At 28.6% G+C, this 288,358-nt stretch overlaps 4 protein-coding genes across 13 annotated transcripts; 1 reads left to right on the forward strand and 3 right to left on the reverse strand.

The window, feature by feature from the left end:
• Window positions 1-7,785: 7,785 nt before the first annotated feature.
• LOC129981674 (sarcosine dehydrogenase, mitochondrial-like) lies at window positions 7,786-78,344 on the reverse strand. 5 transcript variants are annotated; one of them, XM_056092610.1, is made up of 20 exons: window positions 78,122-78,344; window positions 77,681-77,803; window positions 76,609-76,794; window positions 75,430-75,543; window positions 73,742-73,920; window positions 72,081-72,260; window positions 71,101-71,224; window positions 69,604-69,809; window positions 67,929-68,058; window positions 67,666-67,843; window positions 66,506-66,647; window positions 64,443-64,526; window positions 63,488-63,601; window positions 62,680-62,818; window positions 61,680-61,784; window positions 59,896-60,043; window positions 57,996-58,089; window positions 57,751-57,913; window positions 10,764-10,932; window positions 7,786-8,850 (listed from the first exon to the last, which is right to left on the reverse strand). In XM_056092610.1, exons 3-20 carry the CDS (start codon window positions 76,772-76,774, stop codon window positions 8,565-8,567), a joined length of 2,721 nt encoding a protein of 906 aa, XP_055948585.1. In that variant the 5' UTR covers window positions 76,775-76,794; window positions 77,681-77,803; window positions 78,122-78,344; the 3' UTR covers window positions 7,786-8,564. The 5 variants fall into 5 exon arrangements, with proteins under 5 accessions (XP_055948585.1, XP_055948584.1, XP_055948588.1 ...); XM_056092609.1 differs by having other exon boundaries at window positions 78,117-78,344; XM_056092613.1 differs by having other exon boundaries at window positions 77,676-77,803; window positions 78,117-78,344.
• Window positions 78,345-85,265: 6,921 nt separating this feature from the next.
• Window positions 85,266-105,432, reverse strand: LOC129981537 (zinc finger protein 37-like). The gene is made up of 7 exons (XM_056092409.1): window positions 105,143-105,432; window positions 103,744-104,038; window positions 100,704-101,325; window positions 97,591-98,291; window positions 95,414-95,737; window positions 93,729-93,979; window positions 85,266-91,082 (listed from the first exon to the last, which is right to left on the reverse strand). The coding sequence occupies exons 2-7, from the start codon at window positions 104,035-104,037 to the stop codon at window positions 90,242-90,244; spliced, it is 3,033 nt and encodes a 1,010-aa protein (XP_055948384.1). The 5' UTR covers window position 104,038; window positions 105,143-105,432; the 3' UTR covers window positions 85,266-90,241.
• Window positions 105,433-105,729: 297 nt separating this feature from the next.
• LOC129981259 (nicolin-1-like) lies at window positions 105,730-117,129 on the forward strand. 3 transcript variants are annotated; one of them, XR_008785297.1, is made up of 8 exons: window positions 105,731-105,999; window positions 106,508-106,592; window positions 107,240-107,346; window positions 110,498-110,614; window positions 112,461-112,541; window positions 114,620-114,724; window positions 116,201-116,313; window positions 116,926-117,129. XR_008785297.1 is itself a non-coding variant. In XM_056092029.1 (7 exons), exons 1-7 carry the CDS (start codon window positions 105,865-105,867, stop codon window positions 116,959-116,961), a joined length of 666 nt encoding a protein of 221 aa, XP_055948004.1. In that variant the 5' UTR covers window positions 105,730-105,864; the 3' UTR covers window positions 116,962-117,129. The 3 variants fall into 3 exon arrangements, 2 of the variants coding, with proteins under 2 accessions (XP_055948004.1, XP_055948003.1); XM_056092029.1 differs by lacking the exon at window positions 116,201-116,313 and having other exon boundaries at window positions 105,730-105,999; XM_056092028.1 differs by lacking the exon at window positions 116,926-117,129 and having other exon boundaries at window positions 105,730-105,999; window positions 116,201-116,527.
• A 3,999-nt stretch (window positions 117,130-121,128) lies between these two features.
• Window positions 121,129-211,574, reverse strand: LOC129981655 (uncharacterized). 4 transcript variants are annotated; one of them, XM_056092584.1, is made up of 4 exons: window positions 211,454-211,574; window positions 129,775-130,049; window positions 123,896-124,341; window positions 121,129-122,362 (listed from the first exon to the last, which is right to left on the reverse strand). In XM_056092584.1, exons 3-4 carry the CDS (start codon window positions 124,270-124,272, stop codon window positions 121,609-121,611), a joined length of 1,131 nt encoding a protein of 376 aa, XP_055948559.1. In that variant the 5' UTR covers window positions 124,273-124,341; window positions 129,775-130,049; window positions 211,454-211,574; the 3' UTR covers window positions 121,129-121,608. The 4 variants fall into 4 exon arrangements, with proteins under 4 accessions (XP_055948559.1, XP_055948560.1, XP_055948561.1 ...); XM_056092585.1 differs by having other exon boundaries at window positions 211,450-211,551; XM_056092586.1 differs by lacking the exon at window positions 211,454-211,574 and adding an exon at window positions 153,097-153,118.
• Between the last annotated feature and the right edge of the window lie 76,784 nt (window positions 211,575-288,358).

Consider the following 288,358-nt stretch of genomic DNA (forward strand, 5'->3'; position numbering starts at 1 on the left):
AAGTCGTTGGAGCGCTTTCCGAGATACACGAAATGTATATATACGAACTGCTCGATATGCTGTAAAGATATAGCAGCATCTTGAAAGCATTTGTAATTGAAATATGAAAAACCCTCAATTGATGAAATTGAAAAAATAGAAATAAATTTCGAGTATGATTTAGAATGTTAGACTGTCCTTGTCTAAAAAATCTATTCTTACGAGTATATAAAAATGGCATGAGAATGGCAAAACACTGAGAATGTACATATTCATTGTATGAATCAAGAAAAAGTTAAGTTAAAATAAAATGACCAATAATGATAAATTAAGAAGGGAAAAACAGGTTTATCCTGCAAGATGAATTAATGCATTAAATCCATTATCGATATATAAGTGTGTGTATATAGAATGAATTTTCTTTTAATGAAAAATAGTCCCACATTTATTTTCGAATATAATTATTGAAGAAAAAAGTGTTATTACAATAGTTTCAACATTTAAAAAACTTTTATGTATGTCCAAGCAATGGAACAAAAAGAAGAAAAAAATCATCTCTGCAAGTTTGAAGGCAAAGGTAAATAAATTCCTTTACATCTAAGTCACTATCTGACAACATAAACTATGTGTGTTAAAAATATTCAAGAATTAAAATTTGAAAATCAATCCTCAGCCCCTGACTTCTAATATATTGCAGTCAATGAAAATTTGAAATAAAAAAGTTGTTCGACTTAATGAGATGCTCATTTTGCTGATTGGATTTATTTTTCCATCCTCAATATTAAGAAAGTTATAGCGAAATGAAAATTTTAAAACCCCACTATTTCCACCCCTTTTGAGCTAGATGGAGCATTTATGAATTCGTCAGTGATTTTTACATTTCTAAAACATATTCCAAGCCAATTAGAATTCAAACAAAATTACTCTAATTATCTTGTTCATAATATAACAGGGGCAAAGCGTTAAACGTATATTATATATAAACTTTTGAACGAAGGGTGGTTTTAGACTCTAGGAATCATGATCGGTGAAGAATTGAAGAAATTTTCCAAACATCTTGTTATAAGAATCATTGCAATAGGTGTCTTCCTATAAGAATCTATCTATAAAAACGTTATAATAGCCGAGTAAAAATTCGGTGGCCAAATATGTCGCCTGTTTAGTTTCTTTTGACCTCGCATTCCACCGCATAATCGTGAAGAGGAGGGAGATATTACTTACGAACTGTAATTGACTGAGGAGCTGGAATTCCGATGGCTCAGAGGAAGAATCGAACCTTTCTCTCTACCCCTCCCCCTCCCCTTCCACTTTTTTTTTTTTTATTCATCATTCCATTATATTGATAATTCTTTTTCTTGTTCGCATAAGAACAAAAGTGCAGTGTCTTAACCGTTGCTGTACAATCGTGCATCTGATAAGAACAAACGATCTTCTGATAGCAGAACTTTCACGTCTCACATTCGGAATCTTCGAAACATGATGAACAATAGCTAATTTAATGATTCCAAGTTAACTTCTTTGTTGTTTAACGTACCATTAGACCCTGAGGTTTCCAGTGGCCTTTATTATTTTATTGTTTTTATTTTACTCTCTTCCATTGAATCAACAAGCTACTGTTTAACAAAATGGGTCTTGACTAAAATTCCATGGGAAGAAAGAAAGGTGGAGCATTTTTTTTTTTTTTTTTTTTTAAGATCTACTGATTAAAAAAAAAGCGAACCATTTAAAATAATGAGTCTTTTTTTTATAATCATTTTTAAAATTCCACTGATTTTACGAGGTATTTATATAATTACCGATGAAGATATTTAGTTATATTTAATAAATTGTACAATTTATTAAATATTTTTGTGACTAAGTTTTACCAGCGCACAATCCCAGTGCATTGATCAAAATATGCTATTTCTGATAAAAGAATAATTCTCAAGAATCTTAGATATTTTTTTTTATACAAAAGAATCCCCCCCCCTCACCAAAACAACATCGATTGTAAAATAACACTTGCTATTATACAAAATCATTTGTTCTTATCGTGTTAATTTATTTTTGTTCATGGAGCGAAAAAAAGGATTGTTCGTCTGAATGTTCTATATCTACGTCCGAAAGAACGAATTTTTCGTTATATAAGGTATATATAGCAATATAAGGTGTAAAATATCGTCTGCCTTTATCGTAACAATATAATTAAAATATTTGGTGTCTATATAATAAAACTTTCTTTTTTGCCTCGCTGCATTAAGAAGATCTATAGATAAAAAAATCATTTAATATAATGAATTTTTTTTATAATCATTTTTAAATTCCACTGATTTTGCGAGACGTTCTATAATTACTATTGAAATAATTACTATTGAATTGAATTTTAAAATTAAACTGTAAAACTTATCAACTATTTGTTTTAAGTGGACATAGTTTTACCAACGCATAATCTAATGCATTGATCAAAATGCATTATTTCTGACGGTGTGAAAGTAATAATTCGCAATAATCTCTCATAGTTTTGTGCAGAAGAATAGTTTTTTTCCATCAAAATAACATTGACTGCATAATAATATTTACTATATGCAAAATCAATTTCTTTTATCGTATTAATTTGCTTTGTATATATATATATAGATAGATAGATATACAATATAAAAGATGATTCGTCTGAATATTCAATAATTACGTTCTAAAGAAGGAACTTTTCGCAAACATATACATGAACTCTAAAATATCGTTTGCCCTTATCTTAATAACATAAATAAAATATTCGGTGTTATATAACCAAACTTCTCATTTTTTTCGCTGTAAGCGAATTCTCCAGTCGAAGAAGATTGACTATTCATTTAATATGTAAATAGCTACCTGCTTCAAATTACACTAAACGTTAGATATATCAACTGATAAGAGCTTTTACCTGATGAATAACAAATGAGTAATATTTATTATTATAACATATAAAATTAATGAATATTTAACCATCTTAACGTGATTCATGAATATTTAATGACCTTTCTCAGAAATAATATTGTTAAGTTTGATGTATTGCCACTATACTCACGCTAAAGAATAAATGCCGACTGTTAATTTTAAAATATTGTTTGGATTTTTCTAATCATAAGATTTAAAGACTCCCTTTCTTCAGGTAATCTGTCATTGATTTAATTACACTATAAATATAGTTTCACTTACTTATGTGATTTTTAATTATTACTAAAAAAATAGCATGATCAAGATTTCATAACTCAAAATTAATTTATACAACTGTTAATCATATCAGTTTAGGGAATGTGTTCGAATTGACCTTTGCTAGCTGATAAAAATGGCCATTAGCCAATGGTTCTAAATATATACCAATCAGTTTATGCACATTTTTAATGGATATTCTACGCAGTTAATCTTGGGCTATAAAATTTCATTTTATGTGTCACCATGCATGCATACAAAATTCAAGGGAAGGAGATTCGGCGGAATTCAATCTTTCCTTTATCCTAACGGTGGGTTTACACTCAGCCAGTTATACGCTGAAAGAGCAGGCAATAGCAAGTTTTTGACAAATACTTGCTACTATATAGTTTCTGCGCATGCGTGGTTTTACTGAATAGATTGAACTGGTTAAATATAAATTCTACTTAATTTCTGCAACCCAGAATTCTATCAAGATAGGCCTTAAAGATGCAGAGTCAGCAAAGAGGGATATAACTGTTGAGAGTATCATTCTTTCGTTCTTAGATATGCATGGTAGAACGCTTTCTTGTCAGCAGCGTTCATACGAGGCCAACTATTGCACGCATTAGAAGGCCACGCCTAATTCAGAAAGATCACGTGACCACAATGGGACAATGAACACATAGTTACTTCGGAGAACGCAGTAGTTGGCTTCGTGTGAGAGCTGCTTAAATTCAAATGAGCATCACCTCAGATATTTTTCAAAGAACGATCAAATTAATTCAAAAGACTATGAAAATAACACATTATAGTTAAAACTTGGTAATTTCTTATGGTATTCCAGTATCAAGCAAATATTTGAGTAGCTGCGATTATGGAGAGTGATTGAGCTATTATTTATGTAAAAGATCATTTCTATGTAAAAAATAAAAACTTATAATTACTTATTACTTAAAAATGTAAACGACAAAATTTTGCAATTATATTTATTAATTTGTGTTATAAAATTATGATATGTCAGGGTTCTTCAAATTATGGCATATTGCACCTTTTATAGTAAAGTAATGTTTAAGTTATAAATAAGTTAAATTTTTATACAAAACTTATAAATGAATGCAAAATACATCTCTTTTATTATTTGATTATATTAAGATTCATTATCAAATACTTTATTATTCAGATTATATATCCCCCCCCCATTTTTGGCGCCTATGGGTGGTAGTTACATACTAATTATGGCTCCATGACTAAATATCGGTGTAGTAATAAACTTTTCTAAAAATATAGCTTCACAAATCGTAGCGCAGTAAAAATAAAAATCTATAAGACATGATTACAACCCTGTACATAACTTAAGCTAGAAGTTCATAAAAATGAAGCTCGACACAACGAATTTAATTCTAATGATACAAGCGTATTCATTACATTAAATCCAAGAATAATAAATCAATTATTGTTAGTATGCATTTTTATCCATTATTTATTATAACTTACAGTATATTTATATTTTGTTATGATATAAAAGGTTTGTTTATGTATATGTTACCGTTAAAGTATGAAATCCGTTATTTTATAGAATACCTAGTTATTCCATGAAATAACTGATCGTGTCCGTTAAAGTGTAAAACTCTCTTGTATTTCATGGTTTAATAGTTATTTCATAGAATAATGATCTGCAGCCCGTTAAAGTGTATCTATATCATATATCTCGCACGACAAATACATTTACCTTCCACCCCTACTGCATTTATGTTTTTGTTTGTTTTAGAAATAAAAATTGCTTTTGTTTTAGAAATAATGTTCTTTGTAATTCCAAGTGTCATTTTAGTAATCCTCGTTGCAACAAATGATTTTATGGTACGTTTCCATAAATACCATTTATACACTGCATAAATTAGATAAATTGCTTCTTTTTCATTTTAACTGTCTAACATTAGTTTAATTTCATTTTAGATAAATTGTTTATTTTACACTTTAACTGTCTCTCATTATCTGACCGTGGTTCAAAATTACGAGGTCCGTCCCAAAATAGCCCTAGTGTTGCTTCAAAAGGGACGTTAATATAACCAAAACCAAAACAAACCAAAACTGTCTCTCATTAGTTAATTTATAGAATACCTAGTTATTTCATAGAATAACTAGTTAAAGTGTCAAATTAATAACATATTACACACTTTAACGGATACGATCAGTTATTTCATGGAATAACTAGGTATTCTATGAAATAACTGCATTATATACTTTAACGGTAACATATATAACTGAATGAAATAAATTAAAAACGTTTTATTCCTTTATCATTAACGCTCTATTTTTGAATGCATTGATTTTTAACTGCTGTTATAATAGTATAAGCATTTTTTATTCTTATATATGTTATACAAAATTTTTAGACCTTTTGAAATATGCTATTATTTACTTATGTTATAAAAATAAGCAAAGTATTAATGCTTATATTTTGTCAATATACATTTTTTGAGAACATCTTGCTTTAATTCACGTGATCTAGATTACGCATTTTCCATTCATTCAAGGAAAAAATTAATGTCTGTATACATGAGGAAGCAGCCATGTATTTAACATTAGCAGGCATTTAACATTATTATTACCATTTTAATTGGCCCAAAATCGACAAAAAGAATGAAAGAAAAAGAATGTAAATCCAAAATAAAAGCGGGTATTCCCACACCAGAAAAAAAAAGAACGAAAAACTGCCGAACTAATATATAAATAGCTTGCGTAAGGGGGAAACGCATAGACAAGGTAATTATATAGCAGACCATCTGAAGTTCGACTTTTTTTCCCCCTGTCCATTTTTTAACAGAGGTTAGACGTTGCAGCAGGCTTCCTCTTCGCAAAACACCTGCTGTTAATACACCTTGGAAAACATTCCCCGCATTGCAGAGGGACACCTGATGAGTGTACTTTTCCATCGGTAGAAGTAACCTAATTTGAAGAATAGTTTTGCTGTTCTTGGTATGGTGAAAGGAACAAAAAGGAATGACACGAATAAAGAAAAATATATTTATTTCTGTTATTTAGAGTGCCATTGTGGGATCTTGGTAATAAAAATAGTAATTTATTTTTGTGGAAGTATACAACATATATTTTCACAAAATATATTTCTCGGAGTTATTTAACAACAACATACAAATATTTTCTGATTTTTTTTCCCTACCTACAGAATAATTCATAGCATTTTTCATTTCTTTCATGTATTATATTGAATTTTGCCTCTTACTGGTAACTTTCCAAATTTCAAATAATCAACTAAAAAAACCAACTGCATTACTAATATCAATTTGATTTTCAAAGGATCACATTTTACTTCTTAATTCAAATAATATATTATTTTTAGAGAATACTAAATATAATTATTTATTTTATGATACAAATAATGATATAAAGATAATACATGAAATAATTTACTTTCACACTAAACATAATAGTTTCAAATATTAATGCAAATTTTTTTATAGAAATTACAAAAATTCATCGACAAATTGGATGCTTATTTCATTTATATATCAAAAATTTCTTTATATATGCGATATGACTAAGCTGACAATTTTCAGTTCACATTCAGATTAAAGTTTTGTTAATTTAATTATACAGTACACTCCCGATTATCCGCGGAATTGGGTGGCGCGGCCGCCGCGGATAACCAAAATCGCGGATAATCCGAAAAAAGCTAAAAACGGGTATAGCAAAAAAGAAAACAGTCATTCCAACTTTGAAAAATCGTTTTATGTACAATAAAAAGTAAAATAAACTGCAGGAAATGTTTAACTAACGCTTAATATTTTAGTATATCACTCAAAACTGACCTAAAATGCATTTTCTTAATGAAAACAGAAAAGTGCTTTGTATTTATGAGAGGCGTCCAGGATACACAGAAAAATTAATACATATGTACTGTTTTAATACTGTAATGTATAATGTAATTACAAAAGCATAACTGTAAAACTGCACCTTTTTGAAAAAATCAGTTAAAAAAAAAAAAAAAACTTTGTTCGGCCGGCGCGGATAATCCGCCCGCGGATAATCGGGAGTCTACTGTATTATAATAAGCAATAGGCCAATAATTTTCTGCATTTTGATTGAAATTCATACATTGTAAAAATTAAAAGAATTATAAGATGGATTATTTGAATTTCTGTAAAGCTAATGAAATTCTAGTTTCTTATTGTATAGTATTATTACTTTATTTATTTATTTTCTTTGCGTAACCTTTAATACTAAGATTGAAATCAAGAGTGGGCGCTTAAACTTCATCTGAGATCAATCAATTAAAAAGACAAGTTGGCGAATTTCATTAGAAATACACTAAATGTTCATTTTCACACATCGATAAATTTCAATAAAATCATAATTGCATCATTAATATCAGTATCAGTTTAAGTTCTTATGAATTGAAATCATTAATTTTTATTCCATATGAAGTTTTGCTTTCATAACTTCTTTTCGATTTTTGCTGCAATTTTTCATAAGAAATTCTTAGGATTCTGATAATAATTCTTACTACATTATCATTAAAAAAATTCTTCAGAATTCTAAATAAGATAGCGATAAAATTATGATTTATTAAAATTTATTGATAAATAAAAAATAATATAATAAGTAATAATAATAAGATTAATAAGTACCTAGTTTTAGAGAATTTGTACTTTTATTAAAATAATTTGCTAAAAGAAACGCTCAAAAAATAGTTAACTGTTGCATAGTGATTGTTAAATATCATAGTTTCATTAAATAAAATCTGATTGAAGAAGGCAGAAATATGGCTACAAAAATAATATTTTTAAACACAACAAGTAACTTATAATAAAAATAATATAACTGTTAATCTGTAAATAATTGGCACAAAAATCTTCAAACATCATGCTTAAAAAACTAAATGTGCTAAGTCAAAAAGATGAAAAAGATTTTTAAAAAACTGTAGACATACATATACTCAGGTGTCAAAGAAATAATAAAGCATGACTTCTTTGATTATGGGTTTTGACTCCGAATAAAGACACAAACTAAAAAATACGTATGCTTTTGTCTTTTTTAATAAGCAATCAATAATTATTAAATTATTTGAATTTGAACCATTTTCTTAAATAAAATAAAGTGAATATAGATAATAAAATTTTAATTTTCTATCATACTAAACAATGTTCTACTGGCTTATTTCATTATATGCCATTTTACGCAAGAATTTACGTTTAAAATCAACAACAAGCACGAAGAAATACAATTGTTTAAAAAACTTTGGAATATGTATTTAAACTATTAAAATATAAAAACCTAATACACTTCAAATTTGATAGTACGAAAAAGGTTTTACTTAAATTGTAATTAGCAAAACAGTTCTAAGAAAAAATAGCTATTGCAAAAGTGCATGAAGTACTTTTTTTCCCCCTACATATACATATCAAAACAAATGACGATTAATGGTCAATAGGTAATGGTTCATTATAGATGCCTTTCACTCTCAAATTATTCGGGTCAAATGGCGATTTCGCATGATATTTTGCTGGATATTTAGTACCCATGCTCTCGAGGTAATAAGTGCCGGACTTTAGGAACTCCTGAGTGACCACTTCACCATCCGGATGAGTAACATATCCATATCCAATGCTTTTGCCAATGGCGAATCCGAACTCGGCCCGTCGGAGGAATCCCACAACACGGTCATCACGCCATATAACTTCTAATCCCCACAGCGGAACGTGCCTGAAATGAGATGTTATAAAAATGCTCAAAAAATGAATAATTCATTCAAATAACTGAAACAAAATTACTATAGTCGTGGGATATGCTTCTACATTTAAACAAACAAGCAGTGGCGTAGTGACTGAGGCGCAAGCAAGAAGGGATATAAATGCACCGGGTATTATAAAGACAAAATATTAGTGCGACCATTTCAATTTTTAATAGCAAAACATGACGATGACGAAGAAATCTACCCGACAATATTAATACTGACTAAACCATTGACGACGTCTATACCATCATAGACTGATTACTCCGCCCCACCCGAAGGCACACGGAAAAACTTGAATAACCAGACCAACAGCAACACTAGTGAAAACTGGTTGAGTCCTAATGACCATCACAGGCGACGGTACAACCTTTTCCTAAAGGTGGGTTCACACGAGGCTAACAGTTGCGCGCAATTGTTGTCTCTCTGCTGTTGTCCCTGCATTGACCCCATGTGAACAGTTGAGACAACGTCGATGGGACAATGGCTAATAGTTGTCCCGACGGGACAACCATTTGCCATTGTCCCGTTGCAATCACGTGATTTTCCTGAAGTAGGCGTGACCTCCATTTGCGCGCAAAGTTGGCTTCGTGTGAACCCACCTTAAGGAAGCACGTCCAGCCAAAGGGGCTACCTCCACCCTTTCGTATACCCACAAGGGTGGCGAGAACCAACCACCATGACGAAAATTTCTCATTCTCTGAACCCACCTTGACGTCAATGACGAGGTGCCCCACCCCCTTCGATTGACGACTTCTATAAGTGAAACTATGAGGATCACTTAAAAAGTGAGTTAAACCACTTAAGAAAACAAAATAGAATTGAAATTTTACAATTTCTTTACATGCAAAATGTATTTTTCGATTTAATTACCACAATTATTTAAACATTTGTCAAAACATGGTTGAATTGTTGTCCTTTTGTTCTACTTGACTCACTAGCCACTTTTTAAAAAGGATTTCTGATGAAAATCAAATGTTAAATATACATTTTACTTTTTTTTTAGAAAAATAATTTGCGTTTTATGTTTTGTGGTTTAATAACTACAAGATTATGGGCACAAGATTACTTGCTACTACAAGATTGGTTAGGTTTATTAGTGGTACCTTCTGGTGTTTAGTTTTATTGCTACACCTTTTTCGTATAAAAAAAGCTACTATTATTTGTACCTTTTAACCAATAAAAAAAAAAAAAAATCTAAAGCTTCCCATGCATTTGTTGCATTATGCAAATGAAATCTCAATTTACAAGAGGAATTGCTTTTATTGTATTTCCAATTTATAACGTTTCAAAAAGCAGCGGAAGTCCTGCTCCATCTTGTTTAACGCTAATACTCTCATTTTTCCTGACATTTCACCAACAAGTAATCACAATTATCGATAAAAGTAATAATTCATAAAATTTCATCTTTTACAATGATTTTTTAGACGACTGATCAAAAACAATCAACAAAACGCGACATCCGATTCACTTGTCGGTTATTCGGCCAAATGTAGTGCAAATTATAGATTGAGAGGACAAAAACTGAATCAAATGCCCGACATTTTGTAGACTTGCCTCTAACTAATCGTCAAAATAGGACAAAGTTCGCTTATTTCAACTACTTTCTATATAATAACTTTCAGATAGGATTTAAATCATCAGAATTTAATATCCAGCTCTCAACATCTCCCTTCGGAAATTGCGGTGATTTCTGTTGATGAAATTCTTAATTATTCATTAACGAGAGAGGAGGGGACTCAAGTGGTCACCAACAAGGTGGCAATTGCTCCCCCCCCCAATAACTTTGTCCCTTTCGTGAAATTTTGTTTGTCACATTAATATGATATCTAAATTCACACAATCGTTACGAAAAATTGGATGTAAAATAAAAAATGAAACCTACTCGTCAATAGTGAAACATGCCAATCTTTTTTTGAGTCCTTCCTTTTTTTGTTTTTCCAGAGCAGACCTGCCCAGGAAAGGTGTTTCTGACTTCAGTTTGCAGGTGAAACCTAAACCAGCTTCCAAAGGCGTGTCGTCCAATCGCAGATCGGCATGCCAATGCCGATAACCTATAAAATAGATTTAGAGAAAACTTGCAATCAAAAGAATTAAAAAAATATTTACAATATTCTTACAAATACCATAAATGTATAATTAGGAATGCTTACTTCGGAATACTTACTTTTGTGTAGAAATTAGAACACGAATATTAAACATCAATAGAAAGAAAAGCATATTTAAATTATTCATATTTTTGGATGGAAACTTTTAATAGGGTATATATTAATTATTAACTATTCTTTATTTTATGATGCTTCGTTTTAAACAAAGATAAAAGAACATACTACTGTCACTGCTTTCTTATAAATAGTAATGCCTTCTCCCCCTTCCTTTTTTTCAGCATTGTTTCATTAGCTATATAAGATGACTAGGGAAATTTCAAGTGGATTTAATTACTTACTCTTTTATGTACTTACATTATAAACAATTGCAAAATCTTCAGCGGTACTTTTTTAAATGGAAGTATTGATAATAGACTTTCTGGATAAGAATTTCAAGAAGAAGAACTGGGGAGAAGTTAATTAATACATGAATGCGTTTCATCATATGTTTTTCCAATTAATTCATTGGCTGAAGTGACCAGATGGCAGAGTTTAATGAGATTCATGATTTCAAAGTTGGATTTTTTTACGCAAAAGATCCACCTTCATGTGAAATTTAATTTATGTTAAACTAAACATTCTTCCATAGGTATGATCAGGATAATTGAACTGGACATGGCAGTTGAGGAGCCATCTTAATCTTCCGGAAACGATTCAAAATTATGATTGCTGCAATATATTCTAAATATGATTCCAATTTGGGACTGTGATCCAATTAATCAATACATATCATTCTTTCTTATGCCATCCCCCCCCCACTCGAATTCTGACTTGGGAAATGTGGTCAAATTAGCTATTGTATGTTTCAGGATCTCAAGACAAACATTTTTCGACGATTGTATTTCGCTAAAGGGAGATGCGCAGAAATATGAGGATTTATTGTGCCTCCTAATTCCGTGAATAATATTATTTCATCCTATTACTAAACGTAAACATTTTTTCCTTTCATTTTTCCCCTCAACCCTTTTTTGGGGAAAAAACGCACGCGCAAAGACGCGGTGTATTTCCGAATCCGAGAATGAACAGTATGCAGAAACCAGCGAAATACTAGCGTGTTGACTGCCAAGACAAATTGTCGGTTTCTAATGGCAGAAGTCAATTTGCTTGAATCGTATTAAATTTCCATTAGATCTTTTCCTAGTCGGTAATCAACGAGTTTAAGGGGGGGGGACCTAAAGTTAAAATTTTAAATTTATTACTTTAAAAAATAGATATTTAAAAATCGAAATTAGACTTTACCAATATCATCAAATGTATTATATTTACAAACGTATTATGTTTTATTTCTTTATCTGCACATAATTATTGATTTCCCACCACCGCTCATGTTCATATCACGCTAATGATACAACTACATTTTTACTAATAATGGACAATATATATGTGGAGGCGCTCTATGAGATAGACTAAAGCTATCAAGTTGGCAAAATACACTTTAGAAGGCGGTAATGTTTATCTCGGAACGAATTTTTGAATTTAAAATTCTATTTGAAATCTTAAAAGAATTAAGCGAAATTATTACATTTTCTCACGATAACTTCATAAACTATCATTGCGCAAAACTGATTTTTTTGTACAATTAAAAAAAACTTTTTTAATTATATCAGTTTAATTATCGTTCAATTGTTTTTTCTTAGTTTTGGTAATTAAAAAATTTAAGCTGCTTTCAATATTCCGTCAAAAATTTAAACGTTGCAAGCTAAGGAAGATGGATGTTTGATATATGCGTGATTTTCTCACAATTGTTGAAGCCTAAAAAAGAAGAGATCTGCTTAATATCTGCGCAGTTTACATTAAAAAAAAAACCCTTAATAATTACTAATAAAATAATTACTAAATAAATTAGTAATAAAGATAAATGTGTGAGTTGGCGCTGTACAGTCCAGATCGTTTGATTTAAAGCCGCCAAACTTGGCTTTGAAGAATGGGAACAGGCACTTTTTAAAACTTTTTAGTTAATTCAAAATTGAACGAAATTTTGAAGAGTTTTTTTTTCTCCATAACTTACAAAAATATTATTAGAAAAAAAATAAACTTTATACAGTTTTAAAATTCGAAAAATTATCTTTGTTATGATACTAATTTGGTAGTCACGCAAATTTTTCCTGAAATTTGGCGATTTTTTTAAAACCACTTTTATTTATTTATTTGTTTGGTTTTGAACAATATATTCACATTGTAGTCCTGATTACTTGTTTTTGAACAATATATCGCATTATTGTCCTGCATTGTTTCCATCACTTATGCAAATATTTAATCTCATGATTTTCCCACCATAGTTGCAAGCTAAGGAAGAAGAATGTTTGATATACGCATAGTTTGCAAAAAAAATAAAAAGTGAATTTACAAAACGGGGATCAATTTAGAAGATAGATGAACCGGATATTTACATTTTCAACAGCACAATACTGTTACGGGACTTTCACCATTGGAAAAGTTCACTCAGGGTAAGTAGGACAATAAAATTAACATAGATTTAAAGTTAAAACCAGCGGCAATGGTCATCCCAAAACTTTATCGCGTTCTCTCTAATAAAGATGTTATTCAAGAGAACGCTTTGCATCGCATTGGCGTATATTAGTAACTAAATACTAACAGTTGGCGGATTTTTTTTTTTTTTTTTTTTGAGTCTGTCGTCATTGGCGAGAATTTTAGCGTTTAATCCCAGGCATGCAGTTAATAATATTCGGAACCCCATGTATTTTTCCCAAACGATTCAAACAAAACAATAAAAAATAGTCACAAAATACTATACGCAATTTGATATATCTAAGTTATTACGTTTTCTGCTATCGCGTTTACATTTTTCTGAAAGTACAGACCGACAGACGGCCAACCGTTCTCGGAATTTGGCTCAAAATTTGACAAGTGTCTATACTACAGACATTAAATTTGTGTGCAGAGTTTCATCTATCTAGTTTTCTTCATTTTGTAGCTATCGTGTTTGCTTATATTCGAATATACGAACTTTCTCTGAACAGATTTTGCTCAAACTTTGATAGAAATCTACACATTTAGTGTAAAAATCATATACCAAATTTCATCCGTCAAGCTAAAAGCGTCTTTGAATTCTTTGTCACAGGGAAACTGACGGATATATATTTTTTAAATGTGTTTTTCGAACTAAGGCAGGTCCAAAAGTGGAAATTCCTCAAACTCTCGAATTCGAATTGTTTGATAATTACAATACTTCCTCTGTATTTCGTATACCAGAAAAAAAAATGTGCCGGAATCATGGATATGATGCTATATCGAAACAATTTATCTGTTAACAAATATAACAATATTCCTGGCGAACTAGCTGGTCATCTGAGATGATTAGTGAGAAATGAGCGATTAAAATGACAACATCATGAAAGTTAGAAGATAAGATTATTTTGGAAGTTAGGTTTTTAATAGCAGAATGATGTCATGAAACTTGTCTCTTTAGGATGGTTCATATATGTAATGAATAGAACAGATATGCTATTAAACTGTCTGTGAAGACTATCACAATTTGATACTTAAAAATATTTTCTTGGAGAAACCATGAATATAATACACAAGAGATTTAATTGAAAATAACACAAATAATATTCCCGGTAAACCCAATGATCGCCAGAAGTTTTAATAAACGATCATTCTACTCGGGAAGAATTAGTGATACATTCAATTTTAAAATATCTTGGCTCTTCTAAGTGAAAAAGCTTCTTCATCTTTCCCAGCCTTTCTGTATATTCACGAGCTAGACAAACGGAATCGTTATCAGCAGCGATTCCCGAGGCACCGTTTAAGCACGATATTAACTCCGGACGATCAGTTACCGTCAACCTCCCGGAGAGATATCTCGAAATTCCGGTGCTCAAATGGGCTATCAAATTCAATAAAAAGGCCCCAACAAAGAAGACGAACGACCACCCAAGTGAGAGAAAATGCGGGGATGACTACACATTTAACACTCCCCGGGGGAGATGATGTTCGTCTTTGATCGACCCTGGAGCCGACTGCGGCCTCCCTTTATGGCCCATCCAAGAGGTGTCTCTCTGGATTGGCACCCCCCAAAGGCCAATACTCGTGGGAAAAAAAGATCTGGACGGCATCGGTCATTAGAATCGGCGGCTCCACGAAAAAGGAGGTGGGGAGAGGGACTGTCCGAAGCGTGGGAATTCCCAGGGAACACTTACTTTTTACAGTTGAAAATCGTTGGAAGAATAAGTTTGAGTTTGTGATAATAGATAGGTAACTGTAAGGTATTAGATAGGGTTTTGTGTGCATGGCGATTAAAAACAGATTGGAATCCCTTTGTGAATTTTACAAGTGTGGGATTGTTGCTGACTTGGCGTCAAATAGAGCAATTTGTCAAAATACCAGACAAGAGAAAAAGAATGCACACAGGAGGAGGCACAACAGTAATCGGATAGAAAAGTCGTGGAAGGCGAGAAAATATTAAGGTTTCACAAGAATGTGTTTCTGATGTGGGAATTTTCACTAACAATAATTCTTACATTACAACAGACCAAAAATGAACACATAATAAATATTGCTAAAGAAAAGAGAATTAGTGTTTAGAAACATTCTAAGCACATTCCAAAATACTTTTTATTCAATTATCTTTCAAACGTAACAGCTATTCAAAAAGTGGGAACTTTGGAGAATGACTGGTTGTGATAGAATACTAGAATATCAATATTTGAAGCACAGGCAATATAATAATTAATCACAATATTTTATAGGAGAGAGTCATAAAAATACCAGAAAATTAATTATTACTTAAAAGTATCACAAGATTCTTAATAGCTATGATTATGAGTGTTAAACTCAATAGCTTAATCGCTTCTTGGAGTAAGCTATCGATTAGGCTCAAGGTTCTGCTGTACAAAACTATTTTAAGACTAGTGTCGATGTATGGCTTCCAAATCTGGGGAGGGTCACTTCCGCCCAAAACATTCAAGTTGCTCAGTTTGCAAGTTTTTAAAAATTAACATCTGACGAAGATTATTAATGCCCCCTGGTATATCAGAAGGAAAATACTTCATGATGACCTCCAAATTGAACCTGTATCGGATTTTATTAAAATAACAACAAAAAAATTCTTCCAAAAATTACCCTAGATTCGCAATGAGTTACTTCAACAGCCAGCATATGATCATGCAATACCCATCTCTAGAAAATGTTCTAAGGCTGCAATAGACAATATTTACGTTAATTTTCCATCTGTAAAAAGGCAGAGAATTTCTAATTCCGTTGCCAATCTGGTGGATTAATATTTTTTGTAAATTATTTCTGTTTCGTTCTTGGATAGCTACGATGTGCTGCACGCATGAATATATATATATAATGTAATGATAACTAAAATCTAATTTCAATTCTAATTAATTTCCTAATTTTTAGTTCAGTTCAGCACATATTAACACTTTCGCTGCTATGACTCACACCCAATATTCGGGTCCTCTATCTAGTTAGATGACCCCTTCTTTGCTATCTCTTGACTGTAGTAGAGAAGGGGTCATCTAATAACATAGATGGTTTGGTACAATTACATATTATCTGTAACGCACTGGCGCGTCATGCGGCAGTCAATGTGTTAACATCATTCTAAAATATTCTCTTATTTCCTGATCCCATTCCACTTTCTCTATTTAATTAATGCAACGGAAAGCTCTGTAAAAATACTTTCCTCAGCGGTTCCCATGCTCCGAGTGAAGGGATAAAAAATTGCTGGCCAACACAAATTCTTCCAAAAGATCCCTATAATTAATTCCCATATCTAAATTCAACACTTGTAGAAAATCCCTATCAAAAACTCACAGTATACAAGTAATGGGGAAACATTCTCACGCTCTTGCCCCCTTTTCGCTGTCTTCTGCTCTTGTGCCGCCCTGTGAGCGGACGTGTTTGTCCGTGTTTATATATAGCTTTCTTCGATCAGAATGATGTTGAATCTCAAATTTTCCGCTATACTATTCTTGGATGTAGAAAACCTTTATTAAAAATTCAATAGTCAAGACAAAATTTGTTAAATATTACTTTTTAAAAAAAATCAGGGGTGGAATGAAAAAGTGCAATTTCAAAAATATGAAAATAATGTTTCATATCTTTAGAATAATGTACACAAAGAAATAAAGGAGTGAAAGCAAAAGGAAAATTCCATTTAACTCCCTTGGAATGTAGAATTTTTGCAACAAGCCTAGATATGGTGCAAAGCAGTGATATGTACTACTTAATTCGAGTTTACAATCAGTTTTGAACGCCAAGTGTAATATAATAAATTGCTCAGTTATGCAGAAATTTGCATGATTTATGCATCGGAAAAATAACAAAGGCTGGAAATTAAACAGTGGTGATTTAGCAAAGCACAAAATGGAATTAGTGTGTTTATCTCAAACCGTACTTCAATTCTCACCATAACTCAACTAAGCATATTCAAGCAATGGCAAACGGACAGGGGGGAGGAGGGGATTAGGCGCCAATTTTTAAAGTAAAATGTGATGAAGGACATATTCTGGACACTTTTACACTTTTTAAGCCAGTCCCGACGATGGGGAGTAAGCGAAAAAATCCAATTACTTCGTCTACACTTGGTACATCGCTGAATCTATGTTCAGATGTTATGATATATGGCAAAACGTCGTGCCATAGAGGATGATTTAAAACTTAGTAATAACCCAGTACCACGCTAGTGTGTTGTACAATTCGGAAAAAAAAAAAAAAGCCTGAGGATGAGAAAAACAGCATCACAAAGTATGATATCTCATGACTGAAATGCAAAAATGATTTGAATCCAAAGACGAAGCAACTAATGTGAAATTCGCTACATAAAGCAGCATTCACATGAGGTCAACTACTGTGCGCATTAGAAGACCACGCTTACCTCAAGAACATCACGCGACCCCCTATGGGACAATGACAAATAGTTATCTTATCGGGGCAATTTGATTTTAGCAGGCGGCATGATAAATGTTGTATGTTTCACTCGTTTCGTTTTTGAGTTTTGCTCACTGAAAATTTTATTCCAGAAACTCTCTTTTCATATTCAGAAAAATCTAATTTAGTTTACCATATTAATGTTCCATTTCAAAGCACCACTAAGACGATTTGGGGATGGATTTGTAATTTTGAACCGCCCTTCAGTACCACATATCGTTCTGGTCCCGAAAGTCGCGACTTAATCAAAAGATCACTGCGACCACGGCTAACCAAGGGGGTTTAAAGATACCGTAGAGCTTTCAAGAAATTGCGAAACCAAATATTTTAAAAATGCTATACTTTCTCTGTAAAATTTCGTATACGAGGAAGAGAAGGGGGAAAAATCGAAGTGTACAATTTAATATATTTCTAATATATCTTTAATAGAATTTAAAGTAAGTCTTAAGTTCATAAAATCGTAAAATTCCGAGAGTTTCTAAAATCTTTACTAGAATTAGAAAATATTTTCTTCCCATCTGAGTCTCTAATTAACGAAATGATCAACAAACACGATAAGATTGAACTAACCGAAGAGATAAAGCAAGGTAAAGGACTTACATACGTGGGCAGCAGAAAACTGGCTACAAAATGAACGATAACATATTAACAAAGTGATGAAATCACTTAATTAATACTTGCAGAAACAGCTGATTGATAAATTATCTGACTGCCGCCACGATTCTGAAGCGGTATCATTAAAGTGAACTACTTTTTCAGATAAAAGGATACCGATGGCATTCTGGGTATTCCAACAAGCAATTACCGGATACAATAAATCACCAGAACTAATTGAACTATCTAAATAAATCGCTGATAACTGTAATCTTAGATATCTCCGGAAGTACATGATTAAATTCTAAATAGATCTTGGAAATTTTTTTAAAAGTTATGATGTCAACCAGAAATCTAGATGAAGTATTTGAAGTCAGCAATAATTAAAAGTAAATATTATTATTTAATATCTGTGGTCTCCCGAAAATTTTCTCGCATACTTTCTAATAAAGGTGTTATCCCAGAGAATGACTTGCATGGCATTGGCGTACAACAATTACGAAATATAAACCTTTGGCGAGAATTTAGCATTCTTACTGAATCTATCATGTAATCCTTGGCGAGTTTTTTGATGACTGATCCTTGGCATGCTGTTAAAAATACCCGAAAATCGAATTTGTGTTTTAAACGCTTTTTTCCGAACCGATTGAAACAAAATTTTGATACAAAGCTACATTTTTAGTCACAAACTTTTATATTAAATTTGATATATTTAATACATTGCGCTTTTAAGTTATCGCTTTACAAATGTTTCGAAATGTACAGACCGATAGACAATCAGTCCTTATTAGATTTGGTTCAAAATTTGATGGGTATATGCACTATAAATTTTAAGTCTATGTACCGAATTTTATCTATTTAGCTGTCTTTTGTTTTTAAGTTGTATTAAGTTATATTGAAATATATAGCCGGACAGACAAGCTTCATATGAATAGATTTTTCTCAAAATTTGATAAAAATCTACAAATTTGGTGTAGAGACTGTATACCAAATATCATCTATCTAGCTCAAAGCGTTTTACGAGTTATCTTTGTCACAGACATCTTCCAAAAATGAGTTTTTCGAACTCAAGAAAAACAAGAAGATAAAAGAAAGTCGTCAAAATTTTCTCATCTCAATAGTGGAGAATTCTGAAACGTGGAAATTCGACAAAATTTTGAATTAAATTTTTTGACGTATACGAGAAAGTAAAAGGGGGTGAGATAACGGCAAGTTGTAGTGCTATTCAGCATTCCCAGTGGCAACTGCCTAAAGATCAGAACATACATGAATCCTTGAACTCATATTGTCTACTGTTGATGAGATTTTGTTGGTACCAGATGACCTCTAATTGTGCCCACGATTTTCCCTGTGCAAATAGTCTGAAATAGATTCCTTTTAAATCAAATATGTTTAAAAGGGGTCACACAAATCTTTTCGAAGAAAGTACGGTGGCGCCTCGCTTAGAGAGCAAAATTTATTTCTGAATCTTATTCGTAATGCGGAACAATTTTTTTCCTACAAGAATCTATGCAAAACAGGACAATACAATTTATTTCGAAAACAAATATTCAGACAAATTTATAGTAATGAGAAATATTATTATTTATAATGAATGTTTCTTTATTTATAAGAAAATTGCTTAAAAACTTTAGCTAAGCTTCAAAATTAGGCGAAAATTAAACACAGCTTTCCCTTTAAATGAATTTGTAGCTCTGGCACAGATAATATTAGGGAGACGCTTCTAAATGCACGATTCAATAATTTCCCATGCTTTCAGAATCTTTCTGATTTCAGTGGAAGGTTGGTGCTCTATTTATTATTTTCTCTTCTCCTACAAATCTCCTCCGCAGCTTTTTGCTGTGACACAAAATGCAGCTCTATAAGTTCTTCGGTAGTTCTAGATATGCTTTTCTACCAGCATATCGCTATCGTTGCTATTTACCTCTATTTATAGTTTAAAAATTTTTTGTAAAAAAAGCTGAAAGCCGAAGGTACATTCTATATATATAGCAGACATAGAGGCGGAAATGTCTGAAGTTACGTTGCCACATCATTTCAGACATTTCCGTTTCTAATTTCATAAGAGTAGGAATTATGAGGATGGAAGAGAATGAAACTAACAAGAATCTTCCAATAAAATGTCACAAACATAGGTTAAAAATCAGTCGAAGTTAGAGGTTTCAGCCTCTCAATTCTAAAGCAACTCCAGCTATCAAAAATTTTTCAAGACACAAATTATTTTTTGTGGTCAATTTACGTAAAATAAAGTATCTTTCTAATAGCAATTGTAAGGGAGTTATGAGGTAATAAAAAATTTCAAACTCTCATTACTTCCATCCATTTTGAATAGAATGCCCATCTAGGAATTCGGCTGAAATTTTCATCCGGTGCACATGATAAAAAAACAATAAATGAAATAAATAAATGGAACGTAACGTTTCAAATTCATGGACCTGTTGTCGAGCGCATAAGAAATTAAATAACAAATGAGGCATGGTATTTATTACATCAACATTTTAATCATTATCTCTTAAACATCTGATTTTAAAAAAATGGTTTTAAGATACTATTTGATTTTCATTTCTTGGATAAATTATGGGGAAAATGCTTTAAAAATCATATTTTAAGTATTGTTTATGTTAAAAAAACAGCTTGTTGCCAAGTTGCAACATTGGGCTTAAATTGAGTAAAGAATTTTCGAATTCTCACAAATATAGACTTAAATACTATACTTTTTAAGTAACCACTTTTCATTCAACATTGTGGAAGAAGCTACGATATTCTCAATCGTACAAACAAAAAAAAAAAAAAAAAAATGGTATGCTGTCAAGAGAAAAACATCAATTTATTTATTTTGTTAAATCTTCAGTACTGTTGTGTACATGCTAGTTATCCTACTGGCAGCAACGAGCATTACAACTTCACACTTAATGACACAATATTTTAGAAGACAAAATTGAATAAGTTGTTTAAAAAGCTACATATCGGCATTTAAGAGTTAATCTAATGAGAATTTATTTAATAATAGGAAGGAAAGCTTGTCTAATATAAATTGACATTTCTACTTTCTTGTATACGTAGTATAGAGAAATTATAGTAATCGTCAAAAAAATTCGAATTCGAGATTTTGACTTTTAGACCCCCCCATCCCCCCGAGTTCGAAAAACATATTTTTAGAAAATGGCAGTCTGTCTGTGACAAAGATAACTCAAAAACACGTTGAACTAGATGGTTAAAATTTGGTATACGGTCTTTACAGCAAATTTGTAGATTTCTATCAAATTTTGAGTAAAATCCGTCCAGAGGAATTCTGTCTGTCCGTTGTTCGAATATAATTTAACATAACTACAAAAGAAGGAAGCTAGATGAATAAAATTCGGTGCACATATTTAACATTTATAGTGTGGATACCTATTCAATTTTGAGCCAAATCCATTTAGGGATTGACTGTCTGTCGGTCTGTATTTTCAGAAGCATATAAAGGCGATAGCTCAAAAATGCAATGCTTTAAATTTATTAAATTTGGTATCGGATTTTGGAATAATAAGTAGCCTTTTAAAAAATTGTTTGTTTCAATCGATTCGAAAAAACGCATTTAACATACAGATTCGATTTTTGGATGTTATTAACCACATGCCAGGGATTAATCGCCAAATAACTCGCCAGGGATAACACGATAGATTCAATCAAAACACTAAATTCACGCCAAATGTCATGTGAGGCGTTCCCTGGTACAATACTTTTATTAGAGTAGACGAGAAAGTTTTAGGGACACTACATCCACTGGCTTAAAAAAGCATTGTTAAAAAAAATCTAACGGCGGAGACGAAAGAACCAAGGACGAAACTATAAAGAAAGCAAATAATATTTCCATTTAAAGACTGGAAGCAAATGGAGATGCCACAAGTGTGAAAAACCTTCTCCCCGCAACAAGCCATTGAAGATATTAAGTCATATATTGCCAACTCATAATCTCAGGGGAAGTTAGTAAATTGCTCTCAGGTCGGAAATTAGTCTGTCAGCGGTGTTATGTGGGAAATAGAAGCTTGAAAAATGATCGGACTTCGGTGTTCGTTAAAAAAAAGAAAAGAAGAAAAAAATATATCGATTGGCGGTGAATTGACAGCAAATTTATCTCGTGAATTCCATTCTTTAAGGGTTCGCCATGCATCTGTTTCGGGATGCGGAGAAATGCTATTCGGTTTTCTTCAAGTATTACCCGTGAACTCATCACTCTTAATGTCAGATGCATATTTTTTTGTCTTCGCATTGAGTCTTCGAGAAGCTTAGAAAGCATGCAGTAGTTCGGCTTGTCGAAGATAGAAGATCATTAGTTATTCTATGACTTATGAATAAGGAATACGCTCTTGGCATGATACCAATGTCGGACACACACACATAAAAAAAAATCGTTCTAGACAGTCGAATATGTTAGAGGGAAGGACACCAAAGTAATAAATTACCGTTTCTTTTAAAGTAACAATGTATTAAGACGACAAAATAAATAATATCTTGAAAATACATCTATCATAATTGAAACCTAAGTTCATTATTTTATGCTGAACAAATGAAAAAAAATGATGATTTCTTTAAATTTTTATTAATTATTTATGATAATTATAATTTTTCAAAACTCTTCATTAAGAAGATTGCCAAATTTTATACAGGTGGGTTTACATTAAAGGTGAAGTTACACTCAGCTAGTTATAAGATTTCAGTAAAGTTTCAGCGTATTATAAGATTTCAGTAAAGTTTCAGTGTATTATAAGATTTCAGTAAAGTTTCAATCTTCCATTCGCAAACGCAAATAAGAGACTGCGCATGCGCGGAAAGAGCGGACAATAGCAAGTTCTTGTCTCGTCTCGATGGGACAAGTACTTGTTACTGTACAGTAGGGTGGTACAAAAACGGCCTTAAAGATTTTTTTTTCTAGTTATAAGATTTAGTTTTTAGTTTGGTAATAGTGCGGAAAAGCTGCCTTTTAGAGTCATAAACAATTTTTAGAAATTTGGTTGAAACATTACATTATCTTGAGGTGCTGCAAAAGACTTAAAGTTTGTAAAAAAAATTTAAAAATATAATTTTTTAAAATGTGCGCTTGAAAATTTTTTCTTAGATTTTAGTTTGGTAATAGTGGAAAAAAGTTAGCTTTCAAGTTCAAAAAGAATTTTTAAAAATTTGGTTCTAATACAACAATATCTCGAGGTGTTGTAAAGACAAAGTTTGTAAAAAAATTGAAAAATTATAAACTTTGATAAAATATTTTTATGAATTTTTAGCTCATATAATGTTACGAAAGATGATTTTAAATACATATATAAGCTGGAAAAAATTATTAATTACAAAGTGTAATAATAAAATATTTTTTATGTCCAATTTTGAGTTTCTTACTTCTGTATCCTTAATGAATACAAATATTATAGCTGCAAAATGTTTGTTTCTACTTCATTGCCACATCAAACTGTTTTTTTAATTAAATTTTGACCTATTGACACGTGAGTCAATTTTTTGCGATTGAACCACAGACATTTTGAGCCGATTCGGCCACCAGTTTCACAGCTCTTTCCACTGCTTGCATGTGACAAGGAAGTCTCGGAAAGTCGATAACACAGTCCCCTATATTATTTGGTTCAGTTTCGGATGCCTTTTGTATTAAGTCTTTGAGAGAGTCACTGGAAACATGTTTTAGCAAGGCGGGTTCAGTTACGTCATTTCCAAGCCATAACATCATGTCGATGTAATCCTTTGCATCGAAGTTTATCTTTGGAACATTACACTTCCTGACTCTGTTTTTACTTTCCATTCTTGCTTTTAAAACACATTAGAGACCAAGTTCTCTTTGAATTTTACGTTCACCATTTAGCATGGACAAAAGGATATTTTCCGAAGCAGCCAAGTACCCGATTCTTTGAATAATCTGGTCTATAACGTTCTTGTGATCGTCAGAGAGATAGCGTGAATATGAGATAAGGTTAAAAAGATGTTTGGAATCAAGAACATGAAGGTTTACCACACAGGCACCTAGTAGCTTTATCTCTTCTTGTCTATTTGATAGGTCTGGTTGGTTTGCCTCTTTTTATAAAGAACACTGTTGTTCTTCAGTGTTGTCACTGTCGCCAGTAGTCGTTTCTGATACACTAGTATTTTTTGATTAATTTGATTATTCTCCGTAGTTCTTTACTCTTTCTTGCTTCTTTCTTCCACAAAGTGCTTGTGGTAGCAATATCAATATTACCTATAACCATTTTCCTGTCAGAGAGTTGATCATTTAGCAAATTTTGTTCCATAATTGGCACTTTTTTTCCTCTCTTTTATGTAAATCAGAAGTATCAAACAAACGTTTAGCTTCTTCTCTAAATTCCGTGAGGTTGGAATCAAACTTATCGGAACATTTTCTACTTTTAGACTTTAATAAATTTCTTTATTTAGTATGATAGCTTTTATCATTTGTGATATTCTTTTGCTAGAAACAACGGAAATAGAAGCTCATGGTCATATTTGTTCTATTATGGGAACTAAAGTGTGATTTATTTCACTTACAGAAGGATCCTTCTCTGAAGCAATTTTGAGGTTGTGCTAATATAACAGAAGCACTTCATAACAGATTCGTAAGTAAGGAATTCATCTTCAAGCAAATCACTGAATTTTCCATAAATAGAACGCTCCGACATTTGTCCTGTCCTAACTAATTTGGTCTGAGCCATTTTTACTCACAGCAAAGCACACAAGCGCACAAACTAACAAATCAATTACATTAATCAGTCACACAAAATATGGTGTGGAGACTCCAACTCAACTGAACTAGGTAAAGCTACTGATTTGAAACCAGGCCTGTCCTTGTCCCCAAACGTAGACAAATCTTCGCCTTACCTCAATAACAACCATTCCGGCGACGACTCAATGCCATGCCAGTACAATAGTAAAACTGTTTTTATATTTCCATTCATATGACAATCCCTATTTAAAGCTTCTTGTTTCATAATCGAAGCAAGCAGAAATCCCTAAAAAGTTGCAAAAAGTGTGTTTTTATGAAACTGTAACGTCCTTGCGGCACCTCAAGATGTACTCCAATATTTTTTATATTTATCTTATCTATACAAAAAGGCAACTCTTCTGCGCAATTACAAATTAAAAATTCAATAATTGACATTTCCGTTCCACCCTACTGTACAGTTGCTGCGTATGCGTGATCTTATTGGATGGATTGTAGCTGGCTGAAGGGTTGAAGGTAAACCCTACTTAAGCCTGCACGTTCAATCCAATAAGACCACACATGCGCTAAAAGGAAATTAAGCATGCGCTGAAATAATGGACGATAACAAGTGCTTGTCTTGTCAGACAAGCATTTCATGTTATGCAGTTTCTGTGCTTATCTTACTAGATTACTACACTGACTTTATGTAAACTATATTTTATTTTCAAACGAATGATTACAGATATGTATAGTTTTGAATAGCTAAATAATTATACACACCCTATATTTTAAGACCCGCATAAAGCGAGAATAGCAACAACAGCGCCTCTAGCACGTCATTCCAACCATAAGTAGATCATTCCGAAAGATAATAAATGCGGTAGTCAGAGTCAGCAACACATTCATGACAAAGGGGCAATTCAAGATCGACCATTTCGCATCGTGTTCTCACAGTTAAATATGTCTTTGTTAATCTAAAAGAAGGAAACAGAAGCCTTCGAGTCAAATCGTGCCGTAACTATTTTCACGAAAAGAAACGAGAACAACCCGTTAGGGATAACAATTATCTTTTTGGACTAAAAATTTCTATCAATTCATGTATATTCGTAGCATGATGAAAGAAAGAAGATAAATAAATATATATATATATATATATATATATATATTGGAAAATTTGAAGACAATCGGTGGGGAAAAATAAGGCAAATTTTAGGTTACATATTCCGTGGAATGTTATAAAATAAACCACAGATCCAAGCTTTACAAATATGGCACAATCACAATGGCAAATCTTGAAGAAAATTCTGCTGATCACTATAACCAAATTTATCATCGATATTTTAACTCCACATGGAGGTAAGTTTACATTCAGCCAATTATTAAATTCCAGTAAATTAACGTATGCTCATAATGAAGATCTCAAATGCAATGAAGAGAAGACAACAATAAATGCTTGTCTTGATGGAACAAGTACTTGCTGCTGTATAGTTTTTGCGCGTGCATGGTCTTATTGGATCAATTGGTGCTAGTTGAATATAAACCCTGCTAAAACCCACCTTGAGTACCAGTATAACAACAGAGACAACAATATCATCAAACTTATAAACAGAGGACAACACATGTAGCCAGTGTAAATGATTCGTTAGTCACGCTTGAATTTACTCATTGTGTAAGGCACCTCAGTTAATTATATCTTTATTTCTGCTAATAAAAAAAGTAAAAATGCATCTGCGTATTGGCGCTGTAAGGGAGACTGCTATATAGGCTTCGACCTATAAAAATTTAGAGAAATATACTTTGAAAGATCGGAATGCGAACCAAGAAGTAATTGTTTTCGAAAGAATATTAATTAATGAAACATTAATTAATAACAGTTTAGCATTTTTCATTGGTATTTGTAATATGCAGTAAAGTTAAGCATGATTTTTACATAACATTGAAATTTTAAAAAAAGTTTTCCAAGTAACTTTTTCCTTTCCTTACGGTTGAAAGCTATTATTCATTGCCAATCCCCACATTATTTGGCAATGTTGTTATAAATTTTATTTCTACAATTTTTTTTGAGGGGAAAGTATTAAGAAAATTCTTCTTAGGTGCATTTTATTTGGTGAATGATTGAGTTGACTATCTGTTAACAGCTTAACTGTTTTGCCCGAGTACCATACGTGCATCTATTTATCGAATTTCGATAGTTGTAAGCAAATAATAAACCATTCATAATGATTATAATTCAATATTAAAATTACTTCGATTACATAGATAAGTCATGTATCCAATGGATTTTCATTTGAATCAAAATAAGAAAACAATCCTAAAATAGAAGATGTCATCTTATTAGATAGTAAACAAAATAAAACAGTTAAGGGCTTAAGATCATATTATTATGATTCTATCCTTCAATAAGCTGTTAAATGTGCCTATATAATGCAAGTAAAATACTTAGAATTATTTTAATTCATATGCGGATCTCCATCTTCCAAATTATATCTATACCAATTTTGAAAAATTTAGTCAAACAATCTGCCCTGTAGAAAGCCAACATAGGAGCACATTATCCTTTATTATTAGTAGAGATTACAGTTTGATGTTCAAATATATTCTATTGAGAGAATCATTAATATCAAATTACGCATAGAAGTTTCAATTGAAATTAAACAAACCAATATATCCGGTGAACTAATTGGTCGTCTAAGACGACAAGTCATCAATACATTTGATTCGTATGAGTATCCACCAGTAACAACAGAAACATAAGAATATCATTATTGTAATGATAAAATTTAAAATAAGAACCAAATCCTTTTATATTTAACAGACATATCACACTTAACTTTAGACTTAAGTCACTAATCATCACATTGCAGTTCCAAGTGGAAAAGAATCCCTGAGAAACTCTTGAATCTAGGCGCTTCTCAAGACGCTTCCTCCCCTCCCCCAAGCATTATTGGTATAAGAATATCTTACGCATTCTACAGTAGGACAGCAAATTTAGCGACCCGAATAAATGATCCGTTAGTTAATCTTGAACCGACTCATTGTTAGTGAATCGAGTCTTTTTATAGTTTAACAGCTATACCATATTTAATTTTAGACGCAAGTCATAAGTCATGTCACTAATCATAACTTTACGATTCTAAGTGGAAGAGAATCCCTGAGAAACCCCTGAGTCTAGGCACTTCCCAAGATCCCCCCTTCCCCCACCAGCAAACATCATTGGTATAAGAATATCATATCAAGCATACTACAGCAGGACAGCAAATTTAGCGGCACGAATAAATAATCCCTTAGTTAATCGTGAACCGACTCATTGTTAGTGAATCTAGTCTTTTTATAGTTTAACAGCTATACTATACTTAATTTTAGGCGCAAGTCATAAGTCATAACTACAATTCTAAGTGGAAGAGAATCCCTGAGAGACCCCTGAGTCTAGGCAATTCCCAAGATCCCCCCCCCCCTACAAGCAAGCATCATTGGTATAAGAATATCATATCAAGCATACTACAACAGGGACAGCAAACGTAGCGGCCTTTGTTAATGATCCGTTAGTTAATCCTGAAACGACTCATTGTTAGTGCGACTTCAGTTAAACATGTCTTTGTTGTTAATTAAGGAAGAAGCCTTCCAGTCAAATCGTGCCGAAATTGCTTTCACGAAAAGGGACTACAGTAACTCATTTGGGACATCAGTTATCCTTTTTCCATTAGAAATTTCCATCAATCCATGCGTGATCGGAGCATAAAGGAAGTGAAGAGTTTGGAAGAGGAGGCTGGATGGAAAAAATTAGCGAAGGAAGTGGTTGCTGCAATTCTCACGGTAACCCATAAATGAGAAGTAAGTAGATCGACGTTTCGTTTCCCTTTTTTTTTCTTATTTTACTTTTTTTCTTAAACAGTCGGCTGGAAAGGAAGCGGGATCCTTAGCTTCCCATTTCTTAAAAAAGAAGGAAAGAAAGAAAAAGAAAAAAAAAATTTGTCAGCATCCGCATTTCTCGTAAACTGAAGGTAAACTCTTTATTCGGAAAACATACCATGTCACGATCGTAAGATCAAGTTTTTCCGAAAATGGGAGGCAAGTTAATTCAGCGATTCGGTATGTCAAACTATTTTAATTAAAGTACAGGTGTTGAAATGTTTTTTAATAGTTTTGCAGAAAACATGACATATAAAAACTAGGTTTGTCTTGCTTTATTTCACGAGAATTTTATATAAAGAATTAAATATCAGATAATCAGAGTGATGTTTTAGATATCATTCGTAAGCAATTGGAATGTATTAAAACTATATTTCTTAATTGCTGCAATTTTAATTACTAAAGTTTTGCATTGATTACATATCGAGAGTGTACTATGCTTATACTCATAAAAAGATATTTACTCATTGCAATAACACATTTCCCAAAAATATTTTGAGGAATGGTTGGAAATTATCAGAAATTGACTTAATCATATTTTTATTCAAAGAAAAAAATTATTCAGAAAGAAAAAAATTTATTCGGAAAGAAAATAAATTACATCTATCTCTTTGATGAAAATTTAGATACCAATAGTTACAATATTACAAGGGGAAAAAAATCATTCGTATGAATTTTCTTTAGAAAAGCTCATATAAAATTTTTATTTGCATGAAGATGCGAATAAAAAATATTTATATTTATATTCAGATTCAGATTTCGAATTAAAACCTGCAGTAAAATTTGCCATCAGAAAAGAAAATCGTGAAATATGGACTAAAATATCGATTTACTGAGAGAGAAAGCGGGAGAGAGATCGCCAAAATTTTCTTGCATACCCTACAATAAAGGTCTTACCCTCCCCCCTCCACATAAAATTATAGATCATTGATACGGTCGCTTTTGCATGGTATTGGTGAACAATAGTTACGAAATATAGATCTTTGGCTTGAATCCAGTATTTTCATTGGACCTTTCATGTGAGTATGCATTTTGAACTCTTTTTCTTCGATTGATCGGAAGTTAAAATTTTACGGAACTACAGTTATAGTTACGAAATCACATAATGAATTTCATTGATTTAAGTCAATGGGTTTAGGAATTATTGCGTTTACATGCATGCAAAATTATAGACAGATAGACTGCCAACACTTGAACAGATTTTATTCAAAATATGTTTTGAATCGACATTTTACATATTAAATATGGGTAGCAAATTTTATGAATGTAGTAGTTCTTTGTCTATTGTAGTTTACGTGTTTACTTATATTCGAATAGCCAGTCAGACTTCTTCTGATTAAATTTCGTTCAAAATTTGATAGAAATACCTAAATTTCGATTAAAAACCGTAAATTAAATTTCATTCGTCTAGTACAAAGCATTTTCAAGTTGAGACAAACAGAAGAAAACAATGTTAAAAAATGTGTTTTTCGATCTCATGGGGGACACTGCAACGTGTAGATTTGTCAAAATCTCTTATTCGTATTTTTTGACAATTACAACACTTTTTCTATGTATAAGAGGGGAAGGGGAGGAAAAATCGAGCGACAGTGGTTTTTCTAAAACCTTCTGGCTTACTCTGTAATAAAAGTCCTCTCTCTAAATAAAAATTGTCTTGAAATATTGAAATAATGCCGTAAATGCCACAAGAGTTCATTTTTTTTTTTTCTCTAGACTCCTGCCCATAAATGTCTTGTGCTTCTTAATACAATCATTAAAATTAAGTATGCTTTTTGAACGCTTTCTTTGTCGATAACTGAAACAAAAATTTCACATAGAATTACGATTTTAGCAAAATCTGAAAGTTCTTCTAATAAGGAAAGTTTATTGCAATTATAGAATTACTCCACTTTTTCAATTCCGTTCCATTTTTGTTTTTTCACTTATAAGATTTTTTATTGGTATCTCAAGTTAAAGCAGTTTTCCTAATTTAAGTTTTTCTCTGATTTGTACCTTTATTCCTCTGGTGCCTTGAAAAGCATAAAAATTGGACAATTCTGCATTATATTCTCCCCCAAAGTCCCGATATATTCTTTCAGGCAATCATAGACAAATATTAATAAACAAAATGAAAGAAAAAATCGTAATTTTGTTAGCGTGAGCTAGTATATCGCAGTTATAATATGGGAGAAAATAACGAATAATTCGTAGTAAACGATATCACAATAGTGCTGCAAAAAGAACTCTTAAGAATGAATTCTCAATCAACTAGATTTCACCCCAATCTGATTAATACTAAAAATTAAAAATTTTCAGGCCATAATTTTTAAAATAAAATCAAAATTATAAGAACATATTAATTATTTTTAGAATTAAAAAAGAACCAAAATGAATTTCCAACACGGATTAAGATAAGGAAAACCCAAATATTTAAAATAATCAAGAGAGCTAAAGAATCAGTCCTCCATCCTCAATGACTCGTTCGATTTCGCCACTTTTTGTTTTACATGAAACCTCATGAGTCCTAGATACATCATTAATATCCTTCTACAATTTACCACTTTTCATTTTCGTAAGATATGGAAATTAATTTACGAATAACGATTTTACGAATTAATTTTGTCACTCGGCAAGCATTGCTAATTAATCAATACTTTGTTAAGTAATACTTTGTTCGGCTGTGATAAGATTCAATTCATCAGAGTTGGTTGATATGGCTAATCAATATGGTGGGCGAATAGCTGGTTGCCGAAGGCGGCTGGCAAGGCAAGTATTAAAAAGATAACAATAAATAAATTTCATATGATCAGACGTGTCTTAAATCTTAATCCTCCATTTACGGTTCAATTAATTTGAAGAATTTACATTTTTTAAATATTATAGTGACAAAACCATCCTTTGAATAATAGCGGAAGGAAAATAAAAAGGCAATAGATAAACGCATCGGAACATGTCAATTAATTAACTGTTCATCAGGTGAACCTGCCAGTGAAAAATTCATCAATAAATGCACTTACATGGCTCTTAACGAATGAACAGTCAACGACAACTTCGCACGCATATCACATAGCTACGCGTCAAATCGATTATCCCTGGACAGTTGCGACAAGTCCTTGCATATTTATGCAGGGTGGAGTAGTGTTAATCCTCAAATCTGTCAAGACAAATTCCGCAAAATTAATGAAAAAAATATCTGCAGGACAAGAATGCTGATATATTATGCGCTCAGCTGAACATTAATTACTCTCTTTTTTTTTTAGCCATTTGTCACAATCGTTAGGGTTGGAGTCATTTCGCATCAGTTCAGTTTAATTGGAGGATTTCGGAGCCGATTCGACACAATCTTGTCAGCTTTTGAAAACGATTGTATGACAATTGATGATGAAGTTCAGAATTGAGAATATAAAAAATTCCGCATGTTTTTATTAAAATCTATAAACTCTGGAATAGATGGAGGTGCAGCCAAAATTTTCAATTAGCTTTATTAGAAATAAAAAAAAAAATTTTTTTTTAAGAAATTATCTAAAAATTAAATTATGTATGGGATGTAGTGAGTAGGACTGGACGATGACAGAATTTCATCATCGCGATATATCGTCCAACACATATCGATATATCGTGATATCTTTATTTATTTATAGCTATTGTAAGTTAAGCATATTATTAAATAACATCATTTAACATATTGACTGATCAGAACGACTCCAAACAAAAGAAAGTTTCAATTTATATAACAAAAATATTTGTTTAATTTTTAGCAAAAATAGTTAGAAAATAAATCTCCTTAAATAAACTTAACTCCCTTTTTTTATGTGAGTACGCTTGAGTGTGAAAATGTGAGCTGCGAATAAAATTGTATATTTAATCTGAATTAATCCTTTTTATTTCTGAAGACGAACATTTGGTGATTAAACAAAGAACAGTCAACAACCTTCTGATAACCGCAATTATTTTTCCCATCATGGGAGCATTCAATTAGGGAACAGAAAACAATTTATTCCAAAATGGCATGCTTAAGACAAGAATTTTTATATATTAGAACATGAAAGTATTTTTTTAAAAAATATTAGCAAAAATTATGTATGAAGGTGAAAAAAGAATGAAGAGCAACAAAAATAAACACTAACAGGTAATCGAAAAAGTAAATTAATTGTAAATATCGATTTATTGTATCGTGAACTATTATCATTCAGGATAATGATTTCGATAGATCGATATTTTTCGAAAACTGGCATAAAAAAAAAATCGATTTTTTTCGATAAATCGAAAATTGGTAGTGCCTTAGTAGTGAGCTAGATAATTCTTTTATAAGTTGTACTGAAAAAAAAATTACACTGGAATACATAAAATCTTGTATTATTAAATACTTTTATTTAATTTTATTAGTTTCATACTTGTAAAGAGAGAATTTTACAATTGAGTTCTTCACTAACTTTCTGAATTACTAGAGGTTTGGAAATTTTGTACACTTATGTATTCACGAAAGCTAAATACTATTTTAATGTTTTCAGAATTTAATTATTAGCTAACCGTTAATTAAATTAAATTTTAACATGCTCCAGTTAATAGCAATGATAGCGAGTTTGAAAACCAAAAGATATTAAAAATAAAAAGTAAAAATGATAAAATATAAAAAAATTTGCTGTTTAATACAATAATAAAAGTTTTTAAAAATTGTTTTTAATTAATTTTAAACAGATCAAATTTTAGCGGTTTTATTTAAATTATTATTTCAGAAAAATAATAATTTAATTATTATTTTTCTGAAATAAAATAACTAAAATAATAATTAAAAAAGAAAGGAACGCTCGTCTTCGCGGGTTAACATTCAATTCTAGAAAAGACTGAATCTTTTAAAATTTTATAAGATAAGGAATCAGAAATCACTTAAATAGAGAAACTCCAAAACCACTTTAGACTATTTCAAACATGAATTTTTATACATTACATGTACTAATAAGAAATTTATAATTAATAATAATTTTAAAATTTGTCTTTAATAAGAAATTTCTCAAATCCATACACAATTAATTTCACATAAATGATGATTGTTCCCAATGGAGGCTGATAAATCTTAAACTATCAACCTCCATTCACTAAAGAATCTATTCTATACGTGATTTTGTGAGTATTTGTAAAATAAAATGAAAAAAAAGAGGAAAGTAATAGATGATACAAAGGATTTGAAAAACTGACAGCTTAATAACTCGGAGTACATTTTTTAAGGTCACATTTCAGAATTTTAGTAATACCATTGTTCCCCGCTACGAAAAAATTAAAAAATCTCACTATACGTGAAATTTTTCCAATGTATTTACGGTTTTTCTTTGATTTCAGTTATGAAAAGAATTTGTAATTTCAAAAGGTAAATAGCTATTATTTTATATTTTGCAATAAAAATGGAAGCTTTCATTCTTGCAAGCACGGTTGGAAGTTTTTTTTTTTTTTCCCCTCTTCCACGTAATACACGCATGGAAATATGAAGTTGCATCAACAGAAAAACCTCAGGAGGTCATTGCCTTATATGGATATTCCTTTCAGAGGCACACAAATTACTCTGTCCCAAAATTATGACTATTTTATTTGAGGAAAACAATGCGAAATAAAATAATCATATGCCGGTGATACGCAATGGAAATCAAGACAAAAAGTTGCCGGTTTCAGTGTCTCATTACAATTATTTTGCAATATAAACATACGGCACATTCATTGTAACATTTCTGCATAGTTACAGTTGTATTCATCAACAGATTTTCCTATGGGGACAGATATAGTTAATAGGATAACTTCACCTAAATGGAATAACGTAATGACAGACACACCGGCTTTGAAGTTCTTGTAGGAAGTGTTGAATAATGCATCCGGGTAATTACAGGTTGAGGCCAAGAAATAATGAAATTGCGAATGCGAGAGGCTTGACAAGTAATTTCTCTCTGACAGCAGCTGTGTAGTGAATTTTTACACATTAGGATGGTGCATGGCAATATTTTATGAATGAAAATGAGTCTACGAGTTGTGATTTCAACAATACAATTAACCGCAAGTTGCTCTCTATTCGAATGCACTGCAAAGGATATAGAGTTCATTTTCTAGTACAATAAATTTATGAATCATGCTACAACTTTTATAATTCAGATGCACAGCAAATTCGAAACATTGATAAGAACAGTATTGTCTATTCATTCCAGATATAGCCGGTATCAGCGTGGATATGTAAGCAACTGTAGACTGATTGAAGTGTGTGTCTGTATGTGTTTGAAATTATCTTTAACTGGAGTCTTATCTTTCGTTCAAATGAGAATAATGGTGAGTAGTAGAACAAAATGGTGTGCACAGAATTTTAGAACACAGAAGTAAAGGGTGTCCCAAAATGAACGCAAGTTTTGAATTTGCCAACATTCGTGCTGTAGTGTTGGCAAATCTATTAAAAAAAACATTTGATAGCAAATAATTTAGGGTTAGTGAAAATCGAGCGTTACAAGATAGAACAACGCGTTAACGCAAAATCTGAATGAAATAAAAATAAAAACAGTTTTTTTTTTCTCTTTTTAAGTTTTTATATTTTTATTGAATCGTAAAGTACACAGGATAGGGTATTAGATGGAAAAACACATAGGGCAAATGGCACTCACGGCTTTGCTGGCGCATACGCACTCTTTTGTCGAAATTGTCCATGATCATTTTGCATAAATGTGACTAAATTTCTCCTCCTTCAATGCAAGCGTGTTTGTGGGCTTAGTCCTTTATTGGCATAGACTTGTTGCATAGGCTTAGACTTGTTGGCATAGACATTTGATTTCAAATAACCTCATAATGAAAAATAAATCCAATGGTGTTAAATTACACAATCTAAGGGGTCCATTCTCAAATTTTTGAACTGTGCCCATCAGATTTTCGTTATTTTTGAAATATTGTCCAACAATGAAAACACATTCTGTCATGACGCTATTTTTTACTAATCCTAAACTATCAGCTGTCAAATGTCACGAATGGTGGCAGATTCAAATCTTGCTTTAATTTTGGTACACCCATAACAATTAATTACTAATCAAAACGGGCACACAGCAGAAATTGGATTAGAAATGTGGGGAAGAGGGAGTGTTGAAGGAAAGTTGCCTTATTTATTCAAGCTTCAATCTATTTACCAAGCATGCCCATCAGCCATTTTAAAAAGTCTTGGGCTTACAATCGATTGGGTGGATAAAAGATGTATGCGGTGGTTTGCATTAACCTTCCCTAAAAGCTTCAGCTAAGATCATCCATTTCTCGTAATCACTATCCCTACTTCTTATAGCTTTAAAAGTAGCTGAGATATTCTTGATTGTACTGAACATTTTAATAAGTTCAGCTGCAATATCCATAATGTTTCCCCGTATTAGCCCCGCCTGCTTCTTTCATTACTTCCAGGGGTGAAGGTATGGGCTGCTTTACTCTCTTTCTCTGACCTGTCCTTTAATTGGCGCTTCTTATTATTGTCTTCCCTGAGATCTCCAACGATCGTTGCGAATTGTTTTACCTAACGATATCCTCGGAGCTACTTCTATAATTGACCATTAAATGAATTTTGAACTTTTTTCGTTGGTCAAACGAGTTTGAAATTTAAACACAAAAATTTTGATATCAAGACCACATACAAAATTTTATTTATTCAACTTAAGTGATGTGTAAGTTAGCGTGGTCATATAGACATAGATAAGAAGATAGAAAGTCAGTCTACACTTCTTCGAATTTAGTTCAAAATCCGATGCGAATAACCAATTATCATGACAAAGCTATAAACAAATTTCATTTATCAAGATTCATTGCATTTTTCAATAACTGTATTCAAATATACATGAGTTGGCAGACAAATTTCTTTTCGTCTGATTTCTTTCAAAGTTACAGTTTCGATACAGATATAAAGTTTTAGGAAGAAAAGAAAAGGGGGGAAAACCCCTCTTAATTTCAAATGTATAATTAGTTTAATTTCTGAATTACCGTATTCAAGACCAACAGACATAATTGCAGAAATGGCCTTTTTTTTTCCTCGGTTCAGAGAGATAATGTGTAAAACTTAAAATTTCAACATATTCTCGAAATCGTATTTGTTGGCGATCAGAATACTTTTTGTCAGAATAAAACCCATTGAACAGATATATGGAATTTAGTATGGGGCATTGTCATTAAATTTTCAGATTTCCATCATATTTTGGAAGAAATCCACTTGTGTTAAGTCTTGTCTGTTCGTCCACCCATGCTCATATGAACACGCTTACACGAAAAAACGCAGATAACTTGACAGTATGATATTATGCATACAAATTTATCATTGGAGTTACAGATCTGTTGATTTTTTTTTTTATCCAATCCGATAAAGAGCTTACTATTAATCGATCTGTATATCTGAGAGTACGAGAATATGTTAACTGGAAAATATATCTCAGATATAAATAATAATTTGCAACACACTCAAAATTCCCAAACGTTTTCTTTACTGTAATATGAAGCATAAAAACTGGATATAATTATGTTAAAATACGTATAAATCTAGGAGAAGTGCACTAATACATGAATAAAAGAAATTTAAGAAGGCTTAATATTAAGTTAATAATGAAATAACCGTAAGATCAGGCATGCGCACAAACTATATAGCAGCTAACACTTGTCCAATAGGAACAACGTTTTCTGTCTCTCAGCGCATGCACAATTCTAATTTCTGCGCAGGCATTATCTTGCTGGAATTCCATAATTGTCTTAATGTAAACCCGCCTTCAAGCTATAAGTTCGAACTATGACTAAAATCCAACTGCAGTGAAATAACTGGACAACATTTGAGAAGATCCACCAGATGGCAATTTCCGAAATAGCATAATAATTAAATGGAATTTTTGATTTCTACCGATGATCAAAGTTGTTTCATTGCCTTTCACAAACGATAATGCCCGCTAATGTTCCCTTAATGACACAGATTACAATCTCAGGAGGCCTCTCATTACAAGAAACGTGTCGGGTAATGATTATGGCAGATTGAAATTAAAATACCAGATTGGTATCTTCTGATCTGGCTAAGAGGCAAATACCGATGCTTTTAACAGAAAATTAACAGCCCTCAACCATCTTTACTGGTAATGGACATTGATTGAAAAGAACGCGAACATTATCATGGTTATAGCGTCTCGGATGTGCTCCTGAATATGGCGGGGTAAAGATTTGATTAATATTCATAATTAGTTTATGTTAATAAGAGACTATTCCAACACTGACATTTTGATTAACAATTTCCAAGCAGTAAAATCAAGTTTATGAATAGTAAATCGCACTTGTCTGGGATTTAATGAAATAAGGAGCAAATTCAATTCATATGCACATCTAATATACCAATTTAATTCTTTGCACGTCACAGCAAGAATGAGTAGGGTTGTTTTTCTCTCGATTTTGGTATATTTCACAATATGGGGCGTTTCGTTTTTAATGTCATTCTTTAGAAAAGAGAATGGAGTAAGCATTTTGAATTTAACCCGTCAAAGAGTTCACCATCTCTTGGTCTTCCAAGTATAAATGTGAGTATGCGAATGCTATCGTTCACAAACTAAATTGGAAACTTAATATAGATGTATAATTTTGGTATCAATCTAAAAATATTAGAATTTTGTCTTATCGTATTCATATACATGGACAAAGAGACTACACTATATGTTTATGACAGTGGTGTGGGCAGTTTTCGACTGCTATCAATGCACATCATATTACAAATTGCTTCTTTAATATTTTGCCGCTAATGGCTTCATTAGACATTCTGGCAATACAAATCGTGACCAAAGTCATGGTTATGTGAATTGAAGGGTTAAAGTGGAAAGTCGGTGGCATTTCAGAAAGAGGGTGGCAAAGAAAGTATTTAAATGTTTTGAAGCTAGTGGCAAATCGCATTGCCTAAAATTCAAAAATCAGAACTCATTTCTATTTACAATGGTTTAAAATACGTTTATAAATTATAATACGTTTTTAACAACCCATGTTATTGCAATAAATTTTCTGTAATAAATGTGAAACCGAAATTATTACTTCTTTATGAATCACATAATCCAGGACAGATTTTAAATCCTACATGTGATAGGATTTGGTATCATACCCACTAAAATTTATTTAACTTTAATTTGATATTGTTGGAATTTATAAATTTAAAACAGAATAAAATTTCGGATTCGAAGTAAACACATTATAGAAAAGATACCAGTGTGGTAAAAGCTTATAAGCCAGATAACAGCTACGAGACACGAGTATTACTTTTGTTTGTGGTCGCGCTACTCAACTGCGAACCACAAGGTCCCAGGTTCTACCCTTGCTCATAATAATCCGCCACATTGGTGACCTCGGACGATGAACCTTCAATCTTCATACAGCTGTTGTGGCGCCATCTACCCACAGCAACCCAAAGTCGTCAGACTCGCTTGACGCAGCAACCCAAAGTCGTCAGACTCATTTGACGCAACAGCAACCACTCACCCACACATGCTCACCATAACGCTTGGCGCTACTCAAATGGGTACAGATGCATTAGACTCACTGCATAGATGCATAATACATCGCCACACAAGAGCCATATCGTTCGTCTCACCTCCGACTCACTGGAGGGAGAGTACTGTGGTGAAAGCTTATAAGCCAGTTAACAGCTAGGCTATACGAGCAATTGCTTTTGTATTGCGGTCTTGTTACTCGGCTGTGAATCACAAGTTCCCAGGTTCTATCTTCGCTCATAATAATCTGCAACACCAGCATTTGCGTTTACTATAAATAGATCGTATTCGTATCTAAATGGTAATAATAATAATTGAGTAACTCAATTTACTATATTTTGTTTCTAAAATGATATATTAATTAATTTCTTTTTGAAATGAGATGGTCTTTAATTAAATAAAATAATTCTTGATACATCTGTAAAAAGCTCCAAAATTGCAGTCATTAGTTTTCTCTCTCCCTCAAAAAATGGGACATAATTTTGACTAATTTCAACTTTGTGGACTAATGCGAGTTCGGAAAACACATTTTTGAAGTTTAATTTTGTGCTAATTCTATTAGTACAAAATACGCAGCAATATTACAATGGTATCTTCACGATATTGAATGGCATTTAAAATATCAGATAACATCGTGGGCATATAGTACATCTTGTACTAATAGGGATGGCTGACTATAAATGCGATAATTAAAAAAAAAAAAAAATTGACGAACTACAAACTTGCATAAAATTTAGTACGTGGCCTTTTCACCAAATTTGCATGTTTCTATAAAATGTTAAACGAAATCCGTCTACAAGGGTTATTTTGTCGCTCTGAACATATTAACTCAAAAACGCAAGCCCTAATTAGATTAAATTTAGTATATAATTTTATCATTAGAATTATAAAGCAAAATCATCAAACTTTGGACCAAATCCATCAAAGGATTGATTGCCCGTGGATTTGCGCATTTGCCCTTCTATGTGAAAGCTGTCATTTGAAAATACAAGGATTTAAATAAATGAAATTTGGTATATATGGCCTTTCAACTAAAATCGTAAAATCTCTTTCAAATTTTGACTCAATTAGTGAAAAGAAAGATATCCAAAATACACATTTTTTTCTTCTTCAATATAATATGAAACACTAAATTAACAATATTGTGTTAGTATTCGAGACAGCCGAGGGGGGAGGGGAATAGGGAACATTCCTGCTGATTATTTCAGTAGCAGCTCGGAAAAGACGGGTAAGCGCAATACAATGCTTCTAGAAATATAATTAAACAAACAATCAAAATTAACCCTTTTTCTCAGTTCCTATAGTTACTTACGACAAATACTTCACAATCTAAGCATTAAACAAAATAAAAGCTAAAAAAAAACTACCTTTACAAATAGCAATGCTAAAGTAATACATAACTGTATGAAAAGGCTACTTCGAATTAAAAAAAAACAAAGTGAAAAAAAAATGAAAACTCATGAACAGCACCCATCCGAAAAGTTCCAACCAACTACAAAATGCATACAAACCCATATACACACATCCAAACTGTCACCTCACAATTGTCAAATACAAACACACCAGATAATTACCCAAATAAAAACCCCTTCCCACGTCTATATTGTGTATTCAGCACAATCCTTTACACTATGGAGTACAATCTCCATACAGAGAAGAGGGGAGAACCACACCCCATGGAACAATTAAAGGGCCTCTTTCCTTCCGGGGGGAGAGGAGGCCGAGGGGTGCATCGAACATGAATGAAGTACTTTTACCGCGGTGGGAAAAGCACAAGAAAGTGAGGAGAGCAACGAAGCGTACAGGGCTGGGGAGGGGGGGATGCCGGAAAAACGGGGCCAAATGTTGACTCCGGGCGACTCCTGGTGGTAAGGATAGGCAAGTTGGGAACAACATGGGACCGTGACCTCGGTGCCAGTCGCAGCGACAGGTCACCTTTGCCCTAGTCTTTTCCCCTTCGGTGGCTTTGCTTTTTATTAGTTCTTGTTTATTTTTGGCTGAGAAAGAAAGGGAAGAGGTGGGGAAATAGGGGATGTCGTTTGTGTAACAGTGGGGTTAGCATTGATGGTATTCAATAAAGTGTCACTGCATGCAGCAGTTAAAGTAACTATCTGTTAGGACTGAATGGGAGATTGTAGGTATGCCCATAAAAACTTGATTTAAAATAAAAATTTTAAGAAGGAAAATTAGTGTGTGGAGAACAGGTGTTATGCAGTGCATATATTGCTGATTTATATAGAATTTGGAAGAAGTACATATTTGAATGATTTATATTTACAAATTCGAAAAGAACTACAATTTTTTTAAATATAAAAAAAATGCTATATTGAATAAATGCATATATTGTAAAAATATAATCTATATTATAGAAATATATTCGAAAAGAACTACAATTTTTTAAAAAATATAAAAAATGTCATATTTGAAATTAATTAATATTTACCTTTTTTCCGTACGTTTTATAGAAAAAGTAAATTCAGATGTACTTAATTAATGTAAGCACTGAAAAAAATTAAGTATTTGCATTATAGCTAAAGAATTCATTAAATTGAATTTAAAGAAGAAATTTTTAAAGCATTTTTTGATTTTGTTTGTCATAGCAATTAATGCTGAAAGATAATAATTTTTTCAAAAAAAAGTATTCATAACCACAGTGCAAATTTATAAATTGCTATACCTTTACAGACATTTTTTTTTCTTCCTTTTTACTATTTAATTATTAGAGAGAAACCGACACTCGGATCATTTTGCAAAAAACACCTCCAAAATTGGAATATAAATAAGAAAAGGGAGCATAAATTTAAATAATAATTATCAAAAAAAGAATTTCGATTCTGAAATTCAATTAAAAATATAGCTATTTTTGAATTAAAAATATATAATTTTTGTGGAAAACTAGTTTTGTTGGCAAATATAGTTTAACACAACCAAACAATATAACAGTTTAAAACCTCAAATTGGCCATGCTGCGCGAAACTTACAGTTAGTACATGCAAAGACTAACTAATTTAATTCTAAACGTCCAAGCAATAAATAAATAAAAAATAAAATTATGATTAAAATTCAAATCAAAAGAATAAAGCTAAGCAACCTCTTCCCCCCAAAATGCAAACCAGGCGCAAACAAGTTCCGCTACTAGCGAAATTGTTGAGACTTCGAGACTCAAAATCAAATAATTCGCGAAAATAAGAGTATAAACTCACACAAATTATAATCAAAATCCAAAAGGAACAATCAAAGAATATGGTGTAAATGAAATAAGAATGTCTATGCCTAGTTTGGATGTGTTCATGTCAAGTTTCGAAGTAATGCATATTTTGGGACGGAATTCATGGTTTTGAACTATTGCCAGATGAAGGGAATGACTATTGTCTTCCTATCTTTTATCCGATTAGGCTGACTAGACGGAATCGATTTAAAAAAGTATTAGATTAGCTGCCAAATCAATATTTTATAATTATTAATTATAAATTATTTGGATAATTTTTAGACTTTTTAAGCTACAATAAGTTATGTTCCTATCGATTTCACGTTTACTCAATTATTACACCGAAGTATTTATTAATACTAAATATTTAATTAAATATAAAATATGAGTGTTTTGCAAACTTAAATGTTGATGCCACACAAATAAAAAACAAATAAAAAAAATTTTAAAAAACAAAAAAAAAAAAAAAAAAAAAAAACAGGCACATTTTCACTATATTATAAAATAATAAAAATAATAATAACAGCAAGTTTATTAAGGTAAAAAAATGAGTTGAAATGGGGAACTGAATTGACCGGCACATCTGCCACTGCTGAAACACGAATACAAAAGTGATTAACTCTGAAAAAAATTTTGCAATCGTTTTATATAAGAAAACCCAACGAAATTTCTATTAATTTCCTCATAATCTAAAACAATTCTGTATTTCTCCATTAAATAAAAAAAAAATTACATACACGAATTCTTCACTCAAAATTTTAATATTTGTTAGTCAGTCAGGACTTTTACCGAACTTACTAGTCCGTAAAGAAAAAGGGAGGGGGGGGGGAGAGAAAAAGGAACGAAATTAGAAAATGTAGCCCGAAACATTAAACTTTTTATGTTCGATTCGTTTATCTAGGCTGATTGCAACAGCCATTGTATTCTGAATGTACCGATTTTTACAAAATGGAATTTAAAGATACTATACCAACTTAAAAGCATTACTTATTTTATCATCAACATTTATATTATAATATTTCGCTATCGTTTCTAAATCAAGTTCTCAAACGCTTAAAATTATATCAAAATAACGCAAAATGCGAGATATTTCTAATGAATTTAAAAGAAAAGTACTCAAGCAAGACATGAAAATCAAATATTTTGAAATGCATAAGTCAAACTTACTTATTAAATTGCTTCGTGTTTTTATTTATTTTTTGAATTAAAGATTTATATTTTGGAATTTAACTCTGCAATTAAATAGACGACTGTGCATTTCATTGTGAAAGAATAATAAAAATCTATTGCATAAGGCGTTTTATAATAAATTTTGAAGAACTTATTAAAAAGACAAAATTGCATGAAAATAAAATCGATATCACTAAAAAACAAATTTTGGGAATTATAAAGTGGTGTAAAAATAATTTTTGTGTGATGATGTGTTTTGAAGGTACTGATGAAAAAATGTTACCATCCCAACTAATTTTAAACTAGTTCTGTGAAATGCACGTACAGAAAATATTATAAGGAAATATTTTAGAACAGAAACAAACCTCATATCTCGAATAAGATCAGCTATCAGGGCATGGAATATGATTTCCCTCGTTCAAAATAATAGCCTTTTCTATCAGACATGTTTATTTTATATATCACAGTACGTCTCTCTTCTAATACAAAGAGCCTTTCATAACACACTAATTGACATCAACATTAGATAAAAGCTTCTATTTATTGGAAGCTTATTTCGATATTGTTTTTTTTATTTCTCACTGATTTAATTTGACAATTTAATACCATTAGTGTCATTAATGATATGTTAAACAGGCAGATTAATAGTATATTAAAAAAAAGAAAGCTTTAATGTGTTGATGTCTGCTTTCATCAGTCTTGTTTCTAGCTGATTTGACAACTGATCATTTTAGAATAATAAATCTTTGCCATTAAGATTGGCAACGAAAATTTCTTGAATAAGTAATTAAAAGAAATGTTTACTTAATAGATTTTTTTAAATTTAGTTTTTAGCAACCAAACGATAATTACATACCAGAAATTGGAAATTTGGAATTCTAACAAGGAAAAACATTCTATTTCATGAATGTAAATCTTACTAATTCCATTTGACTATGAAATCCTGCATCTCCTCTATCAAAATTAAATTATATTGAAATTGCAATTTCTTAAAAATTACCTGATTTAGATTCAGAATAAATAACTAAAACAAATGTTTACAAACAGATTTTTAAAAAAATTTCATTTCGGTTTTGGCAACATAACGATAATTAAATACTGGAAAATGAACGAATTCCGTTGTGTGATTTTCCAAGGAAAAACATTCTATGTGAATTTCAAACAATGAATACAAAAATAATCGAATTCCATTTTATTATAAATTCTTGTATCGTCTTCATCAAAATTAAATTGAATTAAAATTGCATTTTTTTAAATGATCATCTAATATAGGTTTGGAATAAATAACCAAAAGAAATGTTTTTCAAAAAAAATAAATTAATTTGGGTTTTGACAACAAATGACTAGTAAAATATCGGAAAATGGAAATTTGGATGGATTCTGTCGCGATCTCCCAAGGAAAAACTTTCTACGTACAAGTTTCAAGCAATGAATGTAAAATCTTACCGAATTCTTCTTATGAAATCTTGTATATTCTCTATCAGAATTAAAATTGCAGTTTTTTTCAGTGATCAACTAATTTAGCATCAGAATTTTATTTCAAAATAAATAATCAAAAGAAATATTTTGTAAATAAATTAGATTCTTTTGGATTTTGATAACCAAGCAATAATGAAACACTTGAAAATGAAGTAGTAGATAAATTCTATCGCGTTTTTCCAACGAAAAACATTTTATGTTTGCACAAATTTTTGACAATGAATGTAAATCCTATTGAATTTCGTTTGACTTCAGAATTTTGAACCACTTCTATTACTGTCAAATTGAATTAAATTGTAATTTTTTAATGATTACTTAATTTAAGGTTAGAAATTTTTTGGAATGGATGATTAAAAGAAATGTTTAAAGAACAGAACTTTAATCCAGTTGAGTTTAGGCAATTGAACGATAATAAAATATGGGGAAATAGAAAGAAAAAAAAAATCGTGGAATTCCATCGCGATTAGCAAAGGGAAAACATCTGTATTTACGCAAATTTCAGACAATAGATTAAAATATTAAAGATTTTCATTTGATTACAGAATCTGGCAATTCATCTATCAGAGTTAAACTGAATACAAACAGTAATTTTTTTCACGTATACATAGTATAGAGAAAGTACAGTAATCGTCAAAAAATTCGGACTCGAGATTTTAACTAATCTCGACGTTTTAGATTACCCAGAATTCAAAAAACACATTTTTGGAAAATGTCCGTCTGTCTCTGACAAAAATAACTAACTAACTAAAAAAAAAATATTTGTGCTAGTTGGTTGAAATTTCATATAGGTCTTTACACCAAATTTGCAGAACAAATTTTATGTAAAATCTGTTCAAAGGAAGTCCGTCTGTCCGGGTGTCCGAATATAAGTTAATACGATAACTACAAAAGGAAGAAAGATCAATTGATAAAATTTGGTGCACAGATATAACATCTATAATGTAGATACCGGTTAAATTTTGAACCAAATCAACTACGGGTTGACTGTCTGTCGGTCTGTACTTACAGAAATAAGTAAGAATACCAGAATAAATTCAATAAAAATACTAAATTTACCCCAAAGGTTAATATTTCGTAACTATTGTACGCCAATACCATGCAAGGCGTTCACTGGAATAACATCTTTGCCAGAGAGTATGCGAGAAAGCTTAGGAGAGACCACTCCCATTGGTTTGAAATTTAATTAATTGGTATGAAGGATATTTCCTTGTTCCTTTCCGCTAAGGGGAAAAAAAAAAACTGATTTCATTAATATGTCCCAAATTTGATACTCTGTGCCTATCAATCTGTCCTTTAGAGAGTTCTGAAAAACTTTTTTCACTATGTTTGATGAAATTTGCAGATAGTAGGTCAACTTATAAACTTTTTTAATCATAAAACTATCGACGAATAGCATAATTTTTTTTAAAAATCTTATTTCGCTGAAAAGTGCCGAAATTATTTTTTGCTAAATATTGTGTGTGTGTGTGTTAACATATTTGAGCAATTGTGTGGCCGAATAGAAGAAACTTTTGAAATTTTAAAACTTATCATTATTCCATCCTGGGAGGAATAATTAGTGCGAATAAAAAACACTAAATGATGCGTCAGTCTACATCGCGACACAAGAACAAAAATTTTCCTCTCAGTGAGTTTACAATGAAATTTTGATAGTAATTTCTTTCACACGCGTAGACTTAGGAAAGGAAGATTTAGGTACCTTTAAAAGAAAGTTGCATGCATTAAGAATTTTTATCCCTTCACTCGGAGTGCGAGAAAATGCTGAAGTGAGCAGTTTTATTCAAAACGTGTATAATTAGTTAAATAAAAAGTGAAAATTGGATAAGGAAATAAGAGAACATTTTAGAATGAAGTTGATATGAGCTAAATTAAGATAAAAATTTAAAAAAAAACTAATTAGAATTTATATATATATAATGTGGAATTTTTCTTTTGTGCAAAATGCTGACGCATTAGCAGATCAAAATCTGTAATTTATCCAAAGCAACCCCCCTCTGCATATTTGGAATTCCAGAACAAGAACAATGAATGCTAACGACTTGTTTTCATCCATCTCTGGGGGGGGGGGAGGCAAAGTAATACAAAAAAAAAAAAAAAAAAAAAAAACTCGAGTGTTGCGTTTGATACGAAAGGACCCCACCTTAACTTTCCCTCTCTTTTTTTCTCAAATTGCCTGATACCCGGTTCGCTTCCTAACAATGAAAATTCGCCCAGAATTTTAATAAAGCCGCCGCCGGCTCAGTAGCTACCAGTTGCTTCATCCCCTTGATGTCCGAGTGGCAGGTTTGCATAACAGCTTTCAAAACAAAGCAAAAAAGAAAAAAGAGAGAACAAGAAGAATCACGCTTTGGAAAAGAAAAGAAAATGAGAAAAGCAAGATGGCGTTATGAGTAGGAATGTAGCAAAAACCTGGAGGGAAGGCAAGAAAAAGAATAGAGAATAATGATGAAGAGGGGCATCGTGTGTAGCTGGAAGGTCCGTTGTGGCCGATCCCGGATGTCACGATTCTCTCGGCTGCTGGACTGAACTCGAAGGACGGGTTCTATTTGGATTGCCGAGTGACCCCACAATCCAAAATATTTTGGTCATCGCGGACCTGGCTGTCGAAATCTTTACAAGAGAATAATAAAAAAATGTCATTGCATAGAACAAATCGTTTTGGAACACTGAAGGGATCAACAAGTAGCTGAGAAATGAAAATCAAATGTTTTTTGATAAGGGACATCCAAGATAAAGAAGCTCAATAAATTAATAGCGAATATGCGGGTGATATTTAGTAAGATATAAGATCAAAAGATCAAAGCGATTGACAAGATATTAATGAAATAATTTCTACAAGACATAGAAAGACCAAGTAATCCATTTGTGAGCTTCATCAAAAAAGTCCCCCCCCCCTTTTTTTTTTGAGAATTCAAACCAACAATTTTTTTTATATAGATTTTTGGAATGAATTAAAAAATTTTGAATTACTGTACGAAAAACTGAGAATTTTTTAGTTATCTTGTTGATTTAGCCAATTGAACAATAGTGTAAAAACTTATAGGAATCGGCATGGACTTCATTAATTCTCATTAGACCTTGGTTAAGACAGATGATTCAAAATATTTCAGATGAAGTCTTTCTTTTTACTTCCTCATACACGAAGTATACAAGCAGAAAATAATGTAATAATCAAAAATTCGAACTCGATATTTTAACAAATTTCTACATCTTAAGTTTCGTAGCCTTTATGAATAAGGTCGTAAATCTGCCATCTGACCCATTGTAGGATCTATGGTCATTGGTCGGGATCTTCCCGCAAAAGGTCGGTAAAATGAACAGACATCAAAGAGCTCCGGATATCGACAAATCAGTGGGAATGAGGACAAGATACGCTGGACTCAAGACGCGCACGGGACTTCTCTGGATCCGAAAAACAACTCTGGAATTATGTCTGTCTATCTGTCTATGAACATGATAAGTCAAACCTGTAGAAACCTAGAAGGATGAAATTCGGCATATGGTCCAAAATGATAGTTTCTATTAATATTTTGAATGAAATTCATTCACACGAAGTCTGTTTGGTTGACCGATTATAAATGAACACAAGTAATACAGAATTTAAAGACCTGGATGGATAAAATAGGATACAGACATTTAGCATTTAAAGTGTAGATCGAATCAAAACCATCAAGGGTTTAACATTCTGTCCGTCTGTACTTCCAGATAAGCATGATAGCTCATAAATGCAACGGATTAGTGAAATGAAATTTGATACACTGTTTAAGCATCCAAAGTGTATTAATTTTTTAAAAATAAAATCTGCTAAAGGTTTTACCATCGATTGGTCTGTATTTTTGCATGCATGCAAGCGCGATCATTCAAAAATGCAAGGACTTAAATATATGGAATTTGTTATATGATCTTGTCACTAAAATTGCAGCTTTGTCTCAAATTTTGATTTTAATCGGTTGAGAAAAAGTGTCGAAAATGCATATTCAGTTTTCTTTCATTTTCTGCGAATTGTAATTCTCTTATGAGGGGTACTTTGAAGAATAAAATAGGAGAACTCGTAACATTCTCTCCTTGTCCAAGATTCACATTTTTATGCGAGAGTGAAGAGAGTTAACACCTTTATTTGGCAGTATAGAGAAAGTTTCTGAATTGTCATTCTCAGTCTAATTTCACCATATGATCTAATTGCCCAAAAATACAGTGTTAACTTCTAGTCAAAACCACTATGTCATAAAAGATCAGAAAGTTAATTATATACATATTAATCATACTTTTATAAATGAATTAAAATGAATAGCAAACAGAATTCTACTCTACTCTCCACTCCAATTTTGCTTTTGAGCTAATACAAAAAAAAAAAAAAAAAAAAAAAAAAAAAAAAAAAAGTAATATTTAATAGCATAATAATATGGATTCCTTTTCCGTTTTAAGGTCATTTTCTGTAAACATATCTAACGATCTCGGTAATTTAAACCAAACTACATATGGATAATTACAACAAATAAAAATTTACCCTTAATAACAACAGAACTTTTCGATAATGAAATTTGTAATTACTTATTTAAAGTTAACAAAGTTTACAAGTTAATACAACAAATCAAACGCTGCCTTCGTCGACAAAGATATCAAAAGAGATGAAAAATTTTAGAATTATGTTAACTCACTAATAACATTTTCAAAAGAAGTCAATCTTCAATACTGGTCTACATAAGCAGTGAGTATTCATAATTAAAAAAAAAGTTTTGTCTCTTTAGCGATGAAATTTATTTAACACACATAGATCTTGCCCTTTACAACTGCTTACAGGAACCTTTCAGCTTCGAAGAAATATAAATTTTTCTAAATATATGAAATTCGAATTATAAATTTACGAATGATAATTTCTGATATGCTATACAATAAGAAACTAAACATTTATTTTATTTGAATTAAATCAATAATTTATCTATTAAAACAGAACCATGGAGTTGTTTTAGATTACTATAGCCTTTAAATACACATTTTATGTCAGAGATGCGACTATTTATTTATGTGCTACAGCTTATTTGAGGAATTCACTAAATACAAGTAGAGCGAGCAGTGGTGTAACGACGGAGGTATGAAAATAAGGGAATATAGAAACAGAAAAGCCCCTAGTTCAAATCTTAGAATACACTATTAAAACAAAGCATCGCTGCATTTATTTCACTTTTTGAAGCCAAATATTATAAAGTGCCAAAGAAAAAATTATGCAACTGATGCCAGTAACTTTGTCTATGCTACTAAAGTGGGTGCAATTATGTAGGGGGTCTATGATTCTTTTATTTTTTCCACTTCTTCATGTGTGTTTTTGTTTTTCACTTTTTCGAACAAAAAGATAAAATATTGCATAAGAAGTATAAAGAGAAAATGTCCATAAATTCGATATTTGAACAAATCTCTTTGTTTCAGAACTCCTTGAATCCGACGACAATTCTAAAACAGGACTGATTAGGCGGATGAAATTTCATATGTACACTAATTTCACATTTTTATTAAATCTTGAATTGAATCTATTAATGGAAAGAAATGCTTTTCAAAATATACAGGTTGGTAAGACTCCGCATTCGCCATACACGTTTTACATATAGATACCTTTTATTTGGAAAACATTGTCCTATCTGTTCAATATGCCATGTTAATTTAAGTGTTTCACATGTTTGAACTGAATGTCCAATTTTTAATTACCAACCCATACACTCTTTAATTCTTCAATTTTAAATACGCGAAACCTAGTGTGTGAACAACCCCATCCAAATTTTTTTAGATTTGTAAAAACTACTGTTTTTTTCCCCCTCCCATTTAGTTTAGTTTTTCGTATTGCTATCATTTTTCTAGTTTGTTCTGTTTTTTACTTTTTTAATGACTAGTGATTTGAGACTTCATACATGGTCTTTATTTCAACCATATCTATGACGCAGTATGGAAATATATGGTTTTTGCTTCACTAAACACCGCCAAACCAATTAAAATATACAATCGACTTTTCTTTAAATTCTACCATGAACTTAAACACGAAAGTGGAAGTATGTAACACAATTAAGGAGAATACTATTAATTTTTTTAATAATCTTCTTATGTTATAACAAGAATCTTATAGAAAGGAATGAAAAATTGAATGAAGGTGGAAATTTTCTTGCTATTTCTTGATCTTGCAATATAAATTTCAAATAAAACTTCTGCATGAATGTGCACAATTTCTGTTGCGTAAATGCACTCCATGATTATGTTTACATGCTTAATTTTGAGCAAAAACGTTTTATCCGATGGATAAATCGGACAGTAAACCACAGTAGCATTGATCCAAGGGCACTAATAATTTACAAAGCTAATTTTAATTTTGAACCAAAAAATAATTTTTAATATGAAATAGTAAAAATATAATTGTGAGAATTAATTAGTTAGTAATCGATTTTATAATTTTCACAAGCATATATATCAGCTCGTGAATATTCATACTTAGACAATCAATCAGAAAGTTCAAAACTGTAAGTGTAATACAAAATTCACAAAGTGTAAAATTATCTTAACTGTGATCTTCCTTGAATTATAACCGGAAAATGATAAAGTAAGTAGCTGCACCTGTATCATAGTAATAAATCAGATTTAGTTCTTTAATCGCCTTATGAAGCGCTATTATGAAAAAGTATTATAAATTAGTTGTCAGGTATTGTTTTTTTTTTTTTTTTTAGGAGGAGGGGTCAAATTTGTTGTCACTTTCCAGATAGAGAGCCAAACTTTTTTACACCTTTACGCTTAAAAATTGTAAGGACGATTTTAGTTTTGAAACACAAAAAAGGATAAGAAAAATTCATTTAATTTTTTTACCTGGAAAAAGCAGAAAAATATATATCTTATTCATTAAATTTTCATAACTTCACACGAAAAATAATTATTTGTACTGAAATACAAATAATTTTTATAATACAAATACAGATACAAAATTTAATTATAATAATACAAATAAATTTGTACTGAAATACAAAAGTGAACTTTTAAAATTTCAAATTTTATTACCGATAAGGCAGAAAATAATATCACAACCCCCCCCCCTCCCCAACACAAATGGTCTTATTTTCACAGAAAAAGCGGCGATTCAAAGATAAAACAAAACTAACCGCTGCTTTTTTACAAAACTTTCCCCTCTTCTCCCAATTTAGCAAGCAGCCCCAATCGTGAGTCACGAAAAAAAGTTTCGAGAGTTTTTGAGGTTTAATTTTTTTCTCTAAGCCGAAGAAACACGCCATCACCTCCCTAATTCTTCTACGCGAGAAAGGCACCTGCTGAACATGGCCATTGCTCTACGAAGGGAAGGTCGTCGGGTTCATTCTCACAACTGTTGACTTAAAAGGAAAAAGAGAGAACAAAATCACGCAATTTAAAAATTGTGTAACCTCATCAATGGCTCTATGGGAAAGAGGTTTCTAGAGACGGTATTTTGAAACCAATATTTCCTTCTGAATAATAAACCATACTATTTCTCCAAAGCAGTTTTGAAACAAGGACAAATAATAAATGAGGCACAGTATTATGTGTTTTACAATTCTCGTTACATTTTGGCACACCAAGACTAAGTAGTACTCGGTGAAAACTATAATTTTTTCGCTCCCCTCTATCATCAGACGCTTCATAAAGATCAATGACGTCAAGAAGCATATTTTTTTGTCCTCTCATCATTTTCGCTTTTAAAAGTGCCATATACCATTCCTTTGTCACCATGGCGCCCCTTAAGAGCGGCACCAGGGCATCTATACTCCCTTTGCTCCCCGGGTCCCTACGCTTCTGGTCATATATTGCTTTAAAAAGTGAAACAAACTTGCAATAATGTAAGGACGACGTAGAAGAGTTATGTATGGTACATGCATCATTTTTGTTGCACGCTATGGACCCAAGCCTACTGGGGGGGGGGGAGAAGGGAAGAAGACCCACCCGTCGAAGATCATCAAAAATATATATTTTTTAATTTCAAGTTTTGGATGCTAGTGAAAGGGGGGAGGGATGGAGGCTATGCTTTAGTTAAGGACTCGGTGATCCTATTTGTGCCAAAATATAAGAACATTAATGTCGCATTTTAAAGTCAAATGTCATGAGGGGTCAATAATTATAACAAAATAATGCCCCAGATACTATTTACTTTTAATATGTTACTGATATTATACATTATATTGTGTCCAGGATACTATTTTATCACTGCTAAGCCATTGTAAATTCATTAATATATTTTACTTTCAAGACCCCTAATCATTGACACTTACAGTATCTACTTCCCCTGTAAGGCCGGTTAATAATATCCGAAAATCGAATTTGTGTTTTAGAAGTGCTTTGGGCCGGGATAGCCTGGTTGGTAGAGCGTCGGATTCGCGTCCCTTAGGTTGCGAGTTCGAACCCCGCCGGCCGAAGATTCCCCGCGTGCTTGGTGGCTGACGCGCGTTAAATCTGTCGTGGTCACCAAGTCCTCCATGTTGAGAGTAATACCACTGGGGGTACTGGATTAGGGGTGATCGTTGTCTGATTCAGGTCTAAATTACGATATGTGAGTAAATGATATGTGTGAATGAAGTCCGCCCCGTAAAAAGGGTTGTGACGTGTGTGTAGCTAAGTCGTTCTCTTGGCCCTTGATGGCGCTACTATAGAAACAAGAGGCGCTCCCCCTCAGGCTAAAATCAGCTGTCTTCGAACAGCGGGCTTGTCAATGGCAAGTGCCATAAGAAACAACAACAACTTTCCCTGTTATGCCACTATTTATTATTTGTTTAATTATATTAATGTCCCGTTTAGAAGCAACACTAGAAAAATTTTAGAATAGACCTAGTAATTTTGAAGCCTAATTAGATGAGGAGAACGAAACATGAGCTAGCAACCTCTCTCCAAAATTTCACACCACATCAGTAGTAGGAAGATTGGCCCGAGATGTCAGGTTCAATATGCACCAAGCCCGCATATACAACGGATTTTTAGCGGAATTAGATATCGAACATCAGGCCCGCATACACGTCAGACCCTTAATGGAATCGAGTTTCGAACATGCAGCCCTCTATCTTCGAGCTCGAGACCTTACCAATAGTTCAACGAAGGCATGGTAATTTCATCTAGCGCAAAAAGCACGCTTTTCTAAGCAATAAGCAAATCCGATGCATGACCGTCTCGATAGAAATAACAAATCCCAAACTAAAATAATGAGATGGAAAGTGTAATGAAGCAACACATATAATTTTGTAATCTTTCCACATTTTTATTTCATGTCAGAACAATGCAGTTAATAAGTGCATTGATAACTGAACAGACACATTAAAAATGAACGGAATTATAAGAATTTGATCTATGTTTTTGAGTTACCATGTTCACATACATGTGAATAGTCAAATTTTTCCAGTGCATGGATTTGTCCTAAGATTTGGTAAAAATCTACAAATTTGACACTTGGAGTACATACTAAATTTCATTCGACTACCGCTTTCTGTTTATGATTTAGCACTTCACAGACAGACTGAAATTCAAATAAAATTTTATCGAACTCGGAGAGGCCTAACCATTCATCAAAACCTTCAAGATGAAGAATTTTTCTCATGTACTTTTTTTTTTTTAAAGTGAAATAATAAAAAGAAAAGGAAATAATATAATTTTAATAAAAAAGAAGCTATAAAATATTTGACATATTTGGCAAATACGGAAATGAAACCCAAAACTGTCAATTCTGAAGGAATAATTCATAGCGTCCTTTCAAAACTAAAGAGAAATATGTAAAAGCTACCAAAAAAAATAATAAATGGTATAAAGAACTTCGTTCATTCAACTACTTTATCATCTGACACGCTTTTCAACTCTAGAGATTGGTATGCGATCCTTCACAGAAAAGACTTTTTTTTTTTTTTTTTTTGAAAAAGAAAAAAATACAAAGAAACACCGCCAAATTTAAAAGGAAGTTAGCTAAATACATTGAAAGAAGTATTTTATTTTCTAATATCACAATAGAATTCGGGCAATTATATTTATTTAAAATAAATTTGCAAGTTAAAACATTTGTAAATTGTTTTTAACAAAATTATTTGATGTAACACGCGCTAGAGATTCACAAGTTAAATAAATAAGATCTCAATTTATGAAGAATGTAAAATGATTGCATTTACAGAAATGTAGACAAGGGGGGATACAGACTACATTTTTTTAGGTGGGAGGGTCACGCTCAAGATTATTATAGTCTTGGGCAAGGAAATTTCTGGAGGATCAATAAAAAGCATCATATCGACTGAGAATAAGAAGTGGAACTAAACTGTGCTATTACACGCCATATGACCTTATTTTAAATACAAAATCAGAATTGATATTTTTAAATGTTAGTGAATCAATTTTTTAGATAACGAAAGGAAATATTAATGCAGATCATTAAATAATGCATTCCTGATTATCAAACATCAACATTAAATTTACCCCGAACTACGGCCATATAATACCCAATATATAGAGTATATTGCGTCTATAGAAGCCGTCTTGATTTGAGTGTATATGAATATATTATGCGTAGTATTCATAACAGTGACTTTAAAACAGAGTCCCGACAGTGAAGTGATTGTTCATCAATGGTTTTTTTCTTTTTAAATTTGTTTTGAAAGAGAATTTCATATACTGGACCACAAAGAACTGAATTATAAAAACAAATCAATTTATTTGATTCTTTTACCCAATCGGTTTCAAGCATATATATATATATATATATATATATATATATATATATATATATATATATTAATCAAAAAAATCATATACAGTTTGATCAACTGGTCAAATGTGATCAACCTCACGAACAACATTTCTACCAAACTTCAAAGTATTATTTAAGGGGGGTTTTTTTGGAGGAGGGGGTGTATATCACCCATGCCCTCCCCTTGTATCTGAACGTAGATTTATTCCGAATAGTAAAATACAGAAAGAAGCTCTTAGCAGTTGACCTTTCTTCTTCATAATCACTCCCCCCCCCCTTTTTTTGCAGTGATTATTTATAAAACTGACACAAGGTAGATGTCAAATGTTTTATAGACGACAACGAAAAGACGGGAAACGTTAATAATATAATGAATAATAACTTGCATTCTTAAGGTATCGCATACATATAACATACGTGGATTTTTGAATGTATCAAAATCTGACATAACTTTTTCTAAGATTCAGATATGCAGTGAATACGAGCCCGATCACAATGGATTTTTATTAATTTAGTTTGATCTCTATTAATTCAACGATTAAGTATCAATATTATAAGGAATAGGATAGTTTTAAGCAGTCTCGGTATGGGAAAATCGCAGATTTAATATTATTGTTATTTGCAATTCATAAAAAAGAAGAATCTAAAATTTTCTTTATAAAACATTTCTTTATAAACAATAAAAAAAAGACAGCAAGTTCATTCTATTTTCAATTATATCAGTTATCTAGTATCTGGCATAGTAAAAAAATAAAAATTGTTTGAAATAATTTATAAATATATATTTTTAAATTAATAGGAAAAACTTCATTAAAACTCATATTCCCAATTTTTGTAAACATTGTACTAAATGAACCTCTGGTGACCAAACTAGATTAGCTGTATTTGTCAGTGAAAGTCAAGTCAGAAAACAAAAGCAATTGGCTGGGTGTCTTGTTCTCTTACTGGGCCATGATACTTTTCCCAAAGCATGTTCAAACAGAATAACTTGTTGTTTATAGAATATTTTACTAACAGAATACAATACTTTGAATAGAATAGAATATTTATAGAATACTTTGTTAAAAGAATACTTTATTGTTTTTGGTGTATGTAAATCACAAATTAACTACTCTGACCCGTCCTAAAAGACACGGATAAAACTGAATGACGGGACCGCCGCGACAGCAACACTGGCAGGAACTATGGTTGAGTCTTATAGGCCATCACCGGCCACGGTACAATCCTTCCAGTGGGAGTGAGAGGTGGCCAACCCCCACCTTTTTCTGAACTCACCAGGGTGGCGAAAACCAACTACCATATTCGAAGCTTCTCATCCTCATTTTTGCGCCCCCCCCCCCCACTTCCCTAATGGAAGTTGGAGTATGTAAATGTTTTCGTCAAATGCGTACGATTAATTTGCTCATAAATAAAAGCTTTAAAAGCCTGAGAAGTACTCTTCCTTACAAACACAGTACAATAAGTAGGCTTCTTGGATGATGATTCATAGAAAAAAAAAGATAAAAAATAATGCTGTTTTTTCTTTAAATAAGAAGTTATTTTTAAACCAATTCAATAAATATTTAAAAATAAATTATTTTTCAAATGTCTAAAAATTGCTTACCTTTTTCGAGACTAAGGGAGTCAATAGCTCTATAACCAGCATTTACAATATTATAAGCTTTTCCTTTCTCCATTAAAGCTTTGTAAATTTGTACACAGCTATCATAAGGGATATGCAATTCCCAACCCATTTCACCAACAAATGAAAGACGTATTGCTAGCACCTAAGAAGAATCACATAGCATATTTTTAATATGTATGCTTTTTAATAAGTTTTTTAAAAGGAGAAAAAAAAAGCAATTTTACCTTACAGTCAGCAATGGTGATTATTTTATTAGTTGAAAAAGGAAACTTTTCATCACTTAAATCACTATCTGTTAGTGATTGCAGAAGTTCACGACTAAAAATAAATAAATAAATAAAGTTGTACAATTATTTAAATAAAAATATTTCATTTCGAAAGTGAAAATTTTCTTTAAAAAATTGTGGCAGAATCGCTGTTAAAATTCCTTACATATATTTTACTAAAAGAAGTACTAATTAATATCAATCATTATTTAATGACTGAAGGCCTTTATAATATTATGAGTGAATTATATGATTATTCAAAATTTGAAGTTTTAAAAAATTTTGATGAAGAAGTTATTAAAGTAGGAATTGCATAAAATATTTAATTATTAAAATTTTAACGAATATTAAGATTGGCGAACCGGCTGGTCGCCAAAGGCGGCTAGTTTTAAATAATAACAAAATTTTCTTAGAAAACGTTTTGTCTTTAGGCACTATCCAAGACTCCTTTAAGAAAAAATAATATAGTAGAACCTTGATTATACATACTGTTTAAAATAATAATAATCCAAGTTAATAAAGACTAAATCTTAAATTATGAATTCCTTTTTAGCACGATGTTTTCCAATAAATTATAAAAATTATAAATTTAAAATTATAAAAAGCAAGACCTCAAGTATTAACATTTTAATCTCTTTTATGAATTCTATTTAATATATTTTCAATAGTGACTTAATGACCGGAGACAAAAGAGATATTGATGCCTATGTGCCACTCTTTTTGGATTAGTGCATTTATATCAATTAAAAAAATAACGATGAAGGGGGTAATTGTATTATGCCTCAGGTACTTGTTAGACCGCTGATAGACATTTGCCAATTGAATTTTTAAGGACGTTTCCAAAAGTGTAATTCCTCCTGCTTTCCGATTCAGTTACAGTATCATCTTTAATTTATAGTATCAGTATATTGAATTTTCAGTATACAGTATTTTACTACATACAACTCACTGAAATTTAATTAGTAAGATTTCAACAAAATAAAATTTTACATCTGCAAATAAAAAATATGAAAAATGAATAGAATTTGCTCACATTCCTTTTGAAGTTAAACAAAAAATAAACATTTTTTCTACTTCTTTCTCAGAATTATTTTTAAGTGCAGATGTTCCCTTATCGGTAACGACATTTTACTAGCCTTCCTAATGTGAAAATCAATCCCCAAAACACCCTTCTCTGAAAATTCAACGATTTTATTAAGAAATGAAAAACACAATTTGATTTCCTGGTGAAGGTTTGATACATAGAGGCCTGGATAGTTGAAATTCTGAAGTAATTGTCTTATACATATATTGTGTAAGACAAAAATAATGCCATAAAAATATGCCATAGATATGAAGTAGCATCATTACGAGTTCCACATAGGAGTTCAATGACAGTTTTATAAGTTTTCAAAGCCAGAAGAAACTCTTTTATCATGTACAATTAAAAAATCATACAATGAATTATATTTAACTGAAAAGAGCTAAAACATCATATATGAATGTGTCAGAATAATGATTAATTCATATTTTGTATTTAAACTCAGTCATTCTTTCTAAAAAACACATGAACAAATTTATTGAGGAAGATTTCAACAAAATATAATTCTACATCTGTAAATAAATATTTTTATCCCATAGATAAAATATTTTTCTTCTGTAAATAAAAATATGAAAAACTTAGAGTAGAGTATGAATACAATATATACAATATTCTAATACAGGAGACAAATTGTCAAATCATTATATAAAAAACGAAAAAATATCTAAAAAGTTTTCTTTGTATTTCATTATAACTCAGATTTTTAAAATACAATTATTTTACAAAATCAATACAAAAAGCAAGAGCAATTTATTTAGGGAGAAAAAAAAACTTCACCTTTTTGGTCCTTGAACACTAAGAAGTCCGATTCTCTCAGTTGCATCTGAGATAGAAACTCTAAATTTTTCATCTTGAATAATATTTCGAATATGAGTTAAGCTCTGTTGTGCTGCAGCTCCACCAGCAGCAACATAGAAGCAAGAATCTATAGTAAAAAAAATCAGAAACAATCTACAATTTTTTTTAACCTTTTAAATTTCAATTAGCACAGATGAAAAAAAAAGAAGAAAAAAAACTGTACACACTAAACCTAACTCTAATAAGAAAATTATATTGTTATAAACTGCAGTGTAATTATAGAGTGGCAGGATTGATAAAAAGGCTAGGGATCCATGGTTTTATGCAGCCTTCAATCCAAAGATATTACAATTACATAAGCACATAAACATTGATATTGTCCTACACTGAAGGACAGAAAAATAATTGTATTAACAAAATTATTGTTGCACTAAATAGCATACAAAAAATAAAGTACTTTTATAACTAGTGCCAGTGACAAGTTAAATTTTCTCTTTCCTAAACACACTCCAAATTATATAGTTATGCTATAAAATATTTAGAATATTAACATGGATATACAATTTATAATGTTGCTGACAGTGTAAAACTTCGTAATAAAAAACTAGATTTCCTTTAAAAAATAATGAAATCATTGATTGCAATGAGAAGCCCTTTTTGATCAATCATACAAAATTTTGCAGTGAATTAAGCATTTACTTTTTTCCTTATAAGTGAAAACAATACCATGTCTTAAAAAAAAAAAGAAAAAAGAATAGGTTTATAAATTTGGCTAATCAGCATTCCTTTCAGCAACACAATCTATAAATTCTTATTTTATTCTTACACGAAAAATTTACATTAAATGAGGGAAGTTCAGAATAATTAAACATAAATGATCAGCAGATATGAATGTTATCTTATGAGAAGTTAATAATTATATGAAGTGGATTGTTTAATACAAAGTGATTCATTTCTGATGGATTTTCTAATTTTGTAAACATTTTACATCACTCAAATACTTTCAACAGTTGTATTTAAAGGTCTTTTTACAACATAACAAATATTTCTGCAGCAGAAATTGATTATGGAAACGAATTTTTAAAACATACTCTTTGCTCCATCCCAAATATTTTAAAAATGGTGGAAAACAATTATATTTATATATATAAGTCATTCTTAATACAATTTGATCACAATAGAAAAACATATGGAATATCTTAACTCATTTTTTAAACATAAGCAAGGCAGATGAAATTTTTTTTTTAATGCTAAGCTTTAATGGTTGCAACAACAGTGCTTTAACTATGCCATGCACAAAAATCTAACGGCTGATAAGGATTAATGACTATTTGCATAACAGAAGGTCTTATTATATATGCTGACTGTTTAGGGTTGTATCTCTAATAACAACATGTTCCTTAATTATAGTGATATGTGCATCAAATAACATTTTTGAGCAATGAAGAACAGTTATTTGAGTTTGCTTTGGGAAATACTATTTTATCAAGAATTGACATTTTGCAGGATAAATGACAACAAATTTCTTCAACCAAATTGTAACTACTAAATATAATTAAAAATTATTTTTCTTTTTAATCGCATTTGATTAAAATTTCAGAACCAAAAAAAATGTCAATAAATATTACAAAAAAGAACTTTTTGAAACAATTACAAGAACTGCTCAAACTCTGCAGCTCTAGTAAAACTGAAGTCAATGTACATTTCATATTCTATTATGAAGAAAACTAAATTTAATTATTACTAAAAAACTTAAAACCAACCTTTCAATTCAAATAAAGAATTGACATCAGAAGGAACAGAACTAACAGTGAGATCAGCTTCAACTTTCCCAGATTTATTCAACATGCAAGTGTAAACAGTAGATCCTGTAAATGTATGACAAAGAAGAATTATCACATAACCAAATTAAACAAAACAAAATTAGAGTTTCACTAATATGTTAAGATAATAATAAATTTAATAAAAACACATTTTCATTAGTATACTAAAATGTAGAGATCTATAAATTATATTCAGTTAATAAATTTATTAAATTAAGTATTTTCAACTAATTTATAATTCAAATAAAAATGAAATTACAATATTTTAATCATTTTTTTTCAGATTCTCTACAAATGGTGTAATATGTATGGTTCTAATTGATTAATTAAATTTTCAAAATATTAAAATTATGTTTAACCATTGAGAACATACAAGTGCACAAAATTTCAGAACTCTAGCACAAAAGAAAGAGACTGAAAAAACGACTACAAAATTCCAATTTCACAAACAAGAAAAAAATTTTTAAAAAAAGTCCAAAAGGTATTCTTTATTAAGAAACCTATTAATACGAATATCAATAAATAAAAAATGAAATACAGAAAATGTATATTAGCATATTCGTGAACAATACAATTATAGCAGCCAAATATTTATTTTATCCATAAATACAAATAAAATTATAAAATTTCAAAAATATATATTTTTTATTTGTCACGTCGATTAGGCTATTACTCTTTCAATATTTTGAATTTAAAAAAAAGTCATTTTAATACAGAAGATAAAAAGATAGCATTGCTAATTCTACCCACATTTTAAAACTACCCATGAATGTATTAAATTTATATCTTAAGCAAAAGAAACATTTCTTTTTTTAACGAAGCAAATATAAGTTACAGTTTTGAAGATAAATTTAAATAAACATTTATAAAAAATTATAACACATTAATTTTATCTTGAAAATAAATAAATTTAAATAGGAATGTCAAAATAAAGTAATACCCGATGGTTTCTGAATGTTATTAGAAAAGATCCAATCAACGGCCTTTTGAGAATCTGGACCACTAAGGAAAAATTTTCCAAAGTAGGACATATTAAATAAAGCAACATTCTTTCGACAGCCAATGCACTCCTTTCCAATCTTAAAGACAAGAAATAGCATAAATATTTGCAAAGATTAATATTTTAAATGTGTAAATGTTAAAAACAGATTAGTTATTTCACGATATTTATAGCATAAATGAATATTCTTCGATTTTAATTAGAATAATAAAAGCACTTTAGTTAAAACAAATGAATAATCTATTGTTTGTTAAAAAAAGTTTCAAGTATGTAAATATCTAATTTAATTGCATCAAATAATGTTTTTCCAATACACAGTGCTATAAAATTTAAGTTAATTTATAATTTTGTAAAATATTTTATGATTACTTTGTCTTTTAGATCTACAAAACATGAGAAAATAATGTAGCTGCTTATAAAAAAAAATTTATCTAATTCTCTGTTTAGAAATAATATTGCTCAATAAGTATTGACATAATTAATTAGCAATTTCTTTGCCTTGCTAAAACATTTTGTTGTTTCTGATAATTTATAATTTGTTTAATAAATATTTACAATTTAATGATAAGCATGTTATAGGAAAACTTTCTCTAAAATAGAGTTTCCAAAATTAACTTTAAAAAAAAATCACCTTCCAACTAACAACAGTTTATAACAATTAATTTATTGAAAGCAAATGAATATGAAAAGGAAAAAAAATTATAATAAATAAATAGATAGATAGCAAGAATCTTTACAGAGTTCTTACAATGTCATGATGCCTTGGAAACTGGAAAGTATAATCTTCTTTTAATCTCTCAACATATGCATAATTTTTGTGTTCAGGTGTCCCATAGCTTCCATAATAATCATAATTCAAGACCTAAAAATTAAAACACATAGAAAGAACCGCTATTTAAAAATAATAAAAAGCAAAATTTAAATAAAAATGATGATTTATTTTCTTTATATTGATAGTATGATGAAAATGTTATCAAACCGATTAACCTGGCTTTAATTTTTGTTACAGTAATAAAAAATATATAAGCTAAACATAATAAATATGACCAAGTTTTATGTAAACAAAATGTGCTAAAAATAAATAAAATACATAAAATGTAAGATGTTAATGAATATCATCATAAAAAATTATCCTTAATCGATCAATGCTACGCACAAGAAAGCTGCTAGAACTCCATCACTTTGTAATTAATTAATAAAATTTCAGTTTACATGGTAAAGGATGAATAAGCACCACAATATCAATCACTTGGAAGCTATTAAATTTATTAACAATCTTTATTATAATTAGTATAAAATAAGATTTAATGAAAACAGAAAAAAAAATCTCTTTTATATATTTAAATAAAATAGGAAATAAATATATTCCTTCAGATGATTATACCAACTATTTTGTATTTTCTATTTCATTTTCAAAAATAAAGATTAAATTTTAATAACCTAAAAGTATATTCAAATTTAATTCATATTTTTACTGTGTATATCATTCATTATTACTAAAATTCTTATTTTCCCTTGGTTTTATGTTTCTAAAAAAATGTTATCTCTGATCGTTTCTTTTAATTTAAGCATTATTTTGAAAATTTCTCAGTATTGCAAATTTAGAATTCCTGTATTGAAGATTTATTCATTCCACAGAAGTTTGTATAACAATTATTAAATAATAAACGATTATTTTTGGCACATAATTTAAAAATTCTTACAGGAGCAGGACCATCTGAAGAAAACCAGCCAGGTCTCTCAAATCCAAGTCTTTCTTGATATACACAACCAGCATTCAGTAATTCCTAAACACGAATGAAAGCAGTAATAAAAATAAATAAAGATAAAAAAAGAAGTAATAATTATTAAAAAAATTAAACGATATTTCAAAATATTAAGATGGGGGAAAAATAATTTACTTATCAAAAACCTAGAAATAAAACTAAAAGCAGTAAAAAGTTAGGAGTGTATAGAAAAACTCTAAGTAAATTGTATTTAGTAATTAAGTAAAATGTAATTAATCACGTATAATACTTTTAATATTTACAAAATGAATGTTTGCAGCTTTTGTTTCAAATAATATTCGTTGTCGTTTCATAATCTTTTTATTTCTTTTTCAACATATCATGCTTCTATGATTTTGCTTTTACCTCAAAATTTTTGATAACTTATTTTTCCGTTTTACTACATTAATATTGTAGCATTTTTTAGGATTCCATATTTATTATTTTTTACTTTGATTTTTTTTTTTGTGTGTGTGTGTGTGGTTTAGAAAAAAAAACACAAAAAAACAAGCTTAAACCAAGTATTGAATGCGGTCATGCTGAAGCTACAATGCTATATGCAAACCATTATATTTAATTGTGCATTAATAATATTCCAAATCTAAGAATAAATTTCATAATTCTTATATTTTATGATATATTTAATTTCATTAATTGATTTTTTGTCAAAATTATGAATTTCAAAACAAAACCATCAAAACATAAGATTCTGATAAAGATATTCTACATAAACTGAGGTTTTACTCAGCATTATCAGACATTTTAAGTTTTAACAAATACTTAAGGCGAATTTCTTATGATTACATTGTGTCTTCTTTTTGATTTCATATATATAACCTTATTAATTTTATTATTTTCTACCTTCTAGTTTTTAATACATTTCATAACTCAAGATTATAAATATTATGAAATCTAAAAAATCTCAAAAATCTCAGTTTGAATAATAGATGACACCAAATGCCGATTTTTGAATAATGGGGACAGTGGAGTATAGATACAAATTTTAGCAAAATTAATATATATATTAATTAGTTAAATTCTTAACCAAAATTATTTAAATATACTACTGCCATTGAAAACCAAAAATTTGTACAAAAATTTAACAAATACAAAACATGAAAGTTATGAAAAAGTGTTTAATAAAAGTAAATTACATACTAAATAATCATAACTAAATGTTGTTTTTTGCAATTATATATAAAAAAATTAAAGAGATTCTAGCCTCTATTTCAAAACATTGAATACAAAATTCTTTTAAGCTTAATTCATCCATCTTTATTTTATTTGGATTATATAGCAGCTATAACATGCACACAAAAAAAGCATCCAATAATGTTATATTCTGGATCAATGTGAATTTAGAAACAGTGAAAAAGTATTGAGGTGAAATATTCTTATAAGCATTATAACAGGTTTAGTAAATTCAGTACAAAAATAAAATTGTTATTAATGAAAAGTTTATTATTATTTTTTGTTTTGTTTTGTTTTAATTTTAAAGAGATATAAAAAAGATTTGAGACCAATAATCTGTCCAAAAATATTCAATTAAAACGTTAAAATATTAATTAATTTACAAGTAAAAAATTAATAGATAACCATTTTCTTAGCAAATCATCTACATTGCAAATCATCTACTTAGCAAAAAATCTACATTGTATCAAATATGATAGTTCTATGTCACCCAGGGCCTGTAGAGTGTTTTAAACTTTTTTGATCATGCCTTTCACATGATGTAAAATTTACAATGTTGCAATTTACAGAGAGTACACCCTATATATACTATTTGTAAACTGCAATATAAATCAATATACTATCAAGTTAAACATATATGCCTATAAACATTATCTTTAAAATAATTCTTTTCCCTGTATATATATTTGGGGCTATTAATTTTTTTTCAAAAGAATTTCATAATTTAAGATATTATTCAATAAAACTAAGAAAGTAGAATAATTTTTATATTAATAATTTTAATTTAAAGGAATTGGCTTTATAATTACTTCAAAGAATGCATCCTTCCTCATGTTTCGTGAAGCAAGTGGTTCATCATGAGGATAAACAATGGAGTAATTCTTCACATAAGACTCATGGCTTCTCTCCTTAATCCACTTTCTGTTATCAGTGAGTTTTTCTGAAAAACGCCTATCAAAAGAAAACAAAGATTAAATTTTAAAAATTCATATTGTAAGTCAGGCTTTATAATGAAAATCACATATAACATTACTTAGTGTTTGGTGGTCACAAATTAAACATTATTTCATTTTTTAATGAAATTTATATTTAAATTTATATTAAACCCATAATTCCTTCATAAAGGAAATATACAGAGAAATCTATTCACTATAATAAATTTAATCACTGGAATCCTTAGGCACAAAAATGAACCAAATGAAGTCGTGAAACCACTTTTGAATCAATCCCTTCCATCACCTCCGTAAAGGAGCAGTTGCAGCCCAAATAAAAATTTGCAATCGTCGGGAATACAAATTCTTATAAGACGAAATGAAGATCAAAGTGAGAACGCTTTTAGTGGTTGATGGATTATAAAAAAGATAATAAAAAAGATTAAAAAAAAGAGAGATTTGTCTGTTTGAAGGGAGTATCATGGAGTGCTTGAACTCAAAGCTCTTAACTCCGGACATAACAAGTGAATAGTGTAATGACATAGCAATGATATTACTTAGTAAGTGGTTGTGCAAGAAAAATTGAGGATTTACTTTATGTATAACAATTAATAATAATACATGAGAGAAAGATTTCTTATATTGCTGATAAATCAATTTCAGTCAATTTCCTGCTTTAGTGTTATTTTTATTGACAGCGGGGATCATATATTTCTTGTTCAAGCTGGAGCACCAGACATAGCTACATGCAGGTTTCCAACTTTTTGACTATTCAGGCTTTGGCTTAGTTTAGATGCTGTTTAGAATGCATATAAGGAATATTCCAGGATAGATATGATCATTTTGAGTCATAAGCAGATTTTGAAGACTCCACATGACTCAAACATCCTCCTCCCCAAACTTACACACTACATCAATGAGAGGGCATTTGATTATAAATAGTTAACATATAAATCAGCATGAAATGTATAAAAATATTGCTGATTAAATTAAAGACAGCTTATTTAAGAAATTAAACAATACATAAAATATTTTACCTAATATCATATCCATACATATCTAATTCAGGTCTTCCATGTATTATCCAACGTGCTAACTCTCGACCACTTCCACCACCAGCATTCATACCCAAACTATTAAATCCACAGCCATGATAAAAACCGCGAATTGCAGGGTCTTCACCTAATAAAGGCTTGTGATCTGGAGTAAACGATTCTGAAAGATATCTATTTGTAAATACAAGAATTAAAAAATGGAGGGAGATATTAACCAAGTAAATGTTAGAACAGATTAAAAGTACCAGGTCCACATACGGTTGACTTTATTCCTGTGTGTTCTAATGCTGGGAGGCGGTGCATAGATTTCTCTAAATGTGTGCCAAAAACATCCCAGTCGAGTTCAAAAAGTCCAAATGCAAAATTTTTTTCAACCTAAAAAAGGACATTTTCTCAACCTCACACATGCATTGAAATTATGAAGAAAAGTAAACTTAATCAAACAACAGCACTTTCTCCTTTAGAATATAGAGTTGAGATGAAATCAGTTGGATTCATTAACTATTTCAATAGTTGTAACAATCATTTATTAAGGTAGAAGAAGTCTGAATAAAGTCAGACATCTTTAGAATAAATTACATTTTTATTACTAGTTCCTCAAATTTAGGAGTGACTTGGATGCTGCATATAATAGTTCCTTTTTTAAATTGATAGTTTCCTACATAAAGCTATCTGAGAGTGCTAAAATATGTAGGCAGTGTTACATGATGAAATAAAAAAAGGTTGTGTTGCATACAAGCAAGTTTATAATATTAATTTCAAAAATATACAAAAAAGAACACAGAAGAAAGAAATGTTTAGTAACTCGAATAAGCCTTCATATTCTAGAGAGTGTTATTCCAGCTACCTGGAACATTTAATATCACTATAGTGATTGCAAGTTTCCTTCTGATACTAATCTTTGGCTTTTTGAAATAGATGTAATCTGTTGAATTGTTGGCATTTCAAAATTTTATATTAGTCGACGTTCATTAATTCGGCAATAGGATAATGACATTAGGAAAATAAAGGCATTAGAATAATTTTTGTTGACAGCAACATAGCACATAAATTTAATTTCAATCATAATAAAGATTTGTCATTGACTTTTGGAGTAGGGAAAATAATAATTATCCAAATATTTTTGTTTTTTAAAGAATCCTTTAAAGGTTTAAAAATTTGGAATTAATCATTCTGATTTATACTTACAAAATATTCTATTCACTTTATTTTAAATATCACTGATTAAAACAGAATGTGAGTATCCTTCTTTACCATGTCATTACCCCTCCCCCTCATTGTTGAGGGGGTGGATTATAAACGATGCACAATGGTTGACATGCCTCACAGAAATAAATGGCTTATAATTACATATTAGAGATACATACTATACTATACCATTTTAAGTGAAAATGTAAATATTACATTTGATGAAAAGACTTATTTGGATACATTTTTAGTTTTTAGCTTAATTAATGAGAAAGGAATAATTTATTTAATAAAAAGTGGGTTTTTTTGTTTTTGTTTTTTACATTTTAAAAATATTATTTATATTCATATTTGTACAGAAAATATTGAAATAAAAGCTCTATTTAAAATAAAATACAAAAAAATTATCAGAAAACAAAACATTATAATGGGAACATTCTTAAAATGTAATGAGAAAAAAGCGGCAAAAAATGAATAAATTTCTCCAGCAATAAAATCGCAAAATTAAAATTAAACCAATTTTTACATTTTTTTAAGTGATTCCTCCAGGAATTACTCTAAAATGATATAACAGATTCTAGTTTTTAGGAATATAGTGAGTAAAGTCTTAGAATAAATTTGAACTAGACAAAATATGTCTAGTTAAAATTATTTTTCTAATATCTCATTTCATGACTATTACATTAATATCATAGGTGCTACATCAAAATATTAGACAAAATAAAGATTTGCCTTTTCCCAGAATATAGGATTTGATTCATATCCTCCAACAGAAAGAGCATCCCCTTGCAGACGCAAATAAACAGATAAATCATGATCTCGAGCATTTGGCATATTCTGTATTCCATCAATTTTATCAGTCACAATGTAAGCATGCTTCATAGCAATTAATGGAACTTTTACACCAGCCATTTGTCCAATATAGGGTGCCCAAATACCTTAAAAAAGCAATGATTCCTTAAAATTATCATTCACAATACAAAACATTCAAATTCTAAAAACAATAAAAAATATATAAACTGATGAAATATACACAATCAAAGAAGAATGTTCCAATTTCAGACACAAAACTTGCCAGATAAAGATATAACTGGTCATTAAGATAAAAAAATACTTCAAACAAGATTTTAAAGTGAAGCAATAGAAAGATGGCTTGAACCTAATTAAAAAATGATCAATCTATAAAATCTAAGAAATATATCCCATAAAACTATCCGAGTTTTAACAAATGGTATAAACATTAATATTAGTCTATGCAAATTTATCTGAAAATGGATATAATCTTATCTAACTGTTATATCTTAATACAATCAAATCCAAATTTTATTAGCTGACCCATCTAGGACAATGCTTTTCTAGATTCATAATATATATATTATATTCTTATATTCTTTTTCTTTATTAAATGAAATTGAATAAAGATCTACTAATATAGAAATAGATCATAATGATTAACCATTTTAGATCAAGTAACATCAAAATTGTACTTCCATTATATACTTTTGTAAGTGACAATTAGAAGAGATTAATTTAAATACATCATATTATTATAATGTTGAATTATATTATACTAATTTAAACTGCATCTTAATAAGGATTATAATCAAGCCATCATTGGAGAGTTAAAAGTAACATGATGACATTTTTAAGATACTTTTTTTTGTACTTAAAGAATAATTAATGTCAGTTTTATTTCTAACTAAGAAGAAAAAAACGTTATATACTAATAAATAAATCATAAAATTTTTACCAAAACAAAAGTACTTCATTTCATCTGTAAAAATATGTATTAACAAAGTTTCTTCCAACTCAGTAAGAGTTCAAACATGTATCTTTTAAAAAATTAGTACTGGCATTAAAAAAAAAATCTCATTTACTACCTATTTTGTAAATCATATTTTATAACCTTAATTATTTAAAAATATTTCTATTTTTTTAATAATATTTTTAAAGTAAAAGATTTAGAGATCAATGAGTTGTCAAAGATACCAGAAGTAAAAAATAGTAAACAAATGATTAAAAAAAAAATTGCTTAAAAATATAATATGTATCAAAAATGAAAGTGAACATTTATTAGGATAAATTAGCAATCAGTAATGTAAGATAATTTAGTTTAATAAACAGCAACAAACAAACTCTTTTGATACAATCAAATGAAGACTATAAATTATAAAAGATATTTTTCAAAATGCAATTATTCAGTAAGAAGAAATACACTAGGTAACTAACCAGTGCAATTAACAATACAGTTGGTTTTGATAGTTCCACTTGCTGTGTGCACAGCACTCACTTGCTTTGTACCAAATTCATTTTCAGATACATCAATACCAGTAACAGGGCACTTAAGAACAACCTTGAACATAGAAATAAAATTACTAATATACAAGTACTCCTTACAATCATACACACAATAGATCATATATAATATTGATGATAAGGGAAAGAAAAGTTAAAGAATGTTTGCAAGAATATTTGATTAATTACAAAGATAAATATAAATATTGTTAAATAAAATTACAATATCCTTTTTCCCCAGAAGGATTGAACACAAATAATAAAAAAGAAAATATCAAACCTCCAATTAATCATTTGGCTGTATCACATACATACTTTTATATAAAATATAAAATATTTTTTTCACAAATGCAAAGTGTGTTACTTTTTTCAATTTAGTACCATTGAAAGGGTATTTAATTAGGAAAAAAAAAATAATTTGTGCATACATCAAATAATCCGCATTGTATTTCTTTAGTATGAATGCATTTCAAGTATTGAGAGAATAACCTATAAATTTCTTAATATTTTAAAATAATTTTTTTTTCACTTCGAATTCAGAAATGTCATGTTTTTATTCACAAAAACAAGTAATTTAATTGTGCTCAGTCACCTATGTGATTGCATTTTTTAAATTAAAATATATCTAAATTACAAGAGTCTTTTTCACTGAAAATAACAGATCATCCATTTTCAAAATTAAGATTGATTTGGTTAAATAATAAATCTTTAAATAATAAATCTGATGAGAAAAAAAAATACTATAATTATAACAGTTATTTTTGTAAGTTACTAAATTTTAAAATCACTAAAAAAATCTGAATATTGACAAAAAACTATGCACTTATTAACCAATCTTGTGAATAATATTTAAATTACTTAACAGTTAGAAACATCATCGAAGAAATACAAAAACATTTTATACAAAATTTTACCTTTGCTCCAGATTTTGTTGCTCCTCGAACTAAAGATGTACAAAATCCAGCAGGATCAACTATTCCATCCCCAGGACTATATAAAGTTCCATATAAGTCACTTACGTTCATCAAAGGATAGAGTTTCTTTGTTTCTTCAGGAGATAGGACATAGGATTCAATGCCAAATGCTTTACCAATCTAAACACAATAATATTAACTCTCATTACTAAATGAATAAATTATAAATGAATATTATAAATGAATTCTCATTATAAATAAATAAACAACAATAAAAAAATTGGAAAAAATTATGATAAAAATGTAGAAAGATAAAATTAAAAGGTAACAATTAATCATTCCAAGAAATGAGGTCTGCAAAATTTGCAAATTCTTTTAAAGATATAAACTAAACACATTATAGTATTATTATCATATATTTATGATTCATGTCTGTTCTAAATTTTACTTTTTTTTCCCCAACTGCAGCAAAATGAATTCTACACTCTAATAAATTCTATTTATTCAGTAATTAAAATAAAAGCACTCTGCCTGATACTTGCCAATCCAATTTATTGAATGTCTGAATGATTGACTGTATCAAATATCAAAACATAAGATCAGTCAAAAAACAGCATCAATAGTCCATTCACCAACCCTTTCTGTAAAAGATATGATTCCCAAACAGGATACAATTATTAGCAGTACCCTCCATAGAAGGAATATTATTTATTTACCTTGCAACATTCTCATCCATAAATGCCATTGACTTCCTTCTCAGGAAAAGCTGTTTATAGGGTATTTTTATTCTATTGATATGAGCACCTATCTTCTTAGAGTAGGCATTCCAGACTTTTCAGAGTGTGTAGTTGTGGAACCGAACCCTTGATTATGTCTTTATATTTAAGGATGTTATGTTTATTTTTGAGCCGTAGCTATTATGCTAGATGTAAGGGTAAGCTTTTATTTTTAATGTAGATAAAACCATTTTCACTTTCGAGAAAAAAATTACATGAAAAACTGATGGAATATGGAATTTCTCGTTCAGAAAACTTATCTGTCACACACATAATGAGTAAAAAAATAGGCAATTTTGTTGGGAATGCTTAAATATTTTCTTACAAAAAATAATGATTGACTGGATTTTCAATTTACATATTATAAATTTTCTTAAACACAATGAATTATGATATAAAAAATATTTTTTCAATTTTAAGTATAAATAGATAATGCATTTACAAGCATTTTTATTTAATTATAAATGAAAGTCAGCAATAATTACTTACTAACAGTAACTGTGATAAAAGAAATGTATTAAACCACATGGAAAATTTACTGATGAATACATTTTAAGAACCATGAAACAAGACAATTGAATTATTTTTTAAAAGAATGTTGACAAATTCTAGGGTAATAAAAGGCAACAATTGAAAAATTGAAATGAATTACTTTACTTTACTAAAATAGAATAACAATAAATAGCCTCAATAAAATTTGTGTAAAAATAATAAAATCATAATCAAATTTTAAATAATTCTTTGATCATTAACAGATGAAAATTAGTTATTCTCAGTAAAATTATCGAGAAAATTCATTTAAATGAACATAACACATTTTGAAATAATCATAGAAGTAAATTAACAATATTAAGCTTAACTGTAAATATTGTATGAAAAAATTACAGTCATCAGACGTTTGTATTCATTCAGTCTCTCTTTAGAATTTGCAATAAACAATCCTCCATTGTTGATCCAGCCTGGGTGAACACCAGTTTCTTTTTCAAGAACATCATTTAACAAGTGCCTAGTATGGTTCAAAATTTGGATATCGGTATCATTTGGTCTGAGTCTCCAAATCAAACCTAAAAATTAAATACCTTTAGAATATAAATATACTTGCAATTTGCTGTTTTATTTATAAATAATAACAAATTTAAAGAAAGATTCTTCTAATCACAAAATATAATTTTTATCATGAATTCTCAGATTTTTGCATAGTAAAAATTTGTAATTCAATATTATTATAATGACATTGAATTGTATGGCTATATAATATGATTACTAACAGGACAATACAGAATTCAGCTACAAAAATGATTAGTTTTATGCATAAGGATTTTTTTCATTGTATTATTATTCTTAAATGTTTAAAGATGCTTCATTTCATTCTTGGCTCAAAGGCTCAAAATATTAATTTTATGTATCAAGATTTTTTTATTGAATAATTATTCTTAAAAAATATTTAAAGATGCTTCATTTTATTCTTGGCTGATAAGGAAATCAATGTAACTATAATGCATAGATAATGTTACAACTAAAATAGATTTAATTAAGTGGAACAAGACTTCTAAGGTGTTTGTGCAATAGATTTGTATTTCAGTGTTACTTAAATTTGGATAAATATTCTTTTGTTTCTGATTTTTATTGATGACTTGGAATTTTAAAATTATTTTTCTTATTTTGCAAAGTGACCCTGCTTTTCAGTAATAATAATAATAATAAAAAATGATGGTGAGCAACTTTTACAGAATTCAATGGCTTTCAGCTGGTGAAGAATGAATTGGACTAGCTTATTACAAGTTTTATGGCCATTTGAAAATACCACATAAGTTTGGCATCAAAACAAGGATCCAGCTAGTAACAAAATTTCAAAAATTGTAAGCATGGTAGCAAAGCCAGTAATTCTTCTAAAATTCTTTGAATCTTGTTCAGATTTAGCTAAAAACCTACATTAAAATATATTCAGTAAAGATTATTTGGTTTTGAATTAAAACACAAATTTTTTTTTCAAGTTCGAGAAAAGTTTTACATATCTTTTGCTTTGTGAATAAAAAAAAAGTCCTTTTATTCTTTTATGTGACCATAAACTTGATTTATCTAAAAAAAATTTTTAAAGTGTAAAAATATTAAGTTAGGTAAATCTGCATAACTGTCCAATGTGCAGTTAAAAATCATAACATCCATATGATGACAAAAAAGAATTAGCCACTTTACAATAGTATTTAAATTTCAGATTCTTTCAAGTATGTAGTTCTCAAAATGCTAAACTGAAAAAAAAAAAGAATGTCTCTTTTTCCTCACAGACCCAAATACATAAAGGAACATTTATATACTTCACTTCAGGAATAAAAAAGTGTTTTCATCTTTCTAGTTGATCATTTGTTTGCATCAAAGCCTATTTACTTGCTAACTTATTAACAGCAAAAGGTAGTTTTAATATAATAATAATATATAATAAAATTAATATAGATATGTAAAATTTATATTTTAATTTTTAGCAATCCATTTCTAGTCCATTTTTATAACTAAACAATAAAAATGTAATTTACATATCTTGCAAAAGATTTTCATATCTAATAAAAGTAACTTACCTGCTGTATGCCAGGTTGTACCAGCTGTTAGCTGATCCTTTTCAAGTAACACAACATTTGAACAGCCTAATTTAGTCAAATGATATAAAGTACTACAACCTATTATTCCACCACCTAACCAAAGAGTAAAAACATGATGAAACACAAATATTTTAAGAGTAATTCATATAATTCTTTTATATATATATATATATATATATATGAAAATAAGGAGAAAAAAACAAAAACATTATTTGAATCCAAAGAAATCACAAAATCACAATATCTATTTCAGTATATATGGAGATTTTTGTTTTTAACCTTATAATAATTACAGCTAAATATAAATACTGACATAGAATGTCTCTTTTCTGATAGCACATCAATTATGAAAATATGTGGAAATGTAACAAGTAGAGAAATTTTATGCCACAATGGAAATTTGCTATAATTGGCATGTATTTTGAGAACTCTCACCAATCAAACAGACAGACTGTTTGGTGGGCATTTTGATTTCAATCAGGTCAACAGAAAAATATTGTGTAATTCTTTTAATAAACAAAAAAACTAACATTATTTTAAAAATTATCTTTGAAACTATCTTGGCTATTTATTCTGTTACACTTCAGTTTAAAATATATTTAAATAACTTGCAATTTCTGTATTATCATATAGCATAAGCTAATGAAACACTCTTCAACTCATCTAAATAAAAGTATAAACTAAGAGCAAATTATAAACACTCCAATATCTGTTTAAATGCTTCCACAACATTTATTAACTTTTAGTGAATAATATTCGTTATATAATTGATGATCTAAATGAATAGTTTAATGTAAGCTGACAAAGCATAGAATTATTTAATGAAACAAACAAAGAAAAAAAATCAATTAACTTAATTTATTGAAAAATAAATAAGGCATTCGAAAATTACTGGATATGTTACAACAATTTTCATATGTCTTTTGATATTATTCCATCAGATAAATCCCAACTCTCTAAGTTTAAATGCTGGTGCTTGAGTGAGTTATTTTTCAGATTTGCAGGTTTTTGCCTGATGTCTCTACGATGGAGTAGCACTATTTTTATAATCCAATTTCATATATCATTTTCAGTTATTCTACCAAACAGATTGATTAAGAGCAAATAAAATTTCAAATACTTAAAATAGTATAAATGAATAGTTTGATTTTTTCTCACCTATTATTACAACATCTGCTGAAGTTGGTAGAGAAGCAGGAGCTGATATATCATCATTTTTCAGGGACTTATATGGAACTCCACTAGGGGCAGCAGCACTCGAATACAGTCGAAAATTATAATTCAAAGAACTTAATTTCTTCAAATAGTTAAAACAACGAATCATAATGATGCCACAATTGAAATCTAAACAAAAAAGCATAACATAAATAATTATACAATATATTGTATAAAAATATATCAATGATTTCAAATGTTCTTTTTTCATATTTAAATATTGCAGGCATGTTAATACACAGGGTGACCACAGAATCTCATTACTCTTGACAGGTACAAAGAAAATGAACTGGCCTTCAGTATAGGAAGCTCCATACATTCCTGAGCTCCAACTGTTATATATCTAGTTAATGATACAAGGGATCCTTCTGAGTACTGTTATTCTTATGGAAAGGATAATATGAAATTATTCTGTGTGACATTTTGCAGGATATTGCTACTGTAACAAGAGTGAAAGTTCACACCATCTTTTGGTACCTCAGTGTTGCAGTAACATTCTTGTGTTCGTAACATGTAAGATTGTGAAAGAGTATAATTATACTTATCTGTTAAAAAATATTTTTTCAGCTATTAAAATTGAGGTAACAGAACTTTGCAGCTACCTTGTATGCCATTATGATTGTATATCCATAACTGAATATATTAAAAAAATTTTTAATCTCTTTATGAATTTAAAGAAAATCTCAAACCCACTATATTTGAGCTAAGAATAAACGTATTAACTTGGAATTAGAGAAAACTTTATTTTTTATCATTCATGCTATCAAAATATTTTTTATTTAGAAAGTGTAAGGGTCTACGTGACAGACAATGAATGAAAAATTAATCATCAAATATATATATATATATATATATATATATATATATATATATATTGTTATATTAAATCTCCCACAATTTATCCAGTCATAATAAATTCAAGTTATCATTCTATACAATAAGTATCACTAAACATTTATGATATTATGAAGAATTAGAAAAAATTTTAAAACCAATATTATGACAACTACTATACCAGGCCAATGGAAGAAAAACTTCTCATATAAGGAAACTCTTGTCGATTTCCTGTGTGATTTACAAACAGGTGCAGACTGTCCAAATTTCAATTCTCATTCAATTCCCTTGTCAAATTCTCTGCCTACAAAGGGGAAAATATTAATTACAATAAAATAAAAAATATGCAGACTAATTGCATCAATATTAATTAATTCATTACTTATTTTCGATAAAAAAAATTGAAACACAATTATAAACTGCAATATAAATTGAAGGCTAAAAGCTTACACAATTAATAGATATATATTATAAAAAAAAATAAATTAATTATAATAAAATAATTTAAATTACATGAGAAGTTTATAACTTTAAATTGCATACAATATTAAGAAACTGGCAAAATGTGACATAAATCTAAAATATTTTATAATATATGATATAAGAAAAGTAACAACCAGACCAAAAAATATTTCTTTGAAAACTCCAGCTGACAGCAATTTTATCCTAAGATTTTTCTTATCTGAGATAACTTGTTCTCATTGCGTAAACATTCTGAAAATTCACAATTCACGTCAAAACTCTAGACAGATAAGTATGTATGCACTTTCAAGATTTCGTTTTTATATACCAAAAGATAAAGCAAATAAACGGTAGTAAACAAGCCAAGCCAACCACATGTCTCACATTCCGTCACAACACGTCAATAAACCGACAACGTGCAAAAAGCATGTGGAGAAACAGAGGTGTCGCCATCTAGATGCAGTAGAATAACTAAAGAACTGAAAGCATTTTTTAATAAAGTAAGTGAAGAATTAATCATAATCAATTTGTTCTACAGGGGAAAATAATTACAGTGTGATAATAGTTTTTAGGTACTAGGGAGAAGGAGGAGGAATTGAGGCATCAGGACATTGCCTTAATCTATAAATTGCGAAACCGCAGAAGTGAAAGAAAAGAAAAAGAAAAATGTTTTTCATTTCCGATCCAGTAAAAAAGTTCAATCTATTTTTCGTAATTCCACGATTATTTTTATTTTAATGAAAATTTATCTTCAAGTTTCACAATTTCAGATATGCATGTTTCTATTGATAAATACAATAATATGAAATAGCACAACTGTATTTTTATAAATACTGTTCCAAAAGTATGTTTACCACATTCAAGCAATGTTGGCATTTTAAAAATTGGCCATCATCATCATTAAACGAAAATTAAAAATATTTACATAATGACATTGCTGAAAATTATATCTCCCTTATTGAGTAAAATTTTTATTTAGTAAAATGAACTATCCCGTATCAAAATATTAAGAAAGTAAAGTAAATTTACAAAATTATCTAAGAAAAGGCATGATGGTGTCCTTCAGAGTGCACATGTAATAACAAAGAATGAATTAAAGACAATCTCTGTTTAAAACTTCTATAATGCCACAAAAAAAACATTAAAAGAAAATAGAATTTTAGGTCATTTCATACCTTTTCGTTTATTAGATGATTTTTTTTTAATATACCAATTGTAATTTTCAAGAACATGTAAAATTGGAATGATGAGGATGCATAGTATTTAGCCTTTCATATTCTCATCGAGCATACGATTTTAATACTTCTATTATTTCGAATTTTTCACTCAATATTTTGAATGTTGTGCTAAATTTATTTGTTTACAACAACAAAATAAAAAAACACTGGAAGATTTTTTTAAAATACAAATTCCTGGCGCAAACCTATAGCGTTCTTGAAAATATTACAATAATTTTACAAAGTTTTTAATATGTCAATTCATTGAAATATTCGATTTTATGCCCTTGTCAATTCATTGAAAGTAATAAGCAATAAGAAATGTTTTTGTAGATAAAATTATAAATGTATTATTATGTTTAAAAGTTATGTTTTTTAATTCTAAAAATTAAAATAACTGAATATCGACATTAAATAGAAATTTATCCATTAATTTATGAATATAAATCATATGGTAACATATAATTTATATAAGTAGCATATTCATAAGGTAATATTTTTGGAGATCGTATCATTCTTATGGAGTCGTATAGTTCTGAAAAAGCAGTGAACATTCCCTTCATGCATTTCATATTTAGATGCGAAAAAATTTCTTTAACGGTATCAGTTGCGGATGTAGATATTTTGCGGCCTTGGTGCACATTATGAGCAGAATAAAGTGGTCAATATGATTCCATATTTTCTCATACTTTTAACATATTAATGATTTATTTTAAGTTAATATTTTTTGTTTATTGACAAATTTATATTTATTTTTTATTTATCTATTATGATAAAAGATTATTCAGCGCCCATATTTGACCAAAATACTATTGAAACAGTAGCTTTGTTTTATAAATATTTGAATAACTAAGTGAACGCAATGAAACTTAAAGTAATCAATTATACATGATAACGGTTAATATAGCATTTCATCATTTACATAATTTTAATTTTTTATAAACATAACTATTTATCAACTTTGAAAAATAATGGTTTTTAATCCATCCCCTCTCAGCCTACAAGCCCTAGGCAACTGCACGGTTAGAAATCTGCCACTTAAAAGCGTTGCTTAATATTTTGAAAACAGAATTTAGATAATCACTCAGAAACTTTCAAAACAGATAAGTAATCACATAAAACGATTGTGAAATAAAAATTAAAATCAGGCGAAAATTCATTTCAAAATGTGTGAAGTTTCCAGCGATAAATTCCTTTTATATTATTCCCTAATTGAATTCATCTAAATATTTTCTTGTGAGTCCTCATTTTCATTGCAGTAATTATAGAACATTTATTTATTTCAAGCACTTTTATTGCCTTACATTAGTTCCAAAATTTTATCTCGCGCCTTCGGATTGGAAGATGGCCAAAACTTGAAAATTCATTAAAATTTCCATGTCTGGTTTCTTGTCGACTGAAGTACTAATAAAATAAAATAATACTGAGAAAATAAAACGTCAATAAAATTTAATTTTCTCTCTCATTCATTCATTTCAGAATAAAAACTGGTGAAAATTTCCTTTGTAAATGAATTAGAAAACAACAAACAAATTAAGAAAAAAAAAAAAAAAACTAAGACAACTTTCTTGATTTAAAATTTTTCATAAAAAATTATATTTTTAATGTTACTTCTACCGTTTCTTTTTTTCCGCAGACGATTAGGGTTATGATCATAGGGTCAGAAAGACCAATCTCATATTATTAGTAACCCCAATGAAAATTTTTTTTTCTTTTTTAATTAAATAAAATATTTATAAACTGTTACGCAAAATTTATATGTAATAGATGCATTAATAATCACAACAATAAACTACAAATTACAGATAAAAAGAAAAAATTTTAATATGAATGTTAACAATTGAATAAATATTTTTATATTCTAAACATATTTAACAACCAGGAAGATTGATTTCCCGAAAACTTTCCTTCATACTCTCCAATAAAAGTTTTATCCTTGTTTCTTCACATAAATTCGTGAATCTATAGTAAGGCTATGAATACCTTGCATGGCACTGGTGAACGATAGTAACGAAATATAGACTTTGGCATTAATATAGCATTTTTGATGAATCTATCGCTGGACATTTTTTTTTCTGGCTGATTGACACCAAAATCTGATCCAAAACTATGGTTGTAGTCATAAGATAACATATCGAATTTCATTTATTTAAGTCACTGGGTTTATGAGTAATTCCATTTTTGCATGTATGCGAAAGCATAGACAGCCGCTTCATGGACAATTCATCCATTTTTTTTTTTTGGTTTAATATTTGATAAGTATCTATATTTTAAATGTTAAACTTGCGCACCAAATGTTATTTACATTTTTTTTTTTTTTTTTTTTTTGCATTTTACATTTTGTAGTCATCCAGTCTTCTTGAACAGTTCGAACGACTTCCTTTGAATGGTTTTCGGTCAAAATTTGATAAAAATCCGTAATTCCGTATACCAAATTTCACCCTTCAAGTTCAAACCTTTTTTGAATTATTGTGTTCACAGACAGACACACATAATGTCAAAAAAATGTGCTGTTCGGACTCAAGGAAGTTTAAAACGTGGTATCTGTCAAATTTTCGATTTTTTTTTTTTTTTTTGACAGTTACAATGCTTCCTCTATACTTCGTATAGGAGAAAGCAAAAATACAGCATCCTTTTTTAGTATTTTTATATTATCAATATATTTGCAGTGGTATATTTAAGTTAAGCTCTGACTTGGATGTATTATTGAAAGGAGGAAAGGGAAGGAGAGATATTAACGTAGTAAATGTGGGTGATTAGGAGGATATGCAATGGATCACTTCAGAATTATATATTACATATTGGATTTAAAGATTGCAATTAATACAAGTAAATTTTGCAGCAATATAAATTTTGAAATTTTTTTTGATGTCTTATTTTTAATGAACCATTAACATAGTGCAGTTAAAATGTTAAAGAATACTTTATTTTAATTTCAAAGTATATTTAAATAATTTCAACAAAAATCATGGTAAGGATAAATAATGCAAGAAATATCATGGGATTTCAGAATCAAAATCTAAAACATATTTAAATGCTTACAACTTTAATTTTTTTTCTTCTTCCGGATTTTCTTACCATTATAAACTTATCAAGCTAGTTACTTTATAAACGAAGATTACAAATTAAGCAGAGATCAGGCTGTTTTGAAAAAGTATATGACAAATTTTATTATTTATTTCTTATTAAACAAAAGAAGAGGGGGGGGGAGGGTAGTGGAGAAAAGAAAAAGTCTCACTGTTAGAAAACTCATGGAAATGTTTTATTAAATAAAATAATTATAAGCTATTAAGTAAAATTTACTAATGACATTTAAAGGCGTCCCCAACGATATAAAGCCAAACAAAATTAAAAACGCTTCAATTAACGACTGCAACTTAAAAGTCGACAAAACAGTGTTCAACTTACTAGATTTATGTACGAAAAATCAACGTCAATTTTTTTTTCAAATGGCGCTTTCAATCTGGAGGAAAACAAAATTATTTGGAAACTTTCCTCTCTATTATACTTAAAAATAGTCTGAAAAATTCGATAGGAAAACCTGTAGCATTCAATTCTTTAAACGCAATTTTTGGCATCACAATTCAGCCATCTGCTTCAAAAAGCCTCGCTATATTGAATGTGGGGAAGAACATAATAAAGATGAGTGTACAAATCCACCAGAAAAACTATTTGCATAAATTAAGGAAAAGAACATGATGCATCCTACAGCAATTACGAGAAAATCCCAGAAGCCTCCACTCTCCCGAAGCAAAACCATTCCACCCAATTCTAAGCTTATGAATCCTAATGTCTCCTACACAAATATTGCAAATCATAGTCATTTTATGCCAAAATGTTCATCGCCATTGTATACTTCCATGACGATGATGTAAAAGATAAAACGAAATCAGATTTGTTCTATAGCAGTTTAAACGACTATTCAACAGTGCAAGTGTTAAAAGCCTAAAGTAAGAAAAGCGATAATGACACTGAACAAACTTGTCATTTATGCCAAAGCATTAAATTATTTTTATACCTAAATTGTGTTAGATTAAATAGATTTACTTTTTTTGGTGTCCGCTTCACTAGACTTGAGAGGCGGGAAAAATCTTTGTTTACATTTGAAATAACTTATTTTAATAAATACTTTAAAATGTAGAAAGCCAATTATTACTAATGTTACTTATGTTCCGACTTTTACCACATGCAATGAATTTACCAACTATTATCTCTTAACAACGCACGGGGCCACGCTCCATATTATAATTTCCATTGCCATTTTTATAAATGGATACTTCATATAATAAAATGCACCATGATTTGATCGTTTCTTGTACTTTATAACAATTCAATTCTTTTCCATGCCATTATGTTGTTATATGCTGTGTCCTACAGTAATATGTCAAATTTCATTGCAATGAAACAAATATTTCTCCAATTGACACACACACAGAAGGATTGTTCAAATTAAATTTGAACCCAGAAAACGTTCTATTTATCCTAAATGATACGAAGTTTCAACTACTGACATGTCAGATGAAGCACAATTCATTTTTCACATGAGTAAATTTACAAAAATTCAAAAAATAAACAAAAAAATTAATAGAAAAGAATTAAATGTCTCAAGAGATAAAAAAGGAAGAGAACTTCTGTAAAAACAATGAAAAATACATATATTTTTTATTTAAAAAAAGTAATGTTTATAGGGATTTAAATCTGATCTACTGCATGAAAAAAATATTATGACATATTTTGCAATGCCAGAATTTCAACAAATTTGATGCTTTCAAGACACAATATTCGAGCAAAATGGTGCACCTCTTCACATAGCTCCATTTGATCAATATTTGTAGACATACTTTCACAAATGGGCATGTGATCATTACATTTTGCAGCAACTTAGTTTTCTTACTAGCCTAATCATATTCCAAATGATTTTTGCTTACAGAGGTTTCTTGAAATATCAAGTTTTCCTACAAAAACCCGTTTCCTTCATTCCTTTAAATATGTTGTAATAAATGATGAGTGATTCAGTTGAAATAGTCAACCAAATATATATTATTAGGATCAACAGAATGTCTTTGACAATTCTCCGAATTGATGAAGTTTACACAGGCCAATGCTTTACAACTCAAAAGTTGATCAGAGACACATTATCAATAAATTGTGTTAAAGTGAAATGTTTAAAGCTTAATGGCATAACAAAGCTACAGCCTGTTAGAAAAAATATGCATTAAAACAATTAAGGAAACACTTAAACTATTTATTTATTATTTAAGATGCATTTTTTTACAAAAAAGGAACACTTACTCATGAGCAACAGGTTATACATATATTGAAAAATGATCATGTTTATCGATACATGCTGTAGACAATAAGGACACTTGGTGACATATAAAATCTAAAAGCTACAAAAGTAATGTAAAGCTTACTGAATAAAACTGAGTTTTAAAAAATTAAAACTCAAAGCATTTGCTTTCATGTCTTTCAAATATATATATATGAGCATTACTAACAGCAATAAATATTTACAAAAATTGATTATTTCATTGGTTTTTCTATTATTACAATAAAATATGCAAAATATGATCTTAATAAAGAATGATCCAATATGGAGCTAAGATATTTTGTATACTCAAAGTAATTATACAATTGATTTATCCAAAAACTGTCAAATACATCAACAAGACATTATAAAGAGTATTATGGATACATTTCTCTTATATAATTTACTGCATTATAGTCATCTGGTTCAAATACACTTTGGTATATTTGGTAGTATTTTCTTTATTATTATATATTGATTATAACCAAAAGAATCACAAAAATTGCATATGTCAAATAATATATATATATAATAGCTAGTGAATTGGAATTTTGAATAATAAAATTGAGCATTATTTACTCTAGGAAATTTTAACATTCATCACTTTTTGCATTTATATTAAATTAAATCCAAAATTGAAAAAAAAAAAAATTATTCTTTTTAACCAAGAAATAATTTAATAAAAGACAAGAAATATAATAGCAATTAAATTAATACTTAAAGATTAATATTAATAAAAACCAATTAATAGGAATAGACTAAAATGAGCTCGATTAATTATGAAATAAAAATGATTTTCATCATTTATATGAAATATCTGTTTCCTTTTATCAGAGGCCACTGAGACAAGAATTCTACATTAAAACAATTAACTTCTATGAATAGTATTCATTAGCTAATTTAATTTAATAATAAATTTAGCTATTACAAATTAAACCTTTTAGTTTTAAGGTATTGTTAATAATTCTTACTACATATTAAAATAAATCTGATAATTTGAAAATGAATATCCAAATGAAATCAATAATTAATAAATAGCAATATGAGAATTATATTTGGTTAATCAGGATAATTATTTTTAACCTCATTTTTAAAACCGCATAAATCTAAATATCACATTCTTATATTAACAATTAATTACATAAGGCACTAAGATATAATTATTTGGCAGAATGTATAAAATGCAGTATCAAAAATGTACTTTCTCCTTTCATCAAAGATACATAAAAATGGATTTGTATTATTTTTTTCTCTTAGTTAAAATACATCTTTTATATAAAAAAACACATCACATGAAAAAATATAATTGGGAGATTCTCTTTAATGTTCGCAAATTATGAAACATACATTTTCGTAACTATGTTTTTTTTTTTTTTTTTACTAACTTCTTTACTTTAAAGAAGACTTCACCACAATATGAAAAACTGGAAATTTACAAGAGAAGCATTTGTAATTTGCTTATCTAGGTGTATCAAAATTACTGCATTCACTGATATGCACCTGTTCATAGTGAATACTGAAATCGTAATATTTTTTCAAAGAAAAATCCTTATCTGAAATCTTCTCATCAAAGATGGGACATTTTGTATTGTAATACACTTTTTCAAAGTGAACAATACAGCAATATACAAAAGATGTCTTTTCCTTTACTTTATGATAAAAAAAAAGGATAATAAAAATAGTATTACATAGTATGCATAAAGATTATTTGGGGAATATTAAAATATTTCATGTTTTTACAAGTCAAGGGAAAAAAAAAAAAAAAAAAAACAGATTGAAAATTTCAATGAATTTTTACAGCAACTTATGATGCAGTCCAAATGAAAACATAAATTGTTAGAACAAGAGACATTTTTAAACTCAATCTTCCAGACAGAATTACACACAAATGACATCATAAATTGCTACCAACAAATACAAAACAATTATAGCTTTCATGTACTTTTCATTAACAAACAAATACAAAACAATTATAGCTTTCATGTACTTTTCATTAACAAACAAATACAAAACAATTATAGCTTTCATGTACTTTTCATTAACAAACACAGTTTTAATATACAGTTCTAGCTAAACTTCATACAGTATTTATCCCAAAACCAAATGATTCATCCCCTTTAAAAACAACACATCAACGAAAAACACATTCATTAAACACTAAAAAAAAATCTAAGTATTTATTTACTTTGAAACCAATCAAAGTATTCACTTTGTACATTTATAGTTGCAGTAGAAAAATATTCAGCAATAGCTTGATATGTTTATAAAAATTTCAAAATGTTAATATTTCCCTTCAAAAAATTTGCATTTCAAAAGTATAGATAATAACTACTGTAAAAAAAAATATTAGAGTTTAGAAGCATAATTTCAACATTTTAAAATAATTTGTTTATTTGTAAAAAACATTTAACATTAATAATGAAAGAATTCCAAAAACATTTATCCAGCTATTTCTAAAATTTCTCACAAATACAAAAATACTTTAAGAGATTACATATCAGCTAATATGTAGAAATATATAATAAATAGCTCAGAATTTTCAATGTATATTAATATAAAAAATTTATGAATTAGTAATTTTTTAAAGCTCTTTCCAAATTCTTCTTTCATATCAATAAAGGCACTTAATGACATTTCCCATTAATGCATGAACTCTCCCACCTATTGTAGCACAAAAATTGTATCATTGCAATTAACAAAATTTCATATCACAATCAATACTTCTTTACTCAGTCACAGTAACTTGAATCCATAATTCATTACTATGCAACCAGTCAAAATTTTTTAAATATGGATATTTTTCCACCCAATAAAATAACCCTTTTAAAGATATAAAATTCTATTAATATATTTTATTTTATAAAATATATAAGATAAAAAGAGCATATATGTATATTAAGGCAATTAATGTAAAATTCAAGTAATCAAGTCTCACTATATAATAATTTAAACATACACTGCTAAATTAATATAAGAAATATAAAAATATTCTAAAAGACAAATTATACATCAAATATTTTTGGCCATTACTTATTAATATAACTTTTAACCTTGGTACATTTAACGTGATAGAACATCACACAATTGCTTGAATTTATATTTCAATTTCCTTGAAATACCAATTGCTTTAATTTATTTTAAGAGTACAAATCATGAGTATTATGAAATAAATGAATGCTCACATTAAAATTTACTGCTTTTACAAACCTCCCAAATTAAATGTTTAAAATGCCAAAACATTTTTCAAATAAATGTGTACCCTTAGGATTAATATAAATAAAGTAAAATAATGTACCAATTCAAAATTATTCAAAGAAAACATATTAAAAAAATTGAAAAATTTATATACAAAGAATAAAAATATAACTTGGCTCTGACATGATGGAAGATGTGATGCAAGAATTGCATAATATCAGATGAGTCTAATTTCATGGAAGCTCAACATGACTCAAAGTTAGATATGAATGCAATTTATTACTTCATAACAAATTTATCAATAGCAGTTCTTGCAGAACTAGCTCTACTTTAAATGAATTTTTCATACATTATTAATAATATTCAGCTCTTTACATTAGAGATCATTAATATTATTCCGAAAATAAAAGCCTTTATCAAAGATATATTAAGGAATAATCAACCAACTGTATGCGATTAAAGATACATTAAAAAGGAAGAATAAGAAAAAATTGTACTACTATCAATACAAGCATATTTATCACAAACATTATTTCTCTAGTGTCCACTCAACACTTCCTTCTTCTTAACAAATAAACTCATCTGAGATCTAAGACCAGCTGTCAATTTGTCAGAGTCACAGTATACTTGTATCAATAATAATATAACAATAGTTAACCCATACTTCATACATGAAATAATTAGAATTAAATTTTTTCGATAACATAGTAAAAACATACAAAGAAATTTAAAAATGCTTGTCTTAATTTTTTCTTCTAATACTTCTCATTAGAAAAAACCGATGAATAGCTAATATTTTTAGCAAATTTACAAATTAAAAAGTTAAGATTAATTTAATAATACTTTACACAATAACTGTTTTTCTTATTATAAGTCAACACACATTCATGCATTTGAAAATCAACAATAATATAGAATATGCTGAATGAAAGGCACAAGAAAAACATCGTATTTGGCACAATAATAGCATTTCCAAAAGCATTCAAACTTTTGCAGCTGTTCTGCATATTAACTGCAAAAAATGTGCCAATTTGTACTAATTCTTTTAAATGGATTATTATAACAAATTCTAAAAATCACCCTTATAAAATGTAAATGCCTTACACCTCCAATATACATATAACAAAACCATTAAAATTAAAATATCCTTGCTGAAATTACATACATGATTAAATACCATACCAATTACACAAAATATTTAAATTTGAAAAATTCATATAATCATAAATAGTATTTTATCATTTCTCTAATATAGCAAAAATTTATTTAATTTTTTTCTAAAACATGTTGTTAAAAGACCTTCTTTACTTAAATGTAAATTTAAAAAAAAAATGTAATGGTTACTTCACAAATCATCAGCTCTTTTCATTCAATAGAATCAATAATTTTCTAAATTTCAATCTAATATCTGATTTTCTGCTATTCTATATATGTAGTAATCATTAAAAAATATATAGATATCTTCTGTACAATGAAACCAGAAATTGATGTTGCATTTATTGTAATAATCTTAGTAATGGACTTTTTTTATTTTAGCAAGTCACTTTTAGTTTAATTTGATCGTAATTCAACATTTACAAATGCAAAGAAAGACAGATGCATGATTTATGTATAATAAACCATGAAAATATTTGAGAATGGATAAAATGAGACATTCAGTATATAATAGCTTATAATTAACTCTCAGCTGATGATATGGTTAAGAAAGATGGAAAATAAAGTGTACAAGACATTCATTCATTAAATATAATATTTATGAGACGTTATTTCTCAATTAAAACAATAAGCTAAAATCCACAAAAGAAATTAATGATGAGCTTTAGCTGAATGATTGTCCAAGTATGCAAATCTAGTATCTTGTCATATATGTAAAATGACAATAACATGAATAAAAGCCATTAATCTTAGGTTACAACTCAACCTACAAGCTTTCCGTTCCCGGCCCCAAATTCCAAACATATTAAGGAACTCTTAAGGCACATAACAAGTTAGTTAATCCAAATCTCATTTCCTTTAAAAATCAATCAAATGGATGCTCTATAAAAATAAAGATGGCATTGATTTTTAAATGGCTTATAAAAATTTATAGTTCTTCTTGCGTTAACAGACAAAATTGATCATAGAAAATTATGTTAGGGTCGAAAAGCTCTTTTATCACTAATGACTATTGCAAAGAATAGCCAGCACCTTTCTCAATTCTTAAAACATAATAAGTATGAAAAACTTCGAGAAATTACTATAATAACTTTGAACTTTCAGAAAATGCACAGATACAACAAACAAATGATATTATAAAATGCAAAATTCATAGTTGTATTTGTCATTGGTGGTAACATTATTTGGCTTTTGTGATACCTTTATCATTTCTATTATTTAACAGTTATATAACAATTAATAACTATCAAAATACTATCTTCCATCAAATATGATATATCAAATGAAACTCCATAAAACCATAGCTTGTCTGGCAACAAGTAACAGTGCATTGTCAAAAAATAATTATTACAAACAACTATCTCCCAGTGGTTATGAATGATAAAATACCAGAAACAAAAAACACTTATGTTTTGGCTAATCTCAAAACATGAAGAATGACCTCATCCACTGTTTGATTATTCAGCAATGTTTTAACAGCATTATCATCAATCACAACAGTGAACAACAATTTTGCATTTTCCCTCAATCTGTCCATATAAACATAGTGTTCTCGATTAACAGGAGTATGTCCACAACGCTGGATAACTAACTCCAGAACTTCATCTACTGGTTTATCTGGCCAACCAAACCCAACAAGTGTTGGCTCATCAATCAACAAATATAACAGCTCACGAATATTTTCGGTAAGGTCTTTCTCACTGAGGACTCTGGTGTTCACAAGACTGGCATCTTTCTCATCCTTTTCATCAAACAATAATTTGTCGAAGACATCTCGATGTCGTTTTCTCATGTGACGCAGCAGACAGTCTTTTCGGATAAATGCTCGACCACACTCATGACAAGAACGAGGCTCCTCTTTAGTGTGTGTCAAAAGATGAAGTTTTAAGGACGGTTTAACAGAAAAGCGACGATCACATGTAGGACATTTAAATGGTTTTTCTCCAGAATGCAACACAGAATGGCGATTTAGATCTTCTTTGCGAGTGAAAGGCTTACTGCAATGCTCACAGACAAATGGCTTTAACTTTATATGGACATAGAGTTGATGCATTTGTAGTCGAGCTTTGCGATTGAAAACCTTACCACAGTCATCACATTTGAATCCATTTTCTCCTGTATGATAAAACATATGGGCATTCAAACCTCCAATTTGAATGAATTTCTTTCCACAGAAGTTGCATGTATGTGGCCTAATACCAGTATGAGTTCTCAAATGACGACTTAATGTGCCTTTTAAAGTGAATCTGAAATTAAAAACAAACATATTCAATTTTCCAGCATTCAAATAAACATTTTTAAAAATGCTGAATAAAGTATGAATAAAACTCAAATGAAGCTTTATAAGTGTCTTTTGGAGAATTTAGTTTAAGTCTAAGATAAACTACTCTTCAAAACAAACTAAGGTTTCTTTAGCTAAAGTAACAAAATAATAGTATATAATCGACTGAATTTAGAGCTGCAGTGTATAAAAAAGCAAATTTTAAAACTGTAATTAAGTGATAACGCATTAAAAAAAAAAGGACATTATTTTATTATGCTTCTTATATTATGTAGCAACATTAGTTTATGCAACTCATCATATAAAAGCTCAAAAGGCAACAGATTTATCTCAAATAAATAGCAAACTTAAACTTCCTTATCAGAGTTTCTACTCAAATCTGGGGGAAAATTCCCTGTGTTTTTCCTGTACATATACTCAATATAAAAGGAAATGTGCGAACAACAGTCATGTGCCAGTTATAACGCAATATGATATAAGGAGTGGAAAAAGCAAGGAAAGGAAGCAACAATTTAACATTATTTGAAATAACAGCATATTAAAAATTATATTATATTTATATTAACATACAAAAAAAATCTTTTTATTTATTATCTAGAATTTAGCAAGACAAAATTTATAAACTAAGGGGGAGAGATATTACCTCTCATGCTCTTTAACTGTAAATTACACAAAATTAAAAACTCCGGTGAAATAAAACAAAACATTTTTGTTAACATGATACAAATCATTTAATGATGACTCACCAATAACAGCAACAAAACAACAACATTACAAAGCAAAATGACTTTTTTATTTATTCATTTTCACCAATTTATATATTTAGGCATCAATTTCTGCAGATTTTTCAGTCATCAGTTTTATGGAGCTTATCCTCAACAAATAAAGTACAACACTTTTGTATGGTCTAACATACACTTTTTTAGCTATTTCACTTTCAGTGAACATATGTGAAAATATTTCCATTATCATTGGAAGCATTAAAGGGCGAATGTGAGACAATAAGTTTTAATGCCCATAAAAATTCACCTTTAAATTATTGTTTTGGAACTAAAAAAGTTCGAAATCGATCAGACATTCAATTTAATGTTTTCAGATTTGACATGTAATCTTTTCCTATATTCCTTTTATCCAACATCAATGATGACTCTTTCAAAGTGGCAGGCAGTCTTTTATATTTTCCTCATCTTTCATGACTAGTAAGTGTCTGTCTTCCATATTACTTAGGCTTATTATCTCCATGCAAAGTGAGCAGTACGCAACAAATGAATTTTGCAGAACTTCTAAAACCTTTCAGCACAATAAGGATTGATTTTTTTTTATCCGTCCAATTTATATTAAATAAGGATTTTGAGCAGCTCATTGTTTTAAAAAAAATTTTCTAATCTACTTTGAATAATCTCACAATTTCTCAAATAATAAACTCAAGTATGGTGGACTAAATACTACCGTACTATTTCCACAGATTAAAATGTTTCTGCTAGAGAAATATATTCTATTCTTTCACACAGTTACAGAAATCTCGCTCATGCTCATTAGCTGAAATTCGAGAAACTCATTGGAAAAAAACAACTGTTGAGCAAATCGAAACTGGACTAATCTAAATTGAAAAAAAGGGGAGCAAGTAGAAAAGGTAAGTTTCCATATTATATAATCGCTAATGGTATTGTTTTGCTTTTGGAAGCTAAAATTACGATAACTTATTTTTGCAATCTTTAGAGATCAGTATTTTTTAGATGAGATTATATATATATATATATATATATATATATATATATACTTAAAATTCCCTGTATTTTCCTGGTTTTTATGAAATTTTTCAAATTTTCCTGGCTTTTTAAAAATGGTTTTTAAATTCCCTGTGTTTTCCCAGTTTTCCAGGTGGCGTGGAAACTTTGCTTTTAATATTAAGTGGTATTAAAGTGATCAATTTAGTCTTTTTTATTTATTAAGCTTTAAAATAATTAAAAAGAGTTATCACACAAAAGATATAACTTTATAAAAAATATTGCGTAGTCAGATTGAGATTAAAGAAAACATCATGGAATAACTCAACAATCAGCTTCTGATAGTTTTATAACATATTTTTAAATATTATAAGCTAGCATAATATACTTTCATCGTGTGTTACATCATGTTCCCAGAAAGAAAAACAATCTCCATTTCTTCAATTTGTTTTGAATTTTTGATTTTATACTTCGGATATTAGGCAAAGAAATTTTTTAATATTAATTAAATATTTATAAACTAGTCACTACTATCTCAAATACAAATTATTATATTCTGATTTAATTTGGTACAAAAATTTATTTATTACATCTATTTAAATCTATAAATAATTTTTTAGCTGTTGCATCTTTTATTTAAATCAGAATATAATAATATAATAATCTTGCTTATTTTGAAACTGTAATTCATTTGATTATTATATTTTCTTTTTATTAAGTAACCATTTTATTACCAATAGAAATATTAAAATGTTTCCTTTAAAGTAAATATTTTTTTTTCTGATCAAATAAAATATAAAAATAACATTAAAACAAAATATTTAATACAAAAAAAAAAAAAAAACTAAAAAGAATTTAAACAACAATAAAGCTTAGCAACTTACCGACGACCACATTCATTACAAGAGTATGGTTTTTCTCCAGTATGAGTCATACGATGTTTTGTCAATGCACCCGTGGATGGAAATCGCTTAGGACAAAAATCACAAGCAAATGGTCTTTCACCAGTATGCTTCCTAACATGAATAGCAAGAAGTGATTGACCATGAAATGCCTTGTCACAATACTGACATTTATGGTTCTTTCTCCTGTGCACCTCACCAGTGTGTGAACGAAGATGCTCTCGGAGGTTATCCTAAAACAACAAATAAATTATAAAAGCAGTATTGGTATTTAAAAAAAAGAAGTAATTATTTTGTCAGAAATTGTTATTTATAAGATTGCATGAGAATGCTATCATATACACAATAAAATCTAAACTAAGTTTAGAAAGTGAGAAAAACAGTTATCTTTAAAACTAGTCATTTTAAACCATCTGGTTTGCTGGGAATATTGGTTATATTTAATTCATATAGAATAACTTCACATTCATGATTCTGTAAAATTATCAGATATTAAAATCCTGTTATTTTAATTATCTTACATATGCTCAGTTTATTGAGTACATGAATATTTCTAATGGATATCAAAAAATGAGCTCTATTTTAATAAAACTTTCTATCATAAAACAATGAGCTCTATTTTAATAATTAATAAGTGTGTATTTATTATGTACATATATTCATGAAAATTTTTTTTTAAAGAGATCTAATATATTAGTGTATGCCAAGAAGTTTTAAATATATATGATACTAAAATCTATATCAATAATTCTATGCTCCCCCGAATACTGATAATATAAGTAAACATAATTTTACAGATGTATGGCCAAAAAGAAGAAAGTTATGAAATTTTAACTTCAAATTATTTTACCACAAGAGTCAATTTTTGTACAAAGAAGCAATGATAAAATTAGATCTGTTTATGTTGAAAGTGATTGGCTGAAAGCAAAAAGGCTGAAATCCCCCCCTTCAATGATTTTACTATGGGACTATGATAGGGATTTCTTTGCCACATGTCAATTTAGGCAAAGGAATCTTAGGTATATCTTTGAAAAATATGTGCGAGTATTAGGAATTTGTATTCCTTCACTCAGGGATTGAGAAAATGCACAAATCTTCAGTGCTCTAAAGCACATCTAAAAAATAATTAAATAAAAGGTGAGAACTAGATCAGGAAATAAGAGAAAATTTTAGAATGAAGTTAATATGGGCTAAATAAAGACAAAAATTAGGAAATTAAGTTTTAAATTAGATTTATAGATATAAAGAGCAGATACTAGTGTAAAGGATTAAATGGAGCAAAATGTTTTGCAACTAAAAAAATGCTAAGAATTCAGCAGATACATAAAAAAATGAGCTTTACTTGTTAAGATCTACTTTATAAAAATGATATGTGAAATTTTCAATTTCATTTGCTTGATGATGATTTGATGTTTTATCAATCTTTTGTGTGTGTGTGTGTGTGTGTGTGTGTGTGCATGCATTAGTATTTGTTTATGCTTAGAATTTTTTATTTCTTCATATAAAATTTATGTTGCAAGACAGTATTCCAACTTTTCAGCAGCAACAAGCAACTACAGTTCATAGCCAAGATAATTGAATCTATGAATATTATGAGACAGACAGACAATAGACAAACACCAGTAAAGATAAAAGCCTGAAGTTAAAAAAGTTATTTGAATAGTTACCTTTCGAGTGTAAACTCTATTGCAAAGCTCGCATGGAAATGATGGTAGTGGAAGACCAGAACATTTTGAAATTTTCAGATGTCGATCAAGATGATACTTTCTAGTGAAAGATCGCTGGCAAACAGCACAATTAAATGTAATTCCATTAGAATCTTTAGAAACATTAGTAGAACTAGAAGCTTTTTGTGAAGTTTTACTGGTACTAGGAGGAGGATCATCAGCATTATCATTGTCACCATTTGTAGATTCACCAAAAATTACTGTAAGTAAAGCATCCTTTTCCTCTTTGTCAACTTCTTCCAATGGACCTTCTTCTTTAACAGGCTACAATAAAATTTAAAAACACTTTTAATATTACATGACTAACACATTTAATAAATTGGTTATATATATTTTGTCAAAATATTATTTTCATTATTGAATGCTTGTCTTAAACAATTTATAAATTATTTTATTGCTATTATAAATGTGCACAGTAATGTTTTCATAGTAATGATAAATGCTATCTTAATTATTCAATCTTTTTAATGTGAAAAAAAAAGTTTGAGTATGCTTAAAAAAAGTTGACAAGCACAGTATAAAAACATTTTGTCAACTGTTTTAACACTATTAAAATTCTATACAATGACAATAATATAAGAAGTACCTTTCATAATTTGCATTATATTGTGATGAATCACCATATTTAGGAAGCAATTATAGATTTCTGAAAATGTTTCTTTTTATATATAATATATACAAGTTATTATAAATATCATAAAATTTGATCTCAAAATTTTACTGAAACCATATTTTAAGATATCTCTAGAGAAAGCCATTTTTTGGATGTCCATTATTCAATGTGTGTATAAATAGAATAACTCAAAAAGGGGATTAAGATGGATAAAATCTGACAACCATAAAAATTTATTTATCTTTTGTGTTATTTGGATAAATATTAAATAAATATAAAATTTATTTATCCAACAAAGTGTTTGGGAAAATGATAAAACCTCTTATGTGGTTTTTTTTCAGACAAAAATTGCAGATTTGTTTGGAATTTTGAATGAAATCAAATAAGGAGTTTGTATGTGAACTCAAAAAAATGCAATAAGCTAATAGGGAGTAATTCTAGTTACAATAATTTTTGGTCCAAACTCACTAATGGCCACATGATTTGTCAATTCAGATGCATGTGAAAATGATAACTCAATAAATGAAATTTGCTAATAGAGCTATATATAGCAATTTTTGCAGCAAAACTGTGAATTTATAGCAATTAACAAAAAGGGGGAAAAAAAACATGTACTATAAGAAAAATTATTTTTTAAAAATGTACATGATCAGGCTAAACTTAAATTATATTAGGAGGCTAGATCTAAAATATGTCACAGTTCTGTGCGAAATGAAAACATTTATATAAGCTTATAAATCAGCAACATTATCTCACGAGTTTAATATTTACTGACTATTATATAAATTAAGTGTAGAAAATTTAATGAACTTTCTTCCAAATTTTCAAAACATTTACATATATCAAGTACAGAAAAAAATTAATGAGCTTTCTTTCAAAAATTGAGTCTATCTCTGTACATTCGCTTGATGGCAACTGTTGATAATCTTAAGTGCTGCTATGAAATAGTATTTCCCTGCTACCTTGGAGGCCAGCATGCTAAAACAAATCAACTATAACATAGTTATCCGGTGAAAATGGCATATACTGAATATCATACAACATTTTTAATGCCTTTGAGCAAATGGGACCCCCCCCCCAAAGGTTAGCAGCAATTTTAAATGACATATCAACTCATTGAAGTTAAATTTTTGAGAAGGAAAAATGAAAAATTCCTTTTTAGAAATATAAGCATGAGTTTGTATTGAAGAAATTATATAAACTGTTTCCAAAATGAGAATGTAATGTGAAATATAAATGTGGAAATAAATGTAAAATGTGAAAATGTAACTCTAAAGTGAAAAATAGAAATCCCTCTCCCTCACAATCCGGTCATAATAAAGTTTTATGAATATTGTAAGTTGAAGAGTCAATAATAATGTATTGAAAATGCAATTAATATACATTTATCAATTATTTTTCTTATTTTGAGATTCACAAATGTTAATTGAATGTTAAATAAAACACTACAAAGTAATTAATTTTGTCTAATAGCAACAGTAATATAATATATATATACAAATACCTGTAAAGGAGTTAAAAACACTGTATTTTGAGAAAATGGAATATGTTCATTTGTATTTGTGCTGTTAGTTGTAACTCCTGGATCAATATTATTTTCAGAAAAAGTAAGATCATTTGAATCCTGGGAATCGACCTGTTTCTCACAAGGCACACTGTTTTCATTACTCGAGGAAACTGTACTTTTTGATGCTTCATTTCTTTGTTCATTTCCACTAGATATATTTTCGCTTTCCTCATCAATATTTTCATCTGGGGCATCATGATCTTCAATAGCATCTGGAATAATTATTTGTTCTTTCTGTTGTGCTTTGCGACCTCTGCCACTTTTTACAACAACCGCTTTCACTTCATTGACATCTTCATTACCTCGAGTTTGAGTTTCTAAAGACTGAGAATTGCCCTTTTTTATTTCACCATTAACTTTCTGTTTGGGTCTTCGACCTCGACGTCCTCTTTGAGGGGCCTTTATCTTATTAATAAGGTTTACTTCATCAACAATACTGGCAATAGTATCAGATACCGTAGATTGGCCTTCACTACTCTTATCCTGATTATCAATTTCAATATCTGTGCTGCTATGAACGGTAATACTATCTAAAGCATTTTCTTGATTGATTTTTTCTTGAACTTGCGATCTACGACTTCTGCCACTTCTTGGAGTTGCAGTCTGTATAACAGATTCTGTTTGAGCTTTTTTCTTACCTTCAAAAAAAAAAAAAAAAATATTTATATATATACATAAAAATTTTTTCTTATTGTATTAATTTTACATTTAATAAGAATTTAGAAGAATTTATTTAATTTCATTAAATAACAAATACTGTTTTAATGCAAAGCAATAATTATAATTGCACAGATACATTTATTAATTCTATTCTTCAAAGCATACTCATCATCATATTTTTTAAATATATATAAATGTTTTTCATTTTTTAAATATATTTTCTTTCTTTCATATGCTAAACTTTTCTTTAATAGTCCTTATTATTACTAAGTAATTTTATTCCTTTACGCTTTTCGCAGCCCATCACAAGACACAAAACTTCCTCCAATTTGAATGTGCTTTGATTTTAGAGATTTTATGCTTTGACTTATAGAGATTTTAAATATATATTTATAATATAATTATATATTTAAAAAATATAATATCTAAAAAATATTTTTTATATTTATAAAAGAAGCGGGGTTTTTTTCTACCTCAGCGCCCCCCCCCAAAAGAAAGACATATGATTTGCAAAAAGCAGTAAACAACCCTTGTATTTATATAGTGAAATAAAAAATAATATTAAGCAGTAAAAAAGAATAATAGTAACTACATTTTTCGATACTTTAAATAAAAACCTATATAAAAATAATAATTAGATCCAAAAATTTTCAAATTTGCCTTTTATTACGTTTTGAATGTTTGGCCAAAATCTATATACAAAGCTTAAGCAATAGTTAAAATTACATTCATAAATAAATATCTGGCTCGCTTAATAAGCGGGATGAAAATAAATTAAAAAATTTTATATATGGATTTTTTTTATATTTTACAACATTTTAATAAAAGTATTATTAAAAGTTCAAACATACTTTTTTAATATTTCATCAAAAAAGTACAGAAAAATCAAACTTGTTTTTGCGAAATAATCATAACTGTTATACCTGATTATGACATGTAAACATGAGGGATTCCCTAACTTTAATAAGTATAATAGTTTTCACTTGGATATTAAATTTGTGGTGAAATTATGAAATATTCAAACCAGAAATGAAGTATACAGCTCATATCACTCATCGATCCTGCAATCGCAAATTCTTACTAAAAGCGTTATTTCCCCTTCTCGGGAGTTTGTTAACCTAATTGGAGGGACCACCCAAATTCTAACTGTCAGCGAAAACCACAAAATGACCTTAACAAGCAGATGACCTACCCCATTTATTGCATTTAAGGGGGAAAGCATTGACAACTTTCTATGTCGGAGCCGGATTTAAAGCAGTTTGCGGAAAGCAACTTCCTACGTTCCAGCCGGTTTTCAAGAGACACGTTGAAGCGACTTTCTACACTCCAGCCAGTTGAAGGGTTAAATTTCAGTCTCTGGCATTAAATTAAAAATTTTAATTCAGGAAAAAATGTTCTTGAAAAAAATGCCATGATTTAAGAATATTTTAAGGAGTAGATTATAATTAGATATCATTTGATGAATGGTTTTGTTATCATATTTTGAAGCACTTAATGCAAATCATTATAAGAAAATCATGTCAATTTAAAAAGTAAATCAGCACAAAACATTCTTTGAATGTAGATGGAGCACAATTGATTTTGTAAGTAGGCAAACATTTCTATTTCATTATAAAATTGATAATGATACTTCAGTAAAAAATTAAAGGGAGCAATCTAAATGAATATAATGACATAAGCAACTGCAGGAAAACAAATAACCGATACTCTTTTACAGTTCAAATCAATGCCAAAAATAAAATAAATTCTGCAGATTTCCAACAAATCAATCCTCTTTGAAATGGATCATCCTTCAAAACAATATGTTACTTTAGAGACAACTATAAACCTAGACACTAGGCAGCAGGAGTTCTCATAATGGACATAGTTTATTAACCACATGCCATTCACAAACTTTAGGTTTATATGCATATCATAGGCAAACATAGTCAATAGACTAACATGGCATCGTTAATTTCTCATCTTTTTGGTAATTAATCATTAATTGTAATACTCAAATACCTCTTCTTCTTCTTTTTTTTTTTTTTTTTGCTTATTAATCAAAGACATGTGGTTAATATACAAATACCACTGAATACCATAAAATAGAAATCAGATTCATACTATTTATATATAAATCCACATTAGAGATTTATTTAATGAATGATAATCCAAGAGATACTATTATTCAGTTCCCACAATTTGGCCATCAATTAAACCAACAACATTTGCTGACAAAAACCAATGTCATTTTTTAAATAAAGCAATAAAAATTGAATTACTGACATCTTATTAGCATGAGAAATAAAATTTATTATATATTTTTCTTAAAAAAGAATAGATAAAATGCTTAACAAAAAATGTGAATTAATTTTTAACTAAAATATTTATAACATAATTTGGAGCCATACCTGAATCCACTATTCTTTTTTGAGAAGGATGGTCTACATCATTCTGATGTACTTCAACCGAAGTAACTATTTTATTATTTCCAGGAATGGTTTCTTCAACAATAGGAATAGGCTTACTTTTCCTAGCAAATTTTACAACAGAAGTAGATTTTGGAGACTCCAAAACCGAAGTTTGGGCCGAGCTTCGAGTTGGACGTGAAACATGTGGTTCTTCTGGTGTTTTGCTTTTTAACATAGAGGATGCAATATTTTTCCTTAAATTTGAGGCAGATATTGAGACTTGATTATCTGAGGGCCTATAGCTATCAAGTTTAGCTGCTGCTCTTTCAATTTCAGATTGCTCAGGCTGAGATTTAGAAGCAAATAAGAGAGACTGAACTTTATTTGACATTGAGAACTGAAGACCATCATTTCCATTTTTACCACTATTTTTCACATTATCATTTTCATTTTCATTCTCAAATTTCTTTCTTTTCTTCAAAGGAGAAGCATATATTTCAGTTATATCATTTGTAATGGCAGCCACATCATCTTCAATTCCTTGGTCATTATTTCTTTTTTTACTTTTTGAAGTAACAAGAGAATCAGTAGCAGATGTGGATCCTTTACCAGAAGAAATAACCTATAAAAAGAAATTTTTATTTCAAAATCTTTATTTGTATAAGTAATTTATTAATTAATGTCTGATGAATAAAATTATGTAAGACCCGAAATTCGATAAATCCTAATTTAGATAAACAATAAATAAGAAAAGGAAGACAGAAATAGACATTTCATAGCTATAACCAGTGGCTTAAATAACAGGATAGAAGGTATAAATGTTCCAATACTCCAGGAGTAATGGAGAAAAATTAGTTCTTTTTTAAAGGTCAAATTTGAACAGAGAATTAAAAATTGGTATGCGTGTACCATGAAAAGTAGCACATTTAATTCCAAAGATAACATGCGAGTCAATTTAGCAATACACCAAAAATACCATATCTAGGCACTATTTATATTTATTGAGAAATTTCAGACAGAAATTTTTTTTAAATAATTTATACTGCAGATTAATAAGTCATGAAATAATAACTATAGGGGACTGGGGGCTAATTGTAACAATATCTGAAAATATGTTTCAATTTTTTAAAAAATATATTAAAGATCTCATGATTATATCACATACAAAAAAAGAAACATTCAGCAATTTTAATAATTTTACAACAAATATTTTTTTCCCCCAAAAAAATCAACTGCTACAACAATATTTTTTCATTAGTATTCTTTTATTAACTGAATTAAAAAAGATATCTGCTAATTTTTATTATTTAATATCATGCCAATGAATGATATAAAGTGCACCATAGCAAAAAAATAAGATTATTTAAACAAACAATATAAAAGTCAATCTAACAGAAATGTAGTTGAAGCAAACAAATGATAGATCTTTACCACTTATAAATTTGTAAATTACATATTACACCCTATTTTTTATCGTCAGAATTGACTAGTCATTTTACTTTCATGCCAGAAAAGAGGCAGATTCTGAATTCAGATACTTACAGCATTCTGATAAATCAACTTTCTTGCTTCCAGTGGAAGCAATCATAAGTAAATATTTGTACTTTCAGCAAATAAGAAATTTTCATTTCTTTCACAGAAGAAAATACTAACCCCGATATAATATATCCAACAGAAAAAAGGTTTTGCTTTTCATTTTTAATATATCTATTCAGAAACATGACAAACATTGAAACAGCATTTTTAATAATATTTTTTCTAAGCCCATTCGTAACTAACTCATATACATCTTGGCTTTTTGAATCCCATTCAGATTTCTTTTAATAATTCCTCATTCTAAAGCAAGAAAATAACTAGATAGAATTGTCCAGATTTATAACTTATTCTGTAATTACTTTCTTTCCCCCCCCCCCTTATTACTTCCTCTAATGTGTGATGCAACTATTATAGTCTTTGGTTTGGTGCATTTTAATGTGATTGGATAATATCTGCTTGATATATATGCACGAGTGCTTCCTTTCCACACAGTCATCTCTTTGCAAATAATTTATTTTTTCTATATTACAATCAGCAACTATTCATGTATTACTTTAACAAAAATAAAATGATTGCCATTGTATCATTTAAAACAAGAAATCTAACTACACAAATCAAAACACATGGGAAATATGTGTTTCAACTTGTCACATCGTATAGTTTTGGACATTTATATTGATTTATAACCTGATACATAAATAAAATGAACAAGTAAAAACTTTTTTTACTAGATAAATTAATTTATTTCAAATGGAAATTTATGAAATATATTTTTTCCCTATTTACAAGCAAAAATAGCAGGTCACTAACTAACAGCACTCACTAATTTAACAGGTTCAGTCTTAAAAATCTTTTCATGACTGAATCAATAAAATCAAAAATTTTAAAAATCACTGTGCAAAGTGAGTGTTACAACTTATCCCTAGCTCACCTATTTAATAATGTGATTATTGATAAAATAAACATACATGGCAAACTTAATGACTTACAAAATACTTAATGAAATAAATCATAATCACATAGAAAAATATTCTTCTACATTCAAAAATTTTTGACATAATTGTCTTTTATAAAAAAGAATTTTGAATTCATTTCAACATTCGAATTTTTTTATTATTATTAATATCTAAGAATGTAATATGTGCTTTCAAACTTTAATACATTTAATGTTGTTTTATTTTCCATTTTCAAATATTTGTATTTCAGCAAATTAACTTATTCTTCTTTTTTCATATTAAGTTATTAATAACAGAATGAGATAAATAAATATTTTCTCAAATAAATAATAATCTTAACTTCATAACAGTTAACATTTAATTAATTTCTATATGAAGTAATTATATTTGGTCATTTAATCAAATAGTAATAAATACATCAATTTAAACGCTTCTGCTTTAAAAAGCCATAATGAAGGGGGGGGGGGAATACACTGGAAGTATTAATATAAATAAGAATTTATTTGAATGAATTTTTAACAACTAAAATCAATTAAAAAAATGCCTACTTGTTCCGGAAGTCTACATGTGAGTAAATGCTTTTCAAATAACTCCTTTGAAAACCACACACCCTGACATATATCACAAGTTGAAACATTACCGACTTTCACAATATCTTCAAGACTAATAGGTTTTGAGTTTTCATTTTTAGAAACAACAGCTTGTTTTGGTTTTCGCCCTCTTTTCTTTACTTCCTGTTTTTTCACTTGAGACTTCTTAGCAAAAACCACTTTCTGCGACGGGACTTGCTTCATTGGAGGTCTCCCTCTTTTATTGACTTTAACATTGCGTTTGGGACCCATTCTACATAAAAATGAACATTTAACATTAAGATATTTGCATCAACTTTACTTACAAAAGATACCAATACTATTATTATATATGCATAAATTAAATAATTTTTGCTCCACTACAAAAATAATTATATTTTTTTATTCATTTGTTCCATGCTTATGTATGAAAAAATTATCTTAGGAATTCTGTGTTTAACTTTTAAATGTTTGGAAATAACTTTACCTAAACATAACAAAGAAAACCAAGAAGTCAAAAATTTTAATTTATTAAAAAAATCATAACAATAAGTAAAAACATTTGTACATATGTATTTCAAACTAAGACGAGGATCTAAACAAATAGTAATAGAACTATGTTTCCTTCACCATGTATATAAATGATGTTCTTTAGTTTCTTACATAATATTTATTTCAAGACAAAGCTACCAAAGTATTCGGCAAAAATACACATTAACTCAGCAAGACTATCTTGCTATTTTATGCAATGAACATGGCTTAGTATCACAGTAATAAGTAATCACAGTAACAGTAATAACATATACTAATAATTAATTAATTCATAAGTATATGTTATCATCATAATCCATTAAGAACAATTCTTGCACAACGAAGCAAAATACATTCTTAATGCATTAGATTACATTTTTACAAGAATGTTGCAAGAATTAAACTAGAATACTAAAAATGGTGTAGCTACATTACAAATTAAAAAAAAAAATTCTCATTGAAAAAATAAACTATTCCAAGGATGCAATAATCAGTCTCAAAATAATATAACTCCAGAAACAAAAAATAATTCTGTTAATCTTCAGTATTACGTTATACGGTTCTAAAAATGACCCGAATGACAATACTAATAATTTTATACTTTTAATGAAGAGACATGCATCCTATTTAAATAAGAATTAAGAAATAATACTTAAAAAATTAATAATTAAGGAAACGAAAGGCTGGTAAAAGAATGAAAAGTATAAAGGTAAAAAAAGTTCAAAAGAATAAAAAAAGAAAGGGGACAGCATAGCATCACAATTGCTTTCAGCTGCTTTTTATTTGTGAGTTCATTTAGATTAAAATATGTCACAAATAAACAATAAAATATTCAAAGTGCATTTACCTAGAGAATCAAAACAAAGAAAACAAAATCTAGAAGCAAAGAACAAGCAGTAAAAGCAACACTTCATTTATCATTCAAATTAATTCACGCGGTTAGAAGATCTACACGAAATCCCATGAAAAACACACATATTTATCAAAAAATATACGCTAAATGAGAGATGAAAAGATAAATCTATGAAAACAATCCTTAGTTTACGCTTTTCGGCAATGCCTATAAATAACCGTTAGAAGAAACTTTCAAAATAAATTGTACTTCAATTAACCCTGTATAGGACGCTCAACCTTGCAACAAATATGGCTTTTTGTTTTCAGAAAAATAAATAGAGAACAAATATTTAGCTTCTTAGTTGGCCGTAAAATTTTGTTATAACTTCTGACGTTTCCCGCTAAGTGTCGCATTTTTCTGGAACTTTAATAATTTTCTTCTCATTCTCTGTTCTAAAATTTAGAAATCTTTGGTCTCAAGAATTTTTTTATATTTTTTTAATATAAAACTTTTTTATTCTCTGTAAATCTCTTATATAAAATCAATTTTTTTTAAATGATAAAAGCTAACTATTTACATTACTCAATTAGATTGATGGCAACAATATTGTTATAAGCCTGCAAGTGTCAGTTTAGTTTCGGTGTCTGGTTTGAAAAAAGAATGTCAGGAAAATTTAATTACTAATAAACATTTAACTACATACTGTACGCTCACACTTTTTTTTCTTTACTGCAATGCTCATCTCAGATGATAGGAAGCCATTAGATTTTAAGGCTAAAGCACCTGTTTCCATATTTTTAGACGATGAAAGAGCCGATTATAAACCTGGCTGTTGTATTTTAGAAATCTTATTTCCAGAACCTGTTACGGTGAGTTTTTATAAATTTCATTGATACAGTGTTTTTATTTTAATTTGTGGAAATCGTGTGAATTATTAATAACTTTAAGATATAAGATGTTTTCTATCTTAAATTAATCTTATTTATTAAGCCAGAATAAATTCATTTGGAACCTAAATTAGCCCAAAATTTTTAATTCTCTTATAATAAAATGTGTTGATAATTATACTATAATTAATAAAAAAAATCGAAAATTAAATTACATATAAAAATATCTTTATCATAATGTAACATTTCATACTTTTTAAAGATATTTCTATAAAAAAATAAATGAATTTGAATTAAGAATGTGTAACATTCTATCTCTGTGGTAAAGAGAAAATTGTTTCAAGGAAGTGTGAATTTTTCAATAGCATTTTCACAGTTATTTTATAAAAGAGATTCTTTTCTGTAAGCATAAAAAGTGTTTCTTGAAAGAGATGCATCTGCAATAAATAATTCTTGTTAATATTTGTTAAATATGTTTACTTTTTTTTAGATAGGAGACATTCGCTTTAGAAACAATTATACAGCATTTATAGGTGTGTCATGTAAAAAGGTGGCTGCAGAGAAGGATGTTAAAAGTATATATTCATTTTATTATTTAAATTCCTATTTTCTGATTGCCTTTTCATAATTTCTTAGCTATGATTTTGTGTCTACATTGTATTTCCTTAATTGCTCAATTGAGCCAAAACATATCTCTTATATATGACTGATGAATTTCATTTTAATAAAACATCAGTGATTAAAAAATAATAATATAAGTTGTATTAACAATTTTTCAAAGTAAAATTAATATTTACTATCAGATTAGAGCAAAATGGAATAAAATATATAATATAATTTCACATCTTCTATTTTTAACTTATATTTTGACTTTACATTAAAAATTGAAAAGTTATAAATTAAATGATTTAATGCATTGTTAATTTAAGTCAGTTACACAAAAAAACAGTTACTTAGTTGATTATACTATTAAATAAATTCATAAAATATGGGAAGAGGGAGTATTGGATAAATTTAAAAAAGATTGTGATTAGACTTTGAGATGAAAAATAAAGATGCGTTATAAATTGTGAATAAAAGACATTTTAAAATTCCCTTTCTGTACCTGTTAAATGTTTATGGTGATTTAAAAAAATGGTTTTAAAGAATCATTCATATAGTATTTTTACTAGTTGAAATTTTTACTATATGCTGTTAGTAATAAGTTATTTCATTCTTATAGACAGAGACATACTTCCTTGGCAGGCATCTGTCAAACGTTTTATTCTGATGCAAGATCCTGACTGTGAAAAAAATTCTCAAGATATTGTTTCTATTCCTGCTAAAGAAGTATTACTTTTAACTTTTTATCATATTTTTTCAATATTTTAAAAGAATTTATTTACATTGCTTTTATTTTTATTTAGTTCCCTAATTAAGTGATCAATTTCTTTTTTAAAAATTATTCTCTTTAAGTTAAATCACTTAAAATTTCCCAAATAAAAATTTTTCCAGTGAAAAATAATAAAACCATAGAATAAAGTCCTATTGAATTTAAGAACTGGAAATGAAGTGTTTTCTTAAAATAGAAGATGTAGCTAATTTATCTATACTTTCTTCGAATGAATGTCTACAATAGTGCAATTAGAAATTTGTATCTGAAAGATGTTTTTATTGAATTTATGCATCAATTTTATGAATGAATTGTTGATATATGTATATTTTCGTTTCTTTTTTAAAATTTTTGTATTTATAAAGGAGAGATGATTTTTAAGATTAGCATCTAAAGGATATAACATGTATCTTATTGTAAATATTGATTTAATCTTAATATAAAGTAACTCTTATTTAAAATATATTAAATGAATATATTTTTTAATTTGTTTGTTTTCATTCATATCTGTAAACTAAAGATTTCATTTAGTTTTCAAAATTCTTCTACAAAAAAATAAAGCTGTGTAATTATTTGTTGTGAACAAAATTGAAAGATATTTTGTTGAAAAATTGTATGAATCAAGAATTCAAAATCAGATGCTCTAACAGAAAATGGCTTAATAAAATAAAATAATCATTTAAGATATTAAAAAAAAATCATTAAAAATTTAAAACTAAAATTAATAAACTGTTAGTGTTTTTAATGCTTAGCTTAAATAACTAGTATTTAACAATTATGAAGGTAATATTATATAAAATGAAATATAAACGTTAAATCAGTAAAATGTATTTGAAATTTTTTAATAGTTTTTTAAATACTATAATGATATCCAAGCATGCATGCTGAATTTTTTTGTATACGATTACAAATTTGTTAAAAACCTACTCTTTATGTTTTACTAAATTTGCTATTTGAGTTTATATTGTGTTTAATATGTTTATTAAGTTTAAATCTAATTTTAGAAACCTTATTTCAGATTAGATATTCCTAATTTTCATGATTAGTGATATATTAGATATCCATGGTTCTGTGAGCATGTTACAAATCATTTTAAGAGATTGTCTTATTCTTATAGCATGAAAAATTTAAAATAGTCAAAACCTTTTTGCTGTTTATATTTAGTTTAGTCTCTAAAATCTCTCAAATGCAATTGTCTAAAAAATTTAAATCCAGTATAGAAAGCAGCTAAATTTTTTGTTGTAAAGTCTAGATAACTAACATGGAAGAAAACCTGTGTTGATTTAGACTGTTGGAATGGTGTAAAATTTTAATGAAATATCCAGTTTTTATTGAGATATGATATGTCAGCAAATGGCAATAAAAATGCAGCCTTTATGTCCTATTTATAAATTTCTACACTGATTTATACCTTTTTGCTAATGAATTTCACAGACAAATTTTCATTATTTGAAACTATAGCCCAAATCATATATTTCTTGTTCTAAAAGAGATTAAAAGTTTTAGGTCTATTTTCAAAGTTTGTTGAATATAGGGCATATTTTCTGATATTATGATATTGTTCATTATGTAATAGCTTTTCATTTGAAAATATTCTGTCAACACTTTTGCACCACACTTGTTCAATAGTGGTGATATCTTTCAATTTTTTTAATACTTGTGTGACAGTCAAATCTTAAGCTTTTCTTTTGCTGTAAGCTTCCAATTCTTCATTTATGATGTGCACAGTTCTTATGCTTATATTCTCCTCTACGATCATTTTTTATTTATAGGTGCATAGTTCTTATGTATTCCTTGAATTTTTTTCATAAATTTTTTTTTATGTGCTCTTTTATCTGACTTTAACTCTTATTACCATACCAAAGTCAATATTTACAGATATTATTACGCACTAATCTCAAAAAAGTTCTGTAAATATCTCTAAAATATGTCCTATGTGTCTAAAAACAAAACATTTAAGGTACTTAAAGATTTTATCTGCCGTAAAGATGTAATTAAAAAAAAATTCTTTAGTCATTTTTCTTTTGACTTCTATATTTAAAATTTTTGGTTTCTGCAAAAATTCATTTGCATTTATAGAAATAAAGAGAAAGATTAGTTTTGCCCCTCACAAAAAATGAAAAGCAATTCTTATTTATTGGAATATTACAATCTTTAGTTGCCACCTTGTATTGCTCAATAATAACTTAGAACTTTTATATTATTAAAGAAAATTTTATGCGAAATGTAAGGAAGGTTGGGGGTAGAATTTGAATGTCTACAGTGTTAAAGATGTTGAATAATTTTAGGAAATGCTATGGGAAATAAATGTAAAAACTATTTTCTCTAGTTTGAATTTAGTAATAGTATTTCTGATCAATCAATTATTAGCTTTTTCTGTAGAATTTCAAGTAAACTATATATATATAATATTAGTATTGAAAAATAAAAACTTCTGCTGAAAATAAATAAAGTTAGTTAAGATGATTAATATTTTCACTTATGTTTTTTTTTTAATTTAAATATTTTATTTCAATTTGTATCCAAACTTTTCATTAAATTGATGTGAGTTTTCTATCTCCTACAAGGCACCATATCTTTAAGAGATGTTATCTCTGTAGTCTTTATTTTTAAATTTGTTTTATTTTTTAAAAGGAATTTGTATATTTTTTAAAGTCATTTTAATCTTTTATGTCTTCTACTTATCCAATATTGTATTGACCTCCTCTTAAGGTACACTTACTACAAATTGAGAACTCTTACTTAAGAGATAGGAATCAAGCCATACAACTTGAAATAAAAGTTTAGTTACTATTTTCTAGATATAGTATTAGAGTTTAATATCATTTAAAGTGTAGTTGTAATTTTCCAGTAGATTATACTATTTTCACCACCCTCACCCCATTAGTTCAGAATAAATTAAGCATGTTTGTAATGAGAAGTAAATTATTTTCATAAAATAGCCTTTTATTTTGAAAGATTCTGTTGCACTTATTTTGAGTTTTTATTATTATTTTCTTTAAGGCATTATATATATTTCTGCATGGTATATCCAAAATTTTAAATTTCATGTTTCAAAAATTGGTAGATTTAAAAGTTGTTTTACTTAAAATTATTTTTATATCATAGAGCTGCATTCCATTGGTTGGTGTAGTCAATGTACGATTTGTCTTGAAACAACCATCATTTAGATGGAAAAAATTTGGAATAGAAGAGTTGGCATTTTATGGAGAGATTACAGCAAAGGTAAATTACTTATGATTTTTTAACTTCTGATGCATTACATGCTCAATAGTTCAAACACTTTTATTTTTGCGAAATGGAGGGAAAATGATAGGATAGTATAGATTTTCAATCTTTTTTTTTTATATAAAAGTGTAAGATTCATTAATATAAACAATTTGGTCTTCATGTTTTTATGAATTATCAATGTCTTGATACCTTTTTCTGTATTGATCTGGCTGTGCTGGTTCCGTATTTAGTTTTGTTTAAAAAAAAACAGTTTATTAAAATGGACATACTTTAAATTGTGGTATATTGGCATTTAATGAATTTGTGCAACATTTTATTACTTAAGAAGAATGATAGATGCTGATAATTAATAAATGTTGAATAATGTTAATAAGTAATTTGATTTTTTTTTTTTTTTTTTGTAAATTTAAAACTTTATATTATAATTATTTGTAACTTAAGGAAAAACTAACAACCTAATAACAACCAGTTGGTTTGCCAAGATGCTGAAAATTTTAATTGCTTTGCGTAAATTAAGATCATTTTTAAACTGCAAATTTCAATAGGCGTATAGTATTTTAGAAAGATTTATGCCAATCTGTTAGTTCTGTTATGCATTTCCTTAATTTTCTATCCCTATGCTTCTAATTATATCACAAGAAAGAACTGCAATGTTAAAAAGGGATGCATTTAAAATCTTCTCGCTAATGCTTATTTCTATAGTTAAATCTTAGTTATAAATATAATGTTTTAAAAATTTATTGAAAGCAAGCTTTATTATGTAGCCTACTCAATTATTATCAGCCTATTAAAAATAAACCAAATCATCTGAACAATGGAAAAAATAATGAAATATAAGTATCAATGAAGAAAATCCTCTCGAGTTTCACAACAACCATGGAATATGTTATTTTAGAATATTTTTTAAAATTAATTAAAAATAGAAAAATAAGTAAGCAGCAAAAAAAAAAGCATCATTGAAAAGATAATTTAATAAATTTTTAGATAAGTAAAAAATAATTTTTAATATTTTGAAAAGAGAAGAATATGCAGGGGGGGGGGGAATGGGGAAATTTGAATTAATTTTTAATTAATTAGACTTCAAAAAGAGCTCTCAGAGATGTTGACATTCACTCTTCAAAGTGTACAGGTGTCAAGTTTGATAGTTTTCATTCAAATGGTCTATTCTGTAGAATTTCAGACACATTCACCTTTATTAGTCGTAGAGATGCATAGTAAAATTATTTGGAAATTAGAAGCGAAAAAAAGAAAAAAAAAGCCTTTAATGAATTTGATAATGTATTTACTTTTAAAAAATTAAAAGCACACAAATTTCTTTATATAAAACTATTTAATTATAGCTACTGTCAAGCATTATGTAATAAATCATAATGATGAAGACAAGATAATTTGTAAAATATAAAATCAGAAAACAATGTCAATGGCATAGATGCAATTCCCGATTTGCAATTTAATGTAAGCCAGTTTTGTAATAATACTTTTAGTTTTATTTATTTTGTCTTTGCGTTAGCTGAATAAAATGATTACAAATGACTTTCTAAGGAATATTTTGTTTAATTAATTAATATGTTTTTAATTAAATTTTATTATTTGCTTTAATTTTTAAAAAAGGTATTCCTTTTATAAATAGGTAGTTCTATTATTATATGTAATCTATTTGTCATTTTATGAAATTGTGTTACAGTATAATTAAATAATTAATCAATTAAATTAAAATAAACAATGAATCAGGTCAAATGATTAGAACTATTTTGTTCTAAAAATAAAAGATTACTTCTAAAGTGAAATTCAATTTTTTAAAATATTATCAAACTGAGATTATGCTTTCATTTTTATTTAGGATGTTAAACAGATATCGATTACTCGTCCTTTATCGGCAGCATCTCGATTGTCCGAATGCAAGACAAGCATTCCAGATATTGTAAATATTTTTTATGAATTTCCAATTATTCTTATTTAAAATAAGTCATTATTACCCTTTTTGTATCAATTTGAATAAATATATAAATGAAATATAAGAAATAAATGCCCTTGGTAATTATCCTTATTTCTCTTCTAAAATCTGATTTGAGAATCAAACATTTCGAAGTTTCCATATATCTTAATTTTCTTAAATGCATGTGCATACGAAAAAGTTGAAAATAATACCTGAATTGTATTCCTATCTTTGTATTGTTTATTTTTCAATCAACAACTGCCTTGAGATTGCTGCTATGACTGATATTTAAAAGAAACCATTAAAAGAAGAAGAAAGGGACATTTCTATCTTTCATTTTTGTCAAATGCTATAATCTAAAGTTAATATTTTTCAGGTATGCATATTGTAAAATTAGGCTTTTAAACTTATTACTAAATCTATGTGATGTTTGTCTTAATTGAAATATTTATGAAATCATTAAAAAGATATTGAATACTTTTTAAAGCATAGCTTAATTTTTTAACTTCATAATATCTTTTAATGAATATGCAGCTTAATTTTATAGAAATATTTGTATGTAACCTTTAAGTATGAATGTAAAACTGTTCTAGTATCTATAAGTATTCAGTAGGCAATAATAAATAATTTGGAAGCAAGATTTCAGTCAAACGAAGGTATAATTTTTTTCTTATTATTATGACAAACATTTAATTTTAGGAATTCCATATCTAGAAGATTAATTACTAAATAGTTTCATTCCTTGTATGAGGGACATTTATTTTGTCACCAATGACTTGCAAAATGAAAGCAGTTATCAATCTTGAACAGTGCAGATCAAATAAATATTTCTTGGATTTCTGCAGTTGTTATAAAGCTATTATCTTAAGAATCTTGATTATCTTTCATTTTTATTTTGTAGTTCATTGCTTTTATAAATAATGAAAGTAATATCAAATATAGAGTTGATTCATCTGGTATGTGTGTGAGAGGAATGCATAAAGATAAAATATACTGCAATGACCCAATATAGTTTCATATTTGAGTGGTAAAAAATTGCCTGGCAGATTAAAAAAAACAAAAAAAAACAATTTCTAGGTGCATTTTTTATAAAATTATCAGGTTTTTTTTATCTTTAATGCATGAAATTATAGTAAATTCTTGATTATGAAAGACGTTGAATCGTCCACCATCAAGAAATGAATTCTGCAGACACTCTGGAATTTGAACAAAAAAGAAGACAAATCAACAAAATAATCTTATGCAAGATTTTTATTTATGTTTAACTATACATATTATTAGGACTTAAAATAAAGATTTTTATGGTAAAATCCTAGATGGGCTCAATTCTTGGCGACTTATTTGAAATCTCGCCAATTTGACTACTATTATTTTCAATTAAAAAACGATATTTGAAGGCCAGAAATAATAATAAATGAAATAAAATAAATATAATAAATAAATAAAAGATAAATATAATAAAATATAAAATTAATATAATAAAAAATAAATAATAATAAAAATAAAATAAATAAATATAATAAAAAATAAAATAAATAAAAAAAAATCCGTCTAGGTTGCCACATTGGTGACGTTATCGCCACTCGTTTGACGAGAATTCAAAAAGATGCCAAGAGGTGGGCTGTGCTAGGATCCACCCATTTTTATATTTAATAATTGTGGATCTACTTTGAAAAAAAACACAAATAAATGAATTGGGCATTGTTTTTTTATATATTAAAACCTTTCAATTTTATTTGTATTTAAAGATGTTTTTTTGTTGTTGTTGTTGTTACTATGGGATTACTGTCAACAAATTATTTACAAAGCTGTTAATGCAGTTTGTTGCATTTAAAATTTATATAATGAATTATCCTAAAAAAATGTTAAAGTGCATCATATATATATCCTAATGAAAATGTAAATTTTCATATAAACGTAATTAATACACTTTAGAAGTTGATGTGAAGAAGGTGCATGCATATATGTATGATGAGTAAAGTTGACATAATCATTAAAATTATAATTATTTTAAGATAATGAAAGTAAACATGAACTAAATTTTTTTGTAATTTCTTTTCCAGGATAAAAGTGAGAATGTAATTAGTTCTAAAGCAAGGTATATGTGGACCATATCTGAATTGATGAGAGATAAACAAGCTACTGGGAGTGCTGTTGGAAGATTTGAGGTAGCATTGTTGTGGGATTTTTTAATATTTATGCATAAATTATATTTAATTAAAATATGTATTTTTATAATTAGTAAACAAAAAGTAAATTCAACTACATATCATTAAAAAAATAACTATTTCCCCTGAGTTGTTAAAAGCAGCAATGCCATTCTAAGCTCTATTAACTCCATTTTCTTAATAAGGAATTAGTATTTAAAATTTCTAAATGTATTTCTAGTATTTAAAAAAAACCATCATTGAAACATTATAATTGTTCTAGTCTTTTAACGAGAATGAAGAATTTACAATAAAAGGCAATAAGACCCAGTTTTCATTGTTTTTTTGCTATTAACTCTTGTTAATTTATTATGATTATTGAAAAAAAATATTTTAATTATTTCAATAATGTTTGTTAATTTATTTGATTTGGAATATTATTCTTGATACAACTTGAATGAGGGGTGTTTTTTAGTAAGCAAGAGTTGTTGCCACAACCAGAAATATTCAGATATTAGGATACCAGGTATATAATTGTCTTTGATCTGGAAATAATGTTTTCTTGCTTTCCCCCAAACCTATTTAAGTTGAAATTTTGAATTTGTTTTGCATATAAAAGCAATAATTTTGGCTTCATTTTCTGTGATAATTATTTGCAACTTAAAGGTATTTTAATTTCTGCCTCAAGATTTTGCTAATTTTTAAATTCAGTAATATAAACTAAGTGATGCAATGTAAAATATTATTTGTATTGCATCATTTTGTTTTAGAATTCTTTAGTTTATTATTGTTACTTTTTATTTGTAATACAATGAAAATTCAGCAAATAAGTTGCATTGCTTACCAACAATAATGAAAATTGTAAAATAAAAAGGGCAATTTTATTGTAGGAGAGGAGCAATAGAAAAATAGCAATAGAATAGAATAGAAACAATCTATATACATGTTATCAGGGCAAGTACACAAGAAATTACAGAATATATTCTGATAGAGATCAGTGAAATAAATTGTAATAAAAATGTTACAGAAATTTGTGAAGAGATGGAAAAGAGTAAAGTCTTAATTGTTTAATAATACAGCATCAATGTCGGTTCATAAACAAACAAAGAGAGAGATTTCTTTACTTTTAGACAAGTGTATAAAGGCAAATACAGATTATTTTTATGAAAATTGGATAATATTTTGGAAACTAATCCATAGTATATGAGGTTCTTTTTAATCATATGATGTGAAACAATTTTGTTCATAACAGTGAAATTTACATAAATTACAATCAAATGCAATTTATTTTGTGAATTATCATCTTTATATATTTATTTACTTGATTTGCTGAATTTTTTGCATTTTGATACCTTTTTAAAGTTTTTGTGTTTTTTACTCTCATTGCAGCTTAAAAACTTATTTAAAGCTTTTTTTTTTCATTTGTGCATTTAATGCTGTATTATTTGCTTTTTACTCCCTGTTTGCTTAATGTATTTATGAAGAATTCTTTTGCAGAGTTTAGAATCCAATTCCAGTGATGTTGAAGATGTTTCAAGTGATTAGTTATTATTTTCTGCAACAAGTCATAAGATGATTATTCTTCTCATAACACTATTTAGCTATAAATGGTATACAAACTTGCTACAAAATTTCTTATTTAATCTGCACTCGTTTTAAGTTATTCCACAAGCCGGTAGATCATAGTGAAATAACTTATTGCTGTTTTAAGTCTTGTGTACTGATGATGATGACCTATTTGATTCCATTGATTATTTTTAAATTGGATAAAACCGGGTAAAAATTTATTTTCTATTTCCATATGCATATGTATCCCAAAATTCAAATATATTTTTATTTATTTATTCGGTTACAAATAATATATGGCTTTCATAATACATTTTTCTGTAAATTGTTTCATGTTGAATTTACCACAATTAAAATGTATAATAATAATTTAAAATATCAAGTGTAAATCTCATTTAAAATATTGGATATTTGTCAAATTTTTTTTTAATCAGATAGGTTGTTAATTTATAGTAATATAACAATATTTAGCAATATTGTTACTTTTCTTTCAATAGATTCATATAGAAGAGAAATTAGTTAGTGGCTAAAATACTTATTTTATAGTCAGAAGTTTGGCATTTAACTCATTACATACAGTCATGGTTTGAATTTCTTTAATTTTGATAATCATTAATTCAAAATTTTTATCATAATTTTATGATTATTTTTTTCAGGTTGATGGATCTTATGATATTGGCCATCTTATTTAAGTTCATGTAAAACATCTGTACTGAGTTTTTCACTTCATATATGTTTTTAAATTAGTTTTAAAATAAGTTGTTAGTGTTTATTGAAACATTCCAATTATAAATCCAAGTATCAGAAATTATTTTTTTTATTATTCTGATGAAAAAAATAAATTTTTGCCACATAACCAATTTAAAATTTGTTGGTGAATTTTATTATTTGACTTTATTTAACTTCTTATTTTCATTCACTTTTATTTTATTGTAGTCATATAAACTATCATTAGATTTTTTGCATTTATTCATTAACATAGTAATAATTTCTATTATATTTAATCTTTTCTATTATTACTTGTTCTGCAATAGAAAAAAAGAGGGAATATGTAAGAAAATTTATATATTCCTGATTATTAATGGCTTGGTTACCTGTAGATTTAAAAATAATTTTATATTTTATTTCATCTTATTTCTCTATGTTTGGATTTATTTGTTGTTGATATGATATTGAAAAATTCAGATTTTCTTTTTTTTCTTAAATCTATAGATTCCATAATTTATTTTAAATGCTATTCTATTTCTCCTCCTATTTTATTATCATGATTATTTGTTGCAATTTGATGAAAAGGAAAGAGAGGTAAAATCAATTCAAAATGAATTGAAAAATATGCATTTTTTTAATAATTTATTTCATAATAGTTTCAAACTGATTCATAAAAAGTACAATTTTCTAAAGGAAGCATTTCATAAAAATGGAAGTGTTCTCACTTAATTTTTGTGAGCTTTAGAAAGTCATAGAAAATGAGTTCTTGCGTGAAAAAGAACAAATGCCCTAATGTTCTAAAAGTTCTAAATATAAAATTTTAATTTATTCTGATAATAATTAAAATTAGACAAAAGTTTTGCATAAGAGTTTTAAAGAGTTAACAAAAGCAGCTGTTTTATACTGTAAATTTCTTTTTTCTACTTTTTTTAAGATAGTATGATTTGGTATAAAGCCATATTTGATTTCTAAAATAGGAAATAGTTATGCAGTTGATACTCAAATGGGAAAAAATTTCTCTGTATTGAGCCTCCTTCTGTAAAGCATTGAATTTCCACTACGCAAAAAAAAAAAAAAAAAAAAAAGTTTTACATAGCAAATTAAATTTTTGTATATGGATTAACAATGTAAATAAACAAATGTTGTAGCATCAAAAAAATATTACATATATATCTATTACAGTTTTAAAAAATGCTCATGGATCCATATATAGGATAGAATATTAATCAAATAAGAAACTACCTCTTTTACCTATTCTTATTGCAATAAAAATTTATGAAGATTAGAAAGTTGTTTATAAAAAGGCAACTAACATTTACAATGAAATTATATGTTAGCTTCTGTTCTGTGAATCCTTTTACTAACTTTAATTTTACTTTGAATTTAATTAAATTTGAGATTTTCTCTAGTGAGCGTAACCCTCAAATAGAAATATTTAAAAGTGAAAGACAAATTAAATTTAATGAAAGATATAGAAAGTAGTAAATAAAATACTGGTGAACCTAAAAGGTATGAAAATTCAATAAGACCAGTATCTCCTATTTTGGAGATGTGCAGCCTTCTGTTGAATTTTTCAACATATTTCAATGTGGGTATTGTTAAGTCAATTTTTTCAATGAATCTGAAGATTGTGGGTAATCATATTAATAGAGTTATAAACTCTGTTTTTTTTTTTTTTTTTTTTTTTGACATTGGATTTATATATACGCACCATTTTATAAAGGATATAAAATTTGATTTAAATAAAGTTGCAAACTAGTTTTACTTGAAATATATATAATTATAATCTTTATTTTTTTATTTATTTGCAATTTTTTTTTTTTCTTTTCTAGATTATAGTTTGGTTTGAAAAGGGGGGAAAACATATGTATACCTTTAAGGTATAAATATTTGAAATACTTGGACATAATTTTAATTATTTAGTTTGAACTTCATATAATGAAAGTAATTATGCAAGTTTTTCATTTGGGTTTCAACTTGAGTGGATATTTTCCTCTCTTTTGCTATTCTTGGCAATACCTGTATTATAAAAAATGAAGCATTAAAGGAGAGAATGGAAAAAACAATTCATTATTTTTTAAATCAAAATTTAAATAGAATTAGTTTTGAAATTATATACTGTTTATATAACTAAAGTAAATAAGCTAAACAAATTATTTTTTATCTATCATTATTTTCATATTTATACATTATTTTAAACAAAAATTTGCCTTGTTATTCCTCTTTATCAAAATTTTTAAAAAAATATTTTTAAGTTGCAAATTTTTATTTTATTATTTACGAATCACTATAAATTGCTTTAAATATCATATATAATGTTTACACAATTTTCAGTTTTCATTTACATGATAAGTTTTGAGTTAATGGTTGTGATTATGTTATGAGAAATGCAAATTTCTTTTTGATTGATTAAAAAACAATAAATAATAAGGCCCAAAAATCAACACAATGTTGTAGGATGCTAAGTTTATTTGCCAACAAGCAGGAATGTTATATGTTTCTAAATGTAGTGATATATAAATAGCTTGATGCTGGAATGATTTTCTTAAGTGCTTGAGGTAAAATCACAACACATAAATAAAATGACCACTCTTGTGTGATCTGCATTGTAATGGTATGAATATTAATACTTTCACAAAATAAACAGTATGTAGCTCAGAGAAAAACATACAAAAAGTCAATAGTTATACAGTGTAAATGTATAAAGTTAACAGCTTACAAAACTAGCAGCCACTGTACACCGTATGATCAATAAATAGTTATGAAAATATTTGTTCATTGTAAAAAAATAAATATTACATTTGAAATGTTCCACAATTTATATAAAAGACATATAATAGGAAGACAGTTTTTACCTACAGAAAACTTGCAGAGTAAATGAAAGTGAATACACAAAAATCCTGCACCATGAAAAGCATTCGATATAAAAGTTCAGAGAGTTGCATAGGCCTACATCTTTGTTACCTGATGCACCAGTCAGGTAATTTGAATTTTGTAAATTGGGGAATCAACTGCTTAATTTATTTTTCAAATAAAAGCTATAAAATTTTTAACCTGAAGATGAAACTCAACCCCTCTCTCCTACTAAAAGCTTGCCACTGCTGGGTGAGAAAACCCTTTCCACCTAGTGTATGCAGAATTTGAATTTTTCTCTTCACTAATAAGTTTAATTTCCCATTTTAAAGCAATGCATAGGGTAATTTGGAACAGACCTTAAAATTTTGAATTGGAGATCACATGACAAGGTCAAGAACTTTTATTCAGGATCCCAAACTTTTAAAACCTCATTAACTGGAAAACATTTCCCACACAATGACATATTAAATCAGACTCAAGCACATAGAGAAAGTTTGGTAAAATCCTGACCATAAAAGAAAATTATTTAAACCTCATACTAATGAAGAAATCTTCATTTGCAAGTAAATCAGATTGATTTATATCTAAAAATATACTAAACTGATAAAAACACTTGTGTCTTATGTGCTTCTGTAAGAAAGATATCTTCTAATCATCTTTCTTTTCAGTGTCTATGTTCATCAGAAGGTTCAAAAACCAAATGAGATATTCTTGTTTTGATATAAAGCTATATGCAATAAATGTAATAAATCAAACAAAATCTTGTTCCAAAAATAATTTATAAAAAATATCTTTGTAAAAACATAGAAGGTCATTCTAATAAAATACATCACCACATTCAATTAATCCTGTAGAAATATCAAACTCGCATGCTTTTATTTCAGGGTTAAAGCAATTTTAATAAGTAGCTTTAATAATTTTGCTACTCAAAATTCAAATCATTATTTTTACATGAGACAATTTGCAAATAAAATTGGCCATATTTAGACTTTTATAACTTCGAAAATATATTGGACTGAAATCAGGTTAAGTTCCAAAAATTAAACCAATGCAAATCTCTAAAAAATTTATCTAAAGGCACAATTCAGGAAAAACATAAGTGATGATGCATAATTTAAATTTCTTTTTAACAAGATTATAGCAGTTGGCATCATAACTGACTTTCCTGCCAAACTAAAACATAATAATATGCTTTGATTGGTTAAGTACCATTAACTTTTTTATACAAAAGAAATTCAAAAGTGAACATATACAAAAAAAAAAAAAAAAAAAAAAAAAAAAAAACTTTTTTTAAGATTATGTTGAAATGAAAAAATAAATAAAAGAAATTGTATATACAAAAGAATTTCTATTACAAGCAATAAGAAGAAAAATACTGAAAATTGTCTTAAATAGTGGTCCCAGTGTTGCTATGTTGTTTTTATTTTGAAATTAATCAAGGAATAGAGAAGTTCCTTTGGAGTGAAACATGAATATTAAAATTTTTCATGCATTTTAGAATTTCTTTCAGCAATGTTGGGGGAAAAATGAAAAATTCAAGTCTTTTTAATGCCAAACAAATCCAGCGATGATTCAATAGTTCTCAGATCAAATAAATAATTCCGGTGGTGTGATAATTTATTTTGTTTGGCACAAAGTCGGCTCCATTATTGCTGAGGATATTTAAAAACTTGTAATATACCAGCATGTCTTATATGAAAATCTTTCTTTCTCCATAAATAGGTATTTATTTGCATTGTATTGTTTTTAAATTTCTTCAATCACAGTTGAAGTTTTTAAATTTTGTTTAGCAAATTTTTAGGAGATGGTTTCGATTTTTGAACCTTCATCTTTTTAGGACTCATGCTTTTACAGCTGCCATTTATTACATTGAGAGGGTGGTGCTCCTTAGCCCGTTGTCTTTCCTCGATCTTTTGTCTCAACGTCAGAAGGGTGGACAGACTAGCTCCTGTACCCTGTCTCACATGCTTTCCCGTTAAGGCTCTGCAAGGCCTTCGCCTCTGTGGATCCGACGGCATTTCTTCATCAATCGAATTCGGAGATGCAGGTGGGGGCAAATGCACCACCCCTGGTGATGAGTGATCGCGCAATCTTTGTACTAGTTGCTGGTAGTAGTCGTAGACTTGCAGAACATATGGTGCTGGGCCATGTTGTTGTAGCTGTCTTCTTAGTAGGATTTCTGGGTGTGGAAAATACTCTTCGTAAGGCGAATGTTCGGTTGGCGAGATGGGCTTCCTTTTAGGGGAAGGAGCACGGTCACCGTAGACTGGGATGAATGATTTTCGCTTTCGAGCTCCACCAATCATATGATTTGAGTGGTCGTCAGATTCGGAATGATATGATCCAGAAAACGAGTTAGTATTCGATTCACTCTTGGCGAGGTACTCTGATGAGCGGAGGATGAAAGATGATTTAGGTTTGAGAGGTGATGGCTTAGGCTTGATGACGGTGGTGAGATTTGGGCAACTGTTCGAACGTTTACTTTCGAGCGATCCATCTTTCTCTCTCTTTTCCAGTATGTCAGTGGACCTGAAAAATAAATGTTGCATGGGTTGAGAAATTTTTTTTAATCTGCCTTTATTGGAAATATTTATGAAATTGCAGATATATTGCTAGTTTATGGATTTCATTATTGTAAATTGTACCTTAATGTGTATATTTGTCTGAATCAACTCTTGTTTATTGTACAAAAGATTACTTAAGATGCACTACTTATTTTTTTGGGGGGGGGGGAAACGCAATGTTAGATTCCCCCCACACACCTTGCCCATTGTTCGTCAAAGGCGACTATATTTCAAAGTTGAGTCACAACTGTATAATTTCGAAAAAGTATTGAATTTTGAAACTAATATTCAATTTTGAGTAAATAAAAACAAAACAATTATAACAAGGGATTCTGTTCAGTGGGAAGCAACTTCGATTTATGCTGATTATTATAAAGTTTCAGATGAAAAATCATTGATTGCTTTTAAAAATGATTAACCATATTTACCAAGAAAAGAATTAGATTGTTGCATTTGAACTGTCAACTAAATTGCTGCATTAAGAAATTGCACTTGACTATCAAGGCGTTGAATGTAATGTGAATAATCGCATTCAAGGACTAATTCCAGCAGATTCTAATTGGTGTATGATGAAATTGCAGTCATTCCAATATTTTGAAATTCTGAAGATGATAATAGGAATAAAGTGTGTATAGAGTATAAAAAAGTAAGTTGTGTGTGTGAAATTAAAGATGTTAATAAACAGGTGAAATATATTAATTTGAAAGTAATAATTCAGTGGAATAGATCATATTGAAAATCCAGAAAAATAATTTAAAAAATAAATAATCTTTAGACGAAAACCCAAACTATGATATGCGGAAGATGAAAGCTAAATAATAAATAATGGGTATAATCTCTGACCTGTACGTACATCAACTAATCACTTATAAACTGAAATGAAATCCGAAGAGGGCATAACTTGGTATAATAACAATGTGCAGTCAACATACATAAGTTTAATCAAAATGACAATAATTTCACAAAGAAAGTCTCATTTGTTCAGTAAGTAAAACTGAACAGTTAAAATAGTTAAAAACTACTTTGTGCATACTAGAGATTGTTATAAGCATTGTAATAAAAAGAAACAATGCATAATTAGCACTATTTTACAGCAATAAATAGCTCGTGTCGGCAATATATACAACGAAATAGAAATACCGTTCTCAACAGCATCATGCAGGACATAGCATAAAGCGACTACACCAAGTGCAGCTTAATTTACGACCACATCATTCATAGGGTAATGCATTTTTCTTAAAGATTCCAGTATAAACAAATTTGTTTTCTGTCATTAACAATTGTCTCCTTCCGCGCCAACAATACTAACTTGGCCAGAATATCTGGGCATTACTTTATTTAACTGCAGCATTGAATATGCTCACTAATTACATTACGCTTTCACATTACAAAAATATTTTTCCTTTGCAATTGTATTTAAGCCAGATTATTTATTATCCCTTCCTTTTGTAACAACTACCCTAAAAAACACCTTGTGGGTAACTAGTAACATACTCACCGGCATCTCTCTTCTCTTGGTGGCTCAGGTGATTTTTTCAGCTGCCTGTTATGATGCAATTTCCGGATGGCAGTTTCAAGGGATCCTCTGCTTCCATATTTGGCATCATAGCTCCTGTTCTCATCCTGGCTGGTGACAACGGAACACCTCACACCGTACCTTTCGGACATGAAAGGATAGAGGCCGCTCACCGGCAGGGCCGTCGCCAGTGGGTTCCATCTTTCGGCAGACTGGTGGTTGTGGTTCAAAATGTTCTCTTTGGGGGTGAAGACAGATTCCTTCTTTCGAGATTCTTCCTGCTCTCTCTGTAGCACCACTTTCTTTCGCAAGTCAATGGGCATGTCATTGTCATAACAGGAAGGGCGGGAAGCCCACATTGCAAGGTGTCATCCACTGTTTGAAAAAGGCTTCGAACACTCCACCACCTCCCGAAACGATGAAATGGTCTGGAAAATAAAAAAAGAAAATATGCTTAATGCGTACTTTAAAAAAGGCTATGGAATCTGGTGAATAAATTGATATGTGCTTAGATGAATAATAAATTATTACAAAAACATTTTGAGTAAAAGATAAAACTGATGGCTAGTAGACTGAATAGCAACCATAATCAGCCACTCCAACCCGCCCTAAGGCACAAGGATTTTTCTGATAGATAGGACCGCCGCGACAGCAACACTGGCGGGAACTAAGGTTGAGTCTTAAAGACCATCACCGGCCAGGGTAAAACCCTTCTCATGGGAAGCATGTCCTGCCATCTGCAGGAGGTTGCCGACCGCCGTTTTTTCTGTACCCACCCAGGTGGCGAGAACCAACCACCATACCACCTTCTCATCCTCATATCTGTGATGCCCCCTAGCAGGAGAGATTGAATAGTAAAAAAAAATGTTTTTTTAAGCAAAATCTTACTTAAAAATAATGACAGTAACAGACACTTTATGGTTTATAAAAACAAAATAAGTGCAAAGGTAACCGTCACAATAGTGATCAATCAAAACGTACCATTCCAAATTTTAATGCATTTTATACATACGCTGTATATACATATATGTTCGAGCGCGATCATCTTAAAAGGTTACGCCAACAGATCTGAATCCTATAAAGTTTGCAGATATAATTTAATTCTACATTTTATTTTTCAACACAGTAATTCTTTAAAACTGCATATTAATAGTAACCTGCATAATACAAAAATCGTTACGCGATGCATTTGTCATTGTTGATGAAGGCATGATCATAGGATCAAATTTAAAGCAATATTATGCTACGATATCTCAGACTACAAGTTTAGAACTTGAGTTTAAACCATACACTAGATCGAAGATTAATGTTTTTTCTTATCTGAAGATTATTTCCCTTATAAAAATCCTTGTCAATAAACTAAAAAAAAACAAGAATCTTTTTTTTTTTTTTTTTTTCCCCAGAACTCTGAATTTGAAACATGTTTTTCCTGTTCTTCAAGATATCAGTCAGCATTAAGACATTACTTTTTGTGGGAAAATAGTTTAAGAATAAAAAATGATTATTATAAAACTTTATGCTTAATTCCACATGAGTGTATACAGTGTAATAATTTCATACAATACTAATGCAATATACCACAACATAAGTAAACTCGTATCTTATCCATTGGCAATAGAGTTAAAATGAAAAATGATGGAAATATAAATCATTCTTCATTTCGGCACATTATCAAGAATTAATCAAAGCAGCAATGCGTACAAGAGAAAACTGTAACTCTGGCAGGGTAATTGTTATGCAACGACTTAACTCACGAATTATGTACGAGAAAAAAAAAACGTTATACACCGTGAATACTAAAAGGTTTTGCAGTGCATTGCTTTTGTATATCCGTAAAACTTTTAATTCATGACAAAACGAAAACTAGGAAGGAAGTGAAATACCAGACTGGCATAATACAGCAACCAGCAACCATACAAAGGTCCATTATTTTGCTAGTACAGCCCCTCAGGGACAGTGATACCCCAAGCATATTTTAACAATTTATTTCGCACCCAGTCACCATCTGTTGCTTATTATGAATAAATAGCGCCCAAAGCATGTTATTTTATAGCACTATTCTCAAGTTCTGCTTTTAAAAATTGAAACAAACGCATTAATATTTGCAAATATGACACGCTCTAAAACTGGTAACGAGATTCTATACTCGCCTCCCTTTACCTTTCTGTAACTACGCCACTGCTTCAATAAGCCGGGTTTTTAAGAAACGAATGGGAAAAACAAAGCCAATTAAAGAGCAAACAAGTTATTGCAAGCCGATGTCAGCGACCTTGGAGGGATGTAAGCGATAAATTTGTGCTTCTAATTTGTATTATATTGTGCAATATTTATGATAAATATTATTAAATTCTGTATAACTTCGAATATTCTATGCAATAAACATAGATTTTTAATTAAAACTATTTTAACGAACTTCTACTAATCCGGCAATCCTCTTATCTGATATATACTGGATTACTGAGAAATTACAATAATTCAGACCAACGTCATATGTATCAAATGATCCGTGTTATTGCATTTTTGGAATTTAATGCGCATCTTGCCGAAACAAAAGGAATAACGTGAACAGACAATGCGAAGCTAGATGATATGAGTAGATACATTCATCACATGTTTATGACATGAAATTGACCGAAACTCGTTACTTTTTTTTTAATTTTACGTCATCTTTATATTCTTTAGAAACGAGAATTGAATTATTTAATTTCGAGCGAGGTAATTATACTTAGAAATACAGCCGTTGATTTGCAATTTTCTTTTTTTATCAAAGGTTTAGTAAACGCAAATAATACTAAGTAAATTTAGAGAAACATATCAAGGATAATTGCAAAATGTTTTCATTATTGAAGGCCACAAACATTCCAAATACAGGTTCTATCGAAATAGGTATGTTTATAATAAGAGAAATGAAAAGAAAATCAATTATAGGGAAACCGATTTAAAAAAAAAAGAATACGTAGAAATATGCAAGCGTATATAATTGAGGTTCGTATTTTAATTTTTATAAATAAAAAAGTGTATGAAATAAATTAAATTTATAAAAACTTACACTTAATTCGCCATAATTTCATTACACTTTCAAATACAAGTCAGTACTGCAAGCTTAAAATTGTCTTAGATTGCACTATATTCATTCAATACTCTTTGTCTCGTCTTCCTTATCAGTTTTATAGCATTCGTCCATGAATTTTGAAATTTCAAATAATTATCAAAATGTTTTTTTCTATTACCAGGTAAAATTTATTTGTTCTGGAAACACTTTATTCCTGTGGTGCTTCTTTTTTTTATTTAATGGGATCTTTTTTCCAAATCTTTGTGGCATTTCACATCCGGATAAAAATATGCGCACTATATAAAATGAATTGTTGCTTCAGACAGTTTGGAACACAATGACGGAGAATTTACTTAGAACAATAGCTTTTCCCATAATTTTAGTTTTTATTTTCACAATCCGCTTCGAGATAATTAATCCTTAACTATCTATCACTCCTCAAAAGGCCTTGAACTAAGGAAATAAACTTCATCACCTGCTACACTCAAAAGAAACTATGCCTTTACTACAATGATATACAGCATGAGTGTACAAGAGCAGGTGGGCACGAAATGTTCCAGGTGAAAACGCGATTTTTTTTTTCCATCACACAGAGTTGATTCAGCCCAGTGTTTCCCCTTTTCACATAATCACATAATTAATCCTTCACTCAAAAACAATGCAATATAATTTTCAGTTTCCTACCAAGATTTGTAAATAAACACATATTTGAAAAGAGGATTATACTCCATTTATATTTCAATCCTTATTATTTTCAAATTTAACTGTAACCCATACTGTTTTTTTTTTTTTTTTTTTTTTTTTTTTTTTCCCCGAAATCGCCTAATAAGAGATGGTGGTTCATGTTGCTTTTTCCCACAAGAACAACTTTCAAGTTCAAGGTTTTCTCTCTCATTAACGGCTGCTTTGAAAAACAATAGGAAATGAAGATGAATAAAATTCATAGTTTCAAAAATATTCGTTTTTATAGTTAAGATTTTTTGAATTGTAATTGAATTTTTATGTTGATATCAATAAATGAAACAAAATATTTCAATCACTCCACATTTCAATATTAAATTCACTAACTTTTTAAATAATTTTTCTTGATGAAATCCAAATGAATATGCGAATGAAATCCAAAATTTCAAATGAGAAGAGAAGAGTCGGATTTTGGGCTGCTAAACAATGCTGGACAAATATTTTATAATCAATATGTTTTGTAATATTTGATAAATAGAAAAAATGTATCAAAATTCAAAGATAAAAAAATAGTTAAAGTCATCAATATAAATTCAGACAAATCTTCATTGAAACAGAGGAAGTAATTCAATTAAACAGTAATACCCTCAACATTTTTTCGAAAATAAATTTCTTTTACTAAACAAAAGTAATTTCTACTCCAAATAAATTCCAAAGGAATTTCGATTCTATTTCTAAACCAAAAGAAAGAGAAAAATTTTAAGTTCAATAGACGAAATATCAGATGAATATGTCACTCAGAGATCTTGGTAACCACAGAAATATATTTATTTCGCTAGCCAAAGCATTCAGCAATGAAATCTTGTTATTTAATACAGTGTAATTAATCATGGAATTATGATGACATCTTTTATCAACCTTCCCTTGAATCAGAATTCAATTGCAATTAGCTTTCGCGATTGAGACAGTCTGATTAATTCTTTGAAACGCGGGAAATGATTATGAAGAATTATGCATAATGGAAAATATGTCTCAAAGTTTGTACATAAAAGAACTTTTATATTTTTTGTTTATTGTCTACAAATGTAAGGAAAAGATAATTTTACTAAATCTTAAAATAAATACCCATATTAAAAGAAGCTCTACTAATAAAAAAGAAAAATGTGAGTGTGCGTTGGCACTTTAGTGGACAGGCCATTTTACCTAAAGCTACTAATTGTATACTACTTTAGATATACTTTAGATAACTAAAGTATATCTAAAGTTAACATAGATATACTTTAGAGGATGGGAAAGTGTACCTCAGTACGATTTTTGAAAAAAAAAATAATTAAAATTTAAACGAATTCTTTTATTATCATAAATGTTACATAATAAAAATTAGTTGTACATCATCTTAAAATTTAAAAAAATTAGCTTTTAGTAGATATCAATTTAGATTCCATACAGTTTTTTTTAATGAATTTAGACAATTATTTTTAAAAAAATGACTTAATTTACGACAATTGATTGTATTATTATATCGAAATTCAATCCGTTTTAATTGTTTCATCACATATTTAATCGCATGATTTTCTGCCAATGTTTAAAGCTAAGGAAGAACGACTATGCTAATTATCTGAGCATTTTATATGAGGAATCAAGTGAAGTTACATTGCCGCAGAAGACAACTTGCAATTTGAACTAGATTAGCAGACAAACTTTTAATGGCATTATGATATTATGGGACATAATGCCATTAGAAAGACTCATGCATACAATCAACTGAACAGACATAAAATTATTAAAATAGCATGGCTTTAATCTCTGTGAAAATCAGACGCTTAAAAATATTTTGTATGAACATCAAATTATGCATAAGAGATTTAGATGGAATTAAATACAATCAGTATTCCGGGTGAATCAGTGAATCCGAAATAAAATAAAAAAGAACTTAATATAAATTAAAAATAACACATTTAAATTAAAACATTTTGCAGTTTTTGAAAATTTTTAATTACGATATTTCAGAAAAACATCCACTCAGTTCCGCTGATTTGCAAAACACGAAGAAGAAAAAAGGAAACGATATATGAAAATAATAATGACTGAATGAAACGACATAAAGTTAAAAAATTTTTTAACATACCTGTTGTCAATAACGTTTAGAAAATGCAATGTTCTAAGTAGGGACGGATTTTTTTTTCTTTCTTTCTTTGTTTTCGCTTTTATTCCGTTCACACTCTCGACATTCTTCTTCCACAAAATTAATAACCCAGAGTTTTTTGTGACTTAAGGCACTTGAATGAAACGGAAACTGGGTGGGAGGCTGTTCTTCGTTCACAAGCACTTTCCCTGTTGCCGCTAGTGTTCGGTCGACGCCGCTTTGCTAGTTTATGGCTCGACCAACGACAGGTGGTTTACCTGTAATAAAAAAGAAAGAAAAAAGACATAAGATTATGACACAGACACGTGCAATGCTTCTTCTTCGTCATTACAATAACACCCGATTACATCTTAAACCTTAAGAGACCACTGCTGTTATTGTCGATTTTCAAACGAAGAGTTGGTATTCAGTGTTATGTGGAGTGTGAAACGTTTCTAGAACGTAATTCTGAGAATTAGATGTTGCGCAACCTCCGCTGTTTTGCGAAAATATCGATCCGGACGTAACACCTAAGCCACGCGTGGAATTAATAAAGACGATTTGATGTTTCTGGTAAAGGATTATTAATGTAAAATACATTATCATTTTCAAGCGGAATTCAAGTATTTATAAACAGATTATTATTTTTCCTATTCTCGATTAATTATAGTTTTTTACTCTCTCGTATACGTAGTAAAGTATAGTAATCGTCAAAAAATTCGAACTCGTAATTTTGTCAAATCGCGATGTTCTAGACCTCCCTGAGTTCGGAAAACAGGTTTTTGGAAAATGTCCGTCAGTCTGCCTGTATGTGACTAACTCAAAACTCTTTGTGAGATAACTCAAAAACACTTTGATCTAAACGGATGAAATTTCGTATATGGTCTTTACACCAAATTTGTAGATTAGATTTTCAGCAAAATCTGTTCAGAAAAAGTCTGTTTGTCCACCTGTTCGAATATAATTTAACACGAAAACTACAAAATAAAGAGAGCTTGATTGATAAAATTCGATACTATAATTCGATACATATTAGGTTCTTATATGCTTCATTAAAGTGCGTTTAGTTATAAAAATATTTTTAAAAAATGAACGTCTACTTCAAAAATATTATGTATAAACGTGGATGCTGATCAGTCTGGAGTCATAATAGATGGAAAAAAAAAATGCATTTTCACAAAGTTAATAAAATAAAAAAAAATTAACATAAAATAAATCATTAAGATGTTAAAAATGTGCTGACATAAAAAACTAAATTAATTATCTTATTGAAAGAGAAGCTTCATAATGTACAGTGCTTAGGACCGCAAAGTACCAAATTGACTAATAAATAGATGCATCAAATATGTTTCTTGATATAGCTAACTGGAGTTGCCATTTTCTATACTTGATATAATGACTGATTTTACTGAAGACTAAAAATACTAACTCAATTAATATAAGGAATTGGAATTTAAATAAAGAGAAATATTTTGTAAAAATACAAAATTTATAGAAATAATTTGGTGAATTAAAAAATTGTTACATTATATAGAAAATGAATGATGAATATAGAACGTTATATATTAAAAAAGCACCTGGTATGCATTGCCTTTTGCATCTTTAATTTTTTTAAAAAAATGTTTTTAAAGAAAAATAAAACTTTTTCAAAATTCTAAAATAATTCGTAGTAACATATCGAAGACAAATGTTGTCTGGGCCATATAATATCCGTCTCAATCATAAATTTCTATTTTTAAAAAAATGCAAGATATTACCCGATTGGCTCCCGAAACATCTACATATACCCTTCACCCGCTTCCACTCGATACGCTTTGATGATAATGATATGACATTTATATTGTGCTAAATTGCTTTCTGAAATTAAATAGTTTTTTTATCCATTCTGTCTCAAGTACTAGAAAATGTCTAATTTACTCTACTTGAATCAGACTACGTAAAAAGGACAGTAAGGACACTTAGATGAAGACATACATTAGTTATAAAATGGTTTCAAACATTATCAAAGGTATCGACAAGTTTCGGGGAGAGCAAATTGAATTTATAAACGTTTTTCAAGCTGAATGGTCAAATGAATGAATGTTATAGGATATTCCTTTTCGTATAAGGAATCCAACCTTTCATTTTCTCTCTCACACAAGTTTTTAACAACTTTTGTTAAATGGGGCCAATCACGTGATGTCATATTACGATATAAATGTCACTCACTATAGATGCCAATGTTTTTTACGCCATATCAGATTATTTTGTAAATGCCACTATATGTGTCATCTGACATTTCATACTATATTATCTGATGTTGTCCTGTGACGTCACATCCTTTTCTTAAATAAGATGTGCAATAGATCCTAAAATTAAATCTGAACACAAATTGGTTTTTTTCGAACTTTTTCTGATGGATTTTGGAGATTTAAATAAAACATATCAAAATATTTTTTGTGCTACTTATATATATCTACTTACTTTTAAAAATGACATTTTATTTATTTACTGTATCAAAAAAAAACCCTATCTTATTTTGGTTTATTAATTTCTTTCTTCGATTTCTTTTAATTCACCGCATGTATTGAGATTAAATGGAGTCTCATTTACGAGTACAATGCAAAGGTTACCTAAGTGTGCGCCGCAGCATTCTACAAAGTAACTTCCTCTCATAGGAGCGTTGCAAGACACTAAACAAAAAGCTATAGTGGGGAGATTTTTAATCCATTTATTACGTCTTACTTGTTTGTAGATTCCGGCAGATGTTTCATAAAATCAAATTACACAAAAATAAATATGATGAAGGAAATGCGAGTATTGATTCCACAAATTAGAAAAACTGTTTATCCATCGCAATTATTATTATATTTATTAACATAAGTTTAATAAATTCTCAAGCGATCTGAAATGTGTTTCATTACTTTTATCTATCCTATACAAATGTAGACTATTTTTCAAAAAATTCTAGCTGGAATTTTACATAGCACGCAGCTGAAAGATCTGAATTCAGAAAAAGGGCGAATCATTAAAGTTTGATAATCTCTGTTATAAGTCATTTAAAAAAATAAAGTTATTCCTTTAATACAAAAGTTATTAAGGAATTTTGTAATAAAGGAATAGCATGTTATAATATGTTGTAAATGACCTTTATTAATTTACATAGGTGCATTTTACATTTTATAATTTTACATAGGGCGAAGTCGAAAAATCTGGATTCAGAAAAGGCGACATTGTGAATCGGTAAAGTTTGAGATTCTCTAGAGCAAATCATTTATAATAGAGTTTAAAATTATTCCTTTATTACAAAAGCTATTAAGGAACTTTTGTAATAAAGAAATAGTATGCTACTATGTTGTAAATGACTTTTATTACAAAAAATATTAAGGAACTTTGTAGTAAAGGAATAGTATGCTATTATGCTGTAAATGACTTTTATTACAAAAGCTATTAACGAACTTTGTAATAAAGAATAGTATGCTACTATGTTATAAATGATATTTATTATAAAAGTTATTGCAATTTCCATTAATTTTATATAACCTATACAAAAATTATCGATTATTGTTCAAAACATTCTAGTTTGAATTTTATATAGGGCGATGTAGGAAAATCTGCATTCAACAAAAGTGTCGCTACGAATCGTAAAAGTTTGAGAGACACTGACGCAGGTCATTTAGAGCATAATGCGATACAATTCCTTTATTACAAAAGCCATTATGGAGCGAGACGCATAACAATTCCATTTCCATCAATCATTCAGGATGTTTCCATATTTTGCCTTCAGCAGCGGGCACCAAGGCTTCATTTGGCGGACATAAACCCAAGCATGAAAGAAGTAACGACCTTCTAGAGAGACCTGTTCATCAAATAAGCATCCGTTAGCAGAGGGAAAGAAAAACAAGCCAGCATTCTGACTGACTGGTAGACTGAAGGCACAAAATAAAAAGTTTCAAACGAAAGTTTCCCGCGCTTCTCTCCCTCCTACACATGCCCCTGCTTACTCAGAATCCGGTTCACGAGGCGACGACACAGCGGAACGTGTTAAAAAAGAACATGCCAATGATAGGTGAAAAAAAGAAAGAAAGAAAAAATTCGAGCCTCTTTCGTTCGGTACAGGAAACAGGTTGGATGCATGTAAACAACCACTGTCCCTTTTTTCCACCCACTGACACACTGCATCGCGGTTTCGCCATCGCACACATCACAAATGAATCACCTTGAAGGTTAAATAAAAAGCTTATACCTCGGAACCAGTTTATTCCAAGTAAAGTTAGATGTGCATAACAGCATCTTCTATATATAGTTAGAGGTTGTGTCGAAACAAAAGGTGAGTTATGTGGTTGGTTATGAGAGTGCGGTCCATAGTTCCTGTGATAATGATGCAATGTCACTTTTTGTTTCATTACATTACTGAGAACAAAAAATAAATTTTTTTTCTTTTCTTTCAGTCATAACGAAGCAGCTAATTTATTTCGTATTTCTCTACATGTTGCTATTTCTTAATAAAACATATGATATCGAAACTGGGCTGATGATAAATTACCTGAGATCAGTTATCTGAGAAATTTAAAGAACAAGATATGTTTTAAATAGATTTGAATAAAAAAAAAATTTTTTTTCTGAAGTCGTTTACATAAGAAAAAAATTACACAATGCCAATGAAAAACTTTTAAAGGCTTATAAAAACTTTTAAAGAAAACATCGGCATTGCAAAGAATATTACAGCATATGAGGCGTTTTTAACACCAGTCAGAACTCAATTTTCACTAGCTCCATACGAAGTTATATTTTCAAACATTTAATTTTGTATAAAATACGCAATGTTATATTATTTTTCTCTTATAAAATCCATTCCTTTTTTTTCCAACCATATTTTCATATATAATACTGTATTATTATTATTTTATAATGTCATATTATTTTTAATTCTTGAAAATGTTACATGACATCTTAAATTATTTAACATAACATTAAAAAATATTAAAATTACTCCTCTAAGAACAGTTTCTAAAGACCTAAACAATAAATGCGGCATCTAATCATTTAACATTAGAAAAAAGCAACAAACATTTGCACAATATATTGTTAATATTGAAATGTCAACAATTTGAAAAACTATTATTGTTTTTAGATTATATCCAAATTCAAAAATTTGAAAATAATTGATTCTGGATATTGATACATTTTCACGCACATAGATCTTACAGAAGCATAAATCGACTACGAGTTATTCGTGCCACAATATTAAAATTATTAAATAATAACACCAAACAGAAATCATTTAATGTTACAATTTAAGGGTCTTATAGAATAAACTTTTTACATCAGATAGCAATCTCACGTATTTCTTCTCCATTACAATCTTAATTACTTGCTACATAATTTATTTTAAAATAAATACATTATTTTATTTTAAAAGCACTAGCCGATTTTTATTTTATAATAAATTATTATCATTCATTTGATATGCTAAATTATTTTTAAAATCTTCATCAGAATTAAATTCTATATCTTAATCAGTTAAGATGACAAATGGAATCGAATCAATATCGATTTTTTATACTAATCCATTTATAAATATAGAGTAAAATAATAATTTAGACAAAAAAGTGTACCTCAGTTAATATGAAATTATTTGACATAATTTTCTTTTATATAAAACATTTCTTTTTTACTCTTTCTTGCAGACGAAAAAATTATGGACTTAGCTATATCATGGTCACTTTTTCTATATATATAATATATTGACTCAAAAGTGTTTTGTACTTTAATTCTTAAGAAAATAAAATGCATTTTTTAGCATTAAAACACACATACAAATTTAATATTTTTTCTTCCTGTTATTTCTTGGTAGATTAACAATAATAACAACGATATCCCCTCTTAAAAGATCATATATATATATATATATATATATATATATATATATATATATATATATATATATATATATATATATATATATATATATATATAAACCTCTACGGCGCAAACAAAAAAAAAAAAGCAAATTCAAATTCTTCCCGATTACACATGTGACTGCGACTGACAAGTTTAACTGACTCAAACATGTGACTGACAACTTTGATCTGGAATAGAAAATGCACCATGTGATCTAACTATAATTTTACCGCGAGAATTCCATTGCCGGCAATCTAGTAAGAAAGAACCACAAAGACATAATAACATCCGATCTTTTGAAACTGGTTTTAATAATCATGCGGAATGGAATGAAAAATAAATAATGATAAATAATGATACATCAAAGAATATAAAAAAGCTTGGTTTGCATCACCATTTTAGGTATCGAATATTAAAATAGAATAAAGATGTTCTATTTTTGGAAACCTTAATTATCCTACTACCAAGCAAATATACATCTATAATTGAGCATAATGAAAAAGAAAACCTTTAAATGTACATTCTTGCGTCAAAATGGAATCTTTTAAGAGGATTTCTTTTTAATTTGTGAAGACTAAAACTGTTGTAGTAACCTTGAAGCAGAACAGATAAATAATTATTAAAACGATAAGATTCTCCCCTTCCCCCCTCTGTTTCCTCTAATTTGTAAACCGACGTACATTATTATTAAGTTAAACGTCTTACATTTTAATTTGTACAAGGTCATGTTCTGTTTGTATTGAATCTAGACTTAATATCTATTTGAAAAATAAGTATGGCTCAGATTTGAAGAAAATTAAATTTCCTCTGCATTCAATAAAATGTAGACATGTTTTGTAACACATATCCGTCTTATCACTGACTAAAATAGATGAACAATCAGACAATGTTTTGCAATATAGGTAGATTTACGGCGGTCGATGGCGATGAAATATCTTTGAATGCATTCCTTTCATCGTATTTACTAACTGAAATTGTTGTCTCATCTTGAAAAGCTTTGGCTCTGCTATAAGAGAGAATTGTATAGGAAGAGGAAATATATTTACCTGATATATCTTTACTTTATTTTATTTATTTATTGCGAAATACATGAATAAAATAAGGCACAATTGGCTAGATTCGCAAATCGATATAACGATCCATTTGCAAAGACTTCTGTTCAACAGAACAGATTTCTTATGATTATCAGCCGTAACCTTTTTTTTTATTCTATTTTTTTAGAAATTATGTCAAAAGGAGAAAATGGATTCAAGTTTTTCTGCACGGTAACTGTTTATTTGATGAAGTGGAAATTTGCAGACATTTAAACACCAACTGTTACATTTTCTTTGAAAAACAGAACAATGGAAAGTTTTGGTCTCCCCAAAACTTTCGCGCATACTTTCTAATATTCTTGTCATACTAGAAAATACAATAAAGGGCACTGGCTTACGATAGTCACGAAATATTAACTTTTGTCGTGAATTTAGCATTTTTACTGAATCCATCCTTGGCGAGTAATTTGGAGATTAATTCTTGGCATGCTTTAATAGTATCCAGAAATCGAATTCGTGCTTTAGATACGTTTTTCTCAATCGACTGAAACAATAATTTGATACAAAACTGCACTTATAATTAAAAAAAAAATTCTTTGACAAATTTTATATATTTAAATCACTGCGACTTTCAATTATCACGTTTACATGTTATTGAAAGTACAGACTGACATACAGTCAACCAGTAGTTGGACTTGGCTCAAAATTTTAGAGTTGTCTATATTATAGATGTTAAATCTATGTGCCGAATTTTATCCATCTAGCTCACTTTGTTTTGCAATTATCGTGTTAATTTATAGTCGAACAGGAGGACTTCCTCTGAACAGATTTTACTCAAAATTTGATAGAAATCTGTAAATTTTACAAAGAACATATATCTTGAGTATGTAGCTCAAAGTGTTTTTGAGTTAACTTTGTCACAGACAGACATTTTCCAAAAATGTGTGTTTAGCGTCATCTATTTATTTTCAGCACCTTCTTTTCCAAATAAAAATTCCATTTAACACAATAACAACGGAATCACACATTTATATATTCGAAGAGGTATAACACGAGGAGATTCGTCAAAATTTCGAGTTCGAATTTTTAGACGATTACTATACTTACTATGTAACCGAGAAAATAAAAAATAAATAAATAAAAATAAATAGCGCAATCTTTTTTTTAATATTAAATTTTTAGTATTTTCTGAATTACAGTATTCTCCGACCCAAAGATAAATTAAAAACAAAGTCGGAAAAAAATATCAAGATGAAAGAAATAAGCAAACATTCCTTATTTTAACAGACCCAAGAATTTAAACAGCTACAATTCGACAGAAATTATCTCCTACAAAACACAAATCTGACACCGGTTCTTCGCTAATGTATAATTTTTCTCTTTTCATTAAACAAAAAAAACAACAACAAAAAAACCGGCGATTGCATTTAAATGACACTAAATTAATCCTTTAATGTTCTAGATTCATTTATTTCCAGCATCTTCTTCTCTACATAAAAATTCCATTTAACACAATAACAACATAATCACACATTTATAAAATTCAGTTTTTCTTGATAACGTCGGATACTTGAAACTAATCCGACACAACGTGAAGCAACGAAACTTGAATTCTAATTAGGTATTTTTTAGAAGCCGTTGCTCGTGCATTATATTAAATTAATGAGCTGCGATGTCAGCGAGTGCATACGTCCGAGACAAAGTTAATAAGATAAAGTGAACAATTTATTACCAAATTTGAATGAGAGGTTATTCCTTCATTTTATTCGCCTTCTGAACTGAAGAAAAGCTAAGATCAGAAATCTATTCGTCGGTTGCTCTGATCATGAATATCTTTATTCCGTAGTTTTATAAAACATATTCACAAAAAATATTCCCTTAGAGACTCCCTTTTGAAAGAGAAATATTTTTTACTCCCCAATAATTAATTAAAAGTAAAATGTTAATGATTTCTGTCTCAACAAGTAATCATGAGAATGTGTCTGCGTTTATATGTGTGTGTTGCCGCTTTATAGGGCAGACTGTTAAAACTAGAAATAATAAATTTGGAAAGATATATTTGGAAGGGAGAAATGTGCAAATGGGAACGATTTTTTTTTTTTTTTTTGCAATTTTAATTAATTTAAAAATGTTGAAGTTTTTCCAGCGATAACTTCCAAAGATATAATAGCACAAAAATGATATTTATACCACTTAAAAAATTATATATTTATTGATCCCAATTTAATAGTCGTTCAAATTTTTCCTGAAGTTTGACTCTCAAAGAATATACTTTTGTTCAACGTTTTAATTAACAATTAGTGAAACGTTGTAGCAAAAAAATGTATGTACATACTAAATAATTAGGATATGTATAATGTATTTATATATTTTTAGAATTTTTTTCAATTAATTAATTTTAAGAAATATAGTTTATTAATTTAGTTTAATTATTACTCAGAAATCTGTGTACAAAAGCATGCCCACAATATCTATATAAAGTATTTGAAGTAATAGATCTCCAATTATAGCCAATGAAAACATATGTTGCTTCTAAAAATCGTACCATCCTTTAAAGATCAAATATTTAACGAAAGATTACATTGTTGCAATGAAATTGAAGTCGCCTTCATCGTTTCGTCAAATATTTATTTAATTGTATGATTTTCTTCCGTTGTTGAAAGCAAAGAAAGCAGGATTCTGATTAATATCTGTGCAATTTACAAGACGAATAAGAGCACCAGGAAGTTAAATGAACCACGCAATTATTATTATCTTTGTCGAGCTTCTTGATGTCATTGGATTTGACTCTTATTAGAATGATTCGTATATATAATGAACGGAACAGGTATAAGGTTATTAAACAAACACAATATATTACAATGGTTCATAAACATAATGAACAAAACAAGTGCAAGGCTACTAAATTAACATGGCTTTAATTTTTGCCACAATTTGTTACTTAAAAATATTCTTATGAAGAATAAATTATTCATAAGAGATAATACAACCCTTATTTCCCGCAAATCAGCTGGCCGACAAAAGTGGCTAGAAATAAGCAAAAATAATTATAATTTTAAATTGCTAAGTAATAAATTTTATTGAAATCTTTCAAAATCTGTGAAGTAAAAGACAATGCGAAAATCTTCACAAATCTAATATTTTGTATGAACCTACTTACAAGACCGTTATAGCCAAGGGTCGTTTATTACAGAATTAAAAATCCTGTTTAATAAACTGAATAAAAGATAATTCAAAAGATTCTGTACTTAAAAGATCCAATTCTATAACATCATAAAATTTTATGATTTAGAATATAAAAAATATCAATTCATAAGAGCCATTTAAAATACATAATTATTAGCCCTAAATCTTAAATATTTACCTATGATTTAGATAATTAAAAAATATATATACATGGAATTATTAAGAATATATATATAAACTATTAACATTCATTGGAATGACAATTATTAAATTTAGTTGATTTTGCAAACAAATAAATGATATCGAAACCGATTTTTCAAAATGTTGTAGTAGATAAACATTATTTCAAATTTAAGTGCATGCTTAATTAAGTGCAAATCAAATTAATTAATCAAAATTAAGTGCAAGTGACCATTTGATTTCATTTAAGTGGCCAATTACATACAATTAAACACAGAAAGTTCTAGAAATTATGAGAGAATCAAATTGAAAACCGGAACTACTATTTTCAAAGTCAGTAAAAAGAATACATATTTAGTTAGGGAATTTCGATATGAAACCAGGGTTATTTATCAAAACGAGGAAACATATTCTATGAACAGAAGCAAATTAAAAAAATTACGCCAAATTAAGTATTTTTGAGATTTTTCGAACAAACTATTTATTTAAAAGTAAACAAATTTGAGACATTCTACTAAAAATCGTGACAAAGGGTCTAAAACAAAGATATCACATGTCTTAGATTAAATTTGACGCTGCGTAGTAATTGTTTAGATGTCATTTTTAGAAATTAATTATTCTAAAAAATCTTATTATTTTACTAAAAATTCGATTAAATAGTTTCAAAATTATTTACTAAATCTCTAGAAAACTAAGCGAGGAAAAAAAAAATTGTAAGAAAAATCAATTTAGATAGACAACAAAGGAAAATCATTTAATTTAACAATACTTTTTACAATGACTGCTAACACAGCTGCGAACAAACACAAAGCAAATAAATGAACAGCTTTTCGATTTAAGTTATATTGTGACAGCCATGTTTTGTTTCTAAGATATATTTAACAACACACTAGAAACTCGGATGATCATTCTTTCGTAAAACAAACAATCAGATTTCAGTGTTTATAAATCTTTTTAATATCGCTTGTTCAAATATTTTTGTATTAATTCCAATCCATTTTTTTAAAAAGTAATAAAAAGGTTAATGTACTGTTTAATCAAGTGCATTTGTACTTACAGACATTTTGTTTTATGTTCTTGAGTGTAACATACGTTACATACTAGCCAATGGCGGATTCGGGCATTTTGTGGTTTTACACATTATACATTGTGATACCCTTATTTTAATTTCTGTTCAATTTAGTGTAGTTTCATACTTGGACGCAATTTTAACTTAACATGTTAATGATTTAATTTAGATTAATGTTTACTTTAGTAATTAAGGGAAATATATTTGTATGTATTTTTTTAATATGTATATCATGGAAAGTTTTCTAAAATTAAGAACATTCTCGAAAAATTAAATTATTAGTCAGTGATTTTTTTTTTTTTGAAAAACATTTATTAGATGATAAAAAATAATAAACTTCAGACGAATATAACGTAAAAAATTATTTTGTGGAAATGGAATGTAACAAAGATATGATTAATGTTCCAATATATTATAATTAATTATTTATTATTTAATTAATGATTTTAATAAGTCATTCTGTTTACGTATTGGAGTCCTAATATTTAAAATTTCAAAGAATTTGTAATTTTTAAATTTATTTGTCTGACAAAATAATCAATAACTTTTTTTAGAAAAACCTGCCTGCAGCCCCTTCTCAACTCAGTGGCCCCAGACAGCTGTCCATTCTTCAGCTGTCCTCTATTACTAGCCATCTTTGGCAACCAGCTGGTTCTCTGCGAATATTCAATGTGCGTAATTTCAATTCAATCTCTTGTGCATAATTTGTTTATGGTACTTTTAAGCATCAAAGGCAATGAAGTGTTATTTAAGGAGCCTTGAATTGTAGGCATGAACCTAACTAATAGTTAAGTCCAATGGCAATATAATGCCACTAAAAGCATATTTATGCATGAGGCAATTTTTCTAATTGCATGTTATTTTCCGAGTTCAAATATTATCATATTAAAAGCAATACTGAATGTTTCAGACAAATATGTGTTCACAAAATTCTCCAAATTTTTAACACTAAACATAAACACCAACCAGTTTAAATATTAAATCGTCATACAAAAAGAATGGGGGAGGGGGTGATTACCTCTACTTCTAATTCAAATTATCTCTGCTTTTATTAGGTTAACAATTTTACCTTATACATTGAGTCTGGATTAAAGGAATTACGAACAACATCGACGCTACACAATAATTTTAAAACTGAATACTAAAACCTATTGTTTCGAGGCTTTATTTAAAATAAAAATAGATAACAATTGACATGTCAATATCAGAAAATTAGTCATGTGCGCAGCATGTGATTTAAAATGACGAGTATTAACCAGTCTGGACGTTAGTTTAATAACGAAGGCCATCTGCGTAAAATCTATTTGAAGACGCAGGAGGTCATTTTTAAAATTCAGATATTTCTATCTTATCTGCTTCTTTTGTTACATCCACTTCTACTTTCCTTAAAGAGAAAAACATCCTTCAATTTTCTAGTAACCTTTAAAAACTATTCTTTTAAATAATTTTTAATGAAAGGAAATCTCCAAGAACAAAAAAACTTCCCAACATGACAATGAAAGCAATGTTATAAAGTGTTATCAATTACAATGAATACAATGAAAAAAAGAATGAACAATAGTTTTTCCCGTTTATATAAATTTTCAATAAATATAGTTAAAATGTGACATCTGTCTCTCATCTAAAATTATATTAATTTTAAAGTGTGAATTTACCTATTTGTAAATAAATTTATTTTAAATTAAATATATTAACATAAATAATTTGAATTACACTTTCACTGCTTTGAGTAATATTGCAGGGCCCTGCGCCTTTCACCTCTAAATTTCAAAGTCAAATATTTTCTTTATTGATTTTAATTTAATCTTTATATAAAAAGTTTTGAGAGCAAATTTTTACAAACTGAAATATTAAATAATAATTGCATTCGTTTTCTAAAATATTCAGTATCGTATATTAAAAAAAATCGTAACTGAAATATAAAAAGTAATTAAATAAAATGGTAAAAAAATGATAAAACTTTCCTTAATACAATCTAAATAATATTTAATTATAGTATCAGACATTTTTTTTAATGATAAGGCTCCACAGTTTTTAAGAAATATAAAATAGCACAATGTAAAACTTGAAGATAGTAATTAATTAGGAATGTTACTATAATAATGTTTCACAATTAATTTAAATAATATTTGATTTTAATTTGGATAAGTTCGATCGCTTGGCTTTTATAATTTAATGAAAGTAGAAAATTAAATAACTTTCAAAATTTGTGAAAAAATCTCTTGGATTTTGGGCTTCCGCAGGGCCTATTTAATAATGGGGTTCTGAGTAAGTCTAGATAAAGTGACTCAAATCTGTACGTGCTGTAATAATGCAAAAATCACCGCACAGCATGCATTCAACTAATTAGCAAATTTTAAGCAAGCGACGTCACAGTCATGTGATAAACATTAAGATCTAAAAGTTACTTGGATTTTCTTTCAGTCATATGTTTATTTTCCTAAGCCTGAAGTGCAATGAATTCAAACATTAAGTTGTTGCGGCGCATCCAATACTTATTACATGAAGTGAGTTAACTAGCAAAAACAACACTGTTAAGAAGCAAAAACTGACTTTTGATTCTAAATAGTCCAAAAGCTTTTAATTCAGGAAAATATTGGGCTGACGACAATTATTACTTTTTTTAAAGAAAATAACTACACTTACAGGCTATAGAAATGTCTTAATCTGTTGTATGGTGCTATACGTGCATGTCAAGAATGATGACTACTATGCTTTGTATTAGTATCCGTCACACTGATTTTCAGTGCATTTACTGTGGATATGCCGGAATATCTTATCAAACAGCTCCAGACTATTAATTGGTTTAAGTCATAAAATAACTAGGCCTTTTTTATCGATAAAATATTCACCAACCTTGCACTAGTAGAATTTACAGATTATTTTATTTATAAACATATTATCATGCAATTTCTGCATACTATCATACCAAAAATTATTTGGATGTTTCACAAGTATTTTCCCATAAACAAATATTTAAATAGGAAGTTAGAATACCAAAAGAATACCAGAACAGCAAAATACCAGAATAGAAAATCAGAATACCTGATGAGAATACGAGAAGAGAATTAGAATGAGTATTACATTCTCCCTCTATCCTCATTAAAGTTATAAAAATTTTAAAAGTCAATTCTTACATATTCACTTTTTATAAATGCATTTTCTCAGAATAATTTTGATACCAATAAAGAAACTAATGAAATTCACAAAGTGCATATCAGATGCTACATCATTTCATCAAACAGTATTACCAATTGATTTAGCCAAATTGACTAATTAAAAATTCGAAAAAAAGTATAAATTAATATAAACACGATCAGTTTCGGTAAATGTCTGCATAAAAATATTTTGATAAAATATCGCGCAAAAATGATTTTTTAAAAACTAAATATGTACGAATATGTATTTGTTAAAAACTAAACATGCACGAATATATATTTGTTATAAACTAAATATATATGTATTCTTATTTGCATTTACATGGATTTAAAGAAGAAAGTAGAAACGAAGAGGAGGGGGGGGGTCGATATCATCCAAATATTTGTTCTGAATATAACTATAAAATATTTAAGATTAATTTTTTTTGAACAAAAAATTTAGGAGTTACCATTTATTTTCATATTTCCCACTGAAAGAATAAATACTTTAGAGAGAACAAAAGACTGAAATAAAAAATTCTTTAGAAGAGTTCGATTGAAACGTTTAGATTCCCTCACGTGGGGTCGTTTTTCAACGGTGAGGCCATCCGGGGGTTTTACGTTATCGGACTGCATATGTGTACTGATAAGGATTGGAGACAAAAATAAACGAAGCCGAAGAAAGTTTTATACCTTATTAGGTTTCATATCCGATTTCAAAGGCATAAAATGTTAATTTTACTTGCTGCCCAGTCGAAATGCGAATACATCCGAATAAACAGCAAATGCTATCTTAAGTTTTAATGTTAGACAGTTTTAATTTGAAAAAAAATAAAGAAATTTCAAAAAATTAATAGATACCCATCATAATCATATTGATAAACTGACATAATTTTCTATTCATTAGGATGTGTGATTTACATTAATTCTTGAAATTAAAGGAGATGAACGGAAATTTGAGCATGTGCTGAAACAAAACATCTCTTAAAAACTATTACAACATAATGATGCACTGGTTTTAAGCATCGTGCTTAAACTAGCAGGTTCGAAACCTTCAGACATCATTATTGTTAGAAGCTGTTCTAATTATAATTTGAAACAACTATTTATCAGAATAGCGACTGATTCTCAAAAATTATTTGTGAATATTTTTTAACTCAAAATTTTATGACACAGATTATTTTATCACATTTATTCATGATTCAAGTCAATGGAAAAAAAAAAAAAAAAAACTGAGAAGAGAAAGAAAGAGTTGCCAATAATATGAGTCACTTATACATATTATATAATTATTATATTACAATTAAGTAATATCGGTATTTTATTGTATTTATTTTCAACTTTTTATTTAAAAAGTGAAATAATACAATAAATTATTTTCGAATAAGAACTAGAATGTTTTTAGTACGATAATTATAATTAAAAAAAAGGATATTAAAGATAGAATAAGCCATAAAAAGGTTTTGTAAAGTAATAACATCCTTCATTTTAATCATAAATTTGAATAAAAAGACTAAGAATTTTACAAAAAATTATTACTATGACAATGCAACAATTTTTCTAAATTAATTTATAGAATGACATCAAGACAAAATAAATAGTATAGATATTATTCTGACGATGTAAATCATCATTATCTTAAAATATTTCAATCATTTTATAAATTTTAACTCATATAATATGCTTATTTTTCGAAAAAATAAAATCGACGCAAGAACTGATGATGTCAAAATTCATTAGCACTATAAAAAAAAAAATCCTTTCTCTTCCATATCTATTTCATTAATATATATTGAATACAAAACGAAAATCATTTATTAAATAATATTCATAAAAATATATTTACTAATGAATTATGTCGTGCAATTAATTTTTTTAATGAAAATCTTCAATTTAACTTCACAAAAAATGGTGATTTCGATTTAAGTAACAATTCTTTTATTACCTTTTTATTCATTTACTTTTAATTAATTTGACTATAAAATATTTAATTAATTCGACTATAGAATAAAATATAAATATAAAACATTTTAATTACTAGATTTTTAATTAAACGATTAAACATTTTAAAATAATTAATTTTAATTAAACATTAATATTTTTTAAAAAAATAATATTTTAAGATTAAATTAATATTTAAAAAGTTTATTTTAATTAAAAATTGAATTCAATACTAAACATTTTATATATTGTGCATATCTTATTTATAAAGATTTTGACAAATTTAAATAAATAAAAAAAGCATTTCGATTCATTAAGTCACTGATAGACAAAAAAAGAAAAAAAAAAAAAAAGCACGTTAATAAGAATACTTTTGGTACGATAAACATAATATTTGAGAACGATACAAAATAAAATAAGAACTATTTTATTTTGAAGGCAAGTATGATGTATGGCTTCCTCTTGAAACATCACTGTAGATTAAATGTTCAGCACGAAAAAGAGTTGTTAAAAAGGATAGCGCACTATGCAAATGAAACAGTTCTAAACGGAAAAAAATATGATGCGTATCAAAATTGCTTCCCTTTTAACACAACAATTCTAACATCCATTACAAGATTAAGATAAAAAAAAGTTATGCATTACTGTCAAGAAACAAGTAAAATTTGCCTTCGTACGTGATAGAAATTCTGATCGAAAGAATTGGAAACTAAAATTTTCTGCATGTCTAGAAAGCAAATTACAAATTTACGTTCTTCTAAGAATATCTAATTGAAAATGATTTATTTTTAAACTGAAGGATGAAATAAAATAACTTTGCTGAATATATAAATTTTATAATCTAAAAATAGAATTTAATAATGGCTATCATTCGCAACTAAATCCCTAGTCAGATGATAATCTTTAATGTTACAGAGATTAGAATAAAAGGAAAGAGATTTATAATTAATTATATTAATTAGTCTCAAAGAACGTCAGCAGAAAGTAATAAATTTTTTTCAGCAGATTATAATTATTAGGCGACGAAAAGTTATTCAGTTCTAGTAAATACTTTTCGCAAAAGAATATATTCATTTTTTAAATTAAAAATCAGCTTTCAGAATTCAGTTGATAATAAATATATTAAAAATTTCGTATATATAAATAAGAATATATTCGTATATGTAATTTAGAAAATATTATTTTTTAAATTAAAAATAAACTTTCGGAATTCATTTGATAATAAATATATTAAAAATTTAGTACAAATTATCATAGCAAGCAAAATATGAAAGATATAAAAATACCGATAATTTAACACGAATTAGTTAGTAAATTTGTAATACCATGGAAAAATCACTGTTTTTTTTTTATCACTATTAACAACGCAATTAAATCTTAGCAAAACTTTTATTGCACAGAACTTAAAAAAATTAAACCTAAATTTACCAAATTAACGAATAACAAAATTTCCAATAGTGTGTTATTTCCAAAAAGTTATTTCGGTCGAAAAAGTTTGAGAAAAATTATTTTAAATTTCAATGATACAGTTGTTTATTATTTAATTCTAATAAGGACAAAACCAAAATATAAATTTTCCACAATGTTTCCAATTATATAAATAAACAAAAAATGAAAATATTTACATAAATACAACTTAAAAACACTTCACATTTTTTATGTTGATCACTAAACAACGAAGTTGCTGTAATTAATTATTTTAATTAATACAATTGTTTATATTCAATTGAATGAACGACTATGATGATACAGATTTCTACAGATATGAAATTAAAAATGAGAAAGAAAATGAAAAATGAAAAAGGAAGGAGTCTAGTGGATATTGTAAATTGCGTCCACATTTAAAAATTATAACCAGATTTTTCATATTGCTGTTCTGTATCTATATATGTTTGATAACAATTTTAATATAAATAAAATCCTATAATATATATGTGAAAGATAAACAATATAAATACAAATACTAATACTATGAAGTAAGAGTCCAGTATTTATATTGTCGTAGATAAAAAAAAAGTTGAAGTATTTTAATTTAAATATTAATTCGCTGGTACCAATGGAATCATGCAATTTGAGCAAAAATGGAAAATTAATTCACAACAGTATTTGTTTAGGATCATTTGATAAATTTTGGAATTTCCAAAATGAAAACATATTCTTTTTACAATTACAACGCCAATTTGGAGAACCGGATCAGTCTGATAAAATAGGATGGATCGTATATAAGAACTCGATTAAAACATTTAGCTTAAAAATAATTTATACGTTTCTTTTTTCTTTTCTTTTTCAGAAAATTATAAAATAGAGAAAATTATCAGAAGTTAATGCATTCATAATTTGTAGTGAAATCATAAATTAATAATCCCAACGGAACATATTATTTCTAAAGACATAATTGATTTCTTTATACTTAATGAAATGAAATTTTAGATTGTATAAATTTCAAATCTTCATTACATTTTCCATAAAAAAGTTTTTAAAATATTAAAAAATTGCGCAGATGAAGAATCGGACGATTTTACTCTAGCATGTCAATCAGACAGACAGGTAAGTGGGAAAATTAAAAGTAGGAAAATTGCATAAGAAATTTTAAAAATTATAATAAAAGAAAAATATTTGAGATAAAAATGCCCCCGGAATTATTCATATCTCATAAATCATAAGCCAAGAATGGTGAAGTTGTTAAAAATTGACTTGGAATAAAAATATTTTAATTTTTTTAATAAATAATCCGTAATTTCAATAAAGAAATGTAAAAAGACAAATACAATTATATTGAAACAATAGAAAAGGTAAAATAATTTAAAATACAACTATCCATTTTATTAATATTTGCTAATTAATTAATCCGTATTGTCAAGATTCAGTGCAATTTTAAATAGGCTTATGTTCTCAAACATGCTATAGACCCAAAGATAAAGATCTTGAATGAAACACACACACACACACACACACACAAAAAAAAAAAAAAAAAAAAAAACCAAGCAACAAGTAATGACAGTCTGTTTTAAACATATTAAGTAAAATTGCATTATTCACGTTTCAGAAATCATACAGAATATTAAAAAAATATTTATTGTATTGTTCGAATTCGATCTTTCAGTCTTTTAAATTACACAATATTTACTTTTTTTTTTTTTTTTTTTTTCTAAACGGTAATTCACCAACAAACTCATGATAAAAAGATAAATAATTTGTTTTATTTCAGAGTTACTTTCAAATTCGTTTTACTAAATAACAAGATAAGAAAAGGAACAATAGTTTTTTGGTGAATTATTGTTTAATAATTCACACCATTCCTTTCAAAACAATAATTCACCAGCAAACTCGTAATAAAATGATAAATAATTTTTCGTTTTATTAAAGTGTTACTTTTAAACTAAAATCTCTTTTTACTAAATAACAAAGAAAGGAAAGGAACAAGAGGAGGAATATTTTTTTTCTGTCAGAAAATCATTTTTCTTTTATAAATTATATACAAAATGATGAAAAGTATCACTAAACGAACATAAATAAAGGAAGTTAGTTTACCTTATAGAGCTTGCCAATTCTGTCAGCGTTCCGTCCGAGCACATGGCAATAATATTTTAATCTCACACCTTAGAAGAATCATGATAACAAAAACGCTGATCGCACAGGCGCAATGATAATGACAACTGTGCTTGGAATTCTTGATCTCATCTGCGTAACCGCGAGCTGAGAAGGTGGGTGCGGTTGATGCGCATGCGCAACCAAGAGGCCCTTCCTCCCTTTGCTGCCACCAGCAGAGGCGAAAAAGCGGGTTGCAGAAAAGGAACACACGAGTGGTAAAATGAGCGAAGGGAGAAGAGAACGAAAGAAAAAAAAAAGCAAACATTATTCAATTCCGTAACAATTGTCTGCAGCAAAAAATATTTCAAATAATAAAAATACCAACAAAATCAAAGCGACGACGGCCTTGAAACCTTAGGAAAAACCGGTTTAGAATGTTTTTTTGGCTTGTTTATTTAAGTCGGGCGAAAATATAGACAAAGAACATCACGTTGTACACAAAAAAAAAATTCGTGCAAATGTTGAGCGCGTTGCTCACTTTTCTGTAATAGGAGAAAGCTCCGAGGAAGAATGAGTAGAAAAGAGTCAAAAAGGGAAAAGTGATTCACTCATTGTTATTCAGAGTGAGAGTTCCTAAGGCCTAATTTTAATGATTCGGCCGTTTGCACGTGCTCTCATGAATAAATTTTGACGGAGGTTAAAATTAGAAAAGATTGGAACAAAAAGAAGAAAAAGTAAACAGTAATGATAAGAATCTTGTTTTCCTTTTCTTTGAATTGTTGAAGATTTCAGAATGACAGTGACGCATTGGATAAAAAAAAAAAAATATGAGTTGCACGTGTCGACTCAGATTGATGTAGTTTCTCTTATAATAATGAGATGTAGTGATGATGAGCTAATTTAAATTTCATTTGCATTAAAATTTCATTTTTGGACTGCAAATAAATAGTTTTAGAGGTTAAGAATGCCATTTTAAGACTTCATTTTTTAAATAACTTTTTAGTGTGTGAATTTATGCTTACACTTTTAATAATGTTATGTTAAGGAGACTATGAGGCGATATGCTTAAAACTTTCTGGAAAGTACTGGGAAGAATTAAAAGTTTTTCATAGAAATATTCTAAAAATAGTTTTAAATTGTTAACAATGTTACTTGATTTATAAGAACAAAGTATTTTTAAACATATTTTAAAATTCTATAGGATATATCCATACCTTTTCCCCACTCCAGCATGTGAAGTATGGTTCAGCTCTCATTTTTTCGTAGTGTTAGATGCGAATAAGCTTCAAAACATTTTGCCATGCTTGAAGTAAGTTTTAAGTTAAATCTGTATAATGTAGATAAATTTAAAGTAATATTAATAGATCTTTAAAAAAACAGAACATAAACGAACTGAGGAATTTATATGCACATATATATATACATCTAATGATATCTCTTAATCCAATTTAGGTCTTAATTAATTTCCTAATTTTCATCTTATTTTAACCTATATAAGCTTCATTCTAAAATACTCTCTTATTTCCTGATTCAAATCCCACTTTTTTATTTAATTAATTCTGCCAGTTCTCTGTAAAACTGCTGAATTCAGCAGGTTCTTAAGCTTTGAGCAAAGGGATAAAAATCCTTAATGCCTACAACATTCTTTTAAAATACCTAAAATTCCCTTGCCTAATTCGACAAGAGTCAAAGAAATCCCTTTCAAAGTCCCATAGTAAAATGATCGAAAGGAAAAATTTCTGTCTCTTCTGCTCTTGTATCGCGATGGAGATTGATGTATTTCTTACCACGTATTTTTACATAAAATATGCCTCCCGTGATGAAATAAATCGAAGTTTTAAACTTTCAAAAGTTTCTTTTATTCGGCAACGAAATATATATATATATATACGCGTGTGTGCGCGCAGGTTAATCTTATAATTTTATTTCTAGTGAATCGCTAATGAGCTTCTATTCATTCATCGTATGAATTTTTAATAATAACTAGCTCCCAATGGGCCATTAAAATGTGTTTTTTGCCCTGACAGCGGGGTGTAGGAATTTCAAGTTGCACCGGAGATTAAGTTAGCGAAAACATTTTTTCAAGAGGTCATTTACATCACGTTTTCCTCTTTCTTCTGCGTATATTAGCACATTAGATCGTCATAGAGCCAACTCACATGACATCACAATCACATGATAAAAGTAACTGCGCATGTCATTTAATACCTTACAGTATGTTTTTTTTTTGTTTTTTTTTTGTGTGTGTGTGTGTGTGTGTGTGCTGAATTGGGATAGCATGCTGTTTCTTCATACTGAAAAAATACTTGTTGATCTCAAACTGTTGAGTTGCACTTCCTGTGTAAAACATAGTACATGATTATTCAATAATTATTCAATGGTTGCTTTCGAAAAATAAAATCAAGCAGGAAAATTCTCTAATGCAATGACGTATGAGATTAAAATCGCTAAAAAATTCTCCAAGGATGAATTTCATAACTAGAACTATAATTTAGCTTAAAAGTAGCATAAAATCATCAATAACCTAAACCCTTTCTAGGGCCATTGGAAGTACGCTTCCCACCAAATTCATCAATCTTTGCATAAAATTATGTTGGTTGGCATAAGTTCTGACAAAATTTTCAATAAAACAGAAATTTAGATGTTTCTGTTCCTTATCTCACACAAAATGTTGTGTCTTGATTTGTTACGTAATTATTAATTAACACAATTAATTAATTAATTAATTTTATCTAATAAACTAAATGAATCATTTTTCTTAAGCTAATTTCAATCGTAACAGTTTAATATACAATGACTAGAAAAAAATGATCTTTTAAAGGGATAGTTTATATATGAAATGTTATAATCATTAAAGGAATCTTAAACTTTGAAAGTTTAATTCAGGGATAACATTATGAAAACAATATAGCACACAAAAAAGCAGTGTTTCTTTGAATTACAGCCCTATTTGCTTTGAATGAAGTCTTAAAAATGATTCATAAAACGCAAGACAAGAAAAATTTATAAACTATCAAATCAAGCAAATTTTTGAATTGGAAACATTTGAAGATTGTTTTGTATTCCAAATCTAATTGATCTTTTTTTTTTTTTTTTAATAAACCTGAAAAAGTGACGATGCTTATTTGATAAGGGAAAAAAAAGTAAATTTAGAAAATTCAAACCAAACTTCCGTAAATCGACACTAAAACATGCAGAAAATTGTTTAGCGGTTTTATATTGATTATTAAATGCATGCTTCCAGACCAATAAATCATCAATTTTATTTGAGAAGAAGAAAAAAGCAATTCCAGACACATAAAAAATTCCACATTCTGAAAATATAATATAGAATAAATTTTGCAGAAATCGTCGGAAAACTTACTATCTGGAGGGTCTTTTTTAGAAATCTAACTCTTCTTTTTGAAAAATATCGATATCGTCATACTCATTACAGCTTGTTTGCCAGCTGCTTTATTATCAACTGAATAAATACATAGAAAATATGCTTACAAATTTTTCTCACTGTCTCCAATCTGAATGCAAATGATGAATTCTGAGATGATTTATTGCGCAATCAGGCTGCAATTTCTTCCATAATGCTTACCTGAGGTCATTACAAAACTTGTTTGTGATGTTGCCAGAGAAACACGTGTTAGTGCCGAATTCTTCTTCTTATTAATGCATTAATTCGCATCTTTCCAATTAGCGAGGTAACGTACCAAAATTACTTGCAGCGGTTGTTTCTTATTAGATAATCATATGATTTAATTTTGGTAACTTATCTAATTACCGAAGAATGCTCAGTGTGCTCACAAATGTTATGACATTACTTTCGCTTTCGTCTGTTTTAATTTGGTATTAATGACCACCTGTTTTGGGTTCGTTATCCTTCGAAAGTTTTCTCCAAGTTGTTTTATGGAGTAACCACCTACAGAGTTTCACGGTCAAATCTTACGTGTTACCCCACTATCATTGGCTAGGTCGAACTAATATATTTCAAGATCACGTTTGTGAGATCAGGAGAAAAACATGGGCGGATGTTAATTAATTCAATCGTATTTTTAGAAAGTACTTAATTGGTAAAATGGAAAGTTCTCTTGAATGCAATGTTCTTTAGATTCTAGAATCAGTTATTATAAAAATATTTTTCTGACGTGCCTGATTTGGGAGTTAGCCATTAGATGGTATCAGAAACATGTTTCGGATCTTGAATTTGAAATGAAATTTTGCTTTGATGCGAGTTTCAAAACTGTCAATTTAATAAAGATCCAGCATAAAAAAAGATTAAAGACTTCATTAATACATTTAATTTAGTATCTCCGTTGCATAAACATTAACATAATATTAACATTTAAAATATTTAAAATGCAAAAAAATTAATAAAGACACAAATAAAAAGAATGTCTTGAGTAAAAGTCTGAAATCGGACTTGATGTCATTTGTCCATGATTCCTTCAATTTTTTTTGCTACAAAATTTTTTGAATTAAAACGATTTAGATGTGCAAAATTAATCAGAACCTAATTTAGTATACTTTGTCCTGGCCTGAAAAAAATGCCTTAGATTACTTCATTGCAGTTAAAATGATTTATATGTTTATTAATCTAAATGTGGAAATCCGAAAAAATAAATATTTTAGATGCCTTGTGTAATTCTATAGAATTCATTCAATTAATCTGATATTTCTCTACTTTAGCCTTAAACAGTAAAGGTTAAAAATTTTAATTTATTCCTTTAATTTACGTATTATAATTTGCGAATGCTCTTTGATACAAAATATGATGATTTACCGAACACTTAGATTTTTCTCTCAGCTATTTCAAATGTAATATTTTTGTGAACTTGTTTACTTTTAAATTTATTCATGTATTATTTGCATTTAAAGTTCTACAAAAATGTTATCGTAACGATAAAATTGAAAGAATTCAAAGTACTTATATAATTTTGGATGAATAGTTCAGAGTTAGATGGGCTTTTTCATTTCTAAAAAAATATCTAGTTGCTTTCAATTTCTAAAGCTAAAAGACATTTTCACACCTTGTGAGTGAAGCAAACTTTGTTTCTAAACTGAGTGAGTATTTACCTAAAAATTCTCGAAATTAGACTACTTTAACTTTGCAGTTTTTTAAAAGTATGCGTATATTAATTGAGGATAAGTGCTTGAATAGAAAAATACAAACATATTTCTGTGCTTTTCTCATGTATATATGACAAAAGGAGTCAAAGCTAAAAATCCATTATAAAATTTATAAGCTGGCATATTATCTGTAAATATACATGATTAAAAAATGTGGAAGGCAGATTGTTGAAATTATAGCTATCGAATTTGTCAGGTACTTATTTCTTGGGTAGTAGGTTTTTTACTAAGGGTTTCTAAAATTTTAATCAGATATTTAAGCCCTTTCACTGCAATGACAAGTTAAAATCGTCATAAGATTTTAATGAACAGTTACGTAGTGATGAGCTATATTCGTCATGAAATTAAAAGAAATTCCATATTTAAACTTACACTAAATGCACAATATCGAACATTTTTTAAATCGTTGTTTTCCCCCTAACTCTTCAATATCGAACAATTTTTTTTTAAAATCGTGGTTTTATCCCTAACACTTTATCGTGCAGTGGCTAACTCAAATTAAATTAAGCATTATTGCAAAATATTTCAATATTAAATCGAAATGCAAGAGGTTTATTAAAAACTAATCGAAATTTTAACAGTGTCCTTCAAAACTTTAGACTATATTATAGCACAAAAACCATTCTTAAACGCTTTGAAATTTAAAAAATTAGCCTTTCAGTCAAAATAAATTTAACTTCCTTAAAATCTTCTTTTCTAAATTTAAAATTTCTTCAAAATAACTTAAAGCATATTTTACAACTACACTTTTCATTGCTTTAATAAATGCGCTGCAATGATATTAAAAACATTTTCTTTTCTGTATGCAATTTTTTCATTAATGTAATTAAAAGTAAGATTTTTAAAAAAAATATATAAAGTAAGATAAGTTAAAGCATTTGAATTTCTATAATTTATATTTTATATACGCGATTCAGAAACGCTATGAGATAGAAAAATAAAATTTAGTAAGTGAATTTAACACCACATTTAAATTTTGTTCGAAATCCTTCAGAGCAAGTCCAGTTGTTCGAGTAAAAGTGAACTCAATTATTAGGGACAAAATTTGGTACAAAAGTTAAGTATTTAAAATATAGATCCATATCAAATGTGGAAAGAAATTTGCCAAAGGGCTGACTGTTTAACTGTCTGTATTTTTCATATAAATGTGATAATAAAGAAAAGCAAGTATCTGGATAGATAAAATTTCGTTATGTATTCTTATGGCTACAATTGTAGTTTTATGCCAAATTTTGATTTAAATCGACCCGAAATAGGCATCCAAAATTCACATTCAATCTTATGGTACTTATATATTAACCGCATGCTAGAGGTTTAATCGCCAAAGATCGGAAGCTAGATTTAGTAAAAACGCTAGATTCATACTAACATCGATTTTTTTAAACTATTGTTCGCCAATGTCAAGCAATTATTCACAAGTACCAACTTTCTTTACTATTGTTTATCATTATATATGATATACTAACTTAATTTTCTAATTTTTGTCTTAATTTAACCCATGTTAATTTCATTCTAAAATGTTCTCTTATTTCCTAATCTAATTCCATTTTTTATTTAATTACTTTTAACATGCTCTCTAGAACGTGTAAATTCAGCAGCTCTGAGCGATGGGATAAAAATCCTTAATGTTTGCAACATTCTTTTAAAAATACCTAAATTTCCGTATCCTAAATCGACACGTGTAAAAAAAAATCCCTACCAAAATCTCATTGTAAAAACCATTGAAGGGGAAATTTCGTTCTCTTTTGCTCTTCTGCTCTTGTGTCGCGATGTAGACTGGTGTATATCGTCGCTTCTTCTTTGTACATAATATACCTGCCATAGTGAAATGAATCAAAGTTTAAAATCTTCAAAACTTTTTTCTTTCTGACCACGCATTTGCTAATATTATATATATATATATATTCTTTTCTGAAAGGTATAATAATTTTCTACTTTTCTACTTGTTGCCGCCTTTAATAATTGGATTTTATAGTTTCAAATTTACTATTTTATGTTAGATACATTAAAAAAATCTTTTAGAAAGCTGTTTGAACATAAAATCAAATCAAACCCTCGCATGTGAATTTTTTCTTTCTCCTAATTCAATGATACATCATATTGGAGCATTTAGAGTTGCTTCGATCTTTACAAAAGAAATCTGAGATATCCTCCCGAATATTGTCTCACAAATGAATTTCTACCAACAACTAACGGCAGCTTTCAGATTCGAAATTTAGTACATTTTGTAGCTAGATAATTTAACGAAGTAAGTACAGAAACCAAACTAATTAATTAATAAAGGCATGAAAATATTTGATGCTCGCAAAGAAGAAAGGAAGACATTTTAAATATTGCTCAAAAACTTTCATCTTACATATTTATACACGATTTCACATCAAATCTGTCTCGCACACACGAGCATTATAGGAAGCATATATTAAATATTTATCTGGGAATAAATCCTGCCTCTAATTTTGAAATCCCGCAAACAATGTTTCTAAATAGTTTCTGTCTCATATCGGTTGCGACATTGGAACGGGACAGAAAACAACTGCTAGACATTGACGCAAGGGAAATTGAGCACAGCAATTTAAACAATTCTTCATAATTTCATACCAAATTTTATTTGCTGTGAGTAACCTTGAAATCGAGACAAATCATTACGTCGTCGTCTGCATTTTAAAAAGAAAATAGCAAAGACGGCAATAATATGGAATACTGATCTGTACGTTTAAGTCATTAGAAATGCAAATTATTCGTTTTTTAAGCATTGTAAATGCATTGATCTTATTTAAATAAAAAACAGCTTCGTTATTTAAACATAGACGTAAAAATGAAAGCCTTTTATTTTCTAATCATTAATATTATAATAAATATTTAATGCCTAAGAGAATCTCACAACAGATAATTAGTGAAACCAGTTGGCATCAAAAACTACATGGCTCCTTGGACTTAGACATGGGTTCTCTTCTTTGCTCTAATTCTTATAAAACCAATCGGTTTAGGCTAAAACCAATTTAATACTTCAGGACAGAAGTAGGATCAAATTGAGAATCAATGTCTACAATTATAAAGTGCAGCATTAAATTATTTTTTTAACTAAGAGTAGGTTACTGAACTTTGCATTTCTTAAAAAAATTTCTATTCTAAAAGAGAAAGGCAGGCGGTGATAAGTTTTCGGCGTTAGGAAAGGAGAGTAGGCGCAGGTCGAAAACTCGATCCCACTAAAATCACCGTGTATACGCGCCAGGTGACCGATAAATCAGAAATTAAGGACTGAAATTCCTCTCATGCAATGATTTTGGAGATGGATGTCGGTCCAGATGTCGTCCTCATCATCTGAATACAACTCTGAAACTACTATGTCCATCTTAAAATAAGTCTCGTATTATTTAAATGAGAGCATAACTAAACTAAGCTTCTTTGAATGATAAAAATAAAATATTTTGATCATTTGGGGTTTCGAACTTTTTATTGTTTTCACAAAGAAATATTTATAAAACATTAAATAGTTCGCATTAAAGCTAGTAAACTGAAAATATTAAAGAAAGCAATAAACAATTTTCAAGACAAAGCCGAGATTAAAAAAAAAAAAAGACACTTGCTAGACTTTTAAATTAAGGAGAGATTAAGACTTCATATAAAGCAGAGATTTTTTTCTATTAAAATAATAATTTGGAGCTAATGATAGAACCTCAAGGATGGCGAATTCAAAATTTGGATTTATGGAATATTCCTTTATATATTTTTAAAGATTTATGTTATATAAATCGCTTTGAGAGTGAACGTAAAATCTGTTGTTGCAAATCAAAATCCTCTGGTTGGTGCGGTGTGGAAATCTGAAGAATAGAGTACTGGCTCAGGCATTGACCTGTTCATCTCGACATGGATCGACCCATAAGGATTATTCCAAATCTGCCTTCATGTAGGATCAAACCAGCTCACCTAACAATAACTGAAATTGCATTTTTTCTTGTTTGATATAAACTCTGTAATTGATTTAAATGGCAATAAGCAATCTATTAACGATTAATATGCGTGATTAAAGATTTGGTTTAAGTTAGAGTTAATGATAATGAACTTCCAAATTCTAAGCCTACAGACAGCGAGAACCATTTTAGAAAGAAAACAATGATCCATAATCAACTTAAAAATGTATCAGTTTCTAGCTTCACAAGCTTCCAACAAATATATCGAAATGTAAACTTCCAGTTTCGGAACGTTGATAAGAGATGGTGAACATAGTATTTAAAAATTATAAGTAGTTTGAGTTGTATGTAAAATCAGAAAAAACGTTAGACCTAGCTCAAGTTAAATATGATTGTAAAGGAAAGGATAATATTTATTGTGGATAAAGGTTAATATATAATTTAAGGACTGTGATAATATTTACATTTAGTTGTAATGATTTTAAAACAATAAAAATTGAATACGATCTAAAAATACTATAGATTAGCATTCTATATTTTATTTTAGTGGAATATTATTTAATAAAAACAGATTGCAGTTGATTGCATCACTACTATCGTATTAATAAATCATTTTTAATTAATATTATATTTGCTGTTTTTCCATTGAGGAAATGGTAGCTTTTCTTTTTATTATTATATGTTGTCTATGCTTAGACTTCTAGTTTGCCAAAATCTATTAAATGGGTTAGAATTAAGGAAATAATTATTTAGGTTATGTAAAAAATCATAACTAATTATGATAAAAAGGGCATGCATAACATAAACATTCTTTTTCTAGTACTTTTTTCACACCTAATTTTATTGGTCAGAATTACTTTTGATTTATATTTATCTATATATCCGAAAGATTACATAATTCTAAACAAATAGATATATTGTGGTTGCAGTTTAATTTTGTATAGATTTTCACAATCTCATTCAACTTAATTTAATTAATACAAAAATTTTAATATATATATTAAAAAAACATAAAACATTGTGAATTTTATTGAAGAAAATTCGAACAACGGACAACATTAGGACAACGAATAACAAAACTAATAAAACAGATGTTAAAATTTATTAATTTTTTTTAATTCTTAAAATGGATTAGAAAATAAATTTAAAAAAAAAACCTACCAGAGTACCTCTAAATACACTTGCATTGTAACAAAAATCTGAAATTTGTCTCATCCTAACTTCCAAGTACAAATCATTATTTACGAATTTGAACGGAACATAAGTATTCAGTCATCTCACTTACCTTGATAAAATCCACCCACGACAGACCTTTCTTCATGAAATACAGCAGAACTTTGAAGAAATGATTTCTTTAAATTGAGTCCCGAGATCTCACACCGGGGACCATTCATTGTCCGCACTCTGAACCAATAGGAAGGTCCAGAGGGCGTATTTATCCTGAGCTTCCATCCAATAAGATGGGGGTGGCGGGACGGGGGATGGATGCTTCGGTCGCGTGCCTGCTCCGGATGCTCCTTCTCGCCTGGGAGTACCAGGACAATGAGACAGACATTGAAGGGCGGGGCGGGTACTTCCCACCCGCGTGCGTGTGAGATTGGTGTGTGCCGTTTCAGTATTGTGATGGAATATGGCTTAAAAATTGACTATGATTTGTTGAATACCTGATGTTATAAATCTAACGGTACATAAGAAACGAAAAGTAACTCAGTATGAAATTTTGTACCGGATTTATGAATAGAGCTAAAAATATTTAAATTTGAAAGTGAAATAAAAGATAATTCTCCAGTAACTGTAATCATAAATTTCAGCTCGGATAATTAGTATATTGATATAAGAAGACAGAAATATTCACATTTGTATAGTTAAAAGTAGAAGAAGAAAGAAATCGTACGAAAATTTCAAAGTAATGTTTAGATCATCTAAGAAAACTGATAATAGTGTTTTCTAAAATGGTAGCGAAAGGAATATAAATAGTATTTCCTGAAATGGAAAAAAAAAAAAAAAAAAGAGGGAGAGAAAATCTTTTCTTGCGGATATATAGATAGATAGATTCTTCCTTTTCTTATATATTAAATGCTGTTTATATTATTGAAATCGTCCTTAAAGAATGCTTTTAAAGTGTTACCTAATTTTTTAACCAGGTTTGTGAGCACTGTTTAGAGTAATTTGTAACTGAAGAGTAATAATTATTTTAAAATGTTAATATAAATGCATATTAAAATAGAAGAAATTGCAATGTATACATGATTTTAACAAATTCAAGCTCAATCCAAAATGAGCATATATTTGATAATCAAAATAACCTCAGTGAGATTGCTAAAAAATTATCTGTAATAAATAACCTATAGCGTTCTTTAGCTATTTACAATAAAATAGTCTCTAAAAGTAATAAGATTTTTTTTATGATAATTCTATCTAAGCAATAAAATCTTGAAAAAATAATCACGTACCATTCCCATAAAACAAGGGTAAATATGTTATAAACAGGAACTCTGTTGGTTTAAAACGAAATCTTGGTATAGTCAATTTATCTCCATGATTGATACTAATAGTTAAAAAGAAAATAATTCTCTATTCAAGTCTGTGAGAGACAGGAAACAAGAACATGAAAAACAGGAACAATAAATCATGATAAAATTTACAAATTGAATAATTTTTTTTAAATATTCAATTAAAATTGACATTTTCAATAGTTATGGGAATTTTAAATCGAAATTTTCCTCAATTTATGTGCGCTTTTAAATTTCCTCCTCCTTCCGTTATTTAAATACATCCTTCAAAAATTATTTTAAAATCAGTGTAATTTTTCAGATATTTACAGATTAATTACAAATCAAATTATCTGTTAACAGATTATCCCAGAAAGTCTATAATAAAGTACACACAGGAATACTTATATACCTCCATGGATAAATAGTAAGCGAAGAGGGCATTTAATTTAAAATATGATATATAATTTTTGTTTTCAAATAATTAATTATTAATAAGGTTTTAATCTATTTACAACGAAATAGAAAAACTACTAGTTCTATCAATAGCTGCAAACGTAAAACAAGGAATTAAGAATTTTTAAAATAAAATAAAAAAACTATTTTGATTTAAGAATGCAAGCTATAAAACATTAAAAGCGACAACAAACGTTGCCACTTGTATGCGAAAATAAAGTATATTCAATTAAAGAAAAATTAAAATTTAATCACATTAATAAATAACGAAATTCTTATGCGATATTTTTTAATTAATTCGAGTTATGGGTTTAAAATCAATAAAGGAATATCTACTAAAATAAATATATCCAGTCTAAGCTTGAATGTAATGGGTTTTAACTATACTTTCGGCAGTTCTTGAATGACATATAACAAACATTTCGGCTCAAAATCGATTCGAAAATTTATTAAGAAATATTTTTATTTAATGGAATAACACTGCACAACTTTAGAAGCATTTAATAACATCAACCCCTTTATGGGCAAAACTCACACGTCCGTTTACCTTTTTTTTGTTTTCATTTATTTAATTATTTGCTTTTAGTTATTGTTACAAATTTAGTTAGTTAAAATTTAAATCAAATTATCCTGATTTGGATCCCTTTCTGCTCCAAATCATTCACCAAAGAGCTCGTATGAGATGAAGTCAAATTTAATTAAATTAGGACTGTAGTTATATCGGTATTTAGTAGCAATAATGATTTATATTTTCACAAACAGAATTAGGTAAGAAAGGTGACAAAGTTTTAAACAGATTTTGTCTCAGGTACGAGGATTATTTTAGTTAGAATCAAATCTCAATAGATTAGTTAGAATCAAATATTAGTATAAGTTGGATTATTTTTTGCGATTTCAGATGTAATAATCATCTTACAAAAGTGGGTAGTTTTTTCCACACATCGCACTCACGGCAAAGTGTTTTTTCTGCACATCACGCTCACACGCGTGAGAACTCAACCACCGCTAACGGTGTGTCGCGTGCCTTCTTGCCTCAAAGAATGGGGAGACGCAAATAAAGGGCGGAAACTGTTTCGACTCGATACTCTCCAGTATTTTCTTTTAAAACACAGAAAGAAGCCTCTTTTAACCTCTAACTTTCCGCTCCCTTTATTCAATGGAGACATCCGGTAGAAAAAGAATAAAGCAAGTAAAAGGTTTAATTCTTCTTAACATTTTTTTTTTTTTCCTTCTTCGGAAAAGTCAATACAGCTTGAAACAAAAAGATTTCTATTGCTTGAATGCTGCAGGAAAATTTTGGAGAAGGCTTAACAATGCTTATTTAATATTTTCGAATCAGATAATATGCAGAAATATATTGTTAAATAATTTTAATTCTACAACACGCAATTGTTATTAAATAAAACGAGAAACGATCTTTTTAGTTTTCAATAATTAGAAATTACAAAAATAAAAGATGAAAAAATGAGTCAAGTTAGTGTAAATACAAGATCTTAGAGCAAAATATACGAAGGAATAATGCAAGTTCAAATCTTTTTGTCATTTTTTCTTTGAAAGAAAATATTGTTTAAAAATGTAAAAAAATTCTAATATTTTTTCAATGCTACAAGAAAAATTTGAAAAAGGTTAATTATCGTTATATAAACATGCTTCAAATCTAAATATAACATGCTGAAATACAATTTTAAATTATTTCTAATTTAAATGATTTCTAATTCATAACACACAATTGTTATTAAATAAAATGGAAAAGGTAATTTCAGTTTTCAAATAAAAACGAATATTACTTATCTTAAAATTAAATAAATGCTAATAACTATAAAAATAAAGTATGAAAAAATTTATTCTAGAAACTCGAGAGATAAACAAAATAAATAATACCATTAAAATATATAGAAGTTCTTATTTATCAGTTCTCTAATTTTAAAAGAATAAAACTAATAATTGAATGAGTTTAATATTAATTAAATTCAAGATTGAAATCGTTTGTTCTATATTTTTGATAATTTTTACTATATGCCAATTCATTTTCATGAACCTAACATAAGAAAAACAAATCATCTTCAAGCTTACTGTTTTGTTAATACAATAATTATTAACTTTTAAATCGCACAATCAAAAAAATATGGAGGCGAAAAATAGCATTTTATAAAGCTCACTTTCCACAAATAAATAAAAAAAATGCTTTATAAAAATGATTCATAGTTCAGAAATATGAAAATACTACCAAGACTTTGCAAAGACAATGGGCCGGAAATGCTTTTTTCTTTTCAAAAACCTTATTAAGTAATTGGAGTTTTTTCTTTCCAGAATAAAAAAAAAGTCCAAAAATAACGTTCTAGAATTCAAAACAATGAAAATCTTATGTTGCACTTTAAATTATAAGTAAATTCTAGATCTTGCAAAAACAAAGACTAAGAAATTAGATTTTTTTACAATCGCTTTATAAAATAATGATTTAACTTTCTCTTATGCAAACTTCAATTGTTACGTGAATAAATTTTAAAAATTTCCAAAAACAAGTTTAAATTTCTATTTTTTTAAGGAAAGAAACTATATCCTTATGAGATGGATTAAAAAAATATAATCATGCATTTAGTTTGAATAAGATACATATTTTTTTAAGCAGAATACATTATTTATAATAAAATGTTTAATTTCTCTTGAAAATTTCGTGTATTTCAGAACAAGACTTCGTAAAATTCTTGAAATTCAGAAAATAATGATGCAAACTAGCTGTTCACTAAGTTAAAGAAATAAAAGAAAATGTTCCTTGAAATTTGAATTTAAAAATAAGTCGTTGAATATAGGTCTGCTTTTCAAAAAAATTTCCAAATAACTTCAGAAAAATTTACATTATTAAATAATATTGGAATATATTTTATACGCTTGAAAAAGAGTATATGAAATATAAATATTTATGTATAATGATTATATTTATATTATTCATTTTATTTTTCTAAACCTTTTTAACTATCAAAAGTAGTCAATGCAATTTAGTGCTAAAGATAGTCATTTAAAAAAATTCAAGTATTAACAAGAAATAATTGTAAAAATATTTTTTAATAATTATTAAAAGGATTGCAAAACATTTTACGCGCCATTTATAGTATTTAATAAATCAAAATGATCTTGAAAATTATCCCATCATGGTGATAATATTTAATAAGCATTTGCAACTCCAAAAGCTCGAGAGAAATTATACATTATAACCTATAATACATCCTGCTATCGTTTTACAAGGAAATGACTGCAATTTTTTTTTATCAACAGTCTTTCTAACATCGACAAATTTGTGTATTATAGATGCAAACTTAATGAAAATCTTGACCTTTAAAGTCATATTTTTATTAATTTGTTGATAATAAAAATTTCATATGACTTTTGGAAAATTTTACTTATTTACTTGATAGAAAAATTATCTGAACTTTCTAACATATGACCAAAGCACATGAAATCCACAGAATGCATATAATTAATTTGTTTCATGAGAATATTATATTTAAATAACCGGTAATATTACAAATGGGGGAATATACAAAATTATTGCTTTAAGTTTGGAAAAAGCTGTTAAAAATATGCAGGATGTAGCTTTATTCAATATATTTTTGTATTTTATTTAGAAGTTTTAAATAGATCTATTAAGAAATATTTAAAAACTAACCACAAATCTTTTATTCAAAAAAAAAAAAATGCACATCCATTTTACAAATTTTTCAGACGGATTATACTATACACCGTTTCAAAAGAGAAGGTATGATGAATTTATTCCATTCACCGCTTCAAACCATTACATTTCCTACAACCCAACTATTCCGTCTTTTTACCCGTACCCGTACCTTTACCGACAACACACACGCACAAGGAAGTTGTGGAGCAAAAATGCCAATTCATTTAATGTTTATCAGAAGTACACTGTATCCGAAAGGAGTCATGAACGCCATGGTATGTTTGCTGTTCTTCTTTCTTGACGTTTGCATTCAATCAGCGATGTGCGACTTGACAGAAAAATTCTCTATTCAAAGTCAACAGTTATTTTCTTTTATATTTTTCCTCTTTTTTAGTTGGAATTCTTAGCGAATCGGATACCCGCGATATTTGAACAAAACAAACTGCCACGAGACTTTTCAGATGCGATCAATGACCTCTGCAAATCTGTAGTGCAGATGCAACGACATCCCTGGCACATCGCGTGTTGTCCGTTAAATGTTGAAATGTGGTCCGATTCAGGGGGCCACTGCAATATATTTCAGTTAAGCCTATTGTGAAAAAAGATATTGGGAGTTTTATGGGAGTTTTTATGAAGTAATTGTAATTTGATTGCTGTCAATCTTAAGTATGTTGGTTAGTTTCATTCAGATTATGCAACTGGCTTTCAGTCTATTCACTTTTAACCATTTTTTTTATACAGCATAAATTTTTTTTTTTAAATCAAACGTTTTTCATCACATAAAGTATACGTTCTCTCTACATACCATACTTAAAGTATTCGGACCTTATCGCGTTCATGCATTTTTCCAAATACCCCCAAAACAGAAAGGCAAACTTTCTTTGAATTTCGACCATGTGAAAAATATATTTCAATTCACATTTTACTATGAAGATTGTGTCACACGGGCATTTAGGAAACCAAACAGAAACTGATGAATAAAAAAAAAAGAATTTTGTCTCACATCGTTTTACAGAAAGCTAATAACGATGGAACTTTAAAAAATCATTTTATTTGTAATAGACAACATTTGCATGTACTTTTATAAAAATAATGCGTGTATTCGTAAAGATAAAAAAGTATAAAAAATTTCCGCATATGTTTTTTTTATAGTAATTCTTTTTGTTCAAATATAATTCGTCCATCTTTTCAGGAGATATTCAGAATTATGTGTAAATCGGAAAGTATTGGAATACTTTTAATCACATATTGTATCTTCACTTCAAATCATAATAAGTTTATATTACGAAAATTTCGAATTTCATTTGATATTTAGTGGATAAGACGATCCAAAAAATGCTGATTTTTACATGCTAAAATTTAAAAAATTCATAAAAAGTACTTGAAACTACACACATAACCACAGATCATTACATAAATTAAAATTCCTGCAAGTAGCGTATTATAAACATATATATGAGATGAAACTTTGGAAAATAAGCAGAAAAGGAATGTTTTTAAATCATAGCTTTATTATTATTTTCATAATTAAACAAAAGGTTTACTTGTGAGAAATTTCAGCGATTAAAAGTTCTTAGTTAAACTACTAACCAGGAACTACAGCGACATGCTCACTACAGCGATATAAAAGACGTAAAAGGGACAATGAGAAAACTCTCGGAGCTTATATATCTTCCAGAAGCTGATTTTACCGAAACTTAACATATTAATTTTCAGTGATACTGCAGCTTAATGACGGATAGTTAAAGTTACAGAACCTAGTGCATGAGAAGTAAAGAAAAACCAGAATCCTGAACAATTCAGAAGTGAATGTGAAATTTGAATTAAAGTAGTTAGAAAAATAATTAATTTTGCCGTAGATTGAATTTATTACATATGTAAACATAAGTTGTTTGGAGGTGTAGAAGTATCTTTTAAAGGAATTGGAGTTATTTAAATTCAATATTTTTTTATTCTAAGTCTTCAGATATTATCTTTAAAAATTGGAAGAAACTTTAGAATTTCATGAAAGTCTAAATCATGGACACTGGTGAAATCTTGAGTACAAAATGACGAAAAAAGAAAGAGAATTTGGAAAACTGTTACCCGTTTTTATAATTTCGAAACAGGAAAATACCTGACCTTCTGGAACGTTTGCTTTTCGAATAAAAGTACCAATTTAGCATCTTTATGGAGTTCTCGTTCTAGTCGGTACGTACATTTTATATCAGACAGTTAAAGTTACAGAAGTCGGAATTTGAAAGAGACGAGGAAAATAAAAGTTCTCGATACACTTAAGTTAAAATGGAAATAGCTTCGAATTAAAGGAGAAATGTTTTAATATTTGAAATTAGGTGCCATGGGAAAGAATTAATTCATATATTTAGTTACCTTTTCTTTATATTTTACTTCCCTTCCTTTCAACTATTTTGTTACTTTTAGAAAAAAGATTAAAACTGAATCAGATTATGCAAATCGGTAAAATCAAACAGAATTTCATATCTAGGCTAGTTCATCAGAACGGCTAATATTCTGGCTTGGACGGAACAGGTCTTGTAAAAACTAAACTTGGATAGGCTTCTAAAATATGCAAAAATTTATAGATAAATTGAAACACAATAACTTTACATGTTGGTTGTAATGCAATATAGTACATATTTACTTTGGAATTTCAATCTATAAAACATTAAAATAATACTGAGCGCGTTTTACAATAACAGACAGTTTTCTACAAAACATATTTGAAAGTTTAATGCCTATTGAAGAAATAATTACAAGCAATTTAATTTGCCCGTTTTTTCAGTAACTAATTTCAAGTGTCGTGATTGTTAGCTATTGCCCTATATTTCTACTAATTATTAATTAATCGCGAGAAAGGGGTATTTTGAATAACAAGACCATAGACAATGATTACGATAGTTTTTTTTTCATTTAAATGCAAATTAAATTGCATATATGCCAATATATCATAAATAATAATTAAATATATATATCATAAGCATTTTCTGTATTTACCATTTTTAATATTTTTTTAATGACTACATGTTTGTATTTTACAGTAATCATGCATTCTGTCTTTAAGTTTGATGTAAATTATTCGATCTTATTTAAATTAAAAAGCATTCGACATTCTTAATACTTATAAATAATTTTATTTGTTGAGGTTTTCTCAGATATTCATCAACAAAGCGTGATTTTTAAGTACATTATTTATTGCTTGATTCTAATGCTAAGCAAAAACAATTTTTTTTCCAAATATGTGAGCTACATAATCTCCGCATATGATCAAGACAAGTTCCCGAGTGAATCATCCAATCATCACGAGCGGGAAGCAATCAATATGCAACTGGTAAGGGTAAATAGGTGCAACTGACGTAAGACGGAATTTACGAGAAATTTGAATAAAGATCATTAATACTATGTTACGACATGTTTCAGGTAATTCAACTTTATATTAATTTTGTTCCTGAAAACCTTTATATCAATTAGAAAAGGGAACTAGCAACAATATTTCCAAATCCAATTGTTTGTAAAATAATCTGCTTTATCAATATTGGATTTTTTTTAATCACAATTGCTTTTTTCTATTTTGTCTCATTTATTTAAATAAAAATTATTTTTATAAAACTTTTGACATAATTATTGTACTATAAAAATTACCTATAACAAAAGCATATAAGCGCAAACAAAGATTCCAATGATGCATTTTGATAGTGAGAACAATGAATTGAATAAAGACGTCAACTTACGTATTATAAAATTGTTTTTTTTCTTTCAAATTACCAAATAAAAATATAGCCATCTCATAGTTTTGTCTAGATATAAATCTAAAAGAAAGTATAATTGCTATTGATTAGAATAAGTTCGAAAAATATCAATTAGATTGTAACAAATTGTTACTTTCGAACTATTATTTACGAATCGTTGAAATAACTTTTTACAAAGCAAGCGAGTTGTTTTCAGAAAACTAAAGCATGATATAAAAACCATTACTTGACTAACTCTTTAATAAGGAAAAGTTTTGTTTTTGGTCATAACATTTTAAGCATTTGATTGCCCGAAAATCTAATTAGAATTTTGAAATACTTTCGAATTTTCGCAGTTTTAATTTTTTAATTTTTATTTACCACAATAATCTCTGATAAGTCCTTCCTCTTAGAGAATCGCTAATTTAAAAGATTTTGAAAGTAACTGAAGCCTCTTTTTGACTCATTCACTATTTCTATTTCGTGGGTAATGGCTTATGGTAGCTTATAAAGATATAAAAATTTCACAATTATCTCTAAATTCTTTAATAATTTAAAGTAAAACTCACTAATGAAACGATCTTGAATATGTCAATAAAAATTCACGAATAGTTACTTTACAATATATTTCTTTTTATAAATCATTAGCTAATACTTTATCTTCTTGCTCGCGAATTTTGAAATCGCGACATAGTTTTATAGATGAAAATGGGTTGCAAAATCTGTTTTCCATCCGGAAAGGGGTCACGAGCGATAAAGTTAAGAGACCTAGATTAATTCGATTTATGATGCTCTTAACAACTAGTTAGGACAGAACGAAAACCATTTTTGCTTGCTGCGAACACGTTCAGATTGTCCATCTGTTCCAGTTTGTTAGTCAACAAAAGCCAGAAAAATCTCTTTTCTCTACTGATTGGACAAACCCCTGCAGAGGGATCAAGGACTCCAGGGACCAACACCCCGAGACACGCGCCAGGGATCTCCTTACTCCCCCTAACAAATCGAAAGTAGGTCAACCTATCTGAAAGAAACTCCCTTTTTTTCTATAGATTTCCGCTGACTAGCTAGAGAGAATTTTTTTCTTCGCCATTTTTTTGACGTTACTCCTCCTCCTGAACAAAGCGAGCGGGGGTGTTCTCCAGAGGGTAAATAACTCCTCTAAATGGGAATAACGGTGACCGTAACTTGTAAGGAAAGGGCCATCTGTCGGGAATCGGTCCACCCAGAAAGACGGCTTAAGTTGTTAATAAATGGAAACTTGTTGTATTTGTGTTCTTAAAAATACCGCTCCAGCTGCTCTTCGATTTGGGATAAATAAACTGAGGGGTGTTGTGCACAGTGGGATGTTCTGCCCCTGCTATTGGTGACCTACCGGCCTGTTTATGCACTCCTTTTTAAGAAGTGGTGATGGAGACGATAAACAGGAATAGTGCAGGAGGGTGGTTATTCATGGATCGAGAAGTGTGTGCGGATATCCACTCGTTCTGGTGCATTGTAGTCACCCCACAAATCCCGTGACTCGTAAAATCTGCTAATACCAATTGTATATTAGGGTACTTCCAAGTCCTACATTTGAAATTTCAACAAGGTATACTGGAGCACATTCCGAAGGGATCCTTTCAATCTTAATTATAATTTTTATAAATTAATAGCCAGAAATCAATACTTTTCCTTCGGCTAAAATGCAAAAAAGATGCCCTTTTCGTACACTGAATCATTCCTAGATTTCTAATAACCAGCTGATAGAAATTTCTTTGATCATCAACAATTTAAATTTCTTGCTAACATAATTCAAACTGTAGTTACATATTTGAAATAATTTTGTAACCAGACATGTTCAGCAACTTCATGTATGCAATCATTTTCTAATATAATAAAAAAAATTCCATAAATAGCTAAAAATCTGCGATTTTAAATATGGGAGTCATACAAAGCATGCCAAAAAAGATTGGATATAGCTCTACACTGATTGTGTACTGATAAACATGATACAGCGTCTCCTTTTTAGGCATAAAATCACATCTTTAAAAGAATATATCAGTTTTAGGTTTTCATATCTTTTATTTATTAATACAGACAAATAACCCATGTCTTAATTAATTGGTACCAGATTTCTCTTGTTCTGAATATTTCAAAATTAACCATATTTTTATTTTTTTGTTTTGAGTATTAATTATAAATGTAAAATAATAATAATAATAAATTAAGAATGATTATGGAAGCGTCCTGCATAGGAGTCGCGCATCTTCCCCGTGATCTGGGTGTCCCGGGTTCGAGTCCCAGTTTGGGCATGGTTGTTCTTCCTGTTCTATCTGTGAGATGTGTGAATGCGCCCTCCTATAAAAAGGGGTTGTGCAAGCGAATGAGTGATGTGTAAGTAGTCAAGTCGTACTCTTGGCCCTAGTTGGCGCTACTATAAAAACAAGAGACGCTCCCCCACAAACTTAAATCGGCTGTCTTCAAACAGCGGGCTTGTCCGTGGCAAGTGCCATAAGAAACAACAACAGAAAATAAGTCAATACAAAAAATAATTATTCCTCTCTTTTTAGTAATAGAACAGAAGAGTCTCAGAAAGTATTTAAATATTTAAGAAAAACAATAATATCAAGGAATCTAGATTCAAGCATAGGTCATATGAGAAAATTTAAAAGCAAAGATGTTAAAATATATTTTGTGTAGCTCAATTTTTGTTCCTCTATCTTGAATTTATTTATTACATTCTACAGAAACCTTTCTTCGACTATTATTATTCATGACGAATTGCAAGAAATTAATAGAAGTATATTTCGACAAATTTAATAACTTTCGAATCGAAATCAATGGTGACAGTGGAAGGATGTAGATATTTTGAGGCCTTATTCAGTGCACATTAGTAGGCTTCTTTTTTAATAACTGCTCAACTTTATTTCATCTTTCAGCACATTCTTTACATGTTAATAATTTATTTAAGGTTGAATCTTTTTTATTTCATTAAATTTGTGTGAATGCATCTATTTTAAATTATTTATAATGACTATATAACTTGACATCAAATTTTTAGAATGTATGGTTGAAGAAGAGATTCAACGTTCATAAATATTTCAATAATTAAGTGAAAATGTCCAGGCATATAGAAAATTGATCAAATATACTTATTAAAATGCTGATATTATACTAATATTTTATAATTCATAGAATGTGTGCAGTTTTTTACAAAATAATTTATTTGGCATTTGCAAAATAAAGTTTTTCTTTAATTGACAGTTTCCGCTCCCTCCCGTATTTTGCTTAGCGGCCCTATCAACGGTGCAGTCGAAAATCTGTAAAAGCACATATTTCTGATCAAGAATATAAATATGATTTTTAAACAGTGATTTCCTAAAATCTACCACAGAATATAAGTACAATACAATTAATACCTTTCCTGCAACGAAAAAATTTGAAAAAGTTTCTTTTCGCATATTGTTCTTGTTCACTATTATAACTGAAAGCCTGTAAGCGATAACTTTATGTATTTTGCATAGTTTATGAATAATTTCAACCTTTAAAATGACGGTAATGACCTTATTTTATAAAATAAGTAGTAGTATACATAGAATTTATCAAAGAATCATAAAATTTAATTTTAATATAAAATTTTACTTTTGTGTGGTGATATGAGTACTTAGTATCGATACATTCTATTTTACTCTACTTGCAACTTTGCAATGATTGTAACAGTGATTAACTTTGTATCAATAACTTTACATTTACTTTACTTTACTTACATTTACCTATTCACTAATAACTTCAGTAATTACAGGAAATCAATTCCGTGTTTTTGTAAAAAGACATTTAACATCTGAAGAGGAAAATATGTTCTGGAAGAGTTGGGGTCGACGACGCATAAGAAAAACGACACCCCACCCTAACTCGACACATTCATCTGATGCGTCGAGGGTGGATCCCGGTACAATAACCTTTTCGGGTCACCTGCATCTGCGACACCGGGACAAAAGATTAGTGGAACACTTCGAAACTTTGAACTGTTTGCAGATCACAGTGTATACGCAAACACTTTGATGGGAGGTTAAAACACTGAATTCGAAATCGACGACCTTGAACGGGACGCCATTTCAGACATCACACAAAATCAATACTTCATTAAATTATATACTATATAATCTCTTTTATGAAAGGTTAGCACCAAAGATAATAAGTTTCAAATAATGTTGCATTTGTTCATATGCTTTGGATTCCTTTTATAAAATTTTAAAAAAATCAAAAACAGAAATAATTATATATCTTTTTTTCGCAGTAAGAATCCATAGTTTCTTTTATCAATATTCCTATTATTTTTCTTCTCTCTTATTTAAAATACAAAATTAGACTAACGTTTTTAGTTATTTATTAAGAAAGGCTTATGATGGAGTGCAAAGTTTTGTAGTGGCCTTGGTGATCTGGTGGTAAAGTCACGGCTTCGAAACCGGAATACCCGATTCCACTGAAGAACCGTCGTATAAACGGGTCTGGTACCAGAGTTCATCCGTTGGTGTGGTGTGGAAGCTTGGACAGGAGAGGGGGTGACAACTCCGGTATCGCCCTCGTCATCTGACCGTGGTTCAAAATTACAAGTTCCGTATCAAAATAACCCTAGTATTGCTTTAAAACGGAACTTTTGTATAACTAAACTAAACTAACCGAAAAATTAAAGGTGAATCAAATCTCTAGTCTGAAATATTGCAGCATGATAATGTTTAAGAATTAATTCGGAATCTTTACATACTATTTTTAAAGTTTATCCTTAAATATAGTAACAAAGACTTGTACGTAAAAAAAAATGTTTCAAATATCGACCTAACGCAGGTATGTATCAAAGCAATTATTAAAACATACTTAAAATATTTCGGAAAATTCAACTGAATAAGAGAAAAAATTATATGGAAATAAAACTGATATCACTAAAAAGCTAATTTTTTAAAATTTAAAAATAGAATAAAAATTGGTTTTATGAAATAATTTGCTGCGAAGGTAATAATAAAAATATTTGAATTTTTAATTAATAAATTTAATTAAAATTTTGCAAAATCTTTTATTAGTGAGCATTTATTAAGTCAAGAAAAAATTGCTTGCAAAATTCGGTAGCTCCGCACTGTAGAGCGATTTCCACGATATTTCATGATGCATGTCGCATTGCAAGTAGTAAGCTAGATTATAACATTATCATGTATAAAAACATTAAACCAGTGGACCAGACATGATTGATTATATATAAAAAAATAATTTGAGAAAAAAATCTTTATTTCAATATATTAGAGATAAAAATAAACTTTCTCTTTTTATTGGAAAATTAAAAAGATAATTTACATAAAAAGAAAGGTCCAATGCCAATTGATAAGATCCTTTAACAAAAGTTCACCCAACTAAAAATTCAGAATAATGATTCTCTTTGTCGGTTTTAATGAGAATGAATTATGATAAAATACTTCTTGAAACCGTTTACTTTGTGATGGTAGACTATATATAATTTTCCTTGAGGGTTGTATTCTCAAAACACGCGGAAAAGAAGTTGCTCACGTTTAACCATGGTGCATTATTTTTATGCTTATTTTCCTTATTAAATTTAAAAATTAAGGTATTTAATTTTATTGAAAAGATATATTATTGTTACAGTGAAAACCCGAAATCAGTCAAAACCTGAATTAACTAATTAAAACACGTTTTAACTAACAGCGTAGGGATGACTCAAATTAACTAGAGAAAACGCGATCTAATTGACTACGCTAGGAAGAACCTGTTTTATTCGAGTTTTGATTGATTTGTTAGACAATATTATTTGTAATTATTCAAAATTATTACGTTAAACTAATTGCAAAATACTTGCTTTGAAAATTTCACAAACAACAAATCTAGATTCATACGGACAAAACTGGAAATAACTAGAGAAAACCGGTTCTTCCTAGCGTCGTTAGTTAACGCATTTTAGCTAGTTAATTCGAGTTTTGATTAATGAAAAAAAAATTGCATATAAATGTCAACAGAGTAAGAAAACATTTCTCAAATACAAAGTTATTTCGATGTACTAGGAATAAAACTACAGATGATTTGTCACATAACTGTTGTAAGCATGGAATTCAGTAAGTGAAGGAAACAGAAATTATTGTTGCATATTTACAAAAGTTAATTATTGTTGCATATTTACAAAAGTTAATTATTGTTACATATTTACAAAAATTATAGACGCACAATCAATGTATTTTAATGTTGTTAAATCAACAAAATGATTATACGTAATTTTTTTTTCAAAAAAAAATGTGTGTAAAATATTTTGTTTCATCAATATCACATTTTTATAATCAGTCTTATTTTTTTCTATTCTTTTTCATTTATTTATATAAACATTATTTTTACCAGTTTCCTACTTTTGAAATAATTCTTTTACTATAGTTAAAATTACTATAGTTACTATAAAAATTACCTGTATCAAAAAAGTACAAACGAAATTAAGATTTTAACAATTCATTATGATCATGAGAGCAATTAACTGAATAAAGAAGTGAACTTAAGTATATAAGATCAGTTTATTTTTTGCCAACCTGATAACTCAAAACGGAGTGAGCTTCCAGTGCACCCCCCCCCTTCCCCTAAAAAAACCAACCCTGAATTTTGGATGAATCAATATGGCGCCATACAAGTATAGTCAATGATCAAAAGATATTAAAGCAATAAGTCAAACATCAGATATCGTATCCTTGTAATAAATTGTAAATATTTTTAGACACGCGCATTGTAAATATATGATTCCATAAATAAAGTGTATCTTTCATTAAATTGTGACACGATAAAAACTATTATATTTTTATAGTTTAGATAAATGTAGTATTGTAAACAAACAATAGCTCAAGCAGTGTTCTCACGAGTTAACTATTGAGGCGCTATAGAAAGCTACGGTTACCTCAGGAAAATCACGTGACCCCCAATGGGACAACATTGTCTAAACTACTCGTATTAGGACAAAATTGGAACAATATCGTAAAGACAACTATTGGGAGCAATAATTGGCCTCGAGTGAAAGCACCTGTATGTCCCTGATCTCATCATTTTTCAAAAAATTCCTCTTCGTAAATCATACAGAATACTTTAATATTATTAAATTTTACATAAATTACAAATACTAGATTGAAATTTAATGAAAAAATAAGGAAACTTAAGATACCTAAAACAAAGGATCCATTAAAGAATTACAACAACAATAGCCTTTTTCAAATTTTGAAATATTTAACACACACAAAAAGGAAATAAAAAGAAGCTATTTAAAAAAATCCTTGTATTTTTCAAATATATAATTTAAGTCAAACCTTCCTTTTGTTGTCATTTATATATCTTCCTATCCTCATATAAATGGATTTCCAGAACCTCGTACTTACATAGTTATTCAATAAGGTTACGCATCTGTAGCTACAAAGGCGTATGAGTTGCTATTTGCTACTATGGCTCAGAAGAAATGAGGCTAAAACTACGCTTAACCCTTTGAGGTTATCTCGGGGAATCAAAGGGACTGTCTACAAGTTTCAAGAGGAGATAAATTCAGTTTACATGAAAACAAACACTATTTTTAGAGACACCTTTGTTTTAAAAATATAATACAGACAAGATGGTCTGATTTACATCAAATTAAATAACAGGGGGAAACAGCGACGGATGTAGATATTTTGCGACTCTAAGCGGTGCATATTATTAGGCATTTCTTTTAATAAGATAGTCAATTTAGTTTCAAATTCCGGTACATTTTTTTAAATGCCAATGATTTAATTTTTTATTGTATTTTTACAAATATATATTTATTTATTATACTCAAGATAGCCTGGCATCCACGTTTATATACAATATTATTTAAAAAAATGCAGTCATCAACGTAATGAAACACATAGGAATCTGACCAATTTACTTGACTAGAAGTAATTAGGTGATTAGAAGTAAAAAAATGGAAAGACATTAGAATGGCTTTAGTTATTTTTATATATCATAGCAATATTTTTTGAAAAATTTTAGATCGTTTAAACATTTTTAAATGGATAAGAGGACGTAAACATCGTGTGCATTCGTGGTTTTTGAAGATTCGTGGTCTTGTAAGCTTTAATTTTTCAATTAATTATATGGTTTGGTATTCTGCGAATATGTTATAAAAATCAGACATCGTTGAAAAAGACTTTTTTAAATCATAATATAAAATATTTATATTGAATTTATGGAGATAAATAAAAATAAAAATAGTATATTTTACTAATATAAGAACTTATGTTTTAATCAATTAAAAATATACCTCTCAAATCAGAATTTCCCTACTGACATGTATTTTGCCATTTATATTGCTATTATATATGACGCTAAACAATAAACTCTCTCAATTGTGGGAGGAAAGAACAAGTTTTTATTTGCATGTCTGTCAATTAAAATTTCTTTTGATGTTTTGAAGACTCCTATCCATGTAAAATTTATATAATTGTATAATTTTTTATATTTCTTACAAGAGAATTGCATTACACGTATGCAAATCGCTTTTGATTATTTATTAAAGTCATCGCAAAAAAAATGTAAATTCAAACATAAAGATAACCGAATTTATTATGTGGAATAAGACGCCTTGTATAGAATTAGTGTTGCGCTATTAAGAATCTGAATACAAATCAGAATAATGGTATACGAGTAATTATGTGTACTGCCGTATTTATGAATAACAATTATTTCATTTTAAAAACGGTAATTTTAGGAATTTTATCATATACGGCCATTGATTAAAAAAGAGTAAAAAAGGATTCATTTAATCAACCGTTTTTCATAATGAAACAAGTTAATGTGACATTGTAATGGCAAGCAGACTAGCGCGTGCTATCGTGTTTGTACCTCTCCTTTTAATATATGTAGTAAATACCCAAATAAAATCAGTGAAGCGCATTTGATGCGTATCACATGAGCATAAATTGGTTCAATCAAATAATGCAAAGTATTCTGCATATAGGCATTGTATTATTTACTGTTTTAACTATATACATCACCACGTTTTTTTCCTTATTGCAGATTAATAAAAATGTTAACTGAACATATTATATCTTCTTTTGTTTTGCTTGTCACCTTCAGTTACAATGTGTAATAATGGAAATTAAAAGAACAAAAGTGATACATATCCTCACGTGAATGCGTACAGAAAGTAATAGGAAGAGCCTTTCACAATGGTGGGATCAGAACTTTCTTCCGGGGCACATAAATGTGGCACCTACAAATACTTTCCTTTTATTTTATCGCATTCTGATTCCGAATCCGGATATCTATTGAACAGTCCCCAGTTTTAAAAGCCTGTTCCTCCGCGATTGTCATCTGGCAGCAACTTACCTCCTAACCTTATTGGCGAAAAGGACGCCGGAAAGAAAGCGAAAATAAGACAAAAGGGCCCGGCATTGTTCTCGGAGAGATAAAGAGGACCCTTCTGCAGAGGAGGAAACAATTCCGATGACCTCTTTTTCTTGGAGAGATGGTGATCTGTCTATCTCAAGAAAACCGGTCGTCTCGTCTCTCTCTCTCCCGAACTCGTTTCCATCTTTTCTTGACCCCCCCCCCCCCCTTATCTCCCCAGAATTAATTGACCCTCCCACCTTGCAAGAAACTGCCCGGTTCTTTTCCTTTTATGTTCCTCACGTTCCACTCCTCCTCGTGAATTTTGAAAGTTAAATCTATTTTTAGATCTTTAAAGTCAATGGCGATGAAGACATTAGTGGAACTCAATTTTCCTTGTAATAGGCTTGGCCTTGCAATCCTCCCCTTCAGCGAAAGGTTTTAAAAAGCTTCATGAGATGGTGTCACAAAGACTATAATAAGTGGTTTACTTGGAAAAACAATAAGAAAAGTTTAAAATCGAAAAGAAACAGTTTGGATAAAGGTGCGATCATTATGGATGTGTTAGCAAGGAAGAAAATGGTTAAAAATGCTTTTTACTGTACTCTAGCAGGATACAATAATTCGCTTCTCATTTGTATCGAAAGGAAATAAGGTGGACACTTTTTCTCAAGAATTAAATTTCTTTCCTACAATATACCTATAAATAAAGTAAATTTTTTTTATCTTCTTTTCAGTTACTAGTAAATATTTCATTGCAATTCTTAGTTTTAAAGATTCTCCTCGTAGTAAAATGCTTACTACGAGGAGAAATATTAATGTGCAGAACAACGAAAATAAATAACGTACAGTGCATTTAATACAGTAATGTTATTTCAGATTTATGCATTATTTCTGAATGTAATGTTTCTGAATTCGAACTATTCTTATCCATGTAGCTAGCAAAATAATACATATTCTGATTATAAAGAATTAATATATTTTTACGAAATAAAATAACTGAGGACGCTGCAAAATAAATGACAATACCATGCTTCTTCATAAATTTTCTATTTCATAAGTTTTCATAATAGCATTTACAAGCTTGCAAAAATATCAGTATCAAAAATTGACGATAAGAACTGTATTGCATCATCTTAAAAATGTTCATAAATTGAACAAACCGTTTTAGTTTAAAATTTTATAGCAAAATAGTGCCCTCCTATACATGATAATAAATTAATAACTAACTGTTCAATACACGGTTTTTTAAAATTTCAAAATAAAAGTAATGTTTTTGGCTTGGGAAATTCACATAAAAAAAAAGAATAATGCACAAAAAAATCAAAATAGAATTTTTAAAAAAAATCATTCTAAATCCCATGCTAAAAATTCTTCTTTCTATTTTAAATTTGTTTTAAAAATTCCCAAAAAAATTATTCTGTTCATTATAAACATGAAAAATGAGTTAAGATCAAATTTTATACAATATTCAGCAAAGGATTAAAACAGCATTTCATAACATTTAGTGAAATATAGGTTAATTCTCCATTCAATGCCAAATTATTACAGAACTCAAATATATAATTTTTCTTGTTCATTCATAAGATATTATATAATTATTTGATTATTTTCATGAAAATTAATCACTTTCATATATGTAAATGCACTCTCAATTATTGCATTGGTGCAATATGTTAGATATTTAATTATATCTAACTATTAGTTATTCATTCCCTATTTGCCAGCTATTGATGTTATGAAGTTTTCATAGGACATAGAACTGTAAAAATATAGTTAGATAACTCAGCAAGTATGTTGCAACAAGTTCTGTAACGGTATATTTATAACTTTGTTGTAATTACTCTAAACGTTATGGCACAATATGCATACAGATACAAGGAACTAGTATAAAAATTGACTAATAAGGCTGAAGAGAAATAAGCATTTTCAAAAGTCTGAATCAGAGCAACAGGAATTTCATCCACAAATTAAATGAATATTTATACTTGGTAATAAAAAAACTTCAAAAATTATATAAATACGAAATCGCATTTTGGGCTGCTAATATTTATTATTATCAATAAAAAATGCAAAACGGTATATTTATGAAAAAAGACTTCTTTAAAGTATTCATAAAAATATGATATCAAATGAAAGCGTTTTGTTGCTTGCGGTTGTTAACTGACTGAAAATTATATTTAATTACAATAAAATTTATTCAATCCAAAAATAAAAGAAAATAAATCTCTATCATGTATATATAACAGCTGCAAGATCTATATTAAATTAGCCGTTGCAAGTCAAAAAGCACATCATTTTTTTTTATTAATTTTTTTTACAATAACATTCCACTTTGATTTTTATTTGAGATTTATTTTAAAATAAACCTCAAAATTTTGAATTTTGGGATGAGAAGTACCAAACTGAGTTTCTCCAAACTTCAGCATTATATTAAGAGCAAATATAGAGGTATTTCATTGAGTTATCTCAATACCATATTTATTAGGAATTAAAAAATCATTATCTTTATATAAATAAATGTTCTTATTACAGGTTATATGTAAATACTTTCACATCTATCTACTCCCAAACAAATAGGCCGAATTTAATCAGATATCGCTTGAATACTTATTATTTTTCTTAAAAAAAGAGATAAATTATACGTCAATTTTTAAGACAAAAAAAATTAATGAGCCAACTCTTTTAGTTAAAAATGAACAAAAACGGTGTGGTTTTCCTGCAGTAATTATGAAGCAAATTATTCCACAAGAAACATTATATGCTAGTTTAAAATTCAAAATTTTACCTTTTCAATGACATGAATTTTATTTTAGGGCAGTTATCCCACAGTTTTTAATGTGTTTTAAATTTAATAGATAATTGAGTAGATGCAAACGATTTTGAAACAACGAGACATATAAATATTGTTATACTAGGCAAGCTTGAGATTTTCAACTATTGTACCTTCATTCTTTAATTTTTTTCATTTTTATATTGCTTTATTTTTAAAATATTTTTGCCTTTTACGCTTTTATTAGTATTAAAAGAATTAGCATTTATTTATTTAAATTAAAAATTCTTGCCTTTAAAATCTCTATAGACTTTTACCAAATAATAAATAACATTGCAATTGAGAAGAGTATAGAATTTTGAGTCTGAATCTAAAGTACCATATAACAAATATTAATAACTTATAAAAAATTATTTTTGACAATTTTAAAAATTTGAATAGTTTAAATGGTATTTTAATTTTAATTAAAAGATGTTTCAGATAGTAAAAGGATTTTGTGTTATAATATTTTCTGCAAAAGTATTCTTTTACGTTAAAAACATTATGCATGGAAATATTTTAATTCCCAGTAACATCAGTTATATCAGTCAGTTTTAAATAAACTATCAATCATTTCGATACTATAACTGTATAAGCCCACTTACGCCGTCAGGGTTGTTGAGGAAATGTAAACATACTTGAAATATCGCATGCAAGGGCTGCTTTAGGCATGCAAACACTCTAGAATTGAACCACCCGAGCAATGAAGCGGTGACGTAGAGCAATTTGCAAGCAGCAGCGTCTGCTAATATTGAACTAGTAAAGGCGGGAAAGACTTGATAATCTTAATGAAACTACAGATAACTATTGATTATGTAACCAACGCAAAACTTGAATAAAACTGATAACAATGTACATTACCGAATCACTTGATGAATCATATCAAGTTATACAGATCTGGAAAGAATAGTTTTGGCGTATTTCCTTAATGTGAATAACGGCTACAATTTAAATATTCCAAAATGATTTACAAATAACTACAGAGATAAACAAGCAGAAAATAGACTGAAGAAACTCTCATACTAAGTATAACTTCCGAGTGGAATTTTCACGAGCTTTCTCTCGGAAGCTTTGATAAGATCAACTACTCGCTTTTTCCTTGAAGGAAATATAAAGGATTGTTTGCTACTACCATGCAAAATAAACATTGTTATTTATCCGCGTTTGTTTTCTTTTAAATCTCTAATTCCCCTTTTGAGATAGTCGCATCATCTCATTTGTTCTCTAATTTCTATTTATTTTCCACTTAGTCGTCAGTTTAAAAATACGAATAAGAGGTAATTTGCATTCAGGAATACAAATTCGAAATTATTATTTAAGAAAATGGGATAGTAAATATATCTTCCAGTAAATGAAAAGTCGGTGAGTTTTTTTTAAGCTTCAGAAAAGCTTAAATTTTTAGCATATGTTAAAAATTCTTTGTTAAAATCATTATCAGGAAGTGATGCTGCTGCCACAGTACGGCAGAAAGTAAGAGGGAAAAAAAGACCGTGGAAAAGTATTTAGAGCTTATATAGCTACAAAAACGAATTTTTCCAGAATTTAACAGAGGACACATTTATTTTGGCCGTGCGTGTTTCACGAAGTACAATTGAAATTACAGAATCCAGCTGTCTATAAAATGTTCCAAGCGATATATGTTTTGAGCAAATCATATAAAATGAAATATAAAGGTTTTTTTTTATATCTTAAGATTAATCTGGGTATCAGTTTTACGTTACGGTTTCTTATATATATATATATATATATATATATATATATTTATTTAAATGCAACTTTTAGTTCAGAAAACACAAAATTCTCATGAAAATTTAGTATCCACACATGGACATATTCTCAAAAAATATTTCTTAAATAGAAATACAATACTCAAATTTTTCCAAATATATTTTCATTTGATAAGACAAACAAAATGAAAAAAAAATTAACAGTAAATCCCCTAAAAAATTGCAAACGTTTAAAAAAATTAAATTTTTTGATTTTTGAAATTTTTAAAAAGTAATATGTTTAAATTATATGATTCTTCAATCATATTTAATAATGGCCGCTTTTGGTTCGGTGGAGATATTGTTTATCTTTCATTTCAGTTAAATCTTTTCAATATAACTTCATATCCACGAGAGCGTGAAATTACCAGACATTCAAGAAGTGTTAATTTAATTATCTTACGTATATTCAGATTCTTTTGTACATGAAACTTTCTAATGAAGACCAGTCCTATGACAACACGATGCTATTGAAAAAGAAAGTGTTTGGTTCATTTATATTTTTATATTTTAACTTTCCTTGTTTTATCCGCCTCATAAACTACATAAGATATTAAACAAAATCCTTAATTTTTCTAATTTTTAATATTGGAAGAAAACCACACTATCAAATAAAATTAGTTTAAACTTCAAGATAACAATGCAATTTACTGCTGCAAATTAGAAATTTAAAAAAAAATTTCTAAAAAAATTTCTAAAAATTCAGAAATAATTTGTACAATTATTAAATTGTTTTATTAAAAAGGCAATTTTGAAATGGGGCAAAATTTATTTCTATATAATAACATTTTCAGAAGTTATTGCGGAAGAAAGCCAAAATTCAGTTTAGTTTTTTTTAGTTAAATAAAGTTTAATAAAATAAAAACTCAATGACTTCGAGGTGCGCATTTTCACTTTCCAAAGTGTATATATCAGCCAAATTTAGAGCCGTATATCAAACGGTCTGAACTATAGAGCGGTGACAAACACATTCATCTTTTTATTATTAGTATTTATATACATATAAAATAGAGAGAAACAGTTGTGAAGATCGTTTTCTTGACAATTTTTATTCCTCATGTTTTAATGAAATAGTCCAATTTTTATCTTTTATCAATATTTTTTTGTCCAAGCTGAGATCAGTTGCAGGAATCGACTAGGAACGTAGAAAGCAGGGGTTGAGTAGGTATTATAAGCTTATATATTTTTTGAAAGGAATTTGCAGGCACAGTTTTTCTGCGGGAAAAATACATAGCCCGCACAACTCAGAAATTAAAGCAACAGCGAAATCAGAATTCGAGTAATTAAAAAATGACTTTCAGGAAGTAGAATAATTAGAAATTATTACATACATGCATATAAAATTTCACAATTCTAAGTCAACAATTTTGGGAAGAAAAAAAAAATCCTAGTAATCTTTATTGTTTTCCGTTGACAGCTTATATAAACGAGAAAACAGCACCCATCTGCCGAACGTTGACACAACAGTTATGTTTAATTCATGATATCCATATGGCACAATATTATGCGCACTGCGCGTTTCTGTGCATTTCATATGAGACAAAGCAAACACGAATGTTTAATCAAGGAGGAGGGAAAGACCTCGTGACGTAACTTTCACGTGCAGACGTGCCGCAAAATGCAGACACAGTTTTCTCCCAACTCGTAGCAAACTCGTGACTGCGGAATTCATGTGAAAATGTACTGAAATGGGATGCGTGACATTTTAAAATGCGTTTTTACTTGTAAAAAATATTTCGCCTTATATGTCTGACCAAGGTCTTTCACGATGGACGGTGTCTGTGTAATATAGTAAAAGCGGTATATGAGATAAATTGACTATTTTTTTTATCGTGTAATGTATTCCAAATCAATTAAAGAGGATATTAAGATAATGTTTTAAAAGTTTCTCATAAACTGAAGGTAAAATATTCTATTTTAGTCTATTTTTTTTCTCTTTGTGGTTTATTATAAAATCACAGGCAAGGAATAGAGTTAAAAAGATTTACCTGTAAAAGCTAAGCAGAACGTAAAGAAAAATCTAAGATATAAGTGAGAAAAAAATAAATAAAGAAGATTTTTGTTTGAAAATAAAAATAAAAAATGTTATTATATATTGTAATTTACACGAATTATTCCAATATAGAATGCTATCAAGAAAAACTATGCTATTTCCTTGGTACATAATCCAAACTTCCGAGTTAAAAATTCGAATTTAAAAAAAGAATCCTATTAAAATTTTTATTAACAAAGGAAATTCAAATATTTAAAGGAAATTGTTAATTATTTTAGAATTCAGAGTAAAAAAAAATTGAAATTAACCAAGTTTTAGTTTAATTTTAAAACAAGATTTTTAAGGAAGTATTCCCTCCCCCCCTTTCTAATTTATATGCAGTATAGTTGCATGTATTTTACTCAGTTTCATCGTTACTTGCATCGTTCAATTAAAAAAAAAAACTAGCTTTAAGATTATATAATTAGCATGTAATATATAGTTTTTAAACAAGTTTTCAGGAAATAAATGGATAACTTTCCAAAAATAGTTTCTATAATACCCTGATAACGAATTTAAAGTCGTAATTAGTTTATGCCTTTGCTAGAAAGTTCCTGAAAAAGGCTTATTTCAACAAAATGTTTAATTTTCTGTCTTATTTACTTACTAAAATCCTCAAAATACCTTTTATATTTTTTTTATCGGAAGAACTTAAAACAATATCAATCAACAAATAATTATACATCGATATTTGTAGCATGTATACTTATTTTGTATTTATTTTTACCAATAACTGCTGAAACTTTTCAACTTCTAATTTTTTAATTTCTTATTCAGGATGAAATTTTTTCTCAGCTCAGTCCCACTACCCATCAATTTATATCAATGATAAAAAGTTTTAGACCCATATTTATTAATAACATGATAAATTTTAATTGCAAAAACGTGAATTTGAAGGTTATTTGAAAGACAAGCGATTATAATATATTTATAGAATAATTTTTCTATTTATTTATATTTAGAAAACGGACGTTAACAACTAGCTTCTGTTTTATTCGAATAGTAATCACGAAGGAACTATCCCAACCCTGCCTTTGCGTCCGGAGTAATCTAAATGACCAAAACTCCATGGAAATTAAAACGGGCGCTGTGGCGAGCACATTATAAACCTCAAGCGTCCACTATGAAGAGACCCGAGCCGTCATCGGAGTGATAGGTCATGCATCACTATGAAAGATGTACCAACTGCCATTACAGAAGCTTTTCAGTTTCATATCTGAGGTTATGTCCGGTAGGCTTAAACAAGTATTTAATTATTTAAATTAATTCTAGAATGTAAAACAATGTAAATACTCGTGCAAGCAGGTCAAAATATATTGAAAGCTGGCCACAAATCTTATGAAAAATGAGCTGGCAAAATGTTATTTTTTTAAATCAACCCTTTAAAATAGCCGTTCTCAATACGTTACCAATAATAATTCAGAGCGATAGGAAATTCTTGACTATTTATGGATTGAGTTTGACTAGTAAAGATATCAAGTTTCCTTTACTGAAAACATGACTAATGGGAAAATGTAGATGAAAGCGAAAGATTTATGGTAGGTTAACGAGTAAGCGGAGTGAAAGATGACCTATTATTTATTTATCTATATGAAATCCGAAGAATAAAAAAATAAAAAAAAGAAAGAAAGAAAGAATCAGATTTGCCTTAAATTTTATCAGTGGCAAGCACGAAATAAGCAATGAAACTGGCTTTGGAAGGAAGTTTGAGTTTTACCAGAACCGCAAGTTCGCTAGTTGCGACCTTTCCGATTCTGTGAAATCCTGCCAGTTAAGTTGCAAATCCTGTTTTTATATTCGTTATTTAAAGTTTAAAAGGCAAAAATTTATTTCTGGTTTCACAAGAATTACTTTAAAAAATGCAAATCAGGAATATTATATGTTAATTGATTGATTTTTTTTTTTTTTTAACTTTCAGAAATGGAAAATTATCTGAAAATGATTACAAAAGAATTCTATAAAAGAAAATTTTCAACTTTTACTGCACCGCTATTATGTAATTTCTTTGCTGACTAGAAAAGTTAAAATAAGTTGAATAAGCGGAATATTATAAAATGTTTCAAGAATTCGTGCTTATACGATGAGTTAACCTTACATAATATCCATCAGAAGTCTTAATGAAAAAACTATATTTTACAAATTTAGCTTTTAAATTACTTAGGAAAATTTAGGTGAAGCTTAAGTATAGTAAACTAAAACCAGGAACTGCAAAACTTTTCCACACAATCCTATTATATAAAAAAAAAATACACATCATCGTCCTTGTACAATTTCTGTTCAGAAAATCCATGAAACTAAAATAGGATGACATTCTATAGTTCATTACTTCATTATGATTCAACAACTCATCGAGGTAATGGCTGAACTGCTTTATTGGTATTATTTCAAGATATCTCGCAATCCAATTATCGTAAATTATTTTATATTTTTTCAAAAGTAGAATATGCTTTATGTATAAAACAACTGATTAAAATTATTATTCAAAAAGTGAGATTTCCCTTTTTTAACAATATGGCAGATTTTAATAATTTCGTAGTAAAGCAATTTAGCAGAAAAGGAGAGAAATGGCGAATACTCAGTGGCGGATTTGTGCATTTTTTGTGGCTCCAGTCTTTATATATTGTCGTCTTCTTTTTATATATTGTCGCATTAGTTTAAAATTCTAATACTTTTTTTTATTTTAATCAATGCATTAATAGTTTACTTAGAAATTTTGTAAAAATATAGACGTTTTTATTTATTTTTTAGCGTATGCATTCTGGGAAAAACGATTAAAATAATAAAATTAACCAAACTATTGATAAATAATTTTTAATTACAAAGAAAGTCATTTGATTATTATAACAGATTATACAGAAATAATAAAATCTAAGAACATTAAAATTTTTTATTTTCGAGCATTATTAAAATGCATTACATGCATTATAAATGCATTGCAATATAAATAACAAAATGATGTATTAATATACCTATTTAATATAAATAAGTACTATAATTTAATCGTAATGATGTTTAATTATTCAATTTAAACATAAATTGTAATCTTAATATTTCATAATTCATAAAATTTGTAATTTTATTTGGAAACAAGGCTAATAATATTTTTTAATCGATATGTTTGTGGATTTAGACAGTTTCTAGTTTGCCTTGTGGGAAATTCGCCACGTCATGAGTTTCACAAAAACTCATGCCCCTCTCTCTTTACCAGGGAAACCAGTATATGAATTGTTTTGTTTAACTTATGTTCAAATTCTTATAATTTTTGTTAGATGACTTCTGGTTCAACGATGACCAGATATGACTGTACGATACAGATATACCTACTATTTTCCTTTTTTGAACGTTGAAAACCGCTTTTGTGATAATAAGAGTTTATGAATTTTTTGATTTAATAATACGGTGCAAATTCAGTGCAAAAGAGTTGTATTATCTATCTATAATATTAATCCGTTATTAATATTATAGATAGATAAGAAATCTGCGATTCATTTACATTACAGTAGTTGAAAATTAATAACTGAAATACATTATGAAACGATCCTAAAAGCCCAATGTTACATAGAAGTTAAAACATTTTTGGGATCAAACCGACCATGTCAGTCAAAACCGACTGAGATAACAGACTTTACTATGATATCATATGCATTACAAAAGAGAAGAAAAATAACTGACGAAGCATTCGCATCTATTTTTGGCCATGACAGTGCATTTTCCTGGAAGTCGATCTATGTTGCAACCTAATGTCCCAAAATAAAATGTTAAGTGCGAGAAGAAACAGTGAAAAGAGGGAAGGGGAGAGGGGGGAGCGCTGGCAAAAGCAGAGAAAATTTCTTTAAGGTCAGAATGGACGCAACCAATTGCCAGCAGTTCGTGTCGCTTTCGCTTGACTTTCGTTTTCTCACGTGACCGAAATGTATCTTTGCAGTTGGAAGCTCAATTGAAGCGTGTTATGAGGCACAAAAACGAGACTGGTTTTAGAACGCACGGCGGAGACAAAAGAAAACTGGCTCTGAAATGGGTTAGCGAAAGTGGTTTGGAAAAATGGGGTTGATCTCATCACTTCCGGATTCCCCTTTTGGAGGAAGTCCCACGCCACAATTTATTATTTTTTTTTTTTACCATCCTTTCTCTATCCGTGGCCTCAATAGCTAGATTCTCTCTCTCTTTCTCTATTTATTTTTTCCCGCTTCGCTGTAGCTCTCATTTTAAAATGGCTGGACACAGTTTTTCTCTGTTTTTTTATGCGTTTTTTTATTCGACCGACACCTGTATTAACTGGATCGCCCATTCAAGTATTTAAAGAAGAAATTGATACCGATTTAGTTTAAGCGTGATCTATATTTAGCAAGTTCACTAATATTGAATAAGTAGCGTTAAATCAAGACTTTGGGAATAAAGTCACCTTCTCCTCAGTGAAAAACAGTAATACGTGACTAAGAACTAGTGCAGGGATAAGCGTGTTTTAACGCGTGACTTGCGGACTTTTTTCCCCCTTTTACAAATTGAAATTTTTCCTTACTAATAGATTTTTATTTTCTATGATTATGTTGCCGTGTCAAGCTTATCAGTGTAAATAATTTTCGATACTGAGACGGTATATGGAAAAGAAACGTGTTTTTCGAAGAAAGCAAGAGAAATTTCTTCAGGCATTTTTCAACTGCGCAAATTCTGATAAAAACGAAAAATTTTCAAATTAATGTTATCATGTAACTTGTCATCATTATCTTTCAAAATTGCCTCATGATTTTTTTTTTTTTTTTGTATCTCATATCATTTTTAAAAAATACCAAATATATTACTCAATAAGGTAAAAAATATATATATATCTAATATATTAAACAACTAAATTAAAAAAATAATTTTTAACTTAAAAAAATATTTCCCAAATATAAATGAATGATGTTATTGCTGATTGGGCAATGAAAAGTATCACGTGACGGACTAGCCACTGATCCAGTTCAAATACATATAACCCATGCTTCTAGCTCGTGTTTACAGACATTCAAAACTTTCCTTCGTAAAGGAAAAGTGTTGAATTTTTCTTGAACTGCAAGAACGTTGTACACAAGGAATTTTTTAAAAGCCTGCATTATTCGAAAAAAAGCAAAGGATCAATTCTCTTGGAAAGTTACATATTCCATACATTGCGTCCTTCTGATGTCACATGTCCTGTCTGGCATCGAATTACTGGTCAAAATCACATTACAGTATTTCTACAACTATCTTCTCCTGATCTCGCCCCGTTTGATTTTTTCCACTGATGAAAAATTAGCTTAGGGCAACGATTCTCAAGTTCAGAAAAAGTACTACGAAAAGCATTGGAGGATGTGGTGAAAGTAAGATTTGCAATTTACTTTAAATATTTGAATGAATGGTAACAAAAATGCATCTGTATTAATAAATCCGTAATAAAATGCCACAGAACTTTTTGAAATTAGAAATATAAAAGAATTTAACTTTAAATAAATTTTACAAATTACTAATGTTTTCATTACAAAAGCAACTAAAAGAATTGAAAATCATCTCACAAAATAAATACAAGATAAAAGAAAGAACGCTGTAATAAATAATGTTTCATAAAAACGTAATAAAGTCAGTGCCTGAATTGAATAATTTATGACACATTCTAATTGCAGCAAATAAAAACAATTATTGAATTATCTCTTAATTTCCGTCAAAGCTCAATGAACAGTAACCATTTCAAATGATTAATCATCACATAATTCATCTCTTTTGCACTTACATAAAATAACCAGATCATGGTTTATAACATGCAGTTATTCTTTCCTTTATAGTGATTGACTATTAATCTAATACCAAAGAATTATTATTGAAAAATAAAATAGAATATCTAATGATATTTTTTGGGGCTATTGAAGATTGTTTTCATAATGAAAGCAATTTATTACCGAAGGACCGAGTCATTCTCCCCTCTAATAAAGAAATAATCGAAGATGCCATGACAAAAACATGTTCATGTTTGTGAATTTAGCTTTCACTATCTTTTAATACGAGAGGGATTTCTTATTCAAAATTGAGCCAATATCAATTTGTCAATACAAAGACAATATATTTTAGGAAGAAAAAAAAAGTGAAGTATTATGCTTTTTTTGTAATTTTTTATTAAAATACGTATAACAAAAAAAGTATCACAAAATGAGCTTCTCGGAATCGATACCTAATTACGCTTGAAAGTAAATTTGCACATGTAGAAATGGACAAGTTAAAAAAGTCATGCACATACATAAATATCTTGTATTTTAACAAACAAAAAAAGTATGCAGGAAAACATTCTTAATGGAGAGCACTTTAGATATGGGGATGCGAAGTCGCCTGTTCAGTGGCTTTCTCGTTTCTCTAATAGATACATTAATGATGTGGGTTCTAATTATCTCTACTCTAATATTGGGATGCACTTTCTTATAAAGGGATTTTCTCAGATTCAGTGATGGCTCTTACGTCTAAACCATAGGTTCCCAAAGTGGTCCAGGTGAACCCCCAGGGATCCATAGGAGACTACACGGGGGTCCACGTAGACGTGAAAAGAAAACAGGTGTTCACAAGTTGTAGGTGGAGATCCACGAAAAATTTTCTGGTTTTCATAAAAAAGAACAAAAATTTTGGCTTGGATTTACCTATCAACGTAGGCAGGTAGCATCATTCACTAGGTAGGTACTCAAAAATATTTGAAACTCAGTAACTCAGTTCAAACACAGAATTGAATAGAACAATAGATAATAGTACAAGTGTTCGGGCAGCCGGGGGGTCTACCGAAAATAGTAAAACTTTGAAAGTGGTCCACGAGAAAAAAAAGTTTGGGAACCTTTGGTCTAAACCGTCGTTACCATTTTTCATTTTTGCGACAACGGAAATTCAAATTACCCGGGTCCCAAATAAGAGAGGCAGTAAGAAGAAATATAACCAAAGAGCGACGTCTGTAAAAATTTTTAATTTTAACTGCTGAATATTTTTTATTTTCAGTAGTATGCGGTTCGTAGGATACATTTAAATCCCACCAGAATGGCAAAAATAGTGCATAAATGTTTTTTTCATTGTCGATTGTGGCATCAAGAGAGGTGAAATATGTAAAATGCTTTTGAAAATTTGAACCTAATTGCATTCCTTTAGATTTCAAAATCTATGGAGAAAAATAATTTAAAAAAACCTATTTCTTTAAAATTTATTGAATTAAGATTTAAATTGAATTTATTTTTATTAATCTTATAAATTATGTTTTAAATAACAGCGAATTAAAATTGCAACTTCTTAATTTAGCATTTGGAGTTGCTCTGGGATTTTTTTTTTCAAGAAAATGTAAAAACAAAATTAAAAAAAAAATATTTCGTAAAAATACATTACAGAAAAAATACCGATTGTTCTAAAAGAATCAATTTAAATATTATATATTGTGAAGCCATTTTATAGTCTCATAATCAAATAAATGATCATTTAAGAACTCATACAATAAGAAAAATATATTAATAAAAACTGTGTTATGTATGTTAAGTACTAGTATTTCTACTATAGAATAGTCAGATTTCATTACCTTGGAACAATATTTTTTTAAAATTTTCTTTTTTAATCATCGACATATTTTTGGTGATATTTGATAGTTTTAAAGTTAATATCGCAAACGTTAATATCGTATCGTTTTCGTATCTGTGCCTTCTAGCGCATTACTTCTTTCAATATTTTTGTATAAAAAATCATAAACTTGTTAGTGCCAATCGTAAGAGAACAAATACGAGATATTTTCAGGTATACGCAGAAATGTTTGCCGTTTTTGAAGAATTCGGCAAAGCGGCACAATTTATATATCTTAGAATAGGAATTTTAGTTAAGTTTTCCTGCTGAACAAACAAGCTATTTATAAACCCGCATGACAAGAGTAGCACGTTGTTTCTAAAACAGGAACAAGGTAATAAATAATTTATGTTAGCCATTGTGTTTTTATAAAAATGCGGGAGATAACCGTTTAATAGCGCTATTAAATTCAAAGTCGCATAAAAGAAAGGCAGAAGAATACGAAAATTTGATAATTTTATGTATAAAAGTTATCTTACGTAAATTGGATAGATAATAATCAAATCTAGGCATTCTTTTTCGAAATTTTTTCAGATAGTTATGATATTTGATTTTTAGTGATAATATAATAAAATTCATCGTTTTCACGTAGAAAATAGAAGTGAATTTTTGTGATCTTGTTTTGTATAGTTTGAACGGAACAAAAAAATGAAATGTAATTTTAACTTTACATAACTGTGGTCTTGAAATGAAAATTTAAAATGTTCTCTTATTAGTGGATGCCACAGTCATTTGATACTAAATACAATAAACTACTGAGTGTGAAAAAAGAAAGTATTTTGAAACTGATGTCCAGCAAATGATATATCATGATTCAAGATTTCTACATTTATTTTCTAAGGAATTAACAATGAATTTTAAAATTTAACCTTACAAAATTTTTCTCAGCATCTAATGTAAAATGATAATTTAATATATAAAGTATGAATTACAATCAGTATTTTCATATGAATAGAGAGAAGATAATTCCTTCGGTCCAACGAAATATTGAAAAGACTTAAATTAACGCACAAAAACAAGTGGAAAAGTAATATTTCTACTTGAGCTTACGTAGTTTAGCCTATATTCAAATGAATCATCTCTGGGTTTTTAGGGTGATGTTAGAAAACAATAAGTGGGAATTCCTGTAAAAAGACATTAATAAAAAGCTAGACAACTGAATTTGTTTGCATTATTCAACAAAAATCTAGTTGAAAGGAAACATATATCTCTCTATCTAATGGAAAAAAAACGAATACCTCACGCTTTTTACTTAAATTACAATAGCTAAAATTTTCGTACAAATAGCTAATAACTCATAATAATATGAATAAAATCTTCATAATAACCCCTTATTAATACGAACAGTCAATAGATATTAGCAATTATATCTATTATAACAGATAACAACTAATAATAATGTTAGTCGAATGAACTAAAATAAATACTATATTTAATACTAACCCTGAGTCTCGAGTCCTTTGAAATTCATAAGTTAGAGATAATATATAAGCATAATCTCATTGAAAATCAATATAATGACACCTCCAGAGAAAATATATGTTATCGAATGGCGGGAGTGCGATTGATTTGAATTTGTTTTGAATATATTTTATCTTGATTCTTTTTTAGATTATCTTCAACTTAAGTCTATTTAGACTTTTCTGCTTCTATAAAACGACATATCAATCCTGCATATACTCCTTCAAATTGTTGCACAACGAGTCAGAAGTTGAATCCATTTTTGCCTTATATAGCCAAAACTGTCTTTGATATCAAACAAAAAAAAACTTTGATATCTGCTGACAAAGAAAAGAAAGAGATTTCAACAAAAATAATGGAAACAAGAAATTTAAGATAATAATCATATCTTAAATATCTTGTTACATAGTTTAATAGTATCTTGATGCAGGTCATTGTAATAATAGTTTGATAACGAGGATGACGTATTTACTGCTAAGATGAAAAATTTCTGGAACATATTTTATAATGGAAGAGTGCACACATCTGTGTATTTGAAGCTCCTTTCAAAGTAATGCCTTGAGAAATTAAGCATATTTAGCATCGTTCATATAATGATGTAAATGCAGATTACATACTCCTTTTGTCATCTCCTTCAATGCTTTCGTTGCTGCTCTTCATTAGAATTTAAAAGTCGTTGGTTCCTTAAACGGATTCTTCCATGAAAGGAAAAAAAATCACACGGAGCGAGATCAGGAGAACAAGACGGTTGCGATAGTGTCATAAATTCATGTTTTTTGCATGTAATTTGGCACCAAGATAGGCTAAGGATGTACCTCATCGCGATGGAGCACCCAAGACATGGCTTTACCCCAGACAGGAAGTTTTCAATGTCTATAATCACAAGCAATACTCATACGCAATACATATTCGAACTTTATGAAACGTATTCTGACTAATCAGACATGATAACTTTGGTTATTCTGAAAGAATGATATAATTCAATTACATTTAGAAAACATTTAAAAAGTTCCGGAATTTTTTTAAATGTGTTAGAATAGTTGGGACATAATACAATTGAGAGAACTTAGTCAGGTATGAGATGCCAGGAAGTATAACTCCAATATATACAAATATGTGAACAGTGGTGGATTTAGGCATTTTACCACCTTATGCAGTGGGCAGTATGAGGCCTCTTTTTTAATAAATTGCTCAATTTAGACTCACATTTTAAAACGTGTTTAATTTAAACAGAATATCAATGATTTAGTTTAGATTAACTGTTTTTTTTAATTACATAATTTTGTAAAATGCATGTGCTTCTATTTATTCATTTATTGTAACCCAAGACTGAGTAGCATTCCAGTGTGCACAAAATATTTTTTAAGTGTAATATGGGTGTTTATAAAGTTCTAATAACTAAATGTATGTACTGAAACAAATAGGAACTTGATCTTTTACACCAGGCAAAAATTTAATATTCTGCTAATTCACAAAATGTTCATTTATTTTTTTACAAATTTATATGATAATTAGATTAATAGCATTTTTTAATCGCCCTCTCCGATGCCCTCAAGATCAACAGGTCATTGCAGCAGCCTACTGAGGAATCCACCTCGGTCTGGAACAGTGGTGAATTCCCAACCAGTCAACTACCTATGACCACTAGGCTGGGAAGGGTTCAATTAAAAACTTTATTTTTCTAGTTGTCAAATAACTAAGTTTTTTAAAATAAAAAATTCTATGGATGATAAAATATTATAATAGCATTAACATTTTACAAAATATAATTGGTCCGTTTCAATGCATTTACTTCGCTAATAAAATACTCATAAAATCGCACATATTTTTTAATAAAATTGCACACAAACGTAGATGTCAAAACAGATAAATAAAAACAAATACATACTTATAAATAAAATAAAAATATTTATCTAAAATAAATCATTAAAGTTAAAAATATGCTGAAATATAAATTTAGATTGATTGTTCTCATAAAGGAGAGGCCTCATAATATGCACCGCTTAGAATCGCAAAATGCAAAAATCCGCCACTAGTCTAGAATCAAGATTGTGCTTATCCCGTTCCACTCATAAGCAAAGTGTTTTTACCCCATAACCATCTTCTTTGAAAATAAAAATATTGTCAAAGAAAAAAATATTGAGTATCACTTTAAAAATATAAAATGTTGGCTGTACAATCAATAGTAGACTTTACATTGTTTACATACTGCGTCATTACGTTTAACAAATTCCGGTACATAAAAAAGCAAAACATACAACGCCGGCTTTTACAAACAAAAATCTGTCGCTATTAACTGCGCATAAAGACAGAGAGAGACTACAGCCAGGAAGAGAGACATAAAACTGCAGTTGCGAGACAGATGAATAGGCCAGCCAGACAGACAGATAGAGAAAGGGAAAGCGAAACAAACATGCCTCTGGTCACGAATCATTTGAAAAGCGGCTTTTTAAACAACAACACCGATGTTACGACAGAACAGATAGAGGGAATTAATTACAACAGAAATGGACCACGAAGCAGAATAACTGCTTTTAGGAGCATCCTTCCATTACACGAGTAAGTCGCACAGTTAGGAAAAACGAAAGTTGGCTGGGAAAAAAAAAAAGGCAGTAAACTAAACGTGTATCCAATTTAAGGACATGTTCTCGAATGGCCTGATTTCGCTCGCGATGTGGAATGATGATCAGTGAGTTCCACTTTGCGAACATGGAGGATGCTGTGCTATTCCGGCGGAAATTAAATTAACAGGGAAATCGATCGTTTCCGCAATTTTTGTTTTTCCTATTTAACAGCTATCTATTTATTTTTTGAACGGGTTTAAAAAGAGCGTGGAACAAAATAGAGATTTTAATTAGAAATTCGCGTGGTTTGTTTTCAGTCCAACAGGTTTTTTTTCTTCTTAAATTTATTTCCTAATTGCAAAGGAAAAGGGAAAATATAGTGTATATTTATTGCTTTAATTATTACTCGTGATAGCAGTGGCAGATCAGTTGACGTAAATATCTCATTTCAAATAAAATTCGCGAATTTTATGCTCTCAGAAATGTAATAACATGCTGCTTCCTGTATTCAAAATAAATAATAGGATTGATAAAAAATGTATAAATTAGAGGGCCACTGGGCCATAAAAAAGACACGGGTAAGTTGAATTTATTACCAAAAATTATGAGCAAAAAGAAATTACTTTTCAGCATGATCGCCGTAGAGATTCAGGCATTAGTCATGTTCAGGCATTTGTCTTGGAATAAGCTTTATCCCCTCTTCGAAGAAAATTGTTGCCAGTGATTCGATATAAACCTTAATGCTCCTTTGAATCTTCCGCAATAATGCAGGAATTCATTAAGTTTTCTTTTAAGAAAAGAATATGGAGCAGGAATATCTAAACATTCACCCTCTAATTTCACACTTTTGATATGTTGGTCGGCCAGCTCGTTTGCTGGAATTCCAGTATCCTCGCTTTTTTCGAATGACTTGATAAACTCGTTGAAAAAAATTTACGTATCAATAGTTTTACGCCCTAGTACACTTTCATAAACTCACATTGGGGTCACCTCAAAAATGAGAATGAGAAGTTTCCAGTATGGTGGTTGGTTCTCACCATCCTGGTGGGTACAGAAAGAGGTGGGAGTTGGCTACCTTCCTTCGATGAGGGCCGTATTTCCCCAAGGAAGGGTTGTGCCGTGGCCGGTGATGGCCCTTAGGACCATTAGCCCAGTGTTGCTGTCGCGGTGGTCCGGTCCTTCTCTTTTATCCATGTGCCTACGGGCGAGTCAGAGTAGTCAGTTAGTGATATCCTTTCATAGAAAATAGGCTTAGAGCCATCTGATTTTCATCATCAGACTAACCAGGAGCTTCAAAGTAACGTTAAGGCCCATCTCGCATCATTGACGGCAAAATTAGTCAAAGATTAAGATTGGAAATTTGATCCATTGATATGACAAATGTTTGAGTTTACAGGCGATAATGTCAAGAAGTAGCCATTCTTGTAAATGACTTTTAATAATAAATTCATTTTGTTCCTTATTTATATCAAATTTTATAAAATCCATTGAAGCTCTAAAATAACATTTTAAATAGATTCTAAAACTTTAAATATTTCGAGTCATCCTTAGTGATATTTGCCAAACTCCTGTTGACTTGTAAAATGGCATTTGACAAAATGGCATTTGGTTAACAAATATATAAATTAGTTAATTTTAAAAAAAGATGCAAATTTTTACTCCGAAACATTATAGCATGATAATGTTTTGAATCGGCTCTCTCTCTTTTATTGTTAAATGCATTTAACGTCATCGCACTCCTATTGAATTGAAACAATGAAAAGTATTGTTGTAAAATACATTTAAAATATTTTTTTAACTTATTCAATTTAGTGAAAAAACTGTATGAAAATAAAAATGTTATGCTTAAAAAGTTTTTTTTAATTTTTTCTTTTTTATATAATTTGAAGTCATTGAGAAAAACGATGAAAATTTGATGAATTTTTTTAATAAAAATTCTAATTAAAAAAATTTTTAAAACTCTTTTAATATGAACCCCAAGTATTTAAGAAATAACTACATATCACATCTAGTTGCTCTAAATGAAACATTTGTTTGAAGAACGTTTTGAACAAATTTGTCTTCACACTTCTTGCATTATGACTATCACAATTCACAGATAATATAGGCCAATTTATGAGCATTATGTTATTAAAATATCTAATAGAGGAATCAGCAAAGAAGTATAACTGCAAAATGTTTTACAAATTTAATAAATGTCATAGGTATAAATGGAAACGAGTTGAGTAAATAAAGGAGAAAAAGAAGACTTGATTCTGGAATCAAAATCACATTTTTTGAATAATATTAAAAGCTCTAAAAGCTTATATTATCTAAATATATCAGTATCATCTCCTCTAATTGTTGTCTATACATCTAGATATGAAGCTCTTTGTTCCGTGAAATTGAAACCACAATTAAAAAGAAAAAAAAATCAATCTAGTCGGCCTTGTCCTAGTAAAGCACCGCATAACATATAAACAGGGCTTACGTGTATTTTTTTTTTTTTTTTTCTTTTAAGGAAGAGTCTTTTGGAGTTGCAAAACCCGCTTAAGGCACTTAAAAGAAAAAGTAGATCAGATCAATTCTCAATCAGGGTAATTATCATTTTACGAGCTAGCTGCAGGTGCACATAACATAATTTTTATAAAATGCTAGAGAACTTTCGTAGGTGTGTATTCCTTGTTGTAACGCGGTATTTCTGGTTAATTGATTTTTAAGATTTTTTTAAGAACAAAATTATTATTATTTGTGATTGCTTTAATCATATATCGAAATAAAAGCAAGTTTATCAAATCAATTATCGTAATGGCTCGATTTCTTAATCATTTGAAAACGTTTTGCAACAAAAAATTCTCTAAATACATAAATCTGAACAAAAAAAAAGAAAAAAAAAAAAAGAAGGAAATTATAGTATTATATTTTTTAAAAAATAAGATCTGTTCTTAATATAAACTCTTTATAATAGTTTTACTTATAAGGTCTATTAGAATTGGTTATGTTTTATCACTCAATGATTTGTCAGCATTTAACTTTATATTATAATTTATGTTAAGAATTAAGCCCCGAATGATAATTATTTTGATTTTATTGTACTAAATAAGGGTTTTCACCTTTCCCTTCCCCATCCATCAACAACGGACCAATCTTCCCTAGCATTTTCCGCTTCGTGGCGACTGAATTCGTTGATTTTGTCACTTGAACAGATTACAATTTAAAACCTAATAAAATTTAGATTATAACAGCATGACAGTTTTCTCCCTTTTTTTTACATATAGAGAGCAGATATTTTCTGTCGAACTGGTGATTGGTCTTCGACCTCTAATGGACGAATGCATTTCCTGAGAAGAGGGAGACATAAGAAAACGAATAGCGGAAAGTAATAGGATTGTAATAAATACGACTATGCCAACGACACTTAACTTATAAAAATAAATTCTTTTGATACCTAAAATTTTTGCTTTTCACTTCTTTCTCGTCAGAGAAAAGGAATATCATTTTATACTATGATTTCTCCATGGTGTAACTTTAATAAACTTTTGGGCGAGGGACATAGATACTGTTCCTTTAGAACAGGATCCATATGCCCTTTAAAAACAGCTCCGATTACGCTTCTTTTCCAGTCATTTTAAGGATTTAGTTTAGTTGTATTAGCGTCCCGTTTTAAAGCAACATTAGGGCTATTTTGGGACGGGACCTGGTAATTTTGAACAGCGTTCAGATAACGAAGACGATACCTGAGCTGACACCACCCCTCTCCAAGCTTCCACACCATACCAATGAAATGACGTTTGGCCCCGATGGATTTAACGTGCACCAGGCCCGCTTACACGACGGTTTTCGGTGGAATCGGATCTCGAACCTGAAACCACCCGGTTCCAGAGCCTAGATCTTACCACCAAGCCACCGATACCCTCTTAATTAGAGGGAAATGTATTTTCCCCGCTAATATTAAGAACTATATTCGAGTTTTTGTTTGTAGAGATTTGAATGAACGCAGTCTAAGGAACGCAGCTATGGGCATGAACCATATATTAGTGGAGTAACATGTACATGGTCTATGTTTAAATTGACGTTCGAAGTCAAACAGATTAAAGTTTGTGTGGCGTGGAAACTTGAGAAGTAAAGTGCTAGGTCAGGTATTTTTCCTCGAGTTAATTTTTTTTTTTTTACCGCAAAGAAATATCTATCTAGATAGACCTGACACAACTTCAATTGGAATGTGAATTTAAATGAGTCAGACGAATACGCTAAAAAAATATTTGGTTGAAATCGTTTCTTGCTCAATAGTGGCATTTTAACCTATTTTACAAATATTTTCTTCCATTTTTTTATGTATTTTAAATAAATAAAAAAGAATTGGAGTTTTATAGCTGCTGATTTCATGGGAAATTTCAAATAAAACCTATGAAACATATCACAGCTCAAGAAATTCCACATAAAAAAAAATGCAGGACTGTAAACAGACAGCTTTGAAAAATATTTTATCGATTGCGAAGCAAGAACTATAAAAGACTCAAGTGAAAATGTTTTCGTCACTAAACAGAGACTTGACTTAAATGTTATTCAACTACGACAAAATGAACTCGATAGTTTATAATCATCCTGTCATATGGGGCTTTCAAACAGAAAAATAATACGTGATTTCTTTGGTTCAAACAAAATTTTCCCGACTATGCGCTATATTAAAAGAGTGAATAATTATTTTAATTTGTTTTGCCGTTAGCAACAGATATCGAACTAAAATGGACGTATTCGCTTTCAGATCAAATCAGTAATTAGATATGACGTCACTGCAACAGGCTTTTGGCATCAGGATTTGTTAAACTGATGATGCTTTGGAAGCCCTTCATTTACAGATTTCGTGATATTTTTTTTTAATAAGATCTTCATCAGGCAGACGAATCGATATTACAGGCTGGCTTCAAAACGTTTTACAGAAAAAATTCGTTTGATGCAGAGCTAGCGAACTTAGTGCTAGTTGCTTCCTCGGTAATAGGTTCGTACTAAGAAAAACTTTTCTTCCTTTTCAAAATTTTAATTAGTTTTTTAGTTAAATATTAATCACAATTTTAATGTTTATTCTCAGTAAGTTTGAAGCTTATTATTGTACAAATTTTTTTTCACAATTTAAAAAAAAAATATTTCCATTATAATCAATTTTAATTCTGCAAAACCGTTTCTCTAATTTTAATTAATTTTTGAAAATATTACGTTTATTTTACAATTATATTGTTTTTTGGTTTTAGTCACTTAAGTATACTCATGTATGCAGCGACGATATTAAATAGCTTTTTTTGTAAAAATATATTACCGCTGAGCATTTAAGAGCAAATTTTATAAAAAAAAATTAAGGCAAACGTATCAAGCCTAAGATATTCACATCTATGATATTTCATACAAGAATTGTTATGAAAAACGACTTGAGAATAATCAAATTAATAGATTGTAATTATTGTATACAGGCACAGAAATGAACGAAAATAACATAATTATTTGATTCATAATCCTTATATTCGTTATTTCATATCTGAAAATGGTGACATTGGTTTGGTGACATTGCAAAGACAGTTACATTATAGATATGGAAGTGCCATTCTGAATAAAACAGAAAAGAGATATAAGCGAATAAAAAATTAGTTGAGAGAGTAAAAAAGGATCTGAATGTGAATCTTTTTGTGATGAAAATTTAATTATTGTGATTAAATTTAATTAAATTGTGATTAAATTTAATATTGGAAAACTAAAAATTATTTAAAAATTTTATTAATTTGTTTATCTTGTTTCTTCCCAAACGATGTCGTTTTTGTTGTTTCAAATTTAAAAATTTATGTTGAATTAAAACGAGACAGAAAAATGTTTAAAACACGCTATCATATAAAAGATAGAGATTGATTTTTGCAAAAAATTATTGACTTTTGTATGTTTACGGGTTATTAAAAAAATAACAAAATGGACAAAACTGAGCATTTTCGAAATTATTTATTTTTTGCGTTTAATCGAGGTGTTACAAACACCGAAACTACTTGTGATATTTTTGCAAAATACATGGCAGAACACCCAATGCCTCAAAATACTATTTATTCGTCACTGCTTTGCGCACCTCAAAAAGGAACGACATGAATTAACATCTTCATTAAATGACAAACGATCAACTCAATATTTTACATATTGACCAAGGACAAATTGTTCAATTAAAAAGAATTGAAAACCAGGATATAAGGTTATATTAATTGCATACCAATAAAGTAATTCATCATATACTATTCATTCATTCGAATTTAGATTCGCAAAACCTTTTGCCTCACAGAAAAAATGGCAGGTGATACCAGAAAAGTCGTAACTAATTAAACTATTAGTATTTATAAAAAAGTATCTTTTTTACATTCAACTAAACAATCCTGAACATACAGGTCAATACTAATAAGAACATGCGAAAAAACAAATAAACTTATAATTCACTTTTCTATTGATGATAACAGAACTAACTTCAAAATTCAAATTTAGTACCAATTTAATTCGATAACAGCTACTATCTCAAAACTTGGTTCTTTTTATTCTCTTCCCCAAACTTCATACATTTCTATATTTAACCCCGGTACTGTTTAAATATACACCCACCTGAAGATTATGCAACCGAAAACTTAACTGACCTAATTCTATGCTACAAACAGGAAAAATCTTTTATTAGAACTTCTGGTATTGATGTTCAATCGCATTTGGCTACTTTGTTCTTTCCTGATACATCGTAATTGTACTTTCCTTTTTTTTCAGCCGCTAATTCTCTTAGCGACACTAAAAAAAAAAGACTTAACACGATTAAAAAATGTTAAAAAGTTAATTTAGATTCTTTTTGAAAGCGTAATTTTTTTTTTTGTGATATGAAGTATATCAGACGATTTTGAATAATGAACAAATAAAATCTAATTTAACAACTGTTTACAGTAAAGTATCAATACATTCAACTGAATTATAATGTTGTACATATTTTCTTGTTGTTTCATATTTTCGTTGTTCATGTTATAAGATACAATTTTTATGCGAAAAATGAGGAAATATAGTCTTAAAAAGTTATTGAATTTTAATCTTTGTGAAATATTTTTATTTGACTATTTCATCGGCTGGAGTTATTTATTTCTCTGAATGATAGTTTATTTTTTCACTTTTCTTTCTAATATGACTTTTATCCCTTCATTTAAAATAACTAAAAAGAACTAATAGACAATTATTATAAACAGGCTAGTTTAGTTTGATAGTAAAAAAATAAGGAAAAAAATCTTTGCGACAATAGTTAAAAAATACACGAATTTTACCAGTGCTCGTATCATTGAAAATAATTATAAATATTTTTCTGAAACTGTGAATTTTGACGATCAGGAAAGAAATATTCTATTGTATGTAAACTATAAGGAAAAATCGCCTTGTTTAAACTAAAATATAAACAAAAGATATAGCAATCATATCATGGAATGTAGCAAGTTAAAGTAACCAAAAAATAAATTTGAGAAACAAAAAAATTACTGTAGATTTATTGATTAAGTTAAAGTACGTCCATCAGTATCAAATAAAAATATCTTAATATTATTTTTGATCATAAGTATGATTTTTCCCCACGTAACTGAAATGCATAACAAATAACAATCGGCGGAAACATATATCTTTTAAATAAGAAGTAATCGTTAACTGGTCATCTTAGAAAAGGAAAAAAAAAAAAAAAACTATTTACGATAATGATAAAAAAAGGAACAAAACATGTTTCCTACAAACTTTATTTTATGCAGTTGATAATTTCGTTAAAAATATTTTCGATATGAGCCTTACTCATGATTTCTCAAAAAATGCTACTGCTATGTCATGAAGACAACGACGATTTCAATGTAGCAAATTTCTTTAGCAAATTCCAAATTTCTTTTTTTAGATATATTTTTAAAATTGTGTTCAAGTTATAACTAATAATGAATTAAAAAAGAAAAAAATTTAAAAAATTTCAAATTTTCAATGAACACTTAAATTTATCATTTCATACAATTATTAAAAAAAATTTTTCTTATATTAAATTTTTGAATATCAGAATATTTTGATTGTCTTATTTCTATCATTTTTGAGCATTAGAAACAAATTAATATTCTTGGTTAATTGTTTTTCACATATTAGTAGGTTAATAGTAAATCTTTCTAGCTCTAATCCGTAGGTTAGTGAACAAAGATTTTCATAACTTGACTATTCTTTAAAGTAACTACTATCATTAAATTTTCTAGAAATGGAAAATCCCATATCATAAACCGTACTATTCGAATGAATTAGTATTTTACTATTTTTTGAAGGTAAAAAAAAAGAAATCTAATCAAAATATAGCAAATATTTTAAGTTGAGTAAAGGTATGTAAGAAAATCGGTAGCTTAAAATTTTTTGCAATTTTTTCAGCAGATGTTTAAAAGCTACTGAGTTTATGCCCATTCCTATTCACAAAATGACGATTTTTGAGCAAAAACGCAAAGTTGCTGCCTGTTATCTCCGTTAAATTAGTCTGGAATATAGAAATTCCACAGACAGTTGACAAAAAATATTTGCATTCCACACAGATAAAAAATAATTACGCAGGAAAAACAGTAAAGATCAGCCTGCCTGAGAGGGCCCAACTAATATTTGTTGCGTAAGAAAACCATATTTTGTCAAATAAATGTTACAATAGACTTGATGATGAAGAAATCACATTGTTTCCGAGCTATAATGATTAAAAATTTCGTCTGGTTTAGGATTTAAAAACCAAAGTAAATATTAGCATTTATGTATTTTCCAGTTTGTTTAGTGTCCTTTCCATGAAACAAATTTTCAGACATTTACGCATTGGCACTCCAGCAGACAGCTTACGAAATAAGGACAGACACAAATCAATAAGTTTTTGACTCGAAAAGAATTACAGCTGCAAAGAAAACTATACTAATTATGCAAGAGACAACTATTTAAACAACTGAAAATTGATGTCATGAAATGTTACACAATATGAAAACATTCAGTCATGTCCTAAGACATGTTTTCACTTAAATTTTCCATAATTAGCTTTTAAATGGCAGTCAGTGAAAAATATTTTTAAGCTTCTTAACGTAAATTGAGTTTAGAGAAGGGTAAAATATTAAAATGAAACAGAGCATCGATACAAAACCGTGTGATAAAAATTGGAAATATCGAGAGGTATTGCACTGCAAATGAAGAAATTCAATTGTATTGCGCATGGTTGCTATGAAGTATGATGTTTCAAATTAATATTTTAGTTTCAGTATCATAGAATGAATTTTCTAGAATGACTGAATATGTTATGCATTCTTATTAAAACAATGGCTACCCTCCTTAAATGCATCGTTTTCATCAGTTATATTTCATATACAATAAATTTATATTTAACTTGTATATTTAAATTTTAACTTCGTGATTCCTAATTTAATAACAATGTTTATTTGGTAAATTACATTTGGTTTAATTAAAATTCTTATTGAACAATTAAATTAAAAATAAAAGGAAAACCAATTGCTGATTTTTGTATTAAAAATTTATTATTCTGCTACTAAAAAGAATTAGAAGCAAAATAAAAAAAAAACAGATTAAAAACAGTATTATAGAAATATATATATATATATCGTTTATATAATCGTTATATTAATAATAAATTATACTAGCGTTTCAAAAAGCATTTACTTTTTTTGTTTATCTCATAAGGAATACATTTTCTTACAAATTAAAAAAATTATTAAAATTAAAAAAAATAATGAAAATTTAAAAAAAAATTAGAAAAACTTTCAGACGACAACTGAACGATCAGCTTTTTTTATTGATTTTTTTTTCATTAATTTTTTTACACGTTAATATTTTCTTAAATTTAAATCAGTAAGGCATTAATTTTATATATATTAGTATTTATTTATATGCGTATTAAAATATGATCACAGGTCTCCGTATGCATTCCTTATTGAATTATAACTTTTTTTTACTCCCTTCTCCCCCTTTTATTACTTACCAGATTTTACTATGTGAATGGTGACTTTTGTCCTAATTTATAGAAAGTATATCTGTTTTAATTTTTTAAAAAAATGTATGTAAAAGACAAGAACGATGGTATTTCACAAAGTTTTTTTTTTGGAACAAAATTTTATTTCCGTTTATTATTTATTTATTTTTGCTTAAAATATTTCCGTTTGTTTAGAAGAAAACTGATTTTTAAAAGATTCAAAAATAATCCACAGTAAAAAAATAAGAGATTTAGAAGCAACAGAAGATAAAAATTTCTTTTTCCTCTTGAATAAATAATGAAATTCATCAGAAAAAAAATACGAAACTCTTATCCGAGGTATTCTAAAAGAGGAAATCCATTCACGGAAGTTATTGTGAAACCAAATGGAAAAGAAACTGACTACAGAGTATTTTTTCAGCATGTTTTCAATTGAAATTTTAATCTTAAAACTAAGTATAAATTGATTTATACTAGCGCGTTTTCAGATAACGTGAACTTTTTTACGTTAGCGGAAATTCGAACTACAGAAATAAAAAAATTTATTGCCATTCATAGGCTTCCTTCTTCATCATATTTATTTTTATTATGAGTAAAAAAAAGATAAAAAGGGTTTTTTTGGAAGGGAATTTATTTTCAAAAAAAAAATTTCTTGTGGAATTTTTTTATGACATCCCATTTTTTTTTTTTTTTGCTTTGTCCGCAAGTGATTTTATTGAGCTACACATTACTTTTAAACAATATTGAAAGTTTTACAAAGTTAAGAAAAATTTACAATTATATATTTCTTTTAAATTGGGTTTAGCAGACTATTTCAAACTCTAGAACAATCTGCTTAATGAGGTAGGTTTTTTTTTTGAAAGTATCAATAAACTTTCCAGTTGCATTTGTTGTAACATGCATGTTAGAAATGGGAATTGCGATTCAGAGATTAAACAATTTATCAAAGTTTTTTTGTTTGTTTTTTCACATGTGGAAGATTTCTTGTTCTTTATATTACGAAATCTTCGTCGGATGGCAAGTTTCAAAATTTATGACTGTGTTCAGATAAAGAAAACGATGCTTGAACTCGATGACCATTCTCTATATTTTATACCATTTTAATTTAAAGACTTTGTTTCACAAGAGTTTCGACATAAATCAATATGAAGCACACATACATACAAAGAAAAGAATTTTTAACGAAGGAAAAATCGAAATTTCAGTTAATAATCTTTCAAACAATAGAACTTCAGGCAATGAAGCACCGAGCTTGCTCATAATTTTCGTATATTATTAAGCATTATTATTATTATTTGTCGCACACAATTAAAGAAAATATCGACATTTATTTGTTTGTTGAGTTTTGTCATCATAATCAGAAAATCAGCAATTCTGTTAAAAATAATTTTAGGGGCATATGATAGAATAAGTTAACTGCTGTGTCCAAATCTTTCAATCATTTAAACAGCAAGATAAATTTGAGACAAGTCTCGACTACATATGAGATGTTTATTGTTTAACCGGATTTTAAATTCTCCTTTTTAACTAATTAAAATTCATTAAATCAAACAAATTGAAACACTGTTATTCAAACTAGGCAAACTTTTATCCTGTGATAATAGAAAGCCTTCTTAAATAAATAAAAAAACATTGCTTGCATTTGTGAATCAAATATGTTTTTTTCCCTAGACGCAATAATATAGTCATCTAGTCATCACCATCATCGAGAAATGAACCGCACACGCGCGCACACACACACACACACATACACACACACAAAAAACTTAATTCGGAAAGAAGTGAAAAGTATAATGGAGGCAAAAACTTAAACGTAATTATGCCAAATTTTGACAACATTCATCTGTCGATATCCCCCCTTAATGTGGAAATACCTGCTTATTATGCACAGCACCTTAGCATAACTTTTTTTAACCTAAGGACTTTAATTTATTATTAGGACAAAGTAAAAGATACAAGATATCTTACTCACGTGAAAGAGAAAAACGTGCATCATCATGATTCAGTTATCTGAAAACTATTTTTATTTCACTTAGAGTAGTAGTAAATTGAATTGCGCAATCTGGGGTATAATACCTTAATTCTCCTCGAACATTTACGTGTTTTTCTTATCAAATCGATAGGAATTTTTCGGGCGAAATTTTCCTTGTCTACATTTTAACCATCTTCCCAGAATTCAGCATCGAGATGTTACATACGACTTTTTTTTTTTAATCCGTAATGTCTGTTGCATGTGAATTTAATCTTCACCCAGGAATTAAAATTATGAATAATCAATTTCTTTTAATAATTTCGGGCAAAACAATAATTCAAGAAAAAAAAACTGAACAAAAATGTAAGAAATTAGTATTAAAAATATTCAAGATATATGACGTAAGGTCCTAACTGAATGCCTTGTGCTCAGGGGCGAATTAAAGGCGGGCGCCCTTCTAAGGTCAGAGGTAGAAGTGGGCCCCAATTTGAAAGAAAAGCATAAAAATATTTCTTTCGCGACCTTCTTTTATGTCTGTCCGATGATTCCGTATTCTTGTCTCCGTATTTCTCAGAATTTAAGAATTTGTTACTTGAATATCATTATTTGCTGCCTTTATATTCTCTTTTACAATTTTAGCAAGTTACAGGCTCAGGATTTGTTTTATTCTCTCCTAAAGAATTAATTCTTGTCTTGGGTTTTGTCATAACTTTGTTGGAAAAAAAATCTATTTTTTTTTTCTATAAGCAAAAAACTTAAATCTATAATTATTTTAATAATATTTAATCAATAAATTTTCAAAATTCTTCAAACTTTTTTTCTTTCTTTTTTATTATTAGATGATACTTCAAATATGAAATTAAGTTTATCAATAAATATGATGTACTCACACTTATTTATTTATTTAATTTGTAATTGGATTTCTCAATATAAAGAATATTTCAACTTCTAATTATAACCAAAAATATATAAAATACAAAAAAGATTTTTGAGTTATTACATGCATGTGAAAAAAGCAATTTTCATACTTAAAAGGAAATTTGAAAGAAAAGTTTTTGAGTCTCTTTTCATAAAAATAAACCAAAAATAAGAAGAGTCATAAAGTAAAGAATTTCACTCTAAACCGCATCTAGAATTCACATCTATAATATATAACCGCAAGTATTATTAAATCTAGGTGGCAAAGTTTGTATTTATTACGAGAATAATTCTACATTTTAGGCCTGTTTGTATTGGTTACCAACTAAAATGAAAATTTCAGCAAAAAGCCATAGATTTCATTTTAGACACAGCGGAAATATCTCACTATGTTTCTTCATCAACATAACTTACTCAGAAGTAAGTTACTACTCTTGTAAATAAGAGAAAAAAATTTCAATAAAATAAAATCTGAATAAATGTTTTTTTTTTTTTTTTTTTTTTTTTTTTGCTTAAAAATTATTTACACAAGATTGCCCAATATCCTGACTTGTCATTACATTAAAAATACTAACAATAAAACTGCATCTATGCTAAAAATTATAACTAACATTGTGTTAAAAAATCTATCCTCAAATATTTCCTCCAGGAAATTCTTTACTTACACTTTATGGTTTCCGGGTATGACAGTTAATTTCGGAAACTTGAATAAAGAAGTTTATTCAGTCATAAAATTTTCTGAAAAAAGATTCTGTTCTATGGAATTACTTCATGTAATAAAAATATTTGGAAAGAAGTTGTATTTACAGTTTCTTGGTGATAATATGAAAATTATTTAATCTTTTAACATAATACTCTCAAGTACGTATGTTGGTTTAAATGCTTGTTAAATATTAGCTCAGACAGATTGAATTGAAATAATTAATTGATTTCATAATAATATTCGCATATTTCACTCAGTGTAAGCTTTAGCGATTTAAAAAAACTATTAATTTACATTTAGAAATAACAAATTACATATACATAAATAAATTTCAAAAAGCATAGTGTTTACTGATAATAGCATGATTTATGAATTTTTTTTGCAACCCATCTAATGCTATAATTAATTGTTGAAATTATTTAATAATTTAAACAATAAAAAAAATCTCCAACTTTTCATTAATCACTGAACATTAAGACTAGAGACATTTAACATTGAGAAGAATTATTTCCAGAGTATATGCACAACACAAATAAAAAGGGATAAATATAATATAATAATTGAATCAATAAAAATTATAACCCTCTTACGAGCACAATATTCATTTTTTTCGAATTCTTATTCATTATCAATGCATGAAAAAAATGTACAAATAAATAAAAAGTTTGTTTACAATTTAAAATCAGCATTAAAAAAAATGCCCACTTTTTATCCGTTTATATTTATTTCTAAGAACGAAGGATATACAGAATTTTCATTGTGAAATCAAGCAACGAGCAAAATATAAAACTAAAACTAAACTATTTTCTGTTTACACTTCCGTTAAAAATAAAATAGATACTTTTGAATGATTTTATCAAAGAGTATAATTATTTTAAAAAGAAATAAATTTAAATCAATACCATAATATTACGCAAAACAATTCAAAAATTTATGAAAAAAAAGCTAAAAAAATTAAGTGTTGCATTATTTCCTACTTTTATTTTAATATTAAAAAAACAACTTCATCATAAAGAGCGCTAGCGGAGAATTCTGCCATCCGATACTGATTGTAAACAAACTGAACATGTGCTTATAGACCCACACGTTAACATCACAGAACTTTTGTTTACACAGACTGACGATCACAATAAATCGATATTTATCCAATAAACACATCAACATAATTAAAAAAAATAAAAGCACGTGAGGCGCTTCACTTACTGACCGGCGAAATCAGATGAAATCACTAAGGTTGCGCTGGCCTGTGTCCTTCGGTTAGTCCATTGGATGTTCCAGCATCGATTAATCCGTCCGATTTGTCAGAACACATCCCCGACTGAGCTTCGTTCTCCCTCGATTCCGTTATGCGTGACGTCACGAGAGGCACCTGTGGCTTCCGCCAATGGAGAAGCGGCTTTCTAGGCCACAGGAATCAAACGTGGGAGATTTGGTTTAAAAAAAGAAATGATAGTTTCGCTTTTATTGTTCTCTTGTTTAATCATGGATCTTTTCTTTTTCTTTTTTTTTTATTGCAGTGATCAGTTTCGCTTTGTGGGTCAGATAGACGCCCTTCCGCTGGGTGGACGCAGGCGCTTTTCTGTTCTGTTTTGCGCCCATTGTTTACATGGGCTATATTCGATAAGAGTTTTGCTTTCTTGTTTTGGTAACACTTGCTATACATCACTTTCTCCTTTTATTACAATGTATTTTGGAATAAGAATTTTAGTGTAAAACCAGTATTTGAATAGAAATAGAGTATAGAATAGTAATACACAGACATACGAATAAAATTTTTTTAAGTAAATCAAATTACATTTTAATTTTTTTCAAAGGATCGCAAGTTTAACTGCTTAACTGTGATTTTTTTTTAGGTATTAAGTTTCATGTAAGTTAAAATATTTTTTAAGGAACGATTCATTTTGTAAAATAGAGCAAGAGGTTATTCCCTGCGTAATTGCTTATTTGATGGATAAAAACAATCATTAATTCAAAATGCAAAACAGACACTTTTGTACAGTTGCATAGGTAGCATTTGAAGCATCCAATTTAAATATATATAGGGTCGAACTAAATCTTTTAAGGTCTCTTAGACAAACTAAGCCCTGCTTACTTTCTTTTCCGTCATCTCAGTTTCTACAATATCTGGTAATTTTTATTGATCTTAAATTTATATCATATAAGCAGTTTTAAACTGCAAATTTTGATAAACTGAAGTAACAAGTGATTAAAAGTTTAAACTCCAAAAGTTTTTAAAAAATAAAGCAATATTTTTTTTTATTTATAAAGCAACACAATATTAAACTTGCAAAAATTAATTCACTAAAAATGTTTTCAAAATTTAATGGCTACTTGATTCTAATTTGTACCCTTTCGACTACGTAGACCTAATAAATTTAAACAAAGCATAAAAGTAAACAATTCTGAAAATACAACAAAAATATCTAATCGTTATACAGCACCTACTTCCCAAGGCAGTTGCTTGCCTTGGCTATTTTATAATTCAGAATTGGACAAAAAAGCTTCTTTACTAAATTCAACCGAGAACTGCATTTAAAGATATACATTTAATGGTAAAATTGAAAAAATATCGGTATTATGTAGTTGAGATTAAAAATGCATGAAATAATTTAATTTCTCTATATCAAAAGTTTTTAATCGACAGAAAAATTCCTAGGCGAAGAATTGGATAAAACCAGGCAAAAAACGAAATAACTTGTGTTGTAAACTCGCATTAAAATGGTTGAAATTTGAGTTTTTAATTAAAAAAAGAAATGAAATTTTAAATAATCAAATAAACAAATTGAAGCATCAAAATCAACAAACCATAAGTTCTAAATTTATTTAATATGGAATTTCTTCCAACTGCTTATTATCTATTGAATATTATAAGAGTTTAATTGAAATCTGACTTGAACTTTTGAACATGTGAAGTAAGTTATTCTATTAATAATTCTATTATTTTTTTCAAGACTTGCTTATTTCATCTTGTGCCCTGAATTTGGGATTTTATTATTTTGCAAGATTTCCGTTTATTGAAATTATTAGTTTAACAACCTTTAAATCGAGTAAAAAGTTTTAAGAAATTTAATTATTGTATTTCTATCAGTTAATATTGAGATAATTAGTTAGTTTCTTCATGAAACGTCTTCTTATAATAGAAAGTCTCTTAAGATAAAGCTAAAACTGTGAATTTTTCAAAGATTATTCTGTTGTGAAAATCTCCTACTGTAACAGAATGATTAAATCAAAGTTTTAAATACTACTACTTTTAAATAAACATTTACTTACCCTTTTACCAATACATTTTATTGCCTCATAATTCTTCGGCATTTCTGTAGAACAATTGCAATTTTTATGAACATTTAATTGATCGTAACGGAGCATATTCGAGATAAAAACAAATGATATACAATTAAAAGCTCGAATTACATAAATTACGATGCAATATAAGAGCGTAAAAAAGAAATAAAATATTCTTTCAGAATCTCAACAAAACTTTAAATTATTAATCTCTCATCAATTTGAATTTATCAATGTTTTTTTTTATCAATCAGAAATTAAGAATAACATTTTATTTGATTCATACATTTCACTTCATTTTCCGATTGTATGGAATCGTTTGAATTTTTTTTATATACAATTATATGTAATTTATCGTCTGCTCTATTGTGTGGAAAATTGTCTTTTATAATAATTTGAATAAAATAATTCTTCATTGTATTTTTAAATAAAAACTTAAACGATTCTTAGAGAATTAAGAATAAAGTAATAGTATTCCAAAAAATAGTTTTGCTTCAGTTCTGTTTTTATAAATAAAATAGAAAAAAAATTTTTTAAAGAATTTTTATTGTAATTTATGCTTTGTTTTGTAGCGGAACATCTTATTACATTTGATAATAGCATTTAAATTTTAAAGATATAAAACATTTAAATTATTTTCTAAAGCGGTATTATAGTTTCAAAAATTTCAAAATACATTCAATAGTTTTTTTTTTAATTTAGATAAAATGCACTAAGACTTAATGTATTATTTCATCTTCAATACTTACATTCTTTTTTTTAATGAAAATAAGCTATTTCCAAAATTCATCACTTTCACTTCTACTTCAAAGTTAACACCGGTTCTGAGAAAACTGTGTATTTCGAAATAACTGAGATAAAAAAAAATTATTTTCGAAGAATATTTTTTTTTAATTTGGAATGCCGGATGGATGGTCGAAAGGGCAGCTGCTGCATGTGTCACGTGAAGCGCCGTGAAGTCGAAAATGGGTCACGTGCGGCACCCGGAACGTCGATTAATAAATAAATAATAATAGAAAGATAAAAAAGAAGAAATCGAGAAGGAAAGAATAGTTGGTGTTTTATTTCGAGCGATCTCTGGAGGAAAAAAACACTTTTTCCTCTTCCGTCTATTTTCAGAGCTCTTTATGGAATATTGTGGACTTTTAAGTGGCCCAAACTGGCGAAAGTGATTACATTTTTCTTTTCCTTCTTTCTCTCCGCGATAATTCCGCAGTTCCGATATCTTCTTCCGGTACCCGCGCTCCACGCTCCATCAGATCGTCAGAAAATGAGTTGATGAAACACAGCTCAAGATTTATGGAAGGTTTCCAAGCATGTCTGTTTCGTGCGCACATCCCTGCCCACACCTCTCATCTGTAAATAATGACTTTGTTTGCTGAGAGAATTTCAATGCAATTAATTCTCAATTGACCTCTATTTTAACTCCTTGAATGCGAATTACAGAGTGAGAAAATATTGTAATTGTCAAAAAAAAAAAAAAAAAAAACTTGACCTCGATGTTTTGATGAATTTCCACTTTCAAACTACTCTCGATTCCGAAAGAATACCGTTTTGGATTTAAATTTATTTATGAACTCGACAGTTCAAAAACTTAACAAACTTGGCGAATTAAATTCAGTACAAACTATTAGATTTCTATGAAACCTGTCTATGGTAGTTGGTTTCTAAAATATGCGCCTTGGCGACTCAAAAAATCTCGATCTCGTCGAGCTTTTATAAAATGGGTGAGAAAATGAGTCTTGGTGTGATTGAAAAATGGTTCATGAATGTAAAAGGATTAGAAAATCATTGTTTTTAGAGTTTACAATGAAACCCGAATAGAACAGTAGACGAAAAAACCATTTACTGAAAAACAAAAGTATGGAGCTTTCTTTCATTAATTCAGAATTATTATAACAATTGTTACATTAGAAATATTTTGGAATTATTTAAAGCATAATAAAAAGAAAAAGTTTTTTTTTTTCTGTAATTCTAACGATTTCTGACAACAAAATTAGTCATATAAAAATCAATCGGATAAATAAGTATTTTATAAGCATAAAATTGTTTGATATAACATCGTCTGATTTGTTTATTTATTAATTTATTGTTATAATTAAATTTTCTTCCCAGAATTACACCTCCCCCCTAAAAAATCTGTCTCTGCTCTAGTCACATTACAATACTGTATCTATGAATTGATTGTTTTGTTTTTGTCTAGTTTGATTGCTTCAACCGTTGAGTTTTGGGAAATTTTTTTTTTTTTTAAGCAATTTAGAAAAAGAATCTAAGCGAATGGATATTATTATTAAATTAAAATCCAGTACTTTGAAACATATTAAAATTTTCATTGCTTATAAACTTACAAATCTAACTTTTCCCCCTTGTCTAATTATATGAGTGTTATTAAAATATCAGTACTGATTATTAACGATAGCAGTAGTTCTCGTGTTTCAAAATTGTGTTTAAAAACAAATTCAAAAATTTTTGTTAAAATTAAAGATAAATGTTACTGGAAAGAAATGGTATTACTAAAACGTTAATTTTAAAATCATGTAAAAATGTAATCTGCAATTATTCAGAATTTAAAATTTCAATTAATTTTTCATCAATTAAAAATGTGACTAAAATTTTAAAATCTTTTCTCTTTGAACACCTGAATAACAAGAAATAACCACTTGCAATTATTACAAGAAGTACTGGTAACTGTGAATCAAGCTATATTTATTGCTGGATAATAATATTAACACATAATATTATGAGCATAATGCAATTTCAGATTTTTATACATGCAATAAGCATTATCATCTTATAAAAAGCTTTTGAAATTATTGTTGAAGGTAGAGTTTTAACAGAAGCCTTCATATCTCTCCTGATGATCCATGTGACACATTCAGGATAGCATTAAGGTAATATCATCAAAGTTGCTTAGATTTGAAATGTAAAAGTATATGCATAATTTTAAGCTTAAAAAAATATTTTTAAAGTATCTAAATGTACTTCAACTAATTTGTATTCTATAATAAAATAATGCAACTAAATATTATGCATGTTTGCTTTCTGTTGTTATAGTTGGACTCTGGAACTAACTCAATTTTGACGAATAGAATGTGAGTGGAATTCATTATAATTTTTACAAAAATAGTTATAGAGATTACAGAAGTGACTTAATACAGGGAGTCTGAATCTCTCAACCGTCAAGCCTATGTGACATCTGTACATCGAATTATCAGTTCTTAAACTCTTATTTAGTTCTTAATTTTATATATAAATGTAAACATAATTTTTGAATCAGAGTCGTGGTGGAAGACAGAGAAGAAGACTTTGAATTTTTAACTTCGTTTTATTTCCATCCCGGGAGGCAGAATTTATTTACAAGAGGCGCGGACAAGACACTCAGTTCACAGCAAGGCACAAAAGCAGAAGAAACATAAAAGAGAGAGAAATTAATTATCCCTGGTCTGATATACCATGAGATTTATCTACAAGCGCCTATTTAGACAAGGGAAAAACAGGGATCTTTTAGAAGAAATTGTTTAGATCAGAAATATTTTATCCCTTCACTCGGAGTGTGGGAACTTGTCGGATTTTAGCCGATTCAGCAATTTTAGAACTCGTGTTGAATTAATTAAATAGAAAAAGTGGAATGGGATCAGGAAATAAGGGAATATTTTAGAATGAAGTTAATATGGGCTAAATTAAGACAAAACTTTTGAAATTAATTAGACTTGAAATTAGATTTTAAAATATCATTACACACACATATATTTTATATATATATATATTCTGCATATTTAATCAAATAATTCATTAAATATGCAAAAAACAAAAATATCAACTAAAAATATGCGAAAGTATCCTGCTGTCATTTATATATAATTTATTTTTCACCATAAGTTATTATATAATATACATATCGTGTGTGCAAAAATATTGAGAAAAACTATTAAAATTTTTTTTATTATTTCTTAATATTATTCAATTGCATTTTATTTTTGAAAGCTTTTAAATTTTCTTAACCTTATTTCGACTGCAAAATCATTTCACAACAATATGGACGAACATTTTCTCTCTTTCTCTCTTTTCCTCCAAGTATACAAAGTACTAAAATGAAATGTTCATAAATGACCGCTCTCCCCTAAAAAAACAGTAAATGAATACATTCATTTGCAAAATATCAGAGAAACATTCCATATTACAATATATTTATACATTGGTTCCGGTGGTTCGGGACGAATTAGAGTACTGCCACTCATCGTATTCTTGACGACCCTAGAAACCAGGTCTCATAGCTAATCCTTTGGCAATTAATGGGACATAATATTTTCCATTTACCTTTTCATTTTATTTTAGACGTTTCTTAATAAAATAATTTGGGGGGTGTAGGGGATAATTTAATCCTCATACCTCAACCTCAGACTTAAAAATCATTCGGAAAAAAATTCTAACAAATTTGTGTTATTCAGAACATATTCACTTCACTTGCGTAGGAAACAAAGAGAAAAGGTTTAAAAACACTGTAATTAATGGGATAAAAAAATCCGGGTTATTTCAATATTGAGTTTTATATTTCCTGGAATATCTTTCTAAGGAATTCATTACATTTTCATCCGTGATAAATTATTAAAAAGGTTATTAAGCACAGCACTCATTTCATATTTAATTCTTTCTTAATATTGAAAATAGAAAAGTAAATCCAGTTAGACAAATTAGCGCCTTTTTAAGGCGAACAACTTTTACATTTAAAGTTTTTCAATAACTACAATATCTTTTAAGTTAGGGGTTGAAAAGTGATTTTCAAACTCTAAATTTGACTGTTTCTAACATCGACAATTTAGGTTGCCAGATAGATGTAAAGGAATCTGCCTTTGCCCTTCCAGCTTGTCGAGAGGATTTTTTTCTAAATATTTTATTTATGCCATTTTATTCAGACACGAAAAAAAATTTTCTTTTCAAAATGCAATGTCTCCTGAATAGTAAAGGTTTAAAAGATAGGCTCTCAAATAACATAAAATTGCTCAGAAGCACCATCTTATATTTAAAATCTTGAACGGTTTAATTGAAGAATAATGTTTAATCAGATTTTGCAAAATTCTCGCTGTAATAAGTTCCCGCGAAAGGCATGACATAGCAATCTTTTATTGCCTCGTAAAAAATGTCACATACAGCTGAATCAATGAGTCGATTCATAATATCACGAAAAGTTACAAGAAAAATATTGCTTTCATCCTTCCAAAAATGCTGGAATTTCACAGCTACTAACATTAATATGAAATTGTAGAATTGCATGTTTTTTGTCGAAATGCTCATAGTTATTATATGTAGCTTATATGCCCCTTAGTTGTTATTCCGGCTAGGCAGAATGGACCGCTAGGCTTAAAGAGGAAGCAATAGATAAAATAAAAATGATTTCCTAGTTGCCAAATAAATAAGTATGTAAAAAAATTTAAAAAAATCAATGAATTTTAAAATCTTAGGATGATATTTATATTTTATTAAACATAACTAATCAAGTGATTTTTATACTTTATCAAATATAATTGATAAGGGGAATTTTATGTTTTATCAACTATAATTAACAAGATGATATTTATATTTTATCAAATATAATTGATCAGATTACAATATGTTTCTTTACAGTCACTTTGTTATTAAAATATTTATAACCATCAAAAATATTGAGCACAAATGTGGATGCTGGGCAGTGTGGGTCATAATAGATAAATAAAAACATACATTTTCATAAGGTAAATAATATAAAACAAGTAACTTAAAATAAAACATTAATATTAAAAAATGTGTTGAAATATAGAATTAAATTAATCAGTTTATCAAAAGCAGGAATTCATAATATGCATTGTCTAGAGTCGTAAAATACAGATGGTTATATTGATATTAATGTACAGTAAATATTCTCAGCTTTATACTGCAGCGGATCAGATTTTCTATTCAGTAATTTTTTGTCACGTTTTTCTCACTTTTAAATTTTAAATGATGAATACTTTTATTAGAATAAATGATAATTAATATCTTGTATCTCCGTAGCAGGTAACATATAGATGAATGTGAATACAAGTATGACATTCTAAAAAAGAGTGTTGTATATTGAGAATTTAATAGAGTCTAAGTCATTTGAAATAGGAAAAGCATACCGACAGCCATGGTCTATGAGCAATATTAGATCATCATACAATTTCTGTGGGATCCACTGAGTATAAATAGGAGCATGCCATATTGGAAGAAAATGTCATACAATGGGAGTCCAGTAACGTCAAGGTCACCCGGAGCAGCAAAATTATACAGACAGCCATGGGTTAAAAGCAGGATCATACTGCCCACCAGTTTTCGAGGAATCTACTGCCATTTTTGTTCCAGGTCAACTTCCACCTTAGGTGAGTATGGAAGGTTTTGGACAGTTTGCCAGATGCTTTCCTTAGTGGTGGAACGAGGGCAACTGGTACCAGATTTACAATATGATCTTCTTGGCCCCTGTCGTCATCTGTGGTGATCTTTTCGCTCCTTGTCGTTATAGCAAGAAACAATATCATAAGAAAGCATTTTATTATTTTCTTGTCCTTCATGGTATTTCGTTTTAAGCAGAGGCATAATTGTACTATGTTTTGCCCCCACAGTGTTTCCTAAGACTGGCATTAGGGATATACATACCTCCTTGCATTAATTAATTCTTTCTAATTGCTGTGCCACTGATCTTTCCAAGTACTTCTTATGATTGAAATTTTTTTCTGATGTTTAACAAAATAAATAAATAAAATACTTCTTTTTTTTTGTTCATAATTATTTTTAAATGTTTAATATTTATGAACACTGTATTTAGATTAATCGCAAAAAAGAAGAAAGAAACCCAAGAAAGAAAAAGAAAAAACGTCCTGTCAGTAAGTTGGAAGGCAAAGGTAGATTCTTTCATATCTAAATTACTATCTGGCACCACAAATTGTTGATATTAGGAACAGTCAATTATAAGGCTTGAAAATCACTTTTCAGTCCCTAACTTCTAAGAAATTGCGGTTATCGAAAAACTTCAAATACAAATTGGTTCGTCTTAATGAGGCGCTCATTTGGCTAACTGGATTTCTTTTTTCCATCCTCAATATTAAGAAAGTTATAGCGAAATGAAGATTTCAACCCTTCCACCATTTCCACTCCCTTTGAGTTAAATGGTTCATCTACGAACTCGTCCGAGATATTTATATTTCTAACAACATATTCTGAGCCAGTTAAAATCTAAATAAAATTACTTTTGTTATCCTATTCGCAAGACAACATGAGCAAAGCGGTGAACCATTGCAATAGGCAGTCTTTCTATAGGAACCTACTAAGAAGATTTGCAAAACAAACGACAGTAACGATGACGAACTAAATACAATGCTCATCTATGCAGTGGAAAATTCATAAATACAGATAATTTCTATGTTTTTTATATTTAGACGAGAAATGGTTCTATGTGAAAACTGCTGCATGTTATATTATGAAAACTCTTGGCATACGGGAATCTCACAAACATTTTAAAGAAATATCTACTGGAGTTTAAACAAAAGACAGTTCACGTAATTTGGGAAAGTTCATACCAATGATCTTAACGTTATTTAAATTATTTTTAACACTTTTTATTGTAAGTTTGAAGTCATTAAAAGTTTGTTTTTTCATGTAAAATATTTATTTGTTGGCTATCTTTTTATAATTGTCGTAGAAGCAACTAAAAATGTGTTTAACATACCAAATAAAATTGAAAGTTCTAGTGTTTAAATCACAATTATTTTAAAACTTGCTTTACAATAAAATATTATGAATAATTCAAATATGACCAAAATTCTTTCTTAAAAAAGGTCTTCTTTTTAAACAGATGTTACTAACAAAATTAAAATGAAAAGAAATAAAATATAATAACTACAAAAATCAATTTTAATACTGCATGTGCTGTTATTCATCTATTACAACTATAATAAGTTTTATTTTTGCTCCAGTTCTACTGTTTCTCTTCTGTTTATTTAATTTGGATATTTGCTTTCTTTCAATCAAGTGTGGGAATTCACACGAGAAATTAGATCTTAATAACATCCCAGTGTTTATTTTCCAAACAGTTTACTGAGAAAGCTGCTTTTAACCTTAAAAGATTGTTTGACGTTTTGAAGTTGAATAAGATTTTCCAGAGAATTTTTCCCTTGTATTCGTCAATATTCATGCATCTGAAATATAAACTTTCGAACACTTGAAAGAATCCCACATATGACTATAGTAGGAACCTGCTTATTGGATTAGAAAGTGAACTTTAGTAATTTATAACTATCGAATAATTTTAAATTTAATAACTCTTACTTTTTTGATTAAAAAATAATTAATTAAATCATGGTCAAAGAAGATCTACAGTATTTTTAATTTTGATATATATATATATATATATAGAGAGAGAGAGAGAGAGTATGGGAATTTATACATAAAATTGGATTTCGATAATTTTCTAGTATTTATTTTTCTACAAGTATCACTAATATTTTCTTGGAATTGATTGCATATTTGAACATCCAATGTTATGTTAAATTAAATAAACTTCGATTTTTTTATATGCTTGTGATTTATTGGTGCAAATAGCATTTTTTGATTATATTGCCTCTCTCTCTCACTCTCTCTCTCTCTCTCTCTCTCTCACACACACACACACACACACACACACACACACACACACACATACAATACGTCGTCTAAAATAAGCTTTAATCAAAATAATTAAAAGTCAGATAAAAGTTTATAAAACTGACTAAATAATAACAGTTCAAATGATATCCAGTGTGATTATGTAGATTAAAATGACAAAGAAAAGTTTTAAATTATAGAGTGAAATCCAATGGAATTTATTTAACAAAAATTTATCTTGTGAATTGTTACCATTTATAAGCTTAACAACGTAATAATTGTTTTGAAATAATACTGAGCATTTAGAAAAATGGACTTTCACTAGAATGTGAAAAGTAAATAGGTAACAATCACAGTGTGGGTTTACAGATGTCTATTCACTTAACAAGTGCCAGTGTGTAAAACGTAGCAGAGCGAAAAGGCAAACGAATTAATTCAGCGTTTCGATTTCTCAACGCAAATCAGAATAAGTAAATTTCAATTGTTTGTAAAAGAAAAAAGTTTATTGATTGATTTCAAATATTATAGGATTTTAAACGAATGAACTCCCATTCAACTGCTTCTGTTTAATTCACCGTTTAACTTCCATCGAATATTTATACTTTATGATAAAATTTTTCGTTCTTCTTTCATATACTACATGCAATAAATTTTAAAATAAATGCTTATATTTTTATAATTATTGCTCGTATTAGAAATGCTACATGAAAACTTCATTTAGATAAATCTGATTTTATAAATTAATTCTTCGCAAAAATTCACATGATAAGTATATATTTAACACATTCTGATTTCACTTTATGAGAAAATTTATATATCATTAAATTAACTTGTGTGCTATTTAGACTGATTCAATACTTCACGTTAATGGACACTTTTCTTTTTAATCTAAAGTGAATAAAAGAGACTGAGACTTTAACATGGCTTTAAAGGCGGGCCAGCTTGCTTATTTTTCAAAATGGCATTATATGATTACATGATTTGCATTAAAATTGTTTGTTACAAGACTTTTCTTTAATAAAATTTGAAATAGGAATTATTGTAACAAATATTATGATTCTTCGTTTACTCATTTTGCCAGAAATAACTCTCACTCAGACTGAATTCTCCGCTGATAAAACTGACAGACGGGATATGAAAGATGTTATTTAATCAATCAATAACGACCAATAAACAAGCTGCAAACAATTTAAGCTTTCGAAGATCGAAAATGAAAACATTCATTTGAAGCAAAAGGATCAAAATGAGGAAACTGATCGACGGAACATGAATTTTCCACTGATAAAACTGATCGGCGGAATATGAAAGACATTATTTAATCAATCAATAAAGACAAATATATAAGCTGCAAAAATGTAAGCTTTTGAAGATCCATCACGAAAACATTCAGTTGAAGCGAAAGAATCAAACCGAGGATACTGAACGACTGAACATGAATTTTCCACTGATAAAACCGACCGACGGGACATGAATGATGTTATTTAATCCTTCAACAGCGGCTAATAAACAAACAACAAACAATTTAAGCTTTCGAAGATCGAAAATGAAAACATTCATTTGAAGCAAAAGGATCAAAATGAGGAAACTGATCGACGGAACATGAATTTTCCACTGATAAAACTGATCGGCGGAATATGAAAGACATTATTTAATCAATCAATAAAGACAAATATATAAGCTGCAAAAATGTAAGCTTTTGAAGATCCATCACGAAAACATTCAGTTGAAGCGAAAGAATCAAAACGAGGATACTGAACGACTGAACATGAATTTTCCACTGATAAAACCGACCGACGGGACATGAATGATGTTATTTAATCCTTCAACAGCGGCTAATAAACAAACAACAAACAATTTAAGCTTTCGAAGATCGAAAATGAAAACATTCATTTGAAGCAAAAGGATCAAAATGAGGAAACTGATCGACGGAACATGAATTTTCCACTGATAAAACTGATCGGCGGAATATGAAAGACATTATTTAATCAATCAATAAAGACAAATATATAAGCTGCAAAAATGTAAGCTTTTGAAGATCCATCACGAAAACATTCAGTTGAAGCGAAAGAATCAAAACGAGGATACTGAACGACTGAACATGAATTTTCCACTGATAAAACCGACCGACGGGACATGAATGATGTTATTTAATCCTTCAACAGCGGCTAATAAACAAACAACAAACAATTTAAGCTTTCGAAGATCGAAAATGAAAACATTCATTTGAAGCAAAAGGATCAAAATGAGGAAACTGATCGACGGAACATGAATTTTCCACTGATAAAACTGATCGGCGGAATATGAAAGACATTATTTAATCAATCAATAAAGACAAATATATAAGCTGCAAAAATGTAAGCTTTTGAAGATCCATCACGAAAACATTCAGTTGAAGCGAAAGAATCAAAACGAGGATACTGAACGACTGAACATGAATTTTCCACTGATAAAACCGACCGACGGGACATGAATGATGTTATTTAATCCTTCAACAGCGGCTAATAAACAAACAACAAACAATTTAAGCTTTCGAAGATCGAAAATGAAAACATTCATTTGAAGCAAAAGGATCAAAATGAGGAAACTGATCGACGGAACATGAATTTTCCACTGATAAAACTGATCGGCGGAATATGAAAGACATTATTTAATCAATCAATAAAGACAAATATATAAGCTGCAAAAATGTAAGCTTTTGAAGATCCATCACGAAAACATTCAGTTGAAGCGAAAGAATCAAAACGAGGATACTGAACGACTGAACATGAATTTTCCACTGATAAAACCGACCGACGGGACATGAATGATGTTATTTAATCCTTCAACAGCGGCTAATAAACAAACAACAAACAATTTAAGCTTTCGAAGATCGAAAATGAAAACATTCATTTGAAGGGAAAGGATCAAACTGAGGAAACTGATCGACGGATCATGAATTTTCCATTGAAAAAACAGATCAATGGAACACTAAAGTTATTATTTAATCAATTAATAATAGCTAATAAACAAGTTGCAAAAAAAATTTAAGCTTTTGAAGATCCATTATGAAAACGTTCAGTTGAAGCGAAAAGATCCAAATAAGGAAACTAAAATGTTCGCATATTTTTTCCAGAACCCTTTAAATTCTGGGAGGGTGTGAGTATACATATAATGAGAAACCGAGATAAGTGCATAGTCAATTAGAGATGTCTGCAGATAGATAATTAAGAATGACTAAAATTTTACCTTGACGTTAAGATAATTTTATAGCTTGCGTATGACAGAAATTTACGGTATTCACAGGAATTAAGGTACTGACTGAATACTTTTAAAGCTGCTGTGTAACACACACTCTCAAGCAGAGAAATCTTCTTTCCTTGCTGGGTAATTGTCAAGGACTCTCTTAACTTTACCTTATTTTGGATAAAAATAAGATGAAATATTATAAAAGAATTCTTCTCTGCTGGGAAATATATATGTAAATGGTTCCAAATAATTCAGAAAAGGAGGAAGAGAATATGAACAATCGCACAAAGCACCACGTAATTAAATGATTTTGTAAAATTAAAATGCTTTTGTCTTTTATTTAAAAAAATTCGAATAAAAATTTCAATATTACTTCGTAATTTGTGTATATTTCATATCTTAAACCAAATTAATGTCTTTTATTCTCACGGTACTTGAAGACAGATGTAATTCGGGCGAAGATTTTATAAATTTAAGAGTTATTTCTAATTCTATAGTTCTATTCCCTTTATTCCTAGTTCTATTCTCTTTATAGAAGGGATTCGAAACTTTTTGCAAACACGAGACCTTCTTTGGTTCAGATGATCTTCTCAACTATTGTTAAGACTTAAATATGGGTTTGCTGAGATGAAATCAAAATCCATCCTAAAGCTTCAAAACCTAAGAAAATACTATTATAGTATCTAAAAATAAACATTTATTTGAAGTATATATTTTTTTTCTTTGAAATTTTATATTGGCTTTACCAATTACCATTGCATATGCAGAAAAAGTTTTCCAAAAATTGAAAATAATATTTTATTTTCAGATCTAGTATTATTCAAGAACAATTCGTTTCTTTACTCCAATTATCTACTGGATTCTAACTCCCCCTTTATCTTGATCAGAATTGTTAATCAATGAATCAATGTTATCACCTGAAACATTGTTGTCAATTGAAGCAATTGAAGTGAGTTGTTATCAATGAATTTGCTATAAAACAAATCCGAAGGAGAAAAAATAATTAAATATTATAATAATATTCTAGAAATTCACATTATCAAATAAATTATGCAACTATTTTTGTTAACTGATGAATTAAAGTTTACTTACGTAATTAAATGCAAACTTTATAGATTTCATTTTCATTATTTATCTTTTTCATGTATTTTTTAAGGAGGCGATGGATTCTATTAGGTACTTTTACGAATTATTCACTTAGGGTTATGAAATTTTTTTATGCATATGCATAAAAATATAAATACATCAAATTTCTTAAAAAATCTTCTTAAAACAAAATACATTTTTTTTAAAAAAAATTAAAAGTTATATATTTTTAAAAAATTTCAAAATATTCCAGGGGTATAAATTTCCAAAAAATATTCAAAATATTTTTTTCTATTATTGTTGTCATTATTATTCAATATAAATTCATTTGGAACAATTATTATTTGTTTCGAATTAAATGCTAATTGTTTAGAAATATGTTTATACCAACCTACTGATTTTTCATAAGAATTTTATTTTTTTCTTAATTAAAATGGACTTTAACTATCTAAAAAAAAACTCGAAATGTAAAATGCATACTCTATTTTCTTTTAATGTTTAACCGAAATCTTTATTACTTAATTTCCTCAAAAACTAAGGCCCCTGGAACATTTCAAAGATATTTAATATCATATATAAAATATCATATTCAGAAAACTTATTAAAATGTACTTTTTTCTCAAGGTCAAATATTCATTTTATTGAATAATACATGTTATGACACTATTTTAGTTGAATATAAACATATATTTTGGCGATGATATAATAAAAATAAAACTTCTTAATTTCGTCCATTTTTGCTTATTTCAAAGTCCACTGTTCCCTTAAGTCATTATCAAAATGTTGCGAATTATTATTTTGTTGTATAAAATTTATTTCAAAGCTAGCAAGTCAACTTTGCAGTAGCACTTATTTTTTTTCGGACCGTTCATGATTTCTAAAAAGTGACAGCTCACTGGGAAATCTCGACTTTCTTACAAGAGCATCACAATATAATTTTTTATAAATTTATCTAAATTTTTAATTTAATTCTATAGGATGCGACTCGTTTACATAACACTTATCCCTGGGATGAAAAGATACTTTCGAATGGACAATTTTTCATGGATTCAAGATGTATTCAATGAAGCTTCTCCGTCTGCTTTTACTGCTATAAGAGATAACTTGACTTGTAAAATTAAGAGTCAGTGCAAAGTCTTGTGGCAGTTCATTTAAACAATACCGTCCAATCAACGATAAATATACACTACTTAATACTTAATCTCAAAGAATATTAATTACACTTTCTATTTTATTTTTATAAGGATTCGATTTCCCAGCAGTTGCAATCTTAAAGAATAGTTGAATTCAGTTTAATTATACAACTTGAGAATATAACAAAGAATCAGCAGGTTCACCTATTCCATTATATTTATTATAATTTGTCCAATATATTTTATGAAGGATATCCCAAAATTAACGCAAAATTTGAATTTGCCGCCATTGATGTTGTAAAGTGTTGGCAACCCTATTCAAAAATCCATTTTACAGCTGATAGTTTAGGATTAGTAAGAATGGAGTGTTACATGATATAACAATGTGTTTTTATTGTTGAACAATATTTCAAAATAATAAAAGCCTAGAGCCCATAGTTCGAAAATTTGAAAATTGCCATCATGTAATTTAACACCATTGGATTTCTTTTTATGGTATTATTTGAAATGAAACATCTATGCCAACAAGCCCACAAGCACTCATGCATTGAAGGAGGAAATTAATCGCTGCCTAAACGAAATTCAGCCACAAATATGCAGAATGGTCATGGAAAATTTCGACAAAAAAGTGCGTATGTGCCAGTAAAGCCGTCAAGGCCATATGCTCTATTATATACATATTATATACATTATATACATATATTATATACATAACCCAATTCTGTGTACTTTACGATTCAATAAATATATAACAATATAAAAAAAATACTGTGTTTCTTACTTAATTCAAATCTGGCGTTAACACGTTGTTCTATCGTGTGAGGCATCATTTTTACTAACCCTAAACTATCAGCTATCAAATGCTTTTTTTAATAGGGTTGACAACACTTTACTGCATGAATGGTGTCAAATTCACATCTAGCGTTAATTTTGGGACACCTTTACAACTGAAAATGTATTTAATTTACTTTTACTTAAATTACCAACTACTTTGTAAACATAATATTTGTCGGAGTTTTACACAGAGTACCGTAAAAAAAAAATAAATAATAATCTGGAATCATCAAGGACGTTGAGAGTTGAAAACGTTTGAGAACCTCTGAAACATGTCATAAAAGAACGAAAAATATTAATTATGGAACTATGAAAACATGCCATGCAAGGTGAACGATGTTTTTTTAGCACAGAAATTATATAAGAGCATAAATAAGCAATATAAAGATTCTAAAATTAGATTCCTGTAGGTGGAAATTCTACAATGTTAAAGAATTTATAACCACCTTCTTAAACTCTCGTACAAGTTGAAGTTACTGTAGCAAAAAAACACTTTGTCCTTCAACTCCATTACTTCTAGGCGAACGTAAATCAAGTGTCATCTATCAAGGTAAGATAGATGCTATTTTCAGCAAAGGAATCGTAACTGCTTTTTTTCTGACTATGAAAAAAAAGCTTATTCAAAAACATGACGTACTTTCACTGAAGTAAACATGTTCTTGATTTCTTAATTATCAGATTAAAAAAGAAATGCGTTGGTAAAGAACCTTACCTTTCAGCTGCCTTCCTCATTTTGAAATTAAATACTCCATTTAATGCATTGATTTTTTTGTGCGAGCAGTATTTTGTGGCAGAAGATTACAAATTGAAAGGATCCTGAAAAATTATAGAGCTTTATTGATAGACATTTTAAAACTTGGAAAACTATTTTGATGTATTCAATGGCTTAGAAATATGGTCTGTCTATAGTATCTAGTAATTAACACGACATTAAAAATATAATATGCAATTCTTTTATCATTAACATTCAATCTCGCATTTTAATTTTAGTATGGTAATATTTTTAGACCAGCATACTATCATCCCATTTTTTGTTATGGATAAAGTACAAAGATCTGTGTGACCTATAGCTATGTAATTTTCTATGTCGTTTCTTTTTGGCTGATAGGCACTAAAATAATAAATAATAAATTTTAATGAAGATTTTAGATAAATCAAAAGATTAAAATTCGAAAAAAAAATCTCGATAATTTTAAGTATATAATTAATTGCACAAAATTATTTTTGCATCCTTTCTAAGTTTAAAACATAAGTTTTCACTGATATCGTTTGATTTCTATGAAAAATTGTTCTTTAATTAAAAAACTATTTTTAAATGTATTTTATAATAAGATTTTTTTATTATTTAAGTCAAGATTTAATTTGTTAGATTTAAACTCGCGCAAGTACCGAAGGTCTTAAATACATTTTTTGAGAACACGTTATTGCTGCTATAAACCTAAGAGTATACTAAAAAGTTAAACAGATGAATCAAGCTTTAGGTATTTTCATGCTTGGATGCTTCGGACAAAAAGTTTGAATTTTCTTACTTACTTACTTATTTATTTAATTAATTATTTGATTTACTTACTTATTTACTTAGTCAATTATTTTATTATTTTACTTATTTATTTTGTTATTTTATTTACTTATTTATTTAGTTAGTTAATTATTTTTGCTTCCACTAGAAATAATAAGTCAATAAAAATGACATAATTTTTAAATATGTCAATTTTAGAAACCATATATGTTACTAGTATATATACATATTTAAGTATGTATACATATTTAAATATATATACATATTTAAAAATACGTTTCTAAAACACATTTTATGTATATGTTTTATTATACTTAAATAAAATTTGACGGATGGTTTGTAGTTAAATTTTTGACGGAGGGAAAGCCTTTCAACTATTTTTTTGCTTTGAGAAACAACTTTTCTTTTCTAAAAGAAATTCTTATTTTTTAATTTTTTTTTTTTACATATCTGTTCGGAATTTCATTGGCTTAGATATAAATTAAAAACTCAAAAAACATACAAAATAATTACGACGCAGGTATTTTATGTCATGACGCAGGTTTTTATTTAATTACGGCAGTATATTTTATACAAGTATTGCTTATGCAATAAAGAAACTATAAAACTGTCACTTTAAGTCAATATCATACAAAAGATCACAAGTATCATAAAACATATAATATAAACTAGGCGCATATATAAACCAATATTATCTTTAAATTCATGTAATTATCTAATTAAGATTTTTTATATATCCTTCTAGACTACAATGCGAAAGTGCTTTTTCCTTTTAACCACCTTTAATTATTTTGTTTTTGAAGTTTTGTTTCCCTTTTGTTCTTAACATATGTAAGATGAATTTATGCATAAGGTTTTCTATTAAATTAATATTTTTAATTTGTTTAAAGTGATTGATCCTTCGTTTCATATTCATTGCCTATACGAAATTCACTCAAGTATTCTTTCAGTAGAAATACTATATATACATTCTCTCTGCCCATCCTTTATCATGTGAAATTGCTCAAAAACGCAATTAGCTAATTAGTTGGAATTTAGTATTGGGTTTTATTATTAAAATTGGTGACTTGTGTGAAATTTGAGATTAAATCTAATAAGCGTGTAGATCTGTTTGAACATTCGAACGAGAATGTGTTAGCTCGAAAATCCAGCAAACTAGACTTTCTAATTTTAATATATAATCTTTACATCAAAAGTGTATATATGTTACAGTGAAAACCGAATTAACTAGGTAAAACGCGTTTTAACTAAAAGCGCTAAGGAGAACCAGTTTTCTCTAGTTATTTCCGGTTTTGTCCAGTTAAAACCGTCTGAATCTAAATTTGTTGCTTGTTAAATAACAAAAATAAATAATATAATAAAATATTAATAAATTATAAATAAAAAAGTAAATTTTTCTTAATGATAGTTTCTTTCCTCAAACACTGTTTTACTAACTATAGTTTAATACAATTTTGAATGGATACAAATAATATTGCCTAACAAATCAGTCAAAACACGAATAAAACGGGTTCTCCCAGGCGCTGTCAGTTATAACGCGTTTTCCATAGTTAATTCGGGTTCTCCCTAGCGCTATTAGTTAAATAGGGATTTTACCTAGGTAATTCGGGTTTTCATTGTAACATATATATGTTTAATATTGTACTAAACTCCATCAAGGAATGGACTAACCTTTTGTTTCTCAGCTTATACAAATAAGAACTCAAAAAAGTATCAAGCAAAAATCAAATTTAACATGGAGTGTTTATACCAAAATAATAGATCTGCATTAAAGTTTGGATCAAAATGCATATTTCGAAGTCAAAAATACTTCTGTTTAGAAGTTGATTTTCAGTCAGATGGACAAGATTAAAAACTTCTTGAAAGCAATTAGTAGCAACTCAATTAAAAACATTCTTTTTTTTGTTGCAAAACAAATTAATTTGTAAAAAATAAATTATATGCACGATAACATATAAGAATAATATTAAATCTTTATCAAATATAATTGATCAGGTACTTATATATTTCTTTACCTTCACTTAATTATTAGAATATTTATAAAAACCGAGTGTCTGGATCAATGATATTGTATACAAGCGAAGATGTAAGCAGTCTGAAATCATAATAGATAAGTAAAAAAGCAGGCGCATATGCACAGATTTAATAAAATAAAAAATATATATCAATATCAATAAAAATCTAACATGCTAAAAATATAACGAGGTGTGAAATTAAATTGATCATATCATTAAAAGGGAGGGTACTTCATAATGCACACTGCCTAGGCCTGCAAAATCCTTAAATTCTGCGAAGCTTAATGCAAATGGACCGTACTGAAGGATATGAGAGGTCAAGAAGATATCACTCTAGATTTTCTTTTTATTATTATTATAGTAGATTTTATTATTATTATTATTAAAATTATAGTAGATTTTCAGAAATCCGGCGCTCTATGTGTCCGGTCCCTCTTACAAACCGACATTTTTAGCGGGGAAGTGAGAGTATTAAAGTGAATACAAGTCTCTTTAAGTCGGATGTTGGTAATCTTGACATGTGGTAAACAAGACATCGTTCAGAGATTGAATTATATATTATACTAGCCGCCTTTGGGTACCATTTCGTTCTCCCAGGTTATTGACTTTTTAGGATGTCAAATGATTAATTTGTTATTTGATGCGACTGAAAAACATGAATTCAATCAATATACTGCAAATTAAAAAAAGTATGTATATATATAAGTATGTATATAAAAGCGGAAGTGAAAATCCTGCTACTGAGTTAATGACTTTGTAAAAAACATACGATTGAATGGTCTGACGTATAGTTTGAATTCCTTCATACATCTAAAAACATTTTTTCAGGTCTATCAAATTGAATTAAAAATATTATTTCTTTTAAATTGGAAAATGTGCAGAAATGAATTCATTTCATTAAAAACTAATTTTTTGTGTCTTAAGATGACATAAAGATCATTTTTGTAAGATAATTGTTTTAGAAAAGATAAATATCAGTTTCCATATTGAAGTCATAACGATACGGCTAGACCTAAAATGAATGTACGGTCGCCAAAATTGAAATATCTGGAGGCAATTTGTCGCCAATTTTTTTTGAAATTTCTAAAAATCATTTGTTACCATTTCTGGTATCCAACAAGAATAGCAGTTTTCAGGCGAGTTTTTGGACGATTGGCATGATTTTGAGATGCTTATCGAAAAACCATTAATTTACCTGAAACCTTACTACAATTACTTATTTCGAGACGGTTAAGCCTATTTTTGCGTTCAATTAAGTCTTTTGCTTGAAGTCTACTTCTTTATTTCATTTATATCTTCTTTCCTCTGACCATTTATTTTTTGGTGAGATGGCGAAACATCTCCAGAATATTTCTAATAATATTTTGAAGCCTCCTTTAATTAGCTGAGCAAAGCGTTGGATTTAATGCACTTATATAAATATTCAATGAATTAAGCAGTCTGAAGTTCATATGAAGGTTTGTTGATATTTGAATGTTGCCGTTTCACAGTAAGTAATAAGTGCTATTTCTGCATCATGTATGTTAGCATTTTATATATATAGATATGGATAAGCATATATATTATATTCTTGTATATTTTGAGCATTCAAATAAGATTTTCAAATAGGTTTTATATAAAATATAGGTTAGACATATAGGTTTTCTATTAAAACACGACTTTCTAATAAATCATCACTTTTGGCATTTTCATTAACCCAGTAATCCTTTGATCCGATATCTGCCGGATTATTTAGAATACAGGGCATTATTTTTTTTCCAATTATTTTTGTTGTTCTATTTTTTAAGTATATCTTTTAGTGAAACTTAAAGAAAACATCAACGAATTATTTTGATTGTTGAATTTAAAACTTGTTTTGAATCATTGTTTTATTACTTATAGAATTGTTTTCATAAAGGCTATAAATGAAAAACAATATCTTATTAAAACTGCATTATTCTAATCATAAACTGAAAAGCAAAATTATAGTGCCGATACTAAAACCAAGAAGTATAAAATTATTTACCTTTAAACGAAAACTCACAATAATCAAATAATAACAAGGAAATAGACCACCAACTTCTTTTAAATTTATCTGATATAAATGAAGATAAAGTAAAATTGTATTGTATGCGATTAGAAATTCAAAACAATCAATGCATCCTCAACTGGTTTAAAGTTGAATACAGTATTTAATACAAAAAAAGACAAGCAAAAATCACATGAAAGCTAAAATTAGAAACTTTTAAGGAAAACAATACTACATAATTTAAAAGAGTTTATTTTTTACTTATTCAATATCTCATTAAAATAACAGGAAAGATAAATATATACTACATGATGTTTCAGAAATTTTAAAGCTGAAGGTTGAAATTTTATTGCAGAATATATTTTATAAATAGGCAAATAAATTGGGAAAAATAATAAATCAACTGCAAAACTCGATTTTCAATAATTTATTTTACTTTCTCCAATAGCAAATATATAAAAAGAACCTATTATAATCGATAAACGATTCGAATTTGGGATTTTAACGATTTATCATGTTTTAGATTTCCATGAGTCATAAAATACATTTTTAGAATAATGCCTGTCTATTTATCTGCCTGTATATTTGAAAACTATAATACAAAACAAGCTAAATAGTTTAAATTTTATAAGTAGTCTTATATCAACATTCCGAATTTCAATTGAATTTTGCATTTTCTTAAAAAAAATCCATTCGTATATAAAATTGAAAAAAAAAAATTGTGCCAGGTTTTCCTGAATTTTATTCATTAGAAATTAGTTCACAATAAAAATATTAATTAGATTGAAATCCTGAAAATAAGATAAAAATGCTTATTTTAAATTCTCAATTTAGGCTGCACATAATGTACTTTACAGAATATCGGGAAATATTTAGTTTGAGGATTTTGGTTGAAGTATTTGGACTCGCGAATCTGTAACCTCCAAATATTAACAAGATGATTCTATATGCCTAATAAGATAATTCTCACTAGTTAATCAATACTTGATTTTTAACATTTTGCTCTAAATTGAAGAAAATTATTTCGTTTTCCTTGATATATATATATATATGTAATGATATTTTAAACTCTTAATTTGAATATAATTAATTTCCTAGATTTTATTTTATTTTAGCCCATAGTAACTTCATTCAAAAAATATTCTCTTATTTCGTGATCCAATTCCACTTTCTCCACTTAATTAATTCAAGAGAAGCTTTATAAAATTGCTTAGTCAGCTAAATGCCGATATTTTCACACGCTCGGCGTGAAGGGGTAAAAATGTCCAGTAAGCACATTCTTTCTTAAAAGATCCCTGTGTTTCCCTTACATGTGATTAACATGAGTCAGAAATCCCTATCAGAATCTTATTAATATATTGGTACTGTGAAGAAATATTTTCCCTATAAAAATCTAAGGTTATATAAGGCGAGGGATAATTTATTTCAGCCCTTCTTCCCCACTTCTGCTTTTGCAACGCGCTGCGGCGGATGTCTTGTCCGCGTCTCTGCTTGAAATAATTATGCTTTCCTGTTGGATATTAAAAAGATAAAAAGTTTCTTCACTCTCCTTCAAACTGCATCATGCTTCACAACAAATAATATTACATATTAAAAAGCCGACAGGATTCCGAAAATTCATTACATATTATATATCCTTAATTATTTCGATCTTTACTGATATATAAATAATACAAGCAAAAGATATAGGCTTAATATAAAAGTAGAAAATAAAATTTTCATCAAAAATCTGAATGCCATATCAAAATCACAAATCAATGAGGTATTGATAGAAACTCTAAAAATAAATTAGAATTTTAGTCATATTTTATTTATACCAGCCGTTTCCGGAAAATAAAGTAATAAATTAATTTAAGTTGAAATAAAAGCTTTGTACTTTGTTTAAAATATCTAAAAGTATTGTCTCTATTAATAATAAAGATAAGTATGAGTATGTGTTGGAGCTCTACAGGATAGATCTGCAGCTACCAAATTTGGCAAATATATACCTTGAAGGACGAAAATTTGCAGCTCGGATAGATTTTTTGAAATCAAAATTAGAATGATTTTAAAAAATTAAGTTGAATTTTAAATGAAAATTAATCTGAATAAAAAGAAATTTTACACGATTTCAAAATTTAAAAAATTGCTTTTTTAATGTTACCAATTTCATAGTAATTGCTTTTTCTGAATTTCCAACAATTAAATATTCTGTTACCCAAAAATTTAAACCATTTTGATTGTTTTACCTAATATCTAATTGTCCTTTTTTCCCCATTGTTGAAAGCTAAAGAAGGAGGATTCTGTTTAATACAGTGAAAGTCAAAAGAAAGTAAACACCAACTTTTCATGTATAAAATGCTTTATTTCAAATGCATTATTGACTTATAATGTAAAACAAATACTTAAAATTAAATGTTCATTTAATTAGAATTTAACAGCTTATAAATGTTAAGCTAAAACAAAATACAAAAAGAAATAGCTCAATTTAAACAAATGTCTAGCCAACTTTCTGAGTCAAAAAAAAAGTAAACAGATAACTCTGATAGCAAAATAGAATGAAAAAAATTAGCAATTAATACTTTGTTTGCTTTCCTTTAGATTTTATTACAGCTTTTAACCTTCTAGGCATAGATGCTACCAATTTTTTCGTCAGTTCGATCGGGATTTTCTGCCATTCTTCCAAGATAGTTTTTTTCAATTCTTCTTTATTTGAAACCGTTCTTTGGCGTACTTTTTTATCTAAATATGCCCATAAATGTTCAATGGGGTTGAGGTCTGGAGACTGCGGAGGATGGTCTAAAGTCTTGGGTGTCCGATATAGTAACCATTCTTTTACAATTTTAGATGTGCGTTTTGGATCGTTGTCATGCTGGAAGATCCAAGTTCGTGACAGTCCTAATTTCTCAACACTGGGGCCAACATTTTCTTTTAAAATATTTAAGTAGCCTATTTTATCCATCGTAGATTCGATAAATACCAAATTTCCGATCCCTGCTGCCGCCATACATCCCCAGACCATAATAGAGCCACCCCCATGTTTAATTGTTTTAACTGTACATTTATCATCAAATTCTTCGTTCTTCGATCGCCATATTTTCGACTGCTTTTTAGGGGCCAAAATTTCAAATTTTTTTTCATCAATAAATAAAATATTATTCCAAAAATTTAAATCATTTTTTTCGTACTTCCTAGCAAAATTCAGGCGCTTATTTTGATTTGTTTTCGATATGAATGGCTTTTTACGCGGTATCCTGCCATGTAACCCATGATCATTAAGAGTTCTTCTTATAGTACTTGCGCTTACTGATTTTCCTGATGTCTGAGATACATTTTGCGCTATCTTTACAGCACTTTCAGCTGGATTTTGTTTTATCTCTCGTACTACAGTTCTAACTTCTGCATCAGTAAGTCTTCTTGGTCTTCCTGTTCTTTCAAAATCCTTAATCTGCTTATACTTCGTATATTTGTCAATGATTTTTTTGACCGTGCAATGATTCCTTTGGACAATTTGTCCTATTTCACGTAATGATTTTCCGTTTTTCTTCAAATTTATTATTATTTTTCTCGTTTCTAGTGATGTTTGTTTCCCCATATCCAGTTTTCTAAAAATGTTCCAGAAAATTTCAGAAATTAACAGAAGAGCGAAATGTACATCAAGAATTCACTTTTGTTTAAGATTCTGTGAAAAAAAAGTGGTGGCACTTACAAAATTGATAACGTTATAGTGAAAGACTTGTCAGTGTTTACTTTTTTTTGGCGCTCAAAAATGGGTGTATTTTTTGATTAAGCGGCTTATTTCTTCTTGTAATTACAATTTGTTTAATATTTATAACGATTTAAATATTTTAATATTAATTATTTAACTATGCAATATTAATTTATGTTACAAGTCAATAATATATTTGCTATATATTGTTTCACACATGAAAAATTAGTGTTTACTTTTTTTTTGACTCGCACTGTATTTTGTAGTTATCGACGATTTAAAAAAGTGAAATTATAATTCGACGTAATCTAGAAAATAGTTGAATCGGATATTTATATTTAAATATCCTTTTTAATGAAGGTCCCCCCCCCATAACATCATGCTGTTAAGGTTCATGCGCATTGAACGGAACATATGTAAAACAATTAAAATAACATGGCATTAATGTCAGACAATCTGGCAAAATCATGGGTATGGAGTTGTATCTAAATGATTTAACTAAAATAAAATACAACAAATATTTTTGTCGAAACAGCTGATAATTTGAGAGAGCTAGTTAATAGTAATATCGGAGGGTTTTAAAGTAAGCTTTATGAAAATTCTTCTATTTGATTTTACTATTGTATAATTTTAGCATGGTCTAATCAATGAACCAAACTGTATAAAAATAATACCCGAAAAAAGGAGCTAATCTAAAAATAAGCCTTTGCTTAGTTTTTTTTTTTTCAGGATGCTCGTAATATTAGTCCTATTCCCAAAATAAGTCTACTTAAAATCATTAGGCAGATAGACGCTGTAGTTATTGATATGTATATATACCAGACTTGGCTAAAACTAATTAGAATCTACAGTTTTCAGTAGATTTGAAGGAATAATATTTTGATTTGCACATCAGATGAGTACTAGAAAATAAAGAACTGTTTCGTTCCAAGTACCATTTAAGGATCTCATTATTCAATAAATTTAAAGTGAATGATATTCTAATTTAAGAGGATTGCAAAAATGAAAGAACACTTCCACCAACCTCTGTTAAGAAATTGCAGGAAACATCCAAATATATCTTCAAGCTTTCTACAAAGAATTTTCGAATGACCAGAAAACGGCGATATCCTCAGTCAACACGTGGAAAAAGAAAATGTAATAAGTATGGAACAGGTGGAGAATGATTGTTTCCTGAGTTGGGAGACATCATATATGAATGCATTGTTAGTAGAAATACAAAACATTTGATTGGTTGTAAGGCTGATATTCAAGCAATAACCCTTGCAGTGGCGCCACATTTAAAGACAACACCAGAAAATTTCAAAATATAACGACAATGAGCGTATGTCTGCCTTTGGAGATATGAAAGATATTCTTATTACATGAATTAATAACAAACTCCCAATGGACTTTTTGGAACAAAAAATAATATAATATTAAGAAAATGAATATAAGAATATATATTAAGAAAATGAATATAGTAATAGATACATATTATTGTTTTCGGAAAAATATGGTAGCAAAGCGTATGAATGATGTCTTCTAAGCTCTTTCTTGTTTTTAATTAAAAAAAAATAGTTGTCTGCTTACTGTTTCTGAACTGTCATCGATTTTATCTACACATTATTTAAATTTTTCCAATATTCTTTTCGCCTCTTTCTATCCAGAATTCTGGTTTATTTCTGTTAGTTAAGTTATATTAACCTCTCATTCAACAGTAACACTAAAGGTATTTTGGGACGGACATCGTAATTTTGAACATCAGACAGATGACGATGACGACACTTGAGCTGGTACCACATCTCCAAACGTCTGCATCACATTAATGTAAGGACATTTGGTCCATGACGTAAGATTTAGCATGAATCATGTTCGCATACACGAATGATCTTTAGTAGAATCAAGTCTCCAGCTTGGCACCTCTTCAGCTCCGAGATCTTACTACTAAGACTCCACGGGCCACGCCCAGAGTTCCGGTTTCAGAGCGCCAAAGTTTGAACTTATATAAACTGGTTATTTTAACTTATCTATAGATAATAAGATTTAAAACTGGATATATATCTTAAAAATATTAAGTAAGTTTTAATTTAAACACAAATGTGTAATAATTAAATTTTAAAATTAATTACTGTGTCATAAATAAGTATTAAATAAGCTTAAGAAGTATAATAAGTAATAAGGAAGCATTTCTATGTGATAAATAAAGATGTAAGATATATTTTTAGAAATGAGAATATCGATATTTAATAATTTACAATTGAATCTGAATACAAATATTCACGTTTAATCTTAATTTCTAGATTGAGGAAGTTATGCCAGAATATTCCATTTGAATTAATGAACTTTAAATTAAATAATTTATGCTTCATAATTTACTTCATGTCATGAATTTTTAGGAACTACTAGTTAAATGGAGTCAAAATATAGGGCAAAAAATAATGAAAGATAACATATTAATAATATATTAAACACATTTTGCTGAAGAAAAGACAATAAAAATGCTAACTTTTCTCTCCAAAAACGCTTTCTGTATACAAGTAAATGTTTCTTAAAACCAAAATTTCTTTCAAGTAGGGTAATAAATATGTTTTTTGTAAATCAAAGATTTATTTGATGAAATCTAAATGCAATATTACGTGAATTCTACGAATTATTCAATTAATATAGACATCTGCCATCCTTTAAATAATAATGATAAAAATAGTTGATGAACTATTCCAGAAAAGTGTGTTAAATGTTTTTAAAATGAAATTAAAACAACAAAATTTTGTATTATAAACATGCTCTTTTTAAATTTTTTTATTATTTTTTTTTTATCAAGGATGATATGCAATCATCCATGTAAAACTTGTTACTTATTCATCACCTGATAGTCTGAACTACATCAAACTTTCTTTTTTTAATCTAATGCGAGGATAATGCAATTATAAACAAGACTTTATTAATAGCGGCAGACGAATTTAATATATATTGCCACAGCGACCATGATAAATTGTCGAAAGTTTAAATAACCGGTCTCATGCATGCAAATGACATGAGGTGTTGAAAAATGACCATGAAGAAGTTGAAAATTATAAAAGTAAAAACTTAATTACTGCTGGATAAATTCTTACTAGCGGTTTTTTTTTCGAGGTGAGGCCACGATTCTTTATGGATGATGAATAATTAATGTGGTGCAGTATTGTTAACTTTTTTATAAGAGGTTAAAACAACATGACAATCCAAAATATGTTACATTCCGATCCGCATATTCTTCTTCTCCAGGAAATTCAAGACACTAAACGGTGGAATCAATATAAGAGAAAAAAAATCGCCGGATAATATTAGAATATCCTCTCTATAATTCAGATTTAGACAACGATTTTTTTTTAACATTTCAAAAACCATTTCTTTTCCTAAAAATGTTTGAATGAGAAATATTTTAATCGGATGAAGAAATAATAGAATTTATGCATATTTATACATATCTTATATTTCATATATTTATGATCTCTTAATTTAATTTAAATTATAATTCTCTATTTGCACCTTAAATTAACCCATGTTAACTTCATTCTAAAATTTTCTCTTATTTCCTAATCCAATTCCCACTTTTTTATTTAATTAGTGCGAACACGCTCTCTAAAAAATTACTGCTTATTTATCTCTCACGCCCCGAACGAAGTTATAAGAATCCTTTACGCTTATGCAGGTGTTTCAAAAATACTTACGATTCTCTTTCTTAAGTCGGAACGAAAATCCCTATCGGAGTCTCGTAATAAAACCACTAAAGGAAAAAATTCTGTCTCTTTCGCTCTTGTTTTCTAGTGCGAACACGCATGCGCCTTTGTTCCTTTGTAAAGATTTTGGCGTGGTAAAAATCATTCAAAAAAAATCTCTCACAGGCACATAACTACCAAAATTATACTATATATTATCATATAAGAATAAACAACAAATACATTGCAAAAGGAGCGTATCTGCTTAAAGACTAATATTCAACAACATATTTCATTGTTACAAGGAATTTAAAAATGTTTTTATTGTTCTATTAATTATTTATCCGATGATTTTGTAATTTTGTAAGCTAAGAAAAAAAATTCTGCGTTGTTCATTTGAGGAATAAGTTATGGAATGAGTTACGGGAAAAGCTACGTGCATTTAATTTAGAATATAGATTATCCGGATAATGCGTTTTTAATAGTTCCATAGTATTACTATATAAAGGAACTTGACCTTAATAGAAAGTTTTATTTGCGCAATAAACAAATGTAAGGCTAATAAAATAATATAAATTTAATGTTTATTTCAATTTGATTTTTAAAATACGTTTTTTGACGGAATTGCGAACATTGAAGTTACGATTTTATATAAAAATTAAACATGATGAATAGTCCCAATTTATAAACTGGTCGCCCAAGGCGGCTAGGTCTTTTAATATCATTAGGACTTGTTTAACTAAATCAGCTAAATCATCAACTTAATCAAATTTTTATTCCATATTAGAGGTACGTGAACCTCAGAAAAAAACCCCTGATTATCAGATTCTAGAATGTTTATAATTAGGCATTATAAATAAATTTTTTTAAATATTCAGAATAATCAAAATAAAAATGCTTCATTTCCTACATAAACTTTTTAATATACTAAAATGCAGTGTTTTTAAAAACTGATTTTATTAAATTTATTAAGTTAGCTTCGGTAAAGCCAAGTAATAAGATGTCTTTACTAATTTTATCGTCAGTACAGTCAAGGAGAAGTTCATGTTCAAAACCTTGACCCGTTCTTGAAAATCAGAGAATCTTGAAATAAATCTCAGAAAGGAAATTTTTTTAAAAAAAGTTTAAAATTGATTTAAATAAATGTAAAATGTTTTTCCCTTCAAGCATAATGCATTGAAATCAGTTAATACTCAAGAGGAAGGGATTATCAAGAAATCGGGAAACTGCTTGCAAATAAGCCGTAGTATTAACTGATTTTTCTGTTTTCCTATATTGATAATGGTTACCATAGATCATTACCATAATGAATAACAAGAGGTTTATTTATAAAGAATAATTTCAGGGAAATTTGAACTTTATTTGCGTTTTAATATATTGTTGCAAAAATGGATATCAAATACGTAAGAATTGTTTGTTATTTATGGTTTTTCATGACGTCTTTTAATGAGTTGAAAGTTCTTCCTCCTAATTCTAAATATTGATAATCTGATAACTGGAAAAAGATTTATTTGTTTCACCAAAAATTTCGAATTAATTATTAAACTGAAAGACATTTGAAGTTTACAGGAAAGGAATTTAAACTAGACATAAACAGATCGATTAATAAACTTTATTTGCTTGGTTGCCAAATAAATAAATTGTTAAAAATTATTAATTCAATGAAAGATAAAACATTAGGATAATATAAACATTCTATCAAATATAATTGTTCAGGTTTCATAATGCCAGCAGAGTTATTAAAATATTTAAAAAATTGAACGACTGTTTCAATAATATTTTGTACGACATGTATGTCTGATTCTTGAGAGAAATAATATATAAATAAAAATAAATATATATTTACAAAATTAATACAGTAAAAAGTATTAATTTAAGATAAATCCTTAATATATCAATAAGGTACTGAAGCGTGAAACTAAATTGACCGCCATATTAAAAGAGATATTTCATATAGCATGTTGCTTAAGATCATTAAACACTTCAAAACGTCATTAGAACATGCCCTCCAACATTGGTTGTCCAATCACCAGTAGCATTTCTTACCGATATTTCAATAATTTTTTGGTATTACATATAACGCAAAATCAACAAATTATTGAAAAATAGATACTTCCAATGAATTTCAACTAGTAAAACAAATATTTTCAATCATAATTCAAAACTATTATATATTTATTCAATAATAAATGTCCATAAGTGAAATAATTTTTTTTTAAATCACCAAATATAATTTTGTTGATCAAATAAATTAACACTATTTGTTAGACATTATCAATTTTGTTTCATCTAATAGTAAAAACTTTTGCTTTTTTTAAATCATCATTTCTCTCTTTAAAATCATAACAAACTCCCATATTCATTTTCGTTATGAGGAGTTACATAAAAAAAAATTCTTCAGTTACTAAATACTCCAGTTTTTGCATTCATGATGGAACAACCTTCCATTTTTTTTTCCTAAGCATACTGAAAATACATTCACTAACCGAGTGAAGATTCGGAAAAAGAGCATTTTTAGCGTATTTTCTAGTTTTTCGTATATATGTCCGTTTCTAGTATCGTAGATAGTTTTGTCTAGTTCTAGTAGCGTATATGCCCGTATATAGTTTTTCATAATAAATCCTTAATTCTGTAATTTTCACCTAATGTTCGTATCAACTATGGAAATTCCACAGTTGTTGGAGGGTACATTAGAGATTGATGTGTTCTAGAAAATAACCAGTTATATAATATGCTGCTGATGCATATTTTTCGTATTTCTTTGCTATTTTTACATAATACAATGCAAAATACGAACTGACTCCATGAAAAATAAAATTTTATATGGCACTGAGTAATCTAGATATTTTTAAGCAAACGAAATGAAAAAGAAGCGGGCGTTTTTCCAAGATGTAATGTTAGTAATGTGCAAGGTCAATAAATGTAGCCAATCGAAACCATTTCCTGTGGGCGTTTCGAGAAAAAATACCACAGACTGGAAATGATTACTCAACCTTTTACATGAGAGAAACCACAAAACAATTACAAATGGTATTTTCATATTTTAAAAGCCAGATATGCGCACATAATGATCTTTCGTTTGATTCTTTTTACATAAAAAACTTCACTATATGATGGAAGGCAGTTTATAAAATTCTGCATACTTAGTAACCAAATTCTTACAAATTACAAAAAAAAAAAAAAAAAAATTACAAAAATTACAAAAAAAAAATCCTATCATTATTTCTACTAATGATAAAGATTAATGTTATGTTTTTTTTTTTTTTGTGCGTTTTGGAGTTCTGAGGGACAAACCATTAGATTTAGAGCTATCAAATTTGGCATAAATATTCTTTACCTCAGAACGAATTTTTAAAAAATTTTTTATTCATTAAAAATTAAGTGAAAATTTGATATTTCTTCATTGTAATGTTCGAAAATATTACAGGACAAAATATGATTTTTACATCATTTTATGGATTTAGAATTCTCAAATTAAATCAATTTTGTTACCGAAAAGTTTTATTTTTGTTTATTTTTAATGAATTTTTAAAAATAATTTTGATTTTATTTTACAACAATATATTTCAATATTGACATGCAATACAAATTGTTATTGTTTTTGATACAAGTTTTCATTTTTGATTCTTCTTTTATTTTTCTTAATGGGGATATGGCTTATTTCTCATGTAATGTAGGTTTCTTTTAAAGACATTTTTTAATAGCATTCAAATTTTATCAGAATTACTGGCTATTAAAATATCGGCAATTGTTTATTTCACGCTTTTTATGTTCACATAATAAATCGATTGAGATTAAAAAGAATTTTTTTTCCTCTTTCAAACTGTGAAAATTTAAAAGAGTTTGTTATTCTTCATGATGCCATACAACATTTCTTAGAATTGGTGTAATTTTAAGAATACTCAAAATTCAACATTAATACATATGGAAAAAGAATTCTTGGTAAAAGAGCACAAAGCATTAATGCTTTTGCCAGAAGCGTAGTTGTTTCATTGCAACCCCAATCTTAAGGGAGGCCGTTCAGAAAAAACATTAGTGTTTACATAATTTAAGTAAATAAGATAAAAAAAACAATATCATGTACGTATCTCATTTTTACTTTCTAATTTACTGATAACAATTAGCGATACAGAAAAAAAAATTATTATAAGGTGCCACTTGCCTTTGCACCATCTCAAACTTTTGTTTGACTTATAAAAGTTTAATATGTCTATGCAGGCGAACAAATAGGGATTTTTTGCATTTATTTCGGTTATTTTATTATTCTGTTATTTTATTATTTTTTTATGTTCCTTTGCTTAGTTGGCTGGAACTTTTTTGTATAATATCATAGAACACCGGTTATCTCTAAAGTTTCCTTGCATACTGTTCGTTTCAGTATCTTAAGACGACTTTTTTTGACTATTCTGTTTCACTAAAAAGTGAGACGAGAAAGGATGAACGCATTTCCGGAATTCATCATCATTTTTTGACCTTGATTCTCGCCCTATTAGATACTTTTTCGTTCATTTGTTTTTCATGCGTATTTTAGTATCGTTTCGCTTCTAATCTTATTATTTTATTTTAATTTAGTCTACGAGTAATCAGAATTTACTTTAATGTTAAATATAAACATCACCTCCTTTCATCTTCCCTCTCGCCCCTATTTTGCCGAATTAAACCTATCCTAAAGCATGCGCAAAAGCGCGGAGGAGTTTTAGAATTCGTTAGCAAACAATATTCTCTAATAAAAGTGCTACCATTCTTCTTCCGCACAAAATTAGGAATCTTAAGGTCGCGAATACCTTACATGGCATTGGCAAACGATAGTTACGAAACATTGATCTTTGGCATGCATTTAGCATTTTTATTGAATCTACTGTGTAATACTTGGCGATATTTTTTGGCGATATATTTTGGTAACTAAAACACATATCAAATTTCATATACTTAAGACATTGCGATTTCTGAGTTATTGCGTTTGCATTCTTGTGAAAGTACCGACCGATAGACGGTTAACTTTCTAAAGATTTCGTTCAAAATTTGATGCGATACTACATCATCGATGTTAAATTTGTGTACAAAAATTTACCATCCAACTCTATTTATTTTGTAATTATCGGGTTAGCATATATTTGGACAGCCGGACAAACAAATTTCTTCTGAATAGATTTCGATCCAAATTTCATTTTAAAAAAAAAGTCTATGAATTTGGTGTAAAAACCGAATACAAAATCCCATCCGTCAAGCTTAATGCGCTTCTGATTTATCTTGATCACAGACAGATAGACGAACAGACATAAGGGCAAAAAAATGTGTTTTTCTAATTCAGGTGTAGTTGAAACTTAAAGATTCGATAAAAATTTGAATTCGATTTTTTTTGACGATTATGATATTTTCTGTATATTTCATACACATTTAAATAAAAATGAATAAATTTTAACTATGGGTATGATTTCCCTTATTATTTTCTAGGTATTATGGAATATTTTCTTACAAAATAAATTTTGGGAATAAATATACGAAGAAGACTTTTTGCCATTGTACTATACACTCCCGAGTATCCGGTTCACGACAATTCGGCTTCCGTACTGTCCGGCCTAGTTTTCTTTTATCGTAATTAACCCTTTCTAAGGCCGTGGGAAGTATGCTTCCCACCAAATTTATCAATCTTTGTATGAATTTATGTAGGTTGGCATAAGTTCTGACAAATTTTTTTAGAAAGACAGAAACTTAGATGCTTTAATTCTTTATTTTACACAAAATGATGCGTCTTTATTTGATACTTAATTATTAATTAACCAAATTAATTAATTAATCGAATTAAATTTATCTAATAAGCTAAATGAATCCCTTTTCTTATTCTAATTTCAAGCCTAAAAATATCTTAACATAATATGACTAGAAAAAAATGGTCCTTTAAAAGGTAAATGAGGAAGGCAATGCGTCTACTATCAAGGACTTTTTCAAAACCTAAAAACACTAAGGTTTGACTTTTAGGATTACCTTTTTAAATCTGTGTAATCGTGTAACAGTGAAAAAAAAATCAGTTTGTGTCAATGTTTTTAAAAAGTAGGCCAACGATTTACGTTAATGTTTTGTTTATGATTCCTGCATTTAAGTTGGGCATTACGTTAAAATGTGAACAGTTTATATCCTTTAACTTAAATTTTCTCTAATAAATTTTTGAAACGTGCAGTGCAGTATATAAACTACCAGTACAAAGCCTTTTATTTTACCGGCAACTGCTTCCATGATTCACCTGGCCGTGGCTGAGTTCACATTGAGATAAATGGAGGATTCAATACTCAATAAGAAGTAAGAAAATACGTATTAAAACAATGCGTTTTGGTATAAAAATTTTGTCTTCTGATATTGGGTGGTTAAAGAAATGAATTCTTAGAACACCGGCTTATCCGGCTTTTTTGTTATCTGGCCAGTCCTTCTCCCACAATAGGCTGAATGCTAGTGTGTACTGCATATTCATTCTCTAATTATATAAAAATCACCAAATAAAACAAAATTTACCTTTCATAATAAATGATTTTATACCTTGTTTATAAAACCTTTAAGATTATGTTTTAAAAACTCCCCATTCCCTTTCATGATATCACGAGAAATAAAACATCAATTAGCCATTCATCAACACCGATGAAAACGATAAACTCCGTCAGAAGAATCTCATTGTTTTCAGCCAGTTTCGAATGTTGTCGTTTGAGATCTGCTTCTTCCTGATCAGCCAGGCAGAGAGAAAACTTCCTCCTGCAGACGGTTAATTATACTTTTTCTGAAAGCGGCACACCTGGTCAGTAATTGGAACACCTGCTCACTTTCGAACAAACAACTTTTGAAATCGAAAAGAGTAAGAAAAGTCTCATTACTAAAAATGGACTGGGCAATTTCGGAGGAATTATAAATTAATGGAAACTGAAAGTATTACAAACGATTAGGTGAAATATTAAACTGTAGTTCTTTTGAAGAGAGCAAACAATAATAATATATATAAGAAATATCTGAGATGGCTTTTATATTCTTTTATAAGGAAAAATGGTTTTATAATTATGGCGATTTACATTGTTTATTATTTTTTTGCAGTTGCTACTTCTAGTTAATTTTTTTAAAGCGTTTTCGTACATTAAAGAAAAGAGAACATACACGGATTAAAATATTGTTTAATAAGGAAATAGGTTTTTCCTTTCGGATATTGCATTATTTTTTTTAATAGTTGCATAATAAATTATTACTTGGAGATAGCAAGATATATATTTTAAGTCTGAAAATTTTATTAGATCAACGATCTTTTTTTCAGTACTGCACGAAGACTATATCATTAATTTCGGTCAGTTTATAGATTCACGACAAATTTTGTGGCATTCTTACGCAGCATTCAGTTCTCTAAATTTCAAATCAAGTCCAATGCGAGGAAGATTAATCCATGTCAAAGAACCGTGATCCATGGCCATTGTTGGGAAAGAAATTATATGTAATATTTTAGTTGCCCAGTGGACAACACGTGTTTTTGAGAAAAATAAAGAGATGCCGGTCGATACCTTTCAGTCTAATTTATTACCTACAAATTAACAGACGTCTTGAAAAATTCAAGATGACTATGTCACATTTCTTGATCAATCTAAACAAGTTATATCCATAGCATGATGTTTGATCGTGTAAAATTGAAATCCATTATCCATTTAAATGAAACTGATTCAAAATTTTGTATAAACTGAAAGTTGTCAGTATTAATTGTAGTTTTTAATTCTAACGCGGAACATAGGAGATTCAGTACATTTTACTTAGTAGACTATATTTTCTCAAACAGAATTCTATTTATCTATCAAAACTTATTAAAATGGGGCTTTTACGAACACAACAGATTGAACTTTCAACTTTATATTCGTTTTAAAGCGCGAGCGAGAAAGAGAACGAGAAAGAAGGAAAACGAACACCTTATCTTCTACCATACAGCTACACCGATCCTCCTTTCCTCCTTGAAAATGTACCCCAAAACCACCTAACAACCATACCCCTGTGACTCCTCTTCCCCCTTTCAAATCCCAAGGTGGGTTATTTTTTTCAACATTTCCTTCAATTTTTTTATGTCATTCTTTTTCTTCCTATTCCCACGGCCTTGCCAAACCCTTCTCCCTGCAAGGTTGGGCGCCCCCTTCCCCCAGAAAAGGGGGAAATGGAATCGAATGGGTTCTTTCCCCCTTCCCTTCCCCTCAAAAAAAGTCTTCCCAGGTCAAGGGTGGAGGCACCGTTAGACCCTTTTCCAGAGTTCAGTGCCCCTACCTTGTAAATATTTGCCTCAGTTCTGGCGGGATGGAAGGTTTGAAGGCAGGATTGCCACATTGAGACTTTCAGAGCCAAATTTGGGAAATCTGGTTACTTTTTCAAGGAAATGAGCCTAGAAATTTTTAATTGCATTGATTAGAATTTGGATCTTTTATGGATTCACTATTTTCATTCACAGCTGTTGTAATTAATTATAAACCCACTTTATTCTATTTTACACACATCAAAGATTCTTCTACGATGTCTAGATCTGAAGTATGATTGCTAAGAAAAAAAAATGTCAAGGACCAGAAAATCTGATAAAACCGTCTTTCAAATTCTTCGAATTTCGTAAGCAATTATAGAGAGAGAGGGAGAGAGCAAAGCAGACTCGATGCTACTGAAATCCAAAAAATTTGCTAAATAAATATTTTGACATGTTTTTATTAACTCATTTTCCAGTCGGTCTTTTATTCGCCTGTTCGGTACAAATTTGGCAATCAGTTTTAAACTAACTTCCCTTAAATATTTTGAAAAATATTCCTTAAAATATTTTGAAAAATTAATAAGGATTGGAAAAAAATATGTATTTAAACATATTTTTATATATTATACTCTGAAATATTAATTTTTTTGAAACTTTAAGAAATTTAATTGTGGATTTTGTGCAATAACCTACTCCATCGTTTCCCAAGAAAAACAGCAGTATTTCGATAAATTTATAAATGAAAAATCTTATTAAAATTTGAAAAAGAGTTTCATATTGAGCACTTACAGCCTAGGAAGCAACAACGAGCTAATTTGATTGTTTTGCGTCTAATCATCTGGTAGGCAAAGTGTTTTGAATGATTTTTAAAAAAAAGCATCTTTGACTTTTTAAGAATTTAAAAATTTATTTATAATTTTAAATTTACAAATATTATGTCAACTTATAGACATTATCAAATTAATATGATCATTATAGTTTAAATCAAAATATTTTCTGAAGTATCTTTAATTTGTCACCATGTAAATGAATGAGACAAACTCTTAAATAAAATTAGTTTCATTTGGCTTATTACAATTTTTTACATACTACTTTCATCAATAACTTCCACAACCGCAAATCATTTTATTGGAAATCATCGTGCTTTAATTAAATATTGTGTACCGATGAATTAAAATTTGGCCGCTTTTGGAATATTTGAAAAAGAGGTTTGGCGATATGTCGGCCTTTCGAACTGGCAGCCCTGTCTAGGGAGTGAATATTTATAGAAACTTGGCGGGAACTTGAGATTCTAATACTACTGCATCTTGGGTTTCTGTTCCATTAGAAAATTCTTTTTTCTTCTTTTGTTGTTGTTTATTCCACCAGTTAGTCGATAAAGGGGATTGGAGCAGATATGTTTCTGCTGCCATAATTTAAGCGACAGCAGCTGTTTTTTACTTCCTCGTCTGTTCTTATATGAAAACATCGGGAATGGGGTGCTTGTGAAACCTGTGGATGGAGAGTTGTTGTGTAGGATTTACAGCCAACTGTACATTCCCACGTGTTAAAGAAACATATGCATTTGGGACCTAGTGTTATTTTATTTCAATCTCAAAGAGGATGGATTACACTGGTAAAATGTGTTCCGGTGTTCTATGCTAATAAACAAAGAAAAAAGAAATGATTCATGAACCGTTCCTGTGTATTTAAGTTAGTATTCTATGAATCAAAATAAAAATAAATTTAAACACCCGGTTATTTATGCACTTAGAGACAAAAAGTAATTTTGAAAATAAAAATTTGGATGTCAAGGCAAAGTTAAAAAATCTTCAGGCTCTGATAGAAATAATTTTAGCTAACAGAAATTTTAATGATATTTATAAAATATTTTTAATTTTTGTTCAATCTTCCAGAATTTTCTTTCGCTTAATATTCATAACGGTTTTATTTTCCAATCAGCATTTTATGCTTTTACTATTTTCCATATTTAATAAAAATAAAATTTCAGCTATTTTTAAGCACATTAATAAATAAATGTTTTTAAAGACGTTTTAAATTTATGACAACATTAGCCACCTTCATTGACAAGGTGGGAATATCAGACTTGTTTGATTTACATTAAATTTCTTATACATAACGTCATGATTCCTTCAAAATTATTCTCATAAGCATAAAATCGCTATACATTAGAGGCATTATTTTAATAGCTTTATACTTATTATATTTATTCTGCAAATCAACTTTTATAATGGAGTCATGTCCCGTGATATCAGAATGCTATTAAAAATGTCACTGTCTGATTCATTTATCTTCTAACCTTTGTAGTAAATCTCATTCTTTTAATCCTACAGATAATAAACTTTATTTTGCTCGATTTTTACACGCTTGAATATTTGACTACTCGATTAAATATTTCTACGAAACAATAAAAACGCACTTAATCTCATTGCAACAAGGAAATATATTACTGAAAGTCATACAAAAAATAGTTTTAAAAAAATTCTCAAAATTCAGAAAAAAATTATGTGAGAAATAATTTGGTATGATTAAAAACACATTTAAAAAAATTTATACAACTAATAAAGATGAATGTATAGGTGCGTCTTGTGCTCTATATGCCAGACCAATTGTTCTGCTAAGAATATAATTCCTTGGAGGTTAGGAATATGCAAATTGAAACGATTTTTTTGAAATAAATTAGAATAATAAATAATTAAATATTAAGCTGAATGTTTGCGTTTTCTACGATATTTTTCGAAAATATAACTGCATAGAATTAGGAATGTTCATGTAACTTAAATAAGAACAATTAAAATAACACGGTTTTCTGGCAGACAATTTGGAAAACCATGGATATGAAATGGTATCTAAACGATATATCAGAAATGAAATATAACTAACTAGGGGGCTTCGCTTCCTGCTCGCTTTCACTCGCCAACCCCGATGATGATGTCCTTGAATCATACGAATCCTGAGGTTAATGGGGTTTGTTGAGAAATTGATACCCTCCCTTCAGACAACAAAAGTAAATGTAAACAAACTGTATTAAAAATGTCTTGAACAAAAAAAAAAAAAAAAAGCTCAATTCCAAATAAAAAATATATTTTAGCAATAGTTAAAATTCAGAAGAAATCTCATCACAATTTTAACTTCTTCGACAAGAATGAAGAATTAAAATATGAAATTAAAAATATTATAAACAAATTAAAGAAAAACTTTCTTGAAATTGTTCTTAAATTCTTGAAAACTTTCTTGAAGTCTATCTTCGCATTTTTTTTTCTTCTTCGTCTGATATCTCTAGATGCCCATTACTTAAAAAAAAAAGAAAAAAGAATGCAAGTTGACACGTGTATTGCTTAGTATTCAGATGATTGCTAGGCGAGAGATAAAAAGATAAACAAACCGGAAATCTATTCATTCGTGTTGGCATAAATGGTGTGTCCAAAAGTAGAATTAAATTCATTTGCTATTAATTTGGTGTTATTAAAGCTATATATTTACTTTTTTTGTCACCTTTTTACCCTCAAGCACAATATAAAACTTACTAAGACGTTATAAAAATTTTAATTAAATATCTCAAACATTACTGGCAAAACAAATCTCAAATTTCCGGGTCAGGTGATTCACTAATCACAAAGCGAATAAAACGAAACGTTTATATAATTCCTTTTATATAATAGATAGATTTTCTTAGCGAACAAGCTTGTCGCCAAAGATGATTAGTTTTAAATAAAATAAAATATCTTGTTGTTGTATTGTGTAAATTGTATACATTATACAAATGGCTTTTGTATAAATAATGTTTGTATGTTTACGGAAATATTCTGGGAAAACGTCAAAATTTAATGTTTTTAATAAATTTAAATTCTTAAAAAATCCTTTCGAGATGTATACTTTAATATCTCCCTTCAAAGTATATTTGTATCAAATTTGGCAGTACTAGGTAAGACATCAATCCTGTAGAATATCAACACACGTATTCACAGACGCAGATGCATACACATTCTTCTTAATGAGTAGTAAAACACATTTTATCAATTAAATTTTTCCAATCGTGTTTTTCTCAAATTTATTTCTATACTTTCCTGTATAATGAAATTTTAGTAAAATAATTAACTTTTAGTTGAGTTATTTGAGTTTTATTTGAATATATGTTGTATTATCATCGGAAACATTCAGCTATTACTTCAGCTAGTTACGCAACATCCGGAAGTAAGAATAAACGAATATAGTTAAGCATGTATAGGAGAAGACAGAATGATAAGAGATCATTTAAACATACTTCTTTCAACAATAATAAAGACTAATATAATAAGTTCTTCCTTACCTTTTACATGAATCCATTTTATTATCTTAAAACTAATTAAATGAACCGATATCTACTAATTAAAATCAGTCTTATTATATGCCATGCTTATCTTCTAGATTAAGCAGGATAGTTCGAATTTTAATTTCTTGGAATTGATTTATAAAATACTCTGGATTTGCTGATATATTACTTAAACTCTTCATTTATTAATGTCTAAAGAAATAATTTGTATACATTTTTTTTAAAGATAAATTCTATTTAATTTTAAAAAATCATTTTCCATAGAATTTTTTCCAAATTTTCCAATTCATATCATTTAATAAAAATTTCTTTACCAACCCAATTCTATAATCTATTTCTTTCGAATGCTATTAAGATGTGTACGTAAGTCGGATGTCCTAGTTTTACACACCCATCTTCTCCCACTCTCTTCAGTATCTAGAGCTGAACACACTTTACTCACTTTAAACTACTTTTGATCAGAAAATAAAGTAAACAGTGGTATAATATTTATTTATACATTTCTTTTTTCACCAAAATTATTACTCACTTTCATAATAAAGGTTGCATATATCCGTCATAATTTTATAAGAAAAGTTTGAAATTAATTTTGCATTATTAAGTAAACTGGAATTAATTGTACACAGACTATTGAAAGCTTATGTTAACGGAGCTCTTTCATTTATCAAAGTTAATACCTGTTCATTTGATTGCGCCTATTTAATACTGGCATCCATTACGCATCTTTTATAAAGAAGAAAAAGGTCTTGAAAGCCATATTTTAAAAAAAGAAGGGAAGAAAACTGTTTTTAGATATGATAAATTTGCGAGATGCAGAAAACGTGCAATGCGATTAATTTATTTAAAGCTAAGCCAAATGGATATAAATTATTTTTATACTTTTCATGGCTAACATGCTTTATAAATAGATTCCATTGCGCAGTTGAATTTTCACATACACACGGGTTTGTATTTTGCAGACATAGGCAACGCATATTATGAGACCTTTCTTTTTAATAATTGGCCAATTTAATTTCACTTTGCAACACATTTTTAATTTAATCGACATATTAATGATTTATTTCAGTTTAATTTAATTTAATTTAATTTTTTATTTAATAATGTTGCGAAAATATATATGCCTTTATTTATTTATTTTTTAACATATATACATAGTGAAAAAAATAACTAAAGTAATGCTAAATTAGTTATAGCTATTAATGAATGATTTTTTTCTTACAAATAAAAGCATTTAATTACAGAACAGTCACCTTTGGCTATCAGCTGATCCCTTGAAGATATTATTTTTACTTAATTTCAGTTAAACCTTTCAGATAAAATTTTGTGCCTGATTCCATGAAATTGTCAGAGATTAAAGCTGTGATATGTTAACAGTCTTGCATATGTTCTGTTCATTGTTCATATGAATATTGCTAATGAACTAGTGCCAAGATATCATAGCGATATTATGTCCGGTTCATTTAGCGGTATAAATTTATTTAGTGGTATAGTAACTTCACTTTTTTATTCGTCCTGAGCATTACATAGACAATAAACAGAATCCTTCTTTCGTTTTCAACTACGCAGTAAAAGTACGCGATCAAATATTTAAGGAACCAATAAAAACAATTTTGGTTTTATTCACAGTATTGAAAATATTGTTTTGAATTATATTTAAAAATATATTAAAAAGCTACTTAAATTTATATTAAAGTATTTTAGAGCAACTAAATTGGCCTCATTTGAAAAATAATTTTTTGATTTTAAAACAATTTAAAAATCATTTTTATGCTTGCTATTTTATGAATATTTTTGGAAGTTACAAAGAAAAAATAATAGAGCATCTACACAACATACATATGTAATTTTTGAGGTGAATTTTATCTTTTATTTCTTATGAAAACTTAGTTTCATCAGAAGAGGCTTATCTTAAATTTGTTAGGAATTAAATTTCGAATCGAAACTCCTAAATCAAATTAAGATTGAAAACAACAACATTCACTGAAACCATTCGGAAGCGAGTAAATTAATAATATTTTTTTAATTTGCTTATCAATCTGAAAATATCTACCGCTATTAAAACCGCTTTCGTCTTTATATCATTATTTCTATATCATTTCCAGTTATTATCACATTTTTTTTATTTCTTAAACTTCTCCTTTTACTTTTCTAACCTACAGATCATTAGAAGTCGATTTACAACAACTATCATTACATTAAAAATTGGAACGTGGTTTTTGCTGAATTCTATTTTTCCAAGAACAAGATTTCATAAAATTGTTTGGTTTGATCAATGCGAAAGTATAAACGTATTTTCTCTTTTATGAAAATAGAAGGTTGATTTGTTATTCAGATGTTTTCACTATTTGTTATCGCTCACTAAATCTGCCTTTAATTTTATTAATTAAACTATTAACAAAAATAAAATTTTGTTAAAAACATGTCATTGACATGTCTTCAACCAGACGGAGTGATCTCTCCAAAATTTTCTCGCATCCTCTAATGAATAATTTCTAGTAATACACAATTCCTGGAAAATCGAAAATATATTTTGGATGGCTTTCTACCGATCGATTGAAAACAAAATTTGACATAAAACTATGATTGTAATCACAAGATAACAAACCAAAGTTAATTGATTTAAGTTATTGCGACTATGAATTATTGCTTTGGTTTAGTTTAGTTTAGTTTAGTTATATTAACGTCCCGTTGTAAAGCAACACTAGGGCTATTTTGGGACGGACCTCGTAATTTTGAACCGTGGTCAGATGACGAGCTTATGAATTATTGCGTTTGCATGTGTGCTAAAGAATAGATCGAACGACGGTGAACGGTTTGACGGATTTAGTTTTAAATAAAATAAGCATCTATATTTTAGATGATAAAGCTGAATACCAAATATTATCTAACAGCTCTTCGTGGTTGTAGTTATCAAATTCATTTGCACTTGAGCCTTCAGAAAAAATTTTTATGAATGGATTTCACTCAAAATGTGGTAGAATCTGCCAAATAATATCTGTCAATAATGCACTATTCCAAATTTCAACGGTCTAGCTCAAAAAGTCTTTAAGTTATTGTGATCACATACAGACAGAAATAATGCCAGAAACGTGTTTTTCGAACTCAGGGAGATCTGAAATGTGAAGATATTGTAGGGGATTGAATTGAGCGAGGATAGAACTTGGGACCTTGTGGTTCGCAGTCCAGTAACATGACCACGATACAAAAGCAATTGCTCGGGTAGCGTAGCTGTTAACTGGCTTATAAGCTTTCACCACAATACATCAAAATCTAAAGTTAGAATTTTTCGACGATTATGATATTTTCTCAATATTTCACATATGAGAAAGTAAAAATCTTATTAACCTTGTTGTAGAATAAATCAATTTGCAGAAAATCCAGATTTTATTAATTATAAAAGAATGGGACTGCAGTTTGTGCCCATATTAAAGTATCAAAATCATTAATTACAATGAATCAAGTTATTACTTTAAAAATATATATATTGGGATACGAATTGTTCATTAATTGTTCATGTTTATCTAATAGGTTACGAGAAATAATAGATTTTAATGTTATAATTAATTATTTGTTGTTTAATGTTATTTGTTAAAATAACAATAAAATTCTTATAAAGTTAGGAGATGGTTGATTAATAGTTATGATAAATCTTTGTAAAATTTTATGACTTTTAGTCATTTTATCTATAGCATACATATTAAAAAAACAAATAAATATACCCATACACACATTCACAATGTTACTAAATATCAAATAAACTGCAATACATCATTAAGATGTTGATTAAATCAAAATATGCGAAAACTTAATTGACTAGTCAATAAAAGAGGAGGTCTTATTATATAATTCGTCACAAAATATTTAAATCCACCTAAATTTGAGCTATGAGAGCTGGCTATTTTCTGTAAACTGCTTTATAAATAAATATTTACTTGTTACTACCCAGAATTTATTTAGATAATTTTTGTATTAAAGGAAACACAAGTCAACAGTATGTCGAAGGTAATAAGGAATCGAATCACTAAAGGAAAACTTAATGCATATACCAACAGGTATTTGGGTTGCAGCAAGAATGACATGAAATCTGAACGATCATGAATGTAAATATATAATCAACTACAGTGATTATCTATAGAATTTTTTACAGGGATTATAATATTATTATTAGTGATAATATTCTGATGATATACTGTATTACAACATACCTATTTATAAAAAATTGTTTTGGTTACGCCGTCTGTCACTGATCAAGTAACTGGCATCAGAAACATTACTGAGAATTTCTCTTGTGGCTGAAAACTGTAGGGAAAAGAAAGGAAAATGAAAATATACGAGCTAAATGGACTGCAATAGGTGTGTTTTAAATCTCTTTTAAGGAGAAAATGATACTTGTGAGCAGCAAATATTCTATTCAAAAGATCAAAATAAGTTTGAAAATATTCTACCCAGATGTAAACTTTTGCAACGTGAAATAAATGATTTACAGATAATAAATTTATTTTGGAAAGAAATCTGTATGATTTGAGTTCAAAAATAAGGGTATATTTGTTTAGTCTAAAATTAAAAGCTTGGGGAATACCAAATAAGGAGATATCTGTTTTGTATAACTATATGTAGAATAGTGAGACAATAAAACATTTTGCCCCGGAAGACATTTGGTTGAAAATCTGCCACCAAAGTACCTAAAAAATTGAAATTTAAACTGACAGTATGGTGACCCGGTTTACTAATTGTGACCATATGATATTCCAGCAACGAGAAGAAAAAAAAAATAAAGTTATATGGACCAGATGGTTATCAGTAGGATCTACTCTAGCGTAGGTGTGAAAGATGCCCCCGCACGACGATGGCGTTATAAGACTCATTATTAGAAAATTTTGACTAGTGAAAATAAAAATAAAAATTTTCTTGGGTCATTTTCTTGTCAGTCAGATTCAGTCACACATTAAAAAATCAGCAACAAGACAGAGTTTCAAGCTTGGCTTTATAGTACATATCTAGAAGATCAAGCTTCATTCAGTAAGGTTTTTTTCGGAGAAAATATTTAGATGTGAATCACATACTGATTATATATGACTATTTTTCAATCTTACCTACATGCGAACTGGTCATTTAAATAAAAAAAAATCATGAATGCTCGTAGTTTTACATGTTATTCGAAACAATCTGCTATATTACAGTATTCATTTGACAGTGTATTTAGCATTACTTATATTTTTGTATACAGTTTTACCTTGGTGAAATCGGGTCCGAGATGGCGCTATATGACATTGTAAGCATGAGAGGAAACAGAAAAAGGCTCTAATAGTTATTAATTTTTTTTTGTGTGTGTGTAAAATCGAGCTTTTACAGGGAATACACCTATATTGATAAATTTAAAAAGCCAAAATAATAAATATAAAGACGTAAGTAAAAAAATAAAGCAAAAAGCGCTACTCGAACCGAGAACCCGCAACACACGTGTTATTCATACTGTTCTGACCACTAAACGCCACTGCCCACACGTCGAAGCGCGGAAGTTGAATATACTTATTCTAATAGTTAGTTATAAAAAATATTCTTTGTGTAAAAGCGGGTGTTTTTTTTTTTGTAGGAAAAACATCTATATAGATATATATAAAAAAAGCAGAGCCTTATCTAAATATACAATTTGATCCAAATGGCAGAGCCGTTCCCGTGATAACGAAATAAATTAATATATATATACAAAAATTGCTTGTTTAAAGTTATAAAAGGAGCTGTCGATTTTTTGTTGTTGCTATTTTTAAAATGTCATTGGCGAAAACATAGTCCTGGTCCAAGCAAATGTCATATCAGTAGCATCTATCTCTAGGGAATAACCATCGTGCCCTGTATGTATAACATCACAACTGTTATTCGGCATAACAGCTTGAAATGTGTTTTGTATCTGCTATTATAAAGCTAAAATTGTTCACTTATAGAGCATCTAGTGTATATTTGTCAGTTTCCGCATGGCCAGTAACCGATAAACAGGGGTCAACGTCCCCCTTCCCTCAGAACGTTGTTTTGAAGGGGGTAGGTGCAGGTGCTCACGGTACCTGTTATTCTGCCTATTTACCCATTCGGCCCATTGAGGTGCCGGAAATTTCTGCACTGTATTGTATTTTGTGCATTGTTAAATCATTTTGAGAAAACATGTGCAAGTCCTCAGACATGAACAGTTGCTTTTACGGATTACATCACGGAAAAAAAAATGAATGGGTTGGAAAAAAATATTCTTGAACTCCTGATATAGGATGAGATTTATCCCAGTCGATGCTTTTATTAAAATTAAAAAAAAAAAAAAGAAAAAAAAAAGATGATATGAATATTAAAGAAAATACCAAAATTTAAGCAAAACAATTTTTAAAAATGAGTTTTTATTAGCGCATTATAAAGTAGATTTTTTTAAAAAAAGTCTCAATTACTGTCTACTTTTTTTAGTTTAAATAAGGAATAATAAATATTAATAATAATAATAATAATAAGGAATTATAAAGAATATTAGAACATAATAAGAAATTATAAATATTACAGAAATTCAAAATCAATTTTTCTCAAATGAATTACTAAGTTATTAAATTAATTATTAAATTTATTGATCAACTGATATTTAAATTTCGGAAAATATTTAAAAAAATTATATTGAAAATATTAAAATAGCGTGTTTGCGACTAGAATACACAATAAGAGGAAATTTCAAATCTAGCTCAACAGGAAGTGAGAGAAAAAGAAATAACAGAATTCCATTTTTACAATCATGAAACAAATTAAGTTAAATGAAAGTATATAAAAAAAAGAGATAATTTGACTCTACATTGAAAATAGTTTGGCTAATTTCTTCGCATTTTTAGTACATGTGTTACCGTTAAAGTGGAAAAATCAGTTAATGTGCTAGCTAATCTGCACATTAACTAGGATCCGTTAAAATGCAGAAAATTGATTCATTTCTCAAATTACCTAGGTAATCTGCGCATTACCTACCAGATACTCGTTAAGTTGCACATTACCTACTAGGCATTCGTTAAAGTAAAAATAAGCCTTTAAAGTGAATAAAGTCTGTGTTGGAATAACAGCAACGTTTCTGTACGCTTCAATTAAATATTGTTTATTTATTTTTTGATATCTAAAGAATAAAATTTATACATTCTCACAATCAATAGATTAGTTGATAGAATCAGCCACCAATCAATTGAAAAAACTTCAATACAAAGAATCAAACGGTTTAACATATTATTACAAATAAGGAAATGAATTTGCGAAAAATATGATAAAATTATGTTTACCTATTAGTGCAATCTAAAGATTTGGGGCGACGCTTTAAATTGCATAGTAAATGGTTTTTGCGACCTTCGAACTTTAGCGATGCGGAAACCGCTAATGGGCACACTATCTGGTTAAAATCTGGAAAACTCTTGATTCCGCACTCTAATGGAGCAAATCAATTAATCTGCATATTAGTTAGGTAATCTGTACATTAACGCCTTTCGAACTCTAACGGAAATATATGAGCATAATACAATGCGTTTTGTCTTTAAATTCATAACATACTGATAAGAATAAAATATGAATTTTTAATCTCTCCCTTTTGTTAAACCGGATCCGAATTTGTTATAGACCAATGTCAAGACCAAATGCCAAATTTCAATTATCTCATTTGTCGTGTTTTTGAATTATCTTGCTTATATATACATAAGTAGACAAAAACGTCAGATTACCAATTCTTTAATACTAGGTCAAAAATTTAATACACAGTTGCAAATATAGATACTAGCCGCCTATGAAAACCATCTTGTTGGCGCCTTTATAGACATTTTAGGCTATTAAACGATTAAATGGAATGTATTTTTTATAATAAACCTTGTTATTTGACACGAATGAGAGACATTAATTGAGTCAGTGTAAAATAAATTATTGTAAGTGCTATATAAAAATAAATATGCAGCGAATTAAAAGTGGAATTGAAAATCTTGCTTCAGAGTCAATGTAAAATGAAAATAATTTTTTAAATACTAATTTGTATTATTGATAAAAGCACGAGATTGAGTGTTTTGATGGATGAGTTTGAATGAGAACCTAAAAAAACAGACTGTGTACCAAATTATATTAAAAAAATTATGCAGAAATATAACTGATATCATTAAGAATGTAATTATTTGAATTTTAATAAGGCGAAAATCATTTTTGTGAAGCAATAGTTTTTGAAGATATGAATATCAATTTCAGTAAGTAAACCATAGCAACTATTTATCAAGCGACAGTTAAGCTTTTTTTAACGCTGGAGTAATCTTTCTTTGACGTCTGTTTCTATAATTTTGATTTCTTTTATTTGCTTTGATTGAATGGAGTTTTTGATGACACGGCGAGTCCTCTTTGGAGAATTTTGAAAAATATTGTATAGTTCCATTAATTAGCTAAGCGAAGCTTGAATTAAGTGCAGCACTAAAAATGATCAATGAAGAGTTTGAAACTTTCATACAGTGATTTGTTTTCATTTAACTGATGATTTATAAAATGAGGTATCAGAATTATGTGGCCAATCTTGCAAATAAGGCGACTTGGATGTATAGGCCTTAGTTTATATTTTTAATAAAAAGATCTCTTGAGAAGAAAGCTAATAGCCTAATGGGATTCTACTTTGGTATAAGAAAAAAATTCATAGCTGCAATTTTATCGATTTATATTTTTAAATTGTCTATCCATAATAGGCCTCAAAGTTTTCACCCGGATATGTTTACTTGATATGGGGAGATTGGAAGTTGAAACACCGGCTTTTCGCATTTAAATAAAAAGTTATTATACTGAGAGGAAAAGTTTAAATTAAAAAGTTCAGTAAAAAAAAAAACCTGTTAAAGTAAAAATATTAAAAAGGTCTTTAAAAAGGAGCTGATGGAGGTTGTGATAGTTTAGTTAGACCAAGAGTAAGTCGCAAAAAGGGCAAATAGTTCAGAAAAATATTTTCTATTTTTTAGATTTTGAAGGAAATTTTTTAAATTTTCCTTACATAGAACATATAGCCTTAAATGTGTTACATAGAAAAATAAGTTATTCTTAAATTCAGTAAAATTCTATTCAGGAATATGTTTTTTTTTCATGTCAGCTTTTATGTTGATACTGACCACAGTAAAAATAATTCAACTATGACAGGTTCATATTATAATATGTCTGGTCATTTGAGACCTTCGCTACCTGAATTCCTCTATTTAATACCTTTATTTTAGTCGTATTTAATTAATTAGCATTCAAACTTTCCTTCTTCGTATATGAGGTAGTCTTTATCAGCAATTCGGGCAATAAAGAAAATCAATAGATTATGCTAAATAAATAAAAAAATATAGTAATAAAAAAAACTGAAAATGACTAAAATAAATTTTTGGCAGTAGTATTCTCAAAACGAATTTTTAAAGACATGTGGTAAGATTATAAATAAATCCAACATAGCTAACATATTTGCGAAAATATTTTAATAAAAGCAATATTAAAATATATTTTCATATACAGGTGGGATTTTACTGTGCAAATTAGCACACAAACTGGTACGATTTTTCTTCTGTTTTAATCCCCAGTCTTTGAATTTTAATTTGCTATGATAAATATTATGGAATTTGGAAATCAGTTTTCTCGAATTTTTTCCCCAGATAACTGTTTCCTTATGGAATCCAGATTTAATTAACGTAATAGATTAACAATTCACTTTTGTGGTTATTAAAAATCGCAAGTGAAGAAGATTTCATTTTAACATATTAGCAAAAAGTGAAAAAGAGCTCACCAAATTTTATTTTTAAGTGTGTGAAACAAGTTAGGATAAATTAAAGTATATAATAAAAATAGACAACAAATTGGGATCATTTTGATCAAGCAATTATCCTTTAAATGCAAGTAGTTAGGAAGTATTTTTCAAAGATTTATTCGTCAACTAGTCGCTTTCGGCGACTATTTAATCCAGGGGACATTAATCATATGATATATCGTTTAAATATAACTACATGTTCATGATATCGTCATATTGCCAGACATTATACTCTTATATATGCTTTGCTCATTGTAAGCATGAACCTTTCTAATAGAGGCCAATCCCATGACATTACAGCATTATTAAAAGTGTAATTGTTCGGTTCATCTATTCTGATTTTCGCGGCACTGCAAATTCATTTTTTTCATTCGTCTTGAAACTACACAGGTATTAAACAAAATATATCTTTTTTAACTTTCTACAATGAAAGATATTCATGAGATAAATTATTTAAAGAAACAAAGAAGACGGTTTGAATATCAGGTTAAAAATGTAATATATTGTTGGGAATCAGGCAAAAAAAATTATCTTCTTTTAAAAAACTACCAAATTCAGGAAAAATTTGTACTATTTTAAAATTACTGTAATTAAAAAGGTAATTTTTTTAAATTTAGGAACGGCGTAAATTTATTTTTACGCAATAATATTTTCAGAAGTTAACGTGGGAAACGGTAAAAAACAGCTTAATTTTTTAATTAATTAAAATTGTAATTAAATTACTTAAAAAATCCCTTCGAGGGGAATATTCCCACCTTCTAAGTTATACATGTGCCAAATTTACTAATGGTCTGGCCTGTAGGAGTCAAAACACACACACACCTTTATTTTAAGTCTTTTTTAGAAATTATGCCCGTCTTTTTAAAGAAAGTCTCTTTTTTTCTCTTTCTTAATGGAGATCAAATAGTATCAGAAATCAATGAAAAGCTCCAAATTTCCAAATTTTTTCCTTTGTAATTCTTTTTGATTTAAAAACATGTCTGAAATAATTTGTTATATTTAATAAGAGCAAAGGAAAACAAACGGAAATGTTCTTCCTTAGACTATTTCGTATATTTAGATAATTTAGCAACATCTTTTCTGTACTCTCTTTATTCTCTTCCATGTTCTCTGAACGTATAGTAAGAGAGGGTAACATAGGGAGGGAAGTGACAAACCCTCGAAGTTGTGGCAATCCACAAACGACAGTGCTCTCACCCGGCATTCGCGCATAATGAAACATCATGCTGCATTTTGTGCTTCGCAACACAGTGATATCAAAACTAAATAAGCATTTTGAGCATTTTCCTTTCCACCGAGTTCAAAATTTCACACAAAATTACAATTTTGACTATAAAATATAATAACAAATTTATTTGCCATGGCCGTTGCAATTTTGAGCAGTCTCTTTCACATAATTGCGTTTTTATAGATCAATAGATAGTCACGCCTTTGAAAGATATGGGACAAAGATTTAATGTAAATCTATAAATCTGATAATAATCCTGTATACACTATTTTATCATTATAGTTTTTGAATTATGCGTTCACAAGCATACAGATGATTTCGTTCAAACTTCTATGGAAATCCAAAATCCTTGGATTTGATGTTAAGACTATGCACCAATTTATTATTGCGCTTTTGATTTATCGCATTCTCAAACAGGGATGTCTGAAACGTTGCACCAAGTATGAATTTTTTTTTGACGATTACAATACTTTCTATTTCTTTACGATAATGTAAAAGCAAAGTCCCGTGAGATTTCAAAATTAAATACAAACACAATTCTTATAAAAGCCATAACACAATTCAATGCATTCTGCTTTTGTGAGTTTAGAAGAAGCTTTGCTTAATGACAGCACAAATAAATTTTCATTGAATAAATGAATGAAAATGAAAGAAAATTTAATAATAATCAATGTTTAATGACTGAAGTTGGAACTCAGTGGGGAAACCAAGCTGTTGCGATGTAATCACTTGAATACTGTAAAAACCCGAAAAGCGAGTTTCAACATCATATCATTGCTCCGTCGGAGTTTGATTCCATTAAATTTCATTTGCTGCTGTCTGCATTAAATTTGATGCAAAAAAAAGATAAATGTATTTAGAGAGTGTATAAATAAGAAATGATTGTTTGCAAAATTTATTGCTTGTACTTTTTAAACTCTTTTATACCACTCGATTTGTTTTAAGTTTATTAAAATGGAATTTCGTAATCTATTTATTAATTCTTTTTCCCCGATATGCAACGGTGTTGAATCTTTGTACACTTATATATTCACAATCACAGTTCACTTTTTAAAAATATTTTCAGAACTTAATAATCAAATTAACTCATCGAATAATTTCGTTAAATTTTGATTTTACACTGGTAGTCATTTTTGATGGTACCTTAATTTCAAGATACCTTAATATTCATAATAATAAATTAAAAATTCCAAAAAATATTCATTTCAGTAGATTTGAAAAATTTTATTTTTAAAAATTGATTTTATTAAATATATTTGACTTTATATATTTTTTAAACAATTGCAAAATATAGTGGAAATTTATCATTTTGGTCTATAAAATTCAATAAAATAATTAAATTTAATTAATATAAATAGTACTTTAATTTAATTTTCAAAAATAAATTGTTGCTTAAAACATATTAAAATTTGTTTTTGAAAAATTTAGAATATACTGTTCTGTTTTAATATCCTGAGACGATCACTTTTCGACGATTCTATCTCACTAAAGAGTGAGAAACGGAAAGATAAGCGCATTCGAATTCCTAAATGTAAATATCTCCGCCTTTCATCTTTCCTCTCACTTCTATGTTGTCGAATTAAACCCAACCTAATGCATGCGCAAAAGCGCGTCGGTCTTTAGAATCCGTTGACAAACGATATATAACGCCTAAATCTGTTGTTGTTGTTTCTTATGGCACTTGCCATGGACAAGCCCGCTGTTCGAAGAAAGCCGATTTAAGCCTGAGGGTGGAGCGCCTCTTGTTTCTATAGCAGCGCCATCTAGGGCCAAGAGAACGACTTAGCTACACGCACGTCATAACCCTTTTTACTGGGCGGACTTCATTCACGCATTTCATTCACTCAACCACAGATCGTAATTTAGACCTGAATCAAAGAACGATCACCCCTGATCAGTACCCCCAGTGGTATTACTCTCGCCATGGAGGACTTTGTGACCACGACAGATTTAACGCACGTCAGCCACCAAGCACGAGGGGAGTCTTCGGCCGGCTGGGTTCGAACTCGCAACCTAAGGGACGCGAATCCGAGGCTCTACCAACCAGGCTATCCCGGCCACGCCTAAAAGTAAATTATACTTCCAAAACTATTCATATGTATGAGAAACTTTGAACCTAAACGCCGGAAATGATTTCAGTAATTAATACCGTTCTATAACAACAGCAAAAAAGCGTTTTATTTGAAAGCACAGTTAACTATTCCTTGTCATCTACTGAATTAAACGGCGCAGTAACCGAACCGTGAATAATATAAAAATTGCTAAAAACGGCATAAATCAACCCGAAAAAGGTTTTGAAAATATTTTGTTTACAGCAGAAGGACCTATATATTCACGTATGGCCTAGTAGTACATTTTATACTTTTTTTTTTTTTTTTTTTTTTTTTTTTTTTACAAAACTCATGGTAATTTATTTTGTTTTCAGGTGTTAGAATACTTTTTGTTTATTTTGTGGTTGATGTTTTGAGGTTAAGAACCACGGATTATTCGCAGATTGATTAATAGAGAGTTTATTGTATTAAGAAAAATTTCCATAAAATGTTTGTATGCTGTAATTATACTCCAAAGATTCTGTATAGTGTTTAAATGTAATATAGATATTGTATATTGTTAAGTGCTTAAATGTAATATAGATGCTGTAAGCATTCTCTAAAGATGTTGCAAAATGCTTAAATATAATGCAGATACTTGAAAGTATGCTGTAAAGATACAAATATGTTGAAAATAGTTACCATCAAAGATTAGCATAATTCAACCCAGTTATTCAGACATCGTTTCAGTGATGTATTGAGAGAAAATAATTATAATTTTGTCATATTTGACTTCGAAAAGCGAAATAAAAACTCTAATATTTTACCTTGATGCTACAGTGGTATCAATTCTTCCCTCTCAGTACCGATTCTCACTATTCACAGCTAAGTGGCTGTACGATTGAACCATTCTAAGATGAAATAAAAAGTTAAAATATTAGTATTTAAATTTTTTTAATAAATTTATAATTTTTATTGTTATTTGTTAAATTATTATTAATTAATTGATACTTGATCGTTTAAAACAGTAAAGGAAAGAATTCTGATCCTAAAATTTGAAAATAGGTATGATTCAAACATTTTAAATCTTTGGTCAAATTTTCTTCATTTTTTCTTTTCTCTCCGTAAATATACAATCAATCGTTAAAAATGTAAATATGCAATCAATTATTATAAAATAACACACAAATGGAGATAATGCAACGCAATTTCAGTTTAAACGTATTGATTTTTTTAAGCACGAAAGTATAATTATGCCCTCCGTGTTTGGAATCAAAATGAAAATTTGATTGCCGAAACTTACTGAATCTGTGTAATTGCATGTTCTAAATTGTTGATTCTACATTAGAAGATACTTTTTTTTAACCTCTCACGCTGCTCACAATACTGTTTGTTTTATGTTGCGACAACATTTCTGCACATTCGAATCATTTGTTTGTTTATTTAAAATGGATTGCGATTTATGAATATGTAATCAAATTTGCATCACATCTTTGATTCATTTTTTTTGTAACAAATTCTTTTCATGCTCTTTTCAGTCGGTTTCCTAATTTGCTTAACACTATTTTATCGCAATCCGCTGTTCGTTATATGTATGGAAAAACCTACAGCTTCATTTAAAACAAATCGATAATTATTGAAATAAAGAAAGAATCATATTTTTTCTGATGATTTTTGCTGAAATCTTCACAGATTCTATGAAATCTAGTTTCTGAAATATTCGCATAAATGAATTTTATAATTCAGCATAAAGTTATTACAGATATTTTAAAGATCCTTATGTTTTGGTAAATTTCAAAACGTTATTAAAATTTATAGTCAAATAAAAAAAAGAGATGTTTTAATATCAGAAAGCAATGACATTTATGTATTTATTTATCTTCTAAAAAATGAATTACAGAAAACCATTGTTTATCAGATCATAATTATATGAGTGGGTCCCTTCTGAAATAAAAATGTCAAGAGTTACCTGAATAATGACAGTTACATAGGGCAGTTCGTTAACATCATTAAACAATGACATTTCAAATGAATTTTTCAAAACTTTAGTTACTAATTGAAAGAATATAATAGAAGTATCACAGAACATGACTCTCTGATATATAATGGCGCCAATATCTCTTTTTTAGTCTTTAAGTCACAATTATTATTTTTATTCTAAAGTTCTGTTTTATGTTGAAGGATTTGATAATTTGACGATAACGTTTCTTCTACATATAGGTGACTTCAAAAAAGCCCCTCCTCCCCCGTCTCGTCTTAGCATCTGGGATAAACGGAATGCCCCGCATCCTTTGTTAGATATTAAATTTAGGTTCTAATCACTGCTTCGATGAAATTGCATCCCACTGAAATTATGATCCATCATTAGACTTGAGGTAGCCAAACCTACGCCATTATTTTGCACATCAGAGAAGCGAGTACCCATCACTTTACCAGAAGATTTTCATTACTGTTTTTAGAGCGCCTCCGGTAAGGGTTCCTCCATATAGACAAGTCATCTTTTTTTCTTTTTACCAAAGTATGCTCATAAAAAAATTCAATGCTCTAGTCCAAAACATTGTAGCATAATAATAATTTAGGGTTTCATTTGCTTGTCTTGCTTTCATCTGCCTTGATTGTAACAACAACAATATTTTTGAGAAAAGATTTCCATATTATGTAATAAAAAAAAAAGAATTCCTGCTTAAAAATATTGTAATGTCAAAGTAACATCAAATGTTTAAAAATATATGATAAACTGTTAGTTAATCATATTTTATTTAGCGATAGATGAACTTCAAAAGTATTTACATTGATTTTCTATAATCTCGCTATTTTGTTGCACGGGATTAAATAAAGAAAAAATTCTTAGAAAATTGTGTTTGAAAGTGATTATGAAAAAAATATAAAAATAAAAGGAAAAAAAATTGAAAGAAATGTAATTGATATCACTGAGAAGCCACATTTTTAATTTTAAAGAAGGAAGAAAATGATTTTTGCTCAAAAATATATACCAAAGTTATTGAGAAAAAACGTCGAAGCATTCAAAACGTCGGAGAAAAAAAAAACCTTTAATATTTCGATTAATTTTCATTTAATTATAAAAATTCTAATAAAAATTTCGAGGAACCTTTTCTTAGCGTGCTTCCACTACTAAGAAACAGCCACATGCTAATTTTAATAGTTCTAGGTATGTTCTATGAAAGTTTCGAACGACTTTTATAAATGTAATTAAAAAATAGTAAGATTATCAGTACGATTATCAGTACATTATCAGTTTAAACATATATAAAACTTATTAAAATGGTGATTAATTAGAAAATATATAGATTAAAATTGCGAATGAAATGAATGGAAAACGATATTTTGCGACTATTATTATTATAGAGACAAGAGCTGATGGGAGAAATTATGAACAAAAATTATAATGCACGTGTCTGCCATTTATCTTACCAAGTTGCCATAATGTTACGTTTAAGATATTTTCTTTTTCATATTATAATATCTATGGCTTTAATTGTCTAGCGAATGATGGGCAAACATAGAAGAATGAAGATAATCGATATTTTTATTTACTTTTTATTTTACATACGAAATTCTTTAATAATTTTATATACTAATTTAATAAATTATTAGCATGAATACTCTCCGCGCGTATATATTCGAACAATACAGTGAATTTTTATTTTTATCTTCGTCGTATAATTAAGAGGAATTAAATATGAATTTTCAGTCTGAATACTATGGGCACAAGGTTCCAAATTTTCCATAGGTTTATGTTAATCCCACTTGCTAGATTTCATATGTTTAGTTTGTTGCATTTTCAAGCTATAGCATTTTTTTTAGCCCGAATAGAAAACTGATCCACTAAAGAATCTGATTCAAAATTTAATACATATTTGAAATTCTTGAAATGAAACTATTTCCTGAATTTCACCTGTGTAGCGAGCGCTACACGTTTTTGCGATATCCTGCTTGCAAGAACTTTAAACTTCAATGATTTAACTGAACTTTGTAGGAAAAATCTACGACTTTGGGGTGCCAAAGACCGCACACCAAATTTTAAACCTGTTTCAATTTTGTGTAATCGTATCATAAAGCGATAGACATAATTCCAAAAATGGTGAATCTTTTTTTAAAATAGTATGGAGGGGGGGGGCGGATTTAAAGCGAGTAGAATTTATATCTCGAGTATTTTTTATTGGAATTAGGTCGAACTTTTTCTTGATCAACTATATTTTCATATTTAGTATAAAAGAATATAAAAAACAACTTAACTACCATTGAAGGATATATTTTATCTTTCGGTTCTAGAAGTATATATTTTTATTATTTTATACTTTCACCTGACAAGAATATTATCATATTAGTTAAATGCATAAAAGTAATTCAAATAGACCTTCAGACAGCCCTAGTGCTGCTTTAAAACAGGACATTAATATAACTAAACTGAGAGTTTTCTGAGAAAATTATGCAGAAAATATTTCATTTTTTTTGCATAATTTATTATATCTTTTTACAAAATTCGAAATATAAAATTGTTAGATAGTTTGTAATTGATATCAATAGAAAGCAATTTTTTAAATATTAAAATGCTGAAAAAAAATCAGTTTCTTTTTTGCCATAATATTTTTAGAAGTATCAAATTAAAATGACAAAATGACACTTAATTTTCAATTAATTAAAATTTTAATTGAAATTTCAAAAGTAAATCACTTTAAAGTACACATTTATATTTTCATAAGTGCATCGGTACCATATTTATTCATTTTAGGTAAAACGGACTAACTCTATGGTAATGCCTAGGTTTAAGCTATCATTAGTTTTAGTGTAAAGTGGCCCCAAAACCAAAATTAGCCAGAAAAATTTGGTTTTTTGGTGCTTTGTCCAAGCTTACTCCTTTCTCTAATATCTAGAGCTGATAATTTTGAAGTTTTGGAAAACTGATAACCAAATACTTGTTAACCTAATTAACGTATTTTCGTTTAATGGTCGTTCGGATTTGCAACACTCATGGAAGTTTAAAAAATTTTAATTCTATGATAATATCCCATCCTTGAATTTTACTAGTTTAGTCCATTTGGATAAAATGCATTCAACTATATGACATGCTAATTTATTCTTTAAACTAGCTTTCAAAAACGGTAATAGATTAATTAAAAATGCTAAAAGAATTCCGGAAGAATAAATTATTGACTTTTCTTTTTGAAGGCAATAAGCTTTATTACTTTATTACCGTCTCGGATTTTTCTAATTAAGTTTGTGGGCTCTCAGCGAGGATGTGTAAGTAGAAGCGGTTTTCTTCCAAGAATTGACGCGTATCTCTTAATAAATTTGCAAATTTGCTTAATAAATTTGCAAATAAGAATGCAAATCTCGAAATTGCATTTAAGGGTAGGGCAGCTAATAATCTATTTAATTTACTTAGATTTAGGTTGTTTAGATTGTTAGAATTATAAGTTATATTACATAATAAGAAATAATCGAAATTTCGTATGTTAAATATTATGAATAGCAGTTAAAAAATAATAAAAAAACCCTGATGGTTTTAAAAAGTATGAAAAGTTTGATCCTGGCAAACCAAAAGTGATATTTAGGCAAATATTATAATGTTAGGAAAAATTACTCGGTGCAAGCCAAAGTAGACAAAATTCGAATGGTATAAGGCTGTAGAAGCGAGGATGCAGATAGTATAATATAAATAAGATAATAGGTAGAAAATTGCTTTAAAAATATGCTTTTTCTAGCATTTTTTAAAACTTTTGTTATAAAGAGTGAAAATATTTAAAATTTTCGATCATACTTTTTTTCTTATTTATCGTTTGGTTTTCGGTTTTTGTTGACTGTTATTTTTGCAATTTCAAATGTAGCAAAAATTTTATTCAAAGCAGATCGATTAACTTTCAAATTTATTTGTTATTTTCGCAATAGATAAATATCTACAGAAAGTTCTGATAGTACAAGAAAATGCTTAAGAAGGAACAGAAATTCTACTAAATGAAGTCGAATTTTATTAAGCAAAGGATTTTCGGAACTTTTAACAACTAAGCCTAACTCTGTGTCACTTACCACTCCAGCGTTTTCGTGTAATAAATAATGCACTTCGCAACTATACTATACTAACCACTCTTAAATATATTATATTATTACACAAATTATATGATTTTAATTATATTTTTTTGAAATGTTAAAAAAGTCCATCTGGTACAGAAATTAGAGCCTATCAGTGGACGACCAGGATAAGGCATACCCAAGGAACAAGGATTTGTAGAAAGAAGAGTATAGGGTCTATCTTTTGTAAGTGCTTTTAATTAAAAAAGTCCAGAAGTCTAGAGTTCTGTATGTAATTTAGTAATAAATTGTTCATTGTAGTCGATTTGGCTGCACAAAGAAGCTCAAAATATAGCTTAGTTTTCTCTAAATGTTTTCCAGGTAAATAAATTTTCCTCATATAATGATGCCGTTTCAGTTGTAAAATTATTTCAAGATCACTTTATATCTGCAAAATGTTATATCGCCATTTCACAGTGGTGTAGTGGACGGGGGGACAAAGAAGTATGGATACCTGGGGTATCAATCTTAGGGGGTGTCATAAGATCTATTTATTAGTGGATTTATGCCATTAAAAAAATAGAAATATTATACTAGGTAAAAACAACAACAACAACAAAAAACAATGCGTGCCTTTGGATATATTTTCCTTTTTCTACCACTGATTAAAATAGGGGGCGGAAAAACTATATTATTTTTCGGCTGCTAGTCATCCTCGCTTTGCTACTGCTTCTACAAAATTTGCCCTTATTCCTGATCATGCTTCATTAATATTTTGCTGGATTTTTTTTTATTTCTGAAATGATGAAACGCTCCTGATCTAAGATAAAAAACACAACATTATGCAAGTGATTTCGGTTTAATTTCGATATGATGTAGTCTGAGACATTGTACGAGCAGGTGAAACGGATTAGCAGACACAAAAATGAAGTTTCCTTTCAACTACATTCTTCCTGATTTGGACATTGAAGCAGAAACTGAAAATTATTTCGAATATTTTAAGATGTTACAGAAATGGAGATGAGATTGCCTTTATATTATTTTTTGTGAGAACAATAACAACTTATAAATGGATGTATCCCTTTCATACTACGTAGTTTATTTAATTTAAATCTAATAATTCAAAAATTATATCTTCCGTCTATCGAAATAATTTTTGACTGGGAATAATAGAAACGTTGTATTAAAACTTTGTTTTTGATAAATTTTATAAAAGGGAGAAGTTTTATAAATACTTTGAAATCCTAGATTTCTTTAACTAAAAGTACATAAATTAGGCTGGTGCATTATTTCTATTGATTTTTTTGTCCTAAGTAGGCAGCCTTCTTAACTGATTTTATTTCATTGCAAAACGAAATTTACATTTTTTTTTTCAAATTATATATTTTTTTATTTTGTAGGTTTAAAATAATCTTTGACCCAACTTTTATTTTTTTTATATTTAACTTAATACGTTATTCTAAGCTTTACTAAAAACAACAGTTCTTGGAATCGAAAGAAATGAATTAATTAAAAGTGAATATCAGTTGAGAAATAACTGATAACAGCTACGGTGACAAATTTCAAGAACTGTTCGTAAGCATTAAGAAGAGCAAATGACCAAATTTTTTTTGTGGCTTCATAAACCAATTTTCTTAGCTGTAAACTAGGAGATTGCTTTTTGATTTGTAAATTTTTTTCACTAGATGCATTATGACCTTGATGCTATGTTGGATTTCTTGTTTGGTCTCCACATTTACTCGATCCCAATCTGTTGAAGCTATTTCTTTTGAAGTCATCTTAAACTAATTGTTTATCAAACCGTCTGTGAAAAGAGGATCTCACAGTAAGGATTAATATCATTGAGGTAATCATACAAATGGCTCCGTATATGCGTTATTTCCCCATTTCTTCATGATATATCACTTAAAAAAGTGAAACAAATGTACATATGTTTTGTCTTCTTGACATCCCTTAAGACAGGCGCCTGGAGCATCTGTAGCCTGCTGGTCGTTACGTCTCTAATGACGTTTGCTGCAAACTATTTGAAGAATTCCTACGATAATATTACTCGTGTCATTATCATTTGTTTTTTATTTTGCATCATTGTAATGTAACACTGCATCGTGCACCACAAATTATGACATAAAAATGTTGCAAAAGAAACCTGTGGTTATAATTATTTTCATTTCCGTTTGACATCAGAATCCGCATATGTATATTTGTGAGTTTCATCAATTATGTATGGTTGAGATGTTGTGTTAAATTTTAACTTTTTCGATCTGATAGCGACGAAAGAACGTTTGAGGTAGTCACCACATTTAACTGATAGTATATTTTAACACCTAGTATAAATTTCTGTCACAATACTATTGTGCTGCCATCTATAAAAAAATAAACGATATAATTTTTTTTAATTAATTAAAAGCTAAATAGTTTTAAGTAAGACATTTATAAGCATATACTTAATTTCATAGCATTTTAATTAGATGTGCTATAATTTTTTTATAATGATTAAATCAGGAATAATATGCTTACAAATATTTATCCGATGTTGTAATCGCATTTATTAGGCAACATTTTTAACATGCTCTTTCGAGAAAAAACCTCGAGAAACAATTTAATTAAACTTTTAAATATTTCTGCTGAAGTTAAAAAAATTTCGAAAACTTTAATCTAGAATAATAATTATAACAAAAAAAAAAAAAATCTTTCTTTATCACTTTAAAATTACGTGTATTAGTTTCTTCAAAGAAGTATAGATGTCAGCAGTATCTAGTTCTGTAATTATTATTATTATTTTTTTTTTACAGAAGATACGGTGTTTTTTTTTTTTTTTTTTTTTTTTTTCTAATTTTCTAATTATTAACCTTTTTACTCAATTAATATGTTGGGGGGAAAACATATGTAGGTATAGCAATAAAATTTTTACCTTCACCTAAGCATCTTAAACTCAAGCATTTCTGAAATTCTGTATGTCTATCTTTTAAATTTCGTCTTAAACAATTTAATCACAGATTTATAATTCAAGGTAATTCAAGGTTCAAATTTTAAACTTAAAAATAAAGGATATTCTGAATGTTTATATTTAAATAAAGTAAAATAATAGACATTTTCTGTAGAATATAGATGCAAACAAATGTACTTCAAACTGAAAATGTTTATCTGAATTTTTCTTTTTTCAGAAATTTTTTGCTCTAGTATTAATTCCAAAAAACAATGTACAATGTTTTTATGATATTTTGAAAAATTTACAAAAAGTCACTGATTTTTTTTGTGGCGTTATTGTGCAACATGCTTACGTGTGTAATTTTTATCTACAAAATACATAAGAGTTGAAAATATGTAAAATTTAGGTAAATATTAATATTATTTAGTTAAAGTTTTGAGAAGTCGATCGGGCATAAAATGACAATATAAGATTTTACAGTAATGGGTTTATAACAAAGTTTATTTAAATTTGACTGCATTATGCATAAAATAATACTTTAAATTGTTGAATACGTAATGGGTTATAGAACAGAATCGAAGGAAGGAGATAATGAATATTAAAATTAAATAATAGTCGATCCTTGGGCCCCTTTAAAATATCTTCGAAATTTAATTTATTATTAATCTTTTATAATTTAAATTGTTTTTATGATTCTGTAGCAGATATGAGTATAATTTAAATATTAAAAATAATGAACTTTTATAGCCCTTTTGAGCATATGAAAATAAAGGGAATAAATAGAAAATGCCACCTAGTTGAATATTGGGATAGGGGCTATAATAATTACTAATGGAAATACGGGCTCAATTTCATTTAGAATCATTATACTTTAAGCATTTCAATAATGAAACGATATATCATAGTTAATATTTCATTTTGAATTCTCATCATAAATGCTTTGTATGAATTAGAATTATAGACATTTACGAGAAAGTTTAACCGTTATTATTTGTCATGATAGTTTTCAGGGCAATTTGTCCGTTTACTGCAGAATTATTTATTTAAATTAGCATAAAATTGCAAAAATTCTGTAATTTTTTATTTTTTTCGCATTTTTAGTTTGGCCAATATATTTAGAAACCAAGTTTATCATCCTACTGAAGAATCGAATAAAAATTATAAAAAATAAAGATAAAAAAATAAACAAGATATATTTTCTCTGAATGATAACTACTTCAGTTAATACCTTCATCGTTGTAATAACAATATTAAAATAAGTTGACAGGTGGCCTAGGGGCCTAATGTCATCAGAGTACCAGAGGACTGTCTCGATTAGAGAAAAACAAGCTTGGATAAAGATGATGCTGATAGTAAAAATAACAATAACAAAATAAATAAAGTTATAAAACATGATGTCATAGATAATATATTTTAACCGCACACACATTTTATTTGTAATTCGTGGAATTTTACATATTATCTATTTAAAAATGAATAATTTATAAATGAAATAATAATGGTCGCATAGAAAATGAAAAGCTGTTATGGAAATTTATGCATTAGTAAAGCTCATCCATAAAGATTCACCGATTTTCTTTTCCTCAATGTGATTCTTCATGAATTTTTCATGTATTAACATATCCTATTTATTTGTGTCACTTTCAATAAAGATTAGATTAAAAGGTTAAAATATTTGAAAACATTTCATTAATATTTAAAATCCATAGCGATACAGAACGAAACAACCACCGATTTCACAGATATAATCTTTGAAGAAAAATTATGGATACAAAAAAAAAAAAAGTAATAAATTGTCCCCAATCTTTTTTAAACGATTGAATATGCTAATTTTTTCAGAAAAACTGTCGTAACCTCACGCATGGTGCTCTGTAAAGATATGCACAGCTTCCCGAGATAGAGTTATATTTGATTTACTTAAAAAAATTATTATTCCCGCAATGTTCTTCCTGCGTACTTAAGGTGCGTGGGTCTGATTTCTCACACTGATTTTGATTTGGCGATGATGTTAATTGGATAACAGATGCGATAACAAACAACGATTTTCAACAGCACAATCAATTTCGCACTACTTACAACGCGAAGCCGACCGTGCAAAATCACGTGCATCCAGCGAAAGTGAAGATAGATGGATGGATTGAGGAAGCTTCGGCCTGGTTGGTATTCCGAGAGTGTCGTTTTTGGTATGGATGCAGGAAAAATACCAGAGTTTGCATATTCGAGTTAAAGCAATGAGCAAATGGACAACACATTATTATTTTAAATTTGAAAATAACACATTCTTGAAGTTTATGGATTAAAGATAACTTGATATCTAGTAGGATTAATATCTCTTTTAGTAGCTGGACGAGAACTCTTTTCTGACATTAAAATAAAAGTAACAGAGACAAAATTATTTCCTCTATACATTCCGAAACTCGGAACTTGCTATAAAATAATATCGCCGGTATCCAAATTGTATGAGAAAATAATCACTTCGGATAAACAAAAGCCAGATTAAAGGTGATTAAATTTTAAATGATTTTCTTTAAAAAAGTTTTTCTAAAATAGTTTTTTGATTATTCGAAATTAAAAAATATATCAAAACGCAAGTCTTACCACTTATTAACAAAATGTAAATTTGATTACTAATTTACTGATTTTTCACTATTTCCCAATGATTGTTTAGAATAACTTTCTCTCATTTAACAATGCGAAACTTTCGGATACTTTTACAGTGTAATTTTTAATGAAGATTCATGGAATTCGCTCATTATTAAAATGTAGACATGCTGTTAATTTAATTTTTTATTTAAATAAATATTTGAACTATGAAATATTCTCTTCAAAGAACGACTTTTACTAATTACAAGCCTTTACATCATAAAAATAATCTCCAATGCCAATTTTGACACATTCTCTGAAAAATTCGTTGACTTTAATAAATGACAATATAGTAGATATTCTGGTCCCGGTTTGGTCAATAAATATTTGATTTCTAAGGTCTGAATAATCAAAGTTTTACAATGCATAGTAAAAAAAAAAAAAAAAAAAAAAAACTCATTTTAACAGCATAGAAAACACGAAAATTCCTATTAGGTCAATCCCATGCCAAAACATTTATATGTGGGGAAACAGAATCAGTTCAACACTGCATAAAAGAATGTGTCGAACTCAAAGAAATTAGAGGAAGACTCATTATAGATAGCAATTTTAACACACTATTACTTTATCCTGAAAATTTAAAGATATTAAAAGAAATGATGGAAAAGATTTCTAGCCTTTTACCAAAAGGTTGGAGATTTTTTAAACTTTCGTTGGCCGTTGTTTTCTTATGCAAAAAGTTGGATAATTAATGAGCATAACAGCCTAACAGAATAATCCCTGTTTATACGGCTTAGTTCTGTGATAACGGGGTGATTTTCTGTAATTGAAATAAAAAGTCAATTCCATGCCTGCATCATTTATAGTTTTCACATCAGGCCATTTGATTGTAGGAGAATTAAGACATTTTGTAAGATAAATACATTGAAATGCGTAGCATATCGTTACATACAAAACCTAAATGTAGTCTTGTATGATGTATGGTTAATTGCAAAAATTTTGGACCAAGTTATAAAATAGATAAGACATTAATTAAATAAATTGAAATAAACGCATACATATGTTTTGAAGAGTAAAGTAAAAGTACCCCAACAATTTACGACCAACATATTAGACAGTCAAGAAAAGGCAATAAATGGACAAAAATCTATTTAAAAATCTGTTAAAGGTGTATTTGTTTGTAAGGTTAATATAAATATGAAGCAATTTAGAACTCATTTATGAAAAAAAGCAACAAAAGAATAGACAGATAAACCTTCAAAATTCCATGTCAGATAATATGTGAATATCTGATTCATTACGGATGATTTGGCGAATATTAGGCTACGAATCGTCGGTTGTTCACTGTCTCGAACAATTATTGGGAATCATGGTTCCACTAGGACTATCTCTAAACCAGTGACGTCGAATACATGAAATATATCTTTTAAGGGCTTGTTTTCGTAAAGTTATATTTACTTCGTACTGAAATTAAAGCAGAATATATTTTTAAATTATTTAATATTATTAATTATTTAATATTAAATATTTTTAAAAAAGGAAATATTCACTCGAATTTGTATTGAAACTATTCGATCAATAATAAATAATGAAAATTTGATTTAAATTTTTCTAAAATTCATTATTTGTGCAATAAAAGATTCACATAATTTATAACATATTTCATAACTACGTGAACTGCGTTTCAATCCATAATTAAAATAAGATTTTATATTTAAAAATGTTATGTATCATATAAATATAAAATATTTCAATTGAATAGTTTATTAATAAGAAAAAAAATCCTTAGTTTGTCGCATTAAATATAAACATACAGAGTATCCACTCTATTCGTGGCCCAAATAGTTGGAAAAAGGACGAAATTTACATTTTTATATCATCCTCTATACCGGTTAATAATATTTAGTAAGGTCCTCTCCAAATATTAATATTTTAAATAAAAATATGTTTCACAATTCGTCGACTAAACAGTTCGAATTATGAAGTTTTGCATTTCTTTATATTAGGTCAATCAACGATCACTTCAAGAAAGCTATATAGTTTGATTATTTATCTTCCTCTTCATTAAAGTGGTCTAAAATTGTCCAAGATAGAAATATTCGATGCTTCTCGTCCTCATTTCTGAGGTTCTCCCCACCAGTGGGGGTCATATAAAATATTTATTTGTCCTAAATAGTGATATTTAAAAGATATTTACCTGATAATATATCTCTCATTTGGGAATGAAAAATCACAATTTCGACATCAGATTCCATCAAAATTCACAATTTTGACTGTGGAGTTCAAAATGATGTAGGCATTTGAAGATTAATTATCGGTTCAGAATTCCTTAGTGTTGCTTCAAAAATGGAATGGTAATATAGCTAAGCTAATCCAAATCTGGGAAGTAAATAAGAAAAGAGAACTATAATAAAAAATAAAATTAAATTTAATAAAAATAATTATTTAAGGATTTTATTAAAATTTTTGAAATTTACAAAAAGTCAAAATTTTCTTTTAAACTATTTGCAATATTAAAAGTTTTAAAATCAGAGAGAAGGAGAAAAAAACATGTAAATAAAGCTTTTAATGTTTTTTTCTATGGTTCCCATTTTAAAAAGTTGAACTCTAGAAATACGATAAGATTCATAAATAACACTCATGGGATCCATAGATAATAACTCAAAAATCACAAACTAAATACCATAATGACTGAAATTATTACTGATGAAAAAAGAGAAAAATCAATGTTTTCAAATGTTTCCCCCTTTATATTGTAGCATACTTATTCAATATGACACGTTTAATGTTTAGTGACTGTAATTATTACTGATGAAAAATGAGAAAAATCAATGTTTTCAAATGTTTCCCCCTTTATATTGTAGCATACTTATTCAATATGACACGTTTAATGTTTAGTGACTGTAATTATTACTGATGAAAAATGAGAAAAATCAATGTTTTTAAATGTTTCCCCCTTTATATTCTAGCATACTTATTCAATATGACACGTTTAATGTTTAGTGACTGTAATTATTACTGATGAAAAATGAGAAAAATCAATGTTTTCAAATGTTCCCCCCTTTATATTCTAGCATACTTATTCAATATGACACGTTTAATGTTTAGTGACTGTAATTATTAGTGATGAAAAATGAGAAAAATCAATGTTTTCAAATGTTCCCCTCTTTATATTCTAGCATACGTATTCAATATGACATGTTTAGTCTTTAGTTTTGCAGGATAGTAAAGATAGATTTGTATGATAGAATTTATATTTTGGATCAATTGCCATCGATCTATTGAATCTACAAATAGATATACTTTTATAATTTTATTGTCAAAACCGCATAATGAAATCAACAAGCTACTACATGCAGACGGATTTAGTCCAAAGTCAATACAGAATTACTGTACCGATATAAAAAAACTAATGTACTAAAATTCACCTAATAATTCACCCAACGGTTTTGAGCTATCTGGTTCACAAACCCCAAAATATCGATAGACAGACAACTCTTTGGCGGATGGGATCCAAAAGTTAATAGAAATCTGTATTTTTAGTTTAAAAAAAACCATAGACGTATTTCCAATCATAAAGTTCGCTACATTTTTAAGTTATCATGTTCATAAATGTGACAGATACATAGATAAAATGTGACAATAGATAGTCTAAAACATGGAGATTCATCAGAATCTAGCTGTAATAGTAATCTCACATTGTATACTTCATATTGAGGGAAAAAAATTGCAAAACAAAATACGTTTAGAGAAAAGTGGTTAACGAAGATAAGCTTTTCAATAAAGATAAAATAAATAAGAAAAATCATAAGAAGAAAATGATTTTTTTTATATATATTTTATTCCTATCTCTTCCGTCAGCGAGCTCTCATTTGTTCCACTACTAACATTTCTAAGAGTTCCGGCCTCGAAAATGATATGAATCACGAACATCAACCCAACAATTCTCAGATTCAAGGAAAATCCAGATGGATTTTTTGTAATGGATCTGAAGAACAATATCGAACCGAAAATCAAAGTAAATTTTAATTGGGTAAAACTTCGGTTCCATTCCTCGACACGCGATCCAATGTTCCAAGTGATTCGCTTCGATTAAAATCTGAAGCAATTATCAACAAACAGAAACAGTTTAATTTTTTGTCGTCTGGGAAATTTACTGTTTGAATTTCTGTTCATATTTGGTGGCAAAGTGATTAAAGCGAAACATAGTGTCATGTGTATCTTCAGTAGCTTTAGATGAGTCGTTGGTAGTGCTTGCAGCAGCTCTTAAGATGTTTTGGAAGCTTGTTTTGTGCTTATTAGGTAAGAGTTATAAGATGAAAATATCTAAATCAGCCTTTTGTCTAAAATATAAATATGCTTAATGCGATGACATTAAAATGCAAACAAGTTGTACTTTTTTGGAATGTTATGAATTAAACATAATTTATATACTATAATGGACATCAAATTTCATTCATCATTTATTCCATTAAATTTTTTTATTTAAATGCAAGTATGGCAATTTTAAGTCACGGATTAATTTATGTTTTAAAATTTTAAAGCTCTATTGGTTGAATTAATTTATTTATTTTACAGATTAATTTACTCGATAAATCAATATTGTGACTAAGAACTTAAAAATATTTTGGAAGAATATAAAATAATTAAAATATCTATTTAATATTTTGAAATTTCAAGATTTTCATTAATTAAACTAATTAACATAGTACGAGGAATTTGATGCAAATGAATTGATGTAAATCAATTAATTTACATCTAATTCTCTTTTTGACCTTAATATTTAAAAAAGTTTGTAAGGTTAATGCTAAAACAATCAGTAAATTAGTTAAAAATATTTCAGAATTTTATTCATTAAACCAATTATTTTTATTGTAAAATGTTAATTCATTAATATTTTAATATTTCAGAAGTTAACTAATTAAACGATTAGTTAATGTATCACTGCTTAGTGATTCACTTACTGATTAGTACCATAACACTTCAATTTCGTTATTACAATTCTCATTCCTAAAACCAAAATATGTTTGAAAAATTTCATATTAAACTACCTTTTAATCAATATTTTAGCATTTCAGAACTTTATTTATTATACTAATTAGTTTATTAATTATTGCTAATTTAAAATTTTAAAATTATTTATATCTGTAAAAATTTACCACTTTTTCACGGTTTGAGGCTTATAAATTTCATGTTGTAGAATAACTAATGAATAAGATTCCTTATTTAGATTTTGAGATAAGAATTTTTCTTGAAGGATATTATTTAAGACGGCTATTTTGCTTTTGACTTTTGTGTAGTATATTTCTTTTATTCAAATGCTTTAAATACACAAACAAGTTTTACTTAGTAGTTAACTAAGTTTCATATTTATAGTAAAAAATCAGAATGTTGCATAATTTTTAAGGGAAAAAATTTCCATTGTTTTTTACAGCATTAGACATGCTCTAGAATTTTGTAATAATCAAAATTGTAAATTTGAAATTTTTACCGTATAAACGAGTTTTTTGTATTCCATGTATTCTGTGTGAAACAGTAATTTGAATTTAGAAATCGATCATAGTTTTGTGGAATTAAAAAAAAGGCAACTTTGTAGCATTCATTTGCACCAGACTATGAATGAAATATTTTAGCTGGTTACACACTTGTGAAGATATTAAGATCGTGCCACACAACAAATTCATTATGGTATTCTGCCAGTTCTATTTTTGTTAGTAACCCTTTTTTAAATAATATTTTTTAGCTTCATTTCCCAAAATAATTCTACATCATAGTTATTTTATAGGAAATACAACTAACTTGTAAATCATTTAATCATGTTTTTTTTCCTGTATTGTACAGTAAAAAAACGAACCATTTCCTGCAGAGAATCCCGAATATGTACGCACAATCTAAATAATTAATGGCTGAAATATTAATTATATCGTAAATGATTTACACAAACATAGTTCCTTTTTAATTGTCAAAAGTGTTTTATATTCTCGATGATTTTCTATTTTGTTGTTGTTGATAAAACAGCCAGTTTGTGTATGAATGAAACAGCCAGAAAATGATGTTATGAATATCATTCAACGTTTGGATGCTTACAATTCTCAACCCATCAACTGGGGATATAATCCTCATGTTTCCTATGTCGAGAAAAAAATGGAATCAGAGTAAATATTTTTGAACGTAGGGGGAAATCAATGCCCTATCTTCAATATTATATATATATAAATAATATTTAAATAAAAGTTTTTGTTGCGAAATTTATATATCCTAGTAACTGTTTTAGAAATAGTTATTAAAATGTTCCTGCACTTTCGAGACGCTCTGGAATTAATACACTAATTCGTTGTTCAACACATAGCATTAGGTAGAAAATGCTTTCACCAAAAATAGCTATTTTATTAATTAATTTGCTTTAAACATTGTGAAATATATATTATCCGATACGCCATCGTTGGTGAACTTACATTAAATATCGCTTGTATAACTAGCTGATAAGCGTAATAATAAATCTCTCAGGTAAGCAGCTTTTTTTTCTGTCGGTGCAGCTAATCGGTGGAAAAAAATATTCAAAAATATTCAAAAATTCTCAACCTAATCCTATGATCTCCCTGAAAACTGTTTCAACAAATTAAGTTTTGTTTTATATAAAAAATATAATAAGTTGCATAATAAAAAAAATAATTCTTTTTTCAGTCCTTAGCCGGACATCTGAGGGTGAATCCAGTTCTACTGACAGTTTGCAGGTAATTACATGGAAGCATATGAGATTATTTTGCTGAATTCATTCATTTAGATTGTTGTCCTTATTAGTGTGTTCTCCGCATTGATTAATTTCTGTTTAATTTAATGTGCACACACACACAAATATTTTTAAATGCACGCATGAATTTAAATACATGTAAAAAAAATTATTTTCAAAATGCATATTAATCAAACTGAACATAATTTATGAAATAGTGAAAGTTAACGAAATCTTAAGTTGCAATAGAGACTTATCTCTACTACTACTAATAATAATAAAGACGAGCGAGTATGTGTTTTGATGTTCTACAGGTCAGACCGTTTCACCTACAGTTACCAAATTTGGCACATATATACATTGGAGGTCGTAAAATGTGCGCTTCGGAGCGATTAAAAATTTAATTAGAATTTTAATCTAATGAAATTAGGCAGCATTTTTGTGTTTTCCGCAATGATTTTTGAAAATATTAAAATAATGAAATATAAATTCAAAAATAAATTTTACATCGTTTCAAAATTTTTTTAAAAAATTGTCTTTTAAATGATACCTATTTAATGGTCATGCCATTTTTTTTTCTAATTGTGACAATTTTTATAAAAATATTATTTTACTTAATATTAATTAATATTTTTGTCCTGAAATTTCTAGAATTTTCATTATTTGATAAAATATTTAATCGCGCAATTTTCATCCATTGTTAAAGCCAAAGAAATATCATTTAATTAATTATCTTGTAATTTACAAGATGAATAAAAAAGCGAAATTACGATATTGTGAAATTTAGAAAATAGAATAACTGGGCATTTACGTTCTTAATTACAGTTTGATATTATGGAGCTTGTCTCCATTAGAAAAATTCATGTACAGAATAAACAGAACATGCGGAAGATAAGTAAAATAACACGGATTTAATGTCTAACAATTAAGCGAAATTACTGACATAGGTTTATATTGAAACACTTATAGGTTTTTATCCACCACAAAGTTGAATCAGTTATCGTTAATATAAACTGGTCGTCAAAGGAGACTAGTTTATAGTAAAGAAACAAGCGCAAAAAATAGGTAGTGTAAGTTCCATTAAAAACTTTTCGTGCCATTTAAATAAAGGTCAAGCAAAAATACATAATATTTATAGAATTTTTTTTATTATTTAAAAGTGGAAATATGTATTTAAACGAAAAATTTAATAATTTCTTTTGAATTGCAATTCTATATTTTCAATTATGCACTGTTAACTACGCATAAAAATATATCAAAATTTCTGATAATATAATTTTTCTTAAAAGAAACTTGCAGAATGTACTTTTTATTTTATGGGAGTTCTAAAAATGTGAATTATTACTACACTAAATATATGAGAAGAATGACTATAGTTTCACAATTTAGTTAATTATGTCATATAGCTTAATAAAATGCTTGTTGTGTTGTAAAATGCTATGGAAGGCACAGTAAAAAGAGTATCTTAGATTCTGATAGAGTTAAATTTTTAAAAAGAAAATTGAACAGAGATTTTTTTTTTTATTTGAAGAGAAATGTTACAAATGTAAATTATTTGCATTAAGGGCATAAGACAGAATTTACTATTAATTGATTAATGTCATATTGCTTTATCAAATACCTGATATCTTCTAAAATTTTATAACTTATAGCCAGATTGATAGAAAATACAAGGAGGTCCCGCTTTTTGGATTTCTCAGTAACTGAAATATTTTAAGCCCCTTTTGTCTTTAAAGATTACATTTACTAAATTATATTCATTTAAGAAGATTTCTCTTTTTTAAAAGGGCAGATTCAGTGCTTTTAGTGATATCTTTATTTTATATCTTTAAGAAATATTAAAATTTTTAATTTCCAAAATTATTGTATTAGAGTTTAAAAAATTCTGAAGAGAATGTTATCAATAACCTATGTGTTAGATTATATATATGATTTAAAATAGAAACTTTATACAGGGCCTGACTAAGACAGGGGCATTCGGTGCAGTTGCCCGGGCCCCCACATCAGAGGGGGCCCCAAATCGAATAAAAAGTTTATTTTATGTTTCCTTCTTTAATGAATATTCTTCATAACTGAAGTAGTTAAGCAGAGGGGGGGGGGGTTCCAAAGAAATTTTTGCCGCGGGCCCCAATTAGGCTAAGTCGGGTCCTGACGGCATAATGAGTTTCCTAAAAGTTTAACTGATTATTGGTTTTTATTTCATTTATATATGAGATCTAAAAGTTGATTGGAGATACAAGTAGAGCATGAGTGAGCTTATTAGCAGTAAAATATAAAATTCTATTTATTTTAAGTCTTAATGTATTCTTAGAAATCGATATCGAAGATTAAGAAAGAATTTTAAACATGTTTACGCTATGTTCTAAAATCTTGCGAGCAAAGGTTTTGTTTGGTTTTATGGCGCAAAAGCCACATTTGGCCATTCTGCGCCAAACACGTGACTTAAGAACAAAGGGGATTGGATGATGGAGGAGAATTCAAAATGCCGTGCGTGGGAAGGGCTGCAGCAGTTTTTAAGTTATATGAAAAATAATTTCACCTATTTAAGTACGCCATCAACTTTATTGAGGCTTGTGATATTAATGGATAAAAAGTTTTAATTACAGGTATTTTAAGTTAGTTATTAGAATATTTAAAGCCCTGGGAAAAACCAAAGTTTCCACGACTCGAACATTTTATCTGAAACGATTTTATGTAAGAAATAAAATACAAATGCGTTTTGCTTTTGAAACTGAGTAATGTTAAAAAGAACCTAGTTTACTAGAACAGAAAAATGTAATTTATCACATATACACACTCGTATTGAATTTTTTTCCTTATCAGGATTTTGAGGTGCGAATTGTCATCATTACTGCTTAGATAAATGATTATTTGAATATATACTTAACTTTCTATATTCAAAAGATTAAAAAAATAATGTGAATTAAATCTCTAAATTATATTTCCGGTAATTTTTATAAAAATGGTCTATTGCGTGAATGGTGTTTTATATATATTCCAGAAAAGATTATCTTTATGAGGCATTCACAACATAGTTAAACTTCTAGAACCAATCGTTCTTAAAAAATAGAAAACCTATAAATATCACAATAAGAATAAGTACTTCACAATATTAGTTTCCTGAAATTAAGCCTTTCATA

This window comes from Argiope bruennichi, chromosome 8, assembly GCF_947563725.1.
Source record: "Argiope bruennichi chromosome 8, qqArgBrue1.1, whole genome shotgun sequence".
NCBI lineage: Eukaryota > Metazoa > Arthropoda > Arachnida > Araneae > Araneidae > Argiope > Argiope bruennichi.

What these genes read in the sequence shown, in the direction of transcription:
- LOC129981537 (XM_056092409.1), bottom strand. Translation starts at nt 104,037, where the DNA reads ATGGGTCCCAAACGCAATGTTAAAGTCAATAAAAGAGGGAGACCTCCA. An exon ending in AAAAAGAATAGTGGATTCAG is followed by an intron (nt 98,292 to 100,703) that starts GTATGGCTCCAA and finishes TTTTTTTTGAAG; the next exon opens with GTAAGAAAAAAGCTCAAACA. An exon ending in TGTTTTTAACTCCTTTACAG is followed by an intron (nt 95,738 to 97,590) that starts GTATTTGTATAT and finishes ATTTTATTGTAG; the next exon opens with CCTGTTAAAGAAGAAGGTCC.
- LOC129981259 (XM_056092028.1), top strand. Translation starts at nt 105,865, where the DNA reads ATGCTCATCTCAGATGATAGGAAGCCATTAGATTTTAAGGCTAAAGCA. An exon ending in ATGGAGAGATTACAGCAAAG is followed by an intron (nt 110,615 to 112,460) that starts GTAAATTACTTA and finishes ATTTTTATTTAG; the next exon opens with GATGTTAAACAGATATCGAT. An exon ending in AGACAAGCATTCCAGATATT is followed by an intron (nt 112,542 to 114,619) that starts GTAAATATTTTT and finishes TTTCTTTTCCAG; the next exon opens with GATAAAAGTGAGAATGTAAT.
- LOC129981674 (XM_056092610.1), bottom strand. Translation starts at nt 76,774, where the DNA reads ATGATTCGTTGTTTTAACTATTTGAAGAAATTAAGTTCTTTGAATTAT. An exon ending in TACAACCTGGCATACAGCAG is followed by an intron (nt 73,921 to 75,429) that starts GTAAGTTACTTT and finishes TTTAATTTTTAG; the next exon opens with GTTTGATTTGGAGACTCAGA. An exon ending in CTGTATTGTTAATTGCACTG is followed by an intron (nt 69,810 to 71,100) that starts GTTAGTTACCTA and finishes TGCTTTTTTAAG; the next exon opens with GTATTTGGGCACCCTATATT.
- LOC129981655 (XM_056092584.1), bottom strand. Translation starts at nt 124,272, where the DNA reads ATGTGGGCTTCCCGCCCTTCCTGTTATGACAATGACATGCCCATTGAC. An exon ending in CCAAGAGAAGAGAGATGCCG is followed by an intron (nt 122,363 to 123,895) that starts GTGAGTATGTTA and finishes TTTATTTTTCAG; the next exon opens with GTCCACTGACATACTGGAAA.